The sequence below is a fragment of the Calidris pugnax genome, unplaced genomic scaffold (genome assembly GCF_001431845.1).
Source record: "Calidris pugnax isolate Ruff unplaced genomic scaffold, ASM143184v1 scaffold211, whole genome shotgun sequence".
Classification (NCBI taxonomy): Eukaryota; Metazoa; Chordata; class Aves; order Charadriiformes; family Scolopacidae; genus Calidris; species Calidris pugnax.
In genome coordinates, this window is record NW_015091083.1 from 4,095,450 (window position 1) to 4,316,015 (window position 220,566).

At 40.9% G+C, this 220,566-nt stretch overlaps 1 protein-coding gene and 2 long non-coding RNA genes across 4 annotated transcripts in view; all 3 read left to right on the forward strand.

Moving 5' to 3' along the window:
- The window catches only part of GLRX5 (glutaredoxin 5), a gene marked incomplete at its 5' end in the record, with an annotated part of 9,629 nt that extends 8,209 nt beyond the window's left edge, over positions 1-1,420 (forward strand). The window contains one exon of the mRNA XM_014957420.1: positions 23-1,420. Coding sequence (XP_014812906.1) covers positions 23-207 — 185 coding nt within the window. The remainder of the gene's footprint in view (positions 1-22) is intronic.
- A 5,102-nt stretch (positions 1,421-6,522) lies between these two features.
- On the forward strand, positions 6,523-166,726 carry LOC106897197. 2 transcript variants are annotated; one of them, XR_001413748.1, is made up of 5 exons: positions 6,523-6,960; positions 31,519-31,608; positions 102,701-102,820; positions 136,661-136,955; positions 165,859-166,726. It is a non-coding gene; the product is annotated as an uncharacterized LOC106897197 (long non-coding RNA). The 2 variants fall into 2 exon arrangements; XR_001413749.1 differs by lacking the exon at positions 31,519-31,608.
- A 43,371-nt stretch (positions 166,727-210,097) lies between these two features.
- Positions 210,098-214,409, forward strand: LOC106897103. The gene is made up of 3 exons (XR_001413720.1): positions 210,098-210,208; positions 212,777-212,812; positions 214,206-214,409. It is a non-coding gene; the product is annotated as an uncharacterized LOC106897103 (long non-coding RNA).
- The last annotated feature ends 6,157 nt before the right edge of the window (positions 214,410-220,566 follow it).

A 220,566-nucleotide genomic window follows, 5' to 3' on the forward strand; every position in this document is an offset into this window, starting at 1 on the left:
TTTTTTTTTTTTTCTTATGCAGGAATAAAAAACTACTCTAACTGGCCTACCATCCCACAAGTATACCTCAACGGGGAATTCGTTGGTGGCTGTGATATACTCCTCCAGATGCATCAGAATGGAGATCTCGTAGAAGAGCTGAAGAAGCTGGGAATCCGTTCAGCGCTTCTGGATGCAGAGAAAGAAAAAGACCAAGACAAAAAGTAAAACGAGCGAAAAAGATGCTGTGACAGGAATAAAGCAAATCTTCGCTAAGAACTTGTTACCAGTAAAGCCTTATGTACTTTAGCTCAAAGAAGGCATCTTTTTGAACTGACACTAAGATTTATCTGTGAATGTCTGTTAGCTCATGGTAAATGTAGTGATCTTGGTATTTTGATTTATGGGTATTGTGAAAATTTGAATATAACCACTGCACTGTAAAGCATACATTTGTGGAAATGGTGTTTTTAAAAAAAAAATCACTCAAAAAGCATTCAATTCTTGATTGAAGCAGAAGTAAACCAAAAGAACTAATATTTTTATGGATTTTGAGTGTGTGTTTCTCTGTTCTTTGTTACGCAAACCTATGCAAACAGTGTTTGCATTCCCTTGCTCCTCTGGAAAAAGTGTTAAGTAATAGTGCATCAGTTTTGCTGTATAACTGCTGGTGATAAGACTTCCTGAGAGCCTGTAAAACTTTTGTAATCACATATGATAGGAGAAAAATAGTCTTCAAACAATATAGAAGAAAAGAATTATATGAGAGTGCATGAAATATACTTTTATTCCAAAGGGTAAAAATAAACAGACTTGTACAAATAAATGTATAATGGTCGTTATTACTTTGTAACATTCTGATGGGTTTTAAAAGATTGCTGAGACTTGTGCCTAAAAATTTTATAAAGCCTTTTCTACCTCTTGCAAAGCAGCTTTTCCCCCTGCTTATATACTTTGTGTATTGCAGTTCTGTGTCAGTGCTAAAATATGAGAATTGTTAAAGGCTTCAGTACTCTGGCTTGAAATAGTAGGGGAGAATACTTCAGTTACTACTGTAATCTTGTATTATTTGCTAGTTACTAAGTTATCTTTTTATATTTGCTGTATTTTCTCCTGACTGCTGTGCTTTGAAGAATAGGGTCTTCAAACATGGGATTAACAGATGAAATGTTTCACGTAGATGAGTGCAGCAGAGAGGCTGCTGCAGAGATAAATATTTCTTTGTGGAAGGTCTCTGAAGTCTTCACTACCTATCTGGCCACGCTTCCCTATGTTAAAACAAATTGTATTAACCAATGTAGCTTCGCCTGTGCAGCAATACTGCTAAGGTTAAAAGCTAACCAAGCTGTTTCTAAATGCAGTTTACTTTTATTAATACAAACCAGTTTGCATGTGAATTAGACAAATGATTGGAAATAAACTGTATTTTATGTTGATTGTCTCCAATAGTTCCTCTTTATTTTAAATGACTGGTACTACTTTTGATTTGAAACCTAAAAAGTTTTGCACTGCATAGGATAGAAAATGTGTTTTAGAGAAAGGAAAAATTATCAGTGATCAGTGGAAGCCAGGACTGGAACTTGCAGTCAAGAAGGATTTGATGCAAGTTCCGGTTCTAAATCTCTCTCCTGCCCACTGGAACCAGCTGTCCAGCGCAGAAATTGTACTGGGACGTTCTTCACAGAACTGGCCAAACTGGTTACAGTGAGCTTACTGTATAGTTTTAATGCAACCAATATCACCAGGATTAAATGCAGCGGGTACATGCTGTAAGTATTCACTTGTTCACGATGGCTGCCCAGCACCAGGGGAGGTGACTGAACGGCCACAGAGTGGGAATCAGTTACACTCAGAGGCAGTACCTTGTGACCATGAGGCAAGTGACATGACTGCAAGATTATTTTTGTTCATATACCACAGCACGTTTATGAAATGCAAAGCTTTAGGTGTAGGTGAAGGTTACTTCTGAGCATTTCAGTGTTACCTCCCTTTGAATTCAAATTAAATAATATTTCTAATGGCTCATCTTCCACGAGTAGTTTGTGCCGTTCTGAATGTAAAACGACATTTAGAAAAACATCTTTGGTTATTTGTGTGAAAAACCCTATTGAAATGAATGTACGCAGTAAACAATAGGGTAACTTGAAGGAAATTAAATTATTTTCTGCTTCAATGGATAGCTCTTACTCTGGCTACTAAACAAATCTATTAAAAAACAAAACCCCAGAGCTGCTGTTTCATAGACCTCTATTCTTTATTGTTCTGCAAAAGCTGACTTTTTCAGTACTATCTGCTAGTAGTTGACATGAAGGTAACCTCAGCATCGTCAGGTCCTCTTTCTCCAAGCAGCAGCGTTTTCCTCCCTGTGTGAGTTCCTGCCATTACCAGAACTATGAATAGTTTTTCTACTTTATCTTCTTCGTTCCTCTTAGACTTTTTAGTTTTTTAACTGTTTGGTTAAAATTTTGCGTAACACATATAGTAGTGTTTATATCAATCCTTTGCCTGATTGGAATGTGTCCCAACTGAGCAAGTTAAAGCAAGAGTGATACCATAAAGCACGTGACAAAGCCACAAAAGGGAGGGACATAAACTGTGATCTCTGCATTCAGTTAGGAGCCATGTCTTTCCAGGTTTTGTGTGCATGAGCAGTCTTTTTACATGTTACGTCTGTATAAATGCTCATGTTAATGCAACTGCGATGGAAAAATCACCATCTACTTAAATTGCAAAACTGCAGCTTATTGTGACTCACAAGGGAGTGTACACCTCCAAACCAAAAGGGATGGTGCTGCAAATGGGCTCATTTTGGGGGGGAAAAAATCATGCCTTTCATTGATGAGAGATTTGCCCCTGCTTTTCTTCTGCTCTTTGGCCATGAGAGAAGGCAACTGACAGCACTGGGGTCTGGAGATGTGCTGAGCCAGTACCAGAGCGCTGGGAAGATGAATGAGGAGCCCCCAGTTGGGAGGATTCCCCCCAACCCAGGAGGACCAGAAGGTCACAAGAGATGAGGGGAAAGATAGGGTTGGAAAACACTGGCACTGCTGCTTGTGCTCCCCTTGTCACCCTGCAGTAAAGCAGAGATGGAAGAGGTGACAGTGCTTGGGAACAGGGGAGAGCAAAGACAGGAGCTGCCCTCCCTATCTTTGGTGAAGAAAGAGGCAAAGCTGCCTGGTCTGGAGTTTGGCCTGTGGGGGTAAGAGTAAGGGAGCATTGCCACCTGTAGAGCTTCTACAGATCAAGGCTGGTTGTACGGAGCCCCCAGATCCAAAATACAGTTAAATCCTGCTCCTGCCATTCGGGTTTTTAGTGTGTTGTAGCAGGCAGGTGTCCTGGCTGGCTGCTCCCCCAGGGAGCTACTTCTGGGCTCATTTTGGCTGTATTGCCAACTGCTGAGGGCTCACAATGAGGGGAATGTGTGTAAACTATTATCTATTATTTTTATTCTATTATGATAGGATTGTAGTATGAATGTTTGCCAATCTGGAAGCCATTATCATAATTATTTACATTTTGTTCTGAGGATGCCCTTGGTGCTGCTGCTGTGGTAAAAGGCTGAGCTGAGCCGACCAACCTATTCACCAGATCATAAATTAAGGTAATCCTTTCTTCTAACACTTCTCACCTGTGACATATAAAGCCAGGTCATTTGAGTTAAGCAAATGAGATTGCTTATATTCCTAAACCCACCTGGTGTCCTAAACCTTCATCAAAGAGGAGGGGCAGTTTCTTTGCTCTCTTGAACTGGTCCTGGTGGGAGCAGGAGGAATCAGGTATTAAACATTTGTTATTGTGCTGTTAGTTTTAGCTTGAGAGAATTCAAATCTGTTCAACCAAAAGTTGTTTCTCTGAGAAAATGAACTGTTAAGAGCTCAGTGGGACATCTGAATGGGTTACGTGGTAAGTGAGTTTCTCCTTGCCTTAATTTTGCTAGCAAATGTTCAGATGTGGTCAATATTCTCCATTGCTTGTCTGCTCTGAAAAAAAAAAAAGTAGTTTGTGCAGTTTAAATGCCCTGAAATGTTTGAAATGCCTTTATTTGGGTCTGATGATGCAGAAGCTTATTTTCGTGTTCTGAGTGAGTTCTGCAATTCTCTTAAAAAGTGGGCTAGAAATCTTCAGCAGGGTTTTTCCAGGAGTCTGTCAATGCTAACACAGTGTATAGAAAGCAATCAAGTGTGGGAAGGTGAAATGGAAGAATTGTCCCAAGGAAAACCTTTCCTGAGCTGGCACCAAGAATCCCACCGGGTCCCTGTCAGCGGAGCTGGCAGCCTTAGCAATAAATCCCTGCCTGATCTGGTTGGCACATCCCCTCTGCAGAAACCAGATCTTCTGACATGAGGTTTTTCAACATCCGTATGACAGGGTTGTGTAAGAAAAAAATAGCTTAACAGTTACAAGGCACGTGTTACCTCCTAAAGAGTCCCTCTGAGCAAAAGTGGAAAAACAGTGAAGAAAAGTAAAGAGAGTTTGAAGGTTCTGAGATGGTTTATTGTGCTGGATGGTGGGTCCAGCTTGCTTTTTTGTCTGAAAGGGTTGAGATTAAACTGGTGCTCTGGAAGAGGCTGTTTTTACGATTTGGTTTTGGCTTTATTGTTGGGCTGCTGTGTGTTTCTTTGAGTAGCTCTGTCTTGCAGCGCTGCTGGCTCTCGCACGGCCTGATCATGGCTACAGAGACCCCTGCCTGATTTAACTGCTTGAGGCCTATCCTGACATAGCTTTTAGGAAAAACAGGTTTTAGTAACGCAGAAAATAGGACTGAAGTCGCTAAGATTCTGACTTATAAACTTCCCCTTTTCATCCAGCTTCTTGCACGTGCCTCGATTCCCTGAAAGTAAGGGAGCAGGCCAGGGGCAAAGCAGGGTTTAGTTAGAAAGACTAAATTGTACTGTATAAAAAACTTGTGGTAGTTGTAGGGTGTGCTGGAGAGGAACGCACAGTGCTGTCTGTAATGAGCAAGCATTCATCGTATCGTCACCATTTCTGAGATCACTTTTATTAATCAGACAGCAGAAAAGTTTGCAGGCTGGCAGGCTGCTGGCTTGTGCCCCCCTCTCAAGAAGAAACAAAACCTTTCAAGGGTGACTTTTATTCTCAAATGACTCTAATGTTTTAAGACGTTTTGAATCAGAGTAAATAAACACACTCAACTTCCCAAAAGATGAAGGGAGGCACTAGAAACTTTTCTCTAGCTGTTGAAATACATGCTGTAATTTCCACTGTGTGCCTTAAGTGTGTGCAGGTGGTGATGGTTTGTAAGGACCAAAGAAGAATCTAAGGGCCAAGTTCAGTATTAATTTTAAAACAGCTTTGCTAATTGAAGTTAATTCTAACAAACAACGGAGGGAGAACTATTTTTTTTTTTTTAAATTGCTGCAGCTGTTCTGCATAAAAAGCCATGGCCCTGGTCCTACACACACTTTCGAGATGCTGGCATATATGTCTGTGCTTTTGTAGTTATATATTATCCCTTCTAAGGTAAAGCTTGCATGGGGGGGATTATTTAGTATCTTTAAACACAAGCTTCTGTAAAATTTTACTTGGTATTGAACAGTGAATTGAGTCCAAAGGGACTTTGGGGGCGTCTTGAATTAGAAAAGAAACACTGAATTATTTTATTTTTTTTTTGCTTGTTATACAAGCATGTTCTTCAAAGCCTGAAGGATTTTATATACAACTTGGCCTCAAAACAACGAAAGAGGACACTTGAGCCTTCGTTTTGCAGACTAGTATAAACTGGAATGCAGAGAAATTGATTTGCTGCTTGTCCTACAACAGCTATAGAGAGAATAAAGTTTTGGAGCCTTTAGACTTAAACCTATGATTTGGTGAGTGAAAACCAGAAGCTTTTATAGGGCTAGCTCAATAAGCGTTTCAGAGCTTTCAAATGCACACTACAATGACTGTTTTTAAAATACTACTTTCAGTCAGACAATATTTCCCTGTTGAATGTTAATGCTATGAAACCTAACATTTCTGTTCTTAACCACAATTTCAGTTGTTTAAAATATAAACAGGTCTCTAAGAATTAGGTGTTTTGTTTGTGGTTTTGGGTTTTTTTTAAACAAAAAACCAAGTTTTGACTTTTTTTCCCCATAAAGAAAATTTAGGCATTCTCTAGCAGCAGTGCTTTATGATCACTTCAAAGGGGATGTGGCCTGTGAAGACTGGGTCACAGCTTGGAAGAGATCAGTTTTAGGGCTGATATTCAAGAATGCCTTGTACTGCTGATTTAAAAAAATACGCAGAATCTAGGATGTGTTTTCCTTCAGTATTTACTGTGTTTGCTCCTCTGGCTGTGATGCTCCATGAGGGAGCAGCAGTAACATTTGACAGGAGACAGGTGCAAGAGGACCGATACTGTCTGAAAAGCAAATAAAAGCAAGCAAACTAGATATTTGAGGTGGCTCCAGAGGACAGGCTGCGGAGGGTCCCCCTCTTTGGGGGGATGCTCTGGGGGTGAGCTGCTGGCAGCTGTGGCCCAGGCCACCCAGGAGATGGTGCTGTTGAATCGGGGAAGCGGCACAGCCCTGACCCAGAAGCATCTCTCAATGCGGTCCTCCCTGTTTTCCATCTGTGTTGCCTGTTATTCTTTTGGGGGGTCCTGGTTTTCTTTTGGGAGAAAGGTGGTGTCAGTGTTGAACCCGGAGCCTCCCCCGGTCAGGTATGTGATGCCGTTGCCAGACAGACCACCCTACGCCCTCGATGGAGATGACGCCAGAGCCTGAAGGCGATGTTTTTCCCTTGGACTGCGTGGCTGGCGAGATGGTAACGCCAAGGCGGGGAGCAGCTTCACAGCTCATCGCCCTCAGCCCAGCAACCGCCTGAGACCCGCCGTGCCCGTTCCAAGCGCTCACTGGCTGCCCGCTGCCTCTCTGCCAGGGGTGGGGAGCAGCGTGGGGGCTCCTCGGGGACCCACGGGCTTCCCTCCGCCATCCTCCGAGGCGGCCTGTCCCCACACACACGTGTCTGGGAAAGGTAAGAGCAAGGGTGGCGACTCGAGCAGGGCCGAGCGTGGGGCGTGATGCCATTTTGCCATGGGGTGGGGGATGCGGGGAGCAGGGGTGCCGCAGCACCCGCTGGGGTGGGTGTGCAGTTCTGGGGCACCCTTGCCCCGTGTCTCGGGGTGCCGGACACCCGCTTTCCTCCCACAGCGAGCACGACTGTCTGCAGCTGGGTCGGGGTGGGACAATTTTGAGGCGGCGGAGGGGAATTTGGGTTTCTTTCAGTCTGGGAAGTCTCAGCAGAGCAAGAGGTCAGGTGGTTGCGGTGACGCTTTTCTGTTGATTTGCTGATCTGTTAGCATCCTCTGGTTGGGTTCAAAGGCTTCAAATCTGTCTAGAAATGAACAGCAGGAGCTGGATCAGGCCAGTGGAAGCCCTGGCAGTGGTCATAGCAGCACGAAGACTGGGTATTTGCAGAATATTTAAGGGAAAAGTTGTTCAGTGGAGGCCTTTTCCCCAGGTGCAGGAGGACTTACGTCTCCGAGTGTTCCTGCCTGCGTAACCAGTGACCAGGGGTTTACACGTGACATAAATTACCGGCTCTCGTTCCCCAAGTCCTCTACCTGAGCTGTTTTCTACCTGAACGAGCATTACCGAAATGAGGTCTTTTTTTACGTTCAGGGAGGGAGGCAGACAGCAAGCCTCCTGCAGGCATTGGGGTGGCTTCCAAGGCCTCTCATGGTGCAGCCACCCTTCTGCTACAAAGTCATTTTGAGTTGTTGCACCCAGAGCCTTCTGGTCCAAACGAGCATGGCCACTGGTGGCACAGTGTTTGGTGAGGACAGAGCTGTCCATGGGGAGGATGGCCAAGCCCCATGTGTGGACCCACCCAGGGAGGCCAGTAAAGGATTTGGGGATTGTGTCTCTTGTGCTGCATTTCATTCATCTTCCTATACCATTAACAGCAATTCAGTGCTCAGCCTTGCCAGGGGTTTTGGCAGGCAGAGCAGTAACACTTCTTGTTGGCTTTTGCATGGCCAGAGGTAGACTGACTTCTTAAATTTTTTTGTTTGTTTTTCTAACAATACATTATTTAAAGCCTAGCTGACACGTTGCATGAGAAACCATTTGGCAGGGTGTGGGGATGGGGTTGAGGAACTCTGTTGTCTGGTGGTAATTAGGTGTGTCAGCAGCAGGAAACCAGAACAAAATACTGAAGAAGCTTCTAACAACTTAGGAAGTAGCATAACAGAAATAAAGTAGCCTGAAGCAAGACGGTTCAAATATCTTCGCTTTTCATGCAGACTTGAGGTGCAGTTCAGCTTGCTCTGCTGAAGAACTGCCAAGTTTAGGGCTGGGACTGGATGTTGCTCAAGCTCAGGCCTCAGGAGGGAGTGCTGTGAGCAGGAGATGGTTCAGGCCTTGGCCAAAACTTCAACTCCATCGATGTGGTCCTGTGTATCTCCACCTTGGAAAGATAAGCTCTTGCTATCTACCAAAGGTGTCTCAGAACCAGACAGGAAGTTACATGTTTTCTTTTAGGGACCATTTTTGCACTAGTACCAAGGGTGAGTCTCAGAACCAGACAGGAAGTTACATGTTTTCTTTTAGGGACCATTTTTGCACTGAAGTCTTGGATAAAATAGAGTGCTAAGGATCAGCACACTGACTCAAACCTAGGAGACCTCTCCTCTGAGACCTCAAAGCAGCAAGCTATAGTGTCAGGCTTCCTTTCCTTTCAGAAGCTTTGCAGTTCTTTCTGAGTCAGGAACCCTGCCCCAAAAAGTGGGAGAGCTTGTGCTCTCTTCCCTCCTGGTGCCTGGTGACCTGCATGGTTAATGTGAGATGGGCAATGCTGGCTTGATCTCCTTCATGTGCAGCCTTTCCACATGCAGAAGCAAGTACTATAATCACTACCGTGTTGCAGAAAAACAGCTTCCACCACGAGGTTTTACTGGGTGGATTAGATACTCCAGCTTTGCCAGTTACTGGCTTCCACCACGAGATTGTTACTGGATGGATTAGATACTCCAGCTTTGCCAGTTACTGCCTAGTTTCTGCCTTTGGCAAGTCTAAAACAGTGGGTAGGTGCCTTTTTTTTCAGGCTGGGCCAGAGCCATAGGTAGGTATGGAATTCCAGATCAAAATTTGCCCTTTCTTACGTGCCTAAATCCTGATATCCTGATTTTTTCATTCTTAATCCTAAGCAATATGGAGGAAGGAATTCAAGGTAAGATTGCATCTGAAGCTGTTGACAAGACACGTTAATGCAACATGGCTCAGTAACTTAGTAGGAAATGAAGTGCAGGAAAGTGACTGAAGTTTGAACTTCAGAATATCCAGGTTTTGGTCACATTGAGAGGGTTAGTCAAAAAAGCTCCTGAGGGGGGTGTAAAGGAAGAAAAATCCTTAAAGATGCCATGAATTCCACTTAAGAACAATAATAGAGTCTGGAGGGCATGTATGTTGCTAATAAAACTAATTCTATGCAGGCAAAGAGTAAACCACTGCAACTAAATGGCAGGGCTGGAGAGCTTTTTGAGTTAAATGGGAATCTTTTAAAATTTGAAAATATAACCTTAGCGTACCAATACATTGGTGTATTAATTTGTGTAAAGACTAGATGGAAGGGAAATTAGGAGATACAGCAGACTGCAAACAGCTAAAGGTATGAAATAAGAATGTTTCAGGTTTATCAGTCAGAAGAGTAGGAATAATTAATTGGTAGTTCACAAACTGGATCGCTGAAGATTAAAGGCAGAAATTAAAGAAGATAAAGACATTGCTGAGAATCTAAATTATTTCTTTGCATCACTCTTCAGCACAGAGAATATCAGAGCGATACCTATTGGGACTTGCTCTTTTCTGGTAATCAAGATGTGTCACAAGAAGAGCTGGAACAAATCGATAATTTAAAAAGCAGCAAATCATCAGCTCCAGATGGTACATTGAAAAGTTCTGAAGGAGCTTAGTGTGAAATAGTTGATGTGCAGCAAAAATATGCCTTCGCTAATTAAAAACAGCTATTTCATTGGAGAAGTGGAGGGTAACAATTATACCCAAAGTTAAAAACGGGATGAGATAATTTGAGGAAGTACACGCTCTCACACACTTTACCCAGACACACATTTCTGTTTTATAAACTGGTAGAAAACAATGTAAAGTAGGAAAACAAACAAACAAAAAAAGGAAGATGGTGCCATGAAAGAATCTAGAGAGCAAGCTTTCTGCAGAGAAAAATCATGCCTCATCATTATTCTGTTATAACTCCAACTGGGCCAGTCTTGTCCTGGACAAAGAAAGAAGCAACTACTCTAATTTAGGTGAACAGATCTTTGGCCTATGTAGGATCAAAGACAGAGGAGCTTGCTGCATATTTTTTGGATGTTGTGACTGTGCCAGGCTGCACGTCCAAGAAGCCCTGGCTGTCCTTGGAATCTCCATGCCACATCAGTCCCATGGCTTGTTCCTGCTCTGCGATGGTGTTATCTCACCTACATGACACTGAGCCCTGCTTTCAGCTGCTCTGGGAGGTGAGAAACCAACAAAGGGGACAAGCGATCTGTTTCCAGCCTCTGAGAGAGTTTAGCTGCAGGTTGCTTCTCTGTGTCTGTTAGCTTTACAAGTCTGAAAAGGTGAATGTAGGTGAGAAAGCTGACACACTGCTTTTAAATTTTAAATCCTACAGAGAGTGTAAAGGTCATTCTGGGCAACTGCAGGAGGGCAGAAACTAGGAGTTGAGGAGCATCAGTGGCAGCTGTGGTAGGGAGCTCTTCCTGCAGGTAGCACCGAGATAGCAGCTTTGTGGTGGACGCACCCTGGGAAAGAAAACTATTAACAAAAATGTTAAGACCCTCCAATTTGTTAGGTAAAGCCTAAAGGGACTGGCTGGCTGAATCCTCTTTACCACTGTCAGCTACACCTCCCACTACACCATGTTGCTCAAAGCCCTATCCAGCCTGGTCTTGAACACTTGTAGGGATGAGGCAGCCACAACTTCCCTGGGAAACCTGTTCCAGTTGAGAGTGTTTCACCCTCAGAGTGAATTTTTTTTTCTGATATCCAGTCTAAATGTGCCTTTTTCCAGTTTGAAGCCATTACCCTTGTCCTATCACTACATGCCCTTGTAAAATGTCCCCCTCCAGCTTTCTTGTACACCTCCTTCAGATATTAAGGCCACTATAAGGTCTCCCTGGAGCCTTTTCTTCTCCAGGCTGAACAATCCCAGCTCCCTCAGCCTGTCTTCCTAGGAGAGCTGCTCCAGCCCTCTGATCATCTTTGTGGCCCTCCTCTGGGCCTGCTCCAACAGGTCCATGTCCTTCTTACATTGGGGCACAGAGCTAGCTGCAGTACTCCAGGTGGGGTCTCACGAGAGTGCACAGAGCTAGATGCAGTACTCCAGGTGGGGTCTCACGAGAGTGGAGTAGAGGGCCAGAATCACCTCCCTTGACCTGCTGGCCACGCTTCTTTTGATGCAGCCCAGGATGCAGTTGGCTTTATGGGCTGTAAGCACACATTGTCAGCTCATGTTGAGCTTCTCATCCATCAACACCCCACTTCCCATACCCAAAACTACTTTGGGCTGTATAACACAATAAGATGTTGGTGATGGTTGCCTAGAGCAATTCTCAAAACCACTTTATTCATCGTTAAGATAAAGAAAATTTTCCTCCTCAGTAGCAAGATTATGGAGTGGGAAATACAGATTATAGGCACAGTCTTCAGGGAAAAACTGTGTTAATTGTCAGTAACATCTTGTAAACTCTAAGATGTCCAAGTCGTGAATGTTTGGCTAGGCTCCAGCTAGCAGAAAAATATAGACATGTTTTCTGATCATCCTACCAGAATAAGGCAAATTGTAACTATGCAGTTTGTGACTTTTTTTTTTTCTTCATGGCTTAAGGTAAAGTCTTTGAGTTGGTGGACAAGCTGTTTTTCATTTTTCACTTCCCAAAAAGCTGGAGTGGGAGAGCCAAACTTCAGATCTTGTGTACAAGAGAAATTGCTATATAGTTTTCTACTTGGAGAAATGAAAGTTGAAAGAAAATTAGAGCAATTTTTTTCTCAGAAGAGGTGTATTATTTTGCCTGGTCAGTGATTGCAAGTTCTGTTTTCTTGAACTGCTGAGTTCAGCTGAAACTTTAGGTGCTTGGTTGCTTTGAAAATCATGCCCGAGGTTTCCAAATCCAGCAAAGGGCTATGACGGTTTGTGTAGTAATCCTGGCACTGAAGATGAAATAGAATTTTGCTGCTTAAAGTCTTTTCCGCTTTGAGGAAATTCCACTAGGAAGTACAGTCTCCAGGTTCAGCACAAAATGATGTAGCCACAAATAGGACACCGCATCTGGGCCCCACCTAGATTATTATTTGACACTTCATTTTTCTTCTGGAGAGCATAAAGAGTTCATGATGGAACTCTACAACATCTCCTCTAAAGAGTACTGAGAGCTAGTACCATGAGAAGATGACAGGAACCTATCAGTTTGAATTTTGTTAAATTGGCAAATCCTTGTTTCACTGTGTCAGTAGTTGGGTTAATATTTCATTCTGTTCATTGTCCTGCTTTGATTGGAATCTTAAATGCTTAAGCCAATTTGATCACTCTAATTTTATTCTTCTGCTTCTAGCTGACTACGCTATGTTGCCATCTTGCTTTTTTTCAGTCTGGATGTCTCTGTTTAGATCTTCTGAAAATAAGTTTACCCTATTCTGGCATGCAGAAGAGTCCCAGTGAGTCCTGGAGACTGGTTTCTGGGGACCTACTTGACTTTGAGATCACATTCTGGAGGATGGAGGTATAGAACTATAATTTGTTTCTCAGAGTTGATTTTCTCCTCCTATTAGTTGACCGCAGATGAGTGATTCACTCACTTAACTTTAGATTGGCTCATGAGATTGAAGAGCCCTTCCTTGCACTCATATTTTAAATGTCTCCTACCATTCCTTTATAAACAGGCAGTTGAATGATAATAAGTTTGAACCCAAAGTGCCGATTTTCTTTACTACATTGAAGTGCAGCTGCAAACATCCAAAGTTCAGTGTAGCTGTTAGGAAAGTGATTTTCTGTTTTTCAAAACAAGCTGCTGCTTTTGTTGGTATGCGCCACTGGAGCTCAAAAAATGTGTATTACTTTTATTACTATGATAATACAAGCCTGTACGCTTTCTGATGAAATTCAGAGAGGCACTTGCATTCTCTTCTGCTTGTAATTAGTAAATAGTTCAGGAGGAGACCCTGACCTCCTACTGCAGTTTTTACAGAGGCTGTGGTCATGATGCCAGAGCTGGAATCCTGAGACTCTTTAGGCTTTGTTACTGACTCTGCTAGAGATGTTTCCTCCCTGGTTTAGGTTCTGTTTCCTGTTACATCAATGACTTAACCTAATTTTTTTAATCAATGAACTAGCACTGATTTGCCCACTGAGTAGGGTTTGTCCTTGAGCCTGTTTTTGCAGCACCAGTGACAAGTGACCAGTGACACCAGGTTGATTTGTGCTGTCTCTGTCTCCTCCTTGGGAAAATGGGCTGTATGTGGTGGGGTACACAGCCCAAAAAGCACTTTGCTGTGGTGCTGCTCTGTAAAGCTTGGGTAGGTCTTAACATGAGTTAGGCAAACATCAGCATCTGCATGGATGTGTCTACATGTGAAATGGCTGTCTATGCTCCAATCATAGTTGATGATGGTCAGTCAGTACTGCCAGAAGGGTCTGGAGAAGTGTGCAAGCACCAGGAGCTCAGTTCAATTGCTTAAACACAAGTGTCTGGTGCCATTTGAGATGTCCTGGAGTAAGTGGGACATCTATAGAGAGCTGAAGTCACAGGACTTTCGCTGTTCTGGAATGGTAGCTGCAGGGCACACCAGACACCTCCAGCTGTCAGTTCAGCCCCCCAAACACAGCCGTCTGCTTGAGGGCAGGCTGAATTGCTCTTAGGGGTCTGCTTACTGTATTGACAAAATCTCCCAACGATTCCAAACTGGAGACATCGCTCACATGTAGACACCTGGATGGAGGCATCTTCACCTCCAACTGAATCCAGTCTCTTATGGCTAAAAATACAGGTCTGGCTTCTGGAAACCTTTAGAGTTAAGTATCTAGGTAACAGCTCCAGAGGGCAATATATTCAGCCTATTTTTAATATCTAATATAGGAAGAAATGAATTGCCCTCTGCCTTTCATCACACTGACTACAGAGAGACACTAGGCATATTAGCTGTCTAACTTTCAGGTTAAGAAAGTAAAAAGTAGCCCACCTTTAGTTCAGATGTAATCCTTTTAACTCCACTGACCCAGAAACAACTTTCTTCAGTTACCTGCAGGAAAGGCCCTACTGGAGACTTGGTAATGATATTCTGAATCTCAGGAGCATCTTGAGTATTTCTGAACTTTCCAAAATGAAATTGATTTAGAGATAGTTGGAATTGAGCTAAGCATAAGGTAAAAGCTTACTGTTTTCCCTTCTCCAGAGAAAGATTTACAACTTAGCAGCCCAAAATATCTGTGGAAATGAGAACGCTTTCTTGCTCTGTTTCCCTGGACAATTTCCATCTTCACCACCTGGATGATGGTTTCTTATCTTCTCCCCCTATTTCCATCCTTTTTGAAAGATGGAAAGACCACAGTTTTACTTTCTCTGGGAGAAATACAAACCTTGATGGCTGCTGTGGGATTGATGGGGCAAGTTGAGTGTGGGAGTAATGACATTTTTAAATTAAGGTTGGCTGACCCAGGTGCTCTTTATAGACATATCTCATTTAGAAGCTTAAGTGAATTATATGGTCAAAGTTTTAAAAGGAGGTGGGAGGGGAAAAACTGGGACAACTGAAAGTGCAGCAACAATGACTGTCTGAAAAGTGCTATAGGGACTCTATAAATCTACAATTCATTGATCACCCTGGGGACATGGGCAAGTAAAATTCATTGTAGAAAAATAAAAGGTAAATCTTCTATGAGCGTAGACTGAGTTAACTCCAGTGGGTTTAATTTTACTTCCACCAATGAGAATCCAGCTCTCACCAGTGTGGGCTGATGGCTCTGGTGAAAAGGTGATATTGTTTAATGATAGATCAAGTTGACACTATTATTTTGCCTCCATAATTGTCCAGAATGTAACATCCTGCAGCTGCTTTGATTGGTTTAGCTTTTTATTTGTATATGGATGGTGAGAATGACTGGACAGAGCTCACTCAGTCTGGATTTACATATACTTAGAAAAATGCACATTTATTTATCAGGTAAAGTGTATAAAGTTATTGGGATGAGCTAGCAGTTTCCTTATGGTCACTACTCTGTGCTTAGATCCGCAGAGAGGGGCATGTGTATTTGTATGAACTTCTAAGGAGGCCAAGTAACAACATGACGCTGACAATTTGCTGTCTGTATTCCCGTGGTGCCTCGTTTATAAAGATCCTAAATGATCTTACAAGGTGTAATGAAAAAAGGGTCACAACAAATATGATGCCAGGAACAGTGCCAGGCTGCTGGAGTCCAGCGCTGGCAGGGGATTTGCTTGCACAAGAGCTCTCTGGCAAAAGCAAGAGTGGAGTTGAGATTCCTGGCTCTCGGCTCTACACCACAAAGACAGGGCTCTCTGTAGCAGTCACCTTGGCAGTCCAGGTTTCCCTCTACACGTGCTGCCTGTTGCAGTCAGGAGTGCTGTCTACTCAAGCTATTATCAAGGTTTGCTCTGGGCAAATAAACTGCAATGCCATCGCTACTCGGTGGTCTGGTTGATTGGGTGTGATTGCAGCATGAGCCCATAAGTGAACTCCTCTCGTCTGGGACCACCAAGCTGCTGAGCTCGTGTCCAGTTGAGGAGCGCTCTCCTGTCAGATGCCACGTGCTGTTGGGAGGTACCCTGGCACCCAGTAGTCAGCCACATGTGGGGATGGGCCCAGCAGTGTTCCCTGGCTCTAACTTACTGTCATGACCTGGAACTTGGAACCGAGCAGAGGTTATTGTGCTGGATGAATAGCTCCCAGTGTCCCCTGGGGAATCATAGAACGGTTAGAGTTGGAAGGGACCTCAAAGATCATCTAGTTCCAACCCCCCTGCCATGGGCAGGGACACCTCCCAATAGAGCAGGTTGCTCAAGGCCACATCCAGCCTGGCCTTGAACACTTCCAGGGATGGGGCATCCACAACTTCCCTGGGCAACCTGTTCCAGTGTCTCACCACCCTCATAGTAAAAAATTTCTTCCTGAGATCTAATCTGAATCTTTTTTCTTCCAATTTAAAACCATTTCCCCTTGTCCTATCATTACCCTTCCTGGCAAAGAGTCCCTCCCCAGCTCTTCTATAGGCACCCTTCAGGTATTGAAAGGCTGCTATAAGGTCTCTCTGGAGCCTTCTCTTCTCCAGGCTGAACAATCCCAGCTCCCTCAGCCTGTCCTCATAGGAGAGGTGCTCCATCCCTCTGATCATCTTCGTGGCACCTAAGAGGATGTCCCGTCCTAGGTACATGTGCAGAGGGAAGGTGACAGGGATACTTTTAGCATCCTGAAGTGGGAGATATCATAACTAGGTTGTGCAGCGTAGTCAAAAATGCGATACTTTGAACCCAATACTTTCCCTTCTCCCCCTCCACTTCTGTGCATCCCTCTGTACGTCTTTGTTTCTTTGAACCAGCACCAAAATCTCTTGCTTGCAAATTTCTATAGGTGGAATTGGATTAAAATAGACCAGAAATAAAGCACCTCTGCCTTCACATCCACTTTTACCACTTCTTGTAATTCTCTGAGTTGATTTTGCCAACTCTTCACTCCTCCAGATGCTGTCATGGCTTTCCTACATCCCTAAGCAAAGCTTAGGGAACCTCATCAATCAGTCCTTCTGCCTCAGGGCAGCAGGTGCCTTCACAGGAGTTATTTGCTGGGAGGAAAGACTTCACTCAGGTTATACTGGGGGGAAGAAAAGTTGATGTTGGCAGTGGAACCAGAGGAAAATCATTGTCACCCCCCCATTGGGGGTGGCTAACTCTGTCACTAGAAAACATCATCCCTCTTTTGGAATAATATATCTGACAAGTGAACCCACCTTTACTATTAGTTTGGATCATGACAGGAAAATAAACTCTCCTATACAGGAGACACTGCTTGTCCTTCACTTACGTAAGTCAGAGCTATGGCTTCTGGGCTTTCACTGAGTGCCTCCTTTTCTCTGTACTTTTCAACCTCATTTGATATAGTTTTGTCTTGTGGGTTTTTCTGTTGGTTTTTTTTGTTGGTTTTTTTTTTTTTTGGTAAGGGTTTGAGAAAAAAAATGTATTAATTACACAAATGCTTGGTGGAGAGGAAGGCTCATGTCAAAAGGTTTAAGCTTTGGGTTTGGATGAGTGCCTGAAATTCAGCTCTGAAACGGTGGCAGTCTTTGAATTTATAAATACTAATATCCACCTGAGATTCTGGTTGAAAGCAAGAGCAAGACTTTTATTCTGTTCAGGTTCCTTACTCTCTGCTCATCACCATAGCAAATAAGCACTCTTCAGGCAAGCAACAAGTGGCATGACTAACAACCATGTCCTGCTTATTCTTGCTTCCCAGCAGTTCTGGTGAGACCGGCCAAGGTCTGGCTGTTCAGGCCAAGGACTTAAAAAGGCATTTGATATTTTTAAAGATGCTTGCAAAATTGAATACAAATTCTCTTTGTTTGGGAATTTGTCTGCTCTCAGCTGGCCCAGGTTAATCAAACACAGGATGCATGTTCAGCATCCTTTCCATTCCCCAAAGTCAGAGTGAGCAAGAGTCTGTAACATAGTGTTTAGCCAAAGAAGCTGGTGCCCAGGAATGGAGTGATCAAATCAGATAAATGAGAGTCTGAAAACAGCTGAAGGCATGACAATAGGACAGGAACAACACTTTAGTTATCATAAAATCATGGGAAATGGCTCATGCATTTAAAAATTAGGAATTTATGTTCTCTTGCTATCTGAGCTGAAAAGAATTAATAAGATTTAGAACATTGAACAGATAAGGGAAATGCTGGATTTGGGATGCGATAAAGCTGGGACACTCAGGGGAGACTTTTTCTAATTGGTAGAACCCTGGGTAGAAGTGGTGCTATGTGCTGTGTAGGCAAGTACATCTTTTCAGTCTCCAGTTCCCTGAATGCAGGTTTTCGAGTGGATTTGCCAATTCCTGTTCCAACACAAAGTCCCTACTGTAATTTCTTGGCAACGGGCTGTCTGGGTGGATTTGGGAATTTTCAGCTTATGGTAAGGCTGGAAATGTTACCAGGCATTTTGTGCTAGTTGGAGATTCCTGTTTCCAGTGTCAATAAAGACACTACAGACAAAATGTTACCTTTCTGACTCCCGTACACACTTGGTCTGAGCACAGTGCTGAGGGTATCCAGCAGTACTTTAGTCTGAAGGAACTCTTCTGTCACCTGAAAAAGGTGAGCAGAATTAGTAGCTTATTTTCTTAACCACCCATGATTGAATACTGTTAGTATTTAATACTTGTATTGAATCTCAGATAATTGCTAAAGTGCTGAACTGCTGTCTCAACTTATCCACATGCAATTAATAATATTGATCACCCTGCATTGACCTTGAGAGTTAATAACTGGGTTTCCCATAGTTTCCCTTGATGAACGGTGCTTTCTACGTGCCAACTTACAATTTTGTCAAGCTGTCAGACCACAGGGTCTGATCCTGCAGACACAGAAATGGAAGGAGCACTTGCTGCAATGGCTGTTTCTTTGGGATCAATAGGACTATTTACATCTAGGCTGGCAAAAGTTTGTTTTTTGTTTTTTTTTTTTTACAGGATTTGGCTGGGTGTAAGTCTACACAAATGTTGGTATATGAGTCGAATTACTTGAAAGCTGGGACTTGTTTTCTCCATCTAATCATAAAGTGGTTCTTTTTTTCCCAAAGTCTTTCCTGAAGTAAGCAGCTTGGTTAAGAGAGAAAATAGAGAGATAATTGAAACAATTTATTTGTCTCATGTTATTTGGAGGGACCTTTAGGGTTGTTTTTTTTTTTGCTCTAGGCAGTCTGAATAACATCTTTTTCCTAATTGGCCTTGAACAAACTGAAGACTTCGGTTACGGTTGCCTCTTACTTAGAGGCTGCCCTGCTTACTTAATCCTCATTTTATTAGTATTTTATAATGAATTACCAGTACTGTTCTTGTTTTGTATGGCATTTACCTCCTAAGCTCCTATTGCACTATGTGCCTGTACGCTCATGCGCATCCCTCTACTAAAAAATGTTGAGATCCCTACCAGATTGGAACTACCGCAGGGGCTGGAAATGGAGGGTTTAGCAAAGAGGGTTCTGTCAAAGTCTCTGAAACATGTTCATTCTCTGCCGCAGAGAAAACCAAGCAAATCTGCAATGTCTGGAGCAGCACTACCAGCCAGAGCTTGGCATCACTGATAAAAGCTTTGCAGAGCTGTATTATCCAAGAGACACATAGCGAGGGAGTTCTGGGGAAGAAATACGCCTCCACATCAGTTTTCTCACATCAGCACTAACACCCATTGGCGGAGCAGTATGTGGGAATGATGTGCTGATAGTCTCAGGGCTCCTTCTGTAGAGCAAATGGAGCATGTTGTCCCATAACAGCATCCATCCAGCACTCCTTTAGTGCTGATCTGTCTCCCCTACAGACACATATAACCGCCCCCCTACCTTTGGACAACTGGCGTCATCGGAAGACACCATATCTTTGTAAAAAGCATCTTGACAAATTATTCAAACACTGCCTCTTCCCTGCCTTTGTACGCATTTATTCCCTCCCTGTTGCATCCTCAGCTAAAACAGATTATTATGAAATCCATTTAAAAAGCACAGCAGTTTTCTGCTGAAAGATATCTAGAGGGCAGCAAATCCAGAGGGAAATCTCATCCTTCAGTGCAAACGAAACCACCTCTTTCTTCTATTTCATTTCTGAAAAATCAAGCATGGAGTTACATAAAGCCTTTTTTTTCCCTCTACGCAAAGCAGCAATAATAATAAGATATCTCTATAAGGCTGAGATATAATCATACCTGGGAGCAAATTTTTAATTTGATTAAAGCTTACTGTAGTGGGCAAAGACTCTGAAGTTCAGGTGTGAGTTAAGAAGAAACTGTTCGGCCATCTATAATCCTATCTGAAAGCAAATATATTTTTAGAGTACTGCTGTGCGACATGGAATGCTCCTGAGTTATTTGTGCATAACCGTGGTTGATGTGGAGGATATATTTAATTCAATATTAACACTGTGCTACTGATTGCAATTCTGTCATCCTTCATTTTTGGTTCAAACTGTAGTTGGCCAAATGGTAGCTGGGATGCAATGAAATGTTAGTAATGGAAATGAAGGCTTCTGTGCCGTATTATTTTATTGTATACTGCATTCTTCAGCACGTTTTGAAGCCCTTTGAGAAGCGTTTCTACAATTACACCTACTGACTTTCACCACCAGCAGTTAGTGCATATGGTAAAGGGATATTGGAAACCTCTATCTCACTTCTGTTTGGTACTTAAAGTTTGGCCATCATGAGGTTGTCAGAATGCTTAAAAAATACAAATTATAGTTTAAAAGTGCCATGCAGATTGAATTCTTACTCCAATTTTGGAGACTTTCACTTGGATTGTGTGTAGAAAACCAGCCTTTGCATGTTGAGAGGTGCAAGTAGAGACAAATTAGGGCAACTTTGTGTATACGCTGGCAGTAACCAGAGGGAAAACCAGACGAGCTCCTCTGAGCGCCCCTGGGAATACTGGTACCTAAAGGAGGGAGCCATACAGAGTGCCTTGAGACACATCCCCCAGAACAACTGCAATACAGATGTGCTGTTTGAATTTGAGCTGTGTTCAGTCCAGGCTGAAGCACAGAGGTTAAGGATCCCAGGGGAGCATCCCTGGGTGCTGAAGCCCTGCTTCTGCTTCAACCTGCTGGGAGGGATTTCTCCCATTCCTCGCTTTCTGAAGCTGCAAAATGGGGATAATGGACTGATCTCTGTTGGTCTGATGTTTGCTTTTACATCTACTGATGAAAAATGTGATATGAGAGCTGTGGGTGATTTGTTATTATCAAGGAGCAACATATTTGCATTAAAATAGGATAGGATGTATACAGGAGAGCAGAGGATTGGGACTGCATGATAAGTTTTTTGCTGGAGAGCATGCTTGAAATGAGAAGGATTTATGTGGTACCCTGTCAGTGTGTATGGCAAAGGCTATAGAAGAGCACAGGCAACTTCCTGCTCATTGCATTTCTTTTGATGTACAAACTCCTTTTCTTGTCTTATGCTTGTGGTGGCTTTGCACAGCTGTTGTTACAATACATTAAAATATCTGGGAGTTTTTGTCAATAGAATGTCAGTTACCGAAAGGACAAAAAGCAGGAAGTTCCTTAAGTGCCTGCTCTCTCTGAACATCCACCTGTTTCTTCTGCAGACAGGGAAGATTATCTTTCTTCCACCAGCTTTACTGCAGTTTTCCTTTTGCCTGGAGTAACTGTTTATAACGTGATGACCCAGTGGTTTTCCAAAGCAGCTGCCAGTTGTGAGGTGCTGGCTCAGAATGGCATTCTGCTGAAACCCACTGGCATGCTACTTTTTAATGGCCATATATATTTAATGGCTGTTGTGTTTCCTTTTCTTTTTTCTTTTTTTTTTTTTTCTAAAGTTGTTTAACTTACTTCACACATTGGAGACTAGCAGGCATCAGCCATTCTACCCTGCAGAAGCAAGGCCAATCTGGCCAGTTGTGGGCTGGATGTACCCTCTGACTCTTACAGAAAGAGGCTTTGTGGCTGGAATGTCAGCTCAGGACCTGATCAGGGAGGTGAGATGCTACTCGGGCAGAGTGGAGATGGGGGCAGAGCACGCAGGGGTCTGTCGAGGCAGCTATGTGGGCTGTCTGGGCAAGGGAAAGCATCTGGCAAGGAGGGGAACCCCCGCTCCTGGAGCTGCCAGGGTCAGTGGTTGCTGCAGGCAGGGGATAGTTGATGTCTGCATGGGGTGGGAAATGGATGTAAAATGGGGAAAGGGTGCCCAGGTGAGGGGATATCACACAGGACATGTGACTTGTGCCAACAGTGCTCTGTAGCATCACCCTCAATTGTACTGTCCTTTCCCCTGACTGCGTGGAATGGGCCCATGTCATGGTGAGATCTGACTGCAGTTGGGGGTACCGTGTGTCCTCTGTCCTGCGAGCAGCAGGAATATCCAAGCTGCGATAGGTTAAACTCTTTTGGACTCCTGTGCCTGCTCAGAAAACTCTCACTGCCCTGGGCTTCATAGGTTAAATATAAACACCATTTACATCTGCTTAAAATCTGAATTGAACTTGAAATTTATGTTCAGTCCAGCGGTGAATGTAGCTGGTGTTAAATTGCTCCATTAACTATAAAGCAAGGTTTAATCTGCTGTGTCTTACTTTCATGAAGTGCTTCTAAGCACTGGTAATGTTCCCTTTATTGCGTTCCTTTAACTTTACAGGGAACTGAAAGCTTTGTCCTAAAAAAAAAAAAAAGAGGAACAGCTGAGGCTTAAAATACCCATGAAAGCAATGCAAAGGTTCAAAAAAGAGGGAAGGAAGGCTCAACATTACCAGGAAGAATTAAGAGGAACAACATTTGAGCAACTTGCTGTTTTGCCTTTTCCTTTCTAAATATCCAACATGGTCAAAGAGCCCTACTAAATAGATTACCTCAAGTACTGGTGGAAAAAAGCACAAGTGCAATCCAGAAAGGCAATTACTTTTTCCATTCAGATAGAATTTTTCAGCTTGCAACATGGAGTTAATTGCCTCTTTTTTTTTTTTTTTCCCTTTTTTTCCTGTAATGGTTCTTTGCATAGGTTTAGTCATCCTTGAGGGCAGCTGCTCCGTCTATACAGCAATTGCCAGATGATTACCCCTTTAATGTTTTCACTGAGTACTTTGCTGGTTAACCTCCTTAACTGGAGAGCTGCTTATTGATATTTATGTCTTGTCAGCATAGAGGTTCATTAAGCATTGGTAAATGACATGTTTTCATATCTGCTGACACTAGAAATGCAATATGATCAATTGCAAATTGACTTTAGTGCATTTAACACACATCAGTGGATCATTTGTACAAGCAGAGCTGGAATTTTTATAGCTGTTTATGTCTCTCTAATATCCAAGTATAAATTCTCCCAAGTCGAGCAATTCTTAGTGAAACTAAATGCACAACTCAGTCCAACAAGCGATCACGTACCCCGGGCCAGTTCTCAGCACAGGCAATTTTTGGATGGCAGGATGCTGAAGGTGGTGAAATGTCCCTGCTGGCCTCACCTCTGCCAGGAGGCAGAGACTGGCTGGGGCGTCTCTTGCAGGTGTTTTCTCCCCTGCCTCGGGCTGCACCAGGGGCAGCTCTCCAGGGCTCTCCCTCGCTTCCTGGCTTTGCTGGTCTTTCTCCATCAGGAGGGTGACACTGAGTCTTACCTACAGCCCAGACAGCTCTGGAGGTACCTTTGTGTATGTGTGAGTCCCGCAAGCTGAGCTGACAGCCACCTGCATGGCCAGGTCCTTCTGGGGAGTCAAAAACTTCCAGTCTCTCAGACGTGCATGATCTTTCACTGCTGCTCTGCTGCTCGCTCCTCTGGTAAAGAAGCTGAGCTCACACTAAGTTTGTCCCAAAGTGCTGCTTTCTGATATTTTCTTACTGCAGCAGCCATTCCTGAGGAAGCTGCAGCTGCTTTTAGTGGTTCAACCCCGTTGTTAAACTGACAGTCAGCCTTGAGGAATGGGGTGCTGGGGTCAGAGGGCTCTGAAACCTGTCCTGCTGCATGGTGTGATAGAGCATCACCGCGATAGCACTGTCAGGCACTGGGGATCTCCTGCTGTGGAGATCTTGGGGAACCAATCACCTGTATCAGTGCTCAAATTTCTTCTCCAGGATGAGCTCTGACCCCATGCCAAAGGCAGCAAACCAGTGACCGTGTCCCGTCAGAGTGACTCACAAAGCTGTGCGTGTGTGTAGGAGTTTCACTGGGTGTCCCTCACTGGAGTATGGGTTCCCTGCCCTGTGTCCTCCTGGCCAAAATTTCTAGGAGCTATTGCCACTTCTGTATCTCTGAGGCTGCCCTCTCCCTTTAACCAATGTGCTTAGGCTGGAGTAGGTCACCTTCACAGACACTTCTGAATCTCTGCACTCCTTTCTTCAGAAATATGTCTCAGTGGCAGGGGTAAAATTCTCAACTCTACAGAACCAGGCAGATTATATGACACAGAATTGCTACCAGAGCTAGAAAAAGAATATCTTTATCTTAAAAAACAAAACCAAAACCAACAACAAACAAACAAAAAACAGAAGGGAAAGAAAAAGATATCTTTTTAAGAAAAGGTCTTAATTAAAAAATATCATCAGGATTCGATGATTTAATTTTTTTTGTTGGTCTTTTTTTTGTTTTTGCTGGGTTTTTTTTTTTGTTGTTGTTTTTGAGTAACAAAACACTGTAAAATTAAAGCCACAAATGCAGGAGGCAGCCCTGGGAACATCCAGTGCTGATTTACTATGCCAGGACATATCTCCTCTAGAGTTAGATTATTATTATTCTTTACTGGTCTGTCACACATTGTTGCATGTCTGAGATTCCTCACCAGTAACTGAGAAAAAGTGGAGAGGATTTATTCACATTAAGTCCATTATGTTATGTACTGAAGAAAAAAAGCTAATGTCTTGTGCTGAGTCTCTTTGGGAAGAAAGTAAGATCTTTACATTGTTTTAATAGGGACAGCTTTGGTACCTTAAAACCTATACATAAATTGAAACATCTTGACATTCATCTGAAATACCCTGGCTCTTAGATTATGCTTTTTTTCAGGTGGAATATTGGCGATATGCTCTTGCCTTTATGTGCTTTTGTTTTGTTTTATGAAAATGAAATCAAACTTCAGCTTGTCCCTTATGTATATGAAAAACATGAGCTTCCAGTTTAATCTGTTTGTTTAGTGACCTTCTCAAAGAAAACTTTCAGGGCTGTAGCCTTCCTGGTTGTAGTTATTCTCACTGAATATCCAGAATCACATTTGCTCCAGCGCAGCTGAAGTACTGGTTGTGTCTGTTTGCTCTCTGTGGATAAAGCCACGTGAAACAACATTGTTTCAGCACCATGGATAACAGAACACTAAATTAATATTATGGCTCCCTAACAAAAGGGCTTTGATGTAAGATTCCAATATCCTTATTTTGTTACAGAGCCATAATAGTAGTTTAGCCTTCTGTTATTCACAGTGCTGAGCCGATATTGATGGACTTATTAGTAGTACAGCCCTGGAGTTCATGCTAAGGTAGAGTCAGACAGATGAAGGCGGATTTCAATCCAAGTTTAAGGCTATAAGGTGGAGCAGATGGTAGAGCCAGTGATTCCAATGTTGGTTATCAACACGCTGATTATCCCCGCACCTTTTTCTCAACTTCATTGTTTTTTAGCACAGTGCAAGTCCAGATCCTGCCCTGGGGAAAGCTGCAGTGCGTTGGGAGCACAGGCTGAAAACTGTGTGTCTGAATAAGGTCTATTTTAAAAAAGAGGGGGAAAAAAAGGTACCATTTGGGCAAAAAAATTGAAATTTCTCTTGAAGGAAAACAATAATAGACTTGAAGAAAAAGGTGAAGGAAAAGGGGTTGTCTAGGGATGTTTGTATGTCTAAGTGAAAAGTGTGGTGATTCCACTTAATTCTTTACAATTTAACCAAGCTCTGCTTGTGGACACAAGTATGAGCAACATTTGAAAGGACAGAAGCAAGGAAGAACAACTGTCCTGTGTGTTTTTAGAGCACACGTACATTCCTTCCAGCATTCACCAGGAGGGATAGGATGTAAATAGTGATAGATGTATGCACTGAGCCAGTAATAACCAATTTGAGATCATGGGGAGTTCTTACCATTTCTTTTCCTTTCTTAAAAAAGCAATGAAAAAGCAATTTTGTTTCAAGAACAAAACAGCCTGAAAGATCAGAAAAATGGCTAAGTAGAAAATTTATAAATAACTCTAACTTTGGATGATGAAGATAACAACAAAACACAAGAGAACGAGATCCTAGAGCTCTTTAAACTGATCTCGCAAAATCTGCTGGCCCTGGGTTTTCTCAAAGGCACTGCAGACCCCATTTCTGCTTTCTCTGACTGTACAAATAGCAGAGCCACTGCCGGGCTGTAGGACAAGGAGATGCTTTTCCTCCAGGCTGCCTCCAGAGGCCAAGCAGAGCTGTGGCTCTTTGTGAAAACCATCATGGTCCAGCTAAGGAGTAGGGGCAGAGATTTGTCCCTCCCTGGCTCGGTGTGCATGTTGGCAGGCTGCTGCCCATCCTGGAGCTGTCACCAGGCTGGGGACAGTGGCTAGCCCAGCCAGGAGTGCATGGGGACACAGAGAAAGAGCTAGAGGAGGTCATGGAGCAGGAGCTGCAGAAGACTGTAGTCCCACCTCGCATGGCTCTTTGGGTTTTGACAAACAAGAATTCGAGTTTCAAAGTTACCCATAGCTACAAGGATGAGGGAGAAAATTGACCAGAAATACCAAAAGGACCAGTATTTCATTAAGGAGGATAGATTTATTGACTGTCTAGACTGATGTTAGTTTTGTATTCACACTTTAAAAGTTTTAATTAAGTTTAAAGTTTACACTCATACTGTCTAGCCATTCCCTGGTTAGTTTTATGAAAACATTAACCTTGACATTTTGACAACTTTTTTCTTTTCATTTAGTGTCTCATTTAAAGTTGTTTTCATTGTCTGCAGTTTAGCGATTCCCCTGGTCCGCTTACACAACCCAAGCCCTTTGAAGAGCGACAGCTCGGCATGCCTGGTGGCAGCTCCCAGCGTGGCATTTAATTCTCAGCTCAAGCCAAGCACGGAGCTCTGCCTCGGTGGTACTGCACCGATGGGATGCCAGGTTTTGCAGGCGAAATTCGCCTCCACGCTTCCACAAGGCACTCATGAGAACAACATGCTGGTGCCTTCACAGCTTGCAGGGCCCAGGGACCTGCAGAAAATGTGGCCCTCTCACCTCGCCTCGATGCCTAGGGCAAGCTGCTCCTGTTGTCCCTCCTGTCACCATGTACATACACGAGTCCTCTGTCTCCCAGTGTGGTTTGCCTTTCTGGAAGATACTGGCAGCTCCTGCACTGGAAGCCCTAAGTAATTCCTGGGAAATTGTGCCCTGTGCTGGGACAAAGCTGTACAGCAGGCAAGGATGCTCTGGCAGTTCCATGTGTTAACTTCAAAAGTCCAAGAAATGCCCCAGATCACCTAAGAACTTAACACAAGATATACTTAAATCCTTCCCGCTCCAGCTTTCTAAAGATATTTAGGCAGAAACATATGCAAACTATATAGGCTTAGAGTGGTGTGGGTGGGTGATGTGAAAGTCCCACTGATATCTTCCCATGGCTCAGGCCCCTTAAACACCTCTTGACAGCCTGAGCATTTAAGTTTTACTGATATATTTCTACTCAAGTGGTTTTCTCTGCAAAGCTGCCATGGTTATTAACTCACTGGAGTTCACGAGGTGCCGAGGCAAGGCATTTGGGTGTCAACGGCAGCATTTTGATAGACAAGCAGGGAGAGAGAGAAGTTGTAAACATGTTTCCAGGGAGACGGGGGAAATCGCCAACTCTGCAACTGTCTGAAGAAAGGAATAACTGTCACCTCTGCACCCTTGCACAACCAGTGTTAAAACTGAGTTATATTGAGGAATTGCCATTCCAATCCCAGTGACTGAATGTAATAAGCTGGTCTTTCAATTTTGCTGGAAAAAGGGAAAATCAAGGGTCTTGGTTTTGTATGAAAAAACGAAGAAAAAGGGGTAAGATGGCATCATTCAGACCAAACTCTCATGGGAGGCTGGAAACGTTGTCAGAGGACAGAAATGGCTGCAGGGGAGCTAGGAATGTAAATAATGCAGTTGTGCCAACCGAGGACCAGCTTTTCCTAGAAGAGCTGCCTGCACATCCTCTCACTTCTCTTTCAAATACTGTTGATCACTGGATGAAGCAAGTGCACCCTCTGGTTCTTGTTTTGGGAGGTCAGGATGAGAGGGCAGAGTCACTTGCTCTTCCGAAGGTGACTTCCTGACTGACCTGTGATTCAGAAGCTAAGAAGAACGGTGACATTTTACAAAGTTAGGACTACCCGAAAATGTGAAAGATTCTGCCTCGTGTAAGGCCGAGGGGAAAAGAAGGTTGGGGCTGCATTTTTAATACTGTTTGGGAATCCAGGTCCCCAAGACAGGTGATGTACAACCTTGTGAGCATGAGGGAGCACTGGGGAGAGTGCATGACCCTGTGTCACCATCTCCCTCCTGGTGATGGTGACAACATGTTTATGGCTGGAACACGGTCCCTGTTCCAGGGGCAGGGAGAGGCAACAGAGACCTGAGGAACCAGAACCACATGACTTTTAAAAATCTTTGCTCCTGAACTGCAAATGCATTTCTCTCTTTGCATAAAGCGAGCATCTGAGGATTAACTGAGACATGACAAATCACAGAACCACAGAATGGTAGGGGTTGGAAGAGACCTTTGAAGATCATCTAGTCCAACCCCCTGCCAAAGTAGGTTCACCTAGGACAGGTTGGACAGGAACTCATCCATGTGGGTTTTGAATATCTCCAGAGAAGGGGACTCCACATCCTCTCTGGGCAGTCTGTTCCAGAGCTCTGGCATCCTCATAGTAAAGAAGTTTTTCCTCAAGTTTGGATGGAATTTCCTGTGTTCCAGTTTGTGCCTGTTGCCCCTTGTCCTGCCACGGGGCACCACTGAAAGTAGTCTTGACATTCTCTTGACACCTGCCCTTTAGATACTTATAAGAATTTGTAAGATCCCGTCTCAGTCTTTTCTTCTCTAGGCTAAACCGACCCAGGTCTCTCAGCCTTCCCTCATAAGAGAGATGCTCCAGTACCTTGATCATTTTCACAGTCCTCTGCTGGAATCTCTCCAGGAGTTCCGCAGATTTTGGTGCTGGAGTTAGGATGTAGAGAAATCTGGTGAAGCAAGTCATGTAAAGGACTTGAGATAAAAAAGGCATGGCAATTAAATTGATAATAAGGGAAACACCCTTGGGAATCCCCAAATGCAAACCCTCATTGATTTCTTCTGACACTGAGAAAGAAAAAGCCAGGTCGACACTTTGACAAGCACTGTGTGAGGGGAAAAATGTAAATTACAGTCAGGTGATAATCCCAAATCAAAAGGAGTTCAGAAGAAAGAGAAGTGTATAAGCTTGTTTGTTTATAAGTGAACTACTTTACAAGCATGGATGTTATTCCCTGAGGACATGGCTGTATTGATAATTCCAACAATAATGTTTAAAAGGAAAAGAAAAAAAAAAACAACTCAGACAAACAAATTACACTGAGGTATCAATAAATTATTTTCTCTGCCATGCAAAAGAAGGAAAAGACTACCCATAAGCATCTTGATTAATTCTGCAGTCTGCCGAGGTGATGCTTTGTGTCAGAAATGCAAATCTTTTCTTTAAATGAAAATGTTTTTTTAATCACTCCAAAGATTAGTAGTACTGACTCACCACTAACAATTTATTTATTATTTATTAGCAGTTTATTAATATTATAAAGATCTAATCTGTTTTCTCGTATTAGTTTCCTTTTCTCACTTCACCTATATTGGATTGAAAAATTTGGCTCAGCAAACCATATTTTCAACACATTTGACCCTTACTGATAAGAATATTGATTTTGTTTTAAGGGACCTGGCCTGGCATTTAAGTCTCCAGTATCTAATTCCCATCTCTGACACAAACTTTATATATGATCTTGAATAGAGGGCTTAATTTTTTGTGCCTCATTTGCCTCTTTGTAAAAGATGACTTTTGGGAAGAGAGTTCCTGAGCTTCATCCTCTTAATAACTGTAATCTTTCTTCTACTTTCCAGGATGGATGTGCTTGTGGTAAATTAGCATCCAGTATCTTTATGTCAATATCTCTATTAAATTAAATAATTCTTTTCCTCTCCTGGTACTTGGATACCTTACATACTGCAATTCTCTCCTCTTTCAGTCTGTGTTTTACTGTGCAAGGCAAGTTTTCTAGCCTCCTGTCATGAAAAAATGCTCTTCTGATCATCTCCCTAAGCCCCTCCGTGCCTGTGCTTCCATGTGAGTTCTTGTGTGCAGTATCCAGATGGGATTTATTTCTCTAGTGTTCTGTGTAGGAAGTTCCAGCAAGAAATTTTGCAGAAATGTTGTCCCCTCAAAATGACAGGAATCTTTCTGAGCCTGTTCATTCATAAAAAATACATCGGACAAAGAGACGTGTACCTCTGGTACCCCAAAACCATGTCTGTCATTGTGTCCTCCACACCCCAAACCCAAGAAAGGCCCAGCTGAAAGGTCAGCATCTCTTGGGAATAGCCTGTAGGAGTAAAATCATAGAATCATAGAATGTTTAAGTGGAAAGGGACCTTAAAGATCAGCCAACCCCCCTACTATGGGCAGGGACACCTTCCACTAGACCAGGTTTCTCAAAGCACCATCCAGCCTGGTCCACATCCACATCCAAACACAACTTCCCTGGGCAACCTGTTCCAGTGTCTCACCAGCCTCAGAGTGAAAATTTCATCCTGATATCTAATCTAAATCTGCCCTCTTCCAGTTTGAAGTCATTACCCTGTGTCCTATCACTACATGTCCTTGTAAAAGTCCCTCTCCAGCTTTCCTGTAGGCACCCTTCAGATACTTGAAGGCCACAATAAGGTCTCTCTAGAGCCTTCTCTTCTCCAGACTAAACAGCCCCAACTCCCTCAGCCTGTCTTCATAGGAGAGGTGCTCCATGCCTTTCGTAATTTTTGTGGCCCTCCTCTGGACCCTCTCCAAAGTCTCTACGTCCTTGTCGTGCTGAGGACTCCAAAGCTGGACACAGTACTCCAGGTGGGGTCAAAATACAAAATAAGACACTATGGCAATGCCAAAAAAAAAAAGAAGTTTCTGTATAACTGTGTTTAATATGAAATACCCATGTTAACCCAGGAAATGCTTGAGACCACTTTGTGGGTTGAGCGTGGGGCACCCTGATTGTGTTACTCTCCCCTGGATCTCCAGTTGCTGACTGACAGAAGAGCACCTGGTGGAGGCAAAACCAGCCCAACCTGGTGCCAGCAGGAGCCTGCATTTGTGCCACAAAGGCAAGCATTTGAAAGGAGGTTGCTGCTGCCGAAGAGGAGCTGGGATGGAGTTCTGTCTGATGTAAAGTGCTGTCCTTCTGCAGGGCACAAGGCAGCTGTACTGAGTTACCTCGTTGAGCGATGGTGCTCTGCTGTTGGGGAATCCACAGGTGATGCTTTTAATTGCAGTTAATGGGGCAGCATGGAGTAGTTCTGGTCTGGAGCAAACAAGATTTTCTCTAGTTCCTGGGAGAGAGGTATGGTCCACCTCACTCTTAATGTGATGTGGAGCTGGGATAAAGCGAAGATGTTAGGGACAAAAGTCACCAAATGGGGGTTTAGATATACCTGGAATTTAACCTATGATGGCTTCTATTTACTGAATACAGCAGCTGTGAGTAACTTCATGCAGTCTTCCCTTGTGCTAAATTGCTTCATCAGAAGATACTCCATAGGGACCTGTATTATTCCTCCAGATTGAAGCATTTTGTTGCGTTGCTCCTTGTTTCTAGTGCTGAGGTCGCAGTCAAAAAGTATCGTCAATGAAGATCTGTCTGTGCAGCTAAATAAAGCGCTCATGGAGAAAGCTCTAAATGAAGCAGGTCAGTTATATATGTGTACTTTTTCTCTCCTGATCTAGAAGGTAAATTCACTGTGAAATAATACAAAGTTAAATCTGTTTGGTGTTTTTTTAAGAATTATTTGTGGAAAATGCTATCTAGAATTTTATTTTCTTTTCTTAAAGTTGGCTAGGAACAATCAGGACCCCTAAGCACACTTAAACTTGCAGAAAATGCAATGTGAATGAGATGAGGCTCTGGGGTATTTTGTCTCTGGTTTCCTCCCAACTTTAGAGGTACCTAAAGTTTCCCTCTTTTTTGTGAAGGTTTAAAGTGTAGTTCTAAACTATTTGGTAAAGGTTACCTCTCTTTTAACGTACCTCTGTGTATCCCATTTCTGTTAGAGCAATTCTCTTTTGCTCTGTGTGTCTCTCAGGGAGGCTTGTGTGTTTTACAGTATCGTGTGCTAAGAGATTGTAAATGCCGGTGAATAGCTCTGTTTTTTGGAGAAGCTGGTTGGGTTGGCATTTTGCTGCTTGGAAAGGGAGGCTCAGGTGCACTCGAAGAGATTTTTATTTTGTGAATTGTTGTTTCAGACTCAGTGGTGTCTCTTCTTGAACTATATAATCGCCTGACAAAAGCAATATTGAAAACATGTGTGACTCAAGTTCCTGCATTTTTTTAATAGAAAGAACCAATATCTTTTGTGTATATGTGCGTTTGTCCACTGTGTGCCTTACAAAGGTCTGATCCAAAAGAAGGTTCCTGTGGCGTTTGGGTCAGGCCCAGTGGTATGTTAGGACAAACCATATTCTGACACATCGGAGTTAATGGAATTTACCTAGGAAAGTTTTTACACTGATTTACAGTCTCTGACCTAAACATGTTCATTTCTAGTGGGGAGGAAACTTGAGTTGCCTGTATTTTCATGAGTACTTTGTTAGTGTTAGTCTCACTCCTAATCAGATTGCTCTTTGGTGCTTTGAGAGATGCATCTTTGTGCTAACATTAAATAAACAAAACGCACCCCCAAACACAGTGTAGTAGTTTGCTTTCTGGAGTCTACTCTAGACAAGGTGCCTAGATATCTGCCCTCCCAAGTGCCTAACACCAGCATGCTGTATTAGAGGATCAACCTCCCTGACCACAACTAGAACAAAACACTACTCTGTCCTTGAATAATAAAATTTTTCTCCTGTGGCAGTAGCTGATATAAATTATGTTGCTGGGTTCTTTTTTCATCTCATCAGCGGTTTCTTCTTCTACTAACAGAATAAAGGTGAGAAAATGCTGATTCTAAATTGCAGTTGTGAATACAAAGACTTCAACTTTTTTGCAGCACTTCCTCTTATGCAGAAACCTCTCCTCACAAAGTCAAAATTGAGGCCAAAATCTCTCAGAAACAAGTCTTGGCCTATTGTTCAGCTCTTTTCCAGGCCAAGTAATTCTTTGCTACTGAATTATTTACTGAAGAGGAGAATCAGATTTAATCATCAGAGGAGCACTAGAATCTAACAGAACTTTGAATACATATTTAAAATGTTTAGTAGTGTGTGCTCATGTATTCACTTAAAGCCTTTAGAGACTGAGCTTTTCATTACAACTTCAAATGAGATCTACCCTCACTTTTTTAACTTTCCAGACTTTAAGGTGTGTTTCTCAGCTTTTTGTTCTGCCCTGAGTGTGTGGCCTCCTGTTTTGTGCCCAAGGAATCAGAAGTGAGATGTTTTTCATGGTACAAGGTTCTCTTACATGAACATGGTGTGGTATCTTGAGTTCTAATTAACACACGGTGGGGGTGGGAGGAACGCTACTGAGGGACTGCGCTTTCTGCTGAAGGCTATGGTGTGGTGGTTGCAGTGTTTTTGGAATGTTACCCTATTATGCTTGAGAAGCACTTAATTGCACTACACTGGATGTCTTGCTCATTAAATCTCTCTTGTAGCTATTCCAGTCCTGATGCAATCGAAGCTAAACTGCACTAATCCTTCCTCATAGCTATTAGCATTTCAAAAACTTACACTTTAAATAGTTCCTTCTCCTTTCCTCAAGATTTTCAGGGTCTTCTTTTGGATTACTTCTCAGAATGAAATACAATGAAATATTTATTAAGCTTTCTGGGAAAAATCAGTAATCGTTAGTAGTGAAAATTCATTATTGATGCTGTTGTTCTCAAATGATAAGATGTTTTATGCCTGCTTTTTCTTTTTTAGATTTTTTTTTTTCCCAAGATGGCATAGATTGCAGCTGCTCACTATCAAAAATCCTGGCTCCTGAGCTGGCAGGATACCGAATTCTTTGTGCTCAGGCTTAAAAGCTGAACCTCCTGACCTGTGCCTATAAACTCAGCTCTGCTTGTATCAACTAAGGCAAAACAGGCTCTTGTTTATCTTGTCTGCCCTTCGCACTTTCTCCCAAGGCTACTTCAGATTGTCTGAAGCTGACTTTTCTTTTGATGGCTAGCATCTTTTTACCAACACTTCACAAAAGTATTTCCATCCTCTGACACTGACTTTTCTCTGTCTCAGTACAGCAGTCCATGATTTAGCACTTCCATGAGTCCGTGATGTGACTGACATTGGGAGTATTAGGATTATGCTGGAGTGGAAACGGATGTGTTTGGTTTTTTATTGCTGAGATGATGGGCAGAGCTGTACTTACAGGAAAACTTCTAGATCCCTTTCAGAGCTTTTCTGAACTGCTAACCTTAATTTCACATTCTTAACACACACTAGAAGCACGTATGGTGAAGGGGATGCTTTTAGAGATGAAGTGGCAAAATCACGGTTAATTTTTTTTGAGAAAGAGCTCATTAGAGTAGCTAAGCTTTCAATAAGGAATGTGATGTGAGGTTTGTTACCTGTATAGGGTACTTGTGTTCCAGATCCTTGTTCTGTCTTGATGTTTGCTAACTGGCTGACTTTAAATAATTGGGGTTTTTTTGGTTTTGGTTGGTTTGGTGGTTTGTTTTTTTTAAATACATCTGAGTGGCAGAGGGTTGGTTGGAATCAATGCACTTTTCAGTGAGAGGATAAGATATCCCTTAGTAATTATGTCTGAAATTGCAGAAGACTGAAGCCTTTATCTCTCGTTAATGTCCAGATCTGTTTTGGCCTCTCTTCTCAGTTTATCTATATTTAATTAGGATTTTAGAGAAAATACAGCTTTGCAGCTGTAGTAATCATGCTGGAATAATTCCTCGCTCTTGCCATGAAATTTTGCTGCTCCTTGTTGAGGAACACTTCTTTCCAAACTGCAGCGGTAGGTCTCCTCTTCCCCGGGCAAATAAATCTCTCTGAAACATGTTTTCATGCCAAGTATGTGCAAAACTGCAAAGAGTTAAGTTAAATTCATAGCCAGAAGAAACTCCTTGCATTTGTTATGCTCCTTGCCGTGTTGCTAGCCCTGGCTCATTGGCAAGTCTAATTGTTGCTGTGAGCCCGGCCGGGTCCTTCCGCCCACGCCGGGAGGCTTCAGCCACGGCGTTCGAGGAGCCGGCGCTGCGTAGCTGCTATCCCGCTTGTTGAGTTGACATGAGACAAGTTATTACCATATAAATGAGATAAGGTCTTAGATAATTGCAGACTGAAAGTATAACTGGACTGCTTGTGGCTGGAAATCTTAAGTGTACCTTTCTATCTTAATTTTTTTCTTTTCTTTTAAGGTCTGTATATTTTTTTTTTCCTTCCATCCATTAGCCTACTTTATAAATGATAAAAAGAGCCCTTATGTTTTCCTTCAGGCTATCAGCTATGAATCAAATTCTTTGGAGCTGGAACTTTCCTGATGCCTTTCGCTTCTCCTCTGCTGGTTATTATGAAACCTGTATGCAGAGGTAATAAAATTGCTTTGAGGAAAATATGAATGTCAATGGCTTTGACTGAAATAATCCAGTGCATTCAGTTTATTCCATTTTCTTTATAAAAAGTCAAAGACAATATCTTTGGGTCATTCAGTCATTGTCCCTGCATGGCCTGGCCATACACAAAGGTGGGTGGCTGAATTCAGAAGAAGATACTTTTTGCTCTAGGTTGGCATCTTTATTTTCAGTTCCCAGTCACCTGACTGCAGTGTGGTGTGTCAGTGACTGAGGGAAAAGTGCTATTCTGCTTCATTCATCAATATGTTCATCTTCTCCCTCTCACATAGGACAGAAAACCTGGAAATATTTACATGTGTCTCACCAAGGCATGCTGGAATCTTAAAGATCACTTTTAGTAGTTAAAAATAATAATTCTTTTTCCAAATGGTAATCATCAAACATCCTGCTCTTGCGAAGGAGAAACATTTGGTGAGACAGCCAAGCAGTGAGCACTGAATCTCTCATTTGTTCTGGGGATTAAACTCGCATGTCAAGGTCAGGTCTTGCACACTAAGCTTGGATGATATTCAGCCTTTCAGAGAAGACTAGGATGGCTGATGTGGGCTTATACCCAGGAAACAATTCCTGCAGCAGGGCTTGTGCTGGATAAATTGTGGGAGGCTCAACTCGTGAGCCAAAGGGAACTTGCCAGCAGTGCACAGGAGCTAAGTTTTTATTTTCAGTAACAGCAGTGTGAAGCCTGAAACTACCCCAGGCCTACAAGCTGCTTGTGGTTGTAAGGTATTCTTGTGTGTGGTCTAGCTGAAGATTTAAGTGGCAAAAGATGAGTTTCCTGAAAGAATTGTGAAGCTGTGGAGCATTCTTTTTGAAGCAGATACTGGGAACTCCTCAAGTCTGCAATAGGTACGTAGTGCATCCAGAGGGACACAGCATTGCATCTGCTGGCTTTGCTGTACTATGTATGTTCTTGCCAAAGGTAGGATCAGGGCCACCGGGAGCAGGAAGACTTTTCTACTCATCAAACCTGGGGTCCTGCTGCTGGAGGCAGCTGTCGTTCCTCTTGCAAAAGTATCTTTGCCTTAAAGTTAGCTACTGAAAATTTTTCCTCCTATGGATGCGATGATGTCCAGGGGATATTGAAACATAAACAGAGAGATGGCATGAGAAGAAACATCAAACAATACAGGCAGCGTGAAAGAATAATGAATGCTAAGATTAATATTTCAGCAGTCTATTTAAAACCATGTTATTACAGTGCTTGAGGTGTTAAACTTGCTGGGCTGACTAGTGTGGGAAATTGGTTTATTTTAAACATTGTGGAGTCTTGAAGAACTTGCAGAAGTTTGCAACCAAGCTAATGCATTATGCATCTGAGTTGGACAGAAAAAAGTGTAAATCCTACATATAATAAAAATTGATGGAGGTGTAGAAATGCTTGGAGTTTAAAATACGAAGAGCATCCATGGAGATGAAATTGTGCAAAGAAAGAACAATGAAGCAAAAGGAAACCTTACAAATAAGAACAACTGGGAATTTTATCACAAGATTACTGAAGGATATCTAGGATGCACTTTTACCACTAGTTAATCTGCAAGGTAATAGCTAAATTGTCAATTTGCAGGAAACCAGAAATGGAGTCAGAGGCTGGGTGATTCCAGTCCATGTTATTGATAAACAGTGAGGTATATATTGTGGCTCCTGAAGTGGAGCCTGAGTGCTAATATTCTCTGTACAAGATCACCAGCTGTGGAAGAGAATGGGCTTCTGGAAGTAGGAGCTATGGTCTGCCCCACAGCCCAACAGAAACAGCTTTCCCATTGTCCCTGTTCCCAATGTGAGAGGACACAGGAGGGGCAGTTATTAAAATGCATTCTGACCTGCCCTCTTAAAGAGCTTATTTTATACTTTAGTGAGAGCTTGTGCAGAGATCTGATGTATTCATTAAATGTGGGAAACATACGGTGTTAGAAACAACCTCTTGCTGTTGGTATAAACCGCTTCTTGGTGCTGAACAAAAAGGGGCTTATCTCCATCTTATTTAAGATTTGGTATGAGGGAACAGTATGATTTCACTTCTCTAGGCTCCTTTAGCTGCTGTGTGAGTGTGTGTAGTGCTTTATGGCTTATTGTGTGACTCCACAACAGGAAAAACATGGGCTCTAATCTCTTCATTCCTTCCTCTCTTCCCTCCCTCCTCTCCATTTTCCCCCTCTGCCAAAAAAAAGAACAAAACAATGTTTCCTCTTCCAATTAAACACAACAGCATCCCCAAAGGCACAGACTAAAAGCAAGTCAATGAACAGAGAAAACCTACACGATAGGAAACACCGTGTATAGCAGCATGTGCTTAGAAGAAACTTTTGCCTTGCAAAAACTTTTGCCTTGCCTTTTTGCCTGTTAAAATTAACCTATTTGCAATAAAGGTTTAAGTTTGATTGCCAGGTATCGGAGCTGAAAAGAAATGGGGAAAAAAAATCACCCATATTGTATTATTGAATACCATGAAGGTGTCTGATGTTAAGGAATCTTTCAGCATAGCAGAGCATGTGTGCTGTAAGACTTTAGGTAACTATGTTTTAGTACCCTCTCAGTGTAAATAATACAGTGAATCCCGTACGAGACATGGCATTTTCCTTCTAATCTCCTTGTTGGTATCTCTGGAGCAGGGAAGGGGATGTGGAGGGGAAAGAAGCAAAAGAATAATGTTGGCTATGAGGCAAAGCATTGGGGCTATCTGCAAGGACCGAGCTCAGCTCAGAAGGATTAAACCACCTCTGCCTGTCCTCCTCCTAGCACCTGTGGCAGATGTTTTCTCCTGCAGAGCTGGTTCCTGGAGCCCTGCTGCAGCTCAAATCTGCAAGGGAGCACTGTGGTGGCAGCACGCAGAGCCCCCGACAGGCCTCCCCCACAAAGACAGCTGCTGCCTTTTTATTTTGCAAGTTCCCACCCCACTGAGAAATGGTACAGGCAGCCAAAACCGGAGCATTCTTGGGTTAGCACTGCCTCAGAATGGCTGTTGCTTGGGCTCTGTGTGCATGGCAGAGATTTCTCAAGCAGAGCTGGAAACCATCTCAGGCGTGATGTGCTATAATGAGGGGTCTCCAGGTTTTCCAGTTGCCACGTCTGTTCCTCTACTGGCCAGATGGCCCATTTGAAACCACCTCCTCTGAGTAATACTGCCTTACTGTCAGCACTTGCTTTGTGTCCGAACTTCTTAAATGCAGCCCTAGAGTCATATCCAGCCTTTATCTTCTGAACACAGCGTAGTTATTATTCACCTTGCAGTTAATTTCTGATACAGGATATTTTCAGAGTGTGAATCTTTTTTGAGTCTCCCTTATGGAATTCTTCAAAGCTTTTCTTTCCAGTCTCTCTTTCTTTCTTTTTTGGGGAACTTTGTTTCACAAATTAGTTAAGATCTGATTGTGGAAAAAAAACATTAGGAGCCATAACCACTCTGTTACTAAAGTCTTTGTAACCTAATTAAAAGCAAGCTCCAACTGGAGCCTGTTTGGGTTGAGCACCCCTGTGTAATCTCACAGCAAAGCAACTGCTCTGTTAATGAGTGACCGGAGTGTCACTCTGAGCAGAACTTGTTTCAGTGCCACAGTGGATCAGGTTGTTCTGCATTTGATCAGCCCACATAAAGCCAACATGGGGTTTGCAGTCGTGATGGGTTGGTATGTGGGTGGGACTGCTCTCCTCCCTGAGCCCCTGGGCCAGGCTGGACCACAGGGGAGCTCCTTCCCTCCACATCTACCTGAGTCTCCTCTTGGAACCGCAGTGATCACCAGAAGAGGTGATCACACCATCTCTCTTCCTGACTTATGGGTAGGACATGGAAAGGGCATGCACCTGGAAACCAGGTCATCAGGATAAACCCGTCTCATGCTGAAGCTATGGCTTAAGTCAAATAACGTTTTCTTTGTGTCTTGTTAGAATAGAGGGTGAACATGCATTAGTATTTGGATTGCACAAGTACCTAGTTCTGGAAGTTACATACCTCAAAGGTATTTAAGAGGGCTGCAGTATTTGTAAGTCTCTCTTTTTTGCCTTTAGCCCTCATTTTGCCAAACTTGTGCTCTTTGGTGCAATGATCCAAAGATTTGGGATGATGTGTATGTCTGGAACAGAGGAGCCCGTAGCTTTTGACTGTTCCTCTGATGTATTGTCACCTGTAGAAATTGCAGCCTGGATTATGACAGCAGGGAAACTGCAGAGTGTGACAGGTGTAATCTGAGCATTTGCAAAGAAATCTACATTGTAATTTAAATTGAGCCAGGAATCCCCTTTTGCAAGCCCTTTATGCAATCTCTATTCCCACCTGAAGAGCTCCAGGTCTAAAAATAGCAGAGAGGTGATTGTCAGTGTGGGGTTACATACTGACTTTAATAATAAAAATATACCCATGGTGGTTGTGAGTATTTCTGAAAATGCCTGACATGTATTTTTTTAAATGCCCGTTTACCCCTTGTGCGATTTGGGATTTCTCCTATGGCAGGTCACTGAGCTGAGTGTCCAGGGGCTTGGGTTAAAATTTAAAGGGGAAAGAGGTGGAACAGTGAAAATGCCCAGGTAGTTTTGCTGAGTGGAAAGTTGTTACCTACATGTGTATGGGTTGCAACATTTTACATAGCCAGTAATAGATGGTTCATCTCAAATTGCTTATCAGTATGTCCTTTCTGTCCATGTATGTGAGAGGCTGTGGTTTTAATATTTGGGTTCTAGGTTCCTGAGCCTGCTCTGTGCAGATTATTGTGCAATACTTAACACTTTCTGCACCATCTACGTTCACTTTGATGTTTCAGGTCACGAAATCATCCAGGATACTTTTTTCCCTTGTCTATGAACTTTTTTTGCCCCAAATGAATGTGATAATTTTTAAAAAAAAAAAGGAGGCTTGAGTAGAACTTGTGACAAAGCATCAAATGTTGTGTCAGAGGTTGCAGGACTAGACTATTCCAAGTCCTAAACATAGGCTATAGCAGGCGACAAGCACATACCACTTATGCTTACAGCAGGATTATATCTAAAACAAATGCACTGAAATTAAATAACATAAAAGTAATGAAATGTTCTTCATTCCCCAAATTCTCCAAATATATCTGATGTTTATATTGTGATGCTTTATTTTGACAAAAAAAAAAAAGTTTATGGAATATTTGGATCATGAAAGACTACTTAAAAAGTAGTAGCCAGCTATAACTTTATGTATCAGTAAATACTTAGGCTTTTAAGAGACCTTGAGAGCTATTGTTGGCTGTGAAAACATCAGTTGCTGTCCATAAGAACAATACTGGAAACACTGATTCAGTAAAATGTGAAACATAAACCCCTCAGAGTAATAAACAACACAATAAAAACTGTCAGTGTCGTAATTGTTTAAAAGGTGCCTGCAAACCTGAAGCTGAGACCACGTAGTTAGAATAACGACTGAAGAAGTGAGGAATTTATGCTGGGTTCTCTCCTTGCCTGTGGATTTTCTGTGACCTGTGATCTGTCTGTGTAGCTCGGCTCCCTGAACGCTGGCGCAGGTTTCCAGCTGAACTGCTGCTTCCTGAGGTTCCCATCTGTCAACCGAGCGCGTGCGTGCTTTTTACTTCACACTTGCAAGAGGTTAAAAGTATTGGCTTCAATTAAAAAGATGAGACTTTATGTATCTCTTCTATTTTGCATTTGTGACAGGTGGTGACAGTGGATGCGGCTTCACTGGCAAACAGGACCTTGTGAAGTCACAGTAACCGGACTGGGTCCCAAAATGAGGACAATATTCCTTTCCCACTTGGTATTGCAGAGCCCTCGTGTTCTGCAACGGGAGCCATATTATACCAGAAACAAGTGGTTTTGGGTGGTTCTGGATAAAGGTTTATTTTCCCATTGAAGTAGTACTTAGTCATGCGAAATATTTTTTTCTAGCTTGAGTTGGGCTTGCTGTTAGTCACTGCTCCATGCAGTTCACTGGCTTTTTGCCTGTGGCCACCTCTCCCTGACTGGAGGCAAAAGGCGCCACTGCAGCATCTGAGGAAGCTCTCCATCAGCCCCTGTCTCTGCAGGGGTGATGTTCCCACTCAGCATCCCCTGCTTGCTCTCTGCCACTCGTACCACACGTGAGACGAAGCCACAGTTGTCAACAAGTTATCAAAGAGGAGCTGCCTTGAAAGTCAGATTTGGGATTAAATTATGTGCGTAGGTGCAGGAGCTGCTGGGGAAAAAAAATATTGCCTCTGACAGAGATGTAGCTGGGTTTGATGGGAGGAAAGACCTCCCAACAACTCAAGTCACCTGTTCTCTTACCTTGTCACGGCTTACTCACTGACTGGCAAAGATGTATTAAAGCATTTAATACTTTCTTTCTCTAGCCATGGGTGATAGCTGGAAAAATTTTAAATCCTGTTTGCAGTGACGCTTCCCCAAACAGTTTTTTATGTTAAAATTTCCATGGAAATTGTAATAACTAAAAATACCACAGGAGTTCACTTATATATTTTATAATTTAATTTGTATTCAATGACAAGCAACTAAGCAGATTTTGTTGTGCAGGAACAATGTGGACAAAAGCAAATTTTTAATCTCCGTTTTAGGACTCTGTGGGTGCAGGTTAAGGCTGTGTTGATCCTTTCACATTTTTTGTGTATTCCCGATTCACTCTCACTTAAAGTTGTCTATTAGAAGTGCGAATCCTGGCGTCTGTTAAATATAAGCAGTAATAAACCACACTTCCATCAAAATAAAAAATAATTCAATGATTTCTGCTGATAACCTCTGCTAAGACAGACATGGCAACTGTAAGAAGGCTTCTAACAGTTGTTCAAGCATCCTGAGAACTTTTGTTCCCTCTCAGGTTGGCAGACCTTAATATTGTCCCTCGTACTTGCTGATGTCAGCAACAATGGTTTTCTGAGTCTCCTGTCATATCTGGATGCAAGAGTGCAGTAGGTTGCTCTAGGCTTCTCTAGTAGGTGGAAGCGTTCCAAGAAACCTTACATGAGACACCTTTCAGCTCCTCACTCTGATGCGTGAGCTGTGCCAGCGAGCATCACTGCAAAGAATGGCTTTGCAGCTTCTCTCCTCCAGTTGGAAAGATATGCTGTCTTGTATGTGGAGTGTGGGTATGAAAGCAACCAGTGCAAGGTCTCAAACCTGCCATCTCAAACCTGATGATTCAGGCTTAAAGCAAAGGCAGAAATCCCCTTGCCAGGTTCCCCCCAGGGGAGGGGAACCAGTGTGAGAGAGGGCCCAAGGGATGTGGTGGAGAAGGGGCAAGGGAAAAGACAGGCAGGGCTGGCAGGCTGGAAACCTGTGTTTTAGGTATGTTGTTGTATTGTGCTTGAGAAGCAATTCTGCATGGCTAAAAGGAGAGGTTAGTTGTTTTAACATATACAGTAGTGGCCAGTATTGTGATGAAAATGTTACAGCCTAAAAGAAAATGGAGATAGGATGCTTTCTGCACAACTCTTTTGTTGAGGAGGCCCTTTGAGAACTTGTTCCCTGCTGTAGGGCTGTGCTGCTCCTGGTGCTGCCGGCCACTTGCTGGGAGGCAAAGCGGAGATTGCTCGTGAACCAGGAGTGGTCTGTGGGGCCAAAGAAGCTCCTGTCACCAGGCTGATGGCAACGTGCATTGGGCATCACCACCCGGCAAGAATTGGTAACCTAAACCTGCGAGTTCAGTGATACTCTAAGAGGGGTAAAATGAAACTGGTGTACCTAGTAAAATCAACTATCTAGATTAAAGAGTTGTGAAATTATGTATATTTATTTATTTTTTAAATATTGGTTGCCAAGCTGAATTACTTGTCCTTTGAAAGCAGGGTTTCTAGGTAGGGGGCTTCAGGCAGTGTTTTAGTAACAACCCAATTTCTAATTAGATGTGGCTAAGTAAGAGGGCTGTAAACGCATATGAATTTGTAAGGTATCCTGCTGCAAGTAAATTTTTGTTGATAGTGAAGAGATTAAAGAGAAACAATCCCACGTTTAATTTTTTTTTTTTAAATGAACTAAAAGTGTTGCTGGTAGAGAACCGTGGTGTGTTTTGCTGGGGACTTCCCTTTTCCTTGAACACTGAAACTGAGGAAAAAAAACAAAAACAAACCAGCCGTTTACAGGTGGACTGTGCATTTTGCTCTCCTCTAGGAAATGTAGCTCTGTGGGCTGAGAAGTAGCTCTCCTGTTGCTAGCAGTCTCACCAGCTGGTTATGATTTCAGCAGTGAGTTAGTGTGACAGCGGGTCGGGGGGTCAGAGCAGGTCAGGGATGCTCGGCGCTCTGTCTGAAGGACCCTGCTTCAGAGAGAAGTGCACGGAGAGCTCGAGGTTATGCAAAGTCTGAACTGGGAACAGCTCTTTCACCGCTCCGTGCTCTCCATCTGGTCTGGTGGTGTGAAGTGTGTGCTTTGGGTGAAATTGGTATTGGGAGAGGCAGGAGGAGGTAGTGTTCACCCACCCACCCATCAGTGAAATAACAGAGTGCAGATTTGAAAATGCAGCAGGCTTCTACATGGTCTCCTTCATGTTTGTTTGGAGATTATAGATTGATTTTTTGAAAGGGTCTTTGTCAGGTTCAAGTAGTGATGTGGATGCAAACACAAGCAGTAGTTTGGAGTCCTGCATGTCATCCTGAAACGGCACCAACTTGCTGCAACATTTGCCGCACAAACAATAGCGGACATACATCCTTACGTTCAAATATCAGCCTGAAGTCCAAAACACCCATCCATCTCTCTTCCAAAATACTCGTAAGGTGTAGAGATCAGGAGAAGGAGAAAGCATCAGTCTGGACTCAATACGCTTTTCTGAGTTTCCACTGTTGTCGATTGCTTTCCCCAGCGATGGATCGTCGCTTCCTTGGGGCTCCTCGACTCCAGTGAACTCGTAGTGTGGGGCCTGCTGAGATGGAAAGGTCCAGGCAATTGGCACTGAGCCAGGGCTTTTCCTCACAAAAGCTGTTCTGATCCTGCCCTTTGTCATGGGGACACCACTTATTTTCTTTGGATAGAATTTTGGGCAACATGCAATGTAAGCAGGTATAGCTTTAGACGGTTTAAATTTAAAACATACTGATCAGAAAGCTACTTTCACTGGCTCTGCTCAGCAGCTTAAAGAGTTATTTATTTTTCCATAACACAAGCACTGGGCAGAAACTTGCTGTGATTGCGACTCAAAATCTGGAGACTAAACAGTTACTTCAGTAAAGATTTCACTGTGGCATTTGACACCCTGCAAACTGCCCAGCATATATAATCCTATTAACTGAAGTGGAGAGATGAGATCCTTTTATGTTTAGAATCAACAAACACTGCACACTAAACCCCGCTTATCTCAGACAGCAAACTAAATAGGCACTGAGAACTCGGTCTGATGGTTGGCTACTTGACTCACCAAAGTAAATACAGATAATACACCATGTTCTGAAAATGCCAGAGTGAAATCCTGCTGCCGCTTTTTCCAGAGTATCTCTAAGATCTGTTTGTTTATTTGTTTTTCACTGCATAACTCTAGGCTTTCTTGTTTTTGCTCTCTTCTCATTAAAATTTTCTTCATGTCACAGTATTAGCAGCCTTATCCCATATTCTCATGTCACAGTATTAGCAGCCTTATCCCATTTGCTAAATTCATGCAAAAACTTCTGCTTCTTCTATAGTTTTCCACCTCTTGAGTGAAATGGAGAGCCTACACTGGGATGAGCTCTGACATGCTACAGAAAATAATACTCTTTTAAAAAATACTGTAATAAACAAATACCAGCAAAATTACAATGTCAAGCATACGGAACTTGGGGAATAACAACTGAGTGTCCCATGCAATCTTTTTTCTGAGCTCACATAGTACTTTTTTAAAAAAAAAACAACTTGCTAATACACATTTAATAAGGATTTTCATGCATAATTTCCTAAGTGTTTCAAAATGATATTTATTTTAACTATATGATTATCTTCCATTTTGACTAAGGACATAACTGATAACAATGCACAGATGTTTGTATGTGGGGAGAAGCCCTAGAAGGAGATGGAGCATCTTTCTTTCAGTTGTTGATTCCAGTCTTATTGTGCTTCTGTACCAATCCAGAGCTTCTAAATCTCCTTTTGGGATGAATTCTATGCAACTGTTCCCCTGCCTCCATACAGTTCCTGGTCTTCTTGTTTGACAACTGATATTTGTAAGTTTCAGAAATTAAAAGAGCCTTTGGACTCATTATCTATTTTAGCAATGTCATCCTCCTGTGAAGGGCAAATACTTGTAGAAATCATTCTTAACTAGTGCTGCTTATTCTACTTTACGAGAACTTCAACCCAAATCAATCAAAATAAAGAAAATATTATAAATAATTTGGGTGATACACTTCGTTGTTATATTAACAGCAAATGGTACCTACATCATTAGAGAATATGTTGAGAGACTTAAAATCGTAATTCAGGTTGGAAGGGACCTCCAGAGGTCATCTACTTCAACCGTCTCCTCAAAACAGGGCTAACTAGATCAGGGTGTCCAAAGCTATGTCCAGTCACCATCCTGAGTGTAGTGAAGCCCGTGGATTGCTCTGGAACATCTGGGACACCCCAGGTCTGCTGGGGAGTTACCTGTGTCTGTTTGCTTTAATGGTGTGAAACAGGATGCCTGAAGGAGGTCCTGGCTAGATAGGGGGATAAAACACAGTTAAATATAGGAAAAATTACACTGCAGTTTGTTCTCGGAGGAAAAGACAAGAATAAACCCTGAACAAATGAAAAAAATGAGGATGAAAAACAGGGGGGGTATTGATAGATGCTGTGAGTTTTCAAGTGCTGAGCTGGCAGAATGCAGAAGTGAACTCCGTAGGTTACAAATTTTTGCCAAGGAATTTCAGTCTTCCTAGAAAACTTGCCTCTGAGCTGCTACTGTGAGCTGTGGGCATTTACTCTGGAGAGAACCCACAGTGTTTCTAATGCGTTTTGTTGCATGTGGTGTGCATCTCCCGTGGTGTGATGTAATGTAACATGGCATGTGGTGTTATAAATAGAATGATGAGATCCTGCAAAAACCTGCCTGGCAGGCAAACTCACTGTCTCTCCTTTTGAAAGGCTTCCTGAGCTCTCTGCTACGCTGCCTTCTTTTGTTAGAAGGTACCTTCCACCCCAGCACCCTCCTGCTCAGGCTCCCGGGGAGCGGCTGGGATGGAATGACTTTTTCTCCCAAATTCCTTTTGCTTGTCAGCGGCACAGCAAAGACTTCACGGGGGCAGTGTCTTGCTGCTCTCAGTTCCTGTCTCTCCTTTCATCTGTGTCTACACACTTCTAATTTGCTCAGTGCTATGGGCAAGATGCTAATTTTAGCAACCTTGTGTAATTACTCTGAAGTCACTGGGGTTAATGCATGTGTACAGTATAGCTCCAATCAGAATCTGGCCTTATGTTGTCTTAATATTTATGGCTTTTTTTTTTTCTTCTTTGTTTCCCCTGCCAGTAAATTCAATGTCTGTGGCCTTACCAGCAATGCTACTGTTAGAGCAATATTCAGACAATGTTTTAAAATAGGCTATGGAGTCAGAGTTACCGACGTGACAACATGGGAGCCATTCTGGCAGTGATGCTGGACTGCAATTTTATGGTCCCCGGCTTTCTCAGTGCTCTCTGGAACAGTGCTGGGTTACTATATTTATACCTATTGGTTAAGAATATTGCTTTACCAGCATTATTTCTAGAACGGTTTGGGTTTCCAGGCAGGCTTCTCCTCTGAGTGCCTAACCAAGAATAGTTCCTTTTAGCTGCATCTTGTATAAGAGTTGAAGGTCGTCTCAATTTCTTGCTAATAGTCAGTAATCTGAAGCATCAGCTGTAAAACCGGACTTATCAGGAATCCCTCTTATGTGTTTCACGTTCTAGGGTGTGACAAAATATACAGAAAGGGACTTAAATTTCTTTTTCACTAGCAATTTATGATTGTTTTGTCTTCGCTTTTCTTATAGACTAAAACGATATATTTCTGAAATGTGTTGAAAGAAGCATTAATTAACAACACTGATTTACCTGTGTTGGCTCAAATACATTGATAAATCTGCGAAGATACTGTACACTATATGCCTGAAACTTTGACATACAGTATTTACTGTTACAAAACTTGTTACTTCTGTTGAATAAAACCCAAATGTATCACGGTACCTCTTCTTGAAGTTTTGAGATGCCATTTGGCAAGTACATACAAGAAGAAAGCAGTTTGGTGGCATTCATTCTCCTTTGGTTGAGTCACACAGGAGAAGTGTGCATGCAGAAGTGACTGAGATATTTTACAGGGCAGAGGTTGCATCAGGCTTCATGTATTTCCTGAAGGGTGATGATGAACAACCAAATGTAGCCAACAAATAATTGGCTTGTTTAATCACCTCCCTTTCATCGGGAGTCCGTACATAAGAAAACATTAACAGAGAAAATTTTAACATGCACACTGCATTGAGTTGAAACTCCACGCATTGTGTTTGGCTCAGTGACTTAAGCAAAAACAAAACAGATTCAGCCTAAAGCAACATAGCTCTTGTTAAATTTCACAACTCATGAAACATTTGAAATGCTATAGTGTTACAAATTAAAAGCACGTTTATATGCATGATTAGATGCATATCAGGGGATAGGTTTTAGTAAAGTCTTTCTTTTTTCTTCATGCTTAATCTTTCCAGCTACACTGAAATATGATCCTTTATTAAACTTTATCTTGTGTTGTGTCACCCTGCCTCAAGGTTTGCATATCTTGCATCCCCATTTGAATCTGCTGCACAGAGTGTTATTTTCTTTCTGGTTACTTTAAGGGATGTTCTTTGCATCCATTTTTTTTTCCCCTCTCTTAATTTATTCTCCTCCAGCTGCAAGGATTTATTTTTATCTGCAGGACAAAAAAGCAGTCAGACTAAGTAATGAAAGCAAATGTTGCTCTTTCCATCACGGAACATTTTTCTTCTAGATCTAAACATGTGCTTCTCATCAAAAACAAACAGATCTTGTATGGGCTGCATTCCAAAGGATGTACAACAAATTCTGGAGTTCTGCAACTATTTAATTGATAGCCAGGAATTAAGACAACTACAGTGCCCTCTGATAGTGCTACAAATGCTACAATACAGGAGAATGGACTTGAAACATTTTAAGCCTCAAATTTCCCTTATTTGAAATGAAAATACATGATAAACTGTAGAATTACAGGAAGGAACTGCAGTTGCTTGTAAAATCTTAAAAACCTCTTTTAGTCACTGTGGTATCTTGTCTCTCATTGCTGATGGATAAGCACGAGGCGGGGCTAGGTGGGTGCTGTGGGATTTTGGAATCCTTAATGTTTATTTAAATTGCATTTTAAATGTGTAGCCATATTGAAGCCTGGATTCAGCAACGTGGCAGAATCTGAAATTAAGCATGGCTTTAATAACCTCCTGGTGTTAAGAAATTCTTCCTAGAGAAATTTGAATAAGTTCTGTAAAATTATCCAAGGCTTATTTTTGTTAATTGCTCTGTGATGGGACATACAGAGTAGCAGAAACACTTAATAGAAAGGTGAGGAGAAACTAGTTCTGCCTGAACTTCTCACCTTTGATGAGTCCATTGGCAGGAGGTGTCTGAAGTGTCTTAAGGGGTCTCATCAACTCTGTGACCATTTGCCCTTAATGATGCAAGAAGTTGGTATTGGAAAGAAAAGAAGATGCATTTGCAGCTGGTGAAATGTTTTTACATCAGCCAGCTATCTAGTAGCATATTGTTCAAAACAAATCCTAATGAAACAGATTTTGCATCTTTTAAAGCAAACAAACAAAAAAACCACACAACGTTTTTCTGGTGCATTCATAGGTTTGTTCTTCCATGAGACTCACGAGGGATTCCCTTTTACTGAGAACCTAAGATTAGAAGCTTCACAGCACATGCAGTTTTGTGGCAAAAAGCAAGTTATTCCTTATGCTACGTTTTCTCACGTCTACCATTGTCTGGCTGCAGCATGAGCCATCGTTTCCTGCAGTGAAGGGGCTCAATAACCCCTTTGTGAACGCTGAACAACTGTGGGTGAATATAGGGAAGGAATTAACTCCAAATGGTGTGTCTATGTTGTCAGACACCTCAATGCACAGAGAGTTTCCTACTGGAAAAACAACTATGTAGTCAGGAAAAGTAAACAAAGGAACTGAAGGACATCGGTATGTAGTAACTGTTTTGCGGTTTTGCCTCTGAGCTGCTGAGATACCACAGGTTCTGATCTACAAAGGAAAGTGGGATAGAAGACCCCAAGACAGGACATATAATGTCATCTGGTCACACAGTGACAACAGCAGTGGCAAGTGCTGTAGGGACTCGGTATACCCGTGTTTCAGTGATGCTCTCTGAAATGTCAAGCCTGACTGACTGCCTCTGTCTTCACGGTAGCTTGGCTATGTAGGCTTTGGGTGTAGGTTGTTTTTGGTGGTTTTTTTCCTTCCTCTATTAATAAAGCTTAAGAAAGGGAGCAAGGTGGGGGAAAAAAAACCTCCATACATGATCGTGCAGTGAATGGTAAGGCCACATCCCACCGCTCACTACAGCAAATGTGGTAAGCATCCTTAAAGTAAGTAGTGAAACAAAAGGTTTTCCCTTTGTTAAACCACAGTGCACATTGCAGCTGCGCAATGAAATTCATCCCTCATGAAGCTTGAGAGCTGCATTCTGGAATTTGTGTGCAATTTTTCCACAGTTGTCTTTGAGCTGAATATTCTCCCAATGCAGCTGAATTAAGTGCCCAGTAGACTTTCCTTTGCCTGTGTATATCTTGAATATTGGAACAGCTGAGAGAGGAGTTCAGGTGTCTTTCTGTTTGTAAGCAATGAGATGAACTGAAGGGGAGTTTGCCTCTGCTCCAACCTGTTCTCCACATGCCAAGCTTGTCCCTGGTGGAAGCCCGTCTCTGAGTATCTCTGCACAACTGTTATAACCAGACAAGCTTTGTTCAAAATAACTCTGAAGTCAGAAAAATCTTTCTATCAAGATTATTGGGTGCAATTGAATGAAACATAAATTAGTTTCTTTTTTTTTAATGCTCACTTGAATTTCTAAAGCTCGTTACTAAATGAGAAGTTGGTTTATTATCCTACAGATTCCTGATGGAAATAATTAGCTTCTCTCATCACTGAGAGTCAACGCAATAAGCTATTCTTGAGACGTATCCTGCCAAAGATAGGTGTTTAAGAGTGTTCTTTCTGTGAGTAATTGTTTTCTGTGTTATCTGGAGAGAGAAATAGATTTACATCCCAGAAACAATTGCAGAATGCTAAAATTGGGCACTTTCACAGAAGCCAATTAATTTTTTTTCCCCTGTTTTCTACCTAAGAGTTCAGTTTTGATACGGAAACTATCTTGAGTTACAGTGATATGGGGTCAAACTTATCAGAATATATTTTCTGGTCATTCATCATTGTGCTGCGTGGGTCTTGACTTCATTCCCTCCTGCTCCTCTCTCAGTCAAAACATGTCCTGCCTAAATATTTTCTTAGGCTTTGGGTTAGTTTTTTTCTTTTTGTTTTATTGTGTGGGTTTTTTTTGTTGTTATTGTTATTCTCAAACAAAGTTTGGATCTTTAATCTTCCCTGGTTTGTATCTCTGAGTATGATTCTTCTGTGTCTGGAACTTCCCCTTGGGGCTGGTGGTTCTGCTCAAGGGTGTTGGGGTTTGGATGGTAATCTGGGCATTATGGTTTACATTTGAACAGAAGGCCAGCCTGTGGGAGGATGGTGGCTGATCCTCTGGATAGTAGTGCCTGCTCCTGTTCTATAAGAGGGGCCAGTTCCTGTGCTCATGACCAGTAACATTAGGACTGTGCTCCCTGCGGGGTCCTCAATTCTTTTGCCAGTTTAAATTATGGGAGAGTGAACACTGATCTGAGCTGCTGAGTGAATATCATAAATGTTTTGTTTAAACGGAGATCATACGACCACTGGGATAAATGCAATGTTCCTTTTGTGTCCCAAAGTCCATAAGATGTATAAGCCTTTTGCTTTGATCTGCACATACAGTAACTTGGAATAGAATGGTTAATGCCTTATTGCTGCTCAGAATTACAAAACCACATACAATAAAAGTTCAAATGGCTTCTTCATCCATTATCTATAAATACAACTCAGAACACAAACAAATTTCCAGGCTTCATTCACAAGAGACTAAGGAGTGGTTAAAAACAGTAGTGAAGGAGAACAGAATTTATTTAGATTCTTAAACTCTAGATGAACCCATCTTGACAATCCCAGCAAAGGAAAAATGAAGCATTAACTTCAAGGATCGGGGCAGGTGGGTGAACCTAGAGATAAAATTGTTAAAATAGCATTAATAAGGTTGAGGTACTCTGTCAACAACGTTTCCTGCTCCTCTATGCGTAACTATGTGCTGTTGACAGATGCAATTCTTTAAAAAAATAAAATAAAGACACAAATGCCCATAAATGTAAGTGCCAGATAATGATTTGCACTTGGGTTTTTTGTGTCACCTTTTCTGTTCTCAGTAAATATTTTTCTCCTGAAATGTTTATTGTGGCAGTTAATAATTTAAAGTTATTAGATAGCTAAGGACTTCACTCAAGACTGACGTTATGTTAGCCAATGCAGCAATATAGAACAGACAATGATCTTGAATGAGTTTGCTTTCTGAAGAGTCAAGGCAGACTAATAAAAACAGGCAACAAATAGAAAAATGGAACAAATGAATTTCTATTTGAAGCACAGCCTGTGCCAGGAAAAGAATAAAGTGTTCTTCTGAAGTATTTATTTCCTACTTCAGCTAAGGGAATAGCCTTCATATGTGCAACAGCCAGGGATTTTCTTCTAGATATAACTCAAGTAAAAATTGCAGGGGTCTTTTCCGTGGCTAAGCCACGTTGTTTAAGTGTATGTTAAATGTAGTCAGATGCTGTCTTGAATTCCCATTTAGAAATATTAACTAGACACTCTTTGGACTTGTTTTAAAAACAATATACTAGAATATTTGTGCTCGATTGGTATTGTTCGGAGGTCCTGAGTTCCAGTGAATTTGCTCTGCCCTTTGAAGAGGGATACAACACTGACTTCAGCAGAAAGGGGAATGGCCCAAGTGGATTTATAAGCTGGGACAAATGGATTGGAAAACCAATTCTTGATTTCATGTATCACAATGTGCCTGCAGCGCTTGTGGACACTAGTGGAATTAATCAGGCAAAGTAGAATCCATTTTCTCTATTAATTTTTTTCTACCTTTAATATAAATGCTGCATCTGCAAAGAAAATGGTGAGTCTGACTGAATTTCAGTGACTGAAGAGATCTGTATATTCATGATCTTAGTGCAAAGATGAATTTTATATATTTAGAGAAAAACCTTTTGAGGGATCAAGTAATGGGGAAAGTGTATATTAACGCTGGCGTGGTTTGTTATGAAGGTAGCTGGGGAAGGCTTCCGGTTTCAGCTGTATTGCGTAAGCTGATTATAATCTAATAATATGTTGTATTTGGTGAAAACTAGGCTCACTTTTAAATAAGTGCAAATACAGTCAGTATATACTAAGTTCTAAGGTATGTGTTTTCCCTGTTCTTCCTCAGCTGTTATCTCCTGTAGTAAGTACCATCTAGGCCTTCTTTTTGAAGGCGTAACAGCTAAGCAGGTAGGCAAATTCATAGCAAAATCTTTTATTTTTATTTAGAAATAAATTCATGAACTAAATGTGAATTGATAAGGTGACTTTTGATTATAACTTGTTTCTGTCAGGTTAATAGAGGGCCATATACACTGGTTCATGTTATATTGGTGGATGTAGATTGCTGAGGATGATCCACCTATGCATTATATGTACCTACCAGCTTATTCCCTATCACATAAACTATCCATATCTGTGGTGAATAATCCTTTATCCTTGTGCTAGATTTTATGCGACAGTCCTCTCATCTCCAGCTGATCTCTTTCATCTTCATATCCCTTTGATGTTTGCTGAACAATCACCTTCTCCAAAACTTTTCACAACTCTCTTTATTTGTTCATGTTCTCTGGGCCTTTGTAGAAGTAAGGTGGAAATGTTCTGGATCAACCATGTTTGATTTATACTGCCTTAAGCTCCACTTTACATAAAGGTCTATTGTTACACAGAAGCTTATTGTTAGTAGACATGTTGTTTTAGCTAGTCTTACACTCCTAAATTTTTAATGAAATGCAAAATTAACATCCAAAGCCTTATTGCAAGGCACAAGGAGGCCCAGGGAGCCAAATAAATTGAGTCACCTGTTGAATACACCCAGCTATCGATATGACTATTTTGCTCGTGCTGGACTTGTAATGGTACAAATATAAGTGGGTGAATTGATATGGTATGTCTGAAATTTCTTTTCTTTTAAAGAATATTGCTCTGGGGCTTTTATGCATGTCTGATTTCATCAGGTCTAGGGGATATGTAAGTATCTCGGCTATTATGCCATTTACGACACTATTTGTTGATTTCTAGTAGAAGTAAGCAGAGTATCAAGTTTGAAAATATCCACTGTGGGGAAGGATTCTAACTTTACATTTGTATTTCAGTGCTGTTACATCAATAAAATTGTTAGGAAAAAATAAATCATATAAACTTTCACTAACCCAGAAGTTCTGTAGACTAATAGTTTGTTTTCAAGCATCTTAATAAATAACAATGCATAAATCCTGAGGGGTTTAAGAATCAGATAGTTATTCATATTTAGTCCTATTGTGTAACGCATATGATTTAAAGAACATAGACATAAAATCAAGTTATTTAGGTAAAAAAGAAATAATAGTACAGACCAATCCAGGGTTCTAAAATCCCTTATTGAAAATGTAAAATTTTCATGCTATCCCTGTCCAGGAAGGAACTTTTTTTATTACTGTTGTATTTTAGAGGTTGTGAAAGGAAGGCACAGAGATTTAAAATCTTGTTCGGGGTCATAGATAGAGCAAACATTAGAACTTGGAAGTAGCTATTTCTCATTTCTGTGTTTGCATCAAACAGGCTTTGCATTCAGTTTCTTTTCTTACGGAACCTTATCCAATCCCCTCTTTATCTCCTGTTAATTTGGGTTTCTTGTAGATAAGGGAACTGTTCTCAGTGTATCTTTCTTTCCTGCTAATAGGATATTGGTGAGATACTGTCTCTGATATTGCCCTGCTTTCATGCTTGACACTTTATTCCACCGCGGCAACCCAGAACACGTGTCAGTTAAATGAGACTTCCAGCTCTTGCCTGGTTATCGCTGATCAGATTTTGATGGAGAGGCCATTAGCAATTGCATTCACAGTCTCTAGATGTATCTGTACTCTTCTTGACCTATGAATCTAGGACATCTCTGAAATATTTATCTGGTTTCAGTAAGAAATATTGCGTAGGTATTGTTCTTTTAATATATCCTTATTACAAAATTATCTTGAAAATATGCATGATAAGCTATGAAACATTCTCCTATGTATGTGTAAGGGAAAGAATATTAAAAGGGAAAATTCAGTGACCAATTCACACATTTAGAGACGTGTTGGGAATTTTTAGGAGCTATATTGACAGTGTATTCCAGTAGGTTTGTTGTTATAAGCTAGGAAAAGCTGCAGAGGCAAAATGACTGGTGCTTACACTGAAGCTTTTTTTAAAGACATTTTTATGCTGCTCTTAGCTGGATCACTGAAGGTCTTTTCTAAGGTGAGGAGGTCAACTAATGAAGTTGGAATTGGAGGACAGTTTCCCAAATGCCTTAATGTGAGGCTTACTCTGAATTTTCCCAGGGTATTAACAGAAGTCTACTTTACATATATAGGGTGCCAGCAGACTCAACCTTGATGGAAGTGGCTTGTGGTGGTGGTTCCAGGTAATCTGGAAAATGCTGAAATTGAAACAGATATTTCTGAGATACTTTCCTTAGCATTTGGTGCTTACATAGTCTTTCTTCCCAAGAAATATAAAATTTCAGGACTCATTGGACAGAAAAGTCATAGAAAGTTTAAATGGTAACAGATGCAAAGGAGCAATGTATGTGGGCTGTCAGTGGACTGGAAACTGCACCATCGCTATGAACAACGTCAAATAAAAGTAGGTATCTTGATTTCTGATAAGAAACTAAGACTTATTTAATTCAAATTTTATATTCTTGTGTTGAGTCACCTAGACGCCTCCAGTTGGTGGAGAGAGAGATTTGATTGAACCTGATAAAGGCTGTGAAATGCTCCTGGAGGAGCTTATTATATCTGAATAGAATCTGTGATTCTATTCAGAGTTTAGTTTTGGGGAAGCCTATATGATTAGCATCTAAACCATGTGGAGTGCCCCCTGCTCCAAATTTCAGTCGTTAGTCAAACCCATCAAGCTTGGTCTTCTATATGAGGTACCCTTATACTGGGGAATGGAAGGGTTTTAAGGAGAAGATGACTTGTATTCCCCACATTACTGTGGGTTGGAGAACATGCTTGGTGTGGATGGTGGAGAATAGTAGTGGTTTGTGTAGCCCCTCCATTTCCTCTTAACCATCCATCAAACCTGATGGCCAGAGTGCTCCCTGCCAGGCAGTACAACAATGCATCTGTTAATCATCTGCTTGAAACCCAGTGATGGTCAGGCACAGCGAGTCAATCATGGTGAAAGTCAGACATCTACAGAAAGGTGAAAAAACCTGAGTAATTGAAAAGTTTTAAAAATAATCATTTGACTGATTACAACTTAAGTTGTAAAGCTGCAAATGCTTTTGAAGGGAATTACAGAAATTGGGAAGGGGAAAAAATATCAAATTACCAGTGTGAGGAATGATTATGGTAATACCTTGCTGAGTTTCCAAGCATACCCTGTGGGAAGTAGATGTTTACAGAGCCCTGAGCAAGCTCTTTCTCAGCTAGGAGCTTATGTACTTAAAAAAAAATATATATAAAAATCAACACAACTATATTCCTTGAGCCAAAGCTTCTGGGTGCTTGCTAAACAGCACAGGTGGACGAGTTTGCACAGGCACCTGAATTGAGTCTGAAGGGATGGAGGGCAGGAGTGGGGAAAGTCTTGATTGCTGGAGAGATTTGCTCCAATGCTGCTTCTTTTGATTGAAGGTGAATGAATGTTCCTACCTCGGTTATCTTAAAAAATTCTGTTAATTTTCCCCATTTCTTTTGGCTGCTTTTGGTAAAATTCTTCTCCCTAGCTTCACATGTGTATATTACAAGCCCCAGTCATTAGCCAATCACTGAAAGCCTTCTGCAGTGTCTGTGGAAACAGGCACTTATCTGCTCTGCTTTGCATGTCTGCCTCAAGGTGAGAAGATCCCTGTCCTAGCACTACCTGTTTCCCATCCCTGACTGCTGTGGGAGCCCACTTGTCCATCACCCATGTCCCACTCAGAAGACTTTCAGCCTGCATTTGGATAGCTTAGTTATTTGGCCTAGTTAAACCAGTCCTTTTAAGTAGGTGTATACATATGTTAAAACAATGTCATAGGCTAATGTTTTGTAACCTTTCCTTTAACTTCTCTTTGTTTCCATGTCTATTCTAGGCTGTAGATTCCTATTTTTACTGTCTGAGCATCATGAAGGCCTTGTGGCATGTTAATAAATAGCCCAAATTCCTGCTAGGCACTAACTTGCTTTTTCCACGCAGCTTTAAAGTCATTGTTGGAGGCATGGCAATATGCAGCGGTGTGTCATATTGCCACTTCTTTAGATCAAATACCTTCCTTTTTTTAGGCAAAAGGCTGTGCATATTGAATGCCCACAGGAACTCTGCCAGTGTTACAAGTGACCCTGAGCAGCTGGTGGAAGAGATTTCGGCAGAAGCTTTGCTCAGCCTTTGTGGCTCTGGGCTGGGGATGCTCAGTCCAGATGGAATCTGCAAACCGTTCAGCTGCCAAACTCGAATAAGCCTTTAGTGGTCATGTGTAAAGTGGGACTTTTCTCAGTTTGGAAACTGAAAATTTGGCAGTTTTTCCTGGAAATAGGAAAATTCAGTACCCTTCCAAAACCAAGCTTCTTAAAAGTGAGCAGACTTTGGTGTGCTGTGTTTGAGGGTTTGTGTGTTCTTTTTGGTTTGTTTTTTTTTTTGAGGAAGCAGAACTTCTGAATGTGTCACCTTGAAGGAGTTTTGGTTTCTTGGGGCTGTTTTTTTTTTGTTTGTTTGCTTGGTTTTTGGTAATTTTTTGTTTTTCTTTAACATGGATAAAAAGCCAGTTATATGATTTTTCTGGGAATTTTCCAACAATTCAGCCTGAGGCAGAAACCCATTGGGAAATTTCCATGGCCCAAATAGGCTCACAAAGCAGGTTCTACAAGGGGACATTTGAGATATAGGCAGCACAACAGAACTGTTGTCATAGTTTAACACCAGCTGGCAACTAGCACCATGTAGCCATTTGCTCACCATCTTCTCCCCCCTTCCCTCTTGGTAGGGTAGGGAGAAGAGAGTTAAAAAAGGGAAAAAAAACCCTCATGAGTTGAGATAAAGACAGTTTAACGGAACAGTAATAGAAGAGAAAATAATAATGATAAAAGAACACACAAGATAAGTGATGCGATACAATTGCTCACCATCAGAATATCGATTGTTCAGCCCAGCCTGAGCAGCAAACATGGATTTCAGCCCCCTGTCTACACACTGAGCATGACTTCTGTGGTATGGAATATTCCTTTGGCCAGCTTGTCCTGTCTCTGCTCCCTCTCAGCTTCTAAGAGAAGCTGAAAAAGCCCTTGACTTAAGTATTACTTAGCAAAAACTAAACCAATATGTGCCATCAATGTTACTCTCATACTAAATCCAAAATGCAGCGGCTCCTAGGAAGGAAATGAACTCTGTCCCAACTGAAACCAGGACAGCTGCTGATACTGTGCTGATACTGCTTCTGGAGGTGCATGGATCATGTATTACAAAGTTTTCATAGATTACATGAGAGCCATGCTTGAGTTTCATTCTGCAAGATGCAGATTCAAGATGCAAGATGCCCAGAAAATAGGCATTTTAAGACTTTTTTTCCTGTACACAGTCACTCCTGGGTACCTGTTTTCCCTGTGTAAATGCTAGGCTCTCTGACTGAGATCTTCCAAACTAATACTGATCTTTTAAAAATGTACAAGCTGTAAGTGTGGATGCACAGGAACACCCCTAAAAGAATGATCTTTAGCAGATCCAGATGGTGTCTATAAATGTTTTATATATCTCAGCGTGCTGACACTGACTAGACTATCATGTGCCACATGGACCTGGGTGTGAAAGCTAGGTGTGTAATGCAGCTGCATTGCCATTCTGAATCGGGAAGATGGGTGTCCCCGTGAAGATAGTGTGGGTTGTACCCACAGGTGTGCAGGGCCTGACACAGAAGAGCTGCCCTGGGCTTGTGATCGGATCTGGGCAGCCAAAGGAGAAGCTTGACCGTGTGTCTGCTGAGCTGCTTTCTCTTCGCTGTGACGATGTTTGGGGGGTGTGTGTGAGATAATGTGGCTAGTGGATCTGTGATTACATAGGCCCTGCAGGCAGCTGGTGCAGTATAAGAGGATTTGTGAGTGCCAGTGATGTTAAAGAAGTTTTGGAGACATGATGGAGCTCTTCTGTTAGACTGGAGTGGGAGTCTTCCCTTTGGGACATTGCTCCAAGGACAAGATAAACACTTGGTCTGAATGTGCAGTGCAGAATTCGATGCAGTGTGGGAGTGTGTTTACAAAGAAGGAATAGGGAGACCTTGTCTCTAGGGCCTGTCTCTTATCATTTCTCCATCGTAGAACACATTTCTTCGTGCAAAAATATATACATTATGAATGTCTTCTGGCTATATTGCTTAGCTTTTTTTTCTTTTTCTTTCTGTACAATTGTACTAATATCCTGCACTCAGGGGACAGTGATCTGCCTGAAAATTACTTGGCTGCTCAGGAGAGTCAGTCAGACTGTCTAGTGGGGAAACGACGACGATATCTAGAAGAAAGGCGGTATGTTTTTCTATCTATATTATTACCAAATCTAACGTTTAGCAGAAATAGCAAGTAACAGCTCAAGCAGAGATCAGCCTTCACAATCACTAAGTGCAAGCCCAAGCACTGTGGGCGCTTGGGCATGGGCTGGCCCTGCTGGCAGCCGCCCGCTGCCATAGAAACTCCAGGCATTTCTGGCGATGCTGTGTGCTTGGGAGCCCTGCCCCGGTGCTACCCAAGGCTGTGCTTGCAGATCTGTGGCGTCCAGTCTCAAAGGATGTCTCAAGGGCCTCCCTTGCATTCTAACTTCGAGAAGTGCTCCAAAATCATTTACCCATTGATTCTTCACCCTCTCGCTGATTCATCTCAAATTTTGCTAGAATTATTTAATTGATTTACTTTTGTTTTCTTGTATTCTCTTTTCTTTTTTTCCTTCCTCTACCCCAAATCAAATCAGTCTTTATCTACCGTTTCATTGCTTGCAGGGTGGCATTGGCACCTGGAGATAAACAATCTCACATGTCTTAGAGGCAGTTTTGTGTTATGTGTCACCCCATTAAACAGTGTACAACAAAACTAGAAATTTTAAAAAGGCAATAGTAACTTGAAGCAAATATCAGCCTAATTATTTGTGATGACTTCTGTCATGTATTTAAGGCAAGCCCCTGGAATAAGACAACTCTTTTTTTTTTTTTCTTTTCCCCCTACTGTTCTTTTGATATTCTTGACCCCTGTGGTCAGAATCGATGTACTGAAATCCTATAAAAAACATGGAAAGAAAACATGTGCTTAACATTTTATGCTATCACTGGGATTCTTCCGTAGATTGACTTTTAAGGATGTTTTCCTTCAGGCTGGTAATACCTAAAAATAGCTCAGGTTCTATAGTAAATCTCACCTGTATGGGCTTATATCCATCCACATGCTGAGGCTTCACTCTGGAGTGGTAGGTTTTTGGAAGCTTTTTATAATGAAAAGGAGGCCATGCAGTTTTATTGCCATGACCCAGCGAAGCGTGGTTCCATCAGAGCCTTTTATCGGGAGTTTACAAGTGCAGCGTTACAAATGAGGTTGCTGGCAGGGAGCTGACGCCTCACTGTGGAAAGCAGAAACTAGTTGTTTAGTTCAAAACATCGACGTCTGGCCTTCTGGGATTTCCACCTGAAAAAAGACTCTGTCTGAAAAGGGCTTGGAGCAGATAACGGTGGTACAAGCAGAACGGCAAACCCTGCCTGGCGAGCAAAGCTCAGTAAACACTCACTTCAGCAGAGCAACCAGACCTCTGCATTGTGCTTGGAAGTTTCACCCTAATAAGCTGTGTTTTTCAGCAAGGAGCTGCAAATTGTTTGAAAGCCAGCGCAGAGCGCTTGCCATCTGGGAACGGGAAATGGCATCACTGCATCCACATCATGGTCTGCCTGTGCTGATAAGCCTTGCTCAAAATCAGGACTTGGTAGCTCAGCCCATCACCGTGGGGCTGGGGATGTGGTGACCTAGACCTCTGCTGGCTCGGCCACCTCTGCTTCAGCTTCCCTGGCCCTGCAGAATCACCCTGCCCGCTCTCCCCAGAGCAGATATGCCCTTAGTCCCCTCCAGTCCCAGTGGGACTGTGCCAAGCCCTGCGCTGGGCGAGGGGGCAGAGCGAGTAATTAATTTTTCAGTTCGCTGGGACCTATGAAAAAATTGTGTGTGTTGAGAGGGGGGTGTGGAACATTTGAATTCGGATGGGAACTTTGAAAAAGGGGCTTTGTTGCGTTCAAAGTGGAAGGACATGCTGAAGTGAGCAGTAGCTGTAGCAGAGAAGTTTGAAAATGTCAAAATGAGATGTGTTGACTCTTAAAATGGCTCTTCTACTTTTAAGGAATTTAAGGAGACAAGTGGAATTTAAAGGTTCTGGGGGTGTTACTAAATTTATACTTTTGGTGGAGAAAATATGGTGTTGAATAATATCATCCATCTCTGATGCGGAATTGTTAGAAGAAAGGAAAATATAAGCATTAGAGGAGAAACTGGAACCATGGATGTCTTTCTGGTACATGATGAAGACCTAGGAAGAAGAGAAATTAAGACTAGGCAGCCTGAGTAAAAATGGTAGTGCCAGGTGGGGGCTAACTGTTAATAGTAATAAACGCAAACCACGGGAAACAGTTATTCTAATTTTTCTTCTCACCCCCTTTGTACTGATATAAAGGACTACAATTAACAGAAAATTAAGAATCATGGGCGGTAGAGCCAATAAGCAACTATACTTGTTTGCAGGGCACAAATGAGTAAGGAATTGGGAGCAAACCCTTTATGTTAGAAAAGGTAGCTAATACTCTTTGAATGCTCACACAGAGTGGGCAGGTTTCTGTGTTTCAAGGTTTCATCAAAAATAATTTAAAAGGGATGAAACCCTTGTCTGGCATTAGCCAACAGTTCCCGAGGAGCGCTGACTGCGCAGTCCGGTGCTGGACCCGTGTGTTAGCACAGCTCAGCTCCGTGCCACTGCTCTCACTGGCAAGCAGCAACCTTGATGAAGCAATTCCTGCCTGGAGCCCGTGTGGAGGAAGGTTTGCTGTGCCCTCATAAGGTGTGGATTTTGAGCTCCAGTGCAAGAGCAGGCACTGATGGCCAGCACCAGAATTCCATCTCTGCCAATGTTGTTTTCTCGCTAATAACGAGCACGTTGGTCTGGGGAGCATGTGGTAGCATCAAGCAATAATAATTTCTTTCCAGCAGGAATTTGCTTCGTTCTAACACTGAGTTTCTTTTTGTGAAAAATTTACTTGTTTTTTAATGAAGACTGTCCTAAGCCAGCATATTTCTAGAGTTTTTTAAAGCATTATGTCTATCCTAAAGGAACAGCAAAAAAATGATTTGGCAGAATCCCTGTGGATGGGAAGGAATATAAGACTTGCTTTAAATTCTTATTTGTTTTTGAAATCTTCCACAGATACTTTTTTTTGTTTTTCCTCAAGGCTCAGAGACCTTGGGCCCAGTGTATTTGCGTGTCTCTACATTTCTATGAGCTGCACAGTACGTGTGAAGCAAGCCTGAGTGTGGCACACCACCGACTGAATAGCAATGTCTGTGTAATTCTCCTTGTGCACGAGGCGGGGATTTCTCATTTCATACATGGGTAGAAACTTGCTGCTGCAAATCTGCGAATACAGATAACTGTATCCCGCCTTTAATGTTCATTAGCACAGAGAATTGAGGAAGTTCCTTTCCAGCCCAGGCTGTGTAAGGTGCAAAGTGTTCCTAGTCTTTGCATTCATGATGGGAGCAGCTTTGGATGCAGCCAAGGTGCTTGCTTAAACAGCTCTCACACAGCTGTTTGTAGACAGGCAACAGCCCAAAGAGACGCTGTGTCAGTTCAGTCTTCAACAAGGATTCTGGGCTGGGACTTGAGCAAGGAATTTGTTGATTGTATAAGCTGGATCCCCATTAGCATCACTTTGAGATTTACAGAAACTAATCTTGCAGAAAGCAAGAGCAGCTTTTGTTTGCAGTCCATTTTAGACCACAGCACATGCTGTAGGGGTGGCTAGAATGAATCATCTGCTCCTTCCCCCAATTCCTGGAGACTTGTGTTGCTTTACATCGTTGTAGTTGCATTCAACTGTGTGGTTCTGCCCCAATCCTGGCACTTCCTTATGGGCAGGTGGCATTTGGCAGACTCTTTGTTTCCTGTAGCAACTGTCTGTTGTGTGCCTTTTGGTACTGCCAGCTGAGCTGTTCTGGGACAGGGACTTTTGTCTGCTTCTTGGAAAAGGATGCAAAGTTATTTTGCCGTTGGCTGTTTTGCAGGATGGATACAGGTCAGAAAGAGCCTGGCCTTCTAGATGGCCTTCAGTTAAGTGAAGTTTATTTTTTGCATAGTGAAAATGTTTGGGTTTGGTTTTGTTTTTAAATTGAGAAAAATTATCAGTCCTTCATGCTTTAAGCTAAAAACATATCAGACTGTCCTCTGCCACTGATTGAGACCAAGGCCTCCCTTAATTTCTTTCTAGTTTTTTTTTAACTTGAGCACCACAGTCCAGCTTCATGATAGCTCTTTTCTATGGCAGCATTGGCTTCCAAAACATGGTATTATGGCCAGGCTTTTTTCATAAGCATCCTTTAATTATTCTTCCCTCTTCTGACAGTGGCTGCTGCTCAGTGTTCTACTTCTCAATGAGTTATTTTGAGTTAGTTGTTTCAGCTGTCTCTCCTCCAAAACATTAGCATGTTGCTCTCCTAACATCCAGTTCTGCATTGGTCACTTCATCTCATACCAACCAAGATTTCCATTCAGATATGTCTGGCTTATGGAAAGCAAATATGATTATGACCTAGTAAATAGCTGGGGCTGGTAGGACTCCAATGCTTTGATTTTGTGTTCATTTCTGGGATTTTTTGGACTGCTTTTGAGAACTAATATCACTTGTATTTATCCAGCTGCACAGTTATCTGCTGTGCTATGCCTCTTCCCTATTATATCTTTATGTGAAGGACGTTGATATTTTTTGTCTCATCTATACAATCATGAGATTAAATGACAGTTTGATCTTGGAGCTTTCTGCATTTTGAAGGGTGCTATAAACATCCCGAAGAAACCAGCAGTGGTGCTGTATTTGATTACCATTCAAAATGGATCTCAACTAATGAAAATGGATGCTTTTAAATATTTTTTTTTTTTTAAACTTCAAAAAGAGCACTTTAGCTATTCTTTAGGTGCATTTGAAATTTAAAGTCCAAACTTTTCTTCTTCTGTCATGAAAGTGTGCTGCTTGGAATCCTTAATTTGACATTTTAAAAAGACCTTTTTTCTTAATTTAAAAGGGGACATGCCACATGGGGGAAGTGTGGCAACAGGGGTCTGGAGAATTACACATTTCTCTAGTGCTTGCATTGGTTATGTCATTTTGGATGAGGTATCTTGTGCTTCAGTTTCCCTCATCTTTGATCAGAGTTAATATTTACTTTATTAAGAAACCTTAACTTGAGAATATTATATCCTTATTATGTTATTGCTTATTGTAAATCAAGTTAATGCACTTAAAAGGACTCATATGCATGCAAGAGATTAAAAAAGGACTGCTCGCATGGTCCAAATGAAACACATTAGCAATATATCTACTTTTCCCAGTAGTGTGGTAGAATGCAGAGGCGTTTGCAGGATCAGTACTTTATAATGGAAAAGTACACAGCTTTATATTCTTATGGCAGGAAAGCTTTCACTCTGCTGTACATAATATGGCACAGAAGGACACCAGACACTTTCAAAGTCTGTTAAAAGTTAAATGGCTAAGGGGAATGGCAAGAGAACGCATTATTATTAGTTGGAAAAGAGCCATCAGCTCACATGCTGCCTTGCAATTAGTAAAAAAAGATCCAAACTCATGCCCTTGAGAGAATGTAAGGTGGGACACCAGTTCATACTGGGGAGAGAAGAGATGGCTTTTATTAGGAAGGTGGTCAGAGGGCTGCCTCACAACAGAAATGAGCTTTAAAGACTTCAGGAAAAGGAGATGTGTATGAGGGATAAGATGCAACTGTACAAAGGATGATTTAAGTTCCTTTAAAGTTTGACCTCCTTCTAATGTAAGTGTAGCGAAGTAGATGCCTGCATACAGCAGAGTCTCCATCTCCAGAGAACTTTAGGTACAAGGTAGACAAACTTGTGTTTAATATAGTAGGTGGTTTATAACCCGTCCTTGTGTGTGCTTAGCTACTTCTTGAGGTCTTTGCCTGCCAATATTTTTATGATCTTATGAAATGTGAATGCCTGATTCATCGATGCTGCTTCTAGCTTTAATTGTTTCTGATTCTATGAAGATTTTGTGCTGTTTCTCTCTTCACTGCTGGAGACAGCTTTCAGATTTGTATACTTGCTAAAATTTCAGTTTGGTATTTTCATTGCCCAGTGGAATGTTAAACACTCCGGTTACCAAAAAAACTCACTTCAATAAAATAAGGGATATTTGGCTTTAAATATAGAAAATAGGGCTGTTTTTAGTGAAGTTTCACCCTTTTTATAGCAAAAAAAAAAAAAAAAATTAAAAAATCTTTGCAGGTGATGCTGTATACAGTATAAGTGATAGATGCAAGGAGAAAACTAACTCTTCCCTGGCACAAGCTACTCTTTACTGTCAAATTTTATTGTATTACAATGGAGGGTTTCCTGTGCAGCAGCTGACACATAAGAATTTCCTTTAGAGCTGTTGGCAAGTAAAAACATTGCTTCCAGCATTTGCGCTCCTGCCTCCCCAGAGATTCAACCGTTAACCCCTTCGCTCCGGTTCCCATCCCCACTGAACTTAATTATAAAGAAGTTGAAGTTCTTAAGTAAGTGACATGAACCCAATAAGCAAGGCAAGAAGAAAATAAGTCCTCCTATTTGACTCTGCCTTGGGTACACATCTCCACCCCAAGACAGCTTCTGTGCATAGAGTGCCACATTGCAATCCTTGCTCTGAATTTCCCTGTCTCCCAACACCAATTTTGACACTTGATCAATAAACCCTTTTCGGTGGTATTACTGTCTTTGGATAGTGCCCATGGCAAGCAACCAATAGAACTAGGACATTTTAACCCTCTGCTTGTTGTATGCATCCGTGCATGGGAGGGCTCAGTTCTGGCTGATGCGCTGATTTGTGCTGCGTGGTATTAGTAGGTGACTTAATCTTTCCCTTGCTTAGTGGGTTTTTGTCCTGTTAGGGTGTTGGGAAAACAACATTTCTTTCAGATGCATTTTCCAAATAGTAATGGCATTTTGAGTCTCATGACTTATTTTGGAGCTGATTTGGCCTAATAGTTAAATAGTAACTCCTGCAGAATACTGAGAGGTCATTTTGGAAGAAGCTGCCATAAATAGTTGTGGTGAAAAGACTGACATTAATGGGAATTCACTAAATAAAGTGAGGGGAGAAGTCACCTAATATTTCCATGAAACTGTGATGAACTTTTTATGTCAGAGCTATGCTAAATTTACTGTTTAAAAGTGTTACCCTGTACATTATAAACCAGTCATTTCCATTTGGCTACAGATTCTTCTTATTCATATCCTGCTTTATGCTAGTGAAAGGCTAGTGTTTCTCTTGCTTACAGGATTGGGTAAAATAAGGTTTTTAAGGTTTTGACTATATCTTGTCCATAGTCAGATTTTACTTCTATGAAATTCACCTCTTTCCACTTCTAAGGTTTCTTTGCCTTCTAAAAAAAATTTTCTCAGGCTGCATGTCCATACAGAAAATTCTATATATTCTGAAATACTGCTGGGTATTCTAGAATGAGAAGACTGTATAGTAAAGCAAATACTCTCATTCACTGTTTTCAATCCAAGATGGGAATGATATTCCAGTTCTGTTCACAATGTCTACTAATTCCTTGCTTTAGAAACTTGTCTGAACCATGCAATTAACTAGAAAAGTTGTTATAGTATAAATGTATCCAGGGACATCTCTTCTAGAATAGGTCCTCTGTAAATGCTCTTACTGTACCCATGTGGGAGACATTCTGCAATAGCTACTGTGCTGCTCCCTCTTATTCTCCTTTAATGGATTAATTTTCTCTCCTATGAGTCAAAAAGGCAGCTTATGTATTGAGGCTCAATTGTTTTAGTTTTGTAGACTTCAATGCTGGTTTGTAGCGTTTGAAATATTTCTTCATAGTGTTAAATGGAAAAGGTCCAAAACCAAGCCAAAATCCTCACTTTGGATAGTTGAGATCTTCAGATGTCTGACTTCTGAAATGCAAATGTAACTCAGCAACCACATTGCAGAAGTGCTGCTGCATTCCTTATGGGTTGAAGCAGAACTCCCCAAAGCTCTTTGGTCAGGACTTTGGCTCTTTGAATGAGCTGTGACCTAGAAAGCTAGATCTTGGTGTCATGTGTTGGGCTTCCTCCCAAAACTCCTGTGATGACAAGTCGTTTTGGGGATTCTGTAATGCAGTAGCCCTGAACTGATGCAAGAGGAAACTTTGGGCATAATCCTGATCCCTTATCTTACCTGGCTATCTAGCATCTACTTGCCAGAGAGAGCTCCCTGATTCTTTTTCCCTTTTGGCCTCTGTGGTGTGCATTTGCAAGAGTTTTGCCCTTGCGTGTCATGAGCATCTCGGTCTCCGAGGGTGTTTGGTGGTGGGAAACCATTTTGTATTCATCTCTTCCACAGAACAGACGCGAAGATACATAAATACGCATATGCAAAGTCTTTCCATCTCTTTGCTTTCTGTGATGTTCTTATACAGAATCACAGAATGATATGGAAGGGACGTCTGGAGACCATCTACTTCAACCCCCCTGCCAAAACAGGTCCACCGAGAGCAGGTTGCACAGGAATGTGTCCAGGCGGGTTTTGAATGTCTCCAGAGGTGGAGACTCTACCACCTCTCTGAGCAGCCTGTTCCAGTGCTCTACCACCCTCAAAGTAAAGAATTTCTTTCTCATGTTTAGATGAAACTTCTTATGTTCAAGTTTGTGCTCATTACCTCTTGTCCTGTTCTTACTCCACTGCAACACCTCCCCCTGCTCCCCAAACCTCAGACTGAAAACATTTGTAGATTTCCATTAAAGGGGAGTGGGGAGAGAATAAATCACCAGGTCAAACTTGTAAAGTTCCCAAATCCTGAGTAAAGGACAAAAGATTGTGATTATATATTAGAAGAACACAACTTTGAATACTGGCTGGTTAATGCATGAAGGTGTATAGGGCTTAAGCCAAATTCAGCATTATTGACAAGAACGCCAAAGACAGCCTGATCTCAAAGCTGACATCTTGATTTAAAGTCAACTTAAGCATGCTTAAAGCCCCTCTTGATAGTGCTGCCAGGAGGAAGGCAAATCCTGGAGCTATTCTAAATGTCAGCCTTGTATACTCGGGTTGCTTCAGCTGACAAAAACTTGATGGCCACTTGGAAAATTGACATGATAGAAAACACAGGAGAGGATACAACTGCAGCTCAATTAAAACCACTAAATCTTTCCTGACGTGGTTGCCGTCTTTCTTTGTGCTAATATGAAAAAGAAAGGGGGGGAAAGTCATGGGTTTTGTATTCACTAAACTACGGGTTCATCTGTGATGCTGGAAATAATCCAAGAAGGAATGGCAGCAGGGCTTTTCTGTTCTTAAAAACAAATTATCCATGAAAAACTTCCAGACTATTTCTTTGTCTGTCCCCCTGCTTGCCTTGTTCCCTTCCCCCCTTCCAAATTGCTAAGTTTTTATCATCTCTCAACTGTCATTGTGTGGAGGTCATCTTAGTGTTGTTTTTTTCCCCTCTCTTCCCTGTGTTCCCTTCAATTCAGAAAGTTCCTCTGGTACAATTTGTACCTCTCAATTGCTTTCAGTCAGAATTAAACACACAGCTTTATACCTCTAATTTGTCTAGAACAAACACCTCACGCACTTGTCAGAGGGGATTCACTCCTTTGTTAGCTGCATTTATAAAAACAGTCTTGACTCATGCTGGAAGGTTTTGCTGGTCTTTACCCTTCAGCGGGAAATGACATGAAGTCTTGTTTGAAGCACTTTATCTTAAACCACAGGGTTATGCTTATATGCACATGCTGGAAAGCCAGAGCGGTGTCACAAATCCTCAACCACAGAGAATGAAAAACCCACAAAAGTAAGGCAGAGCTTGTTTCTGTGGTTGCTTTTCCCAGTGCTCTACCCTCCCTCCTTCACTGGCCCAGTCCTTGCAGGGGGCTTGGCTCTGTGCTTAAACTCCACTGCTCCCTAAAGCCTCTCTGAGGCATGAAGTGAGACCGGTTCAGGGCAAATAAACTACAAACCAAAACTATGTTTAGCTTACAAATATAATTTTCAAGGAAAATCTGAAATTTGCTATAGAAAAAAGGGAGGGGAAATGCCAACAAACTAACAAAAAGTTAAAGCTCTTGAACCTCTATAATTTTATGGGTGGAAATGTTTTTGCCGTCTTACTATATGTTCCATTTATTAGTCACCATCTGATTATTTTTTTTCTTCCCGTAGTTATGATGTATTAGACATAAGCAGTTAATATAGCTTTTACATCTCTCCTTTTCCATGTATAACTACCTGCAGAGTAATTTTAGAATCAGTATTTTAAAGAATCAGTTTTGGATTATCCAAACAAATTGAGAGGTCTGTATTGGGAAGGGTATGTCTGGTTCATTCTCATCTTTACAAGTGCGCAGCTCCCTGACCCAGCTTTATGTAAATCTGGGGTTAATGTCTTCCTCTGGTGTAAATTCAGTGGTTCACATCCTATAATGTGCGTATATAGTAAATTTCTCTTCCTGAATAGTTGAATATTTTTTTTTTTTTTTTTTTTTTTTTTTGTTTTTTTTTGGGGAAAAAAAAAGTATAAAAGTTCATGGGGACCACACACAAATACTACGACAGAAGAGCTGTTATATTAAGTCTGTTGATTGGAGTCGATATTTAGCCTGAATTGTTGAATTTTTTTTTTTTTTTTTTTTTGCTTGCTGAGTATTCTTGTGGCAAACAGAAGCTGTAAGCTGGCCTGGAAAGGAGAGCACTGGGACTACAAAAAGCTGAAAGCAACCACCAGCTCTTATTACTGTTGTGTTAGTTTCTGGGGGGTGGGGTGGCATTCTTTTTACGTAACTCTTAGCTATTCAAATCTAGTGGTTTAGCCTAACTCAGTATCTAGGCTTTTTCCACAGTCAGCATGGGGAGACTGGCACATCCAGAGGGCTATTAAGCCCATTCTTTAATGCTTCTTTTGGAGGATATAAATTGCTATCTGCAGGTCGCCATCTGACCAGAGACAATTGTTCAACAACAGCTTGGAGTAGATATCCAGATCTTCCAAAGCTGAAGTTAGGTTACTTGAATCCTATCCCTAACATTTAAATATGTAGTTAGTTAAATAGCTAAGATGTATTATGAGATGGCTTGGTCTACGGCTGCTCTAATTCTTAAACCCTTACACTAAACGTCTGCCTTTACTAACTGTAGAAAGAAGAAAGGGAACCAGGCTAAATGAATCTGTTGTCTGGCTATTCTTCTGTAAATCTGTCATGTAAATATACGCAGCCCTTAAGGGAACAGTGTATGTGCTCCTAGCCATGGAGCTTGAAGTGACTTCATGTGCTCAGATTTAGCCACAGAAATCTACCGCATGCATAATAAGCAACTGGGGAACCCAGTATGTGCTGAATGGTTTCACAGATTTGTATTCTTTTTTCCCTCTATCTGCTGTCTGCATGCCTGTGTTGCAAAGGATAGGGCAAAAATATATCCTCTTGTGACCAGTCACGTTTGTCTTTTTAAGGCAGAGGAATGCTTAGTGGAAGATGTTAATTCTAGAATGCAATGAAATATTTACATAGCCACTTGGTGTCCTTGTTTTCAAAAGTCTTTGGATCAAGTTTGAGTAGAATAGAACTATTATGTTTTGGAGCTTAGACTCTTCCAATGTTAACATATTCTTGTTTTTATGTAGTCTGCCACTAGTATGATTATAAGTTGTGATTGCTCAGTGCATAGTTGGAAGATGTATTGCATCCTGTATGAATTTCTTAAAAGACAGTCAGGAAGTGGCCAACATTTACTTTCTACTTTTGCAGAAATCAAGCACCAAATTTTTCAGAAAATCAGAAATAGTTTCAGGACTTTTTGATCATCTAAAGGTCATCTGGAGACAGTAGTACAAATATCCCTGTTAAGCCAAAACGCCACAGTTGGCCTGAACCATTTTAGTCTTATGCAGTGTAATCATTGGAAAAAACAATCTGTCACCAATGTCTGTTGCCCAGATAATGTCACAAAATGAGATGTGCTGAGATAATCTTGGCAAGAGAACCAGGGTGGGAAAGGGGTTCTGTTCACCTTGGCAAAAGGAATGTTCCTTTGTAGCCCCAAATACGATGACTGCAAGGACCCGGACCATGTGAGCTGAATATTAAGCCAAGAAATTTGAAAAAAGGCCTTCTCTGTTGCAGCAGATTTCTGATTCAGCCATGAATGTCTGGGAAGTAATTGAAAGCTGTTGCATTCTGCTTGGCCATCTAACACAGATTGAGTTAGGCTGTTTCAAGCAGCTCAAATAAATTTGTCTCTGCAACTAAGCCATTGCCACAGAGAACTAGTTGTCTCTGCAATTTATCATTTAGTCTAAATGTTATTCTGGCAAGCTCAGAAACTTGTGATACAAGGGCATGATTCAAGTTGCAGCTGAACTGGAGTGCATCTCAACCTCACCTCGTGCACAAAAAGATGTTTGGGAATTAGCTTCTGACAAAGCTTTCCCTATTCCCACCCTCCCACCTATGTGAGCTGCCAAGAAAATCAGTATGAGGCATAAAACCTCAAAAACGGCCAAGGAATTGGTGTTAATTGCTGCTAAAATATATTATGCTAGTGTGTGTTAGTGGAAATTCACAATTACAAAAGATCAAGTACGTGTTGATGAAAGACCTTGCAAAGAGTTTATTTTGAAGAGGTAGGTTCGTTCCTTTAACTATGCAGATGAAATGTTATATTTATAGTCTCAAAAGGATTAACAGTCTTGTGTTAAAAGCACTTAAGAGAGTAATGGAATCTTTTGTAGCAATGATGTGCAAGCTTCCAGGGAAAGACTGGGTAATACTAAATGTAGCCCATTAATTATCTGTATGCTCTGTCTTTTGTGCTTGTGTGGCCTGCTGTCCCCATCGTGTTGTACCTTCTTTTGGTTTATTGCTTCACCAGTAGACTGGTGGTCTTACTGATCTGGTTTTGCAGTCAACAGAAATAATGCACTGTAGATACTATTCTTATTTACTATATGGTGATTCTAAGATTGTTGGGTGGTCTGGCTATTTGCAATGGTGTGCATCTAGTCTTTGGGTTCAACACTTATGACAGTTGAGTTACCAAGATATACATTTATGACTGTGAATGTTTTCTGCAATATCTTCTGTGTATGTGTTTTGACATGCAAATTATTTTAGAATGAAGAATTAAAAAATAGCCATTTGGTCAGTTTAATCTCTGATTCATCATGTCCTTCAGTAACATTATGATATGGACTAACTTATCCCATCCAGTCTCACTGCACTGAGGGGGGCAGTGAAAAAACACCCTTCCCCCCCCTCCTTTTACCACATAGAAGCCAGGAAAGTCTGGCCAGTTCAATGTCAGCAACAGAAGATGATTAATTTGAAAGTCTTTCATCTCTCAATCAAGAAGCTTCTCTCATTGTTTCCTGTCTTCCACTTCTTCAATGCTGCCACTGAAATCCCCTGTGACAGGGTTGTCTCTTCAAATAAGAATCATCCAGTGAAGTCTCCTTTTCCAAATGAAATGGGATTAAACATAGACTTTTCAGTAAGGATACCCTTACTGACAGTCCTTCATACTACAACTGCCGATTCAGTCAGGTTTGCCGTAAAAATTGTTACGCTCAATCTTGGAAACTTGGTGCCTTCAGAAGACAGCTGGTTTCCATATGGTTGAACTGATCTGTGGTGCTCAGTCAGATTTGTGCAACACCAACTTGGTCTGCTCCCACCTCAGCTCACTGCCTTCTTGAGGATGCCATCTAAAATGCATGGCTGTGATCTGGTCTCCCACATGTTGCAGAGGGAACCTCTGTAGCTGATTAAGGTCTGGTGGCTCTACTCTGGGGCATAGGATTGTAAATATTAGGGACCATAGTGCAGTGCAGGTAGTTGTGAAGCTACAGTGATCAAGTCTGGAGACAACTAGCTTTGATTGCATCAGTGAGGTGCCTTGGGTAAGGTATACATGATCACAGCATTTCGTCAGAGTATGAACAGAATAAGGTCATCTTTACCCACAGTGCAAAACGCAGGCATATCTTTAATCACTGAAAGAGTTCACACAGCGCTGAGCTGTAGTCCATCTAGCACTTATCTCCTCTGTGGAAAAAAAACCAGAAAAGTCTCTGAAGTGCTTAGAAACTTGTGGAGCTGTATGAAAGGACAAATGGGATGGATTGTGAACTTACATGAAATTGAATAAAAAAAGTTAGGCACCCACTTGTTTTCATATCTTTCCACCTCTCTACCCTGCCAAAACCAACCCGTCTTTACCTATATAAATTTGATGTACATTTCAAAGGCAAGCATCATTGCTAGATCCTACAGTTATTTATTTCCAAGCTCCTTAACCATTTAATTGCAATGTACAATTACATTAGCTTACAGTGCACCTTAATAACCTTCATAATTAAAAATAATTAAAGTAATAATGCATCAATTGCACTGCTTATTCCAGTAACAGCAACTGTTAAAATGGCAGGGCATCAATTATGCTGACATGTAACCAGTCATACCATTAAAGTAACAATGTTAAATTGGTGGCCTTTTTTTAACACAGTTATCTCATCATGCCACTCTGAAGTTGATGATCATTAATTGTCTTGTAAGTGTAATTTAAGACTTCCTTCCTGACAGAGAAGGATTTCCAAAGGCCTGAAAAGGGTTGCTAAGTTAGATCCTGCTGAAGGACCCTGTATCTCTTCTTGCCTGGGGAAGCTAATTTCATGATGCTCACCCTGACCTTTGTGAATGTCCATGGTTGTGAATTCAGGCTGTGGCTCAGTCAGAGACCGGTTTCTCTCCTTTGGCTAACTGCACTTTGTCTTTTATCACTGATTTGCTGTCTATTTCTGTGGAAATACAAATCCACCATGTTCACCCAAGATGTGTCCACAAGTTTTCTGTGAACTAGAACCCTAACCTTTTAAAATCAGCCATGCTTTTATTTTCTCAGTCCCTTGAATCCAGGCAAGAAAATTTCATGCTTAGTTGTGGACTCAGTCGTCTGCTATTGTACTAAAGTACAAGAGCTGTTGTACTATTTCTAATACCTGTTCACATATGACTTTGGTGAAGTGCATGCTACTAAAAGGCTGCCTTGTTTGTTGAGTTTATAGTTTTTATGCTTTAACCTAAAGCGTCATGATAATGAATAGCTATTTGCAAATCCCTGTTCTTGAATGAAAATTGAAGCATCTCAGTGCTCATACATTAAAGAGCAGGACGTAGTATGTAGGGTTTTGGGGAAAAAAATGTGAAAAGATTCTAGGGGGACTTCGGGAAAAAAAAAAAAAAAAGGATAAAATAAAAATAAACCCAGAAGGCGAGTAAGAAACCTCAGAACTTTTTGGTAATTTTCTGATTTATTTTAAGTCTGGTCCGTGAATTTTGAGTGGATTGGGTTAGCAGCACCTCTCACACAAATATTTTTGTTTGGAGATGTTGAGCTGAAACATAGGTTAAGTATTTTATATAATATCCCATGTGAAATTAATTAGTCTCACAGGGCCTTCATAGACTTTGAGAGTATAGACAAATCTTACAAAAACTACTCGGTGCTATCATGACTTGATGAATTATCCTACATCAGCTGAGCTACAGAACTTACCAAGGTTCTCTTCCTGGCCTGATGCAGTCGCAAGATCTGTGGTGGTCTAAGGTGGTGCACTTTGATTCACAAGTGTGCATGTAAGATCACATGCATAGGTCAGGCACCAGCTCAAGTGGCAAGTGGTGAGCAATTAAGCCATCACAATACATTTTATTTGTAGTTGGGGTGAATGAGAGACACTCAGATGGGCAGTTACCAGGGTTTAGCTGATGCATTAAGTTCCTGTTAAGAATTGGTAAGGTGATTACTTGTGAACATTAATTTCAAACAGTAGAGTATATCACTGACGACCCTCACCCTGCAACCCTGATTAGCAGGGGCAGTACCTTCTTTCGATACCAGACCAAACTTGTACTTATTAAAAATATGCTCTTGATTCAGGAAAATAAGACGTTTAAAACAGTACTATCCTCAGTCATATCTTATTTCTTCAGTTATTGCTGCTGTTATGAATTTTTACTGAGATTTCAAGGAAAATAGAATATTACTTTCAAGTGCTGCCTTTTAAATGTTGCTTCGGAAATATGAAACAAATTGTCAGCAGCCTTTGGAAATGTTCAGTAGGAATCCAGGTCTCAGCTTCTTTCTGTAAAAGCCTGAAGTGAAGTTCAGTGTTTCCCAAGATAACAAATACACCTTAATTCTCGGGTCCTTGAACTTACCAGCAGTGTGAAAAATGCCTGAGAGTCTGTTCAGGAAACAGGACTTAAAACTACAAGATATGCTTTGAAATGCAATAACAAGCACAAAGTCATTCAAAGCCTCAGCAAAGTGAAGTAGTAAACGTGATGACTCTGGCTTTCTTGTACAGCATTTTTTGTAGCTAATTTGAAGCTGTGTGTTCCCAATGCAACCAAGGGCTACAAGATCTTAGCCAGCGTATTTTAAATGAGGCCCTTCCAATTGGGGTAGTCCCTGTGTTGCACTGAACTGCAAAAAAGTTGACTGCATTTATATCATTAACTTGGAGAGAGTTCAGACAGTCAACTTAATAAATATAGTAATAAAAAAAAATCCCAAATTTTTGCTACTGATCTGCTCCCGCAATCTCACTGGAGTCATTCCTTGCTGCTCTGTTTTGCTTATTATGAGTTAGATCAGTGCATGTCCAAAGAACACAATGGTGTCAGCTTTGGATGGACTTTGGTGATCTTTCTGCTCTGTTCTTTTTCTGGGTAATTTTTCTCCAGCTTTGTGTGCATTTGAATGCAAAGACGAAGCTGCCTTTTTTGCATTTATCCGCTTCCTCTGTTTGCCCCTGCATGTAGTCTTTCACATGCACATTAAATCTGGACCAAGAGCTTGTGGGAGATATTAGGGGGTAGTCCCAAACAACCCTTTCCAAGAATTGTCATTCCACAAGAATATCAGGTAACTATTGGTAATTAGAAAACTACCGTCTCTTAGAAAAGAGAAAATGTCCTAAAAAAAAATACCTTCTCCTAAAGGCCTCTTAGCAGCTACTATGAAAGCAAAATTACTTAAGTTCCTGTGCAGAAGTACAGCTTTTATAAATGTCCCATAGGTATGCAATACAGAGAAGATGCCATTTACCTGTGGTACAGAGAAGAATGGGCATCTCTTGCGGCTGCTGTTGTGAGACTTAAGGAATGAGTTAATCAAGACAGCTTTTAGAAGTCACAGGAGAGCTGGGTCTCTGTCATGCTGAGCACTGTACAAACATGCAGTCTGTATCCCCTTGCTGTTTCTGGTAATAACATAAACACACTTAAAAACATCTTTTCACATGCATAGTACTGTATTTGACAATGTGAGAGGAGGTGTTGGGGCTGAATGGTACCTGACTCTGTATGAATAACTGCAATTCCTTCCACAGTAGTGTTGTTTATGCTCCTTTCATTCCAAAATGTCCTTTTTGGGGGGAGATGGAAAGAAGGGAGTTAGAGGTAATTTTTCCAGAGTTCCTGAAATATTCTGATCAGTGTCACAGTCTGCCAGAGGCATGTTCCTGTAGTTTGAAGCCCAAAGTGTATGTTGCCTGCCCTTGGAGGTGGCATGAAAGTATGTGGAGGTTGAAAGCCTGGTGGGAGATGACTGAATGACTCTTTAGGATGGAGAGATCCCAGCTGGGCACACTCTTGCTCATCCTGTCTGAAGCAACCAGTCCCTGGAGCGAAGCAGTCTTGGAACTACACTGCAGTATTGTGTCTTGGAGGGAGGTAGTTGGTTCACTTTCAAAAGAAAGTCCTGGAGTAAATTAATATAGTGCAGCAAGATGACCAGTCAGAGACCTGGGAACGAACAGTGAAGCTTTTTGACTTGAGAGAGTAGATGCAGTTTATCAGCCACTCCCTCCGTCCCTCTCTGAGTCTCTTTCGAGCAGTAAGAGCTAAGATGAAATGTGAAATACAAGGAGTTATATCAATTAATTTCCTGACACATATCTGGAGGTTATCTTTGACTATGTGAAAAAGCAGCTTAAAAGGTGAATGTTTTGTGAATGTTTTGATTGGCTGGAAAAAGGATTGCATGAATGATATTTTAAACTATTTTTTAGGTTTTGTTGACCTATAACTGCAGCACAACTTACCTATTAGATTCCCTGCATTGCACACGGATTTTTTGGCTGTACATTCAAATAGATGTAAAACAGCAACCATGGACTGTCACTTCAACCTGATCTCCATAAATCTCAAAGGAGGCTTTATGAATGATTGGTTCCAGTGTCCTGACGCATTAGGGAGAGTAAGATGTCAAATTTAGCATATCACCACTACTTCAGCGTGTCGGTTTTACTCTCCCTCTAGCCGTGTTTGTGAGATGCATTCAAAAGCAAAGTTACGTGGGGTTTTTTTACTGTGAAATACAAGAAAATTTCTCTCTGACAGAAGTTGGTGGCGCTTATTTATTTTCATATCCATCCTCCATTAAAAAGAGTAATCCAAAATAATCCCTTTGGCTAGCAACAGCAAGATGATATTCTGTGTGCTACAGGAACCACATCATGCATATTGTTCATTAATGAAGCTCTTAGCTTTAGGGCGTGTGGTGCCTTTCCACTGTTATGCATGAAAACTGGCAGTCTGGTGTCTCAGCCTGCAGTTGGGGAAACTTAAAGTGGGAGAAGATGTACTCCAAGACATGGCACGCTGTATCATCCTTTGCTTTCTGACAGAGGATAGTGTGGATGATGTAGAATGAAGTCAGTGGCTGTTCTGGGTAGGGCAGCCACCTTACAGGCCCAATCTCTACAGCTGGTTTTGACCTTAAGGGTTGGTTACTCCTCAGCATTACTTGCAGAGAAGCAGAAGTAGTGCAGTAAGGAGAGGGTGAAGAATACAGCTGAAAAAAAGGTGAAGGGAAATAGAAGAAAGAAGAGAAAGACAAGAGGAAAGAAAAAGAGGAGTAAAAGAAGCAGAGTGGTGGGAGAATCATTGAGAGGTGGCTTCTCTGTTGAGCTATGCAGATCAGGGGGCTCCGAAAGCTACAAGTTTATGAGGGTCTGGTTCTGTCCCCAGCAGCAAGAGACTGCTCCACATCAGTGATGTAAGAGATGCTGGAATAATGTTTATTTAATTGCATAGCCTCGATAGGTAAGCATTTTTTGGATGAGGTAATTTATGCAGGGTGGAATCCCAGATCTCTATTAATACAGGTGCTGGTATCTGTTTCCGTGGTTACAATTGCAAAGCACAGCTCTCTGCTTTTAAGTTGTTTGTAAGTATATGGAACTGTCATCTTGGGAACAGAAATTTCCTGCACTTGGTACCTTCCCTGAGGTAATACCTTTCCTTTAAGAACTGTTTTGAAAGCAAGTTTGAGAAAGACACTTCTGCTGTTTTGACAGGAATGGAGGAAAGTATAATTTTCTTACCTGCTGAGAAGGCGTATGTGTCATAAATGAGACCTAGTGCAGACAAACAGGAGGGTGTGATATTTGTTTGCTGAATACTCAGGTGTACCTCCTTTTCCCAGGGGTACTTATCAGTCAAAATCCTTTGGCCTCACTCTTGCTTACTGTCATTCCCGTTCATACCAAGGCAAGGTGTCACGGTCTATCTGCTCTGTTTTCATCTGTCTACAGGATGGTATAGAGACACACAAGGTTCTCAGAATATTAATATTAACATTAATAGAACCCGTAACAAAGTAATGAAAGGCTCAGCAAACTACTAGTTTGTCTCGCAGTGATTTGAGAACTACAATTTTTCTCCAAATAATTAGTGTCCTATATTTTAGATTAATAGGCTGTCCTGTCCCATAACTTTTTCCAAATTAAATTGGCTTCCAAAAGAAAATCTAATCCTTTTCAAAACCCCTCTTTGAATGTTGACTTAGAAGTCAGTCACTGAATTTCTAGCTTTTGGGTTAGGCAATTTGCCAACAAACCCAGAAGCTGAAACAATATTTTCTCCCTAAATTGAATTTGAGTGGAAAATGCGAGCACACTGAGGCAACTCATAGTGGGTTTTTTGGGGGAAAACTTTTACTGGATAAATATACCTTGATTCATCTCTCCTAGTTCCATAGGCTTTCTTGTCTTGATTTGCACTGCATCACAATATTCACTTTTCTGACATATTCTTGTGTATCGATGACCTGTCTTCATTGAAATCAAATTGGGCTTTTATAATGAGGTGGTGTTATTTCTGGAAAATAAGACCAATCATGATATGGCTTCTCAAAGACATCAGATTATATAAAATAAGTAAAAATAAAATGGAACTTGTAATTGGTAAAAACAGACCTTCTAATGCTTTCCTAACATGGATTAAAATCTGTGATTATCTGATTTTTAAATTTAGTGCACACATGCATTCATAGATGCATGATTCCTGCTGAGACATTTACTGAGTAGCTACCATCTTTATAATGTTGTCCTGGTTTGAGGTAAAACAGAACCAATTTTCTTTTCAGTAATTCAATAATTCAATATCTCAGCATGAAAAGGTATGCAGGAGGATTTGTTTGAACTCAAAGACAGTCAAAAAAGGGGAACAAAAAATCATGAGATGTGAAGTATGTTGCAGAAAAGCTGAGCTGTGGAGGTAGGGGGGACAGAGAAGGAGGAACAAGGATCTAGGAGGAGTAATACTGAATAAAGAATTTAAGGTCAGTGCCTAGGTACCAAACCATATTTAAACATTATATTTTTGGAACTTATCATCTATGCATCCTGCTCTCCCTTGGTACTTCCAGAGGCTTTGTGGAGCATCTGAAATTTTAGATGCATAGGAAGATCTTGGGTTCTACCACAGAAGTCTCTGCATAGGAGAGTAGGAGCTTTTGATCATTGCCTGTACAATCAGGCTCTCTGACTGCTGCATATCAATGCATGGTAAATGCAGCAATAAGAACATAATCTGCGAGCTTCAACTCTACTCTCTTTTGTAAAGAAAAGACTTGAGCCCAGTAATTTAAGAAAGAGCTTGCTTCAGAAAAGCTTTCTTTTTTAACATGCACTGAAAAGAGTTACAAAATCTATCAGTGTATTTGGCATTTGCCAATTGTGCTACCAGCTCAGTTCAGTGACACTGGAAGAGGAAAGGGAGATGTCATTTTAGGGGCAGGCTCATTCTTCTCTCTACCAGAGACTTTGGGACTCTGATACCATTCTTTATCATCCAAGTTTCTTTTCTGTATTTCATCATGAAACGGGAGAAAACAACAACAAACAACAAACCCTTTTTCTTTCTGTCCTTTAGCTGTTTTGTTATGTATTTGGGAGCTCTTTGTACATTGGCCTCTTTTACTGATACCTGTATACAGTGTGTAGCATGCTAGGCCATCATCTATGTGTATCTGGAAGTACTTCCATGAATAAAGATTTAGTACCAAGTTCAATAAAAGAAACTTGCCCTTCTTGTTAACAAAAGTCACCTATATTTGACTTCTGATTGCTAAAAACTTTCAAAGTTTATTTGTAAATAAGCTCCAATGAAAACAAACTGAATGATTACAGTCTGGATTCCCTTCAGAGTGATTTCTGGCATGTAGGAAATAAATTATAGTGTATTCAAAAAAACAGCTGCTTCCATTTGGGTAGAATATATCATGATTTAATGAAGACAGCCATCTGCTCCTGGGTAAAATCCTAATTAAGCAATATATGAATCAGAACAAAATTAGCTATAAAGCAATTAGTATTTTATAAGTGTTGCCAACAATGTATAGCAACCAGTATGTGAAAAATTTCTTAAAATGTGGCTAGCTTTCATCATATCTTGATAAACTGAGATGACCATAAAGCTTCTGTTGCCTATAATTGATAGCACAACATCTCCATAGTAGAATTTAGATTTCATAGTAGGAGCTAAAATATTGCATAGAGAACAGGTATGTCCGTCATGTTGTATACTTACTAGTTTGGTTTTTTTCTGTTTGTTGCTTAGCATCACATTTAGTGAGCTATGCTGCAATTCAGATGCAAAAGCACCTGAAAAAGGCTGTGGAAAGTATAACTCTGCAAATCTTACAGGCAAGCTGGACAGGTGATTGGACAGGCTGTATCTCTGGGAAAAACTTGCCTGAACGCATGAGCATTTCTGTGCCAAAAATCAGATTTGTGAAGTTGACACTTAATTAAAAAGAGAAACCTCCTCATTTAGCTTTTATGGCATGTCTCAGGCCTGCTTATGCAACTGTGCAAGAAGACAGAGAAAGCTGGTTGAAGGGATCTTAAAACTGAGTTGAGAGCACTGTAATGTGTCTCAGAGGAGACAAACTTTGTGCTTCACAGCCTGGACATTGACGCTTAAACTACAGGGAAGCTTAGAGAAATAATAATTGGTCCTGTATGCTTAATATGCTTTAAGGGAAATGTACTTTTGGGGGGTAAATGTGAAGAACATGGGTGCAGTGTGGACCCAGACAGCAGCTGAGGACATGTGCAACCTCAGCTGCATTGCTGGGCTGGGTCAGGCTGTGTTTGGGTTCCCGTGCCATGGCTTCACCTCCTGGACTATGAGGCTTGTAGAGAAATGAAGGAAAAGTGATGGAACGGGCAGGCAACACTCTTGTGCTCTGACTTAGATATATAGGAGGTCCTTGTGCATTGTTTAATGAAAATAAAAATCATTGTAAACACCAGTACTGTGTGTACTGCTCTATCCTGTTCATGGCAAATTGCTTCCTTCCATGTGTATGACTGACTTTCTTTGCAGTGCTTTCAAGAACTAGTAAAAGATAATATGCAAAAGCAGTAACTACAGCTTGCTTGGCACAGATATAAAATTTAATATCCGGGAGAACTCTCTCTGTCTCCCCTTTAAGCTGAAGTAACTGTCTGGGTCAAACAAAAATGGAGTAGTTGTTATACGAGGGAAGTTAGGTAGTTTGTTCACAGATCAGGTCCTTGCCTTTCCTCAGTCTTCAAAGAGGATGTAGCCAGACTAAAACCATGAGACACACTCTTCCCCTGCTATTTCCCAGTGTCTGTTGAATAAAAGAGAGATTTTTCTTAGTGATTCAAAGCTATTGTAGCAGGGGTTTATCCTGCTGTGATCTGTACAGCCTCTGGCTTGCTGTGGCACAACTATCTGTATGCAGGCAATCCCACCCCGGGACCACCTCATACACAGGCTAACACAAACCAGTCCAGGAGCCCAGTGCTCCCATCAGCTACCAGCCAAGACTGGGAATGATAAGGGATCAGGACATGTGTGCCACTCTATGACTTAAACCAAAAGTATTTTAAAAATTGCATTTTATTGTTGTTCCTTGCTTATCTCCAGGATCTCTTCTGGTTTTGTTCTCCCTGAGCAAGAAATCAGCTTTTTCAGTCTAGTCCCTGAAAGAAACATTCCATTGCTGTGCTGAGCTGGGCTGCAAATGCTGCAGGTGAATGTTTTTCAAGCCAGATACAAAGCTGTTTTCCTCTCCTCTTATACTCTTCTAATTAAACTTCATCGACCGTCGGTGGGCTCTCTCATTTCACACCTAGCCTATGCAACAGCACCTCGTTAAGGTGAAATTCTCTGAAAGAACAACTGAATAGATATCCCTTGAGGATGTTATTCTGCTGGATGCCTCTGGAAGAGCAGCAGCTGCAACAAATCAGAAAGTTCCTCAGCAACTCTCAGCCAGAATGGTGCTGGTGGATAGATGCCCATCCTCTGTGGTCTGCAAGCAGCTGTTCAGCTCTGTATGGGAATTTTACACTGCTGTCTTCAGGCATCCAGCTGCAGTGCAGCTTTGGAGAGCAGAGTTAACCACATCACGTTTCCCATACAGGTGCTGGAGGGAAGCAGCTGCTTGTGGGGGGCAGTTTGGAAGGCCATAGATAGAGGTCCAAGATGGCCATGCACATTTCCTCTTTCCCATTTGTGACTTTGCTCCTTTATTGCTTCCACTCAGATGATTTGTTCTGCTGCTGCAGGTAACCAGAATTTCTGTAAGAGCTACCTTTTTTATTGTTTAAATTTTCTTTCTCCTTTCCCAGTTCTCAAAATCACACATTGTTCCAAATCACTAAATGCACGTAGCCAACACAGCAGCAGTCTTCACTTGTGCAATCTAAAGCTTCTAGCTACAACAAAGCTAATATTTTTTTCTAAAATAAAAAGACTTAACATTAGATTGGCATAAAATGACAGGAAACTTGGTGGGGAAAGATACTGTGACAAGGAACTTGTTCTACTCATAGCTTTTTCCTGAGGTCTGGTGAGGAATAAAAGAAAGATAACTGGGGATTCCTTCTCTCTCCTGATGTAGGGGATACCCATCAGTGCTGATGCAGAAGAGTTTTTAGGCCTGAGTATGATTAACTCCATGATAAAACAGTTTGCAGCTTTTGTCTCAACTTCAGTAGAAAGTAAAGGAAAGCCTTACAAAGGAAGCCTGTTGATGTCATGTGAACACAACAAGGCCATACTTGCCATGAGCTTGCAGACAGAATGTTTAATACATACCTACAGATATGTTTATTTAGGAAAACATAAAAGCAAAATGTAGACAGCTGTGTTTATCCTGCCCTTCCAGCTCTAGCTTCTGAGCTCTTTCCATGATATTCCTAAGCATCTATACTCCTGTCCATGGTGCTGTCGCCGTTTCCTTGCTTGGATAATCTTCATAACTGCTTTTAAACACAGTCTTGGCAGCTCTGGAGAAACTGTTTAGGGATAATTGCCCCTTGTTGGTACTTATAGAGAAGTTGGGTCTGTTTCAGATATCACTTTGCAGAAACTCAGTATGTGGCTGACTTTTTCTTTCTAAATGAGGTTCAAGTTTGTTACTGGAGCAGTGTTTTTCTGCCCTCCTGCCATGAAGGTCTGAGTCTCTGGACAGCTGACTGTCCCTCTGTTTGTTCACCTATCTGAAAATTGATGTGTTCTGAGATGTGATTTTTTTAAAACACCCAAAATATTTTTAAATAAAGGGTTCACATACACCCATAGCAGAGTTGCAGAAACATGGTGGGGGCCCTGGTTTGAAGAGCCGAGGAGCTTTTATCTACCTTAGCAAGGGGGCTGATGGCCAACAAGCCATCAGAACATCCACCGTGATAGGAGGCAACTCTGGAGGGGCAGAGGATGCCTGGGGCTGCAGCTGCCTCCTTCCAGAGTCTGAAGACACTTCTAGGGAGGATCTTCCGCCCACTGTGGGCCCCTCTGCTAGGGCCCAGAGCTTCTCTCCTCAGATCCTGCAGAAATTTAGACAGGAGCCTTGTGAGTCCCTTCACTCTTGCTCTTACTTCTGAGGAGATGTGCCTGCGCTGGCTGCTATGGTACCTGTGGGACCCGCTCCCTGTCCTGTCCCCTCACTGTGCTGGGTCTGCCAGGCCTTCAGGCTGCCCTCCCGCTCTGCCCTCCCTCAGCAAAGCCCTGCCTCCACCTGCTCCTGCCTCCTTCATTTCTGCCGCCCGCCATTCCTCTCTCTGAAAGGCTGCCATGAGGTACTGTCAGTCTGCAGCTGTTGCAGTGGCCAAAGTTTGCTACAGTGACATCTTGGTTGATAGGCCCTCTAAAGGGATGGGATAAGGTTCTGCTAAGGAGAGGCCTGGAGGACAGTACAATTGCATCCTTGTAGTTCACTCCTGGAAAACGCTTTTTTGTCTCCCCTTTCTCGGGTGCTGGGGAGGAATTTGTATCTTGAGGGGCTTCTCAGGGCTAGGTTTTGCCTTTTGGTCAGGCCTATCCCTAGAGTCACACAGTTCAGTCATCAGTCATTGAGCTGCCCTATTGTGGTACTGAGACACGCAAGAATTAGTTGAAATGATATTTCCCTTGTTGCAATAGTTTCTTTGTATAGTGTTGACAGTGCAATTGGAACAAAAGCAGAGCTTCTGACCCAGAAAGGCTGTGTGGGTGCTACAGGAGAACCAAGCAGTGTCTTAAATGGAGCACTAACAGGACCTGCCATGGCTATTTCTCTGGGCACAATTAGTCCTTGGTTCATGCAGCCACTGCCGAGGCTGGTTTCAGAGGGAGTGATGTGAGGAGACAGGGTGGGTAACTTGGGCAGGTCTTCGATCTTGGGGAAGGGAAGCAGTTGAGGCGAGGGACACCATTGTGAGCAAGGGCAAGAGGTGTTGGGAGCTTGCAGCAGCAGTCAGAGCTACCTGTGAAAGCCATGATGAGAATTTTAAACTTGATGCTTTAAAGTTCAAGCGGTTTGTTTTTTGTTTCCCCCTCTGTCATTCCTCTAATAGCATTCCTCCGAGAGTACATTCTATTTTCAGTGGAACTACTAACAGGTATTGCTTCAGGCAAAATCTAACCCTCGTAGTTCAGGTCTTACATCAATGATTTCTGCACTTGAATTTGTACAAGTGATTTTTCCAGTTTTTACCTAAATGTTTTGTGGTTACATTGCTTGTCCTATGAACAGTATTTAAAAATAACATGATTTAAAATTGGATCTAGTAGCTATTTTCAGTATGTTTCTTATGAAGGCAATACTTTCACATGTGTATGTCGTCTTTTATTTGCAAGTGATGATGAGGATTTTGAGGTGTGAAAACCAATCTAAACTTAATATCCCTTTTTGCAGCTCAAAATATGAGGAAATGTCTATTTATTGAGCGATCTTCCCTGCCATCTTCCGCTGGATTGTGATTGATAATTTCTGCCTGATATCAATAGAAAAGTCTTGTAATTATAGTGTCAGTTTGCCTGTGAAAGCAGGTCTAGGTCCAGCACTCAAGATGGAAAGAGGGTGCCCACGTGTCACTCCTGACATTTTCTCAGAATTATTGCTGCCTCACTAGCTCACCTATCAAGCATGGTGAATTGCATTTCTTCTCATTGATTACTAGGTTTCCTGTGCAGCTGAAAGCATTGCCAGCTATTCCCTGACATGATGTAAAATCAGTTGAATACTTTGGCAGGTACATTGTGTTAAGAAACTATATTTTTTAAAGTGCCATTAAGTGGATGTTATTAATGTTGATTTTTTATTTTTTTGTCTCATCCCTGGACTGGTAATATCTATATTTTAATATCTATGAATGCATCAAAGTAGATATATCTCTGCACCAATATTCTTCCATATTTAATGATATGCAGCTGTGAACAGAGCATTCATAAATGATATTGAAAAGGGTTGGTTTAGATTTATCACTGTCACAAGTATTTAAAATCCACAGGGTGTGCTTTTTGGCCAATGGCATTATAATTTTGAACACCTTTTGTGACCAAGTTTTGGAAATCATACCTTGTCCCTGAATACCCTGAGGGTTACATATCCTCTTGTCAAAGATAGCACGGTTAATATTCACTCATATAGTGCCAGTAGTGTTCAGGGGTTGTAATGGTCTTGTAGTCATCCATGTTATTAAATTTCAGTGGTCTGACAACAATTTACCAAATGCCACTTACTATATCAAGAATAAACCTGTCCTGTCCTGTCAGCCTCAGCATCACCACACATACTTGCTTCCTGGAACACCTGAGGCATGAAAATCATTGGGACTATTTCTGATTCCTCTTGCTTTTAAACAAAACCAGGTATTTATGGAGAAAATACTTTGGGTGCCCATTCATCTGTGCATGGGAGTTCTGCATGGGACCCAATTCGTGAGGAACACCTGTGCGACCGGGCCAGAAACTCCCTTCTCTGAGAGCATTTGGGGTGTTTACTGCATGGTGGCTGGTTGATTCTCGCGGGTCAGTGGACATGTTAGCTTTCTCCTGTAAGCAAGAAGTTCTGCTGAGAAGAGAAACTGTTTGGGCCCATACAGTTGGTTCGAACTCCCTAAGGGGGGTGTCTATGTAAAAAAGGCCTGGGTGCCCTCTCTTGGCCACCTTCACAATAGCAGCCAAAACCAGGACAAAATAGCATTTGGGAGTGAAGCAACGTGGCTGCTCCAGTAATGGAGAGAGGCTTCAAGACTTGTAACCACGTTAAGATAAATGTTTATGCAAATGCAGGACCAGGAGCTGAAGATGCCATTCTAAACCCACAGTGCCTCACTAGCTTCGGGTGAGACAGCTAACTTTGTGGTCTCTGTTGGTCCATCCCAACAATATGACTAACAAACCTCTGTACTGTTCCTTAGGTATTAATAACAGCTACGAATGAAAGAGAGTTTCTTAGCCTGGTCTTATGGTCTTTCCTGTTTGTCTTGTGTCATTTATCACAGCAGTCTTTTGTCACGTAACTTACATCTTGATGAAACACTGCAGCTCTCATTATTTCAACAGAATTGCATTTGAGTGGCAGCTGCAGGGTTGAGGTGCACATGTGCTTGCATGCTGATATTAAGGCATGTCGGAGACCTCCGTAAAATTTCTAAGGTTATTCAGTTTATCAGCAATACAACCTACCGCTTCAGGAACTACAGTATGTCAATCTTCTACTAGAAAAGTAGATGCAAATAGTAGTGTGTAAAACAAATGATCATTGAGATGGTGTTTAATATATGAATAAAACCAGGTTGGTTAAGTAAAAAGAATATTTGATCAGCCTTTTATCAGTCAGATAAGACTGCCTGTGTTAACTAGCAAATCAGCAGTTTAGTGAAGGAGACTGCATCTACAGAAAGTCCTTGTTATCCTAATAAACAAATGCATTCTACAAAGGATTTAAATTTATGTGCCTGATAAAAAAAAAAGTTATAATAATCAACTTTTTATTTATACTGAAGACCAAGCTAGCTATTCACTGTAATGGAGCTCAGGCGGTTAATACCTGCTGAGGATCTAGCCCCATCCTATTTCTGAGCTAGATTTCTTAGCAATTTACTGATGGGTAAAAGAGAACAGGGATTAGAGCAAAATGTGGTTTGAGCACTGAAGTTGCACCCTGCTACTGTTCCAGGCACCTTCTGGGGGTAAAATGATAAGACTGTTAAGTAACAAACACAATGTTTGGAGTTGATTATATGCATTCTATTTCCAGCTCTGCTATGGGCTTGCTATGTAACTTTATAGATCTCACTAAACCTCTTAATAGAGTTGTTGTCTGAAAATTATAAACTCTCATGGGCATTTTTTTGCTTCTGTATGTAATGCAGTGGCAAAAAGAAAGCTCACAGCTGAGATCTCTGAAGGGTCCAGGGAGGAGTGGCCAGCCATGAATCAGAACCAGTTGCAATGCTCCACTTTTAATGTGAGAATCCTTCACGTCCTTTGTGCTGCAAGAGGCTTGTCAGATCTTGTTGCAAACTAATTCTTGCTCATACTAATTAAAACCAGAATGCGTTCTGAAATGCAAAATACTCATATAATTCACTTGCATCTTTCTACTTGAGTTGACAAGTCAAAACAACCCTTCATGAAATGGGTCTGCAATATGCTCTGACAGCCTGTGTACAGTGTTCATTGATCAGGTAAACATTTCCCAAAATGCATGATCAAAAGTCATTCCCAAAAGCCTTAATACCCAGGACAGACTGTGTAGTCTGCCCACCCAGGCTATCTATGGAGCTTCTTGGTCTTCTGTGGAGCTGTTTTAGCTTATAAATGGGGTGAGGGGGAGTGGGAAGGGGGGGTGGGACGGGACCACAGTGTTATATTTTCATGCGTTTTTATTATTAAATAAGAAAAACAGGAGCAATGTCTGAACAGTAATCCCATGTTTCCAAAGGTAGGGGCTTCTGAGATGCCTAGAGTTGACATGTTATTAGGCTATACCTCATTAGTTTACTTATATTGCATATCTGTGTACTTCTGGGAATGGAATAGGTGTTTTACATGCAAATAAAAGATGTGGGTGGAGGAGGGAAGAGGGCTGAATTATTCACTTTCCTGCCCTGCAGCTTGTGTAATCATGCATGCCACAGCAAAGTGAATGCAAAATGCCATAAGCAAGGTTTGGAGCTGGTATAAATTAGTACAGCCCTGTTATAGTTGACAAATGTGTCCTGGGCAGCTTCTTTGAAGGGTTAGACCTGCTTTATATTTGCTGCTGTGAGTGACTCCAAAGAAGAATCAGGTCTGAGGTCCCAGGCCTTGTTTATACATACTGAAAAACCATAAGAAAGCAGGAGGGAATGCTCTGAAAGTGAAGGTCTTCAAGCATTATTTTGAAATGTACAGGGTTCTAGATATATATACAGGTGACTGCACTTCACACTGAAGCAGACGGATGTCAGCTGGCTGCTCTTGGAGAGGATAGAAAACTGGGGGCACAGAAGAATCACTGTTCCAAGCCATTAATTGGCTGTTTTTTGATACTTTATAAGCAACCTAGATTGGGAATAAAACTCTCAGACTATGTGACAGTGGCATGGGTTAGTACACAATGCAAATGTGAGGAAAATACCATGTAAGAAACCAAATACAGTTTCTGAGTAATTAATTGCTCAGCACTGGTAAAGCAATGTAACCATTTATTAAAATAGACAAGGTTTTGTGTGCAACTCACAGCTGAATTGTCTGCTAATTAAGAAAGAACTAACAGTCATTTAGATAATAGTCTTGTCAATAATTGTGGACAAAAGGAAGTAAAATTTTATTATCTGGAAAAAAGGGGTTGAATGACCCCTGGATATTGATATCTGAAAAAAAAATCTGAGCTTGAGAGATATTGTTAGAAAATGGTACTGGACGCTTCCTGTTGAGTGATTATGTTCTATTAGACACCTGCCAGAATACTTTTCTCTCATCACTCATCATTATCATTGGTTATGGTTTTATCGTATGTTTGATAATGTTCTCAAGGGAATACTTAAATATACTGTGGAGGAGTAAAGAGGATGGGAATAAAAATTTAATTGTATTATGTTGTTTGTTTACCTACTCAGAGAAATTCCTGACTTCATAATGTGGTACAAAGACACAATTTGAAAAGGTCTGTAGACATCTTATTTCCAAAAAATCAGTGAGGGGGAGATTCCAAGCCCCAGATGGTGTTTGTGCTGCACCCAGTAAATGACTTGAATCTCACAGAACATACCTGGTGAGGTGAATTGGCTTACAGCATGGGATTCGGAGTGGTTTCTCTGGGGAGACATGGCAATCCAAAATGAAATACAGAAATGGGAGCTCCCAGTACTCACAGTAAATGCAGGGACATTCTAAAATCCATCCTAATTTTCAGCATTGACATCTCCATCCTCATAGGTTTCAAGGGCCAGGATCTTGCTTTTGTTCTTTCAAAACAATTGATCAGTACTGGTTCTTTTCATTTACATGATCAATAGTGGCGTCTCTGCCACCACTACTTTTAAGGATTATTTAGAAGTTACAGCATTTGTCTGAAAGTGGGAGACTCAGATTTGGCCTTCTCAGTCTTGCAAAAACTTTTATTTCAGACTTACATCTTAGGGACAGTTGTGTGCCACAAACACCTTGCAAGAATTGCATCTGAGTTCTTCAGGTCAAATAGGTAAAATGCATAGCACGAGCCAGATATCACCTTGATCGCAGGGCAAGGCATCAGGCAGAAAACTATATAGGTTTTTTCTGAAACACTCCTGCAGTCTTGTCTGGCAAAGCCTTCTCTTTTTTTTTCCATGCCAGAAGGGTTTACATGCTTTTTCCATAGACCCTAGAGGTAAGCTTTTGCATATCTAATCTTAGTGATCTGTAGTGTAAACTCCAGCTTCTGAGTGAATCGTTGAGCTTCGCTTTATAGACAGTGCAGAGGACCAAGACTCTCTCTTGAATGAAGTCTTACTGTATTGTAAAGCAGATGTGCAAAACAGGTTGGGTGAATCCTGACTAAAATACTTCTTTCTTTCCTGCAGGGAGTTTAAGGCAACTAGCTCAAGATACACTGCTAGAGAGAGGTGTACATATTAGTGATGTCCGTGTAAGATAAATCCTTCTCCAGAGCAAAACATCTTCCACAACAGAGTCAGTGGAGGAGGGTGAGAAATGGGCACTGCTTCCCTGTCTCCTTCAAATTCTCTGTCTCAGACTGCTCCCTTCAAATTTACAGGAATTATACATAGCTGTAATCAGTTATCCCTGTTGCTATGATCAGAAAATCACTTATGTTTCGTTACTGGCCTTTTTTGCATGGATCATTCTGGAAGCTTGCTATTTTTGCTTTTCTAAAATGCCTCAACAAAGAGCAGGGATCATTGTAACTCACGCTGAGCTAGACTAGCTTTTCTGTGAAACTTTTTGTATGTTTTGCTAGTACTCTTTTCTGAAGTTCATTGTCGTGTTGTTTGTGTTTGGAACAATTTCCCTCTTGAAAACACTGAACACAGTATAATCATGGAGAAACTGGTATTCACATGGTGCTGTCCTTCTTCTCCACATCCACTTGCAGTCTGCATTCAGAATGTTCTGGGTTTAGGGACTTGTTCCTTGTGGACCTAGTGAACTCATGGTTCATTAACCATGACATTGATCAGTGAGATGTCACCTGTTACAAATGTAATTACCTGTTAACCTGGCTCTGAAACATATTTTAACTGACAATTTTAATTTTCAGCATTCTTAATGGAGAAATACAATGATATGCTGCAAGATGCTGGATGTCTTGGAAATCCGTAACATTTACAAAATAATCTCCAAATGGAAGAAAATAAATTAGTTGCTGAAAAGTTGTGGCAAAGATGAGACTTGATCAAGCTTAACTTCAAATACTGGAACATGTATAATCAAAAAGTTATGAATATATGTGCTGATAAATTTCACTCCTGATCGCCTCTTACTACATAGCTTTAGATTGTTTTTCTACAGGTCTCGGCAACTTCTCAAGACTGAAACTGTTCTGTATTCAGGTAGTTCTGCCACAAACAAAACCAAAATAACTTGTGTGCCCCATCCAGTCTTTACAATGTAGTTATAATGAGTATACTGTGAGCCAAAACCCCGCATGTGCTGTTATCATTTCGACTTTTTGGAAGATGAATATGTATGTCAACAATTTTCATTTTCAGGTCCTTTCCAATGAATGCTTATGTCATTACTTATTGCCATTAGGCAACCTGTCAATAATCTCTATGAAACGTGGTATACTATTAAGGAGATTTAACGGATAATGATCCATAGGTAACACATGGATAGCCCATTGGTGAGAAGTCACTATTTGCCAAGCTCATTCCAATAATACCTTGTCTGGTTTTGTTTGGGTTTTGTTTGCAGTGCCCAAGCTGAGAAATGCAATTTTTGCCCGATTGTTTATTTTGCAACTTGATGCTAAATCAGGAGGGAGAGGCTTCTCTTGGTAAGGACTGCAAACACTTCTGAATCCAGAGATGAAGTCTGCTTGTCTACGACTGTTCTAGATGATTTTTGATTGCTAGTGTTGATGAATATGAGGGCTTAACTGATTGCCCTATTGTGAGGACAAAGGAGGTAATTTGCTCAAGGGGCTTAACACTAACATCTTGAAGAGAGAGTCCTTAGAATGAATTCAGCTATGACTCGTATCAGACCCATCTATTGCTATTTATTATAATTTCAAAAACCTACCCCTTTAAATGTTTTAGTAGGCTTTGTCTTGAACAGTACAGAAGACCTGTGTAAACATTGTTATGATAGCCAAGATCCTGCCGGGGAAAATGTATTATGCAGAGATTGGAAGGGTCGAATTGATGATATGATTCTTCATAATGGTAAAGATTATCGGGCATAGGTTTACTAAGAGTGTGGGAACACAGTGCAGGCTCATAAATAGTCCACATTGTTAGACATCGTAGTATGCAAGTCTCTCTTGTCTTCCTATGTTAGATTTGGAAATTCTTCAGATCTGTTATGTCTCTGTATAGAGACGTTGTGCATGCAATAAAATCTAGTAAAACTAATGGACCATATAAGTGTGACTTAACACATTATGAAATTTACTTTGCATCAGGGACATGAACAAGCATCAAACTTATAGCAAAATTCAACCAAATTCCCTTACAGTTTATTCAGCTCAAGAACAAAACTTTACTAAGTTTGAGATTCACCTGGTCTCTGTCTTGAGTTTTCTCTCTCATCAGATTTATCGATGCTTTTAGGAAATGCAGCAGCATTTTCATGAAAAGCAGGCCAGATCTGCAGGATGACGCTGAATTTTGATCTTGTTTTGTTTTGCAGCCTTGAACATTTTAAGCTAAGTACAGTGGCTTTTAAGAGAAAAAAGAGTGTGATTGTAGGTGGTTAAAAGTAGAACATCTAGAGAGGAAAAATAGTATTTCATTTCATTTCATTCCTCCAAGCTCTTAAAAGCTTCTGGATACTGATGAACCTTCCAGTAGCGGGGAAATAGGAGGTCAATGTTAAACTGGAAATGTCATGCCAGTGTCAGATTCCTTCTCTTTTGAGGGATCTCGCAGCTTTACCTACACTCTGTCTTAGCCCTTTCCATGAGGTGGTTACTGCCCTGAAAGGCATGAATGTTTCTATTTTTGTTACCAAGAAACTTTCCCTCCCTTTCATTGCTAAGTTAAAAATAAAGACAAGGAAAACTAGCCAAGCAATGCTCCCCCTAAATCACCTTGATGTTTGTTGTTCCAAACAGACTTACTTTCCAGCTTTGCCTGCATGTTTGGTAGGCTGATAAAGACATGAGGCATGCTTAAAAAAATGATTTCTGTGGAGTGAGACTCAAGGAGAAAATACAGAAAAGGTCTTTTAGGCTGTTTCCTCTTGGATTACTGAACTTCTCTCTGTTCAGACAAGGTATTTGGACAGCTGTTCAAACAAGCTCTTTCTTAGAGGCCATTTACCCACAGTATAAGGACCCCTCTGCCAGGGTCACCTCACTCCATTTTCATGTTCATCCTAACAGCTTCACCATCCCTTTGTATCTTACTGTAACTCAAATCTCCACATAGATTTCCCCATAAATACCAATCTCTCACCTTTATTACTTAGGCTGTGCCTGTTCAACGATATATACTATTTTATTCCTGGTTCTTCATCTTTTATCTTCTTCTTGTCCATATATTGCATTGGCTCCTTTCTGGGATGCCCTGTCTCTGCCTACATCCCCACTGCTTGGCTGCCTGACGTGTCCTGACATTAGCAGCTAGGCTGTTGACACTCTCTATGCTGGCACCAACAACTGACATTAGATTTTTAGATCTCACACATCTGTAAGGTTTGATCTGTTTCTGGAGATAATACTCCAGCCTCTTGGTGATTTAGAAAGACACTGTTAAAACTGCTTACATGTAATTCATTTTCTTGACTACAAAAATAAGTTTCAAGTCCAACTCTATGGCAGAGGTCAAGTTCTACCAGTGCAGAAGTAGGAGAAGTTACTAAACCCTCTCATGTATTGGATGCTTACTGGATTATATATTCACCTTTACTGTCATGGACAAGAGCAGAATCTACATATTAAATATTTACACTCTACCCACTACTATAAATGAAGAGCTTCTGATGCTGGAACCTTGGTAATACTAGCACGGAAACAACAGGCTCAAGTATTAGTTGGCATTGGGTGGAGACATCCTGGGCTTCTGTCCTCGGCAGAGACAGCTGTTCTCAGATGACAACCAGACATTGCTGAAACAGGGCAGCTGAAACTAATTCTAGGATGCTGAAGAACCAGAGGGACAGGAGTGGGAAACTGGGAAAAACCTGCCATCAAACTGTGTTAGAAGCTGTAACAGCACCCAGAGATCTTGTGAGTATACAAGAAACCCACGTGTAGTAAAAGGGGAAGACTGTTTTAATGTACAAGATGTCAATCCTCAAAGCACTGTAGCAGCATGGACACCAATGCACAAGAATACAATAGGAGTGGCAAAGGAGTTGCCAGTTGCCAGAAGCCATTGCCTCACTGGGCAAAAGAAAATTGGAAAGCTGGCTCTTCCTCTAGATAGTAGATCACAGTCTTAAATGGGAAGTAAAATGCTAAAAGATGGTGCCTGGAGAGCTTCTGCTTTTAGAAGCTGGATCTCCCCTCAGTAGAATCTGGTTTTTTCCTCCTCTGTGCAGTGTCACCATGGAAGGAAAGCAAGAGTTGGGTACCTCATGTCACACCAGTGCACTTGTTGCAGGTCTGAGTGACTGGCACTCAACCACTTTTCTGCCGCCTTCCTCCTCTTGCTGCCAGATGGAGGCTTTTCCATTCATGAAAGCTACTGATCATCCTCCTGTCCAATGGTCTTCAGGAAGAGGGTGAATTTCAGGCTTGTATGAGAAACCTCTTAATTTTCTCATCACTGAGTGCAGCAGGGCAGCAAAATTCTGGGAAAACTCCTGCCACCTTTCTTTTGCAAAGAAGGCAAGTTGGTGGCAGTGCCCTCAATCGCAACCTTTTAGAGAGAGATGCCCAAAGCATAATAAACAGGCTGAAATCATAAAATCATTGCTGTCACACAGTTTACAAGTTCTTAGATGAGCTGTTTGTACAGTGTTGGTTGTTTTCATTCTGCATAACAGCATGTAATTAAAATATTCATATGCAGATTGCAGCCCATTTAGGGCTGAATCCGGTTAGATGCTGAGCAAAATTTGGATAGTGCTGAGAGATCCCTGCTGCCAAGGAAGTGAGAGAAGGCTCAGAGTAGTCTGAGTTGCCCAACATCTGGCAGAGTGCCTTAACATTGATTTGTTCTTATGTCAGGATAAAACTGGCAAGGAACAGGAAAGCAGTTTAGGGCTCAATTAACAAACAGCCTTTAAAAAATGTATTCCACTTTCTGCCTTAGGCTTTGCCTTAGGGCTAGCCCTGTTCACAGAGCTAAGACTAAAAGAGCAAAACTGCTTATATACATAATATCCTGTAAACAGTCATTGCCTCTATAATATGGGCAATTCAAAGCATCTCAGTGTCGCAGACACCACTGGAAAGGGAGTCAATCAGGATAGTATTGGGTCAAATTATTCAGCAGAATATTTAAGACCAATTTTTATTTTTTTAAAAAAACTTTTTTTGGTAGTGTTTGAACCAGAGCAAAGTAAAATAGTATCTTTTGGATTTGGGCGTAAAGTAGGCTGGCTGGATGAGTCACATGGCTCCCATCTAGTGCACAAGGAGACTCTAATGCTTTGTCCTGGGCAGGGAGAATATTGTGGTGCAGAGTTCAGAGCTCTCCTGCTGCTGGAACCTACATTACATACACTTATTAATTATGATAGTGGCCACTTCTTTCCTGTTGTACTTCACAAACGTCCAGAGGACCTATGCTATAGCTATGGGTAATTTTGACTAACTCACTTGTGTATTCTTACCGAAGGTTGTGTTACGAAAAAGAGGAATGCTTTTGGAGAGGTGTTTTTGGAGAAGCAGTGGAAGTCTTCTTTGCAGACTGACTGTGACTGAGTCCTGTGATTCACCTCCTAGGAGGAGCTGATGCCTGGAGAGAGACTGTCCCACTGCACCTCTCCCTATCTCAAATAATCTAGGAGACTGGGGAACTGAGACTCTTCAACACATTACAACCTTTGTACTCACTTAATGGGGTCAACTGCTGTGCCACCCTTGGCTGAATTTTCTGAGATTTTGCAGAGGTCTTTGTGCAGAAGCTAAAACTAAATGAATGAAAGGGCAAGACAAGCATTCACCTGCTTTATTTTGCTAGGTTTATTTCGGATTATCTGACTTTATGAGATCTTTTTGCCTCTCTTTCCATTCAAGACAAATTCAGCTGGTATCAAGAGAGAATAAATCCTTCCAGAGCAAAGTGATTTGCTGCGAGTCTACATTCAGTTTGTCTATACAGTTTCCCTAAGTTAGTATGACAGTGCTGAAATTGGAAATTAACGTTTATTTTTTTCATTTTAGAGAATAAGGAAAGAGTGTGTCTGATCACTTTCTTTGCTCCCTTTGAGGAAAGGTACAGTGTTATCTTTCCAAATGAAGCTGATTCACGGTTCCTTGGCACTGTTAGCAAAACTGAATTTTGTTGCCGCAAAGACAGAGTTTGGGACCACTCCTGCCATGGGGAAGAAAGGGATAAGCAAAGAGAATACACGAGAAGATGTTGCACAGTGAGAAAATGAGCCCTGGGGAACTGGGCTTGCTGGTTCTGCTTCTACAGGAGGAACAGGGTGCAGGGCTGACCTCTGGGAAGGAGTTACACCATCGTATTTCCTTAACACGAGAAGCCACAACAGCCAACCCACAGGGTGTTTATGCAGGTTACCATAATTTTGAGCAACCCAGCCAATCGGCCTCAAACAAATACAATATCATTGTATTCCCTCTTTCTTAATGAGAGGTTCTGTGCTGAGCTTATGTGAAAGGCGCAGCATGGGGTGTAGGCGGAGGAATGGCAGATGTTTTGTGCTTTTCTCTGCTACTGTTGTGTTCATCTTCGATCTGTAATGGAAGGAGCTGATGATGACGAAGGTGATGGTAAGAAACAAAATGATTCAACTAGGCTCTTACAAAGGTTAGACAAAAAAGTAATATTTATTTTTTTAATTATATATCAACTGTAAATTGAGGTTTAAAGAATGGGGCTGATAAGTCATTTTTGTGAATCCTAGGAGTCCATTTGAAAGTCCCTTTGAAGGTTAATTATCATAAGCTTGTGATAACATGCCTGTTTCATGAAAGGTTGATTAATGACTTTAAACAAGCACAGGATCTCTTAAACCTATCCAAGTGATAGTAACTGATCTAACTACATAAAGTAGTATAAAAATGAGCATGAGTGACAAATTCTTAAAGCAAACTTCTTTTGCAATCATACAATGTTTTTTGATATTCATTCTTGCTGGGAAACTGAAACTGCAGTTGTTATCTAGATTATGTAAATTCAGCTTTCCACTGGAAATTTAATTTTATTTTTTAAGATGTGATATGAAAAAAATACTACAGTATTTAAAACTTCCCCTTGAAAAGCCGTTCAGATCCTAAAGAGGAGTCACAATTAAATATTACTGTCAGTTAAAGATGGATAACAATGTTTTCATCTTTGCTGAGACAGGATTTTTTTTCCCCACAGTCCAGGATATTTGAGTGCTTTGTCTTCTAATGGGGGTGAAGTCCTTGGTTTTCTTACGTGATATATTTTGATATATCAGCACCTGCTGCTGTTCTTGGTAGACTTGTTAATAGTCTAGTTTTGAACACAGATCCAATTACAGGGGCATTGACAGGTTTTTTTTCTCAGTTTTGTTTCATTGTCTATCCCTATCATTTCATACCTTAAGCTGGTAGGGCATGAAATTTTCAGCCAATTTGCTTGTGCAGGGTCTGATAGAACTGAAATCAAGTGGGATCTCTCAGTATTATGTCAATCATAATTAGCGTTTCATGTTGTATCAGCAGGAACAACTCTTCCAAATTTGTGCTGAACTTTCAAATGCTCTCATTTTATGCAGGTCTTTCAGTCATAGACTGAACCTTATATTTTGCTAATTGTGCAGGGATGTTGCATATCTTCATCTGTGATTCCTTTTTCAGCTCTGCCTGGGTTATCTGCTCCTTTCGTTTACCTCCTTTTCTCTACCCTCTACTGCTCTGCACGTCTATTTATCCTCTTCTCAAGCAAATGGTTGACAACTTTTTGTGGAATATTCTACAAAGTCCCTGCTGACAGCCTTTGTTTTGCTTTTATGCTTAATTGACTGGACTTTGTGCAACTGGACAAAATCCTGACTGGTTTTAGTGGAGATGCTTATGGTATAGATTAGGACAGAACTGGGTTTTTAAGTGTGTAAAGTCTCCAAAAACCACTGCAGGAAAGGACTGGTTAAAAGGAGGTCTTCTGGGTCTCTTGAAAAGCTTCCAGGAGTTTATTTCCAATTCAGATCAGAAATACTGATAAGAAAATGTAAAATGATATCTCTACTGGTACCTTGATATTTCCAAATATTCTCTCATTTAGAAACCAGAACGGTAAAGATACTTGCAAATAGGATTGGGGCTGATAAAGAAAAGAATCGTTATGACATTTCAGCTCCTCAGGAAATGATGGCTGCTGAGTGTGTGTGATGAGCTTACAGTTTAAAAGCACAGTTTGTAATCATAGCCTGTGACCCTTTCTTACCAACACCACAAATTTCTTGTAGATCACTTTATTTCTCCCAGTTTCAGAGCCTGTAGCAATACAACACCTCTGCCTCGCAAAAGAAATTGAGACACAGCTTTGTTTCTCTTGCAAAGCAGTATAGTATTCATATGTTGAGAATCAGTTTGGCATTAATGGATTGAAGGTACTTGGTTTTTGTTTCATTTTTTTGCCTTCCCATGTGGAATATATGCACTCCTGACCCCTCTTTCATCCCCCTCATGTTCTAGTCACTTGTCTTAATATAAACAATCTCTGAGTTGACAATATTTCATGCAGGGCTACTTCACTGTCTTCAGCTTCTCTGCAATTAATATTCTGCCCTGTGTTCCTAATGCCAGGCTGGCTTTGTTTAATATGACCAGCAAGGCAGCATATGTTTCTAAGTTGAGTCCCACTGCCATTTCTGGAGGTATCTCCCATTAATCAAGAAAGGTACTTTGTCATAGTGCAGTTAATGTTACCACCAAACTTTTTGTACAAAGGTGGAATAATAATGGGTCCTGTTTCGCTAAATGGAGTTAACACAGCTGAATAGCTTCCCTGATGGTTTATTATATCAGTCTTTCAGAACGTTGACTGATTTGTTTTTATTACCAAGAAAGCTTTTGTCTTATGAAAATGACTTAGGACCACAGGTCAATGTTTTTCATGTCACATCTCCATAAGAGGTACATTGCTTCATTATACTTTGTATTCTGCCACTGCAATCTGTATGTCACTTAAATTTATTTGTCATGATACCACTGCCAGGCTGCCATTAAATTGTTAAAGGATATTCAGGAAATGTTGTTGCAGTAACCTTTAGAGGAAGACATATGGAAATGGACTATATCTGTTAATTAACTTTTCGATATGCAAACCTTCTGAAGTGTAAGGCCTGCTATGGATCACAACACTTGAGCAGAATATTTACTGTGATGATGTTCATGTTTTTTTCTGTGAGGCAACAGACACTCCAAGTTTGAATTTCCTATCTATTTAGAGCAGGAGACTAAAAAGTTGAAGAACAAAAATGAAGTCTATAGAAAGAATACAATATGTGTCTTGCTCTTCTCCATCCACACTGGTCTCCAAAAATAAAATGATCTGTGATGCCTGTCTGTCTCGACAATATTTAAAAACTGCAGCTCACAGAAAACAAACAGACAGGATAAGGGATACTTAGGAAAGTAAAAACATGTTGATCAATTTGAGAATGCATGGGAGAAGCTCCTGAGGTGTTTCAAGTTAAACTGAACCAGGGATCCCAGACCTTGAACACATCACCCTCCCCTTTGAGGAAACTGTCGGATAAGAAGTCAATAGCTCCAAGCCAACAAGCTGTGATAGTTCCCAGACATGTCCTGGGAGTCAAAAATCAGACTGTAGGTAGGTAAACTGAAACTGAAGGATTAAGCTTTACTGCTTCAGACACTATGATCTCTAACAAGATTACTATGTTAAGGGATATTTAGAATATTAATTGTTCATACTCAGGGGCTGCTCAGACTTTCTGAAGCTAGAGTTCTTAATACTGATCCCATACTAATACAAATCCTTGAAGATGGCATAATGCTGTGCTGCTGAAAAAAGAGGTTTGCTGTTTTTTTTCTTGCTAAGCTAATCTGCCCTATCTCCTTGGCATGGTCTTGTGTGGGGTTGCACAAATTTTTGTGGCACCATAAAATAGCATAAGAACATGCTGGTTTTTTGGAGGTGGCAGAAGGGAGGAGCTGTGTGTAGCAAACCAGGTTCGGAGTTAAAGTGGTAACAGTAGTCCCAACAGATAGGTGCTAACATGGAATAGGGATAAAGGTAGAGTGAGATTGAAGCAGGACCTGTACTGGTTGGCCAGGCAAGTATGCTTAAGTAAAAATGTACATGGGTAAGTGTGACATATGCAAAAAGCATAGCAATAGACAATAGAAAGGAAATCTACATGCTAGGAAAGACAGAATTATTTGCTGTGAAAGGAACAATGGCGTCCATCAAACCTGGCAGGAAACTCCAATTTTGCAAGGTTTGACCAGCTGACTAGGTAAGGGCTGCAGCACAGTCTGAACAGCCTGAAAAATGGGTAGGGGGCAATTGATACAAACTTTTTTCCTGTGGCTATCAAGGTAACTAGAGGAAATGGAAAGTTTGTGGTAAACTCAGACAAAAGACCGATGGTTAAATTAAGATTTTTGTACTTCCCAAGCATTAGATCAGTGGGAGATTCTATAGATAGCATTGCTAATTCTGATTATGTGCGTGTGGCTAGAAAGCCATGCTCACAGCATCTCTCCAACATTAGCCTTGTTTTGTTCTTTTAGGCTATTGTCTGACACAAACAGTATAAAGCAGGTTGCAGAAGCTCTATAATCAAGCTGAAAATATTCAGAGAATGAAGCTGTGGCATTACATGTTTGAGAGGAAGAACTATTGAGAGACCAGAAATATAAGAAGCCAATAATAATTATTGTTTCCATGTTCATTGGTGTCTCTTTAGGTGAAAACCAAAACAGAGGCATTAGAAAGAACAGCAGTGTATGTTTCATGCAAATTTGCTTCTCACCGCAGTGTATTTCAGTGTCAAAAATTACATTTCTGAAAAGGTTCTTTCTACTGAATTTTCTATTTTGATTAGAGCTATTATTTTAAATTATTGCTATAAGCTTAGGGCTAACCAGTAATGATCGAAATTTCTTGCTTTTCTGAAACCAGTTTGCTCTATGAAACATGGGCCTAGATGTGGACATCAACAAGTTTTGCTTGAATTTTGGGGTAGCAGTAAACACCTGTTTAAGAACAAAACCTGTTTAAGAATTTGCAGTTTTCACATTGGCTGGGTGAAACAAAATGCATTGCAACATAGACATAGAAGAAGATAAACTGCTTTAAGGAATATTGCAATGCAGTTCACTAACAATTAAGTATCTACTGAAGTTCTTCCTTTGTGAGTTTAAATCTCAACTGACATGAATCTTTTATATCCTGCAGTGCAAGTTGTAATACTTGGATAACTAGTACAGTTAGAGCAGTTTTTCATTATACCTGAGAAACTTTGGAATTGCTCATGATCTTTGAGCAATTGAGTCTCATTTTGTGTTATTGAAAAGTTTTTATGTTTTAATAAACAAGTATTCTTGAACTTATTCCTGAACTTGATTTTAGTAAAAAAAAAAAGTAATTTGAAATGTGGCTTGAGGTCAGAAATTTGCAGGTCTATTTTCTGAGTAGTAGTATATGTTGTTTCTGCAACCTTTTTATCTGTGGCTCTTAATGTGAATTTTTTAGGATGGATATTGCAAAAGTTGCAGAGCCTTCCTAGTGCTGTTCACTACTAGTTCTTCTTCTCTGCCCATGAGAACACCCATGTTTTTGCTGAACTTCCTTTTGCAGGCTCAGGGACCTGTAGAATCCCTCCTTGCATTAGCCTCCATGATCTGAGCTTCAGATGGCTTTGGCTTTCCTGATTTTTGTCCCAGACTACGCAGTTGTACTTCTTGCTTCCGTTCCTTGTATACTCACTTCTTGCATTTTAGTCATCCTAAGCCAGCTGATGCTTCTCTTTTTACCTGTTTCTGAGATTATGAACTGTTTTGCCCATTAAAAAGTATCTTAGAAATAACATAATCTCTAGTCTTTTTCCCAGAAATGGTTGGATTGGAAAAGAGAAAACAGTTTGAAAAAGAAAACTTCAGTACAAACAACCTGAAAAAATTATAATCAAACACAAAAGTTATTAGGAGAAACTGTAGGGCTGCAGTCTTCAGCAAAAAAAAAATAAATATATATTTTATTGCTATTGATAAACTGAAATAATTTTTTTTGGTCAATGTATGTTCTTCACTAATCTCTTCTCTCTCCACTATCCTTAGTGAATGAGCACCATGTAACCAGACAGCTATAAACCTTCAGCTGCAGACCTCTGACAGGAGTCTATAGACCACCAGTTTGGGAGACCTCTGCTTTAAACCTCTAAATGATTCAACATTTATGTAAGTCAGACACATTCCGGTTTTATGTAGCTAAATCATTTTAAAGCCATGTTCATTGTAATGCTAAAATGTCCAGCCACTATATGAACTGTTTACTAATGCAAATTGTCTCTCTAATAATTAAGTAATAAAAATGGGAAGGGTATGTGAGCTATAAACATGTCCTTAGAATGTACGTGAAAAGCTGTGTGCTGTTTACAGTCTGTTGAAGAAATTCTTGCCACAGTGACACATAACTCTTCTATAGGTATTGTGCTGGTTACAAGGTTTGAGATTGGATTGGGTTTTTTTATATGAAACAGGCTTTAAAAATATTGCTAAACAACTAAAGTCCCATTATATTGGTAATTAAGGCAAGGCTTAGCTATTCTTCTTTAATAATCTAAATGATATAGAAAATATTGTGTTCACAAACGTTCAGAAAATGTTCTATTGTCCTGGCCAGCTTGAGTATTTCGGACAAAGACAAATATTTGTTTCTGGACTTTTACTTCCTCAGCTACTCTGCCCTATTTTGCTTTAGATTGAGAGGTATTATATAAATGCTGAAGTATTACAAGGGGGAAATAATTTGACAAATATAGGTTGAAGTGTCTTATGAATGGAAACACAAGCTATAAAGAAATCACTTAAGTCACTGCTGAGATGCATCCATCTCTGGTAATGCATAAAAGCTAATTAACAGTGCAGTGAACTGGAGGCAATTCAGAGGGAAACATTATTAGATGAGGAAGTACAAAAGTGAAATGTCTTTCAGCTTACTGACTAAGGATAGGTGAATATCTACAAATGTCTATAAGTGACCTTGACAGCAAGAAGTAAGAGTCTGTCTGGAGATGTTCCTTGGGGTGCTGTGTCTGTAGAAGTAATAGGATAAAAGGATAGGTAATCAGGTTGTGAAGTAAAATACTAAGGCTTTTTCCATGCTAGTGTCTGGCAGCTATTGAGAATGCATCCATATAGCCCCCAAATGCAGATAAGAAAACATTTTTACTGATTGAACACACTATGGTATATGCCCAGCTAATGTAAATTGTTGTTTTCTGTTGTATATGTAGCATCTGTAAGTGGAAAATAGCAAAAGCCATTGAATACTGAATCCCAAGCTTAGATATATTTCAAGGCAAGAAATAGAAAAGCCATTGTTTCGTGCCTTTAAAGCTCAGCTAGATACTGCTGCTCAGAGCATTTTGAGAATAGTCTTGCTCTCACAAGGAGGTAGACTTAATACTCTTAATAAGTCCATTTAGACTGAATTTCTTGTTGTGGGATGATAGAGTTTCCTAGGGCCAACCCTGGCTGAATACGCTCAAAAAAGTTATTCACCTCATACACCCATTTTCATAGACCTTGCTGTTTTTATTCTGGGTTTTGCTTTGTTGGAACAAGTGCATAGAAACACTTTGTGGAAAATAGTGTTTGATCTGTGCCTGCTCCTGGACGTTGAATTTTCTTCTCCTGAATTTTCTTGCCGTTATCTGGATAAGTTTGGGATATGGAGTTGGTAAACAGTAATAGGCTACTACTGATGTGAAGATAACTAAAATGCAAGACAAGTCTTAAATCTTCCTTGATTGCATGTCTTTTGCTGTTGCTTTCTTCCCTCCTAGATTTTTCAGCATTTCCTCTTGCTGTAGGTTTTCTATGCATGTTATAGGTGTTCTTACATCACTGTCAGAATTATGGGACTTTACAGCTTTAGCCCTATTTCTTCTATTCAAATGATAAAATGAAATGTATGTGTCCGTATCTGTATACAGGTTAGGAATAATTAATGTTCTAACAAATTTTCCCTTCTGTCCATGACCATGACTTTCAGGAGCTCTCTTACTCTGCTGATATCTATAATGAAGTTTTAATAGTGCTGCATCTTATTTTGAGTGGTGTTGGTGAATCTCAGTAATTAGCCAACCTATCAAACTGTGCTACTGTTTAGAAAAAAATGAAAAGATATGAGCTTGCTCCTTTCTTGTTTGAACTGCATACTTGCTGCAGGTCCTATTGACTACCAAGTTGCTTTAAGGGTTCACATACAACTCGTTGATGTCCATCAGAAATTAAAGAACAAAAAAAGACCCCACAAATCTTTTTAGAATATTTTAATGAACAGCTTTTGATCAGTTGCTGTTTTGATGAGTGCCTGAGCTCTGCAGATGAAGGTTCGACAGAATGTGTGGGAAAGTGAGCTCTGTAGCAACTGGAATCAAAGCTGTAGTAGATGGATACTTTCACTTAACCATTCCTCTAGTCTGTGTGAGCTGGCAGACAGTTGGCAAAAGGAGCCAGAAATATTTTCTTGAAAATGTTGCTGTTCATGTGAGTGAGGGTATAGATCTTTTAGTCACACTGGAGTGAAAATGAAACAAGAGTGAGAGAGAGGAAGTTGGTATGAAAAATAGCGATTTGAGTTATTGTCATAAGGGAGCGTTACACATGGCACCACATAATGCATGAGTTAATCATCACAAAATTCTTTAGAATTGAAATAAGAAAGTACAGAACACAACAAAAACGATACTCAAATGCAATAAAATCTTATTTGAGAGTTGTTTACATTTTAAAAAGTAGATCTGTAAATTAAGGGTAGATGAAACTGGTTTGTGAGAATTCAAAGAATTTGACAGAAATCACCCATCCAGAGAAATTAATTCCAGGCTGTTTTTAATCATTCATATATTTCCCCCATAAGATGTTTGTTAATTGCAGCAGGCTTCTCCCTGCTGGAGTACCTGAATTCTGTGCATCACCCCTTAAGAAAGGAGTGCTAGCAAACCAGGCTCAAACATATTGAGTGAGCTTAAGTATCTTTGCACCATAAATGCTTCCTTCATGGGTGTAATTTAAAGAAGTCCTGGGAGTGCATAATGGTTGCACCGTTACTTGGACTCTGCAGGAGCATGACAGATTGACACCAAACCTGTGACACACAAGATGGGCCCTCCCAGCAATTTTCCCTATTGATAAGAATTATTCCCTTCTGATAAGAATATCTCCCCATTGCCACGTTCAGCTGTTTTACTCAGCAGAAAGTGGCCAAGTGGGGCTCCTCATGGGAGTTCCCATCCTGGTGCTAATATAGAAGAAACCAGGAAAGAGAAACATGAGGAAAGACAGGATCAATAAAGCAAATGAGGTGAGGAAGAAAAACATGAAAGCGACAGAGACAAACCAATTAAAACAAACCAAAAAAAAGGACCCACAGGTAAATCTTCCCTCTGGGCCGGATGCATCCCTGAAGCCTCAGCAGTGCAGTCCTAACCATGATGGATAACCTGGAGGAGCTAAGGCATTCCCTGAAACATGACATTTATATACAGAACATTTCTGCAGAATGAGGATGTCTTCTGAAAAGCTGTTCTGTGATGTGAGCTAACTAAACTTCCCTGAAAAATCAGGACCATAATGTTGATATGGGTCATGACGTGGTTACGGATCTGAAGTGCCAAGAGTTACAGATACCCTGAAATTAATTTGACCGCTGTGTACCAAAATCTAATTTATTTTCTTATCACCTCCCAACCATTAAATTGCTTGAGCTGAGCTGTATAAATGCTTTAAAGAAAGGCAGCTCCTGGTCACTAAGGAATATTGCAGAAAATTTGCCTTCCAAGCACGGTTATATAACGCCCACTTATTTTAATTAGACTGTTGCTCTCAAAGTCCCACTTTACCTAAGTGGCATGATCACTGCAACACAGCAGAGATCTGTGATAGCAAATGGATCTATCTGCTCCTTTCAACAGCAACTTTGCCTTGAGTATTACATCTCTCAGGCGTGTGAGCCCTCAACAGCTACTTGCAGTGTTGTCTATTATTAGTGTTTACTCAGAATGGGTCTTGTTCCCTGCTATCAGAAGTGCAAGAAATGTCTGTGTAAGCATTGCATAGCTTTAATTCTCCTGCAGAAGAGTGGTCCTCCGGGAGGAAAGTCAAGTAAACAGCAGCCTAAACTGTACTCCAGATAGCTGAAAACCAGGAACAGGACCAAACCCAATTATTCACAAGATGATGCTGATGTTAGTCTTTTCTCAGTAAGAAACACCAAGCAGAGACAATTTTTTTGAAGTAAGTAAATTCCAACTAATTAAAGGTTTCCCTTCCTTCCAGTCTTGCTTGAGAAGTATTGCTGTATTAAAGTCTTTGGCAAGTATTAGAAAATTATTGCAGTTATACCCGTTAACTCTTCTACCCCTGAAGCCAAATGCCTCTTCTTCCTCTGTTTTCTGTGGCTTGTCTTCTTACAGAACATGGGAACCTATTTGGGCAGGCACTGAACACAATTTCAGTGTACAAATAAAGAAAAACAAAGCGAAAATGTACTTCTGTCATATTGTAAAAGGATGATTTGTGTATATAGGTGGCAACAATCCCTTTCTATTTTTTGGTCCAGCATTCTTGCACTTCTAAATGAGCAGACCAAACAATTTGTTTCCATGTAATTGTGTTAAGCCTACAGGCATCTGAAATTCCTGATAATTGTGCTATGCTTTGTTACAATGATGAATTACTGCATATGTTTCTGCCATGCTCATTAATCTTACTTTGCAGTCCTCACCCTGCATGTGCACTGAGGTAAATTGGACATTGACCCCAAAAGACAGTGTCCTCGTGAAACATATTGTTTTAAAGTCACCTTTTTTTATTTTGTTTTTTTGACATCAGCTGCTCTTTTAATTCTGCAAATAGGAGACATCATAGTTTTTTCTCTCACTGCCTGATTTAGAGACTGAATACTTTATAGAACATGTCACCGCTAGTCAAAAAGCAGGAACTAATTCCAAGAATAAGTACCTTACAAAAACCATAAAACAATCCTACATATAGACATTGAGAACTGTTTTGGAAAAGAGAAGTAACAGTCTTGGAGCAAAAAGAAAGTGTGGGCTCTGCCTAGAGAGAAGAGATACAGCTGATAAAAATTTAGAAGTATATAGATTGGTAGGGGAATTTGAACAAAGCTGTTTAAGGGAAGAGAATGAGCCAGGTAATAAAGGAATGATACAACCCATAGTGCAGCAGTTTATTTTACTGGGTGGATTGTTTACTTCTCAGAGCAGTCACTGCAGTGAAACAGGAAAAGAAATGCAGTCAAGCATCTGCTGCATGTTGTCTTTCTCTCAGTGGATACTACAGTTTTTGCCAGATGTGACACATACACACAAGAGACATGTTGGGAAGAACCTCAAAGACCTCATTTTGTGGTCTAGCAGTATCTAATCTAACAGAATAGCTTACCACCTAATGGATAAGTTACATTGGGAACTAGTGATTACTGGTGCTTTCTGTGGTTCAGAAGGCAGCATAATGCAATACATTCATGTGCTCCTGAGGAACCTATATGAATGAGCTTGTGCTGTGCTTTTCTCCTGTTAGTCTCCTCTTAGTTTATAGGAGAGAAACTACCATAAACCACTTCTTATGAGTGCTGCATGCACGTGGCAGTTTCCAGATACAGCTCCAGTTCAAGTTCTGAAATTCCAGTGATTCAGCTGGCAACTGAGATACCTGATCTTGTTTACCTACCTGTAGGAGCCCGGCTGTGGGCTAGAGGCTAGCTTCAGTCTCCCTCACACAGGAACTAGTGCCATTTCAGATGCCCTAAAGTATGCAAGAAACCCTGACGGGTCTTGGAGACCTATTACCAGCAAGAGGGCAGACAGGTTTACACTGTCTCATCTCAGATGGCACTGCCTCCTTCTGTGTGGGCAATGGATTGAGCCCTCCGTATCAAAGCCCTTATTAGAGTCAATAAAGATCAAACCTGGAGTCACTGGAGCTGAGCGAGTGATTCAGCTCAGCAGCTGCTGGTTCCCTCGGTTAGGGTGAATTGAATCGTGCTCTATGTTGCATTGGCTGGATTTCAACTGATGCGTGCGTGTCCCTCCTTGCAGATAACTGTGTTTAGATAGCCTCAACACAAAGTGTTTAAATATTTCGCGTGGTCAAGAATTATTTTTTAGAATTTGAAATTATAATTGTAGAAGCCTTCTTTCAGTACTAATACAGAGCAATCAGAGGACCTGTAAAGTTTAGAGGTCTCATGGGGAAGTATCTGTTCTATGGAAGGTTATAGCTGGAAACAAAGGTATTTACCTTGTATACAAAAATTAACATATAAGGCAGACCAACTAACAAATGACCTGTTGGCAGGTTCCCAAAGGAAAACAGAGTCTACTGCTTTAAAATTAGATGTTTTTAAAATGCTAGAAGACATGCTAATGATGGGTGGAATACTGGCAGAAGCTGAACAGGAACTAGATAGCATCACCACTGTTTTTGGCTGCTCTGATCCCAGCAAATTTGTGGGGCATGATTTCCCATTCCTCATTAATGAAGAGCTAACAAGGAAAAGGTGCACCATTTCTTTCAGTAATAGATTTTTCAGGGAGTAAAGGGCTGAGCTTTATGTGGTGTTTCTATGCTACGGGGCTGGCCTTGCTGCACTGAAGACAGAGGTGCGGTAGCATTCATATGTGCAAAATTTAATTACTCTGATTTATCAAGCAATTATTTTTCCTACTAGTTTTATTTAACTGTGGGAGATCTCATCCTTTCTTTGAGCATAATGAGTGCATTTGCTCCAGGAGGCAATTTGCCATTCACAGATGAATTCTCTTTAATAGTGACTTTGCCTTTATTTTTCATTTTCAAATGAAATTACATTCTCAATTTGTTAGTAAATTTGAGTAGTAAATTTATTAGTGTAGGAGAACAGTGAATTCTTTATTGCATGATGACACAGCTTCTGCAGGAAAATGATTCCCCATTCAAACCTTCCTTTTAGATGATAATGTTATTCCATGCTGGTGGAAGATGGAAATCTTGAGTTTGAACCAACAAGCTGGAGAAGGTCTTGTATTCAGAGTTTCTATTTCCTCTATGAAAGCATTTAACTTCTAATCTATAACCTAAATTACAATCACTACTTCCGTTTTTCATCCATTTAAATGAATTGAGTCTTCTGTTTCCAAAATAGTCAGTTTAAATGCCAACATCCAAGAGACAGTTTGAGTCTGTAAGTGTCCGACTTGCACAAAGTTTTTGTGCGCAGTTTCAGCGAGGGGACAGCATGCCTTTTCTTGCCATTATCTGTGATGAGCACAGTACTTGCTGTATTTACTGATGATTCTTGCACCCATTCAGAAGCACCTAACTTCCTTGTCCCATAGGAAGAGCTTGTTTGTGCTATCTATGCCTGTGGTTTCTTTGGAGGGATCAGAGAAATCAAAGCAGGTGATTCTTCTTCTGAACAAATGGGCTCGATGTTAGTTAGGTTGTCCTGTTTCCATTGTCCTGGGGATAAAGACAAGCCTCCTTTGCGAGCCTTTAAAAAAAAACATTGCTGATGAATCCTCAGTCATAAGATAATTGGGTTTATATAAGTCACAAGATGTGCCTTGCATATGGCAAAACTCCAGATTTTGATAGTGAGGGTCTAGAACCTGACAACAACTCTCACTGGGCTGTGGAAGCTGATGCCTTCTGGTTTTCCTTCCATTCCCTGTCTTTCTATGCACACTGAATGTTTTCCAGTATTTTGTCAATTTTACTTTTAAGTATATTCCATTGCTAACTTCTATTTTCTCCTTTGTAATTTCTTATTCTCTGTTCTAAAATATTGTGTAAAATTGGTCTTTATAACTTCCAATTCATGTGGAGCATCTCATCATGTTCCACTTTTTACCAAGCCTTCTTAGACTTTTTTGCATCACTGCTTATCACATACATATCGGGTGGCATCTTACAAAGCCTGTAACTTAGCTTTCACCAGGTCAATTTCCCATACTCTTGACAGCAGAAAACAGCCTAATTTTCATTAGGAAAATCATCCAGTTGGAACAAAAATAATTAGGATGCAGCAGAAGAAAAAAAAAAGTCCGTGTGGATTACAACAGGAGAGAAAATACTCTTCACATAGCTTTTTTTTTTTTTGTTTTCACTTTAATTTTTGAGTATTCTTGAATGCTTCAGAGTTTTTGCTTGATTGATCTGTAACAGATGCATTTACTGTAGTTGCAATCTAGGATTCAGAAGATCTCACAGAGTCACAGGAGGCCAAGGTTAGAAGGAGCCTCTGAAGATTCTGCAGTGCAAACCCCTGCCCAAAGCAGGGTCAGCTAAACCAGGTTACTCAAATATCTCCAAATATGGAGGCACCATAACATCTCAGGGCAATGTGTTGCAGTATTTGATCACTGTCAGAGTAAAAGAGTTTTATTCTGAAGTTTGAATAGAATTTATTGTGTTTCAGTTTGAGATCAATGCTGCTTTTCCTTTCAGAGCCTTGTGTGTAGCATTGTGGTACAACATTGTGAAAGAAAAAATCAGTAGTATCTCTGACAGTACACTGAGTGAATATTTGAATTAATCTATTTGTATTTTCCCAAATGCTAAGACCAGAAAGAAACCATTAGAGCCATGTAGTCTAAACTCCTTCAGAAGAAAAAAGATAAAGTAATTTCTGCATAAAGCAGAATAATCATCTGTTGCAAGACAGTGTATTTCATAGAATGGACTTGAATCTTCAAATACAACTAGAGGTAATTGAGAATCTACTCCATCCATTGGTGATTTGTTCTGTTAGTTATTTGCCTTTATCCAAAAATATAGAGAAAACTTCTAAGTTCACAGAAAATTAAGTAGGAAGAGACTCAAAATGCCACCTTCCCTTTACCTTTTGCCTAAGACTTTTTTGGTAGGTGTTTGCCATACTTTCTGCTTGATAAACCTCATGAAGGAGATTGAGCTGGTTTTGTGGATAATTCTAATTGTATAAAAGTTTTTCTAGTGCCTGGCTTTGCTGCCACTGTCTGTCCCTGGTGGTCATAGAGAACTGCTTAGTCTCTTCCTTACTGCTACCCTTTGTACACCTGAAAACTGTTACCTCTCCTTTAGATTAAATGACCCCTTGAACCTTTCTTGAACATTGTTTTCTTGAATTCTATCATTCTTACTACTCTCTTAACTTCCTCGAGATGGCCTAAACTCTCCATGAGGAGCAGTGCTCGTAACTGAAAACATACTCCAGTGGGTGCTGCAGCAGCCCTTTGGCGATGTTGTTGGCACATTCTCAGATCTGATCCACTTTAATCCTCAGACCTTCTACAGCTGTGCAGACCTGTCATTCCCTATTGTCTATTTGTGTAGTGTAACCTAGGTGCATAACTTTACTTCCCCTCCCACCCCTCATGAGTTCTCATTTTGCAAGGAGAGTTCTCTAACCTGTCGAGATTATTTGGAGTTTTAGTCCTAGGCCTTTTAGTGCTTAAAACTTCTCCTATTTAATAAATGTATTCTATCTATAATGTCATGCGAGTTATTTATGAAAATATAGTATAATATAGATTCTGCAGAATTTTATTTCAAACACCTTTTCATTTTGAATGAAATAACCCAGCGTAGTTGAGACAACTTCCAGCTCCAAAAGTCATTAAACTGTGTATTTGTTGAAAACAGGACAGGAAATTTAACTTAATACTTACCATATTTTTTCATGTTCTTCCCTGACACCTGCTAGTGACTTCTCTTAGATAAAGTATACTCAGTTCAGTGAAATTTAATTTTGACTTATTATGGTTATTTTTGTCTATTTATTTTCCACTGTTACCTCTTAACAATTCTGATCAGTTTCCTGTACAAAGAATTGGGTTCATTTAGTATGATTTGATATTGAAAGCTCTGTGTTGGCAGTCACCTATGTCTTTGCTGTCTTTTAGGTGTCTGTGAATGATTTGTTTGACTATTTGTTCCAGGATTTTTCCGGAACTGAAATTAAGATGAGTGGTTTTCTCTCCTCTTTCCTGTCTCTCCTCTCTTTTCCTTTTTTTTTTTTTTTTTTTTAATAGATGTAGGGTGGCCTTTTCCAGTTGTATTGAGCTTATTTTTGTCAAGTTTTCAAGTAATAATTTATCAGCCATGGGATAAAGAGCTGGCTGAAGGAAAATACCCACAGAGAATTTTCAGCAAGCCTATCTTGCCTTAAAACCTCTCATTTACCTGTTTTCCGATCTGTTTGTCACTGGTTTAGTTTTATTACTCATCTCTCTGCCTCTCCTGCTAATTTTGCTAGCTGTAAGATCACAGTTGACATTTTTAGTGAAGACAGAAGCAAAAATGTCTTTAACATTGTCACCTTCTCAACATTCCTGTTGAGGAATAGACCAAATTTTTTCTCTTCTACCACTTATAACATAAATATGGAGTATTTTCTCCTATATTTTATTTTCTTACAATTTATATTTGGCCTCTCTGATTTTATCTGTAGACTGTTGATACCGTAGTTCAGGATATTTTGCTCCTATGAGGTTTCTTTTTTCTGTGTGGTTTTTGATGTTTTGTTATGTTTGTTTGGGTTTTTTTTTTGTTCTTGTTTATTTCTTTTTTGTTTTTAACAGCACTACCAGCTCTCCCCAATTCCTTTTCCCCTTTTTCACTGGCATTATGAAAAAATGTAGCACTCTCACCTTCTGGTGCTTATTGCTGTCCTAAGCTCCATGATTTATGATGTTTGTGTTCTCCTTTCTAACCACCTGAGGATGGTCAGTTCTGTCATCTATTTCATGGTCACTCTCAGAGAAGTTACTTTGTGTCTGCACATTCTCAACCAGTCTTCTTCCATAGCCAGAAGACCTTTTGCTTTACTTGCTTTCTCCACCTTTTAGAAAAGCAAAAATGTCACCAGGACATTTCAAGGCCCTGCTGCTAGTATGTTGCTGCTACCTTCCTTTCCCAGTGGTTGTCTGGATGATGAAAGAGTTCCACCACAAGCCAGTCATGTGCTCTTCATGTTTTTGCTGGTTGCTCAGACAATGCCTCATCCACCAGGACTTTGTGACCAGACCCCCTCTTTACTCCTCTGTCTCCTGGGATTCAGAAGAATACCAGTATACCCTTGATATGCAGAAAAACATGTCCTTTGTTTTACTTTTCAGTGAGAACTGAACAAGATATATAGACTTATGTCCGCTAAATAATTAAATTGGGCAGTATTGTGGCGTTCAAACACTGATACCTTCTGAGTCAAATTATCTGTTGGTATAAGTCCAATGACTTCAATATGATTTCTCCAGCAGAGAATGACCTATATTTCTCCTTTAAAAGGAGGAAAAAATATGCAAGTCTTTTCTTAAAATCTGAAGTTAAGTTTTGTTATGAATTTAAGAACTCACAAAACATTTGTGACATCTTCTCTGACCCATGTTAATTATGACTTTAAATGTTACATCCAGGATAGTTCATAGACCATAAATAGTAGTATTTCAGAGAAAAAAAACCTGCAAGATTATGAGAGCAAAGACAAAACCCAGAACAAAGAGAATCACTTATCAGATATTGTGGATACTACATTAAAAGGCAATGAGGATTTCCCTTTTATATGATTAATTCAGATTTTAATAACTAGGTTCTTCTGTACAACTGCAGTCAATTTTTTCATGACTAATGTAGAAGTTCAAACAAAATTTCTTTCCAAAGATGAATGGAGAAAAATCCATAATATTATTGACTTCCTTAAACCTATCTCATATGATAGATTTATGAAATGGAAATAATATAGAAATTCCTTAGACTGTGACAGGAAATACAAATCAAGTGAATGGAAAGGAGGTTGCACAGAAATTAAGACCTTTCAGAAGATAATGAGTTCACTACAAAAGGGTCTTCTGTTAATTACTTCCTATAATTCTGTTTTCATTGGAGCACCTGACAAGACACAGAGAAAGATGCATATGGATACATCACTTTGTTCACTAGTAGCTGAAGATATATTCCGGCTGTAGGCAAACTGAATGCAATGAGGGCTGGAAGGACAGAAAACTCTGTGTTCTACACAGAGTTACAGTATACTAGTGCAAAATCAAACCAAAACAAGAAAAACCTGCATAACTGAATTACTGGTACTTTAGTTTAAGTTAACTTGTTTAGCTAAGGGGGAAGATTATCCTGCCACAGCGATTGGAGGCATCAAACCTACAAACATCAATTGAATATGTCTTCTGGATCTCAAATGAGGTCAGGAAAAGTCTACTAAGTTGTGCAAAGGTGAGTTTAGTTCTATATTACCGTTGTACTGTTTCAAATAGATTTTCTTGGAAAGAGGGCCTGGTGTCTAGGCAGAAATTGTTAGGGCTGAGAGTAGTCTGTTGAGTGGAAGTCCCTTGTCTTATCAGACCTGGGAAATAATATTTACCATGGCTTTCAGAAAGGTATTCACACCCAGTGCTGGTGTCTGGGCTTGTGGGTTTGCACGCTGCATAGATAACACAACATCATGGATTGTGCAAAGAAATATAGAGGAAGATTCTTTTTGTAAGTTCAATGAGCTGATCTCAAAAATATTGCCCACCAAATCCAGAAAGACATTAGTTTTAGTAATGAGGACTCTGAACACAGAGTCATTTGTAATCCCTTATTTTGTATGGCTAAGATGTATCATCTTGCTCTTAAAAAGAGAAAGAATACCTTTATTTTCTTGTAAAAGCTTGGGGTTTTTTTCTGTTTGAGTGTTTCTTTGGGGTTTTTTTTGTTTGGTTGGTTGGTTGGTTGGTTTGGTTTGGTTTTGGGTTTGGTTTTTTTTTCGTTGGTTGGTTGGTTGTTTTTTTTTAAATAAAATTTGAGTCTATAATAGGAGGGAAAAGGGACAAGCAGAAAATTCTGGCAATGCTTAACTTAGGATTGTTTTTTATTGTTCTACTCTGAGATATAAATTTCCAAGACCAAAAAATGAAAAAATAGAGGAACATTCTCAAAGGTCATGCAACTGGAGCAAAATTTTCAATGCCTACAAAAGCATTACCTCAGACAGACAAAAGGGCCTTTCAAACAGGCATTCACCTTTTTCTTTGGAAGTAGTGGGTTCATGTTGTCTAAAGCCTATATTAACAGGATGAAAATGATAAAACCCACTTACATTCACAACTGTTGATCTCAAAAAGCTTGTTCACAGAGCAGCAGATATCAAAACTGAAAACATCTTTGGAAATTTCATTGTAGAACACTGGAATACAGCCCTCCTATGTGTCTAATCTTTGTCCCTGCTCTTTTTACCTAGATCAAATTCAGGAATTACATAATTGGCTACAAGAGGAATGAGTGGGTGCCTTAAGGGGTCATCTGTTCTGCTACTTCACAATAAATCTGAATGAATTCCTATTTCAATGAAAGTGGTCACTAGAGAGAAATGGAACAGAATTTCATCCCTAGGTTTTAACACTGAAACTGGAAAAATAAAAGTCAATTCTCAGGTGAGACAGTAAAATATCCTAAAAGTGCTTTTGGTGTACCTGCCCTACTTTACAATAATTTAGAGGGTTTTATATTCTTTTAATTTAAACAATATTTCTTAGACCATATCAGCATTTTTAACTTTTCACACCTTTCCTTGCTTTTTATCTAATAGTTACTCTCTCATGATTTATTAAGAAGTATGGAACATGTGTTTTGTTAAAACTGTAGAGAAATCAAGTACTGTAACAATAAGATATTATATAAAAGGATAGAGAAATATTTATGCAGATTCTTGTGGAATTTTTATATGTTTACTGCATATAAATTAGCCCTATAACTTCAGTGAGGAGAGACAAGAATAAATAAGTTCTGAGAGCAGAAAAAGTTGAAGTTCTAAATAAATTGCTGAAGGGAAAAGGTGAAAAAAAAGGTAACAAAAGGAAAAGTGGGAAAAAAATCTATTTTCTTGGGTTTAGTTATGAATACCACTGTAGTTTGATATATACATACTTGTAAGTGCAAAGAATATGATATGAACAGTATTCTAAGAAATGGGGACATTAGAGAAAACTTTTCTGTAAATTTGATATGGCTGAGGGCTCTCTTATTTTTCTGGATTTCATTACAAAAGCTTTGTGGAATTCCACTAAATAATAATTTATTAAGGAAATTTTACACTAAAGTATATATGAGAACAGAATTGCCTTATTTTATTCAACTTGCAACAGTTTAAATCAGAAATATAACTCTTCATAGTGATCACCCAGGCAATGCTGTTGTATTTTATGAGAATCAGTTGGGAGAAGTTTGTACAGTAGGTGTTTAGAAAGAGAAATACAATGTAATAGATTAAATATATTGCAGAACTAGGCAATTGTTCCTGGTATGTATGCATACTTGTTAAATTATTCCACAGTCAATGGAACAAAATATATTATTTGTGAAATACTGCTAGTTGATTCTATTCATCTTCATGAGCATGTGCAAAATGTTAAAAGAGTATTAAAGTTGCAAAAAAAAAAAAAAAAACCCAAACAAAACCTGCATCACACCCAAACTTGAATATTGAAGATTAATGAAAGAACATGAATTACTACCCAGTATACTACAATTCCTGATAACCTCAGAGAAGAGGAGTCTTTAGTGTGCAATTTTCTATATCTTATATTAGGCTTGCATTTAGGGGCTAATGCTTCCTGGTAAACAGGACCTTCCTCATAGATTATCACTCCCCTAAAATACAATCATTATCCCATTTAAACAAAAAAGTGCGCCCCCAGTTCTCCCTCCCCTCCAAAATCCAAAAATCACCTGCATATGTTAGAAGCTGTAATTTATTAAATATGTGGAATTTCAAAATACGTGGACAAACATTCTCTTTCCTGTAGTTTATCTGTGAAAATATTACCTAGTCTTTATTTTGTGCTGAGTTTCAAGTGCACATCATAAGGAGATGTTATATTGAGGAAAGAGTATGTGAAAATGGTATTCAAGATTGCATACGCCCATGGCTGTATTAAGATTGTATATGCAATTATAATACTGTCACTGACTGACTTTTGGGATCTTAAGCCTCCATTTTAAAACTATTTTATGGCAGCTATTTGATCAAATAAGTACTCGATATATCATTTGAAATACTTTACAGAGAGTAATATTATTATCTAAAACTAGCTGCGGACAAAAATATATGCAGTTGAAGGAAATAAGCCTATACAGACCAAAAGAACCTTAATGGCTTTGTCTTCACAGGAGATGATATTTTCTTCACAGAATGTAAAGATCTTTTTCATCTGGTATTAAGTAAGAGGAAATAAGACAAAGGAAAACTCACAAGTGAAATGTGGAAACTGGATGTTTTTTAAAAAGATACAGCTTTAAAACATATATCTTGTAGTACACAGTCCTTTAATGTTTATGGAACTGTTTGAGATGTCCAACAGGTCTGGGCATGCGTTAGCAAACAAATCTATTAAAAGTGATTTAGTTTGTCACTCCATGTGCACCGAGAAAGACAGCCAACACCCCTTCATTGACAATAAATCTCACCCTGTTCAAGCTTCTGCTACGGAACTGGCTGAGATGAGGGACCTCCTCAGAAGGGGTCACTGCCCAGGGGCTGCTGATGGAGAGAGGCAGACAATGTTCAGCTATGAAACTGCTGTGATACAGCAGACCTGGATGCTGCTGTCTGGTGGCTTTGCTGAGTTAAGTTTTTCCAAAACCTTCAGCCATAATATTCACAGAACCTTGGTCCTAATGTTTCCCATGAATTCCAGGCTTGTAATGTCATTAAAATATAATTCAGGGGGTCTACTTGCATTTTCAAACAGCTGAAAGTACCAACCCATGCCCATTGTCCTTCTCTAAATAAATCAGGTTTATGGTAATCAGCTAAAAACATACTGTCCATTAGATCTGCTGTGTTAAAAACAAAGGAACAGGTCTTTTCTTTTCTCATGCTAAGAATTCATAATCACACTCTAATAAAGTAGTTTAAAGGAGAAATTACTTTTCATAATTTGTAGGAGAAAAAGTAAATACAACTGAATAAGAAATTGCCAGTTGTGAATTCAGAAACGGAGTTAGCACAAGAAGTTATTTCTTTAACATAACATGGCAAATAGAAAAACTTGAGCTTTTATGGCTCCTTTGAACTCAAGATGCTAAAATACTTTGTGAAATTTAACTATTTAGGAGTGTTTAGAATTCGAAAACAACTCTGGGGGAAAATGTACCTGTTAGTGAAGGCTGCCAGCAACAGGAACTTAAGATGGGGAGTGGAGAAAAATATATTACTTAGTTGAATCTGTAGAAATTATTTGACGTAGTTAGAAGGCAATTTCCTGAGTTGGATTTTGTCCAAGGTTCTGCAATTGTCACCTAAAGCTTATGGGAAAAATCACAGGATCTTTCATGAGCACAAGTTATTGTGACCTTTGCTTTAATGCCTCAGGGCAGACGATTCAGGATAGTTTCTCTCGACAAAGTGCTGGGTACAGTACAGGTATAGGTAACAATACTATTTATTTATTCCTTATCTGTTTTAAACTTCTGTATTTTGTAGTTCTTGGATAAACAAAAGAGATATTCTTTAAAAAAATAGAATAACTATACAGGAGATCTGGTAGATTAAAATCAAGCAGTGTCACTTTTCAGTGAGGATTATTAGTTAAGGAACACAGAGCTGGGATTATGAAAAGCTGGTTTGTGATGTGAATGATACCAGCATTTATGAAATTGAAATTTTGTTTCCTAATGATGTCATAAAATGGTGGAGACTCTTTAATAGTTAGTAGTGCAAATGTGCAGAGCATTTTGCCAGAACCCAGTGTAATCTGCTTTCAAGGATAAGGATAAAAGTACAAACTTAAGACAAAACATCAGAAGATTCTGCAGGAATAAGAAAGAGAAAAACTTGTGAATGGCAGTCCAGAAGTGGACTGAAAAGCAAAAACTTTTTTATGGATAAGAATAGTTTGACTTCAAATGGTGTGTTCCATCTGCGGGTTGCAAAGAATTTTACTAATTATAATGAAGGCATCGCTATGTCTTTTTGTGGAAAGGAGATACTTTGTCTGTTTTGTGTATGGGTAATGACGATACTAGCTCTCAGTCTTCAAATACTGGTCTCAACTGCTCCTTTCAAAAGTTGCAAGTCGAAATAAAATTGAGCTGTGATGATAAAAAAATGACAAGGTTTTTTGAATTAATTCCTTTTAACATTTCCAGACTATTTTTATATGACGGTCACAAGAGTGTGCTTACGCAGTGAGACTGCTGGTTAAGCCTTGTTAATTAGAAACAGGACTATAGAGTCATTGTGATATTATATGCCTCTTTATATGTAGTTTGATTGATACATGATGGTTCTGTTGAGCTAAAGAGTCACGTGAGATGCAAACACACTTTCATTTTTGTTCAAATGGAGTTTTAAAAAGTGTTACTGCATGTACTGTTCAAAGTGCTTAGGAAAGGTCTGTGGTTACAACTCTCCATAATGTGAATGTTGTCATGAATGGGTGACTGGGCTGAATCTTTCATCTGTGATCTTTTTTTCACAGACCCAAAAATCTTTCCCATGCAATGCACGGATCAAACCAGCAACTGGTTTAAATATCTGCAGTTTATTTATTTATCTGTGGGGGTTTTTATCTGTGGTTTATCAAGCTTACAGACTAGCATATGGTGAGAATAATTATAATGCATTCATAATATTTAAGCACTGTCTTTTCTTGAAGGTATGAAATTAGAGAAAAATTGAAAAGAAAGAACAAAAAAAATGTCACATCTGTTCAAGACACGTAAATCAATAAAAGCCTGTTCCTACAGCTATGCTTAAGAGAAAGCTGAGCACCTCTGGCAAGCAGGCAAAGCTGGGTCAAAGTCAAAGGTTGACTAGATGACCTTCTGAGGTCCCTTTCAACCTGAATTATCCCATAAGCATATGTTTTTTAAAACACTCTTTTCATCCCATGCTTTGTTGCCAGTTCATCCAGGGTTGTGAACTCTTTGGAATTCTAGCTGGGCAGCACTGACACTCACTAAGCCTTGAACGTGCAGCACTTGGTGGAAAACAATGTATGTTATGAAAACTGAAGCAAGGAAAAATATAAATTGCTATGTTCTTTTTGTCAAAAGAAGTTAAAAAGTTACTACTCTCAACTTTTGCTTACCAACTATGAGCTGGAAATTGCCATTCTGGTCAGCTGAGACACATTAACATCCGTAAGTGCATACCTAATCCGTATCAATACAATGCAAAACTGCATACCTTCAACTGGTCCTTTGGCAGCTTGCGGGTGGTAGCTTTTAATTTATGAATGGTATTGAAAGGGCAGGGCAGTTTTTCCTGAAATTGCTCCAGCTCAATTTGCAGTAACAGGCCTGGGTCCTCAGTGAGAAACTTCTTTGCTTCTAAGTATCCAGATTCCAGGCACCTATCTGTCATGTAGCAAACACTGAAGAACTGAAATAAATGCTTTAAGATAAACTCTTCAGTCAAGTCTTAGTCCTGAAAGATTGCCTAGAACAGTTTAAAAAGATGAATGACCCAATTAGGATAATGTTCGCCTTCTTTTTTCAGTTACTGCCAGTGATTGGTTCTTGGAGAGGAAATCAGAAGATAATTGATCCAGGTAGATAGTTCTTTGAGATGATCAAATTGCAGTTTGGGGAATCTTCTTCCTTCTTACCTGATTCCAAGACGTTTACGCCAGGATTCCAGGCTGTTTTGCCTTCACACCTTTGTCCTTTTGCATGTATTTCAACGCTGTCACATGTTGCCCTCCTCAGTCTCTATTTCTGTTCTCTCTAACTCTCCTCCTTCAGCTTTTTCCCCCGTGACATTTCCATTTCTTCTTTGCCCTAAGCCTTTCCACCACTACTTTCATATTTGAATTGGCCTTCAATCATCTTTCTTCTTTCTGTTCCAGCTCCATTTTGTAATTTATCTTTTAACTTAAGAGAGGAAGCTTAAGAGAAGGCTCCAGGGAGACCTTATAATGGTCTTCTAGTACCTGAAGGGGACCTACAGGAGAGGGGTGGTAGCTTTTAATTTATGAATGGTATTGAAAGGGCAGGGCAGTTTTTCCTGAAATTGCTCCAGCTCAATTTGCAGTAACAGGCCTGGGTCCTCAGTGAGAAACTTCTTTGCTTCTAAGTATCCAGATTCCAGGCACCTATCTGTCATGTAGCAAACACTGAAGAACTGAAATAAATGCTTTAAGATAAACTCTTCAGTCAAGTCTTAGTCCTGAAAGATTGCCTAGAACAGTTTAAAAAGATGAATGACCCAATTAGGATAATGTTCGCCTTCTTTTTTCAGTTACTGCCAGTGATTGGTTCTTGGAGAGGAAATCAGAAGATAATTGATCCAGGTAGATAGTTCTTTGAGATGATCAAATTGCAGTTTGGGGAATCTTCTTCCTTCTTACCTGATTCCAAGACGTTTACGCCAGGATTCCAGGCTGTTTTGCCTTCACACCTTTGTCCTTTTGCATGTATTTCAACGCTGTCACATGTTGCCCTCCTCAGTCTCTATTTCTGTTCTCTCTAACTCTCCTCCTTCAGCTTTTTCCCCCGTGACATTTCCATTTCTTCTTTGCCCTAAGCCTTTCCACCACTACTTTCATATTTGAATTGGCCTTCAATCATCTTTCTTCTTTCTGTTCCAGCTCCATTTTGTAATTTATCTTTTAACTTAAGAGAGGAAGCTTAAGAGAAGGCTCCAGGGAGACCTTATAATGGTCTTCTAGTACCTGAAGGGGACCTACAGGAGAGACAGGGATGGATTCTTTATCAGTGAGAATAGTGATAGGATGAGGGGTAATGGTTTTAAATTGAAAGAGGGGAGATTTAGATTAGATAATAGAAAGAAATTCTTTACTGTGAGGGTGGTGAGATACTGGAACAGGTTGCCCAGAGAAGTTCCGGATGCCCCATCCCTGGAGGTGTTCAAGGCCAGGCTGGATGGGGCTTTGAGTAACATGGTCTAGTGGGAGGTGTCCCTTCCCAGGGGGGCTGGAACTCAGTGATCTTTAAGGTTCCTTCCAACTCTAACCATTCTAACCAACTTTAGGGGGCTGAGTGGTAACTGAGGACTTTGGAGTTTTTTCAAGAGCTGATTGTCCTAGCTCACTTCAGAGTGTGATGCACTCTAGTTCATGAAAGTCTGAGGAAAAAACTGGCATTACACTGATGTATCCAGACAACTTATTACAGTATCCCCCCATTCATCACATGCATGATATCTGCCACAAATGTGTTGCAACCTTCTCTTTAAGCAGGTGAAAGATGAGAGTCATTTTCCTTTGATGAAGGAGTTTCTTTCTCTTTGTGGACCATGAAAAAATGCTGCTTCTTTCTCAAGCTTGGCTTAGATATTTGGGCAATTGAACATTCAGCATAGGAAAATAAATAAAAGGCTGTTTGTCAGTTTAGATTCATGTGGAAACATGTATTGGCATGATCTAGATGTGTTTACATACATGTTCTCTTTTGCAGAGAACATAATATACTTTGATCTCCAGGGAAGTATCTCAAGATAGCCCCATGGCAACCTGTCCAGCTCAGTGTTAGAGCTGATTTTGTACCTGACATAAAGCAAATGTTTTAGCAAGCTTTTAGAGCTTAATCAAAACCAAACACAGCTCTTTAATTTCTTGCTGCTGCTGCTTCTACTAGAAGTGATCACAAACTGTTATTTTAAAATATGACTAAACTTAAGCCAAAACTGAATCTTAAGCATTCTGACTCAACTTCCTCATTCTTACGTTCAGGGACTCCTTCTTTGAGCACAAATAAATTTATTCTGAATATGAATATGGATATGCACAGAGTGCATCAGGATTTATGTTTCTGATTGGAAATAAAAGTAACATAATTGTTAAAAACACCATTTTCCACCTCTGTTTATCTCCGTGTTCCTTGTTTATTGTCTCTTTTTACAAGACTCCGTACCCTGGACAGTGCTAACTTTTAGTAGTTGTCACAGTTTTTTAGCATTTTCTTTTAGGTCTTGGGACTATTTTGCCATTTTATTACATTTCACCAAGGAAATTGTGCAGGATATATTATTCAGTGAAAATAACTTGCCAAGATGCATAGAGAGAATTGCTTTGGCAAGGATTCTCTGAGCAGGATACAAGGAAAAAGTATATTTGGAGGTCTTTCATGCTCAGGGAGATGCATGTATTACCTAAAATTAATTGATCCCAGTCCATCAAAGACATTTTTTCATGCTGGAATAGCGTGTGGGAAAAACAAAATGACACAGTACAACATTATATTGTGCTTGCTAGGATCCTGGCTCCTTGAGGGGCTGTATACCCTCACTCAGTTCCTGCTGACTTTCAAAAGGAGCTAAAGACACTCAGAGTCCTTTCTGGGACACTCCGACTCTCCTGGGATGAGAGGGGGATACCCATAAGTCTTCAGCAAGGGTAGTGTCACCTTCCTATGCAAAAACAACCCTTGGAACAAATTCAATTTTTGCAGTCAGTAGCTGAAATACCATGTCTCATGGAAAACTATAGATCCTCTAGTGTTATTAATATCCTAGCTTTGGGACATACACACATTGACCTCTATTCCTAAAATGTATCTTTGAGTGCTGGAAGTATTTTGTACAAAATATAAGGCAAGCATTTTTACACAAGAATTATTGGACCTGATGGAAGAGGGGTAATTCAGACATTCAAAATAATTTCTAGAGGCAGGTGCACTTTGTAGTGTCAAAACATTGCAGTTCTTGACACTTAACAAGATAGTGACAAATTTCATGGCAACTGGCCTCTGTTTCTGAAAGAAGCTACTGATATCTTGTTTCTCTCTTCCTATTTTTTTCTCCTACTGCCCAGTGCTAAAATGGTTCAGCCTTTCCAAAGTCCATTCAACATCAAACCTCTTCAAAGATTTCTCAGGCTGGAAGCCTGAGATGCCTGGGCACGCTAAAAAGACAGAGTGTATGCTGAGTGCATTTCAAAGTAAAATGTCAGTTGAAAACAGGATGGGCACTGAGATTTGTGCCATATAACACCAAAGACTGTTGTCATGACCATTCATTTGAGGTATCAATCTACCATATTGGGAAATACGTGTTAGTGTGCAGAAGGCATGTTGCAGCAGTGGCAGCGGCGGTTTCTTTGTGGGTGAAAGTGCTGATTATGCTATAGTAGATGGCGTGACTGTTTTACTGTGTTTTATTGTATGTAATGCTCTGTCAAAGGCTTAGCTGGAGAGTAGCCCTGTTCTAGTGGGAAGACCCCCAAAAGGAGCAAACACCCAGCCAAATTTCAGAGTTGACAAGGAAAAGGGACATTTCCTTAGGGACCCAAAAGAGTCTGAGTGGAGTTGATGCAACTCAAAATGTCACTGAAAGTTGCTGGACTGAGTGGTAGACTGGCATTTCTTCTGCAATGCTCAAAAATCTGTGTTCTCACCTTCCTATCTGCAACTTTTCCAGAGGCAGTGGGGTTGCTGAGCATCCAGGAAGAATATTTGCCTTCCACCTCGGCATCAGCTATAGAGAGGGAATTGCCAACATATGAGATGTATGAGCAAACGCTTCCCCTACAAGATCACTAGCCAAGGCATTATCAAAAGACAGGCAGCCTCCCATGCAGATATAAGCTTAGGATACTTGGATTGCAGCAAAATACAGAATTGTGAATATGGCAAAGAAAAGAATATGCAAACTAAACTTAGTGCTACAGCTTTTTCAGGCAAAGCCCTGAGCTATCAATGTTTTCTCCTGTGCCAAGGATGTGGGATTTTCTGTATCTGGTGTGTGCATTTCCTCAGAGCTCAAATGTGAAAGATTACTTCCCCCCCCCCATTTTTCATATTCTTAGTGTATCACACAGATGTACTTTGGCTCTAGCTTCTCTATTCTCTGGGATAATGGAAATAAGGGTTAATTTTAATTTTATTTTTTCAAAATGTGGTGTTTTCATGGATTAGAAAGGGCAAGATCAATCTCTGCTGTGGGGAAACAAACCAACCCAGTAATTAGAAGGGTTTAAATTCAAGAACACTCTGTTCTGCAAGATTTGGTGGCACTGCAGGTGGGCAGTGTGTGTGGAAAGTACGAAAGGTGACAGCTGGACTGTAAATTCATGTGACTGGGGACTTTCTTTGTTTTATGCTTGAATAGCATTTGGCTTAGTGGTGTTTTGGTCTGTGACTGGACTAGTCATACAAATAAATGGAATGTTTTCTTTTTGGCCCTGAAGGGAACAGGCATACGTTTGTGCTGCATATGTTATCTGAGCAAATTGAGACCCAGGATCGCATTGTTACTCCAGGAGAGCTTCAGGTCAGAGCAGGTTTTGAACCAGCTCCTTCCAAGATGTTTTTGGTGACTTTGTGGTCTAGCGGTATAGTGATGCCCAGGGACACAGGAGCCAGCTGGCAAAGGTTCTCACCCTCAGCCTCTCAAAATCTATTTTCATGGGCTTCAGTGGGATTTGAATAGGGTTTTTAGGCTGAAGTTCCCATTGCTTGGTGCCAGGAGTTGGGTCAGTTATTCCAAAGTGTTCAGCACTTATGATTCTTGTAACAACCTTCATGGTAATTTTTTTTCCAGGGAGTCCAAACACCTGGTGTGTTTAGGCTATAGAAAGAGCAGCCACAAATGTGTTTATTTGTATCTAGGGAATGCAGCATTATTAAATGTTCATTCTCCACATATGCTGCAGACGTTATTGGTAATGATAAAAAAGTTCTGTGGTACTGATAAATGCTGCTTTCGTATACACATCTCCAATAGATTTTGGATCTATTTGATAACGTTTCCCAGGGAGCAGAAAGAATTACAGTAGTTACATATATGGCATTTTTTTTCCTTCTTCCTACCTGTTTGCCTCTAATCAACAGAAAGCTTCTAATTTCCTTTGTATTCTGGTATGCTAGAAATTAATGGAGTAAATGCACATGCTGTTTTACTTTGCCGGAGACTGGCTTATACAACAGATTTTTACTCTGTAAGACAGATTTTGCTGTATTTGTGCTTTTTTTCATCTCCCCCTGAGGAGTATTAACTCAAAGCAATCAGAAGACACCCATCCTTGCCTGCTGCTTCTTGAACTGCTATATCCTCTTCTTTGCTTCTTGCTTCGCTATGTGAAGCTTTTTTATTTTTAGGAGGAAAGAGCAACAACCAAAAAAACCCTGAAGGCTGTCTCCTTTGCTAAAATCGTAACTATTTGATGTGAGAGAGCCTAAATGTGTAAAACACTTTTGTTTCCGTAGAATTTATTTTCAACAACTGTATTCTTTCTACTCAAATGAAGATAGGTAGAGTGCTCTGTAAAGTGCAGTTTTGGAAAAGGAAGACGTGTGCTCGCTTGGAAAAGGCTGAGCTGCTCCTGAAGCTATAGGCACTGCATGTTTATGACTTGGTTTTCTAAGCAATATCCAGAGCTTGAACGGATTACAGTGATATTTTAACAAGGCTGCTGGCATCCGTCACCAGCTTTCACTTACTGAGGAAGCTAAGAGATGGAAGAATGTAATTATTTCCACGTAAGCTAAATGCTACCGGCTGATTGTCACGAGAACTTCGATGCTTTAAACTTCCTCGTCTCCTGCAAGGCAAACAGGTAAGTCTCACGGGCTTCCATTGTTCATTTTAGTAAGGGAGTAGGGGCTTGCAGGAGACTGGTGTCGAAGGGAAATGTGTTCAGTAGGAAGGCAAACAGTATTTCTTAAATTTTAAGCATGCAGTATTGCACGTTGTCGGTCAGGTTACAAATCCACTGCTTTATAAGCTGAAATATTTCTGTGAAATATTATTGCTTTCCATAGCTAAGACCTGAATCTCATTCCAAATTAATCCCTAACATATGCAACTATTGTATACATTTAATACTATTGGAAAATGATCTGTACATAGTGAAAGATCTGTGTCTAAGCCTCTTTCTGTCATCCTATAATTACTTCTAGATTACTCCGGTTAAAACAATGTTATTCCATGTGATAAATGCAATAATATGTATAGGATTGTATTTTATAAAGGTAATGTTGAACAGTTCTTTTCCTGATAACGTTATTTTCTGAACTGAGATCTTTGGGCAGCTTATGTTTCAGATGGGTTCTGCATCACTGAGGAAATACTGTGGTAAACAAGGGGTTTCCTAGTTCACAAGTGGGAATCTAACAGCATCAAAAATAGATATTTCTTTCCCTTTCACCCTTGAAAGAACATTTATTCTCTTTGAGTAATGGCACTGCTGTGCCTCTAGAGGTGAGGCTTCCTATTTGAAGACTTTTAACATAAAAGCCCTGATTACCATTTAGAAAAAAAAGACCCTTTGACCATGAATAGTTATTGTCTTAATGAAGTTTATTGTTGTCCTCTGAGAACATTTGCTAACTTTAAGTATTATTGTTATTATTACTGAAGAGCAACGATTTTACATGGTTCCTAAGATTCTTGTTTACGAGAATGACTGTAAGAGAAGAGAGTATTTTGAGCCAAAATATAAATATTCATACTTATTTTTTGGTTTAAAATATGGTTGTTTACAGAAAGCAATTAATTTAAGCCCCATTTCCAATCTGGCTATGATAATTGAAACAAAGCCTGCTGGCAGACATAATTATAAATAAACTTCTAAGAATAATTAGATGTGTAATTAACAGAAGACTGAGTTATTATCACTTTCTGCTCTGTACAATAATTCTGCATAAAAACATGAGAAATGGCTCTCATTAAAATCTCACAGCAGATCAATCCACAAAAGGGAGTGAGACATTAAAACAAAACATTCAAGATGTGCAAACATTGTGATTAATTAATTAAACAGGGACCAGCATTAAGGAAAAACTTAAAAACAAATGGAATGTTTAAGAAATACATATATCATAAAATGTTATTATGTTTAGGTTGGTTTTGGTTTGTTTGGTTTTGGGGGTTTTTTTTGTTTGGTTGGTTGGTTTTTTTAAATCGAGGGATATCTCAGAATACTTTGTGGATCTATATTTGTATATTTTGCTTTTATCTTTTGGTTCTGAGGAATCCTTCTGAATACCTGTGCGTTATTCATCTGCAAAATTTTCAAAATATTAATCAATCCTGTGAGTAATTACTTAGGAAGGATTTAAAAGAACCTGATGGAGGATGGCTGTTGGAGTTTGGTCTCCCCCCAGCCAAGGGGCATTCTCTTTCAAACTTCGGGGACTTGCTGAGCTGTTCCCAGTGACTTTCACCAGAAAGCAGCTTACAAGGATACCTTTGCTAGCGGCAAACAGAAACACAAGCCAAACAGACCGATGAGTCTCTTGTGAAGCAATGAATAAAAAGGCATGTTTTGAAAGTCTTTTCCAGTCAAAATACTGGGATTCTGGAGAACAATGGTATTCAGCTTAGAAATGCCAGCAGTTACTTAAATCTGGCTTCTGTCAAATTCCTCAAAGTGCCTTTATTCAAGTACTGTACAGTATCATGCCAATACTCATACTCTGTATTTTAGAGTATTTGATAATGTTTAGGACAACTTTGGCTGCTGTGCAGTATTCGTTCTGGCAGTGTCCTGTGTGTAGTGTAGTAATTAAGAGCTCTAGGTGTGAACCATATGAATATTCAGTTTAGTTAGTTTTCTTAAACCTTGGAAGTTAAGCCAGGAAAGGAAATCTCCACCTCTTCTATTAAATGAAAAAAAAAAAAAAAAGAAAAAGAAAAAAGAAGAGGAGAGAGAGAAGGTATTAAACAGTAATGTCATGTAATACACACCCAGGAGTTTAACAAAACCGTAGTAGGACTAATTTAGCCAGTGCTTGTCTAATCTTTCATTAGCATACTATTATTTTTTTTTTGCCCAGTGGGTATACTGCCTGTTGAGAAATAATGTGGATATTTATTCAGCAGTAATAACTGTTGCTGCTTGAGAGCTTTTTTTTACCGTGTGTGAACATGGTTATCTAGAAAAGGAATTCAGGCAGATGATCACCCTTGGGATTCAATGAATTCATGCGTTGCGTGTCCTATCTTACTACATGGCTGTACAGCAAGATTACTGTTTTTCTAATGAGATGCCAGTTGAAACGCAGAACCGCAAACACATCACCACCTCTGAGAAAATAGTACTTGTCTCCCAGAGTGCTTTAATCTACACGTGGAACTAGTTTATTTAAGCAGCATTAGAGGTGCAAGTCTGTCTCCATTTGGTGCAACAGGCTAAGCAGTTTTTGTCTAAGACTGTGCTAGTCTCCTAAGAGCACAGCCTTTTCCCACAGATATCGGGAAGCATTTTGCCGCCTAGATCAGAGAAGTCGGATCAGACCACACGTTTTGGCATGTAACATCTGTTCAGTATTGATGACCCCCCCCAGAAAAAGCAACTGGCACTGCATCTTGCTTATACAAAACAGCATTTTAGGTCAAGACATCCCTTTTTAAAATAAATTGAGATTATTCCTTTAGGTTCCGTTTGTGTTCTGACAACTTCATTTCAAACCAGGTTTTCTTTTTCTAAAGAAAAAAGGTACTTAGTGCAGTTTCTGAAGTGAATATGGCTGTGCTACTAGCTAGGTAGTTGCATTTTTGTGCTTATGTTTTTGATACAGCTATATTGAAATGCTATTTTTACTGTTAGGGTGATGTAAGGGAAGCAGCGCTACTTTACCAGTGCATAGCGAATGTAAACTGAAACTAACGCTGCAATGAATAATTATTACTGTTTGTCTATCATTACTAGCTACACTGATGTAAATTAGTGAATATCAGAGGTTTACTTTTCTATAAATGAAATTCAAATCAGATCCATTAAAATTTATTTCAGACTAACTAGTGCAAGTACAAGAAAGCTCAACAATTAGTAACCACAAGCTGTAACCTTTTATCATTCCATAGTCAATTAGTGGTTAAGTTGTAGGAAAGCAGCATTTATTTAAAAAGAAAAAGAACAACAAATTTAAAATTTCTGCATTTTACTGGTTTTACTTACCATTGGTCATATTATTTTCTTACTGTTGCAAGTTTTCGACAGCTCTTGATGTCCTAGTCTGATTTGCACTGATGCAAACTAGAAAAGAATTACACTAGTTGCCATATAAAATATTGAAAATAGTTATTACAGCAATATTATAATTAAAGTATGTTAGAAATAGTTTTTAGGGATGCCTAAATTATTGCAGATAGATGGAACTATGTGTACATCCTCTGTCATGCTTTTAGATTATTTTTTGGATTATTATTATTTTTTTGATTTTTCTTTTTTTTGAATGAAGGTCTATTTCTTATGGTTAGATTTTCCAATTAATTGATGATGATGATCTGGAAATGCACTCACTGAAGCTCAGACTCTCATGCATGTATTATGGCATTTAAACTAAGAAGGCAAGAAATCAATTCAGTTGTTTGTGCTGCAATTGACTGAATAGTAAATGAGACACACGATAGAGAAAGGTCAGAATGAGAAACATATCCAGAAAACTTCTTTGCAAATTATTTTCACAGGCTTTTAATTAAAATTTGATTCATAATTATACCTTTTATTTCATACTTTAAATAATTTCCATGATCTGTGCACATCTTTGTATTTATGTTAAAATACTGTATCCTTTACATACAATACTGCTTTTCAAAATCTAATTCAGTTCTCAAATGGCAGCTACTGGAAAAAGTGCAACTTGCAAGGAATGAAGTGATGATCTCTATCAAATATTAAACTACTATAGGCACAAAAGACCATCTTTTGGTAAACGAGCTATTTCATTTGCTTCTAGTGACCAGGCAGCTGGGTGGAGTGGAGAGGAGGTTTCCCCTGTCACTCATCTCAGAACCCGCATGGGTGGCCCTGTGGGCAGGCATCTCCTGGTGACAGTGGCTGCTGAGGCAGTCTGAGCACCCAAGGAGCAATGCTGGCACACCTCTACTGCCAGATTCCTTGTCGTCCCTGTTTCTGACACTTGCGGGGAGATTCCTGGGAGATGTTTCTGCTTTAACTTCTTAAAACCTGACAGCCAGTGCCCACATCTTCAAGTTCCTGGGGGCTTCTGCTCTGCTTCAGTCTAGGTAGGGGAGAGCAATCGCCCAGTACAGTAAGGAGCCCATCCACCTTCCCTGCACCACAGGCATCCACACCCAGCCAGAAAAAGCCATTTCCCAAGCCCAGACCACCACTTGGCTCTTCCTGCAGCCCTCACTCACGTGCTTGAAATGTCTTCCTTCCACTTGGTCCCTTCCTACACCCTGGACTAGAACATATTGATAGAGCATCTTTTTTCTTCCTATTTGTCTTCCTGGAGACTTTCTCTTATTATCAGGTCTCAGCAACACAGAGGAGCCAGTCTAAGATCTGAAATGGGTTTCTGCCCAACCAGTTGCCAAGGCTTATTGCATCTCCCCATTATTTTGATGCCCAAGGTCTTGCAGTATGGGCCCTCACAGGGCTTGAACATGGAGGGATGTTGCCAGTCTGATTCGGCTGCAGTAACAGACATGGTTTTGGTGGGACACCAGTTCTACCATTCCCCTGGGGGATGAGGGGTCACTGGGTCCTAGCTTGCTCTGGTTCTTAGTCTCACAAGGCACTCACTTTCTCAAGGAGGATAATGCTACTATTGAACGGGTAGAAAGGTGGGAAGAGAGAAGATAAATAGAATATGGAATAGAAACAGAGCATGTGTATTAGTCATCCTTTTCAATGCATAATAAAAAGCATTTATATGAGATTAAATTCAATCCTTGTATAGGTGAAAGAGAGATGCTGTACTTGCTTTCTGTAAGAGACTGAATTTTATTTAAGCAGCTTTTTACATTTTCTAAAAATAAAAAATGAAAGAAAAATTGCACAAATATTAACATCTCCAAACCTACCTCTCCTACAATTTCTTTTAGTAATCTGATGGTTCCTTCTTACATGCCAAACAGTTTGCTATCATTTTGAAATCACCAGTTGTTGACTTGCTTCCTTCCTATCGTTGCTTTGTTTTTTTGTTTACCCTTCAACTGCCCTTCCCTAGCACTTTTTATGATATTTGCTCCAGTACAGAGAGCTTCAACACTATTTGGTATTCTGCCTCGTGAAAATAAAGTACAAAACAAGGCAACAACTACAGCTTATCATGTTGAAACAAATCTTTCTTTACTATATGTATGGTGAAATACGTTCATGTAGACTTAATTTCTTTGTAAGGATTTGGGAAATCTCTCCACCTCTCCTTGTTCCATTAGTCTATATGTTCACATGTTTTCCAGCTTTTCATCACTCCCAAGCACTTACTCCCCCCTAATCTTTTCACTATTTCCATATCTTTTATCTACCTGAGATCTTGTGCTAGCTTCCCTCTTCTATTTAGTATTTCATAAATAATTATACAAATTCAAGGGAAAAAAATCGTCTCTTTTCCCCATGTTTTCCTGTTCCTATATTACGACTCACTTCCTAAGCAAGATGCTGTCTCTTTGGTACCTTTTACTTATGCACGCATTAACGTGCATCCCTATACATGTGTAATGTCACACTCAGTTTTCTGTACTCCTATGATCCAGAGGTCAGTGATAAACCATTCCCTAAAAAGTAACAGAAGAGTAGAGGCTCAGGCAAGTTTTTAATCTAGAAAGGGAAGAGACTGAGAAGAGATACAATGGATTTTATATACATAAAAGGTAGTTGCAAGGAGGAATGGAGGAGAGATTTTCCTTAATCGTTGTGAAGAGGACAAGACACGGTGTGTTTAACTTTGCAGCAATGGAGCTTAGAAATACCCTTTTTGTAGTTAGTCATGAGGCACTGGAATAAATCGTATTTTACAAGCATGGAGACTCCAGAAAGGAGACCAGTAAGCACTGGTTAGAAAGCCATTTCCCAGGATTAGCATCTGTGTGATTGATCCTGCTGTGAGACAGAGGTGGACTAGCTCCCTTTCAATCCTGGTTATTTGTCATTCTTCAGCACTTTGTTGCAAGTAAACTTGTGGGCTAAAGGAAGTAATGTTATATATGAACAGTGACACACAAGAAAGTGCACTATTTGCATCAACCACTGCTAGAGAAAACCTTGTTGGATTTATTCCTGTCCGGGAACGAAGATGGGATGCTATGACAGATAGTCAAAGGAAATGTCCAAAGAGTCAGAAGAAGAGATAAAGGGAGAATCAATGATACTAAATTAATTACATAAATTGTTATGATCAAGAACAGTCTGTTTATTATGTGTGGGTTTAGTGTGTTTTAATATGTTTAACCTATGTTTAGGATGTTAAGACCTCAAAAGACATTTTCATGGAGCAGGTGAACTACAGGAGCTCTTCCTGAGGAATATCCTGCTGTATTCTGTTGTTATAGGAGGCTAAATGACTTTTATTTACTATATCAATACTGAATTTCCCATATTTCCCTATACGCTGTACTTGGGGAATTAGGAATACCCAGTATATGCTCATATCAATAGACATATTGGATGAACTAAATATTTCTTGCTACCTGTTTCATATAGCATCTCTGCTAACCTGATCTAGTAGTTCTTCCTGAGCTTTGAATATATACAAATTCTGTCTCTGCATCTGTCTCTGCTAAGAAAATGAGGCTAAACTGTAGATCTCTGTTTATAAAGCATAAAAGCAGAGTATGATGGGGCTAAGCTACTGTCAGAAAAGTTACTCTTTTGCTTAAGATAAACTGTCCCCTTTTCACAAAGAACTTGTGTTTGCCTTTAGATAGCACACATAAGTTATAGGTTGGAGTTTTTCAAGGGAAGAATTGGATAATTCAGTTTATTTATGTGACTGCAGGCTAAGGCATTTCTCAGGGCCTTGCCCTTTAACTTGTCCTATCACTATAATAGAAATAAAGAGCTGACCTAGCTCAGGTCTTTGACAGTAATCACGCGTGAGCAGTTTGGCCAAGATCTGATATTGCGCTTACTGCCAGGTCGCAGGGAGAGAAATCTTGAGGTCTTTCCATTTCTTACATCTTACCTGTGCAACGGAAAGAGAGCTTAGTCAGTGCTGAACAAATGCCATGATCTGACTAAGGATTTATCCAAAATGAGAGAACAAGAGAAATGTCTTGTTTCGGACACTGGGTTGCTTTGGACATCTTTTTTCAGGTCCTGCTGTCACAGAGGTTAGTGGAAGCCCTGCCACAAATTGCAGTGGTCAGGCCCTATTCAGGTCCATCCATTTGGCATCAACCTTGCAGAAATCTTCTATGTCCTTCTTATGGGGCCATCGTTCGTGGTGCTCTAAGAGGGAGCCCCTTGGAGTCAGCTCCAGCTACACCATTTCTTTTAAGGGTCAAAACTAAATGACCTCATTGCTGCTTCTCTCCTATGATGGAAGACAAATCATATGAGGAACGGCTGAGGGAGCTAGGACTGTTTAGTATGAGGAAGAGGAGGCTGAGGTGAGACCTCATCACTCTCTACAACTACTTGAAAGGACACTGTAGAGAGGTTGGTGCTGGTCTCTTCTCACAAGTAATTAAGGACAGAACAAGAGGGAACGGCTTCAAGCTCCAACAGGGTAGGTTTAGACTGAACATTAGGAAGGAATTTTTCACAGAAAGAGTGGTCGGGCATTGGAATAGGCTGCCCAGGGAGGTGGTTGAGTCACCATCCCCGGATGTGTTTAAGGGACGTTTAGATGGGGTACTGAGGGATATAGTGTAGGGGAGGACTTTGTAGAGTAGGGTAGATGGTTGGACTCGATGATCCCAAGGGTGTCTTCCAACCTGAATGATTCTATGATTCTATGAATGTAAAACATTGGTTAAAGCAGTGACAAGGTTTTGTCAGAGAGCACCATTTTGCAGTCTCTGACATAGTCATCCGGGCAAATTCCTCTGGATGGTGGCTTGGGTTTACTGTGTGCCCTTTCAGCCAGAGGCATGTCTGCTCTGTCTGAAGCCCAACATGATAAGGAGGTCAGAAATTAGTAATACATTTACACTGTTCTTGCAGGGACAGAGCTTAAGCGGCCACAGCTTCAACTGGAAACTCACTTTTGAACCCATCAGTTGGCATAACCATGGCAGTAGTTTGTCATTTTAATGACATCTTTCCAGCGTGCCTGGAGAACCAGAGGGTTAACCCAGCCTCATTTTTCGGAAGGGAACTGCACCACCCTGGTTCACCTACCTCTCTCCGTGCCCGAGTGGGTTTCCCACAGCTGCCCCAGCCCCCCTGGCCCGGGGTGGAGGATGCTCTGTGGGGCTGCAGCCGTGCTGTCAGCATGAAGCTGGGCTGCTCGCCCGAGTCCTGCCAGTGCCGCGCAGGGTTGGGGGAGCGACCCACCTTCCCTCCCTGCTGCATTAACGGGGGCTTTTCCCTTGCAAAGCTTCCCTGCGGGGCAGCTGAGGGAGTCCTGGGGAAGGGGGAGTGAGCCCCGGGAGGAGGAGGGAGACAGGGGGAGACCGTCCCCTCTCCCTGCTGCTGTTGCTGAAGCTGTGCCGGAGTCGGAGCCGTCGAAGTGGCTCCCCAGAGTTAGTTGCTCAGCAACCAGAATCAATTAATATGCTTTGCAGAAAGTGCAGGGGAAACCCGGGCTGCTGTCAGTGAGAAGGCAGGAGGCTGAGGGTGACTCAGGATCCCACTGCTGCCTGACACCCAGTCGGTCCCACCCCATCCTTTCCAACCCCCCTTAGCCACCCCTTCTTTATCCCTTTCTCCTTCCCTATGATGACTTAGTGCGTGTGTCCCCAAAACCTTCAAGCAAGGCATCTCTTTGCTCAGGAACGCTCCTGCTTTAAGGCTTTTGCATTTAGACCCGATTTGTATTTTGGGGTTATTTGTCAAGCTTTCTCTGACGTTTTTCTAGAAATTCTAATATTCATGGGTTTTTTGGGAAGGGAAGGGGGCAGCTGATGTTTTTGTCAGATGGTTTTAAAGATTCCTCAGGATGAGAAGGGTTGTTTGGTAGTGCACAGTTGAGCAGCAGTAATGAAAATGCATCATGTGTGAACTGGGAAAGTTTTTGCCTCTTCCTTTATTACAGGTAATCAGCACTGCATATATGAGACCAAAGAGGTAGTACTGGTTGTTGTGAAACACATAGATAATAGAATAAATGAGGAGTTGGTGGTTTTTTTATTTCTCCTTTTTCTGCGTAGTAATTTCAGGGCTTTGGTAAGGTATTTTCTTTTTTTCTTTCTTTCTTTGATTTTCTATGGAGTCCATCTGATGACACCACGAATCTGGGAATGAAGAACTTCTTAGTGCTGATTGGAAATGGCATTGCGGAGCTGAAACTTAACTGGAGGAAATATATCTCCTGAAGAAGAAAATATAATGCACTGTAAGGATCTGACTTCTGGTGAAAAATTCAAGCCTAGAGAAAGCTTGTCCGCTTTGTTAGGAAGAATGGGTTGGACAATTTTCTTCAATTCCAAAGGATATCTGAATGCCATGCTGAGCTTAATCTCTGCAGCATGCTCTGTGCTTCTCATCTCTTCCTGATGCACTGCATGGTAAGGCCTTTTTCCTTCCTTTTAATATTAACCATCTTTCTGCTATGGTGAGAGGTAAAAATAACAGCAACCATCAGATGAAAATTGAAAAAATATAGAAAGCTAATAAAAGAATGTTTGTTTGTATGGTGGTTTCCAGGAGCAAGTGTCCTGGTTACTGCAGCAGCTTTGTAAGATCATCCCTGCCTTTCTCCCTCGCTTTGTGACAGTGTGTATGTCTGTGTGTGTTTGTGCACACCTGTGCTGTCATTTGCACTTGGACTGGAACATGAGTAACTGTATTGTATATATTTCCATGCTAAAGAGGATGTTTAAGAATTTGCTTTGATGTTTCTCTTTCTTTCCCCCCCCCTCCTCTATTCCTCTCCTCCTGCCTCCTCCTTCTCTTGCTCTGTCTGTCTCTCTGGGGTCATGGGGCTATACCTTCCCTGCATCTCAGTCATACCCTGACCACTAGAAGGCAAAAATAGAAGGTAAATGAAATTCTGTACCAACATGAGAATAGTTTTGAATAAGTATTAACTGAGTAAATAAAAGCTCTGGAAAGGATTTGAATGTCTGCAGGATCTGCAGGTATAAAAGATTTAGTTTATTTTATTTCCCATGGGAAACAAATAGCAAACGCAGATTTGGATCTTGTGTTTGAGGTACAGTGAGATGCAGATCCTTTCATACACATCATAAAGCCAAAAAATGACCACTGTGAATTATGGCAATGTTATACTCTTGGTCACCCGAGTCATAAAATAAGCAAACCCAGTATGAGATGTCCTCACATCAAGTAATTTTTGTCATATATTAGCAGAGTGTTGAGAATTATTAGACATGGCTTCAGTGGATGTTGCAAGATGTTTTTCATTAACAGCTGCAATGTGCTTTCATCTACCTGGTTGAAAGGTGCTAGGGGAGTGTGAGTTGATGTTATTAACTAACTACCTGACATACCAAAATTTAGGGTCATTATCAGGAAATTGCCAAGATGATCTGGAATTATATAGTGAGTGTACTGAGATGGAAGACAGAAAGCCTGGTTTACTTGGATCTCTGTTTCAGAAGTTAGGGTAGATCAAAAGATGAAAGAGTGGTGCTGTGAAATATGTTTGTTTTCTTATGCGTTCTGTTTGATCAGTGGGGTTGGAAAAGGGAAAGCGTAATGCATCTTGAGAAGAAAACTGGTGACGATCTGTCCCCGCTCTGAGGGTAATCCCCTACAAATCTCACTGCCTTTAATAGGGTTAGAAATGGACCAGGAGTGTCTTTGTGTAGCAGCTGTCATGGCCTGTCCAGCTGGGTATGGTGGTGATGGGTTCTAGGCAGCAGGTTTTAAGGGTGAGGGGCATGCAAAGAGCCAAAGCAAAAAGGCCACACCAGGACTCACGAACAGGAATCAGAGCTTAAAACCTATTCAGAACATGGATTTTGTGGTAGTTCCCAATACATCTTCTCCTTGTATGATGAAGGACTCCATAAGACAGTTGTTAGAGAGAGAATAGTAATGCAGCTTTTTCAAATCACTGCAGTAGGAAGAAACAGAAATGATGCACATTCCTGTGGTGTGACAGTTTTTCTGTAGGGTTCATAGGAAACACTCTTGATTTTAGGAGCAAAGGTTTGAAATGTGCCTACGTGTGCATTAAAGTGAATTTTTGGTGCATTTTGCCATTTATAATGTGTGACTAGTATAAGAACCAATAAGGAAAACTGAGGAAGGACAACACAAACCATAATGTCATCTTCCCATCTTCACTGCTGAAAGCAGCTCTTAGTTGTGGAACTAGTCCCCTCAGCTCTTTATGTGAGCAAAGACTGCATCCTCAATTCAAGTTTCCCATTGCAAATCTCTCCTCACATCAGCAGTTCTATTTCAATCAATGGGACAACTCGTATGAGTAAGAACTACTCATGTGAATAAATTATGAAAGGTTTTATAAGACCAGGCTCCTTGATTGTCATGGCAACGGATTTATTAGGCTTCAGGCGTAATTTGTATTTCCCTTCTAAACAAAATCATTTTTCCTTTTACCCATGTGAATCCTTTTGCCTCGTAATTAGGACAAGAAAAATAGGCTAATTACATTCTTAAAGATCATACAACTGTACAGATACATTGTTAGTGAAAAATTATCAGAGTATGCAAAAGTTTACTTTTATTAGTGGTCTTCAAATCCACAGGAAGTTTATTTTTATTGGCATCATTCATTGCCTTATTTATTTTTGTGACAATATTAGCATTGCTACTGGGTATTGTCAATTCCTCTGGCAACTCATTAAAAAAAAAAAAAAAGAATTCCTTTAAAATATCACTGATCTTATAAAAGCATTCATTATTATTACGTTCAAGGATACTTACCAAGCTTTCTCCTATATTAAATATGTCCATTTTTTAGTTAATACATGACGTTTAGCTCTTTATTTTTTCAAGGAATGTATTTATCTTTAGGGTATAGAAACACAATACGAAGTCATAATTATAGTAAACTTCCCACAGAATATAGATATGTATTGAAAGAGGAAGCAGAAAATCATCTGGATTATCTTCCCCAGTGCAATTTTGAATGCTTATAGATGTCTAGGTTATTAGGCTATATATTACATAACATTTCCTTCATTGTAATTTGTAAAGAACAGTTCCTTTTCAGAATACAGTGCATAGGCATTTTTATTGCACTAAGTTATACATGATGGAAGAAATAAAAATATTAGAAAATGCAAGCATAACATCCTTTAAAATGTATCCAGTACAGTAATGCAGCAATAGGTTTATTTGTTTCTTTTATCCCTATAATAGCAACATATACATAACAAGAATAGTGGATTATTTTCTAAAGAATCTGTGATTTTGAGAGAGAAGGTTTTGCACAGTACAAGAGACGTATTGTCTTTAGCAGAGATTTCTGTCAATGATTTACTGTGACTTAGAACTCTTTCTTTAGTGACATTTCTAACCATTACTTTAAACATTTGCACAGTAGCTGTATTTGGCTTTCTCTGTCAATTCTAAAGCAAGTAAAATTAGTGCTTTCCGTTTCTTTTAAAATACTATTCAATAATGGTCTGATGCTGAAAACACATGTATCTTATTTCAGTCCATTGAACTGTTTCTTTAGATAAACGATGTGAATTAGAGCTTGAACCATCTGCATTATCAGGGAAGCTATACTGAATAGTGGAAATACTTTCCACACTTGCAGCAACTATTTCTAGTCAAGAGAAATGTACTTTAATAATAGAACACATAAGCAGTTCCTGTACTTGGACTGCCTTGAGCTGTCTTGATTCAAGTTCCAGCAAAAACCTGATTTTTGAAAGGCCCACAAAAAAAAAGCAAACTGTTGTTGTTTAAACATAAAAAGCCACAGAAAAACTTTATCCGACAAGAAATTTCAGTAGATCAGCATCTGTGTTTTTCATAAACCAGGATAAAAAATTGAAAAAGCATAATGTTTTTAAAAATTAGAAGTTCTAAAAGAATATATGTATGGAAATACTGGTTTCAAAATGACACGCTATTTCATTTTAATATTTTTAATCAGATTTTCATTTGTTACAAGAAATTGTACTAGTATCTGTTTACCTACTTTTCTCGGTGAAAATTTGCAACATTATTTTATTTTATTTTATTTTATTTTTTTGGTCAGGGAAATGTTTTGTTGTATGTTTTTTTAGCTAGATCTGTTATAGCTGTCCCTGTATTTATTGGCTCCCACAGGTCGGCTCTTTAATTAGAAGCTCTCTGAAGGGCCATCTTTGGTACTACATATTGTATGGACCCTGATGCTGAACCAGTTTTTACCAGGTCTGCGGTAGACATAAGATCTGATTGTGATTCCATCCTTTAATTCTTCTTGTATCTGTGACAAAAAGAAGGCCTCTGTTTTGCTGAGAGTTTTATGGATATCAGAAGTAGCAGTTTCTACTACAAAAACCTTCAAGAGGCCTTCAAAAGGCATGCAGGCAAGGAGTAGAATTAATCGAGTATTAATATCCTTATTAAATAGATAAGGAACTGAGGAACAAAGAAACTGCCCAAAGCTATACTGGCAAGGGAAGAGTTCGGAATTGAACCTCAATGTCCTTATTCTCAGTTCATCACTGTCCCTGCAAGGTTGCTCTTAATTTTGTTCATTTTTTTTGCTTAATGACTTGCATTTGGACTTTTAAGTTAATACTATTTGAAGTATCAAATGTGAAAGGGAATTTTTGATGCGTACTTCCTTTCCAGTCTGACACAGTTGTCCTAAAAATTCTTTTTTCTCTCCTGAGCCTTTCTGTTTGAATGTAACCATTAATTATGTAATTGCTTTACTACTCAGGGGAAGGATACCCTAGATTAAACAGAAAATTACTAAATAGAAATATCCTAAACATGTCATACAGGTTCTGGGGGATGTACACTATTTATGCTGTCAGGGTTCAGCAATATGCAGGGGTATGTAATGGTTTTGTGGGTCCTTGGCAAATGAACCAAATTTCAACACAGAAAAAAAATTCCAGTTAAATAATAAAAAGACTGATCATTTGCTGTAGAGAACTCATGCAGTTTATTATGAATCCAGCACTTGTGCGCAAAAAGATGACACAGAGAATGAGGTACCTAACAGTGATTCTTATTAACCCCGGTATGCCTCCTCTGTCCAAGGTAATATTTCAGCTTTTTAACCTTTTTATGAAAAAGGAAAAGATGGCTTGTACAGAAAGCACTTAGCTGCTAAAATTACATCTGAAGTTGGAGGGGAAAATCCGCCTTGGCATCTTAATCCAAACCCAGGGAAATTTTGTGTATGTCAAGAAAGAAAAAAAGCTTTTTGCAGATGTGCCAGAGTTTTGGAATGAGTTCTGCAGCCAAATATCCCAGAAGCTGAAGGGGTATCTGTCTCACTCTGGTCTATTTATGCAGCTCCAGATGTGACACACCTCTGGATGCTGAAAGGTACCGTACTTACCCAATTACCTGATAACATATTAATGTACAAAAGTATGAAAGTCTGATTAAAAACAGTACTTCCACTGGAAACCTCATCTCACTTGTATTTTATTCCTGAGAAATGTTAAGAAGAGAACTTAAAATGCACCCTACTGCATCAAGTACATTCTTTTATTTTTTCTGACATGAACTTTTTACTGTCTTACAATGGAAAAGGGTTAGAAAGGCATGCCTTAGTAAGAACGTACTCCATTATAGTGAGCAATTACGTAACTTGCCTCAAATTACAATTCTCCAATGCACCGAGCTCAGGGAAGCCAGGGGGATCACCTGAGCTCTACTTTCATCAACAATGATAGTGTACAGGGTCATCCCCAGCCTTTCTCAGCCTTCTGTCCTAAACAAGACCTAATGTTAACTGTAAATATCATAAAAGGGGTTCTGAAAGTCTTTTCCAGTTGAGCTGGCATTTTCCATGGAACCTTGAATATTAGAATACATAAAAGTGTTTAAGTTCAAACACACTTAACGTATCATGTTAGTTCTTCTGTAAGTCAGGGGGGCTAAGGTATCCAAATACCTTTGAGGATCTGACTGTGTGGTTTATAATATTTGTATATTTTCTACAATAGTAATAAATCAGGAAAGTAAATCTAATTATTATAGTAGGGTAATTATTGAACTTTGACAGGTAAGGTGTTTTTTAGTTGGCTAAGAAACATGGGAGAACCACTGAACTCTGTGAGCATAAATAAATAAATATTTCATTCATGGTAAGAGCCTTAGAAATGAAAGGCCTGGAGAAAAATAGATGAGCCAAAGAGATCAGTAAGTTTGATGAAATAATAGATTGCAAAAAAGGCAAACAATGTCTGGTGTATCTCTTTATAAGAAAACAGAGTGGAGGAATACCTGTTCCAGCTTTCAACCAAGCTAGACAGAAAAGAGCAGTGGGAGTAGGAAACAATGTGGTGTTTCTGAACATAAAACATGCCTTTATAGTTTGTTAACCATTTAATAAGAGTATATTCTTAACTTTTGACTTCAGAAATTTTGGGACTTAGCATTTTATGCATGCATCTTTGGATATTGAAAAGCATCACTTTCTCCTCCATGTGAAAATACGATATATTTGTTTGATGAGAAAAATTAGGACTTCCTGTTGACACATCCCAAATCCTAGCAATATTCTCTGTAAAGTGAGATGTTACTGAACTATATTAAGAGTACCAGAACTTTTCCTTTAAGGAAGGCCAGTCTGATGCTTGAATACAAAACCATTTAACTTTTTGGATGAGAAAGCAGATGGCAAGACTGTTTATTAAGACCACTGACCTGTGTGTTGTTGGAATTTCCTTTTCACTTTGTGCCTAAACTAAAAACTGGTTGAAAGGTTTTTGTTCAAGTATTCACAGCCAATGTAACTTTTCACTGAATATAGAAGCAGTACAAAATAACTAGCAGAAGGTAGGATGTTGGCAGGGCTTTTAAAGCATTCTTGAACGTGGCTCTTAATGGATGACCACAATGGCCCTTAGGAATGGCCCTTCCTTAGGAAGAGTCATCCATTTCACTAATGTCGTATCCATTTATTTTGGGTTCCTGTTTTTTTGTTCCGTAGCAAATGCTTTACGTTGCATCAAAATGTTCTGGAGCTTGACACAGCTGGATGTGTTCTCGAAACACTGCTGTGGATATGTGTGACAATTTACCTTGTACCAGCTCCTTTGGAGCCACGCTGAGATATTGTTAACTCAGTACAAAGGCAGCAGCATCTTTGCCATGACTTTGTGTAAGTCTCAGGGTGTTTCAGTGTGCCATGTCACTGAGAACATCCCGAGTGTGCAATGTGATGTAATGTAGTTTTAGCATCATTAGCACATCAGAGCTGACTGAGGAATGCTTGGTGCCTTACTTTTACTCCTAATTGTTATTCCTCAAATTCTGCATCTGTTCACGTGCTTTCTAATGGAATTGTAAGAGATCACTTGTGCTTTGGGTCTAGTCATTGTCCCCACCCTGAAAACCATGCAACGGATGCTTAATGCAGAAGGGCCCACAGAGCATCCACTCCATCCATTTATGCTCACCACAAAATAGTTCCAGTCCTCCTCACAGAGTTTTAATAAGCTAGTTAAAGACCATAAGTCACATCTGCAATGTTTCACAAGAGGACATAGATCAAAAACATCACTAAAGACTTATATTCATTTGAAAAAAAAAAAAAAAGAAAAGTAACTAGGCCATGCCTAATGTTACACAGAGAACCCTACAATAATTTTGCTGAATGTGTCTCCAAATTCATTTGTGATCTCTCATCTGGCTTTCAGTAGATTTATGAGTACATGACAAAGGCACCTCAAATGGGCATCACATGGATTTTAACATCAGAAACTCTAATGCTCTATACTTCAAAACCTGTTCCTACACACAGCCCTTCTCTGGAGCCTCACGTGGAGGTGCAGCATCTCCCTGCAGAAGTCAAGTCACGCATGAAGAGAGAAACAACCTTTTTAGATCCCTGCAGGTTAAGCATGGGAGTAGTACGATGTGAATATGATGCAAATAGACAGGATCAATAAGCAATTTCCTTCCTAAAACAAGGGAGACCTTCCTGACATCAGTTCTTTAAGGATAAGTCCCAAACATTTTACCAAGTTACAACATGTGAATTAGTACATATCTTAAAAATCCGGTGGCATGTCCTCCTTGCCTACACATTTCTAGCAGATGCCTGTACAGATGCATCCTCCCTTCTCCCTTTTTGGGTCTATCCCTGTCTGTGTGAACACACACCCCTAACCCCCATGACACTGTATCTGGGTACATCTGTCCCTGGTGTGTGTGTGTGTGTGAACTGAGCCTCACAACCCTTCGGTGCATGCCCCTTTCGCAAAGAGACACAGCTGTGGGATTACTCCCTGTCCTGCCTCTCCAGGGACCTGGTTTCCCAGTCCCCTGTGATTTATGGAAAACTGCTCAGCCCTTGATGATGTTGATGTGAACAGATCCCTCAGCTGCGTAAGCGACGTGTGCACAATTGATGTCTTCGTGGTGATTAAATGAAAGAGCCAGCATGGCCTCATGGGCCATGGTCATAGAATCATAGAATTGTTTTGGTTGGAAGATCATCAAGTCCAACCACTAACCTAGCACTGGCAAGTTACCACTAAACCATGTCCCTCAGCACCATGGCTACTCATCTTTTAAATACCTCCAGGGATGGTGACATCAACCACTTCCCTGGGCAGCCTGTTCCAATGCTTGACAGCCCTTTCTGTGAAGAAATTTTTCCTAATGTCCAATCTAAACTTCCCCTGGTGCAACTTGAGGCAATTTACTCTTGTCCTATCGCTTGTTACTTTGGAGAAGAGACCAACCCCCACCTCTCTACAACCTCCTTTCAGGTAGTTGTAGAGAGCGATAAAGTCTCCCCTTAGCCTCCTTTTCTCCAGAGTAAGCAACACCAATTCCCTCAGCCAATCCTCATAAGACTTGTTCTCCAGATCCCTCACCATCTCCGTTGTCCTTCTCTGGACACGCTCCCGCACCTCAATGTCTTTCTTGTAGCAAGGGGCCCAAAACTGAACACAGTGCTCGAGGTGGGGCCTCACCATTGCCGAGTACAGGGGGATAAATCGCTTCCTTAGTCCTGCTGGCCATGCTATTTCTGATACAAGCCATGTCTCGGTTTCTCTCTTGGTCTATGAGCTCTGTCAGTATAATCTTTTGGGCCATATCCATCACAGATCGTTACTGCTCCCTAATGCAAAGCCCAAGCCTTGTGCACAGCACTCTGCTTTCACCCATGTGTTAGTATACGATGACTGTTACTGCTTTCAGAAACAGATCTCACTGAAAAGCAGCGAGCCAAGATACTCTGGATAGCTGTTAGGGCAAGGAAATTGCAACCAGGTAGGACTTTTCCACTTCATCTGCCTGATTTGCTTTATGCTTTGGGTGTGAAATGCAGTGTTTTGCACATGAATGTGCCTATGTCCTCCTCTGTGCTGGGGTGAGAGCTGCCATCCTTCCTGGGATTCTAACAGCTGGTGTGAATTGAAGAGGAGCCAGGAGATCTGCTCTTAAGAAAATCACCATAGCCTCAGTTCCCCACAAACGGCTGGGCTAAAGCTGCAATCTGCTTCTCACTTCTTTTTCTCCTGGTCTGGAGGTATGAAGTCCCATCCCTTTCTCTGCTTTTATAAGACATAAAGATGCTGGGTTATCCTGGAAATCAGGTTACAAGCGCTGCGTGAGTCAGCTTCCAGTTCTGTTCGTCAGGGCTACTGAACCTTGCTTGTGTGTCCCAAGGTGAGGATTAATCTGTTAATGTTTGTAAAAAGCTATGTAAATGATCTGTATCACACTGACAGGTCAAGTGCTGCACTGCTCACTGGCTGCTCCTCCTGACAGTTTAAGATATATGCCAAACAATGTCTACCTTTCAGATGGCTTTCACTGATGTAGCTTGACTGGCTTAACCCTCTCAGGAGTTGGCCCTTCTTCTTCTAGCTTACTGCTTGGGTGAAACAGCACAAATATACCAGGCTGATGCTTTTCACATAGCGTAGAATAGAGTAAATGCATTTCTTTGTGCTTGTGCAGGACTATAAACTCAAAGGAAACCTCTTGGGTCTATTATAGCACATGTGCAATTCAAGTCCTGAAGGACACATGGAAAGCAGGGAGGGTGAGCAGAGCTTGGTGCTCTGCTTGGCTGTGGGTGAGAAGCTGCTTCTGCAGCCGTTGGCAGGATTTGTCCCTTCTGCACCCACAGGAACCACAGATGCTCAGAACGCCTGCATGGCTCAGCACGAGCCCCTCTGAGAATGTAAATCCTACCCAAGGGAAGGGTGTGCTTGAAATCTGGGAGTCTTTTTGTCTTGTGCTTATCACATAGATTGCAGCTATTATCAGTGATTGAAATCAGGGCCTGACAGCAGTAGATACCATGCAAACAGTAAAAGAAACAGTCTCTTCTCAAGAATTAATGTATAAGTGAATGCAACTCCCATAACTAGTGGCCAAAAGTTGAGTAACTAGTCTCACTGGCTGATTTACCACTTACCTTGTCCCAGTTATCAGCATTACATGTGGGTTTTTATGTTGATTTTCAGTATGATGATTAATACTTTCATTACCTTAAACGCTTTTTGGAGTGAAAACATTTGCCACTGATCTTTGCTGATGTCTCTGTGGGTGTATCTATACTTTTTGTTAAATACTTAAGCTAGAAAGCAATGCTGAAGTATGAGGCAGGGACTGTTCTTGGTACAAGCTGATGAGAGTAAGACAGCCAAAAGAAAGGGACTTTCTGTGAATCTTTGTTGTCACATGGTCCTCTGAGGCTACTGGAGCTGATAACTTACTGTGTGGGTCATTTCCAGGAGCTAACACAGGGATAAGGGGTCAATACAAATGCTAGCAATTTGGGTGACTAAGTTATGAAAAAATATTTTTTGTTTCTACCAGTACTGCTTGTCTGGGCAGTTTTTGCTTTCAAAGCCTAATCAGGTGGAGTCAGGGAGAATTGTGGCACTGATTTCTTCCACAGCTGGATCTTACCACTAGCCAGTTTCACCTTCACCACCAGTACAGGTTGCTGCGGTAGAAAATATGAATGTGGCTTTGCATTTTGTTTCTTTAGCTGAAAGTTTCTTTTTATTCTTTTCCTGCTTCAGCCGTTTATCCGCCACACGCTTGTTTCAGCGAGTGCTCAGGGCACATCTCCATGTCTCTGCGCAGTGACTTTGCAGGCAGATCTCCACTGCTATTAGCAGAGCTGCTCTGCAACTGGGTATCTCCGAGATTTAGCACACGTCTTGTTTAGTTTCACTCAAACAGCCTGTTTGTCAGCCGCAGAACTCTGTGAAAATGATGGACAATGAAAGGAACTGCTTTCTTCTTCCTCTTCATAAAATGACTGCCAATCTCCATTTAGGGTGTTTGCTTTCACTTGTACTAAACAACCTGTATAAATGTACCCAGCCTGCATTGATCTAGCTGGATTAAGCAAATGCAGGGGAAAGATGGTAGGGAGTGGGCTTTGGGACATGTCTAATGGATGTGGCAGGACAGTGGCTGTGGTTTCAGGTAGCTGCTCCTCACGGGGGTGCGGGACCCTTCTACTTTCTGGGAGGCTTCTGCTCCCACCTGGCTCTGTTGGAGCTATCTTGGGTATGGTTATGTGTGCAGCAGTCCTATGACTGCAGCAGAGGTACAGCTGATGGCAGTTACAAATGACTGCCAGGTGGAACGGGAGGGATTTATAAGCCATATTTTGGGAGGTTTTAAATACCTTGTTTACTGTGCTGTTAAAAAAAAAAAAAAGTGTAAAACTATAACAAAATAATGAAGACCAAACATCTTCAATCTTCCTTTGATGAGACAAATAGTAATATTCTAGTGTTTATGGTTTTGACAGCAAAATGACACAGAAAAAAAACCCCGAAATCACCATTTACAAGAAGTCAGGAATGAGAAAACAGAAGGAAGGCAACAGAGGCTTCTGCTAACAGAGGGATTATGGCTCTTGAGAGAGGGCAATGTGCCATCTATGAAGTACAGTCATTTTTGCAAATCCCTGTTTTCCTGGTTAGCAATTACCACCTGGCAACAGTGAGAGAGAAGCAGCCCATATTGTGCTTTGACAAGATAGAAATCCAGTGCTTCAATGAAATGTTTGGTAGCTCTGCACAGCATCCTTCTGGCAGCACAAACCCAGGGAGAAAGATTTAATGAGTGGGGAGAATAGAGATGCAGTTTGTCCCTATCCTCCACACAGGTGCCCCCTGGGATCCCAGAGACCCTGAGTCCCCAGTGCCACCCGGTGTTTTGGCCACTCAGCCATCCTTCCTGTGATAGGCAACAGCATACAGCAAAAATGCTATTGCAAGTGTGGTGTGGTCTTAACTGGATGTGAAGTGAGCGGAGGGTTGCACAGTCCTCACACTGGTAGAGTATGGTGTGCATGCAGGTATCTATGAGAAAGCTATTCTGTTCCTTAATTATTTGCAAAGACCTGCATGTGGTGAAGTGCTGTGCATTTGTAAATCATGCAGGTTTTCTCCTCAGTAATGTTTACTTTAGCCCCAGGGAGAGTGCAGGGAGAGTAGCTGTGACCGGAGCGGATGACTTCATCAGAGGAGGGAACTTACCCAGCCTCGCTGACGGATTTTTATGAAGGGTTTCCCAAGGCCAGCCTGCAGCAGCGCATCACTACAGATATGCTTTTGACATTTGTAGTCCAAGAAGCAGCAGTATTCAAAGAGAAACACTGCCAGTGGGTTTCCATAAAAAGCCTGATTCTTGGATTATTTGTGGGGATTTGAATGTAGCTCTGAGTTGTACAACCCTAAGCTTTCTTTTGGAAGGACTCCATGAGCCTACATCCTTCTTCATTTCCCCCCTGAGGAAAGGGAGTCACAGCAATGCTGCTGTGCTCTGCAAGCTACCTGCAACCACCCCCTGCCGGGGAGCAGCTCCTGCTTTGGCTTGCACCCTCCAAGCAAGCTCCAGTGAAGAAAGGACAGGAGAAAGAAAGAAAGAATTGGGAGCAATGGGAAGAATGAGAGTCATGAGCTTGGGAAAACAGACTCAAGGGTCCCCCGAATGTTTTCTTTCAGAAATAAATCAAAAACTGCTCCTGACCAAACCTTAGCTTCCTGAAAATTTGAGAAAATTAATTTCTTCTTCATAAAATAGATTATCCTTTTGGAAAAATAACTGGAGTTTTTCTTAATAACCCATGTGGAATAGGTTGTCCAGTTTTCCTATGGCTGCTGCCATAGGTTCTAATCTGATTACAGGCATGAAAGGTAGGCAAGTATAATTACGACGCAGACAGATTTATGTGTCCCCAGACAGGTTTTCAAATAACAAAAAGATTATAAATATTGGATCTATGGAAAGAAAATGTCCATTATTAAAATCAACCCGCAAGCTTGTACCGTGAAAAAGCTTTCTTCTTCAACAGAGCTGTCAACCCGCTGAGATTTTAAATTGGAGTTTGTCTAGTGTAACTCTCACTTTCTATTTAAAAAGCAAAGTCAGAAGCATTAAACTTTTGTCTTGGGTTTTAAAAATACAGAAAAGCTAATATAATTGCTGTACTACTGTAGAGTTATGAGCTTTTAGGTTCTCCAGTTTTTTGGCAAAGAAAGACTATGTCTTTTGATTCATGGCATAAGACATTTCCCTATATAAATTTGCCATACGCTTTCTCTTCAAGGAAAAAATCTTCATCCCTTCCTTTCCTCTGGACCATTTGGCTTGGCTCTTTGGTTTTTAACTGCCTGTGCTTCACTCCAGAGCTGGCTGCATTTCAGTTACCAGTCGATGCTCAGAGTTTCTATGTGAATTATTGGACTGTGCTTGACATCAGGAGGTCTAAGGAATTGAAAAGTGTGGTTCAGATGTCAAACTGCAACCTGAAAGGCTTCCGGAGATGGAGAGTCAGGTCTGTGGTCTGACTGAGACAATGTCCATGCCAGAGTCGGCAGAATAAGTCTCTAGGTGACAAAAGGATGTCCCCTGTCGGATGTGTGGCATGGGCAACATGGCTTCCAGCTTCAGCTTAAAAAAACAAAAAGGTGTTTTAGAGGGTGACATAAAGTCACAAACCTGTGAGGAACGTGAGGGGTGGATTTGTTACCTGTGTCAGTGATGTTTGGGAGAAGCTAAAGACTGCTAGGATAAGCAAAATAGGACTTAGCTGGAGTTCTTAAGTTAGACAGGCTTGTGTGAATGCAGTTAACCAGCTGGGAAGTTTCCCGAGAAAAATGACTTCAAAGAGAAATCTTTCGGAGGCTTCTTCTTCATCAGGAGGAAGTGGAGACGAATTTAGTTTAAGGATGTTCTTCCAAGTTGTGTTTGTTTATTTTCATTCATCATTGATATTGAGTAACACTGAATTGACAGGATGGTGTCATTCTTAATGCTTTATTAATCTTCTTCTTTAGCAAAATAGTATGTATAATTAAAAAAAAAAAAAGGAAATCTACACATTTTATTTGGGTTTTTTTGTGCCCTTCCTTGGAGTCTCTAGAGCCATAGATCAATTGCCGGTGTTTAGTGACCTCCTGCCCAAGAGTGTAGGGCCTGTGGGTGGGTCTTCTCCTACGGCTGACACTTGTACAGTGCATAATCTAAGATGACACTGGCCCTTGCAGCCTTATGGGAATAGTATTTTCAAGAGGATGAATTGTTCTTGAATATTTTCTTCAATGTACTGTGTTACATGCCCAAACATTTCTCTCATCTTCTTGAGCATATGTCCTACATTTCCTCTCTGCTCTTTTTGTTGCATGGGTTTGATTGTAGCCAACAGCAAAGGTCAAAAGACATTTTACTGTTTCTATTTCTATGTTTCTGTTAAGCTGAATTAAATTGTTGGTGCTGCAAAGTGAGTTGTTAAAAAGCTTATGCTGCAAGACTTCAACTGGTATAAAACGAAGCTGAGATGCATCAGTTTAAACCAGATGGTTCAGAGAGAAAATGCGGTCCAAAAAATAGGTACTGATCTGGAAACTGCAAAAGAGAGTTTGGTTCTCTGGAGCTTCAGTGAGCGGCTTCATGAATTTAGATAAAGTTTTTCATCTTGCTCTGCCTCAGGTTTTCTGGATGGATGGTAGAGTGACACTCTATTTTAAAGCACTTTGCACATTAAATTTTTTTTTATTCCTTTCACATCTAACATTAATCAGTACAACTGCCTGTTTAATTCACGTTACAGATAAGTTCTGAAATCATGATATCATGGCATAAGTTAATCATGTTTACCAGTGTCTGTGAGTATTCACTAGAAGGCATCATTTCTCAGCCCAGAATTAAACCAGCACTGAGTTTTGCCCATCAAGCAGCCTTCCATTTCTTTCCTACACAGTGAAATGAATCCAGCAGTTTTTATTGGAGTATGAATGATTCAGATCAGAATTTTCAGGTTAGCCTGAACTAATATTTAGTTCAGTCTTTTAAATTAGCCCCCAAACAACCTTTGGAGAAGTTTGGCCAAGGTGCCTTTTTTATTATTTTTTTTTAATCCCAGATATGCTACTCATGCAGGATCTTCTTTTTTTTTTTTTTTTTCTATCTACTACAATTTCCTTAAATGTTGTGAACTGGCAATACCTAAATATCTCTTCTATGATTAATACTTATTTCAAGACTTTGCTTTGTGAGTGAAAGTCCTACCTCTCACCAGAGCATGAAGAACATTGTCCCACTGCAGGGCTGCCACCTTCTGTGGGTTTTAGGTGGTCTACGACCAAAAGCTTTGTTTTTCTACTGGTGCACTCATTGCTCCCAGTGACCTCACCCCAGCACTCCTTGATGCTGCCTTACAGCACAAAAGGGGAAAAAATGAATAAATATCTCCCTAGAGGACCATTTGGCTTTAAAAATAGAAGTAGAGTCAAACGGACACTTCACAAATGTGAGCAAAGTATCTTAACCAAGAAAGCATCAGTCCTATAGGGATGTTGTGACAGCTGCTAGAATAGAAAACAGGTCTGTGTGAACAAGGAGAATATCTTGGGCAACAATTCATAACAGATAAACACTTTGTTTTGAAAATTAAGTTGAAGAAAACATTGCCAACCTACTGTTTCTAGGATGTTGCAATTCATTTACTTACTATGCCAGTTCAGTGGGACCCAGTGCTCTCTCCCTGTGTTTTATAAGGACACTGGGTGTTACACACAATCATTTCCAATGACCAATTTTGCACAATTCAGATACCATGAATTTTTTATTTTTATTAGCAGTCTCTTCATTGCAAGCAGTGTTTTTAAAGAATCCATTATATGTTAAAAAGAAAATAATCAGGGTTAAATTTGGTGCTCCGCTCTAGGGGCATAAATCCAGATTAGATTTCTTTTTAACAGTAATATTACTCAAGATTTTGTGAACAGAACTTGGCTTGGTCTCCATTGAAGAAAAACGTAGCAAAATATACATTCCTCTCCCTAAATCCTTAAGAAGAATTACCAATATGCTACTGAATACTCTTAATATAAGAAAGCAGTGAAATATTTTCAGTTTTGCAGCTATGTTCTTGGTCTTACTCACATTTTATATGGGCATTGTTTTAAATTACTGGCACTACATTAGAGTATGTCAAGACGCATCATATAAACAGATACAATTTACCATGAGCTTGAGGCAACATGATGTGTATGTTGCATTACATTAGCTATCAAAATATGTTCCTTATATAGTACAGTACCCACTGCAGACAGAGAAAGAACATGGGTTGTTAGGCATACTGTACAGAGTTGGAAGACATATGCAAATAATCTCTCCAGATCTATAGCCACATCGTTTGTATCTTTTTAAAGAGAATAGGAATAGGCTATAAGACAGAAAAATGAATCCAAATGGCTTTGCTCCATATGCAAGGCGACATCCTTTGCTGGACGATGGAAACCTCTGAAGATTGGGAAGCGCGTTACTGTGAGGGTAAGCGAGCACTGGCACAGGGTGCCCAGAGAGCTTGAGGAGCCTCCACCCTTGGAGATACTGAAAAGCTGTCTGGACGTGGTTCTGGGCAACTGGCTGTGACTGGCCTTGCCTGAGCAGGGGGGTTGGATAAGGTGACCTCCAGAGGTCCCTTCCAACCTCAACCATTCTGTGACTCTGTGATATTCACAACTCACAACAGCGAGCACTCGTTATAGCAATATGCCTGTGCACAGGGGTTAGGAAACCCAGCTCTTCTCATACTCCTTTCTTTACTGCCCATCCTGATGGCCTTCCAGAGCGCTTGGTGAGTTAATCACGGCCTTTTCATTCCTGAATCCCACTTCTCTGCTGCGCCACAGAATGCTACCCTGAGCCCTGAAGAGGTGTCACCTCACTTATATTTTCCCAGGTATGCCAGCTTTCCCCAGAAAGCCAGCTTGTTTCCTGTCCTGGCTTGAGGTAAAACAGAACCAATTTTATTTTCAGTAATTTTACTTTGCAGCTAAACCTCTTCTAACTAACTGAACTCTCTGAAATTAATGGCCTATTTTTAAGACAGTGTCTTCCAGAGTGATAAAACCTGATTATTTATAATTTATGTCAAGGAATGGTATGCAGAGAGCTTCCTGCTTATACTCATTGTTATAACAACCAAGGTCAGCTAACTTTGTTATTTGCCCCATTGGAGGGTTGGACACAGAAAAGTATAGAGGGGTCACACCTGTGGGGAGGAGCAGACAGGAGAGGTGACCCAAAACTGACCAGCAGGGTGTTCCATCCCATGGGTGCCATGCTCAGCGTAAAAGCTGAGGGATCAAAGGATCTTCTTTGTTCTTCAATGGCCAGCATCTGAAGAGGACTTTGTCTGTTTGTCTGCCTTTGATCCTGATCTGTGTGTTCCTGAATCCAGATCCAGAATCCAGTTCCTGTCCGTCGCTAAGTCCAGTCTGGGACTTTCTAGTGCCTGCTGGTGATGTGATCATCATCCTGTGAGCGTGATAGGTTTTTTTGTATATATCTCGTATCTATCTCATTATTTTATTTTTATTATTTTATTAATATTTTCACTAAAGTAGTTTAGGTTTCTTTTAAACTCATAAGTCTCTTTCCCTCTCCCTGTCGTTCATCTCAGTGGCGCTAAAGTAGTTTAGGTTTCTTTAAAACTCATAAGTCTTTTTCCCTCTCCCTGTCGTTCATCTCAGTGGCCAGTCCAGCCCAAACCATGACACTTCCCCGGGAGCGTGGGACGCCTGTCCCGCACGCCGTGCTGGCTCTGAGCACCAGCCAGAGCAGCAGCTGCTCCCACGGATGCAGGGCCTGGCTCCCCTGGCTGTGCTGGGTTTGTGCAAATCGACCTTCAGCAGCTCACTTCAACCTTCTGTTCTTTCCCCCCCTCCCCTCCCGTACTTTGTACTGTTGTAATTTCGTAAGCTGCTTGGGCTGGGTACCGCTCTCGCTGTCTGTGTCTGGTTTCTAGCCCAGACGTCAGCAGGGGTTGCCACACGCTGCTGCAATATAAATGACTAATGATGATGATAAAAGGTGTGGGAGTTGGTTGCCTGGAGTGTTATCCTACTTTGATAACTTTGTTTTAGAAACTAGCTTCTTCCTCAAATTACCTGTTATTTTATCTTATTAGGTCTTATATTTTAAAAGCAGCAAGGGATTTTTGGCTGCCTCCATTTTTGAATGCTCATCCCAGGACTTTGAAAGAGGCTTTGAAATTTTCGGAGTTTGGATGGTGCTGCTGTCACGGTGCCAGTAGCCTTCAGCGTGAATTGCAGGTTATTGGCACCTTTAAGAGTCAGCTGCAACTGTGTCCTATAAGAGGCGTTCAATAGGGAAGTGCTCTATTTTTAAATTTGGGCTGATATAGGTAATAATTACACACAAAACAGTATGTGAAAAGAACATTATCAAGGTTGCACAGCTCAGCACTTGAAGCTAAGAAACGCTGCAAGTAAAATTGTCTCTACTCCATTAATTTGCCACCTTGCACAGGTGCATCACTCACAGACTATTTTTGCCCGGGATCCGAGTCTCGCTTGGCGCGCATAATAGATGACACACCTTGTGAATTCAATACTAGATTTTCTTTTCACTGTTCAATGCATAGCTCAGACTCTGCTGCGAAGGCAAAATTATTTCCCACTGGGGCATTCCAGGGTGTTCCATCGTGCAGGTCCTTGCCACGTGCAAACACTGACTTATTTCCATTTACAGCACCTTAATAGCAGTTCTGGGTATCATTACACCCTGGTGCAGCTGGTAACCTAAGGCAAAAAAGAGTAAGATTACAAGTATTCATAATTGTGGCTGCCTGATGGAATTTTGAGTACGTGGCAGCACATACTGCAGCTCCCATTGGCTCCCACTGCAACGGCCAGTACTCACCACTTTCAGATATTCAGGGCAGGCTCCCAGAAATACAGAACAGGGAAGCAGCTTCGAAAAGTGTGCTGTGAATGAGTTGTCCCATTCCTCAGGGCAGCATTTCACACATGCAAACAAAAGACCTTTTCAATTCTACAAAAAAAAAAATTGAAGAATCCTACAAGTAAAAGCTCTTTTTCTCTCCTTTTCTATGGCCAGTGCACTGTGCTCTGACTGAAGCTGGAATTTGGTGGGCAGAATGGTGCTTAGCTACGTGCAAATAAAAGACCTTTTAAATTCTGCAAAAAAAATTTGAAGAATCCTACTAGTAAAAGCTCTTTTTCTCTCCCTTTCTATGGCCAGTGCATTGTGCTCTGACTGAATCTGGAATTTGGTGGGCAGAATGGTGCTTAGCTAAAACTTGCTGATAACACGTGAAAAGGAGGCTGAATTCATCCTAGGCCACCTTTAATTGTGGCATTTTTGGCTGGCCTTTTGCAAATTAATTAAAAAAAAGTCAAGCAAAGAAATTATTTTTGAAAAGCAAACAGAAAACTTTTTGCCATTCAAATTTTCATATCAGCAACCATCAATGTAATTTCAACCTATTGAAGTACTGCAAAGATGCTTTGAGCTAAGACAGTAATTAAACAGGAAAAAAAAGCTAAAACCTGCCTGATAACACATGAAAAGGAGGCTGAATTCATCCTAGGCCACCTTTAATTGTGGCATTTTTGGCTGGCCTTTTGCAAATTAATTAAAAAAAAAGTCAAGCAAAGAAATTATTTTTGAAAAGCAAACAGAAAACTTTTTGCCATTCAAATTTTCATATCAGCAACCATCAATGTAATTTCAACCTATTGAAGTACTGCAAAGATGCTTTGAGCTAAGACAGTAATTAAACAGGAAAAAAAATTATGATAATTTCTTTTATAAAACTAGTCACTTAAAAATAAACACGTTTTCAGATGCAGAAGACCTTCTTCAGCACTCATATCAGGCCATCTCAGTTACAATAAAATTGCCAATGCAGCGAAGATACTTGAGTATTTCACAGAAAAAAAAGTTGTCAGGTTTCTAAAAACTGCTTGATTCCTGTGAAAAGCAAAACTGTTTTTTTTCCCAGAAAATACTATGCCTGAGACAAATGGCTGGCATGCATCATTTCAGACCAAATACTTATAATTTTAAAAAATTATAAAAAAGCCTGAACACAACTTTCCTAAATCAGAAAGTGTCAGTTGGCTAGAATTATTTGCAGTGTCCCTTAATGTAGCTGTAATTAGTTTTTGGAATAAAGACACAGTTGGAACCAAAAGATTCTAGATATTTGCTGTACCCACAAACTGTGGGTCAAAAGGAGGGGTCGCTTCTGTGGTAAAGGCAGTTACATCCATTACCAGCCAAATTCTCTTCTGGCCGTGGCTGAATTTAGGGATATTATATAGCAAAAAATTAACACAGATTTGTGTCGCTTCTTCATCTCTTAATATTTCTTAAATGTCTTCTGAAGCAGCCCTGTTTCCATTCCAACATGCAGTGGTGAGGGCAGATCTTCAAATTGCTTATGACAGAGGTTATGTGCCTCCTGGCAGATAACAGGGACCTGTCTTTCACTGAGACTCGGGTGTTGTATTTTTACCTTTACAGGGCTTCAATGTGGTTTTGTTCCCAAAAGAGAACCCTGGAAATGCCCTTGAAATAGAAAATTAGGTGCCGAGATCTAGAATGATGGAAAGAGATACTCTCAAATCTTGTTCTTTCCCATAGCTGTGTCAGCTAATGCTACTTTTATAGGGGCAAAACCACAAATTTTGGTGGTTTTTATCAGGGCTAGTTTTAACTGAATATAGCAGCACCCAGGTGTTCTCATTGTAGGTTTTTGTTGTTCTACTTTTTTAAGCATTCTAGGTGGCCTGCAGAATAAAAGCCAATTATTCATAGTTTCTCAAATTACGTAATGAGGAATCAAGTAACAAGTTCAAATAAGAAATGGATAGTTTTTCAGAAGTGCTTGGCCTGCAGATTTCTGGACTCTAGGTAGGTACAGTGGGATAAGCATCACTATACACTTGTGCTGTGACATCTTTGGCATCAGCTAATGGCAAGGGGACACCTGGGCTAGTTGGAGGTGTCCCTGCCCATGGCAGGGGGGTTGGAACTCAATAATCTTCAAGGTCCCTTTCAACTCTAACAGTTCTATGATTCTAAGACACTTTATCAGCTGGACCGTGGTCTGGCTCCATTTGGCCACTTTCATGCCCATTAACACCGCAGCATGTTTGGCCTTTACTGAGCATCTTGTAAGGCAGTTCTGGGAGATCTCCACTGCTCTATCTTTCCTTTCCCCACTGATGGGAGAGGATCAGCAGGGAGACACAAAATACCTATTTGAGGCCAGTGTTTGATTCTTCTTCTCCGTCCCTATTACAGCTGAGCCGTGGGGCCAGGAGCTGCAGGATGAGGCTCAGCAGACACTAGATGAAGAGGGAGCCTAAGAGATCTATTCCCCATCATTGCGTCCACAATATGCAACTTTTATCTTTCAGCACTAACTGCTCGTTTCAGCAGAGCAGTAAATTGTCTGAAAATGGAGCACACACATCATCAGTTATTTTTTTAGAACCAGTGCTTTTGCACACATTGCAGAGGGATTCATGCGAACAAAATAAACACAGACCATGTCGTTCTCGCTCTCTTCTTGCTGATAGAGGGTATCAGGAGTTAATCTTGGGAAGAAGGGGAGGGAGGAAATACTCTTTTAACTCAAAAGGTCTGAAAAGAAATACTGAATATTTAAAAGGAGGAAAATGGCAAGTATGTGCTGTAGTACCAACCAAGAGTCAAACACTTCTGCTTCTGAGCTTTAGCACCAAACAACCAAGCACAGTGCTATGTATCAGGAAAATGGATTATGAACGCAAAATAGACCAGTCTAAACCAAAAAAGAACTCTATTGAACTTTCACCGCTGTTTGAGCCAAGCCAGAAAATTCACCACCTCTGGATTTGTGAAATTTGGAGTTGTAAATGCTTCCAGTTGTGTTTTAGATAGATTGCTAATTTTGACCAATAACCATTCTTCGTAGTGCGGCTCATATCAAAGGGGAGAGGGCTATGTGTTAAAGGGTGACTTACTGTCATTTCAGTCAGGTTGGTTTCTCTCACAAACTAGGACTCGTGAAGCCTTATGAATTGTGGTATGGGAGACCTTGCTGTAGGCGGGGGAGCTGAAGGCTGTTTGTGAGTCTGTGAATAGCACTGTGTGCACACAGGCAGGTAAAGGGGAGGCTGTAGCAATAGCCTGGTATTTAAGGATCATTATTCTGCTACAGATCATAGCTTTGTTTCCAAGATAGGGATACTTGTATTCAAAATATCTTGTCTTTTCATAATAGAGTTTAGGTATCCTGAGCATTTCAGGGTTGTGTGTGGTCCCAGAGATATAAATGAGGAGCAGGAAGGTAAATCTGTAGAAATGGCTGCAAGTCCTTTGCCTCCTCTGAGTTCTGAGCTACCCAGGGGACAAAACCAGCCGCTAGAACAAAGAGGGTCAGACCCATGGTAGGGACCAGGACGAGCTCTGTAACGCATTACTTATTTGAATTCTGCCCTCTCAGAATAACCTCTTTGCTGCTGAGTGCTTCCCTTTATCCTAGAGGAGGTCTCACATTGCTGAGGCTTTTGGAAATATCCTGGCTGTAGTGCTATAAATAGCATGTATTTCCCACTGTCTAAAACCTGCCAGCATAGCAGCAGCCTGACGTGGGTTTATTTTTCTGCTGGAGGACTACATAAGTGCTCGTGTCCTCTCTCCGCTGAGACATCTCTTCGCTGTAGGCACTGGTCTCTTTGCTCACTGCTGGGAAGTGTTATGGAACCTGGCTCACATTAGTGCCCTTTCTGATCTTTTTTTCTCTAATGAAATTGCTCTCCGTGGGCACTTTTCCTTGTCTCCCCTCTCCCTTCTTTTATGGCAGGTCTCTGCTTTTCTCAGGTATTCTGATTTCTACCGTATATTCATTTCTGCTCACCTCATTTTGATTCATCTGCTGTTCATATGTACTGCACACTGCCTGTACAAGCTGCTGTGTCTGAATGAGCTTTTAGTAACACTTTTTTATGGCCCCAGAGCTTCTTTTGGCCTTATCTTGCATTTTCATGGTGCCTTTCAGTTCCATGAAATCTAGCTCTAAATATAAGTGCAACTGTGTGTCTCTACACCCAGCAGTGTTTTACTGAGCATGATCTTGCCTGAGAGCTGACAAAACATTTGTTAGTGGAGCTTAGGATAGGACTTACCCAGTCAAAATGGCACAAGGACGGTAAGAGGACACAAAGTCATCACAGAAGTGAGAATGCATCAGTTTAATCCTTAGAATAAGGACTGCTAACGAGCACAAACATGTTTGATAACTTTGCCTTCCTCCCAAGGCCTTTTAACTGCCCTGCTCAGCATCTTGCCTGGGGGCAGTCCAGGATTTGAGCTGATCACCCAGCATTCCCAAGTCCCCTTGGAGGAAAATGAGGTTAAAAGAACTTGTTAGGAGGAAAAGAACAACACTTCTCTTGGCTGTGATGTTCAAGTGTGGTTAAATCCTCGAGGAGCCTCTCCTCCCTACTTGGTAATTCCAGCACTTCTTTGTGAGATAAGGGAAGGTGTCAGCTCCAGCAGCATCTGAACTCACGCTCTGCTTTGTATGATTTCTGTGCCCTCTTCAGTTTGCTCATCAAAACAAGTTTCCGCTGTGTATTTCTTATCCCCAGAGGGTGGAACCATCCTCAGAAAATTAAAGCTCTCTTATCTCTTAATGTGTCATCACAAGTAATAGCCTGGGGACTGTAAACAAGTTTAAATATCAAAACAATTTGGCTGGTGATTGTCTGTGATTATGGATTAAGAATACAAAATTTGTGGTCGCTGATATTCAACCTAGATGGAATAAAAGAAGCCAGATCCTCAGCTGGTGTAAGCAGAGGTAGCTCAGCTGAGCTCGGGGGAGGGAGGCTACTTTGCACTAACTGAACCCCAGACCCTGGGAGCTTTTCAGTAATTTTCATTCTTGTTTTCCAAGGTGCCAGATAATACATGGTCGCACAGGCTGATCAGGAGGATCCCTCCCATCCACCCTTCCTTTGGCTCCCCAGTATCTACACTTCTGCTGGCTGCACCCTCCACTCACAGCCTCCTTGGGGACCTCATAAATAATGACTTAGAAGAGAAATTATTTAAGATTACAAAACTTTTTCAAGAGCAAGTCAAGGTGCCAGCATATTCAAAAGCTGACAGATATGTCAGGGCAGGTGCTTTGCAAGGGATGTGCTTTGTATCTTTGATGTGACAAACATACTGCAGTAAATTCACAAACGTGCACTTGCTGCTGCCTTTTCCAAAGCCCTGCCACCGAGCCATCACCTTCAGCTCAGTCACAGCTCACGCTGAGAGTGAAGAGACGAGTAAGGATTATCCCCTTTTGCTAGAAATGCTTTGCCTGGTTCACTGGGCTGATTGCGATGACAGTGATGTGCAACAGGTCCCACAGGTCTGGGCAGATGGTAGTGGGTGTATCTCATAGCACCGTTGGATTTGAAATTTTTCATGTTAGCAGCTCCCTTTTTGGGAAGTGTTTGTGTGGCCTCACTTCTGTTACGGATCATTTTCTGACATAGTCTGGGCAGTTCTTCAAAGAATCCCACAGATGAGAAACTGAGGCAGAGAGAGATTAAGTGGATTTCCTGTAGATATATAAGAAGTCAGCAGTAGTGTAAGAAGATAAATAGTGCAAGGAGTGTCCAACCACTGAACTGTCCTTTTCTCCCCTAGGCAATGCAGAATACATGGAATACATACCTTTTCATGTACAGCTTTTTGTAATACATATATTTTCAAAAGGCTGATGTTAGGTTAATGAATATTCCAAAATGAAGTAGGAAACACATTCATTTTGATGTAGCAGAAAAGTGTTTTCCTAATGAAGTAGTAATTAAATAAGAAGGATAGTTATTAAAGAACTGGTTAATACTCTCCATCCCTCCTCTCAGCATTTCTATCAGCAGTTCTGGGCAAGGGAAAGGAGTGTTTCCGACAAGCATGAAGTCCCACTAGAAAAATATAAAAGGAGCAATGTGTCGTAAGAATCTTAAAAAATAAGAAACAGTGTCAAATAAATGAAATCAATTTCCAGAAGAGAATAATAAAGGCTGAAAAAAGGTACCAGAAAGCCAGAAGACTTTTCTATTTTCTTAATTGGGGTAATTATACTAAAACTGACAGCTAATATTTTCCCACTAGCAAAAAAACACCCACAAACCCCAGTCAGCCAAAATACTGCTCTGAGCATGAGATCTGTGAAGGTTAAAGGCTTGAGTCTGCCATTAGGAGAGTGTTCCCAAGGTTAGTCCTTAAATGTAGAGAAGAAATTTTGATTCTGGTCTCCTCACAGTTCAAAGTCAACGCTTACCTTGGTTTCAACTGTGCTATATTTGGCAAAGTACTAATATAATTGTATTTGGTCCTAGTCTTGTCCTGTTCGAATGTTAAATGCCTCTTAATACCAAGCCCATTGTGCTGTCTCTCTCTTACAGTTTAGGTGATATACAAAATAACAAGCAGCATGGACCTGCTGGAGAAATCCCTCCAGGGAAACTAGTGGTGCCAGAGTCCACACTACATGTGTTTTGGGGGTTTAGCTTTGAACCAGCTTTCGTCTGAACCCCTGTCCCCATGGACTGAAGTTTCGTTTATTGTTTTTCTAGCACATGAAATGCTCCTGGAGCATGTCCTTGGGTGTAGTTTCATCCAAAAAGCATGCAGTTCTTGCATCCCGGGTTGCATCATAGTGTGAGCCAAATACATCACATAGGGACAGCTGGAGCAACAGAGATCCAACAAATCACACTGTGTATTTATAAGGTCTTAACTGCTGTTGCCTCCTCATGGTTACTTCATGTTCGTCATGGCCCAGGTCTCCAGCTTCTCCATGCATATTTCACTGCAGCAGACTAAGGACCTTCTCCCTCAGTTAAGGCCCCTTAGTGGGACTGAAATTACCTGGCAGTCCAAGTTGTGTTGGCAGTGTTTGGATTTGAAACCATTCAGTATCTCCTTGCTAATAATTAGAACTTACGAAGAAGAGAAAAATGATTGTAGAACCTCAGATGAGAGACTATGTAGCTCAGGGACCCCCTTTCTCGCAGTAACCAGTAATGAGTGCCTAGGAAAAACTTCAATAACAAGACAAGGATGTGGTGGTATTTCTCCAGAATACTTTCTTAGCTTCCAAAAAGTTCACAACTCAAGGATTTCCTAATCTAGAAGCTCTATCTTTATACCTAATACCCTTTCATATGTTTTTTTCTTTTGTTAATTATTTAGCTACTTTTTAGATTTTTGTTAATTTTAGGATCTACGGTGTCCTGCAGGAAAGAGTTTGACATTAACTTCAGGCTGCACAGTTTGGATCTATTAAGAAAAGACTGGGGATGTTAATAAGAGGGGTTCAGATGCCCCCATGCTGCCTCTGCTCACATTAGTCCTAGAAATAGCATTGTCTAGCGCATGTGGTGTAGAGTCACCGTGCCCAAGTTAAGAGTGTTGGTGGATCCACCCCAGCTGGGGCTCTGCACCACTGTGTGTTGGTTTATGTTGATGTGAATGGGAAACTCTGCCCAAAGCAGGGGATGCAGACCAACCAATTGTAACTCCTCTGGCTTTTTTCAGAGCCAGAAGGACTTGACCCACAGGATGCCCGAGTATGACCATATTTCTATGGGAGCCAGAGTGCTGAATCAAAAGCACTCAGATGCTGTGGGAACCAGCCAGCAAGGACCTCACCCTCCCATCAATCCTTGTGTTCCAGGCCTGTGATTTTATCAAATTGTATTTTTGACCCCACTTGCTTTTTTAAATAATCAGTGCAACATTTCCCGAGAGGGTAAAGCCTCCCAGTTACTGAAGGGGAAAAGAACATGATATCCAAATGACTCATGGCTTTGTGGGTGAAGTAATGGCTGCGTGTCACAGCTTGGGATGTGGGTTTGTGGTCTGATGCCACACGGAGTGGGTGTGCTTGCGTTGTGTGGTTAATATACATGGCTTTTGTAGGAATTCTCTTGTCATCTCCAGAGCCAACTTGCTTGTTAAGATATTACTGACTGCATGGTGGCAATTAATAAGATAGAGAGGGCACTTGCCAGACATAACCAAGCCCTCTGAACACCAGCTGGAGGCAAATATGATAAAGCCTTTCTGCTGCAGAAGAAGTAGGTCCTACAGAAGGAGTTGCAGGTGGCCATGGCTGGAGGAACTGTGGGGACCAGGTTGTTTCTGAGGGCTGGAAGGAGACCTGGAGGGGGGCAGCAGGAGCCAGCATCCCTGGGAGGTACCTGATGCCTCTGAAGCTTTGATCTCCTGGGGCAGGTATCCTGCTGGCTATGCATGCTCTGATGTCTGATGTAGCACACCTCTGCCTGCTGCCCCCTGCTCCTGCTGACTTGTATCTACTGTGGGTACCCTCAGGTTACCGACTCCCTCTTTCTTGTTTTCCTCTGAATCACTCAGTGTCACTAAGGAAAAACACATAAATGCTAGTGCAAGTGCAAGTGTAAAGGCCAGTGGCACCTCCACAGACTCCAGCTTCTGCCTGGCTCACTGCTAATCACTTGTACCTGCTGGGACTCAGCCACGACACCCTTTCTAGGAAGTTGCCAGCAGTTGCTCGCTGTCCTATATATGAACAACTTGCAGATGTGACAAAATAGAGGTTGTCTTGTCTGGATTCTCTGTCATGGGATTTCCTCACCTCTCCCACTCCATCTTTTCGGTGCTCTGGTTGCTGCTCCACAGCTGTGCAGCCCAGGAGCTCTGTGGAGCTGCAGGTCAGGGCTCCCTTCTGGTGACACCCACTGCGGGGGACATGTGCCCATGCAGGTGGTGGCCTTTTCTCGAGTAGTTCTCACCACCCCGAACATCCACACTACATGGGATCTAGTGGTTTTGCCCTATGGGTTAGCAGAGGGAGGAATGAGGGAGGCATCGGTGTCCCCCTTTCTCCTCCAACCAAACTCCTCCTATAGGCAGGAGCTGTTGGGGAGGGGGTTTTGCTACATCCTACCACTGCTTGCTGTGGCAGAAACATCGTGGGATATGGTTTATAGCTTGGGAGACAACAGCAGGGCACTGCCTGGACCCAGCTGTTGGCAGATCAGTTGGCTTTGGGAAACCAGCCAACCTTTTTCAGTTTTCTGGGGCGCTCTGGTTTGCCCGTGAGATTAGAATTTGCAGCACTAAATAAGCACAGATAAATAGAATTTATCCATTTCTAATTTGAACAATCAAATGTTTACCCAGGTCTCAGTGCCTGGCTGGAGGACCAAGGGAGCTTCTTTCTTTGTGGCTCTAGCAGTGCCAGGCCTCACGGCTGGTCCCATGTTTGAAAAATCTCCTTTTTTTTTAAGCAGTTCAGAGTCTGGGGCTGCTGCTCGGGAAATGGCTGTGTTCTCCCTGCAGGCAGATCGATACATTTCAGCTCACTGCACTGCAAGTAACTTTTCGTCGTACATTAAGAATGAGGAAAATAAAAGCCAAGATGGAAGTTATTTTGGTTTTGCTTTTATTTTGAATTATTTATTCGGAAGTCGCTGCTGTCTTCCTTCCCATCAGGAGACAAAATGCCTTTGTCTTTGGTGATTTTTCCTACTAAAAAGACAGGAGGTCTTCCCAGTTTTATTTCCCTCATCCACTTGGTTCTTGGTACTGAAGTGTGAATCTTGGGTCTCTGCAACTTGACAAGATGGTCTCCTGCAGCCTTAGGGATGTAGGCAAAGTCTCCACCAGCACCAGTGGAGTCACACCTCGTTGGAACATTTCTAACCAGTTTTACTGCAGATGAGTTATATGTGTTACGAATGATTGCTGGCACATAAGCAGAGTGTTACAGAGGGTTATAAGTAATCTCCAGGCCAGCTGAACTATCATTTTAATTGAGCATTTACTAAATAGTTAGTAAAATATTAATATTTTAAAAATGAAGTTTTAATGTAATGCGTTATGGGACAAAAAAAATTGCAATTGATTCCACTATTAATATTAGTTTGGAAACTCAAACTAACTACCCATTTTGATGTTTTTTCTCCCAAAATCTAGGTTATCCTGAAGGGGAGGATAAAGAAACTGGCCACCAAGATGGTAATCACTAGTGGAAATGAAGAAGATAAAGGCAGTCAAGAAAAGGAAAGCAAAGAAGAGACCATCTTGGCAATGCTTGGAATTATTGGGACAATTCTGAACCTCATTGTGATCATTTTTGTGTATATTTACACAACATTGTAAACTAGAAGGCATGCAAATAGACCAGATAAAACGGCCATTGAGTGACTACAAACATTTGCTGACTATTGACAAGTTGTTTAATCAGAATTGACTGTGTATTATATTAACACATCATAAAAGCACTGCCCGCAGGCAGCGAAGGCTGAAGCACAATTAATTTAACAAGACTTTTTCACACAGTAACAAGCTTAACTCTTCTGTCCTGCCCTCTTCCTTTCGGTTTGGGGGAAAATGACTGCAATTATGTAAGTTGTAGCTTGGAAGAAGTCCACCTGGGATATGTTGTTTTAACACAATTTAAAAAGAAAAAAAAAAAAAGAGAGAAACTGTACACTATATACAACTAGAAATGTATACTGTATACCCGCAAAGATCGAACTCAAAGATAGCTTCATAGCACAGACCACGTGTCCGTTAGGTCAAATGATTTTTTTTCTCTTGGTTTTTGCTTTTGCTTACATTGAATCTGACAAGCTTTTTATTTAGAATGAACATATGGTGCAATCAGGAAAAAAAAACAATTCCATTGAGCAAGGTCCGCCTAAACCTGATAAAATGTTGGGAGAAATACGTTACATGATTATTTTTCCTTTCTCATTTGCTTAACATCTGTGTCTGTTCATACCAATGTTTATAAATATATATTTTTAATAAATGTGCTATATTTTTAGCATGAACCAAATATTTGGAGACACTTGTATTCATGCAGCTAAATTTTGTTTGATGAAGTGCCCTTTTTGACAATGGATGTTATTTTTCTCAGCAGTTATACAGCAGTCTTGTTTGCAGCCCTCTCACTGTGGTCTGAAGCAAGCTCACATCATGCTCATATGCATGACTTGAAGTTGGAATGTCAGCTGAAAAGCATTGCTGCTTAATACGGGAAATAGCAAAACATTGTAAGGTGACCTTTGGAGACTGGTTGCAGAAAGAAGGCTCTATTTATAGTTTAAAAAAAAAAAAAGAAAAGAAAAAAGCAAATGAAAGGAGTATTGAGGCATCTCACAAAATATTACAAAATTCACAGAATTTATGGCTTTCAAAATCTGGTCACACTCTCTAAGTGCTTATATTGAGAAAGGAGAGCAGAGGTTTATGCAGTTGAAAAGAGAAATTTAGAGAGCCTGTTGTGAGGGGCTTAGGTGAAATCCAGGCTGTAAATACAGAGTATATTTTAAATGTGAGGATCATTAACCCTTTATGCTTCTTCTGACATGTGCTTTAACTGAGGTTGGTGCAGTGAAATTCTCTGACTTGTGTTTTCGACAGGAATGTACAATGATGCTGATCACCAGTCTTCTTCAGATTTCAGTACCTATAAATATATGAAGCATTAAAAATATGAGACCTTAATTTTGCCTCGAGCTGCCTAAGTACATTGCCCATTAACTCTGACATATCCTCTTAAAAAATAGGTCAATTAATTGTTTACTGACTTGTGGTTTGGATTGCATCCTCATATACACAAGAGGGATCGCTACTGAAGTCAGCTGGCGCTGTAAAAAGTTTGATCCTGGAATCTCATTGATTTTAGTGATCAGTCCTGTCCCTCTGGAATCAGTAATGAGCTTTTCACTGGTTTCCAGGGGCTATGACTTGTCTCAAAAATAAAGACTTTCATTGCAGGGTATAAAAGCAAGCCTGGAAAACCCTGAAGGGCACCTCTCATAAACAGAGATGTTTAGTCTCTTGCGGTATCTCACATTCAACCATTAGGAGAAGGGAAAAGGTCAGTAAATAAATTAAAATGTAATCCAGTATGAAGACTGAAGGGAAAAGGAGCAAAAATAATCTCATGCAAATGAAAACAACAGGGTGAGAGAGGTGAGGAAAATGAGCAGAGATCTGAGCGACCAGAGAACAGCACAGAAAGAGGGTGCCAAGCTGGCGTGGTTGAGGAAACATTTGTGTTTGGACGGTGCTGGTAGAGCATTGGGTCTTGGAGAGGGTGAGAAACATAGTGGCACAGTTCAGTGGAGCTGAGTGAGGCCAATCTTGGTTTTTAATTTGGTAATTATTGGTAATTCTAAGGAATTAACAAACTCTGCTTTTTGATCCTCCTGAATGAAAAAAAAAAAAAGTGGATAAAATATATTTGCCTCCACTTTGCATTTTTCCTTCTGGTTTAACTCCTGCTGATCACAGCACCTGGCAGTGGCAATGGCATTGGCGCAGCACACCTGCACGCTTCAGTCACCAGCCTCTCCCTTCTGCTGCCAGCATCCCCTCTGCAGGTGTTTCTTTTGATCCTTTCTTCCTTCTCCAGCAAACTCCGAAGCAATCTGCCTGAGGCTTGCACCCTTCCTCCAGAGGGGAAGCTGGGAAAGGGCATGAAGAAGTTTAATGAATGAAACTTCATTAAGTACTTCTGTTGGTTGGAGTAGATGATCTTAAAGGTCCCTTCCAACCTGGACAATTGTTTGATTCTATTAACATTACAAATTAAAGCTCTGCATTGTAAAACAACATATAACACCCCTACACCCCTAAAGTAAAGTAGCAACTTTTGCTGCTCATCACAGTTGCACTCCTTCCGACATGGACTGGCATCTTCACCAAGAGAGGCCCTGCAAAGAGCCCAAATGTGCTTAAGCTCAACTGGTGGATCAAAAGCTGAAGGACTCTGCCTTTACTCAGACTTTGCCAGGAGAAGACCCGTTAGGGGCAGAATTTCCAGCTGTGGCAGCGCTGCAGTCCTGGTGTAGGCACTGTGTCCAGGCACCTACCGCAGCCGGGTGCTGTATGCTCTGCCACGGGGCTTTTATTGCACCCTGGAATGGGAAGGAAGGTTTATCCCATTCCATAAAAAGTTTAACACTTAATATTTTAATTTTACAGGTTTCTGTTCACAGATAGTTCTAGAAATATCCTGGGGCAAGTACGTCTTAAGTAGATTCATTAAGTATTCATTTAAATAAAAATGAAGAGTTTCCTTGGAGGACAATTTCTCTACCTTTTATTCATGAACGCAGATATAGGAAAAGTATGTTTTCAAGAATGGCTGTGGAAGGGAAATGTTTTATACAAAGATCTGAAAGTATCCTACCCAGGCAGCCGCACGCAGGCCTGCTTTCGGCTGAATGCCAGCTGGAGCCAAATTACCCTCCTGCTTCTTTATGGTAGCAGCTTTCAGCATGCACCTATAAGAAATATTCAACTTGGTAACATATATGTCATGGATACCTTATGGTCAGTAACTGAAGTATAAACAGTTGAATAAAACATCTCGTTACAGGTGCTGAATGGAAAATCTAGTTTGGCAAGGAAAAAGCTGATAGTCTTATTTTTGGCTTGACTTGTAGGTAATGCAAATAGTTTCCAAAGCAAATTTTTTAAAATAAAATATTACTCCATTAGTGACAAGAACTTTAATGTTTGCATTTGAGTAGAAAGAAATTAATATCCAATACGTTAATAAGATGTGAAAACATCACCTTTCGCTTCTGTCAACTGAGAATACAGTTGTATTTTTAAATTATCCCATGTAGCTTGATGGTTTGTGTTATGGGGATGAGAAATGTTTTCCTGAGGTGACAGGAAGGTGACATTCTCCCTGCTAGCGTCTGGTGTGTCGTCTGCTGGGTACAGAAGACTTTCAGGAAAGAAGATAAAACTATTTAAATCACATTATGCACACAATGAAGTGAGAAGAAAGAAGAAAGACAGGCTACTGCTCTCATCTCTGGTTCCTATAGCTGCCACTGAAAATTCATCATCTCTGAAATCATGTCTTCATACAGGAATATATCCTCTTCTCTGCTGGCTGGCGGGGCAGTCCTTTTGATTACGTACCTTCCCCTCCTTCTTCTTGCACTCCTGCAGCAGTGTGTGGCTCATCTCACCTTAGGACACTTCTTATGTGTACCCAGCCTGGGAGCCTCTGGAAGCTGCTGTGAAGGTCTACTGAGAAGCAGAGTATTATTATTGTAAGGACAGTCAGTAATTGTCTTCATTATTGTCTGATGATCTAGGGGATACTTTGTTGAATTCCCCAACCCATCCCTCCCCGGACCAGAGGTAAAATTTTGACTCAGTAGGCATCCAAATACAAAAAAAGCTTCAGTTACCTTGTGGTAAAACTTTAGTATGAAGCAGTGCTTAAGTCCAAATGTCTCATATTTCCATTTAATCTATATCCTGGTGCTCAGTCCCAATGCCCCAAGGTCTCATCCATGTCAGGAGTCTCATCGCTTCTGAGTGAGAATCGACATTTCAGAACACACTGTGGCACAAGTAGAGAACTTGGCCCAGAGAGGGGAACAGGGGATAAAAAGTAACTGAATTACAACTCTAGGGAGGCAGCACTGCAGAATTTACTAATTAAATAGTTCAACGTTTGGCTGGAGTACTTTGTTCCTGGCTAGCTAGTATTTTGGAGAAAAAATATTATTGTTCCTTGGAAAGTTTCTGGAAGAAATATGTCTGACTGAAAGAAAGAACCTCATTGAAAATGTTTCAGCAGCAATTTCCAACAGCAACTTTCCAAAGAAAACACTGAGGTGGCCTCCAAGTGACTCTGGCTGGCTTCCCAAACGTACTTTTTGGCAGCTCGGGAGCACACTGCACATATATGTGAGCACCTCTTGTTTACCGGGAAGCTTTGTCTTCTTTGGAGCAGAATGCACAGGTTTACAAAGACTTAAAAATCTAAGGAATGGTACATTGTGCAACCCAAAAAAATGCTGCCCACCTTTATTTCCAGCAGGTACCCTGCAGAACCTGAACTGCTTCCATGCCTGGCCACGCATTTTGGTGGCTCTTCCCAAAGGGTGTTATAATCTCAGTGTAGATTTCCTTCCCCACCACTGATCCAAGAGAAACAAAACCTGTTCTGCGTGGAAACCTCCACGCCAGGCTGAAATCTCATGTGCATCTATATGCATTTATCTATGTATGAGCCATCTGGTATCCAATAAGACTCTCTTTGTCTGAAGCATTAGGTTTGCTTATTTGCATCTCACCTGGGGACTCAGATGGGGAAAGGCAATTTGTAGGTTTGAAAGCACCCAACTGTTTCCAATGATACAACTTTACATAATGGGGCCGTTACCTAGAAAGGTGCCTGTTGTTCTGACACACCTGCACAGTCCTGGGTCCTTGGTGGGTAGTCCCTCACCGACAGAGGACCCATGACTGTGAGGGGTGGTGGGTTTGGGCTGTAACTGGCCCCCACAACAGGGTTTTGTACCAAAGGCTGGATCCCAATTCGAGCTCTGTAGAGTGGAAGGACATCGTGCCTTGTTCATAGAAGGTCCTTAGCTACGTTGACAGCACTGGGATCCCTTCTTCTGCAACCAGTACAAATTCAGGTTAAGATGATTTATGGCCACTCCTGAGGCTCTTCTTGACGGTGGCAGAGCTTGTTTCCACATGGGTGAGAAAAACAGCTTTGGCTTCCCTAATCTCCTAGAATAGGGAGCAAATTGCCTCCTGCAAGAGACAGCAGCACAAGCATGCATTTCTTGCTGACAACAACCAGGTTACTTGCCTGGAGTGCTGATGGAGACACTTTTCCCTCCCATCATCCTACGTAGCCTGAAAAACACAAGTTTATTACCTGGTCTCTGGGTTCTCCACAGGCTCAGTCACCAGCTAGACTCGGGCAGACTTGTTATACCCAAATGCCTCCTGAATCAGGAATAGATTAGAGGCCCTGATATCTTAATCTGGCCTTGCAACCACAAAGGTCTCACCATAAGAAGAACCTGGGTCATTGTCAGTCTCTAGCAGCAAGTGTTAATGGACAATCATTAGCAAGGGACAGCAGATGGCAGCCACCCTGAGCAGAGGTTGTGCAGAGCACGCTGGTGGCTTTCCACAGTATGTACTTACCTTCTTGAGGAGCAATGGTATTATGGTGGATTGATATTGGTGGTGGGTAAATGTAATAAAATGTTTGTGTAGCAGGGGAGTGATTTCTCACCTTTAGTCCCTGCAAACTTAATGGGAAAAGCTTTATAAATTATTCTGGCTTTGTCAATTTAAGATATGGATTAAAATTTACTATGTATGTTTTCAAATTTTAATGTGCTGCCTTTTTTCCCTTACCAGTCAATTCAATTTTAGTTTTGCAGATACCATTCTTATTTCTGTAATAACGATAGCTAATGCAAAAATATTGGTATTGAATCCATAAGGAAAGAATGGAGATGACAATGTCAATGTTTTATTAGTTTGTTACTGTGGGCAGGAAAAAATAGGCAGTGATTTTCTTTGCATCCAGTGCACAATGTTAGCAGTATTTTTATAATTTGATGCCATTATTTCTGGAGCCTAAAGGAATTCTGTGGGACAAAGATTCAGCATTTAGAGCTGTGCATTTTCAAACAAATGTCAGCAAACAGAAGCATATGCAAAGTTTGCATTAGCTGAAAGAAGACAATGTCAGACACATACATTTTTAGCAGATTCAAACTCAAAAGTGAGACCACACAACTACCATTCTTACACCCCTGCTGACATTGCATAGTACACACCAGGCCATAATTCAGATTCTCTCGCTGCAAAGACTATGCCTGTAGATAGCTCAGACTAAGGGGCTAAGTATCATTACAGTCAATATGCATCTGAGTATGTATTTACAGGTTTGGAGCATCAGCTGACAATTAGCAGACAATTCAGCTATAGCAACAATGCAACTAACCAGACAGAGAAAAATACCACATTTCCTGTACAATGAGCTATTTCTCTTTGCCTCATCGACCATATTTTCAGTTGATCTGTTTGAGACTGTACGATTGATGAGAATGATGCTAAAGCCTGTCTAATATAACCAATCAAAGAATCAAGACAATGGAGGAATATTCAGTCTACATCTTCCATCAGGAACTAGGCATTTCTTTAAACTGCTTCGAAAAAATCTCAGTGCTGAATGTTTTACATTTTCCTTTCCATGACTCACCATCAGCCATCGCACTAACTCATTAGTGGTTTTATCCTATTTCAATTTGATTGTGTAATAATATTTATGTACAGTTTCACTGAGCTGTGCATACGTTAGCAAATGGATTTTGCATCCTTTGTTGCTTTTTAAACCTCTTTCTAGCACATACTGATCTCTTGGCCAAGAAGAGAAATATAACCACATCCTTAGAGCAACATACAATTATGCAAACCTCACTACAAGTTTAGGTGGAAAATATATGGCCTTTTACACAAAACAGGGGGTCTTATTTATTGAGCCTATTCACATGGCCAGCCCCATGTGACCCCAATACTGCGCTGAGTACGACAGTCCTACGAGATTAGGTTCTTTTGATTTTAGAAAAAAAGAGTTCAGCTGTCAAACTCCTTGAAGCAGTGCATTGCACCATCTTTGCAATTTACAGAGCAAGCCAAAAAATCTGATGACCGTAGGTGGTGCTCAGCTCCTGGCTGACCTTCCCTGTGGCACAGCAGCCCTCAGCGCACCCTGACAGACCTAGTGCCCAGCGCCTGGTGTACTTGATGAAAGGCAGTAATAGTCAGGCAATTAACTTTCCAAAATTTGAACTATCACCATCACTAATGTGCCTAGTTCCATTGGTGCAAAGATGTAAAATAACACCAGAGCTATTAACAAGGCAGTAGCCAAACACTGGCATGACTCAACACAGACCCTTCTCTGCTGTGTTTGGGTGGTAAAACACCCAAACTTGGGGCTTTCCTCACACTGCTGTCACCCCTCATCATCAGAGATGCTGAAAAAATTCTTTTGCTACCCACTGAGTATTTTTTATTTTTTGAAATGCTTTCTGACCTAAGCTGAAGCCAAAACCTCAGCAGTTCAGAAATTGTCACAGAATGGCATTTAGAAAAACCTGTTTGTTGCAATTTGGATTTAAATGTTTTAAATAGGTTTTGAGTTGGCTGTTTTCCTTTTCTTAATAGAAAATTAATTTCAGACTGAAAAGTTGTTTCAGATTAAAATCAAAACTCAGTTCCAGAAAGCTATAATACTTTTACCAACTTTTTCCTGAATGAATTTTCATTGACATCGAAGTAAGTCTGTGGAGAAAAAGAACCCAACCTTGTCTCTGAGAACTACCTGGATTACAGTACTCAGACCCACTCTTTCGGTCATCAGTAGTCCTTGTGTATGTGGCAGAAGGTATCAAATAAAGATTTCTGATGCTCTTTGATTTCTTCAGTTATGTTTCCCCCTGTCTCCACTTACTTTCATGAAGACAGACGGTACCTCTCAGGGCCAGCCACAAACCTCACAACTCTTGTGCTTTAACCTCAGCATCATGGTTTCTCCCCTGAGGTGTCCATCCCCTACATACGGAGACCAAACCAGAGCCTGTGTCCAGGCACCTGGAGCCCTCAGCCCTGCATCCCTCTGCTGATGCTGATCCACCCTTGAGATGCTGTCCTGTGGACAAACAAATCTCCTCAGCACTGGGGAGCACCGGCTGCAGGAGGCTGAGACTTGGCTTATAGAACTTGCTATGTGAACCAGCAGAGTATTCAGCAATGAATGCAATTCTTTATTTTTTTCCCCACTCATAAATATTTCATGAACTGAGACCACCTCTCACCATGTAGCTCTTGTGCGTCAGACTTCTTCTCCCGCGAGTTCGGGAGCACTAAAGGGAGGTGGAAAGCAAGAGGCCATGAGAGGTCTGCTTGTCACTGACAACCCTATAACAAATCTTCAGGGGTACAAAATTCAGGCTGGGAGCACACAGCCTCCTCCTCCCCGTGCCTGGCTGTTGGCCATGTTGTCCCTCATGCTCTCGAGGGGAGTGAGGGGACCAGGCACATTTTTCCTATCCTAATTGAGTTACATGCTCAGCTGGCTTTGCTGTGGTGACAGTGACTATGGCAAAGGCCAGGGCATCAGGGAACCACAGCTGGGGTGTCTCGGGGCTTTGAAAGGCTTCTGTTCAGTGTCAAAATCCTGCTGCAGTCAGTGGCTGCCTTATGCTTTCATGAAACATATTTATCACCCACTGGTACCAGAGCTTCCCACTTCATACTGCCCAGGTTATGATTTCAGAGGGAAAACTTGTCACATCTTTCTTTGTCAGTGTTGTTAAAATGTTAGTGTGAAGAAACAAAAAGCCCCCAATGCCCAATATAAAACAGAAAAGCAGTCAGAGATTTCTTAAGGTGCCCCTAAATGTTCCTTCCCAAAACACATATTTTTTAAGAAGTGGCTCTCAGTAGATTTGAAGGGCCCTTGGCAGCATCTGGTGTTGCCCCAGCAGTCACCACTGCTCCAACTCAAGTGGACTGAAACAGTGTCTTCCTGAGTGGGATCGTGCTGTCTCGCAGGCCTTCACTCCATATTTTCCTGTATATGTATTTTCCTATACATGAATGGAATGGAATGGAATGGAATAGAATAGAATAAAATAGAATAGAATAGAATAAAATAGAATAGAATAGAATAAAATAGAATAGAATAGAATAAAATAGAATAGAATAGAATAAAATAGAATAGAATAGAATAAAATAGAATAGAATAGAATAAAATAGAATAGAATAGAATAAAATAGAATAGAATAGAATAAAATAGAATAGAATAGAATAAAATAGAATAGAATAGAATAAAATAGAATAGAATAGAATAAAATAGAATAGAATAGAATAAAATAGAATAGAATAGAATAAAATAGAATAGAATAGAATAAAATAGAATAGAATAGAATAAAATAGAATAGAATAGAATAAAATAGAATAGAATAGAATTTAATTTCAGTCGGAGGGGACCTACAACATTTATTTAGTCCAACTGCCTGACCACTTCAGGACTGACCAAAGTTACAGTATGTTATTAAGGGCCTGGTACAGCTTTGAACCATTCCCATGCGTCCTATCATTCAGCCTGATCCCAGGGAGAAGAGCTCAGCACCTCTTCCTCCACATTCCCTCCTCAGGAAGCTGCAGACAGCAATGAAGTTGCCCCTCAGCCTCCTTTTCTCCAAACCAGACAACCCCAAAGTCCTCAGCCATTCCTCATAGGAGCAGTCTCACTTCTTGGTAGAGTTTGAAAAGGGACCAGTTTTCTGCACCCTTGTGTTCCCTAGACTCCTGCCAACTCCATGAGGCAGTGTGGGTGGGAGGACCACAGGATGAAGGCCTAGAAATCCAGCTGAGACTTTCCTTCACTAAAATATTTTTCTGTTTCTGTTTGAATTATCAGATCATTAAGTCCAGCTTGGCTTTTAAGAGTCACTTATATGAGTCTTACTTGGCATGTGAGCACTTCCATGGCATGGTATTGTACAAATTACAATAGTAGCATATTTCATCCACAGTGCCTGGAGTGCTCACAAATTCTTCATGTAATTGCTGGAATAGTCCCATCATCTCAGACACTTAATGAAATACAAAAAGAATAATCAGAATAGAAGAGGTTAGTCATTTAAATTGATTCAAATTTTGTTGCTTGTACTGAAAACAAAAGGTCCTAAAATATCCAACGGCAAAAGTAAGGTGGCTTTGCTGCCACACAACCTGAAGGGGATCAAAATACCATGTTATTAAAATACCATAATTTTACTTACTTAGAAAAAAGGGGATGCAGTCAATCATTCTGGTTCTGAGACATCTTTGCAATTACCAAATGAGCTCAAGAATTCCGTACATCTTTTTGTCTGTTCACAGAACATAGCAAAGGGTCTGAAAACAATGATCCTTGTGCTGTGATCCTACTGCCTGGATACTGAATAAAGAAATCAATAAGCATGCAGGCTATTTCTCCATCAGCCCGTGCTGGGTTTGCAGGAGGATGCACTGAAGTGTGGCTAACAGTAAAACAGAGTTTCACTGGTACTTTCCAATATCCTTTCAGATCAGTAAGTTTTTATTTATAGCCCTTGTCCCCTGTACAGAAGATGGATATTCTTACTTTCAACCAGATGGTTTCTTCCTTCTGTGCATCTTTTTATTCACCAAGCCCTACATGATAATATTTTTGTTGATATGTCATTGCAGAGAAGTAGTTTTAAGAAAAGACGCGAAATAGTCCAGATGTAAAAATAAAATGTGTCAGTTTGTGTCAATCAATTCATCCTACACAGAACAAAATGTATAGATCCCTATAAGCAATAGGAACTTTTTAGAAACCATGATTTCCTAAGTACTGGCAGAAGCAGAAGGACATACAGCATATATCCAGGAGCTCTGTGAAAACTACCTTGGAGAATATATCTCTATTATGTAAAAGCTAAGTATATTAGTTCAGTGGCTTTCCTTTGGTAAGAATTTTTGTCATTATATTCACATGTACGCACGGTGGTGTTTCCCAGCTGTCAGTCCAGCCCCTACTAAAGTTACATGACTGGAGCAGAAGGCAGAATCTAGCTCCCAGGTCTGAATCCAGCAGAGCATTTATATTTGTATTTCTAAGAAAGTGTGTGGTCCTGTTGGTTTTCTGGGCTGCCCATAAGCTTGAAAGTGCGCATTTAAGTGCTTCGCTGGAGCAGGGCAGCATCCTGCAGCCATACTAAAACATTCAGTCCAATTTGCTTTGCAGGAAGGTTATTACTGCTTGAAAGAGATATTTCTCTCAAATAGAAGAAGGGAACAAATGTCCCAGAGCACTCATTCATTTCACTCTCAGCCCCTTTCCTCCTTTCTGCAACTCCCTTCTCCTGGTTTCCTGGCTCATAACATCAGCCCTGACAATTCCTTACAAAACATCCTTGCTAAACAGTCTTGCTTAACATTGCTAGTGCTCTCTGCTTTATGTGTCTTAGATTTACATTTAAAACCTCTCCCTTGCCCAGGGCCCTGTTTTCTGCTGCCATTTCAACCCCCACTGGCATCAGCTGTTGAGCATCATCGTTGCCCACACCCAAAGCAGCTGTGGGGTGTTTTCCATTGCATGCCTGGCATGCTTTTCCCTTCCTACCAGCCCCCTTCTCTTACTTAAAGCTTGCCAGAAATAGATCCACACCATGCAATTATAATATAGTTACCCTTCAGCAGAGCTTTTCTGGCTGGGAACAAAACAAGGCTACTGAGGGAGACCTAGTACCAGGGAAGTTCCAGAGAGGGCCCTTTGCAGGGAGGTATAAACTACCGGGACTTCTTGGACTGAAGTGTAATCATCAGAGCTTCTGGGTGAAACACACTGAGCCCTGATGGAAGAGCACTGTGTGTGGATCTGTGACTGCAATGATGCAATCAATGCTGCATTGCAAGGGCTGTCTAAAATTCCTTCCTTACACGCTTTGGTCATTAGAAGAAAGAGCTGAGGGGTAGGGGTGTCAGCATCTCTTATAATGAGGCCTCTGAGGCTTTTTTGATAAAGCTGCTTAGAAAAAAGAAATCATTTCAGTTTATCGTCTGGTACAATCCCATTCTTCCCGCAGTGTTAGTCTACTTACAGAACTAGTGATGGTGATCAAGCTGATTTCATGCTTACAAGGTCACAGCTAATCTAATCGAACGTTTGCAGCAGTCTGTAAAGAAGCTGCTGTCCAATAAATCTGCCTGTTTGCAATTCTGTGTGCTTTTTGAGCTGTTTTTTGTTTCAGGGGATTGGAAAAGCTCTGGAAGACACAGGCAGATCTAGCCAGACAGTTTTGAGATGTTACGTGCTCCGTCACAGCGGATGTGGCCACGCTGGTGGTGAAGGGGATTTGTGATCAGGGCAAGTGCTCTTAATGAAGGCTCTGTGAGCAAATACGCTCTCCTCAAGATGACTAAGAGCAGGCTTCAAAGAACCACTGGAAAAAAAGCAGGGAAGTATGAGTCATCTGCAGAATGTCAGTTTACATGTGCCTTTATGCAGCATGTAATTATTTTTATACACATGTTTAATTAATTTTTCTTTGTAGTTCATCTAGGACTACATTTGTTTGTCATTCTCCTTGCTGGGTATAGCGTTATATACTGTTACAATGTCAGTGACTGTTTTGGCAGTGGGAAGCCTTTGAAGAACATTGCAGCGAATGCAGCTGCCCTGAAAAGTGGTCCAAGCTGGAGCAGACAGTTTGAAGGTTTTCTGTGATTAAAATGATATGCACGCTGTTACAATGTCAGTGACTGTTTTGGCAGTGGGAAGCCTTTGAAGAACATTGCAGCGAATGCAGCTGCCCTGAAAAGTGGTCCAAGCTGGAGCAGACAGTTTGAAGGTTTTCTGTGATTAAAATGATATGTTCCACGGCACAGCTCCCTCCTGCACCCATGTCTGAGGCCAAGTCTCTTGGTCGGAACAGAGCTAGAGATGCTTCAGCTTTGGGACCTGCTCTGCTGGTCCTGACCCTCTCCTGATTGCAGAGACACCTGCTGAAACGAGAACCTGCCCAGAAAGGGCATCTTGGGGAGGGGCACTTACATTTGGGGCAGCTGAGGTGCTGTTGAAGCCTGTACCCCGAGGTAGCAAGGAATGCTGGGGAAAACAGGATGTATAAAGTCAGCTCCTATAAAGGACAGGCACAGAGCAGGGGTTTCAGAGCAGGAGGGCTGGGAGTGTGGTTTGCAGCTGTAGGGATGTGGAGGCAGCTGAGGAGGGCGAGGGCAATTTACCTGTTCCTTCATCTGAGTGGGGATTGACCTGGGACAAAGGACCATTCAGCTGGCTGGGTTAGGAAGAAAGCAAAGTATATTGTCCAAGGAGAAGAAAAAATTGATAGAATTAACCTTTGTCACCAGGCAAAAAAGTTGTATCTTAGACAGGGGATTTGTTTTCCTGTTGTTTTTTTTTTTCCCTTCACCCATGAGAAGAGGGCGCTGACTCTTCTGGAAAGGTAAGTTGTTAAAGCTGTTCCCTGAAGATATGGTTTGCTCATGTATGGTGAGAGGAGCCTGTGGCTCTTCTCTGTAGTAGAGCCAGGGACGTGAGAGAGAGAGGAAATTTTCCTGCACTAAACCATGTCGTTACTCTCAGCTATTAATATACTTATTGCTGTTGCTTTTCCTTATTTAAATGAGCGTGTGCTCATTTAAATTTAAGGAGTCTGCTGCAGCTGCTGCCCTGCAAGCATGTGGTGGGCGGCAAATGGCAGGGGGTCTGCTCTGCCCAGGGTAGGATACTACTGAAGCAAAGGGCATGAGGGCACCTCTAGCCAACTGTGTGAAACCCTTTAGCTCACCTAGATAATATAGTTTGATCCAATAGCACTAAATGGGTACAAAATCTGACAAAATTGGACTAATTTAGCAATACTGGCTTTCTTTCAGATGTACAAAAAGTTTTTGAGAATGAGCTCACCCAGCTCAGAACAGTAGAATCTCAAGGGATGAATCTAGTTTAAGGAGAAGGAAAATCCTGTCACTTGTTTCTGGCATTTTCCTAGAATGTTTTCTGAGCACAGATGCTCACCATTGGCCACTTTGCCTTGTCCTCTCTCTCTCTCTGCTATCTCATTGGCATTACTTCAGGGTTTCCTTTACCTTTTCTCAACCCTTATTTGCTGGCTGGTATGACCTTTCATTTACAAGATTTTGTTGTGTGTTTAGCCTATGCGCTTTGGGGCATATAACTTTTTCTTGTATGGTTTCTTCTTCTGCAATATTTGGGAAATTAAGTTTTGATATTGTGCCTTTCTTTACCTGTGATGCTTTTATCTCGGTTCTCTCTACAGCTATCTCATAACATGGGTTTGACCCTTTTTGTGTGAAGTCCTTGACAACATTCTGCTTGTTCTAGCTTTTTAAAAGCCATAAATAACACGTCTGCATTCTTGCAGATTTTCTAAGAGTGAAAAGGCATTGGAAAAATCACTTTTCCTGTCTTGTGGTAAGGAAGGAGAAGCACGGAGCAATTCTGTCACTTATTTGAGTATCTCTGGACTTCCAGCTAGGGAGTTCAGCCCTGGGTGCTGCATCACTGCTAACAGAGCTATTTATACTCTTTTCATAGCAACTTCAGCTGGCCCATCTCCACCTATTTGTGAGATGAATGGTGTGCTTGGATCTATTCTCTTTGTACTTACAAAGCATCACAGGTAATGACTTCATCTTTCCTGGAAGAAGCCGACAAGCCTCTGGCAACCCATGCTCTGAACAAAAGGATCCTTACTCTTACTCTATATGAAAGTAAATCAGGAGTTTCGTAACTGCAGGACCCAGACAAGAAAAATTGGAAAAAGTGTAGAACTTGCCACGATATAAGACCAAAAAGAAAAAAATAAATAATCTTTTCCTGCCCATAGCCACAAGAGAGATGATCAAATTAGAATCGGGAAAGTCTCCTGATTTGTCCTATATATTAAGATGTTCCTTATGCATCTGCGCTTTTCTGTAGGTTCCACTTTTCTTTTTAGAAAAAAGATAAATTTCCCATGTTTTAGTCTTTGGTTTAGAGCTTTCATCTGTAAAAGGTGCTTGTACAGTGCATCATGCAAACTGTTCAGTAGAGATTGGATGCCCTTACAGAGCTGCACTTGATGTGTATCTGAATCACCACAAACAGGGAGAAAGTTAAGAGGTTGCTGTTTTCCACAAAGATGGCTAAAAGCCTGAAGCCTTGTTCTGGAAGGTGGTTACTATTTTTAATTGAAACTTTTGAACAGCATTTTGTATTTGACTCCATCTTCCATATATTTAACATCACGGGCAGAAAGTATCCCATGGTTTCCAGAATGTATTTGACCATGGAGGGAGCCCACACTGTACAGCCATATGTTTGATGAGGAAAGATTTGATCGGTCATTAAGACTCAGCTTGTTTTAGCTGTGGTTCTAATTCACATCAATAATCAGTGGTTTCCCAGAGGTGGTATGGTGAGCACTAGTGACACACGTTTGAAAATGTTATATGGCCCTTTTGAGACCTGCTGCTGCTTCCTGTGAAGTTGCTTCCTATTCCAGTGACCCTGATGGTTGCTCCTGGGCAGAAGAATATTTGCCAAGTTGTGAGATGAGTCAGGTCAGCTGAATGTGCCGTTCTTTTGACTTCCCTCTTCATTTCCTGGCCAATATAGAGACATGGGGAGGAGGGATGCTGGCAGACTGGCTGGTACAGATTCTGCAGCCAAAGACCTCCCCTACACCCAGCACACGTAATCCTCTGGGGCCCATCAAGAGTATTCAAAACTGGAAATGACTATTGTGTTGCTCCTTTCTTTCCCCCTGCTTTGGTTTGGGAGCCTGTGGGTCTTCTCTATGAGCTGTGAAACGCTGGGCTCCTTAGGCCTGTGTTCCCCAGCTCAAATGTGGAGGAACCCAGTACCCAAGCAGAATCCGTCCCCATAGAGCTGCTTGCAGAGTCAGGTGCCAGGCAGCTGTAGCGTGCTTTCCCTCATGGCTTGAAATATTGTCAGAGAGAGAATCTGTGGAGGATTGCTTGTCATCTGATTGCATTATTTTTCAACCACACGAGCAATAAATATTTAAAGTCTGGTTGTAGGCAATGTAACAACTCTGTAAATATGCGATTCTGAATACAGAAGTGAGAGGCTGATTTTTTTCTTTTAAGAGGAAGCGAATACATCTCTGTTTGGCACGAAGTGTCCTCCTCCCCCTTTTGTAAGGAGGAATATGTTGAGGCAATTTCGCTGCTATGAATGAAGGTGGAAACTAAAGGCGGAAAAGTACTGCTGCATATTTATTGCTACCTTCTGGCTATCCTCTGTTCTTTTCCATTTGTCAGATTGAAGTATTAGATCAAAGCCCAGTAAGGAAAGACAGGGACTGAGAGAGGGAACCGAGGAACTGAATAGATTAGCTCTTGCTGCTGCTTGTTCTCTCCCTGCCTGTCCCCAACACGTTCTTTCCCACAGCAGAGAAGCTGTGATCAATAATGGAGACAGAAAGTGGTACGGGAGCTCCTGTGAGGTTTTCTGTTTTCTCTACAGCATCGCATGAACTTCCACTGTTCTGAGAAATTCGGTTTCAGGAATACTTACATCTGGTTTACGGAAACTGAGATTGATAATTGACATGAGCCTGAAGATGTTGGGCCCATATCAGCAGTAGTGGAACAGGGCAGTAGTAGCAGAGGAGGTGAGAATGACCTGTGGAAGTGACTGAAAAATGAATGCACTGTAGGTGTCATTGGACATTGACTGCAGACATTCAAGTATGGAAATAAATCCAAGCCTGTTCTGATGTCCACTGTTACAATTAAACTAGATTTTGTGCCTTTGAAAGAAAGTAAAAAAACTACTCTGGCTGGATGAAGATCTAGGCTCTTGGTTGATCTAAGTCAACTGCTACAGCAGTGATGGGCAGGCAGGATCAGGATCTAGTTCTGTACGTTACCCTCTCTAGCTTTCCTGTTTTTTTCAAAAGATTTTCTTGTATTTTTTGAAGTGGTTTTATTAAGTGCTTTTGTGGTTGAGAAGTAACTTGGTGATTTGACTCATGGTTTCTTTCTCCTCTGTGAGGTATAGTTAGTAAAGTTTTTTTTTGAATGCGTAAATGATTAGCAAAATGTGATGATGTGTGCTGCATCTTACACCTCTGCTGTTCCTCAAATCCATTTAGTGAACAAAAGCCCTAGTGGTCATCTCAGAACAGGACATTATCAAACAACTGTTACCTACCAAGAGAAGTTTCCTTTTCAAAAAGCCCATCTGAGGCATAGTAGAATATTTATTACATGGCTGGCAGTATCCTTCTGCCTGAGGGATGGACTGCAATTACAGCATGGTAAATATTTCATTAGAACAAAGCAAAACTGCATGGGAAGTAGCCTTCTCTTTATTTAAAACATTTATTAAAATACAACGTTAGAATCTACATGGGAATAATTCTTTCTAGCCAATCTACCAACTAAGCTGCAATTTTAGGCGAGACATTTTGTTATTACAAAACCTTGCATATTAGAGTAATCTATCTTTCCCTCTGAGAAAGATGGACATCTTAACACAGATTAAACTTGGTGTACACTGATGTTCCTTATACCATTCTGACTCCATTAAGGAAGTAAGAATGGGTACAAGTAGAGGCTAGTCTCCTTATAAAATCCCTTCTCTTCAGAAGGATGGTGTAAATCTAAGTACCAGACCTAAACACAAATGAATGTGGAAGGCAGTGCACAAGAATGGGAAGTAGTCACTTCAATACCACATAACTTTTGACTTCCATTTGTTTTGACTTCCACTTCTTTGGACACTGAAAAAAAGACACAAATACAACAATTTTTTGAGTGCTCACCCTACTGCATTGATTTTCTTGGTGAATAGAGAAGACATGTAAGAGCACACATGAAAAGTAAGGTCTTATTGAATAGTTATCTGGCAATAACTGCTTTTTGCTGGAGGTCCTTTTTCTACTAGAGGACCAGATCATACGATATTTAGCCAATAATACTCCACTCTATCTGCCAGCAGGTTATGGTGAGCCTCTGAGTCTGTAGCCTGGTCTTACAGTGGTAACAGCCTTCTTGCTGCTTCAAAGGCTAAGGAACTAAAAGAAAAAGATCACCTTCTCACTGTGCCAGTCATATTTTGTGTGATTACTTGAGAGATGCTGCTTCCCCTTCAGGTTTTCAGGCAGTTGAACTCCTTTCCCATGGTATCTGTTGTTCGGGTAGCAGGGCTTTGGCCAGTACCTTTCTTCCTCTAGCCTCCTGGTCAGTCCTTCCCCCACAGTGACGAGACTGCTACCTACTTCAATTTGAATAATTTGTAAGCTAGATGTGCAGTTTCAGCGTGGAATACCACTGTTCCTGAAACTGCATGCTTTGGTCATGCAGGAGCGTGAAGCAGACCTCTTTGTTGATCACCCGAAGCCAGCATACTGTCCCTCCTGTGCTGGGGACTCAGTTTCCCTCTTGGTCTCTTCTCTAACCCTTCACAAAGTTTCAAAACAACTTGCTTATGCTACAGCATGTACAAAACCATTTCTCACAGGACAGCAGTAGCCTCAGAGCTTGCCTTCCCATCTCTACCAGCTGCTGCCTCTGCTGCTGCCCAGCAGAGAACATCTACAGGGAGCTGCTGACTTGCCTCTGAGACAAATGCGCCTTTTCATTCCTGTGTGAGTGGTCACCAACCCCTTTTAAATTGTGTGACCTGGGAAAAAGCAGGTTGACTTTAGCAGAGAAGAGTCAGCCAGAAAGATTTCTGGCTCACATTAGTTAGTCCAGAGAATGTTACTGTTTTATTGGTGTACTTTGTCCTTATACCCTGAGCTCTGGTAGGGACTTCTCCAACTGTACTGGAAAGCTGACACAATGCAAAAGTTAATGTACAGTGAAACCTGTCTCTAGAGAGCCCTTTCCATTCTTGATGTCACAAGCATACAGATGCTGAAAAGCTGTGTCCCCTTGTTTAAAGCCATGGCTGGTTCTCATCCTGAGAAAGGGATCCTGCAGTAAATCTGCTCTGGGGCAAGAAGTCGCATATGGCATGAGCTATCTCCCAAAACGCAGCATCAGCTCCAGTGTCCAAAATTGTTTAGGTTAAATGCTGCTTTCCTTGGGTGGCCTCCAGAGTGTGAGGATGCAACTGCAAAGCATTCTAGCGAGACTTACCAAAGTAAGCAAACCCATCACAAGCGAGTCTCCAAAGTGCTCTCCGAGGGCTGGGCTCCTGAGCAAACAGGGATTTTAGCCAGCCCTTTGCCAGAGGACTATGTAGCTGGGCCTGAGGCATGGGACCCCACAGACAAGCTGCTGGATCTACCCCAGCCTGCTGGGCGGGTGGTGAGGGGAGGCCATTCTCCTGCCTCCTACCCCAGGATTAGCAAAGACAGTCATTTCAGAGCCCTGTGAAGCAGCCCTGAACTACCAGAGCATCTAAGCGATGCTTTAAGCATTTTTCTTTAAAAAAAATTTCCTTCTGTCACAGGTAGAAATTAGTTGCTCAAAGACAAGGAGTCTGAATACGTAGAGTTGGCCATTGGGATGCTGGCAGTGCCTGAGCAGTGGAGGTTGAGGATTTCATGTGCTAAATACAGTTGAAATAGTGCTGAAATAGCATTTGGGTCCCTAATTCCTTTGGAAACCTAAACCTTGCACTCACCCTTTGTAGATGTCAAGGGTGGAAATATTTGACACAGTCATGATTTAGCAACACTTCAAAATTTATTATTTTATTTGAGGTAGGTAAAGAGGTTGAATTTTGGCAGCACTTAATCATTATCCAATTTAAGGATTTACAGGATGATTTAACAAAATCTTTGAACAGTAACTTAATTACAGATTAAAAAATGACAAGATTCACACTAACCTACTATAAGGTATCCCAAATCAATACATATGCATATAGGAGGGATTCACCTCCATGCCCCCCCCACATCCCCCGAGTTTTAACTGCTAGGACCAAAGATCCCTTCACAGAGGGAGACTCCAGTGACTCTTGACTCCTTTTGTGTGCACAAACGGACAGAGAGTATTTGGATCCAGTAAAGTATAAGTACGCCCACACTTGTAAGAGATAATGTGTGTATTAGAGGCACATGGATAGAGAGGTGGATGAAAGAGGTGAGCCTATAGTTAAAATTTTCCTCTTAAGTTTGAAGGAAATACTCACAATGCGCTGGCATTTCTCAATGGGTTATAACTGAGACTTGAGAGGGCTGAGTTACCCTGACCTTTTAGTCCTGGAGGTATCTGCCTGAGCGGTGTCCCAGGGGAGATGCTGGTCACAGCCCACTGCAGCCCAGCTTGGACAATGGGATATTCTGATACTTTCCACCAGTTGGGCGAGCCCAGAACTTGCTAGATCTTGAAGTTCCGGTATCACACCCCTTCTTTGGGCCATGATCCATATAGTGTCAGGAGTGATCAATTACCATTATTGTTTCCAAGCGATAGGAGTCACGGGAGCCAGGTGTGGTAAGGGGTTGCTGTAGCATTCTGGTCCGTCACCCTTCACTTTTTTTTTTTTTCTTCCTTCTTGTATGTTGGGCCATTATGTGTCTTGGGTATTAATGAATTGACATAATGTTCTGGTCTGTTGTATTGTTATGTGGCCCAGGTGGGGAAGAAATTGTGCTAAGCACCAAGAGGCATAAAGAAGGTAGGGGAGAGAGGAGGGGGAACAGGTTATACCACTTCAGTAGGTCACAGGAGTAAGGCAGCAGCCACGCAGATATGTTTTCCTCTAGTGGTGCTTTCTATGCTTGTCTTTTCACTTAGCAATAATACACACAGCACTCCACAGGCAAGTAACTATGCTGGGGCTTGTGCAGAGTCCTTTGCCAGAACACAAACCGTCCAGCTCTATCTTTGTAATGCTGCTTTCCTTCACTAAGAAATGAGAACAGTGAAATCTCACAGAAATGCATCACAACACAATTGTATTGTGTTGTGATGTAAAAGTGACAATGGATAACAACAAATATGTAATGCTCAACAGCACAAGAACTAAAGCAGGGTTATAGCTTTAAGTTAGCAAGACCAATAGTAAAGAGACGAGAAAATTTAGGTATCTTAGAAAGTTTAGGTACTTTCTGCCCCCGGGAGGTTTATGAGGATGTACCAAAGTGAAGATGGGATTTTGGAGTTGCATTCCTCACAGGGAGTGCTCTCTTGGTGAGAGTGTTGGTGTACATCCAGCAAATCCCTTATGTTGTCTCTCATATGTATATGTATGTATAGTTGTATGTTAGGAATCCCAAAGACCCCTAACGCTAGCAATTTGCAGTTATATTTAATACTTTAAGTAGTTATTGAAGGCATGAATATGTTGCTGTCCTGTGATGAAGTACTTTTAAATTCTATAAGCTAAAATCTTTTCAGCAAAACAAAGCTTGTGAACAGCTGGCTTCTGGCATGGTGCCTTGGTTTGCCTTTTTGATCATGAATTTCTACATCTCTGTGCCTGTCTAGATTTTCTTAGAACAATTTTTACATCCAAACTCACACATACGTCATCTGTCAACCAATTACTGGAGGTTATTCAAAGGTTATATTTGAAGTACTCATTTGAGATACAAAGCGAGCGTTTCATTCATTGATAATGGTTGCTGAACAAAGGCTTGAAAATCCTAAAGGAGCTATCAGACTAGATTTGAACTTCTACACTGTGGGAAGAGCTCTGTGAATTCCAAGTGTGACCTTGACAGAAGCAGCAGGTAGCTGTGCTCACACCTTTTGAAGTATGAGGGAAACTTTTGCATAATTGACTGAAGGTGCTTTTCATGTGACTGATATATAGACAGCAATTAATTATCTTAATATTTGCTTGGGGTTCTGAGCCTACCAAGTGATTAAAGATGCTTTCAGAAGTTAGTGGTTTTGTTTGCACTCCTTCCTCTAATTGTTTGCTAAATAATTTACCATCATTGTGTTTCAAATCTCCAAGTACTGCAAATAGCACTTAAATAATATGGGTTAATGCAGAGGGAAGTAAATACAGATATGTAAAGAGTGTGAAAAAGGGGAGGAAGAAGTGAACATGCCTGGGCCATAGGGGCAGAGGTTAAAAGGAATACGAGTATCATCTTCACCTAAATAGGATGTGGTAATTTACAGATGGTTGGCACCAAAGGGCTGTAATGCTTCAGGCAGGCCTGTGGGATCTATCTTTGTTACGTGGAATTAAGTGGACTGTTACGAACTTAAAGACACTAGCGAATTTTCCAATGGCTTGCATTTCTGAATATCAAGTAACATGCCAAACCAGGTTTCTCCAGAAACCAAACTCTCTATCCTTCCTTAACAGATCCCTCTTCTGCTGCACCCATTTTTTCTCAGTGGCCCTTATTTAAATCTCACTGGGCATCTTTCTGTGTATTTCACTGTTTCCTGGAAGGTCCTAGTGATGCCTGCACTGTTCAGGCCATTCTATAGAAACGGTAGATAACCTTTCAGCATGAATTCAACTTCACATAGATTTCACCTCTTTGTGCCCTACCAAATGCATGGCTCCAGTTTGTAATCATGTAATGCATTGCTGCTGCCTTTTCTATTGCAATGAAATAAAGCAAATTATGCAGTAAGGTTATTTAAACAGAAATTGAAATTTGGGAAAGAGGTAATGATGGAAAGTTATGTCTTCATGACTTCTGATTTCAGAGTTGTGAGTGACAGGAAAGTTGATTACGCTGGTATGTTGTGAGAATATCTTACAACAAAAGGCTGAATGCACTGATTTCCACAAAATAGTGACTAGCTTCCCCTCCTCCTGCGTGACAATGGTCCTCCCACTCCTCAGGTCTTCCTGCTACTAAGGTCAGCTACATAGTCTTACACAACAGTCCAGCATCAGTGGATGCTGAATGGTTGTGATAGCACTTTTCTGTGAGGAAAAAGTTCATGGGGATGACATAGTGCTGATGTAGGAAAATGCCATTTGCAAACCCCAGAACAATCCTGACTAACTACACTTAGTCCTTCTTTGCTAGATAAAAATAAAAGGAAACAATTGTGGAGTGCCTTGTGCTTCAAATTACCTCATGTCCCTGTTCATGTAGAGAGTCCTTTGTGTTCTCAGTGGATGTATTGGTATCATTCTCCACCTGGCCAACCCACTGGCTATCCACAACCTCATATTGGCTAACTCTAGGTGACCTATAGACCTCTGGCAGTGTATCAACCTAAATAAAGTCTTTGATGCGCATGTAAATGAGAGTGGCTGAGTCAAATGAAGCAATAGTAAACACCTTTTTAAAAAAATGAAAAGGAACCCAGGCAGTCTGCATCTCTCCTTCCTGCTTTTCTCTCATGTGCGTAGTTCCACCTTAGTCTGTTCAAGTAGGCTTCTTTTGCCAGTCTTCACACTTCATCTTGAATTTCTGCCTTTCTATTTATTCAGATTTTTCAAAGGAGACTTCTTGGACCACTCCTTTCTTTAGCTAAATATTCAAGATATCAGCAACCTCAGCATCATGGAAATTTCCTTGTCTACATTCAAATAATAGAGTTTAACAGTTGTTGGATTTCATATTTAGGGGCGCAAAATGAGGTCTGGGTTATAACAGCCTCAAGTGAAAGAATCACAGAAGCCTTTTCTTAAGTCTTACACTGTCCAAAGGAGTCCTTGGTTTGTTTTCAGTTGATCTAGGTAAGGAAAACAGGCACATGTGCTCAGTCAAAGACTTAAGCTTGGCTCTTTCACTCTCACCAGATTATCAAATTGCCTTATATGCAAGTGTCATTTTTTGCAATTACATTGTTTTTCATTCTTCCTACAGCAAGAGAAATTAAAAAAACTTCATACTGAACAACTTGGTGAAAATGTCTTGTGTCAAACCCAGAACAGCACAGGCAGAACTGAGTCACTCAAACCAAATACTGATTCATCTTAAAATGAAATGCATGCTCTCTTGAGCAAAATCCTTACCCTTTAAGCACATTCAGGCTGTGCTCTTCTTTGTGGCAATTCTTAATAATGCCTTCCCTCCTCTGCAGGTTTCCTCAGAAGTCCTGTCCTTCTCCATCCTTCACTGGCATCCAGCACATCTTCCCTCCCTTGGGAAATGTCCTGTGTCCTGGATTTTCTGTTTGTCAAGTAGCTCCTTGTCCCTCAGGCTCTCACTGTTTGACTGTCTCTACTTGTATGTTCAGCTCCTAGTTTTCCAAATGGTTTTCTCTCCCAGATAGCTTTCCCAAAAGCTGTTGTGTCTATGTTCCAGGCACTCATGATATACATTAAAGCAAGGACATGATTACCTATATTTGGCCCTGTAGATCTGACATGAGAGAAATCTAAGGCACAGAGTCTTGGACGAAACATGAAACAAGTAGTTGCATGATCACTATAGTTTTCTGTTTCATGGTGGGATTAGGAGTTGAAAATAAGGTGCCAGCTCTGTCAGAGTCTTGGACTCTGTGATCTGGAACCTCCCATGTGATCTTTGGAAGTTATGCCTCCACATCAATATTGTTACACACAGCAGGAGAAGGTAAGCTGAGCCCCTCTGTGCTGGTGATGCAGCTAAGTACTTTTCCAATGGAAAGCCTACTTTGCCTTAAAGCTCCCAACCTTTGCCACTCAGTAGATGACAGTAAAGATAGTTCGCTCCCGGACTCTGAGCAATTGTGTTATTACATATTACAAACCATGGTACTCAAACTTGCTAAACAACCAAAAAACTCAATGTTTCCTGCCAGATTAATACAGGCAGCTCCTTCCAGTTGTTATTTGGCTGTTCTGAGTACTTGGCCATCATCTGTTCCCCTCTGCTGTGTGTAGCTGGGCTGACAGCTGGGGACAGGAGTCACGGCTTCAGTTCTCCAAATTCAGAGACAGCCAGCAAGCAGGCTTCCAAGCCCTGAAGGCTACTAATTTCCTGACTGTTAAGGCAGAAAAAAACATTCACATATAGAAAGCAGGGCCAACCTTTGGAGACAGAATGGCAGGATAAATTCTCAGATCTGGTTGAATATCACATAAATAAATATCATTCTACCACAGAAACCTACAGTACTGTTGCTATGCACAGGCTCATGCACATCAGCCATCCTTAGCCCTGGTTGAGGCAAAGCTGTGCACAGTAGTGGCAATGGAAGAGCACAAGCACTGCAGCCTCATTACTGCCTCTACGTTGCATGTGAACCCTGTGTGTGTTCTTCTTGACTCCATATACGTTCTTAATGGTCAGAATATTTTTGACAGACCTGAGGCAAAATTCATGCTTTTCATGCCCAGAAAACAATGAAGTCCTATCTGGAAGAAAAAATAGGCTTTTAATGGATGTTTCATTACATAGCAAATAGCAATATTCTGAGCTCCTTGAGCTGAATTTGCTACAGGAACTACACTTAATTTCTTTCCTTCTTTCCTTTGCCTCCAGCTGCCTGTTACAGAACAGGACTTCCATTCTTCTTTGTCCATCCATTACAAAAACATAGTCTATGGGAGAAGTGTTTATGCAGAGAATGGTACTGCTGCCATCTACTCGCTGAAGGAAGCATCAACACTCTCTTGTTAATCATGAACACTGCTCAGTTCATGTCCCAAATCACTTTTGTTTTCCTTGAGTCTAAATATTTAAACAGATTTTTTTTTATCTCACTTGTGCTATGCATCCACCAGACAATCCACCCACGCTTTCTCTTTTCCCTTAACCACAGCAACATGAAACAAGTAGTTGCATGATCACTATAGTTTCCTGTTCCATGGTGGGATTAGGAGTAGATAATAAGGTGCCAGTTCTGACAGAAATGTTTCCTGTAGCTATGGGATTAATAATGCCTCTCTCCCATGTGGATTCTCTTGATTTCTACTATGGCCAAGCTCTTACTGCTGTGGGGACCTCCATTTGGCAGACTGCCCTTGCAAAATTTGTCTTTCTGATACAACAATATACATCTACTGTAAATGCAATACCTAATTATTTTTTTTTTTACATTTTTCCCCTTTTCTGGACATTTTTCCCCTTTTCTGGAGATTTTCAAGACCCACCTTGATGCAGTCCTGCATCAGAGTGATGTGCTCTGGGCAATCCTGCTTAGCAGAGGAGTTGGACTAGATGATCTCTAGAGGTCCCTTCCAACTCTGTCAAATCCGTGAATCCGTGTTTGAGGGATCTTTGAGTTTCATGGAGGTGCCTGCCTGTGATTAAGAGCAAGTTTTGATCCTGTATGACCAAATCACCATGACTCAGAGTTGAAAGGCTCCATAAAGGGCTGCTGCTTGCAGCAGGGTTCCCCGACATCTCTGTCCCCTTTGACATGAGTGGAAGGCCTTCTCTGCTGTATGACTTGCCCTCATGGTGCTGTTGTGTTTAACATGCTGTTGTCTGCATTTTTCTGTCTGTGTGTCTACCAGGGGAATTCTGTAGTGAACATTTTCTCTAGAATGATTTCAGCTTAAAAAAATCCCGATTTTCCTATTTGCTCCTTGTTCTGCTTTTTAATTTTGCTGCCTACAGGGCACCCTATGAAATCAGCTATCAAAAAAAAAAACCAACACGAAAAAAACCCCAGAGATACCAGCTTAGCTGCATTATTGGAGCACAAACATGCCTGTCTGATTCCTTTAAGGAATAGGTATTGAGGACACGCTTAAAACATTTAAGGGAATGTGGTTTCCAAAGTGTCTCATTGCTGAGCCTTTATCTGTTTGGGGATTTGCTACATGTCAAAATTAATACTAAACAGCAACTGTATCTTGGAATTATTGGAAAAGCCAGTTTACAGATCCTTTAGTTCTGGCAATGTTTGTTCAATATATAGATGTAAAGAGACAAAGCTGACATTTTCTGATTCACAAGTTCAGTCCTCTTTAGCAAAATGTCTTGATCTTTCCTATAATACTCTTTTCAAATGCCACAAAATTGCTCTGTGTATTAAAACACCCTTGCTGAAAGTTTTATATATTTGAGCTTCCTTCTGGCCTCCATAAATGCCATTACAGCACTCAAAGGAATACTATGGTCTGGCAGCACTTCTAAAAGCCTAACGACAGAAGAAATATGTTAGACCTTGAAGAAGCAGGAATTAATGAATGCATCCCACATTCTTTCTTTTCCGTCTTTTTGCAAACCTTTACCACTGGGACATGAGTTCCAAACAAAATTTAAACCTGCTTGATTCATTCTTCTCTTGAAGCTGCTCAAAGGGCTGCAAAGAAAATGAGGTGCCACAGAGGAGTCCACGGCCCAGTTTCATCTCTCAGCGTGACTCCAGGTTAGTTGAGGAAAGCAATGATATGCTTACCATGAGGCATCAAATTCACTCAAGAAATTATTGCCTGCTAAGCAGGGGGGAACAGCTGGGTGACATTCAGGGGGGTATATAAGCTAGCTGCACCTAGTTGCCTATTAACTTGTTTGTCAAGGAAAACAAGGCGTGCAGTACCAAAGATGCCTCCAGTTGGTATTGGCCAGAGTTTCCACAGAGCTACAGGTATCCTTCACTATGAAACCCTCAGGCAGAAAATGATACTGAAATCCAAATGATCGTTTCAGAGAATACAACTTTTTATGATGATCTAATTCTAGACAACTCTGCTTCCCTTGCATGCTGTCGAGTGAAAAAATTGCTTTCCTTTAAAGCTCTAATGAGCAAAGCTGCGTTTTTTCGCTGCTAGATTCAGTGATCTAATGCATCTTTTACATCTATAAATGTCAAAACAGCTATTAATAGCAACTCTGTAGCAGGATTTTTCTAACTATAAATATTTTGGTACATACACTGCAGAAAGCTCTTAAAATAATAAACAATTTCATAATAGTAAGATTTATATCCACAATATGATGTGCTAAACTATGTCCAAATTTTAAAATGGATCTCAGTAGCTTTATAGGGTGCGTTAGCAATACCAATAGGTCAGAAAGAAAGAGTTTGAGACAGGCAGCTAGAAATGAATTAATAAGGAAATCAGGACTAGAGAAATAAACATTTGAAGGAATCTGTAGAAAAACTCATACTTAACAAACATCTTAGTGCTTCAACAGTCTGCTGAAGTATTTTTATCTTTTTTTTTAATGCTAGAAAAGCCTGATGTTTCTGCCTCATCACTTAGAGTGTGGCCATTTGAACAGTATAGCCACAGACCTGCAGCAAAGAGAGGGGATGTGCAGCTGGGATCTGGGCTGGATGGATGGGTTGGTGGATGGGAGGAAAAATCTGCCTCTGCCAGAGAGTCACTGTTTGATGCAGCAGCCGATCCAGGCAGGAAAGTCCTGGGCATTGCTCTGTTTTCTTTTCATCCTCTTCTGGAGGCTTTCACCTGAACCGTGCTGTGCTGGATGTACTTCTCTATACAACCATGGTCTCACAGGGAATGGAAAAGAGAAGAGCTGAGACCAGGAAATTAATAAACCCATCCTCTATATGTTATTTCACAAAGTCCATTGGTCTCTATGGTGTGGCACCGTACAGGTCAGTTAAGGACAGTGGTTTCAATTTCTTTATGTGTAATGGAAAAGCATAAAAGGGCACAGAAAGGGCACCTCTGAAGGTGTGGGAAAGACTTGCCTGAGAATTGGAAGCTGGGAGGATTGGAATGAGAAAAGATCACTTTGTATTTCTCTATTATTTTATTCCTTCCTTAAACATTTGCTGCTGGACACTGTGTGCAAGCCAGAAAGCTGGAGGGACCTCTGCCCTGACCACGTGCATCTGGGTTGTTCCCAGGGACAAGGACTGAGGGAGGATGCTGGGCAGGAGGCTGGCATGGGTATTCCCAGTGGACCAGCAACACACCATCCCAGAGCTGCCGGTGAAGGCAGGCAGATGAGAACCAGGTTACTTCCCATTTAAAAGCATCTCACAGTCATTGTCATAGTCTAAGATTCTAACAGAATATTTTCCATATGCATTTCTGTTCCAATCCACATGACAAAAAGAGTGGTAGTAAGCTGTATTACGTAAATTCTGGAAAACTGCGTGTAGCTTGTCCTCTCGTGCACACAAAGCATCTCAGTTCTGTCACAGGCAGTACTCGGGAGGGAGGAAGGATGCTCTTCGGATTTGTGCCCATTCTGGAAACCTGCTCAAACCGATCCAAAAAAAGTCGTCTTTTTCCTCCAAGGTGATATTCTGGATGGTGACTTCTTACATGGCAGGGACATCTGCTGGCGCTAAAGTAATCCTGCAGAGCACCCCGCGTATCCCAGTGCCATCCCGGGGTGCAGGTGCAGGGGATGAGGGAGCCCATGATGCAGGGCTGGAGGGAAGGGACCCAAACGACAGGGGGCACAGGTCCAGCCTCACAGCCCCCCTCTCTTTGTCTGCAGGGAGGCATAATGCTACTACTTTGAAGTACAGTTTGTTAGGAAGGTGAAATTAAAATTTTAATCATGAAGAAAACTCACTATAAATTGATAATTGTACTTGTTTCAAGGCATCACCAAAATACAAATCAAAATCACAAAATACAAATACACTCACCCAGCTGCAGTGAATTATGCCATATGAATAATACAATTAGTACACAATTCATGTCTGGACAGACAGGATAATAATGCTGCTATTTCAATCTCAAAGCAAAATATTTTGCATTAGTGTCTGTAATGATTTATCACAGTAGGAGGAAAAATGGAGCAAGGTTAGTGTTCAAGTACCTGCAGAAGTCCCAAAAGTATGGCCGTTTGCCACACGCGATGAGCATATCTAATGCACATCACAGGATCTGTTCTTGCCAAACACAACTACTTTAATGGTCCCTGTGAATGATTTACATGCTTCTGGTTATGGTGCTGGGTGGCTGAGCTTTCCCCTTCCCTTTCTCCATCCTCATTCTCCATAGTTTTATCGTGCAGAAGGACTTTGATTCAATAAATAGTTCCTAGTTTACGGTGGCTCTGGAGAAGATGATATGATAATAAAACAATTATTGAGCAATATCATCATTATTGATTTTTGGGCCATGCATTTAAAATTTGCAAGTGGGCTGTGAGTGGAGAAGCTTACCTAAGGACCCTGAGAATACTAACTTTCAATTTAAAAATCTTGTCTTGCTTTTGAAAAATCTGTCATCATAAATTAGGGTAAGAGAAAGGATAGTCTTCTCCGCTACTAATCAAGAAAAAAATAAAGAAATTGCACCTAAGAAAAAATGCCCATTTTTTACTTTTCCCCTTTGTGTAGATCATCTATATTTTGTAAATAGTCCAAGTTTTGATGTATCTGTATTTATATATGTGAAAGCAGCTGTGTAAGGGAGGAAAACAGAAGTGTTTGTATATACAAATATGTTTGTATATACAAATATATATGTGTGTGTGTGTGATGTTGTGAGGCTGTTACGGCATAGCCCTGCAGACTGACTCCTTCAGCACCTCCGTACAGAGCCTGAGGGCCAGGAGCCCAAGGAGGAACACAGACTTTCCCCAGAAATCCTGGGGAGAAGGATGGTGTACCCAGGAGCTTCTTGATGTTTGTTGAGCAGACACATACTCAAAAATGGTAATGGCAGATCACTGGAATGAATCACAACCGAGTGGATTAGTTGGGCTCTGTTTTTTGGGAGACCTTTTTGGTATTTTGGGATATGTCTGTTGAACCTCACAGTGTTTGAAAGTTACTATAAATATAAACAACATTAGTAATGGGTCTTGCACAGCACCGTGTTCCCAGGGTTTCTGTAGAGAGAGATAATATATTATATTACATACATTATTATATTGTACTACGTGCATTATTATATTATACCACAAAACATCCATTTTGCAGCTAGATAGAAACCAAATTTTCAGGTTAAACCTGCTTTACGTGGCAGTTTGAGATTTTTTGCTCTGATTTTGGGATCTTTCTCCTCTCTTCTTCCTCTGTAAGTAAAACTACAGGGCCAAAGTGTTCTGCTTTCCCCTGGGCAGAGAGCCCCGGCGTGGGGGTCTCAGCCCGTGTAGCCAGAGTCACCTCCTGGCACGTTGGGAGCCTGTTTTGGGAAGGGTTGAGAATGTGAACAGGAATAAATTTGCTGTATGTAGACAGAAAAGAGCTGCAGAAAGCATGGCACGGTGGTCGCCAGAGGGCAGAAGCAGCCCAAGATTAGGTCTGCTGCTCAGAGGTGGCTCTCCCTACCCTGGGTTCCTTCTATGTTCAAAGTCATGAAATCTTCTTTGAACAAAAATGTTAAGCACACGACTTACTATAGTTATGCCCAGCGTATTATTAGCAAAGTCTTGGGGAGAAAAAAAAAAAAAGTCTGAAACAATTTTTGTTTATAGTCTGACAAAGGGATCAGCTTTCTTGGGAACTGAATCTTCTGAAGAAGGAGCTCCGGGGAAATCAGGGTTTTATTAGCATCATTACTGGCTCTCTCACTGGTCTCTTAAAATCCAGTTGCAATACAAGTTCTGTTACTGGGGAAAAGAGAAAATGCAGAAAATATACAAACTTTTTCAGGTGTAATACACTTAGAACGCAATTATCTCCCCTTGCACCTCTTTGTATGTTCACCTTTTAGCTCTGATACCAAGAGGTTGTTTGTATACATTCAGCTTCAAAGATATCCTCGTTAATTCCAGCAAGGCCGTAAGAATAGAGCAAAGATAGAAGGCTTTTCAGGATCATGGCCCTATGGTGCAATCTTTTAATGCACAGATAACACCTGACCTTAAATAGCTGGAATTCCTGGATATCTCTCTATGCGCAGACATTAACTCCAAAATTATGTCAAATTAATTAAAAAGAAACATCATGACATTGGGCTTTTTGCATCAAATTAGTTTGTGAGTTTTAAGCTGAAATTAAATCAGAGCCTGCTCCTCCCTGCCAACAGCTCTGGATCTGATATGTGCAGCATCTCCCCACTGCTGTGTAGACGACCTCCTGAGCTCCTGCTCTGCTGGCTGATGGCTTCCAGCAGCGTGGAGGAGCCAAAATGGGCAAGCACAGGCCCCGTTGAGCTGGGTACAGCCATTCCAAACTCATCCAGAATTTCTGTATTAGACAATAACTCCTCAATTTAGAGCTCTGAGTAATGACTCATTTTTTCCTTATTGCTGAGTAACGACTCATTCTTTCCACATTGCTGAGTAACTTAGCTACTGAAATGTGCATTATGGACAAAACTTGTAACCGTCATTTTTAGAAATAACTCCATTTATCACTTAATGAAAAGGATAGACAGAACATCTAGAGAACATAGCTGAATCGCCTGCTTAATGTAATACGTATCTACTGAATCAAATCCATTTATTGGGGGAACTTAATTTGCTGGGAAATGGAATAATAAAAATACTAATATAATAGTACAATAATATGAAATAAATGAAACATAGACAATACCATGAGACATGAACAGACTCAAGAATCAAACCCTCTTGTTTGGTGTCATCCACCTGTTACATTGAGTAAAGAGATAGAGCTTTGCAAGTGCTAGACTCTTGGGTAGTGTGAGTCACAGAAGAATTTGGAGATAAATAAACAGCTTCCCATTGTACCAGTCCAGAGAGACTCTGAATTCTAGCCTGTGTGACCTTCATTACAATTTAGAGAGAGCATGAAATGAAATCTTGATTTTTTTCAGGGATTTCAAACTGTGATTCATCTTGCAATGTACTAATGATGATGGTTTTTAGTTTCTACTAATTAATTCTTAAATTAAAATTGCAGATGTCACTAAACCGAGAAGGACAGGAAATTCTTCTGATGACAAGAATAGCTTTCAAAATGTCCCTGACAAATTGGAAAATGGACTTAAAATAGGATGAAATTAAAATGAAGGCAGACTTAAAATAAATTAAGACAAAGGCATGATATATAAGTGAAATTAATCATCCCCATTGATACAGGATGGGAAGAAACTTTTTTCAACAGATTGGAAGAAAAAAAATCTGTGCTAGTATGGTTATAAACTGGCCTTTGGTCAACCATGGCATATCATTAGAAAAATGGAAAATGTCATCCTAGGATGGATAGACAAGAGTAAAACTCGCAAGATATGTGAAATAATTCCTTCCAGTGTACCCTTCAGTGTACCCGAGGAATAGACCAATGGGATCTGCTTAGTTTTAAGAGGTGGGGATGAAAGAGTATTGACTCCTTGCTATAAGGTGGGAAGTGAGCTAATGGAAGGAATTCAGCCTTCAAAACTGGGCTTTTACACTGGTGAAGAGTGAAAAAACCTCCTCTTAAAATCCTGATCAGAAACTCCAATAAGAAAAAGAGAAAAATAATATGATACAATAAATTAATAAATGAATGTGGTCACATTATAATGATAGAAAGGAATTCAAAGTAAGAAATTTAGAAAGTTTAAATCTCGGTTTCAGAAATCACTAAATGATGGCCAGTACATTAGAGACAGAAACTTTGCTAACTTCCCTGACGTTCAAAAATTAAAGCTTTTGGGAAGACCTAATAATTTCTGTGACTGGCCTTTGTATGAGTATGAACTCAGCCCTCCCAGGAATGCTGTTTCAGAGGAAAACTCTTCCTGCTTACTGTACCGCTAAAATAAAGCTTCTCTAGTTTATGTATGATAAGTGGGTATAATTATGTTGTTGTTTGCAATTAAGCTCATTTTACAAACTGCGTTTCTGGAAAGTTTCAGCTCATCTCTTCCTTTTGAGGTTGTGTTTTTTTTTTTTTCCCTGCCTTTCTCTTTCTGGTAAGTTTACTTACGCAAAATAATGCTAAGGAGAGGCTTAGGTGATCTATAACTCTTACTGCTTGTGGTTTTCTAAGTAATTATATGTCTTTCTAAAGCTACCTTCGGTTTAAATTCACTTTATTTAAGACCTAAGACACAAGGGTTATTGGTGTGTTTTCCATGGGCTGCAGGAGAATCTCTTCTCCAGTGTCCAGAGCCCCTCCTCCCATTCCTCCTTCACTCACCTGTGTGTCTGTGGGGCTGCTTCTCTCACATTTTCGCATTCCTCCCTCTCACAGTTTCTGTGTGGCATTTTTCACCCTTTCTTAATTGTGTCATCCCAGAGTCATCACCGGCATTGCTGATGGGCTCAGCTTTGCTCAGCAGCAGGTCCACTGGAGCCAGCTGGAACTGGCTGTGTCCCCTGTCGGGGCAGCTCCTGGTGTCCTCTCACAGAGGCCAGCTCCCCTGCTACCAAAACCTTGTCACGTAAACCCAGTTCAGGAGGATTGTCTAGTCTCCGTGATCATGTTCGACAGGATGAAGAATATGTGCTTAAATTGCAGGAAAGGAGGTGAGCCTTAGTCATTCTTGCAGTGGGGCTAGTGAAGCAGTAGGATTTCATGGAAAGGCTATGAAATATTGGTGTTTAAAAACAGACTGAAAAACCTTTGGGCAAAAGCAATCGTATGGCAGAGTAGGAGTGGAGGAGAGGTCCTCTTGAGACCCCTTCCAATTCTGTGATCTTGTCAGATCGAAAGAATTCGTTAATTGGCATCACATAAGGTAACTTTGCTCTGGGGAAAAGCCATGATCTGTGACTTTAGTTGACTAATTTATTACATTTTCTTATTTTGTATTTTGTGATGATGTCTTAATTTTTTTGGCCTCTTCTTTCTCAGCTTAAATTAAGCTTTCGCGGTTGTGTAGCCTCTTACCCGTAAGCTGTTATCTGTTTGTCTCTCTGGAAGTTTTATAGTGCTGTCCCATGCCCATTTCCATTCCAAATCAGTATTTACTGCATGCAATCAACAGTAATAGCAGTCCCTAGCAGACTTCCTAAAGTGTTTGGTGTTCTTTTGTTTTCTGGCTAAAAATTTCTGCTTTGGGGATTTGCCCTTTAAAATATAGAATTCATTTATGTTTTGTTTGTGCCATCAGCATGGCTCTTGTTAACAAACAGACTGTTTCTGAGAGTGGATATTTTCTGGTTATTGCATTTTTCCTCAGGTGCAGACATCATACATACACATATTCGGTGCTGACCTCTTTCTTTTGGCTGTCTACACAGGCTGTTAATGAGCTTGAATATTACATTAAAGGCTTGTTGATGGCTCCCCAGAGAAGACTAGTCTTCTATGGATGGAGTAATAGCAAGTAAATATTAAAGTCTGTTCCCTAGATACTCAGACTGTGAGCTTTGCAAAGTGAGGAAGGCGTTTTGCTCTTCAGGACAAGCTGAATGGTAGAGGGAGCACGCTGCTGCTGCCCACCTACTGCTGAGCCTCTCTGGGGTCCCACCTCCAAGATGGGACAAACCAGATACCACCAGACACTATCTCTTTCCTTGCCCTTTCCTCTCTGGCTCCACAGGAAAAAAAACAAAGAATCCTGAGCACAGGGTTCCCAACCTGCACAAGCAGAGAACCAGGAGCTCTGAACACGATGAGGGAAACACTGACCTGGTGGCCCACATGCAGCCTGCGTGGACTGTGGTCAGTCCGGTGCAGTCCTGGCCCATGCCTAGGGCTCACAGGCACTGAACTCAGTAATACAAGGTCCCTTAATAGCTATATTTATCTGAGCATTACATTCACATTAAAAAGAATATCCAAGGCAATTAACTTTATTGTAGTGCTGAATTAGAGACAGTAAACTCCTCAAGGCCAGGAAATTTAGACAAACTATAAACTTTTCTGAAACACATTAGATTTTACCTCTCATTTCCTGCCCTTTCCATAAACACTCATAAAGGTTTCCCAACATGCTATCATGCAATCAAGATCATTATTTACTTTAGAAAACACGCTGCATTTTAGAAAGCGATTACTACCAAGCTGAAGCTGTGGTGTGAAACCACAGCTGGCCTTATCAGGGTAGAAGGTTAATTTGGAACACCTGTAATAAACTAATGACCCCCCCCCCTCCACCAATAAAGACAAAGTAGTGCACTGTGTGTCTGTGCTTGTGTTGATATCAGGGAATGAAACCATATCACTGGGATACGAAGGGAGGAATGAAGGAAGAAGTTGTTCTGCAAAGACTCCCATGGCTCTCTGGTTTTAGGCAGATGGTTGAGAAAAATCTTTGACTTTTCAATTTTAATACTGATTTGCAGACTTCTGGTATTTGAAAAGCTTGCTTTTTCTTTTAGAGGAAGCAGAATGTGACAGTATTTGGTTGCTAAAGAATGAGGTACTGCTCCTCATTAGGCACTCCTGCTATTCTCAGTCTCAAATGCTGCTTGCTAAGCTCAGCGCATGCAGAAATATAAGAAAATCAGCATCAAACCCACAGAAGTACCTTCAGCATATTAGCAGTATCCAGCATCACTTTTTAGAAATGGTACCTGAAGAGGCTGACTGATAAAGATGTGAGCGCTTGCAGCCATCTGAGAAAGTGAGATGGGGACGTCTGCTTTAAATCCTGTTAGTAACACCCTGCTACAGTATGCTGAGCAGCCTCTCCAACGGAATTAAACCCACTGGAGGGAGTAGAACAGTTCAGTTTACGTGTTGCCAGGCTGTTACTCAAACCCTTGATTGGAAACACCCAGAGCAAATACCCACAACAACGAGGGGGAGAACGGTGCACAGTGTAGTGAGACCAAGCTTTTGACAGTGCAGAAAACAACATTTTCTCTGTAAGTCTCACGGAAAAACAAGAGACGTAATGGAAATCACATATTGAGTCCACAACGATTATTTAGACATGCCAGGTCTAACAAAGATATTACACTTATGGTACTTTTTCTTATGTCCACTCTTTTTTCAAGGTGTAGTAATTCCACTTAGGATTCAGCAATGAAGTTAGAGTAAACACTATTTTAAATTGTCGTTTGTAAAATGCACAAGATCTGTTGTCATCTGACATGGCATAAAAACATCAAATGTGGATGCATAAATGCCTTTTAATACCTATACTTACCATATTAGAAGATTGTGACTGTAGTCACTTAATGAGCACTTAATGAGGGAGGACAGCAAGTGAAACAGGTTCTGACATCCAGGGTGCACCTACACAGCTGCTCCACCACATGACATTTCTAAACAGGCTTCCCTACAACAGCATTTGACAAGTGATGAAAGCTGGGTTGCTAAATTTGACAGTCACTCAAGTCTGTATCTCCAGGATACTTTTTTGTTAAAAGGCACTCAGCTTTGGGTCTTCCTGAACAGAACTCCTACTTTAATAATTACACCAGTGTATTAAGCAAGACCACTTGTTTATCATGCCCTATTTTCTAGAATGAATCAAGGATTTAAAGATGTCTGTCTGAGGCACCCAAAATGGACCTGAATTCTTGGAAGGTGGATGCAGGAGATCATTTATCACCTTCCCAAGAAGCACACAAAGTGAGTAATATAAAATATAAATGTGTGGCATATCATAGTAATGTTATATTCCATATAGTGTACAATATATATTATATACATAATTATAGTAATTACATTAATCCATATACTAAATTATAATTATGTAATTATGTACTGTTATTTACTTTAGATAATTATATTCTCATACTTTCTTAAAATACAAAATCTTTTATTAGCCTTAGCTTTTTGTTCCAAAATGTGACCAGTTCTTATATTTTTAAATCTGTGAATTTTACTGTAATTTGCATTTCCATTACAGGCAATTTTGGATATATGTTTCAAAATTGTTATTAAGTGCATGAGAACATGACATGTATATAATATCCATTGAATGAATGACTGCCCCTTTCCAAATTCCTTTACCCTTTCTAAATTGCTAAATCCTTTCCAAATTCTAATATCCCAGTCACTTTCAAAAAGAAAGAATTTATGCTAAAGTGCTCTAAAATGTTCCTTCAAAATGCTCTAAGAACAATAATATCCCAATATCCCCCTAAAATAGGCATGTATGTTCACCTTCAGCAGGAGTTGGTCCAGCCATTTCAGCAATGCCTGAACTCCCCTGCCCTGAGGCACTGATGTCTTGCTCTGAGGACTTCAGATCTGACCAGCTCAGCAGAGCTGAGGGGCTGTACCATAAAACATAGCAGCAGGATTTAGAATGAGGACAGAAATCATGGCCTGCAAGGTCATGTTCCTACTACCTGACCATGGCCAGGCACTCTCTTGTGCTCTCTCCATTTCTCTGCACTGAGTTCTTTTTACATAGTGCATTTTCAGGAGGAGGAGTGGAGAATAACTAACCAGAATAACCTAGTTGAATATTTAGGAAACTCTAATGAAGATGGGAGATACAAGCTTGGATAGAGCACTATCTGGTATTATCTTATGTTCAAAATTTAGCCCCTTAAAACCCTGCTCAGTTTCCGCATAATACTTCAAAGTCTGATTTTGTTGTAGGTAAATTCCCTAAATATCTCATTCTGGACAGGTGAAGGGACACTTTCATAGAATCATAGAATCATCTAGGTTGGAAGGGACCTTAAAGATCATCTAGTCCAACCATCAACCCAACTCTGACAAAAAAATAAATAAGAAATAAGCGATAAAAAATCACTAAACCATATTCCTGAGGACCATGTCAACCCATCTTTTGAACACCTCCAGGGGTGGTGCCTCAACCACTTCCCTGGGCAGCCTATTCCAATGCTGGATAACCCTTTCCGTGAAGAAATGGTTATTCATTTTGGTTTCATTCTGACAGACTCTTCCTGTCCATCCAGTTGCTGTGCAGACTCATAAGCTAGACATTTCTGTGGCTGTCTGCCTCAGGGCTCAATCCCTTAATTGTTTCAGCCCATGCCAACCAGAAAAAATACTATATAAAAAAGTAGTAATCTTCCTAAAAGCCACCTAAAGTACTCATCTAAAGTACTCTGCTGCCAGAATAAACACATATTATGCACCTCCTTGGAGAGGAGCATAAAGCTGTGCCCTTAGCTATTCCTTAGGGCCTCTGTGCCGCTGAGATCCAAGAAAGTGGGAGTTATGGTGTCTTTTTGTAATAAGTTTTTAGACGGTAGTAAATGTTCCCTGTGAATGGGTTATTTGACAATATTTATATTTTTAAATAACGCTACATATATATTCTCATGCTCTTGAATAAATTATTTATGTTTGAAATGACACAAAACCTCTCTGCTGCTGTTCCTGAGATGAGAAGCAGATCTGGACCTGATTTACTGGAAAGCAAGACAGAGTTTTTGTGGTTCATAAATTAGTATCACTAAACAAGCATAAAGCATCAAAAGCACTCAGCATGGAGAAATTTACTGTAGCTCCACTGTGGTTTATGAGGGAAGACTGTTGCAACTGCTTCCCCTTTGTCTCAGCTCTTCCTGAGAACAGATTTGTGGCCTGCTGTTCTCTTCATGGAAATTGGGAGTTTGTTAACTGTTTCTGTTAAAGTCAGTAAAAGAAATTTCCCAAAACTGAATTCAACACATGCTAATCAAACTGTCTTTTCAGTGACGGGATCTTATTCCTTAAATCTTCAAGGGGAAACAGTGTGTAAGTAAAGAGTGGTAAAGAAAACTGTGACCACCTTTGGGAGGCAAAGCTAAAAGGAGCCCTCTGTGTGCAGGAGACCTAGTGCTCTGGCAAACCATATCCCACACTGTATTTGAAGAGCGTACCAGCAGGTTGGAGAAAATGACCCATCCCCTCTATTCTGTGCTTGTGAGACCATCTCTAGGGTACTGCATCCTGTTTGGGGCTCCCCAGTGCAAGAATGACTGGGACATACTGAAGCAGAGCAAGATCAGCAGAGGTTTTGCAGGATGGTTGGAGGGATGGAGCATGGGCTGAGACACCTGGGGCTGCCCAGTCTGGAGAACAGAAGGAGAAGGCATCTTACTGCTGTCTACAACTACTCATGAAAAAACAATGTCTTTCTATCATAAACCTCAACATCTTGCTTTACGGAAGACTCCCTCAAATGGAGTGAAAAGCATCTGTCACTGCATGAGAGATTACAGAAAGGATTTTTTTTTTACCAACTCAACCCTAACCTTGAGAATTTTTCACTAAAGCAGGTAAGGCTTTCCTTCAGATGGGAAGAAAATACTAAACATTGGAGTAGGACGTCTGCCACAGCAAAACAATTCTGTCCCTCTTGGAGGTATCTTTAAACTCATTCAGTGTCTGATTTGATAGGTGATTTCTTTCATTACACAGTCAATGTATCTGGTTTGACTAGATCATGGTTTATTTGACTTGATAGGTGGTATGTATTGGTCCGTAAAAGATGGATCAGCTTTGACAGGTGACATGGCTTGTAGCTCAGTCAATAACATTGATACTTCCATGAGATGTTCACTTTGGACAGTGATGTACCATTCAGTACAGCCTACCAAGGGGCTGTATGCTTTAATCATTATAGGGTGTATCTACGGTATGTAAGCAAACATACTTTTTCTCAAATACTGAATTATGAAGCCTCAAAGTGTCTTCCTCATTACCTTTGTTTCAGGTTTGTTGTCAGAAGTAGAGTATGTAGCATCTATTAAGAATGAATGCACTGTGTTGTTATTTTTGGTTATTACAAATTTTCTTAATGGTGTTTGTTGCCCATGTCACTGTGCCACGTTTGTTACATGTAAGCTCTTTAAGAGAAACTTTCACTTACTCGGTGCTGTGTTAGGCTAAGGTGATCTTTTTTTTTGATACAATTTTTTTTTTCATTATTTATAGAGCTAAAGAAAAAAAGTTTCAGGTTAGCACTTGTAAGGCTGTACTTCATGTATAATATCACCTTCTAGGCCTTGTTTTCAAAAGTGATAAAGATTAATTGGGGGAAGTACAGAGGAAAATGAAAAGAGGTCAAGAAAAGCTCATGAGGTCTAGAGACTGTGAGCTGTGTAGAAAGGCTGAAACATTTGGGGTTGGTTAGCTATGGGAAAGAGGAGCAAAGAAGGAGAAATGATAGCAGTCTACGTATGTGAATGTTTGCTATGAAAAAGAAGGCAATAAAATGTTCTTATCAACTGAGGATGAGAGGAAAGTAATTGATTTAAACAACAAAAAGGATAACTTAAGTTAGATATTAAGAAAGGCTTTCTTAATATCTAGGATGATATGAATATGGTGAGATGACATTGGATCCTGTTCTCTGGTGTTGACTTCTTGCTTAGTAAAGGCACTTCCTCTGTACACCTCAAAATACATTGTTTTAACAATGAATAACATTAACAGTGATGACAATTCTGTGTTATTCCTGTTGCAAACAGACAGTCAGCCTTATTTGTGGATATTTATCTAGACTAGGTTTATCGCTGGATTTCTTAACTATTGGTGGATATGTACTCTTGACAGGAGCATGTGGAAGAGCTTGACTTGACTCCCAACCTATGTGGGCTCATGTTTGCTAGCAGCAAAATTGTACATAGAATTTACTGAGATACAGAAAATTTAGAAACAGGTTTCTTCACTTTCAGGGTATAGCTATACAAGAAGCTTTTCATATATTTGAAATCATAGTGCTGTCATTTTTTTTGCTCTTGACAGGTAAGTTTCCTGCATGACTAGAGTGTACTTAGCATGTAGCCTGGAGCCAACCCAGGCTCAGGCCAGGCAGTCATTTATATGCATATGCACGTGCTAATGTGTTGTGATGTAATTGTAATTCCATATCATTTTAAGGGTTCTGAGAAGATGGCCACAGCACCTTCCTGTAAAAACACAGCGCTAAGAAGAGCCCAGTTTCTGTGTTGTATGATGCAAATGGTAAGAGATAATATCATGATGAGCTCTGGGGAGAAGCAGACATCCCTAGGTGCCTACCAGGAAGAGGCCTTGAGAAAACATAATTTCTCCCATGAGCTCTGTAAGTGAAAAACTAATAGTGGAGTGGGTGGAGTAGCAAAGTATATTTTAAGATATTAAACAGTAAGTAAAAATATTGCTGTAATAATACTAAGATAGGCATAGACTACAAAACCAAAGAATTATAGCCTAAACCATAATTACGCCTCTGAATGACAATTCTAGGATGTGACCCCCTTGTGTAATATTTTTAGAGGCACAAAATATTTGCAATGAGTCAGTTGGGACACTTCTGCCAAAACCAGTCAAAGTCTAATTACTCATGGCAAATCCAGTACATTATTAGAGAAAAACACAACAACAAAGAGAATAATATCTGTTATAAAGCAGAAATCTCTGACACGCACCACAGGGGCTTCAAAGGTGCATGAATGGTATAGATCTGGCAAGTGGAAGAAGGAAAAGGGAACAATTTTGCTCTTCCAGAATATTTGCTATTGTTTACTGTTCCCAAAACTATACATCACTATATAACCTCAGTATCTATGTTTCTCTTGACATCCTTTTTCTCTCTCTTCAACTGGCATTAACATAGTAGCAATGAATTTGTATTACAAGGTTTCCTGGGAAGACAAAAACATTACCTCACAAGCTATCCGAAATCAGACAGACCCCTTTCTGCCAATCTTGCAAAGTCAGCTTATGAGGAAGGTACAGAACAGGAAAAATGAAGAGTGGCATCTCTTTGTACCGACCAGATGGAGAGAGAAGTGACATGGGAGCAGACATTGCCTTCGCTTGGATTCTGCAGCTGGCAGCAACCAGAAAGGTACAACTTTCATCAGTGCTCTTTGGTCAGTGCCTTTAAAATCATAGAATCATAGCATAGTTTGGGTTGGAAGGGATCTTTGAAGGTCATCTAGTCTAATTCCCCTGCAATGAGCACAGACATCTTCAACTAGATCAGGTTGCTCAGAGCCCCAGCCAACCTGACCTTGAATGTTTCCAGGAATGGGGCATCTACCACCTCTCTGGGCAACCTGGGCCAGTGTTTCACCACCCTCAGTGCAAAAAATTGCTTCCTTATATCTAGCCTAAATCTACCCTCTTTTAGTTAAAAACTATTTATTACCCTTTGACCTATTGCAACAGGCCCTGCTAAAAAGTTTGTCCCCATCTTTCTTATAAGCTCCCTTTCAGTACTGGAAGGCTGCAGTAAGGTGTCCCTGGAGCCTTCTCTTCTCCAGGCCGAACAACCCTAACTCTCTCAGCCTGTCCTCAAAGGAGAGGTGCTCCAACCCTCTGATCATTTTCATGACCCTCCTCTGGACCTGTTCCAACAAGTCTGTGTCCTTCTTATGTTGGAGCCCCAGAGCTGGATGCAGTACTGCAGGTGGGATCTCATCAGAGCAGAGTAGAAGGGTAGGATCACCTCCCTTGACCTGCTGGCCACGCTGCTTGTGATGAAGCCCAGGATGTGATTGGCTTTCTGGGCTGCGAGCACACATTGCTGGTTCATGTCCAGTTTTTTGTCCTCCAGTGCCCCCAGGTCCTCCTCAGCAGGGCTGCTTTCAATCCCTTCATCTCTCAGCCTGGATTGATATGGGGAGTTTCCTCAAGCCAGGTGCAGGGCCCTGCATTTGGGCTAAATCTTTCTTTAGAAAGATTTGGCTTTTCCAGATTCACCTGTCTGTTCTGTCACGTCTTGAGGAGAATTGTTGTTGCTGCACACCAGGAATGTATTGTTTGTTTTGCATTCATTACTTCACATCCAAGAGAATGGAGGAAAGGGAATCCATAAAAAACCAAATTTCTTCCACTTTTTTTTCACTGTCTTTAGCCCTAGGGTCAGCATTCCATTCGTCAGCAATATGCTTTGTGATCTAAAATACTGGTGGCAGCAAACAAAAGGTAATCCTTGCTGATCATGTTAGTAGGTTTGCATTTCTACAAGGAAGAGACTGTTCGCTTACACCCATTGTGGATTCCATCATGGGATCCTTCACTTCTCGATTATTTCCCTTTAGTGCATTAGTTGTCTTTTAATTACAGTTAATGAAGCTGTGCAGGATAAGCATTGGCAAGTGGGAGGAAGGAAAAAATTGATGTCTGGGTTTGTGACCGGGTTTTTTTATATTATTTACACATAATATCGCTAAAGTGTCTCGTAAAATGCAGTGGGAGGTATTGATGTGTCAGGAATAGTAATTGGTTCTCCAATAAAACGAACTGTTTCTCACAGTTATATGTGCACAAGATAGTCACATTTTCTCTTTTTTTATTTTATTTTTAAACAGGAAAAAAAGTTACAACCATTTTTGATTGTTTCTAAAATCCTTACAAGGCTTAGACCATGACATCCTTTCCACAGATACAGCACAGCAGAGAACATTCCTCTTCCTGCCTCTCACTCCTGTCAAGCACCTCCAGTCTGGCCTGGGAAGTTTCTGCACCAAGAGACCTAGTCGCTATTTTCCCTTAGGTACGTACCTCTGAGGTAGGGAGGCTGTTCAACACCTTCATCATGACAAGTCAGGAAAGGTGCAGTATCTGAAAAGAGCTGCCAACCAACCCAGAGTAATCACTGCTCCTAAATCAGACAGATTTTGCCTTCGGATGGATTAGTCAGAGTTGGACATTTCTACTTCATTTACCACTCACTGCCAGGTGTACTGATACTCTCCGTGATGTGGGAACCTCCCTGGTGAGGACTGGACTGGGGTTCCTAGACTTCTTTCAGAGAGCTCCAAAGTTTTGTTTTATCAAAGGCATGAGGGGCTGCCTTACATTTTGGAAGGGTGCAAACTATTAGAAGTTGTGGGAAAAAACAGATAGATAATGTGTAGAAAAAAAATAACTTTTGTGTATTTTGACAGGTTCAAAGTCAAGAAAAGCTTCTTGGAAACTGTTAGCTTGTGGAATAATCTCTCAAAGGAGTAAATGTGATACACATAATACGATGCTGGGCATTGCCCTCGAGAACAGTTAGTGAAATGATCCTGTCTTCTTTAGTCTAAACATAGCAAAAGCAACTGCATAGGATGCTTCAGTGACAGACCTGTTTCTGGTGTCACTGTCTTTGTGAAATGTTTCACAATACATAGAAGAAAAAACCTATGCAGATGCTGCAGAAGCGCAAATAATGAATCACAATATTTGAAATGAAAATGATTTTGAGACAGTTTATGGAAGACATCAGGAAAGAACTTGGCCCCCTAGGTGTCTTCTCCTTGTTTTTAATTCTTGTTTGTATTATACTGTCTAAAGATAAAAGAAGCTGAGTCTTTGATGTAGCACTTTTGTCTTTCAGTGTTTCGAGAACTGAAATCTCATTATTTTTCCCAACTGTATTTTCTAATGTGAAAGCCCCAGAACCTCTAAATAATTTACACTCCTTTTGAAGTTTCTTTATCAGCTTCACTTCAGCAGTATTCAAACAGAGATCAGAGGCAAGATGAATCTTCTTGTGATACCCTTTGATTGTAAGGTATGACACCAGAATGTTTGAAATGTGATAGGAACGTTTCAACGGGTCAAAGCGAAGTGTAATACGGTAGCATCCACATTTCCTTCTTTATGTTACCTCCCTGCATTTAAAAGTTCCCTGCATCTTTTAAAGAGGGAAACTCAATTTCACAAGTGCTGACACATTAAACAGGCACTACATTGCTTGGAAAGATGTCTTCATTAGCTTTGCCTCACTGGTAAGCAAAATTAAATGCCTGATGATGACCCAAATTCAGCTCAGTTCTGAATATCATGGACTAGCTTATACTGCATTAGAAAATTACCAGGTGACAGAAACACTGAAATTCAATTTGAGTATTTCATGAGCTCACTCTTCCTGGGAAAGGGAGACAAAAGGACTGCTCTGTATAATGTGAACAGGGAGCTTTTTCCTATTCCCCTGCCCCAAGCCTTATCAAAACAAACCTGTCAGAAGGCAATCAGCAAGTGTGAAGCTCTGTGCTGTTCATTTTTGAGTCCTGACTCTGTGACAGTCATTTGCAGCCCTGTCATGAGTTTGCTTTGGCACTGGCTCCAGGATTTCCCCAAGGAAGGGAGGTGGAGACATACTGCCTCAGGTAAAAACAGCAGAAAAAAGCATCAAATTAGGCAGGGCTCATTGCCAGCTAATATTTCCCAGCACAAAGCCATCAAATTGTTTTTTTCTTACTCCACGGCCAGAGGCTGAATTTCACCCTGCCACAGGAGAGACTGAGGTCTCAACTATGAGGACAACCATGGCTGCAAGGCTACTTAAAGCCTAACCCTTTGAAATGAGGGTCGAATTTACACAGAGCACCCCAACAAATGCTTGTCCAACTCACTGACAAAAACCTTGCAAGAAAACAATCCTACATCCTCTTTGGGCATCTTGTCAGTGTTGCCTTTCCTCAGCAGTTAGAATGATGATCCTAACTGGAACATCTATTTCTTTGTTTCTAATTACATTGATTGCTTTCTTTAATTTTTTAATATACTCTTTGATTGTTCTCATGTTTTATTTTGGTATTCCCTTTTCTGGACTAAACAGATCCATTCCCTTTAAATTTCCTCAAAGATTTTCATCATTATTGGTCTCCTGTGACCCCCAGAACTGCTACAGCCCTTCTGCATTAAGCCTTCTTGCCACCATCCTTATCTCCCCCAGCTCCCCAGTGGCTTCCACACTATCCCTGAATCATCTGCTGTACTTGTGTTGTCCTGTCGTTTGATGTACTTTTGTCATGTATCACGTTTTATAATTTATCCTTTCTGATTTTGTTCCTTCTGTACTTTTGTTATACTTCTGTGTTCACACTTAGTTTGGTTATTTTTTTAATTTCAGTTCCTGATGCAATTATGATGACTTTTTACTACAGCTGCTTCTCTTTTCCTCATTAGGGTGGCTTTTTATTGTGTGTTATTATAGTGAAATTGCACTCTCTAATCCTCCTGATTACCTTTCCTGCAGAACCATCTGACAGATCCCAGAATTTAGTGAAATCTGCTTTTCTGATGTTTATGGTCTTCATTCAGCATTTTTACATTTTCTGTTCCTTCACAGATTGAACACTATCCCTTCAACCCAGCGATAGGGCAGGTCAGTATCTGACAATATGCTCTATTTGCACTCTAAATGATCCCTTTAGCACTTCAACATTTTAAAGATTACACCCCTTAGAAGATTTGGTTACATATCAGGACATCCCAGTGGTTATGTCACAATCTCTGCAGTTCATTCAGCTACAGCTTTCACCCAAATTGTATTTAATTCTATCAGTTCTTCCCCACTAGCCAGACCCAAGTCTGAAACAAATGCTCTGAGAAAGACTTTTGAAATGTAAAGTTGTATTTAACATGGTCCATTAACTTCCTGCAATGTTTTCCCAATATATATCTAAACAATGAAAATCCACTCCCTTTTCCCACTACCACTGTTTACTCTCCTATTAATTACTTCTACTGGTTGTTTGAAAATGCTTCAGTTACCACCTCCTTCTGTAGCCCATTTGTGGCAGAACCTTATCATGGTCTAGCTCCTGCTTTTTCTTCTTGCAAGCCAGAGCTACGTCAATGTTTTTCCCTCTGCCTATGGGGTATTACCATTTGGTGTTTGCCTCTAAATATTCTAGACAAAATTAAATAATTCTATTCCCTACTATTTTGTAGAGTAGGGAAGTAATTTGGACTCAATGCTAAGATAAAAGAACTCCTGAGATCTGGATTCTGCTGTGAGCTTACAATGTGGTCTTTGGTCAGTATTTCGGAACAGTTCTGCATCACACACTGCTATGGAGATCTCCAAGCCAGAACCAAGCTGATACAAACATACGATACAGCATACAGCACAGCAAAGGGATGTGCTGCCACACACGTTCTGCACTGGAGCCTCTGCAGGCTTGTTCTTGAGATACTCTTGAGCTGGTGAGGCTTGACCATTGAGAGCTCACCAAGGGATGGCTTATGGGGAACGTCAGAACCTGTGTTGCAGATACACTCACAACCTCTGTGTTCTGGTTTGTTTTTCCAGTTGTAGCCTAACAGTATTTGTAAAGCATGTTGAAGGAGTGCTCCATTAACATTTGTGCTGTGCTTTTATAAATCGTGCTTATTTTATGAACCCTCTGCCTCACTTAGATAACTCCCCTACCATTTCTTCTCTCCCCCTTCTGCCCCATTTAGAGGGCTACCTGATTGCATATTTAATCTCTTTTTCTCTAATGTGTGAAATAAGACAAAGAATGAAACTAGATCAAGAATCCTGGCTCTTTCAAGTGTGTATCAGGAAAATGAGAAGGTAATATGCTCTCCTGCTCTTTGAGAGCTTGTAATATGCCTCCAAAGAGTCAGCTCTTCACAGGCAGGACTCACGGGTATTGGGAACTATTAGTAGGACAAGGTATATATACTACAGTATTTGGAGAAAATATGGCATTAACAGCAGCTGTGGCATTTATGGTTGAAATTGCCTGTTGGTGTTTTCCATTTTCCAGAGAAGGTGGCGTACCAGGGGTTTGAGTGGCAGCCCAGCTCTTCTGGCAGGCATGCTTGAAGCTGAAGTCCACTTTAGCAAGGAGAAAGAACGTGCTCACCTGGGCTGGTAAATAACGATTGATCCCCATTCAAGGCAGAGGACTGATGGTAATTTCTCAAAGACCTGTGCAGTGCTCTCTTCTTCTGGATGTTTGGTTATCTTCTAAAATGTGAGTCTATACATGTTTCACAGTGTCATCCCTTTTGCAAACTAATTCCCCTGAGAACTCTGGCTGGGACCATATAATTCTCCTTCTCAAGGCCATATACCCCCTTTCCAGTACTTTTAATTAGCATCTTGGTGGTTATGTCATGGATTATGGTTCTTAAAAATATGTTGATATTCCAGACGCAGAACTGAATTCACATTGTGATGGCTGATTATATTGTTTCCAAGTGTGTACAGAGTGTGTCAATGTCAAGGAATCAAATGTGCTGTGACAGGAGACACACCGCAGAGCTCACTGCTCACCTCAGACAGTTTGGCTGATCTAAGGACAGGTGAAAAGTCTGTCTGGATGGAGTAAGAAGGTTGTGTTTATTTCCATTAGAAATGTTTTAGACTGTTAGAAGCTTTTTCATAGACATTTAACTCTTGGTGATAGAACTGGAGGAGACAGCTTTTCCTTTAGGACTAGAGGAGGCTACTGCAGGCAAAGTCCCCTGTGAACTGGGAATTCTAGCCTTAATGGCTGTGATCTTTTACTCATTCCTTTGTATCAGCTAAAGTAAATTTGGGGAGGGAATAAATATTTCCAAAAGCCAAGAAAATTCCCCTCTTGGGTTTTCAATAATGTACAAGTATGCAGCATTTTCTGGTTTTGCCTTCCTCTCAAATTAGTGCCTCTTAAATGAGTGCCAAGTGCCAGATCCATCATGAATCTCTCTGTTCTCTGACATGCAATAAACTGATCTTGAGCCATTACCTGAGCAGGCAATCTCTAAGACAAATGGTTCTGTAGCAAAAAAGAACTTAGAGGACTGTATTAGGAAGAGAGGGTACGTTGTTTATCCCTTATTGTAATCTACCTGTTACAGCAATAAAGGGTCAGGGCCAGGGCTGCAAGAGATGTTTTGATGCCTGTGATATATGTGATATATCTTCACCGAGGGGAGACAAGCCCTTACTGGTTCCTTTCCCACTTCTTCCATCTCGCTGCCAGCTCTTCTCTCCCAGCTTCTTTCTAGGCTGGGAATGGCCGGTGGAGTCCCACTGCAAACACAGACACCAGCCCCATCCTCCCTATGGGAAGAGTCACTGGTGGGGCTCAGGGGGGCAGTCCAGGCAGATTAAGGTCGTTTCAGGAGCCAGATTTCTCAGTCTGCCTTTGTTGCCACTTCAGTTGCACTTTCAGCTCACAAAAATGAGACAAAAAAATGTCAATTTCTTTAAGATTTACAGCAAGGAGCTGGCTGGGGCTCCCTGGAGAGTGCTGACTGCTACAGGGCTCAGCACCCGTCCTTCCCTTGGTGGAGACTAGGGGTGAAGTAGAAGGCAATGTTTTTTCTCGTCTCTATGTTCAGATCCTTCTGCATTTGTCCCCTGTGTCAAAGTGATTTGGATTGTTTGCTTGTAAAGCTGCAGTGCCAGCAGTACAAGGAGAAGCTTCTTGAACTTCAGAAGCATTCTTCCCCATTAGAATTAAATTCTACATGAAGCTAAAGGCCTCAAACGTTAACAATTTGAGCACTATTATAGCTCATCTGTGTACTAATGATACTGAAGGAACATGCTCCTGAATGAATCCCCTTTTGGTAATTCAGTCCAGCCAGGCTTTACCTGAAAAATTCAGCACCCTTGGCCTCCTTTATGATACGTTTGACAGCAGGGGTCTGCCAAAGATAATGCACTCTGTCTTCAGATAGAATACCACGTGTCACTGTGGCTGATTCTTCATTAAGGGAACTAATTGCCCTGTGTGACTGCAACCTGCTGCAATGAGGGAACAGTAGGGTAAAACTGGGGTTCAAAGGGAATAGCGTTTAAGTATGTTAAAATGCAGCATGAAGCCAATGTCACCATCCTTTGAATAAATGTAAGATTTAAGTGTGGTATCAGGGATGCAAAGCTAAAAATTGGTCCTGCATTGCCTAAGGTATCTAAATACAACATATGGTAAATAAGACTGTACAGATACAAGTCCATTTAAAATCCTTTTTGGCAGCAAGATTCAATTGTCATGTTTTGTTAGGTCTGTTTGGTGAAGCAAAGGCAGAGCTTATGCACACATGCAGTGCAACAAAGGATTTCCTACTATGCCCCAGGAAAACTGACAAACCGAACTACTCTCTAATTGAGTTGTGTTCCACTGTACTGAAAAATGCGGTCTTTTTAGCAAACAGCTTTAGAGCTAATTAAAGTGCATCTCAGGCTATCATAGCTTGTTTTTAAGAATAATGTTATACAACCATGTTTGCAGTTTTAGCTGGGTGCTACAATGTCTGCCCATAGCAATAGCAAATCATGACATAATCTTTTTAAGTGGTCTAGATATTCTTGATGAGAAAGCCATACCATAAGGCTGGCAAGGCAGATAGTAGATCTCAAGTCAAACTCTGCATCATCACCACTGCAAGACAGAAGTGGGTCTAAAATACTCATTTTACAGAATAGTCACAGAGCTATATAAAGCAATTTACATCCAAAATGCATTTTGAGGGAAGAAGGGGAAACAAAGCTTAGTATTTTGTAGTGCTGTAATAAAAGCTTAGATAGTAAAATAAAAATAAATAATTGGTTTTCCTCATAAATTATTTGCAGCTTAAATAGTATAAAACCATGGTGTTCCACAAACAAGGCAGTGAACTAGAGAGAAAGCAGAAGTGAAAACTGAAGAGTGTTTTTTTTCCCTTTGTCAAGCTTAAGAAATGCAAATGGTAAATTAATAGCCTGGAGACTGAGGACATTGCAGTGATTAAAAAGATCTTTCTAGAACAAAATTCGATAATGTTTTGGATGTCTCTTGCAATACAGATGCTGTTGCAATGAACCTCACACTTCTCCAAGCAGGGAAGCAGGTTACAAAGCTCTGCCAGGTAAACAGGCAATTTCTCTCTCAATATTTCTATAAAGACTGGTTTTGACCTCAGGATAACTCAGCCAAATTCTCCACTGAGATAAGAATAGGAAGTAATATTTGTTGGCATCTAAAGGAATCCAGTAGTGGATTCTACGGATGCTCATGGTTAGATCACACAAGCAGGACAGCTGGTATATGCAATAGCCCTTTAATTCATTATTCCTTTACCATCTACCCCTTAAATCAAACTTCCAGATTGCTTACGAGATATAACCACTTTCTGTACTACTGATAAATATATCGCATCTTCAAAATATAATGATGGGTACTACTTTCCACTGCCATTGTATGTAATGAACACTTCTTTCTCTAGACTAGTAGGAATTTATACGCACAGACAACAGTCAGCAATTTGCCATATTACTTAAACCTCATAAAGAAAGATGGAATGAAGCTATGTATTTTTGTGTCATAGGAACAGAAAACAGCTGAGTTCACTGTCACCAGTATTGAACAATGATGCCGCTAAATCCAATTTTTTACAGAGAAAGGTTTATTCCAGAAGTCAGTGTGGAAATAAAGATTTTTTGAAACATGAGCAATTCACATTTATTTTTCCCCCAATAATTGGTCTGCAGGGTATTCCTGAAGTGAGCAACTACATGAGACAAATAGGAGAAAATCAATTTTTGAGACACCGCAGATAGAAGTGTGTAGCGGCCAGCACTATATGAATAGCCTAATGAAAGTGCTGTTCTCTTTCTCAGTGAAAAGACAAAAATTAATGAAATTTGATGCCAAGAAAGCCAAAGTGATGATGTACCATCGCTCACTAAAAGGTGAACTATGAGTAAGTGCCTTGTATTTTCACCAGTGAGAAAGAGAAGTTCAGCCAGGAACCTCTTGGAGACTATTAGTTGGCTGAACTTGCTGAACATCACAGTAAAATACCTGTAAACCTGACTGAATCATGTTGTTACCATTAGCAATCCTCCTTGAGCATTTTCAGGGGATGCACAAGACACCGTAAGACTGGGACAAGACACACACAGCACCCAACTGCAGTTCTCAGAAGGCAAGTGGTTGTCTCCAAAGAAAATAATCTCTCTCCCTGGTGGACACAGCCAGAGGAATTAAGCTACGCATTGCCTGGCAGGGGATGGAGCTTTCCTCATTCGACACTTCCAAGAAGAGATTGGGTTAAGGTAAAACTCCTGTTTGGAGGGTCACTGGTGTAACTAGTTGTATTTAAGCAGCTGCCTGGACTAGATTATTTCCTGAGATCCTTTCCAGCTCTGTTTCTCTACGATCCTCATGCTCCATAGAATTAAACAAGTAGAGAAGTCATTGTGGTTTCAAAGCATTAATTATTTTGTTATTCTAATGAATAGAATCGTTGCAGCAACTGACCAGTCTGGATTCACCCTGTAGAGATGTCTACCCAGTGCATGTAAAATTTATGTGGATGATAAAAGATTAACATTGCTTTGAAGTTACTTTATGGCTTCACACAGCAATGCAATACCCTTTCAAAACTTTAGATAGAGGCTACAAAGACACAATTCCATTATTTACACAACTGAATTTAAAAATCTTAAAATGACACGGCCTCTTTTGGAATTTACTTGTTTTACTTAATGGGCCTCGACATAAAAGCATTTTTGGCAGGTACACGAATCATCATTCAAGTAAAAGACTGATTTAAAACAGCTGATATTCTTTCCACCACCACCTGCTGCAACAGTGCAACACCATACTGACAAAAATGCATATAATTCACAGCACACAGGCTGAAGTACCTACTATTTTTTCTTCCAGAGTTTAAAGCCCCAGAGCAAAGCTGATTCTCCAGGTATTTCTGCCCTTGGCATACACTTGTATTTCCCCCAGCTCTCGCAGGCTGAAGGAGTGAAAACATGGCCAAATGGTTCAGCCTTGGAGATGAAACCAACAGGTATGTGGCAAAAGGGCAATACAAATCACAGAAAAAAAATCAACACACCATCAACACCTAGGAATTTACATTTTTATTACCCTACTTTTCTAGTTGATGTCAATGTTTTTTCATAGACATCCAACAAATGAATTCATGGAGTTTTCATACATAGTGATAACAGTATCTATGGGATACAGGGGAAAGCATAAGAAAAGGGATAAAATATGGCTATTGTGAATTGTTGCATGGTTAATTCTGGGAACATGGAGGAGAGAGAAGTTGAAAATAAAGTTGGAACAGCTGAGCCATGTAAAAAGGAGTCAGAATAAGCTGCAGCAGTTCTCTTCAGCTGTGGTGAGAGAAGGAGCTGGTTGGGTATTTCAGAAGGCGGCTGCTGGATTTGCAAGCCAGGCAAGAAGAGCAAGTGTGTAGCAGCCAGGAATGGGTCTCAGAGGGTTTGTTTTACAGAATGATATGGGGTTGGAAAGGACCTCTAGAGATCATTTAGTCCAACCCCCCTGCCAGAGCAGGTCTACCTAGAGCAGGTTGCGCAGGAACTTGTCCAGGTGGGTTTTGAATGTCTCCAGAGAAGGAGACTCCACCACCTCCCTGGGCAGCTTATTCCAGGGCTCTGCCACCCTCAAAGTAAAGAAGTTCCTCCTCATGCTTAGGTGGAACTTCTTACATTCAAGTTTGTGCCCATTTCCTCGTCTTATCCCTGGGCATCACTGAAGAAAGACTGGCCCCATCCTCTTGACGCCCTCCCTTTAAGCATTGATTAGATCCCCCTTCAGCCTTCTCTTTTCCAGACTAAAAAGACCCAAATCCCTCAACCCCTCAGAGGTCGCTCAAGGGTCCTTCCCCTCAGAGGTCGCTTAAGGGTCCTTCCCTCATCAAACAGCCTTGTTTGATGCAGAGGACCTGCAAACGCAGTGAATGATGAGCTACACCTGCTCCTTATTATGTTAATTACTAATCCCTGTGCTCTTAAGCACTCGCCCATCACCTGCACGGTCCGAGCTGGACTTTCCTTCAACCTCCTGCCGGCGTGACACCACCCACGACAGCGGGGCTGCAGAGCCCTTTCAGGTGAGCTCCAGCCCCTCTTTGCCCCGTGGAGCCGCAAAGCTTTCCTCCGGCCCGGGCCCGACCCCAGGCCACCCCGGCCCGACCGGGGAAAAATAAGGGGGGGACGGGCGGTGTCGGCGGGGCGGGCGGGCGATGGCGGGGAGGCCTCGTCCCTCAGGTGCTGCAGGGCGGCGCGGAGCCGCCTCCCCCCGTCCCCTCAGCCCCAGGCCACCCCGGCCCGACCCGAGGCCACCCCGGCCCCTGCGGGCGGTGTCGGCGGGGCGGGCGGGCGATGGC